Genomic DNA, 271,404 nt, shown 5'->3' with positions numbered 1-271,404 from the left:
CCCAACAACCGAAGCCGAGCTTATCTCTGTCGTGGCTGCAGCCACTAAAGCCGGGCGGAAAATGCGTGTAACTACTCGATATTCCCATAGCATCACTAAGCTTGTGTGTACGGACGGGACCGACGGTTTGCTCATAAGTACAAAGTTTCTAAACCACACGGTGCGAGCCGATGCGAAGGCCATGACCTTGACGGTTGAGAGTGGCATGACGCTTAGGCAATTAATCGCTGAAGCGGCTGAAATTGGAATGGCGTTGCCTTATGCACCGTATTGGTGGGGACTAACCGTGGGTGGTATGATGGGGACCGGTGCTCACGGGAGCTCATTGTGGGGTAAAGGAAGTGCGGTCCATGATTATGTGACCGAGATCAGGATGGTTAGTCCTGGTTCGGTCATTGACGGGTTTGCAAAGGTTAGAGTTTTAAGCGAGACTGAGACTCCTAATGAGTTTAACGCGGCTAAGGTTTCTCTTGGCGTTCTTGGCGTTATCTCTCAGGTTAGATCAATTAAAATTCATATTTTTTGTGCTTATTACGAAACAATATCACAGGCTCATAGCTCTAACACATTTTTATCACATGCAATTGCTCAAAAAAGGTAACTCTTAAATTGCAACCGATGTTCAAGAGATCATTAAGGTATGTCATGAAAAATGATTCGGATTTTGGGGATCAAGCCGTAACATTTGGGAAGAAACATGAGTTTGCGGATTTCATATGGTTACCAAGCCAAGGCAAAGTGGTGTATCGAATGGACGACCGAGTAGCGGTCAACACCTCAGGTAACGGTTTGCTCGATTTCATGTCGTTCCGTTCGCAACTCTCTGCCGCATTAGCCATCATAAGATCCTCAGGTTCATCCTTATTTCTAAATCCTTTATTTATTGTTTGCATATATATGATAAAAAATCTGTAAATATATCACTGAATATAGTTCTCTATCTATTAAATGTTATACATAACCTTTTATTTATTGTTGTCTTGTATTAAATAAGAGGAGACGCAAGAGAGATTCAGAGATGCGAATGGGAAATGTGCGGGAGCCACATTAATTTCGTCTACACTGTTTGCTACCTCATACGGTTTGACCAACAATGGTATTTAACTAAATTTTTGTTTATTTTAACTTGTACATCTGCATCATTTTACATCGACTATTAACCCGCTCCTACCTTTATTATGTTTTAAACATTCACCGGCTTTAGGCATGATATTTACTGGTTATCCGGTTATTGGAAGCCAAAACCGTATGATGTCGTCAGGATCATGCCTAGACAGTCTTCATGATGGATTAATCACAGCTTGTCCATGGGATTCACGCATAAAAAGTGAATTCTTTCACCAAACAACTTTCAGTATTCCGCTCACGCAAGTCAAAAGTTTCATCAACGACATCAAATCTCTTGTCAAGATAGAGTCGAAATCTCTATGCGTACTTGAGCTCTACGATGGTATTCTAATGCGTTATGTCACATCTTCTCCGGCCTATCTCGGGAAAGAAACAGAAGCTTTAGACTTTGACCTCACGTATTACCGAGCCAAAAATCCGTTAGCACCGCGACTATACGAAGATTTTATAGAAGAAATCGAGCAAATTGCGTTGTTCAAGTATAACGCCTTGCCGCATTGGGGTAAGAACAGAAATTTAGCGTTTGATGGAGTGATTAAAAAGTACAAGAACGTGCCGGCATTCTTCAAAGTTAAAGAAAGCTATGATCCAATGGGTTTATTCTCAAGTGAATGGACCAATCAGATCTTAGGAATAAAAGGAAATGTGACGATAATAAAAGATGGATGTGCATTAGAGGGTTTGTGTATATGTTCGGAGGATGCACATTGTGCTCCGACCAAAGGATATTTGTGTCGACCAGGAAAAGTCTACATAGAAGCTAGAGTATGTACACGTGTTGATGACATAAGTGTGATCCAATCATTAAGTTACTAATCTTCATTGCTTCTTTTATATATCAGATTCTTATCTTCTTTATGTGTGGTCGATATTTATCATGACGAGGTATTGTTAATGTTGTTGTAACAGTAAAAAAGTTAGGGGGGACAGTAAGAAAATCGAAATTTCGTGAGGCACGATGTGCCTAGCTAAAAATTTCGATGTCTTGGTTTCTACTTTCGACTAATGAAAACTAGAAAGAAAAAAATCAAAGTCAAATTACATTCAAGGTGTTGTATCTTGAAACTTTTTCCACTGAGGATTATGGGTTTAGTATTTATTTTGCCAAATGCGCATGTTCATAAATCATTAGGTTATTTTATACCTTGCGCTAGAAATAAGACCCTTTGTTACTAAATCAGTAATGATGTTAATACTTGAGTTATAAAACCAAAAACAAAATACAAACTTGTGAGATATATACCTTAAAGAGCATGATAATTTTAAGGATCGAGTATTGTGGACTTCAAAGTTTGAACCGAGTACGAAATGAAATTCGTGAAAACTCAAGACGTTGACACGTGTGTGCACAGAAGCATATTATATATATATATATATATATATATATATATATATCTGATATTTATTTTCGCACATACATATTTTTATTATAACTTAATTTTTTTGTATTAGAATTAAAACGGGAAACTTTATATTCTAAAAATAATAAATAAAAAAAAACTTTAAACTTTCAATTTTAACATAGAATTATGTTTAGTTTAATGCTATTATTATATGTATGTGAAGATTTCATACCATAACACTGCATAGGATTTAGCAAAACTTTTTGAGAAAAGTTTGAACTAAGACTCAACTAATGGCAATGGGTGTAGTATATAGTTTCTAAAATGGTTGTTGGCTTTTGGTTTTTAGTTTTTGAGTTTTTTTTTAGGATTTTTGGTGTAGATTTTACTTTCTTAAAAATTTGAATGTTAATTAATTTCAGTTTTTGATTTTTATGTTAATGGATTATTTTTCCTTTACAAAATAAAAGAAATTTATAATGTGATTGATGGTTTTTGAAAGAAAAAGCCAAAAAAAATGGATTTTGGTTTTTCTTTGAAAATTTATTAAAGAAACACTCAAAGACTAGATTCTCTATTTTTTATGAAATTTTGTTTTTTCAATATCTTGAATATGGCTATAAAATAAATTTTGGAAAAAAAAAACTAAAACCCAAAATTAGTTCAAAAACTACATACGTTCATGGCCATATTTTAATATACTCAAGGTCTTGTTTCTCTTTTTTTCCCCAAAAAAAAAAAAGTTTAATATACGCAAGACATTACAGACTTGAATTATTAATGCTACGAAATTTGTATGATAATTACTAGTTGAAATTGTCTTGTACACAGTACATGTACATGTATACAGTAAAACCTTTATAAATTAATACTCTATAAATTAATAACTTCTCTAAATTAATAAATTTTTCCGGTTCCGAGTTGGGACCAATGTAAAATATGACATATATCGATAAACTAATAAGCTAATAATTTTTTTGAAAATCTCATATAAACATATGGTCCCATCGATGTGGATGTTGGATTCACACATTCTAGTATTTTATTAAGTGGGAAAGATTATTCTTGAGAGACAAAAATGAATGTATAAAAACTTGTGAATTGTTACGAAAATTGCTATATATTTCTCTCTTGAGAGGAAGGGTCCCCTTTACATGGCCATTGGCCTCTATATTTATACATAGAGAAACGACATTAAAATAAGTAATTAAGCACAATTATTCCTTCTTAAATGTGTCCGTTTTGATTCTTTGACTTTAATGCTCAACGTTTGAATTTGAGTTGACTCTGATCTTCGTGGGCCTCGCCTATTCGGCCCAAATATCCTTGAACCATCTTACCCATGCCTTCTTCATCGAACTCATGTCGCAATGTAATCACTTCGGATTCTCGAAGTGGTGACAGCCACTTCGACCGTTCCTTTGACTCCTGGGTCCAATGGACTTCATTCTTTATGGGCCATTATCTTGACTACGTGGCAATCTTTGGTTGGTCTCGTACTTCTGGTGCGGGATCCGACACCAACAATTAGCCCCCCCAAGTTCTTCGAAGTGCTATTCCAATTCGGAGGACTTTAAATGCTCAAATAGCCAAAGATTGCGCTCGAGAATCTTTCTGATTTCCCGCCGAAAATCTCATCACTCCTTTAATTTCGGCACTAGCCTTTTTTAACTGAGTGACATCTGTCATCATTATGACCGTATATTGTTTAATTACTATTAAAACGGGAAAAACCTTCCCACTTCCCACACGACTTCCGAGGCGGTTTCATCATTAGCTTGAGGTAACTTCTTTTCACCATTACTCTCTTCTTTTACTTTTGTACTTTAATCAAAAACTCTCTCTTCTCTTCTTCACAAAAAACCTCTCTTCGCCGGACCTTGAATTTTTCATTTTTATTCGATGACTTCTGATTCTGAAAGACCTGAATCTCCGTCTTACGACGAGAGGCGTTCTAGTAATGACGAATGCACTCGTCCTAACGACATCGCCGGTCCTCATTACAAATCCACCTGTACTCTTCAATCCCTTGAGCGATTGAAGGGGCTTTGTCAAATTCCTCCTGGAATTATAGCGGAGGCGCAAATAGCCGACCCTACGGAATCTCCTGAGAACCACCGTGCCGGCTACTTTTGTGTTTACGAAATTTACTTCAAGGGCTGCGGATTGACCTTCCCCCTTCCTGAAGCCCTAGTTCGATTCTTGGCGGCTCTCGAGATCGCTTTACCTCAATTAACCCCCAATCTCCTCCGAACCATCCTCGGGATTATAACCGTTGCGGCGGAGGCCGGCTACGTCATTGGAGTCCTCGAGCTGAATGAACTCCTAAACGGAAGGAGTTCATCAAAGAAAACTGGTTACTTCTCAGCGTATCCAAATGCCAATAGAAACGTCATCTCGCACCTCCCGAACAAGGATGAGAACTGGCACCATCCTTGGTTTCTGATTAAGAAAACTCCCGCTTCGATTGGGAATCTTTCCGATATACTCCCATCGAAGTGGTCTGCGAAACCTGGTAGAGACTAGGTCGTATATTCCTTTATTGTTTATTATTTTTTTTTTTACTGACCGAATTCGTTGTTTCATTTCGCAGCTTTAATCGCTTCAACTCTCCCGACCGAAGAATTTGTCAAGTTCTTCAAAACAATCCTTGAAGGGGAAACCCTTTGGAATTCTTTCACCCTCGACCGGTTTGTCGAGGCCAACCGGAAACTCAGGATGAGTCCTCCCAATCTACTTCATCGTCTTCCGCCTCCTCCCTCAACTCAGGGAATGTCAGCTCGGGCCCTCGCTGCCCAGCGTAAAAAGCTCTCCAAGCCGATAGCAGAGGCTTGTGATGAAAACAAGGCGTTCCTTGCGACCACCATTGACAAAAAAGATTACAGCAGGACCCTGCTGGTCGATGACAACAGCTCCGAGGGAGCCAGATCCGTTGCTGCTTTTAGGTTAACACCTCGCCGCGAGCGCCGCGACGAACGTTCTCCTCGGAGAGAGCGGTCTCCTCGTCGTGATTCTCCTCGTCCTCCCCGAGACGATTTTAGCAACGAACCACTTAAGAATTTGGTTCGTAAGAAGAGGGACAATTCGTCCCGTGATGACTTGTCTCCGCGAAGGGAGAAATCAAGGGCCCGGACTGACCGTTCACCTCGATCCTCCCCTCCTACTGAACCAATGGGTCTTCCCCGTCCTGTTGACATGTCTTCTTCTTCCCAGCCCGTCAGCGAAAAGACTGCTCGGAGTGCATCCCCTAAAAGTGGAGATTCTGAATCTCGAGATGCTTCCTCGAGGCTGAAGCCTGCTCTTGTCCCTCAAGTCAAATCGCTTTCAGGTTTGGTGATTTACACATGCTTAAACTTTTTGTCTTTATTAAAATTCCAATTTTTACAATTCTTCCTTCTTCGCAGCTATGGAGACAGAAGGCAGCGTCTTCCGATGCTTCAAGACCCGTTCGGGTTCGATCTTGCCAGATTTCAACAAATGGCGCCCTGCAATTCGTGAACGCTATTTGCTTCACGCTTATCATTCATCTCGGGTTAGTTCCGTTTTCTTCCCCTTTTTTTTTTTTTTTATTGTATTGCCATTCCGCGAACTGAATCGCCATCCCGGGTTCATGTATGATGCCAGGCTCATAGCGAACTTAACGACATGATCGAACATTACGAAGGGTTGGTCATTGGACGGGAGAAGGAAATTGATATGTGGAAGAAGAAATTCTCAGCTCTTGAGACTGAACTCAATTCTTCTGCTGGCTCCAAGCACGATTTTCTGGTGTTCAGGGTAGACTTCATGAATCCGAATCAACCGCCGACACCCTGAACAACCAACTTATCGAGCTTGACGCGAAATACAAGGCGCTAGCCAAGTTGCGTGATTCTGAATTGGCAAGGTCGGCATCGAAGGCCAGAAAAGAAGTTAAGGGACGCGGGATGGAGTTGATCCAAGGGGCCATTCGCTTCATGCAAACTGAGAAGGCTAGGTCGGACTTAGAGTCAGACATCAAAGAGCATGAAAGCAACCTGATTCTGCTGGATCAAATCCATGAAGCAGATTTCTCTGAGGAGCAAGAGAGGACTGAGCTGTCAACTAATCTTTCTGAAAAACGGAGTCGCTTGGCAGCTCTTCCCACTTTGACCTTCAACCCGCTTGACTTCGAGGAATTCTTTACTGAATCACCTCCTATAAGCGAATCGGGTTTGGACTGGGCAGGTAACGCTTGGCTCCTAAGGCTTACCTTTTCTTACCTTGTACCTTTGATTGACTGGAATTATTATTTCCAGGTTCAAGCGAGACGGAAGGCATTGTCCCGCCCGTAGCTCCTGTGATACCGGAGGTCACTCCGGAGGTTGGTTGTACCGCGGAGGGTGGTCAGGGAGCTTCATCTGATCAAGCACCAGTCAAGGAGGTGAATGAAACTCTGATTGCTGAGCCGGAGTCCGAGGTGGAGATCACTCCGTAGTGGCTGTGTCCACTTTAAATTGGGGATTGTCCCTTTAATTTTAAGACTTAATTCCAAACTTATTTTTGGCCTAAGAAGGCTTTATTGTTTCTTTTGAACAAGATATTTGCCTGAGGAGGCTTTTAAACCTTTCTAGGTTGTGACCCCAGGGGGTTTGGTTAAAATTATATGCGGGTTTGCAAAGTCCGCTTTTAACCTTTTGTGGCCTTGTGGCAATGCTTTCGAGATTTTTAGGCTGATCAGACCTTTCTCTTTAGGATGCGAGAGCTGAGCTCGGCTTAAAGCGAGTTCCCACTTCGGGTTTAGTCAACTCGGTAAACTTGTTGGGCTTGGGCCTTAGAAACTTTTGTAGTTAATGTGACGGTTGCTCTTTCCCTTCTCAAGGAAAACGGCTCGTCTTTTAATGCAATAATTGCCTTTTCTCGATTTTCCAAAAATGGTTTAAACCACTTGGGCACGCTACCATTAATGGATTTATGGTTCCAAGACAAACCCTAAATCATTATAAATAAAGGCTCACCTACCTCTTAAGCTTTATTTAAACATGACTCTAGAATCTTGCTTGAGAAATATTTTAAGAATGGAAAACGAAACAGTAGCCCCCGTTGATCCCGGCAGCCCACTCTTCTTGTTCGGCGACGGCTTTGAACCGGCCGGCGTTTTCTTCCCTCACGCCGTCTTTCACTTTCCTTCGAAGGAAAAGAAAGAGGCTTGCGATTTTATTGACAAGGTAACTATTAAAGTTTTTGATCTAAAAACTTCTTGTTTCGTCTTATTCACTCATTTTTATGTTAGGTTGCCGACAAGCACCGTCGCTTGTGTGAAGAGAGGCAGCGGCTGGGACTCAAAAGGCAGACGCTCGAAGCTCGCATCGCTCGGGTGGAAAGGAAGATACGGGCCTTGGAGAGCGATCCCTTTCAATGGGAGTGGCGGAACTTCGACTCCGTTGCTGAGATCCCGAAGATGCTTCGGATGTATCTCCACGCCAGAGGAGTCCCGGGTCCCGTGAACGCCCCTGTCTGCGCCGTTCCATCCGACAGTGAAGAGGAAGAGGACTTGGAGGAGGAGGCCAGCAACTGCCGAAAACGCGTTCGGGATCGTTCCGAAGTGGATGCCACGAACAAGGCGTCCACTTCGGAAACTAAACCGGCGATGAAGGAGCCTGTTCCTGAGCCTCTCCCATAAATGTTCTTTTAACTTCTTCACTTCTTCTCTTTTTTTTTAAAAAACTCGTAATGGGCTTCGGCCCCTTTTTATTTATGGAAATATTTGCTACTTTCCTTTCTTTTCAAATATTCTTGGAGATGCATCTTTTAATGCAGGATCCGTTCGAGGGCATAAATCTCTCCGCGAATCATTCCATTCCTTGGATAGAATCCGTAACTTGCTAGGGATATGGGGTTCCTATAAATTATAGGTTCAATTCCCCTTTACTCCTCACCACTCTCCTTTTTTATTTTAGCAGGTATGGAGTTCAATCTACGCTGTTCAGAATCTATGCCCGACTTCTCCAGAATCGGAATGATGAATGAAGATGTTCCAAATGAGCCAAACAGGCAGCCTCCTCCACTTCGCGGCTTCTTGAGATCTCAGATCCGAGCCCCCTGTGCTTTGATCAGAGATCTCCCAATCAGAGATCAAGGAACGGCGACGGCGTTCATAGAGGCACTTGAGCTTCAACACCAGAAGCTTATGTCGGAAAAGAGGAGACTTCGGAAGAGGATTAACCGGATGCAACGCAGGCTTACTACAGTGTCAAGAGATCTTCACATCCTTGAATCTCACCCCGGAGAATGGATTGAGCTTGGAATTTCTGACTTTGCTCGAATTCCGGACTGCATGATGCCGATCCTCGATCTTGCTGGTCAAGGAGTTGAAGTGTTCTGCTCATCAACAAGATTTCCATAATCCGAAGTGTACGATGAAGGACATTCCGTCTTTTAAATAACGCTCTATTTCCAATCTTTTGTATGTTCGCATAGCCGAACCTTTATTTGCTTCACTTGTTCGCACAATCGAACCTTTTTCCTTTAATAAAGAAATAAAACAAATTTTTATTAATAGCTGAACTCATTTCCGAGCTGCCTACGTACCCATCTCGGGATCAAGCCACACCGTAGTTCATGTACAAAAATAATGCATATAGCTTTAAACATAAAACTTCTTTAAGTTGATCACATTCCAAGGTCGCTTCACTGGATTGTCTTCTAGGTCTTTCAACCTATAAACACCGTTTCGAACCACTTCGGTAATAATGTAAGGTCCTTCCCAATTAATACCAAGTTTTCCGGCACCTTCTTCTTTTTTGTTGTCAAAGACGCGCCTTAATACGTAATCTCCCACGAAGAACGGCCTACTTTTAACCTTTGAATTGTAATACCGGGCTGCTGCCTGTTGGTAATTCTGGATCCGAATTAGAGCTTGATCACGCCTTTCATTTATGGTATCTAGTGAATCGTTAAGCATTGCTGAATTTTCTTCCTCATTTAACGGTGCTTCTGTTCGACGAAGTCCGGGCACATTGAGTTCAGCTGGTACTACCGCCTCCATGCCATAAACCAAAGAGAATGGAGTTTCTCCTGTAGGTCGCCTAGGGGTTGTACGATAGGCCCACAGGACGGGTTGGAGTTCTTCATACCATCCTCCCTTTAGATGACTTAAGCGTTTCTTGAGATTGCTTAATATTGTCTTGTTCGCGGCTTCAGCTTGTCCGTTTCCTTGCAGATATCGTGGAGTAAAATAACTAACTTTGATTCCCCAGTCCGCACAAAAGGCATCGAACTCGTGTGAAATGAATTGTGGTCCATTATCAGTGACTATTTCGTACGGAACTCCATGTCGACATATAATGTTTTTCCAAATAAAGGTCTTCACCGCCGAATCCTTGATACCAACATACGCCTCAGCTTCAATCCATTTTGAAAAGTAGTCCGTAAGGACTAAAAGGTACTGTACACCTCGAGTTGATTTGTGTAATGGTCCAATGATGTCCATTGACCATCTCATAAACGGGTATGGGGCGGAAATGGAGGAGAATAATTCCGATGGTTGATGGATCAATGGTGCATGGAGTTGACAGCGCTTGCATCTTTGGGCGAACTTAACACAATCAGTGATTATAGTGGGCCAAAAATACCCCATTCTCTTAACTTTAAAAGCCATAGCTCTTCCTGATGAATGACTCCCACATAATCCTTCATGCACTTCGCTCATGACGATTTCAACTTCGGTCCCAAAAATGCATAATAGGTAAGGGTCACTGATACCTCGTCTATATAACGCATCCTTTGACAGGCAAAATTTCGCGCTAACGACTTTCATTTTCCTGGCCTGACATTTATTCTTTGGGAGCTCACCTGTCATGATGTAGTGCTTTATTGGCTCCCTCCAGTCAGCCCCCCAGTCTTTAGCCGGAATTTGGTCAACCTTGCGAAATACTCGTGGCTCTGGCTCGGGATGTTCGTTTGGTTCAAGAACATCCTCCTCGATTAACGGTTCGGTTTCTAATATTGTTTCTGGAATTACATCTTCAGCTGAGGCAACGGGTTCCTTGTTAGATGTATTTGATCCCCTTGACTTCCTCCGCTTGTTGGGTGGCGGTTTGATCTCTGGTTCGCCACGGTCGCGTGCCGCTGCTTGAGACCTTGTAACGACGAGGGTTTCTTTGCTGTCTTGAATGCTTCGCTCCGAAATGCATTCCACTGGAATAACTCTTTTCAACTCAGGATCTGATGTTGATGCTAATGCAGCAAGTGCGTCCGCAGTTGTATTCTCTCCCCGAGGTATGCGGATTAGTTCGAATTTCGAGAAATTTTTAGATAAATCCTTCACCACTTCGAGGTACGCTTCCATTCTTGAGTCTTTGGCTTCATAGTCTCCATTAAATTGGTTAACTACTAGTTGCGAATCGCAATAAGCTAATATTTCCTTAGCTCCAACTCCTTGTGCTAATCGAAGTCCGGCAATCAGGGCTTCGTATTCTGCCTCGTTGTTGGAGGCATTGAATAACAACCGGAATGATTGTTCTAGAATTTCTGACGTCGGAGACTCCAACTTGATTCCCACTCCGGATCCTTGTTTTGTTGAAGACCCATCTATGTGTAACTTCCAAGTTTGGTTCTCCGGTTGTCTTATCGTTCCAGGTATTGGTAGTTCGGTCAGGAAATCTGCTAAGACCTGAGCCTTCATACTGATCCGGCTTTTGAACTCTATGTCGTACTCGCTTAATTCCACCGCCCATTTCGCCAATCGTCCGGACTGGCTTGGACTATGAAGTATTGTTCGGAGTGGCTGGTTGGTTAATACCTCAACCGGATAGGATTGAAAGTACGGGCGTAGCTTTCGAGCCGATATCACCACTGCGAGTGCGAGTTTTTCCATCATTGTGTATCTGGTTTCTGGGTCCGTCATTGACTTGCTCACGTAGTAGATTGGTTTCTGCTCCCCACGGTCTTCCCGAACCAAGACTCCACTAACCGCGTGGTTCGAAACTGACACGTATAGATAAAGTTTTTCATCCACCTCCGGCTTGGACAATATAGGCGGAGTGGTTAAGTATGCTTTAAGCTGCCCAAAAGCTTCTTCACACTTCTCGTCCCAAAGGAATCCTTTGTTCCCTTTTAGAATTTGGTAGAAAGGCAACGACTTATCTGTTGACCTCGAGATAAAACGATTCAGAGCCGCAATTCTCCCAGTCAACCGTTGCACTTCTTTGAAGTTTCTAGGAGAGGGCATGTTCAGAAAGGCGTTGATTTGATTTGGATTGGCTTCGATTCCTCTTTCTGTCACGATATAACCAAGAAATTCTCCGGATGGGACTCCAAATGTGCACTTCGCCGGATTCAGTTTCATTTGATATTTATTGAGAATATCAAAACATTCCTCTAAATGCTTAACGTGATCCTCTTTCTTTAACGACTTAACCAACATATCATCTATGTAGACTTCCATTGTGATCCCGAGATGATTATGGAACATCTTGTTAACTAACCGTTGGTAAGTTGCTCCTGCATTTTTCAAACCAAAAGGCATTACCTTGTAACAATAGATACCTCTATCTGTAATGAATGACGTCTTTTCTTGATCTTCGGGGTTCATCATTATTTGATTATAACCCGAGAAGGCATCCATGAATGTTAATAACTCGTTCCCAGCGGTGGACTCTACAAGTCGATCTATATGTGGGAGCGGGAAACTATCTTTAGGACATGCTTTATTTAGGTCTGTGAAATCGATGCAAACCCTATCTTTCCCGTTCTTCTTTTTGACGACGACAGTGTTTGCTATCCATTCCGGGTATTGCACTTCTCTTATGGATCCTATCTTCAAAAGTTTATCTACTTCGTCATTTACTATTTTGGCTCGTTCTACTCCGAGCTTTCTTCTTTTCTGTTTCACCGGCTTGAAGCTCGGATCTACATTTAGCTCATGACAAATTATACTTGGATCTATACCCGGCATGTCTGCTGCTGACCATGCAAACGATGTTTTGTTTCTCTTTAAAAGTTCGATCAAAGCTTCTTTTATTTGGCCAGTCAGAGTTGCTCCAATTCGAATTTTCCGGTCCGGCTTGTCTTCTTCCAACACCACTTCGATTACTACATCATCTTTCTTCTGCCCGCTAGGAAATTTTGTTCTTAGTCCCTCTTTTACGGGCTTCGTTAGTTGCTATTGAATCTTCATACGGTGGCTAGCTAGGTAACATGTCCGTGAAGCTTCTTGATCTCCCCGAATTGTTTCCACCCCATTTGATGTTGGAAATTTGATACATTGATGGTATGTAGAAGGGACTGCTTTCATTCGATAAATCCAGGGAGTCCCAAGGATGATATTGTAAGCTGCGGGTTTATCGAAGACAACGAAGTCCACGATCTTCGATACCTTCTTGGCAAGGACCGGTAGCTTGATTGTTCCGAGAGACATGGCTGACTCGCTTGTGAACGCAACTAATGGAGATGGGGGTCCTACTATGTCTCCTCGGCTGATTCCCATTCTTTCTAAAGTACTTAAAAAGATCAAATCGACCGAACTGCCTGTATCTATAAGGATCCTTGATACTTCGAAGTTACCCACGTCAAGGGTAATGACTAGAGCATCATCATGCGGCCTTTCGAGGTACCGCGTTTCTTCTTCATTAAATGATATTGATGTACCTTGAAAATCGACTTCTTCGCTTAAGTTTGCTTTGAGTAGGATATTTCGTCTATGTTTCTTGATGGAACTTATAGAATCTCCGCAAAACTTGGAACCTCCTAGAATCACATTGATCTTACCCTTCGAACTCCTTGGTTCTTCCTCGTTGGATAATCTTGGTCTTTTGGAATCTTGGTCTTTGGAGTTTTCCTTCGCTTCGTGGTATTCCTTCACAAAATCTTTTATATTGAATTTGGAAAGATCTCCACTGGCACAAAGCTCTGCGAGGTGCTTTTTAAGAACGCTGCAATCCTTGGTTAAATGCCCGGTTACTTTATGAATATCGCAATATAGACTTTCATCACGGATCCAAGTGTTTGATCTTCCTTTCCCTTGGAATTGCTTTCCGACGGTACTGTTGAAGGGTTGCGACCCAAATTTCCTTGGTCCTTTGCTTTCCCTAGACTCGAACTTCTTGGTAGGGACGGTGATTGCCGGCTTTTCTTGTTTATTCCTTTTGGCAAAACTTTCTTTTTCGTCCTCTACCTCTATCCAGTTATTTGCGCGGAATAGTGCATCCTGAATTGTGTCTGGTTTATGAAGTATTAAGTCTTCTTTAAACCTTGAATCATGTCGCAATCCTTTTCGTAGGGCAGATAAAGCTGATTGCTGCGAAATTCTTGGGAGCTTTGATAGCACTCCTTTGAATTTGGTGATAAAAACTCGAAGTGACTCATTAGATCCTTGCGATAAGTTCCAAAGATCGGCATCCGAAACGCTTTTATCCATAAGGATGGAGTATTGCTTTAAGAATACGGCTGATAGTTCGTCGAAATTGCTGATCGAACCCGGCTCTAATTGGGTAAACCACATTAGAGCTTGGCCACATAGATTCTCCGAAAAAAGCTTGCAGTAGCCTGCGTCCTCATCAGCTTCATCCAACTCGACTCTTCCAGCAGCGATCAGAAAAGCTGCGAGATAGCTTTTTGGATCCTCCAATCCGCTGTAAGGGTCCAACTTGAGTTTCCGGGAGTCTTTGATCCTCAAACTTGCAATTCGCGAGATGAAAGGTGTTCGCCTAGCCTCTTCAATGACTCGATTGATGTCTGGCTCCGAACTTGTAGCTTGATGAAATTTTGATTTCATTTCTTTTAATTCCTGGCTAACCTTCCTCATGGTCTCAAACTGGTCGAGGTTCTCCTGCTCGTATTGGGCTGTAAGTTGTTCTTCATCTCCGAGCTGTGTCTCTTCTTCCAACGTCTGAGCCACGTTATTAGTAGCACCAGGAGTTGTTTGTCCGCTGGTTTCATTTCGTGCAGCGGAACTTGGCGAGTTGAATATCCCTCTTCGGATTCCCACCGGGTTTCCTGCACTTAGAGAGCGAACACGAGTTTGTATAGTATTGACGTTTTGACTAAGAGATACCTGGGATGTTTGCAACGTATCGACGGCCTTTTCCACATCCGAGAACTTTTGTGATATGTCCGACATGGTTTGCTGCATAGCTTTGAGGGTTTCGGCCAATGATGTCTCAGCGGCGTCTCCTCCGGACATTGTTGCTTATCTCGGAAGTGTGATAAAGAAAAAATCTGACCACTCAAGAACCTAATTGTCCCCACAGACGGCGCCAAAATGTGGATGTTGGATTCACACACTCTAGTATTTTATTAAGTGGGAAAGATTATTCTTGAGAGACAAAAATGAATGTATAAAAACTTGTGAATTGTTACGAAAATTGCTATATATTTCTCTCTTGAGAGGAAGGGTCCCCTTTACATGGCCATTGGCCTCTATATTTATACATAGAGAAACGACATTAAAATGAGTAATTAAGCACAATTATTCCGTCTTAAATGTGTCCGTTTTGATTCTTTGACTTTAATGCTCAACGTTTGAATTTGAGTTGACTCTGATCTTCGTGGGCCTCGCCTATTCGGCCCAAATATCCTTGAACCATCTTACCCATGCCTTCTTCATCGAACTCATGTCGCAATGTAATCACTTCGGATTCTCGAAGTGGTGACAGCCACTTCGACCGTTCCTTTGACTCCTGGGTCCAATGGACTTCATTCTTTATGGGCCATTATCTTGACTACGTGGCAATCTTTGGTTGGTCTCGTACTTCTGGTGCGGGATCCGACACCAACAATCGATATCATAAATTAATAATTATATAAACTTATCAATATATATATATATGTCATATTTTAATTACTATGATATATATTTAAAATATTATATGTAAAAATTTTTTATAAAATATGACCCTATTATTCGAAAAAGTTTGTGTTGTTTTTTTAAACTTAATAATTGCTTCTCTACTTGTAATTAGTTTTTAAAAGATTTTACTTATAAAGAAAAAAATTATTTTTAGATAAAAATGTTTTTAAGAAATTACAAAATTAGTATAATCTCTGTATAAATTAATAATTAATAATACCTTTCTAAATTAATAAAATTTGCTAGTCCCAACATTATTAATTTATACAGGTTTTACTGTATAATTGATTACATATTAGCCCACTAAAATATCTAAGTCCCCGTTCTTTTTTCAAAATTTTCATAATTTGACTAAGACCACGAGGTGAATAATTTGACTAAACATTTAAGACTAAAGAGAGAAACAACAAACGATGCCAGCGCCAATGGGATTAGGATTGACTATGATAAGAATATGGTCAAGTCTTTCTTTAAGACAACATAATAGAAATGAAATTAACAAGACAGTCCATAAAAATGAACAGAATGATGAATTAGTGGTTAATACTATCTTACATACAAGATTGCATGAACCATCTCATCTCAAGTGCTCAACCTTTTTTAATTTAACTAAACATAATATTTTATTTAAATACTATTGAACCGGCCTTTACGCCACACAATCTCTATATATACCAAACATATTTACAAAGCCGACATTCACAACAAATATTCAACAAAATTGAATCAAACCCCATGGCATTTACTTCTCCTCCTTCGTATGGTTCCCAGAACGCTACGTTTTGGCGCACCCTAATCGGGTTATATTATATATTTACGCTTGTACACACGGCAGTCTCAACACCACCGGATGATCCTGTCAAATGTGTGTCGGGAAACATGAACTGTACAGTCACTAACTCATACGGAGCCTTCCCAGACCGGTCCACATGTCGAGCCGCCAACGTGGCATACCCAAAAAACGAAGCCGAGCTTGTATCTGTCGTGGCTGCAGCCACTCAAGCCGGACGGAAAATGCGTGTAACTACTCGATATTCCCATAGCATTACTAAGCTTGTGTGTACCGACGGAACCGACGGTTTGTTCATAAGCACAAAGTTTCTAAACCACACGGTGCAAGCCAATGCAACGGCCATGACCTTGACGGTTGAGAGTGGCACGACGCTTAGGCAGTTAATCGCTGAAGCGGCTAAAATTGGATTAGCGTTGCCTTATGCACCGTATTGGTGGGGACTGACCGTGGGTGGTCTGATGGGAACCGGTGCTCATGGGAGCTCATTGTGGGGTAAAGGAAGTGCAGTCCATGATTATGTGACCGAGATCAGGATGGTTAGTCCTGGTTCGGCCAACGACGGGTTTGCAAAGATTAGAGTTTTAAGCGAGATTACAACTCCTAACGAGTTTAAGGCGGCTAAAGTTTCTCTTGGTGTCCTTGGCGTTATCTCTCAGGTTGGAAAAATTAAATTTTCATTTTCATTTTTTACTACAAAAAGACAATACCATATAGTTCTAAGCCATTTTCTTTACATTTTACAATGTTTTAGATGTTTACGTGCTTTTTTTTGTTTTTTTGTTTTTTTTTGTTTCTAAAGGTAACTAACATATGTACAAGAGATCACTAACATATACTATGAAAAATGATTCGGATTTCGAAGATCAAGCCGTGACTTTTGGAAAGAAACAGGAGTTTGCGGATTTCATATGGTTACCAAGCCAAGGCAAAGTGGTGTATCGAAGAGATGACGAGTACCCGTCAACACATCGGGCAATGGTTTGTTCGATTTTTTGCCCTTCCGTTCACAACTCTCTGCGGCGATAGCCATCATAAGATCATCAGGTAATTCTCACCTATCCTTATTTCTAAGGTTTTGCATTAAATTTTAAAAATGAACGTAAAGGTACAATCTTGTTCGTTTGATAACAAAGAAAAAATTAAAGGGTACAATCTTGTCCATACCGTTTATCTTAAAATCGAATAAAAACATTATCTGATCCAGACTTTGTACGCATTTTTTTACTCAGTAGTCAGTACGTTTCATTTTCATTTAAGACCTATTAAATCTTTATGTATAAATTTTGAACCATTAGTTAACCAAAAACAAAAGATAGAGTAATGCATCAATGGCCTTAATAGAGGTAGTTAGTCCATAATTGAAGAAGAAAGACAAAGTAATCAGGTTACTTTTGAATTAGTATTGTATAAAATTATAACTCTTGGATCTAATCCAACTAGGCAACTACCGATATTTAAATACGAGATTATCAGGAAAACAAAGTGTTATATATAGAATTCTACACGTAACTTTAATTTGTTTTCTTGATCAAGAGGAGACGCAAGAGACGTTCAGAGATGTGAATGGGAAGTGTGTGGGAGCCACGATAATTTCATCTACACTGTTTGCTACATCATACGGTTTGACCAACAATGGTAATTATTTTCATTTTACTTATACGTTTTCATTGATTTTACAGAGAATAATTAATATTCTTACTTACGCCTACCTTTATGTTTCAATATTCTCCGGATTTAGGCATTATATTCACTGGTTATCCGGTCGTTGGAAGCCAAGACCGTATGATGTCGTCAGGATCATGTCTAGACAGCCTTCAAGATGGATTGATCACGGCGTGTGCGTGGGACTCACGCATAAGAGGCGAATTTTTCATCAAACAACTTTTAGTGTCCCTCTCACCCAAGTTAAAAGTTTTATCAGCGACATCAAATCACTTGTAAAGATCGAACCAAAATCTCTGTGTGGCCTTGAGCTTCACTATGGTATTCTAATGCGTTATGTCACATCATCTCCCGCTTATCTAGTGAAAGAAACCGAAGCTCTAGACTTTGACATAACATATTACCGAGCTAAAGACCCGTTAACACCGCGACTCTACAAAGATTTCATCGAAGAAATCGAGCAAATTGCATTGTTCAAATATAATGCATTGCCACATTGGGTAAGAATAGAAACTTAGCGTTTGATGGAGTGATTAAAAAGTACAATAACGCACTCGCATTCTTGAAAGTAAAAGAGAGTTATGATCCTAAAGGTTTATTCTCGAGTGAATGGACGGATCAGATCCTAGGGATCAAAGGAAACGTGACAATAGTAAAAGATGGATGTGCATTGGAGGGTTTGTGTATATGTTCGAAGGATGTCATTGTGCCCCGGCCAAAGGCTATTTGTGTCGACCGGGAAAAGTGTACAAAGAGGCTAGGGTTTGTACACGTGTTGATGGTATAATAAGTGTGATTTAAACAGTAAGTTATTAATTTTCATTGCTTCTAATATCAGAAAGTCATCGTCTATATGTGTGCGTTATTGTGATAAATGATATCTTCCTTTTTTTTGTTGTTGTTGTTGTTGTAATAATAGTTATAATGTCATGTTGGACTGTTGGTTGCTATGGGTTACAAGAATTTTATTTTTAGATTCGTGCTATAGTGTTAGTATATCATTTCAATCGGCCGAGCCGAGGAGGAGTTTTTGTAAATCATCGCATGACCACACCTCAATTATTGTTATAATTATTATTGCATGAAAAGACAAAATAACCTCCCCAAAATGCGCAACGTCCCGTGCCTTCCATTGACTCCCGTATAATAGGGCCATATATATATTGTCGACTATATGCAACTCGTCGTCGTCTATCCTTTTTTATTGAACATATACACATTTTGCATAGGACGACGAGGAGAATATTACTTTTTTTTTTTGAAAACGTCGAGGAGAATATTACTAATGAAACAATTTTAAAGATAATATCAAGTCATGCCAGCGCCGATGGGGTTAATTGTCATTGCTATAAAGATACGGATTCCACAATATATGAAACCAAATTAAAAGAATAGATATAAAATCTACATTTCTTTGATTTTGCAAGTCTTTAAGACCATGTGATATAAATGAAACTAACATTGACAGCTCAAAAGTAATGGATCGAATGTTATTAGTCGTTCCTCGTTACTACTACAGTACTATTATATATCTTACAAGCAAGCATGATGCATCTCATCCAGCCTTTTATGAATTTATCAACCAAACATATTTTTGTATAATTTGTTTTTTAAAAAACATATTTTATGTAAATCTCAACAAGCTAGCATGATGCATCACTGAACCGGTCCTTACGCCACACAACCACAATATATACCAGATATTTACAAAAGCCCCATTTGCAAAGAGATTAAACAAAACTCAATAAAAACCATGGCATTCGGTTATTCTCCTTCCTATGGTTCCAACCAAACTGCGTTTTGGCGCACACCTCTCGGGTTATATTGTTTATTTACACTTGTGAACACGGCAATCTCAACACCACCCGAAGATCCTGTTAAATGTGTGTCGGGAAACACGAACTGTACAGTCACCAACTCCTTAGGAGCCTTCCCAGACCGGTCCACATGTCGAGCAGCCAATGTGGCGTACCCAACATCTGAAGCCGAGCTTGTATCTATCGTTGCTGCAGCCACTAAAGCCGGACGGAAAATGCGTGTTACCACTAGATATTCCCATAGCAGCCCCAAGCTCGTATGCACGGATGGAAAAGACGGATTGTTCATTAGCACAAAGTTTCTAAACCACACGGTGCGAGCCGATGCGAAGGCCATGACCTTGACGGTTGAGAGTGGCATGACGCTAAGGCAATTAATTGCTGAAGCAGCTAAAGTTGGATTGGCGTTGCCTTATGCACCGTATTGGTGGGGAGTAACCGTGGGTGGTATGATGGGGACCGGTGCTCACGGGAGCTCATTGTGGGGTAAAGGAAGTGCGGTCCATGATTACGTGACCGAGATCAGGATGGTTAGTCCTAGTTCGGTCAACGACGAGTTTTCAAAGATTAGAGTTTTAAGCGAGACTACGACTCCTAATGAGTTTAACGCCGCTAAGGTTTCTCTTGGCGTTCTTGGCGTTATCTCTCAGGTTAGATCAATTAAATTTTTATTTTTGGGTTTTACTACAAAAAATATATATTTCATATTGTTCAAACCCTTTTTTAATTACAATTGTTTCCCTGTATGAATCTTCTTTTTTTTTTTCCTGAAAAGGTGACTTTTGCATTACAACCGATGTTCAAAAGATCGATAAAGTATGTTATGAGAAACGATTTAGATTTCAATGATCAAGTTCTAACATTCGGGAAAAAACATGAGTTTGCGGATTTTGTATGGCTACCGAGCCAAGGTAAAGTTGTCTATAGAATGGACGACCGAGTAGCGATCAACACGTCAGGCAACGGTTTGTATGATTTCTTGCCGTTCCGTTCACAACTCTCTCCAATAGTAGCCACCACAAGATCATCAGGTTCTTAGATAGCTATCTTTATTTTTCAAGCTTTTCAAAACAGTTTTAAAAAATAAAGGAGACATATTCAAAAAATTGCAAAAAGTTTTTTATTTTATTTTTTATGATCAAACAATTTTCTTTTAATTTGTTTTCATTATACTGAACTTAGAGGAGACGCAAGAGAAATTGAGAGATGCGTATGGGAAGTGTGTGGCAGCCACAACAATTACATCTACGCTGTTTGCTACCTCATACGGTTTGACAAACAATGGTAATTAATTCTTTTCGTTACATTAATACATGGTCGATCTCACACTGAATGTTTGCTACCTCATACGATCTCACACTCACTCCTCCTTTATGTTTCAAATATTCAACGACATTAGGTATTATATTCACCGGCTATCCGGTCATTGGAAGCCAAAATCGCATGATGTCGTCAGGATCGTGTCTAGATAGTCTGGAAGATAAATTGATCTCGACTTGTGCATGGGACTCGCGTATAAAAGGCGTATTTATTTATTCAACAGGTTTCAGTGTTCCTCTCACCCAAGTTAATAGTTTCATCAACGACATCAAGTCTCTTGTCAAGATCGATTCAAAATCTCTATGCGGGCTTGAACTCTACTATGGCATCCTAATGCGTTATGTCACATCCTCTCCGGCTTATTTAGGAAAAGAAACGGAAGCCATAGACTTTGATATAACATATTACCGAGCCAATGATCCGTTAACACCGCGACTATACGAAGATTTTATCGAAGAAATCGAGCAAATTGCATTGCTCAAGTATAATGCATTGCCACATTGGGGTAAAAATAGAAACTTAGCGTTTGATGGAGTGATTAGAAAGTACAAGAATGCGCCTGCATTCTTGAAAGTAAAGGAGAGTTATGATCCGAAAGGTTTATTCTCGAGCGAATGGACGGATCAGATCCTAGGGATCAAAGGAAACCCGACTATAGTAAAAGATGGATGTGCATTGGAGGGTTTGTGTATATGTTCAGAAGATGCTCATTGTGCTCCGACCAAAGGCTATTTGTGTCGACCAGGAAAAGTTTATAAAGAGGCTAGAGTTTGTACACATGTAACTAAGTAACGTTGTTGCTTAACATTTCATAAAATAAAGCCCTCGGTGACAATAAATATTTACATGTTCGTGCGATATTTTCATAATTTTTTTTTTTTTTTTTTCCTTCCAATTTCCAGAAACAATATCATTGTTTACAGCAGCAAAAAGAAAGAAAGGACAAGAACGATACAAAGCCCAATCGTTATTACAGTTGATGGCTTTCTTAGCAAGAATATCAGCACATGTATTTTGTTCACGCGGCTTGAACTTAAAAGAGACCAATGTGAAACGTTGTCGCCATGCCCAGATGGTTTCAAGGTAGTGGTGTAACCGAGGTTTTGGTCTCGTATCATTAATGGCTCGATTTATGTTCTGGTTATCACCTTCGAATTCAACCATCCGGTATCCCAATCCCCACGCGATATTTTCATAATTTTATAGACAGAGTAATCGCTAACACAATAACGAAATTGGAAAATTTACATGTAATTAAAAAAGAAAAATACTTTAATATGTAATGTTGCAAGAGAAAAAGGTCAAAGTCAAAGTTCAGTGTCTTGAAACTCTTTGAGAAGCTTCTCGAATTCCTCTAATCTGTGTCCCCAATCACTCTTGATCCTTAACGGCGCCACGTTACTGTAATCAACACCGTTATCTTCAGTGGACTCGCCCGCAGAGGATGATAACTCCACTCCTCTTATCTTCTTCATCTTCTTTTTACCGGCGTTCGTTCTCTTCCTCTGAGCCGTCGCTCTCTGAATCGCCCAGAGCACGTCTGATCCACTAATCTCCTTCTCCTTCGGGATTGGTTTACTAGGGTTCGAATCGGCGGTGCGGAGGAGGATTTGTTGGCCTAATCCGCCGACGGATTCGGAAGTTTGCGATTTCGTCGGAATGTTAATGAATCGACGGTGGATTCCGTCGTAATTATGCGGCGGCGGATGTGAATAGCCGACGGAGGTTGCTACGGTTGGTCTCATGAGAAATTGAACCGGCATCGCCGCCGGTTTCACGATCCACATAGTAACTGCGAATTTATCAGTCTCCTTTTTTTTGCGGTGGTGGTGGTGAATCCAGTATACACTCTTATCCAGAGGTTTAATGGGCTTTTTATACTAGGCCCATAAAATCTATCCGGCTTTTAAATCAAATGAGTTTTGTGACAGGCCGAGACTATTGTATGAAAATATAATCTTTTACTCAGTGAATACAACATTAGCTTTTCCTTACCTTATCTTTGTCTTACTAAATGACTTTTCTTTTTCTTTTTTTTAACATCGAAGTTCAAATCATTTCAAAAGAAAATAATAAAAAAAAAAATCGACTTGTTTGTCAATAAATTAAAATCCTCGATCTTATGTTTAATATTCTTATAAGTTATAAGATAATAGGTACCAAATTGTTGTACAACAAACAAAATAAAAAGGTCGCAAATTATTAACGATTATTCGTCTAATACATATTTGTGGGTAGATAAAAACTATAAAAGAGGGGAAAGAAAACAAAAATAGCTACACTTTTATAACATATTGTTGACTTATGATAACTTGTAACGTGACTTCACACGCGCGTGTGGTATATTACTTAAAGTTAGGTCACGTGAACTGGATACTTATGAACTGAGTCACCCCACGGGTTACCCACCAATGACTCGTTCGCCGGAATCGTTCTCAACGCTCTCCACACAATACTATTACATTTAAAACCCGACCCGAACGCCAACTGCCAAACCCGATCTCCTCGTTTTACCCGACACTTAGCCTCCACGTAAGCCAGCTCGTACCACAGAGACGAGCTTGAGGTGTTTCCAAAGCGGTGCAAAGTCATCCGAGACGGCTCAAGATCAAACTCACTAAGTCCAAGACCTTTTTCAACCGCGTCAAGTAACGCTCTACCACCAGCGTGAATACAAAAATGCTTGAAACATAGTTTAAAATCCGGAACATATGGACTAGCTTTTAACCGGAAAAGCTTACTCTTTACCATAAAGATGATAAACCGGAGCTTTTCAGATAAAGGCAAAACAAGCGGACCAAGTGCTGTTAGATTCGTCTTTAACGTGTCACCAGCAACAACCGTTAGTTCTTTAGAGAGTGCGACTCCAACGATACCTTTATTATCTTCTTTTTGTTCAGCACAAGTGTAATGTTTATCGCTAGAGCCTTTGTGAGTCCTTACGAGATGAGTCAATTCGTACTTAGACCGGAATCGGTCCTGGCTCCGGTTTGAGAGCAAAACCGCAGCGCCACCTACTCGGAATAGACAGTTAGGGACTAACATTGACCGGTCGTTGCCTCGATACATGCTTAGAGTCATGTTCTCCGTGCTAACAATAACTGCGTAGGTATTCGGGTTTGCCTTAAGTAGATTTGTGGCGAGGTCAACGGAGATTGCGCCGGCGCTGCATCCCATACCGGAGAGATTGTAAGTTTTGACGTCGGTTTTGAGCTTGTACCGGTTTACAATCATGGACGAGAGAGATGGGTTAGGGTTAAACAAGCTGCAGTTTACAATGAAGATTCCGACTTCTCTCGGTTCGATTCCGGTTTTCTTGAATAGTGAGTTAAGAGCTCCGAAGATTACTAATTCGGATTCATGTCTCGCCTCGTACATTGATGGAGTTGGTGGAGAGGTTAACATGCAACGTGGGGAGTACGTATCGTCTCCTAAACCGGACCGGTTTAGTATCCTCGTCATGAATTGGATTGTTTCTTCGGTGTAGAGTTGAGCGCCTTTGGCCATGTTGAAGAACGTTTCGGATGAGATTTTGCATGAGTCGGTGGGTTGGTGACATGAGAAATCCACGAGGTAAACCGGTTTAGACCGGGTGGTTGAGTAGGCATAGAAGAAGATGGATATCATGAGTAAACCGATCTTGACCCAAAAAGAAGAGAAGAAGTCATGGTGAAAATGAAGTAGATCAAGTTCAAAGAGAGACAGAAGGATGAGTATAAGCAAAAGAAGCTTGAAATCTGCCATTGCAATGAACATATGAGAAAATATTGGTCATTGGGTGGGGTTTTAATTTATAAGCAACGTACCAATATTTAGGGTATGAATGATGGCGTTAAGCGCGTTTGTGCCGCGGAAAATAAGGTCTGCGTTTTAAGGTTATCGTTTTATTAAAACAAAAATCGTTACGTACCACAAATTGTACAAATAGGTGAACGCACTTTTAAAAAATGGCCGTCTTTTTGTGACTTTATACGTACAAGAAACATGAATACGACCATTTTAAACAAGAAACATACAAAAAAGTTTTGACCACGATCGAGTTTAAAGTTATCTCAATTCACTAATTAAACATTTTAACTATTCGAATTGGTACCATGTTTATTACAAAACATGTACTATATCAATTATTTGTGTAATGATTGTTTCGCATGGATGCACCGGTTACACACTTTCAAGCATTAATAAATTAATTTCGCATGGAGTATGTGAATTGATAGTGTGTGAAACTTTTGACACTTTACCTGAAAGAAGTGTATTAGAATCATGTGATTTTCCTCAAATTGATTTGTGTAGTTAATTAATGAATCCAAAAGAGGAAAGTAGAAAAAAGAAAGGACTAGTCTCTAAAGATAGATAGAATTTATTACGGGTCAGTGTTTGGTTGGAGATTTGTCAGCTCATTTTAAATTGTAGTTGAAGTGGTCAGTGGCTGGCCAAGTTGGAAGTGGGCCAATGAGAAACTAATATTGAGACAGTGTACTCGTACGTTTTCTGTGGGTTGGTTGGACCATTTAATTTATGAAAAATACATATAAAGTCACAATTATTTAGCAGCCGGATGTTGTTGTATCCAAACTCTCATTGTAATTGACAAAGATTAGATATGCAAATAAATGCTATACAACGTTCGCTTCTCTAAAGAATCTGATAAGCCATGCATTCTCACCAATAGCTACCATGCTTATGAAAATCCACACTCTATATGTTTTCCTTGTCATCCATATTCAAAAGTTCAAAACACCAAACGCAGTTGCGATAAATCTGGAACTCCTGGATTAATATCTCTTCACAGAATGTCATTATATTGATTAAGATAAATCGTTTGAATATGTACATGGTTCCCAGAGAATGAAAGCGAAGTCGATTCTCCATGATCGATCTCTGCAAATTAAATAGCTAACCAAACAAACTCTATATATAGAAACTATACAGAAACTCTATATCACATATTCACATGTATCTACCACTATATTTGTTTCGTATGTTTCATTAGTTTCGTTGTGCATTGATTGTATCGTTGTACTATTTGAAGCCTATAAAAAAAAGATTAAAAATAATGGTAAATTGAGGAAGTCTGAACCAAAATTAATGTATTTCTAAAAATCATTTAGAAACCCTCTCAACCAAAACTCAAACTAGGGGATCCAGATTCCAGACTGTTGGCTCCTTTAATTTGGAAAGGCATGACGTTAATGGTTCGCCACTAGCCCAACACTTAGCGGGATACCTTGGGTTGCTGATTACAATCTAGTAATTTTCTTAAGATGTGTAAGAATGTTGTAGTATTTTTTTGAAGAGGGGATATAAATATATTCACTACGTGCATGCACTCTCGCCCAATCATATTTCATGGTTACAAATATCATATTTAGTTTAGATCTGATCAAAGAAGTTTTGGTTGATTAACACTCAACTAGTCAAAAATCATAAAAAAGAAAGAAAGAGGAATGGTAGGTAAAAAAAAAACGAAGATTAACTTTAGTTTAAAGCTAAAATGTTCACAGCTAAGCTTAGATTTATTATATGCGACAAAAAGGTTATAGTCAGATTTAATGTAATACGACTTCTGATATTGACAAACAAGTAGATGACTGATTATTAATTATCATATAGGTAAGGGTGCTACGAATATATTTTCTAGTTTTATTCATTGCTACCAAATAATCGTAATAAAGCAATTCACATGGACGAACGAGGATAAATATCGCTTGTATTTATTGCATTCACTATTTCAATTTTGAAGTGTACGTGTCTTTGAATTCGGGGAGATGAATCTCTCTTTTTAAGTATAATCTTTAGTTTTTTGTTGCTGGTGTAGCTGATCGCTTTCAACTGTTGTAAGTTGTGTAACTGCCTGTAGTTGAAACATGACGAAAACGTAAAAGAAAAATCTGACCGATAATACTAGTTTCGCATCAATAAAAGGATACATGATGAATACTTCTAAAAAAAAATAAACGTCTTCTTTTGTTTTTTAATAAAATCAATGTTTCGAATAGTGATCAAGACTCTATTAACTTATTAATTCAGCCAGATTCCCCACTCTAGGACGACCTAATATGCATTACGTACTAATTAAAGTTACTTCTTTGAATGCGTGATTTAATTCGGATGTACTGAAACATTCTTCTAACAATTATTGTGATTAAATGTTGAATTCAATTTTCTTTTGGTATTTGTTTCAAGAATCTCATGATAAAATATCTACACGGCTTAATTACAAGATCTATGATTGATTTTGACACTGAATTACCTGGAATAATTTGATACTAGTATATGGTATATGCTCATATAACCTTCTATGGTATGATTTATCTAATCACTGTAATTTACGGCAGAGATTCTTATAGGAACAGAGACGACTCTGTTGTTGGAATAGAGAACGGCTCTGTTTTTGTGAATAGAGTATACATGAGTTTTCTCTTAGACAAGAACTAGCATACATTTGTTTCCATTTCTGAATTGATTGGATATAAATTTATCCCTATTTCAAACAACTAACACCTATAATCATATTTCACAATATTTTTTACACTCTCAAAAACATGAAAAATAAAGTGAGGTAGGAAAATTTTACCAAGGCAAAGACGAGAGACGTGAACTCCAAGCTTCTCGTCCTTTCCTTCCTTCATCTCGATTACTTACAAAAGCTTTCTTTGTGGATTTGCTTAACTGAAACAGTGGATGCTTACATAACCTTTGTACCGGTCCGATGTTTTCATTACCCGATGAAGAATTTAAAACAGCTTCATGATCGTTTCTCTTCTTTTTGTTCCAAAACTTTTCTTCATTGTCAGCCTCTAACCTACACAGAGTAGCCACTCTCAAGAACTTAGGGTTATTATTGTTGGGTTTCTCAGGGCTTAATATCTCAGAGTGTTGTGATTCCCATTCTTCTGATGGATTCGATGTTTGTTTCTCGAGCCACCTTGCTTTCGCGTCTGCGTTGTCCCTCTCTTTGAGGTTCATTAAGATCAAAGTCTTGAGAAAGTTCATCACTTGCACCGCGTGGATTAGTGCAGTTAAAGGATCTGCCATCTACAATATCAAAAACATTTTCATGAGAACTAAAACATATATAACTAAAGTATCAAAGCTTATATAGAATTAAAACTCAATTTTTCACTGACTTGAGTCATGTTTGGGGCAAAGACCATAGCTACATTGCGAGCATTCATTTTATTAAACTGTTCATGCTCCACCACATCCGCCATTAGACCAATGGCCCAGTCGAGAAGCGCAGATTCAACGGGAGGAAGAAGTATCACTAGCCGGCTACAATCCTCCTCTGTGTTACACCTCATCACTTGATCTGGTGTCAACACGTCAAGCACTCCTGTAGGTAGCTCCCTAAACCATGCCTGATTCAATTCGAAAACCGAAAGACAAAAAACTCAAATCTTTTGAACTTAAAATGTTATAGAACCTAATCAAAAAAATTCCTTTTTTCCACCTTTATTAATCCTGCCAAGCAATGAACGTCAATTCCACGTGGTACCACACCGCGGTTTAGCTGTCGTCGGACATGCTCTTCTTTGCCGTTGTCTGGATTAATTCGGAATATTCCTTCTGCCTTAAGGTAACAAAAAAAGCATACATTATATCATACTCTTTCGATTCCAAACTAATCCAAATTTTTCACGAAACAGAAGAGGGTAGAGACTTACTTTAAGACCTCCTTCGGTGTATAGACGTTTTTGCATCCTGAGAAGGATTGTTGGGACACTATTTCCTCTGTCGTCATAAGAGCATTGCATTGACTTTGCCGATACTCCAAATACACTTACACTGAATAAAAAATAACCAATCTTTACTCATAGACAAACCAATATATTCGATCATATAAGAACCCATTTTTCTCTTATACAAATGAATCTAGAGAAAACATATAAGCTCAACCGTTAGCTAGAAAGAACCAATCATTCTATCCTATGCAAAGTAACCAACTTAGTGAAAACTCACAAGTAACATTAAAAATAATCAGTCACTCTTTTACTTCACAAATCCATCTACGGAAACCCATAAGTTTTACAAATGAAGATGAGCTATCTATTTCTTTTTAAAAAATTCATGATTTCCATTGTTTTAGTCGTACATGTTAGGAATAAAAAATACGAAGTCGATTTTATAATTTGTTTACTCCTTTTTTTATGTCAAATTTGTTGTGTAATCGTGTTTTTGTTAATATGTCCATGGGACCCAAAATTTTGTCTATACAAACCAATCTCTAAGCAGGAAAGCCCAAAAATCATATCATGATGTTGTGAAAGCTTAAACACTAATCCCCAGTTCCGGGATGTGTCACTCAATCAGTACTTCATGAAGCCATGAGTTGGTTAAAGACCAAACTTTATGTCTAAATAGTTTCATATTGTTTGTGGGTTAGAACTTAGTTCTTGAATTTACGGACCATTGATTATTCTTGATATATAGAGAAAAAACAAAAAGAGAATCTTCCATTGCGAAGAAACGAGTGTGTCGTAAATTCGTAATCATGCATTTAAATCCAAACAACAACCATCTTAATGATTCTATGCAACACAGTAACATGCCATATACAGATTTCCAGCTATGAAAATATATATTTAATTCCCCCTATCTTAATCATTTTTTCAAGATATATGGAATAAAATATCAATTTCATTTTTTTGTTGAAATATTATTCCATAATTCCTCTTCGAGGTAATAACTAATTAATTAATTAATGACGGACCTGGCGCTAGGAGCTCGAGGAGGAACCTCCGGTTCGAGCTCAGACGGAAGACCAAGAAAACCATTAAACCGGTCAAAAGTCACGTGACTCACGTGCTTAACCTCCGTCGGCCAACCTATATCCATAGACGCCGCCACGTCATCGTCCCCTCTCTCCATGGCACACGACATCACCAACGACTTCCTCAGAACCGCCGCAAGCAGGTCTACGATCGTTAACTGACCCGACCCGGACCCGTTACCGGATCTTGACGCGTGTGAGCTCAACGGCGTTGAAGCGTCGTAGTAGTCTGTGCTCGTAGTGCTATGTCCTTCCTCGTACTCGTCGTCATCGTTGTGGATGTTCTCGTATATGTCTGGACCGGGTCGAGTCGGTTTAAACTCCGGGAAACCGATAGTTCCGGTTGATTTGGATCGGGAGAAGTTAGTCATCGTTTCTCTTCTGTCTCTGCCGGATAATATGAGAGAATGTAATGTTAATGGTAGAGTTTAGAAGAAGAAGCTTTGAATGTGAGAGAAAGAAAGAGATAGAGAGATATAAGGGATTGTTTGGTGAGAAAGAAACTGCGAGAAAACGAAGGAAATTTTACAGAAAATCGCGTAGAAACAAAGGGACGATTCTTTTCATTTTTTACTTATATTTTTCTTTTTTGGGATCTGTGTTTAGTGGATAGGGAGAAAGAGTGACGGAGACGTAAATGAAAATGATACTCCACTTATGGAGTAAAATTCATGGTTTTGTACAGTGGTGAAAAACATAAATAAATTAAAAGATATATAGAAATGTCTAATGATAAGATTTTAGATTAGACTACGGCTCGTGAAGCTGCCTAGGAGATGATTAGATGAGATGGGTGACAAGTAAGAATGGGGGACATACGAGTCAGTGTTGTTTTTTGGAACTTTCTTTGATTTTGTCTTATATTTGACATAAGTCATAAGCAATTTTGTTTTTAAGGCTCTAGTGTCTCTGTAACTCAATGTTAGGATCCTTCCCTCTCTCTTTTTTTGTTTACCAATTAGAACGTATGTATACAAAGTTTTTTTGTTCGATTGTTTATAAATATTGAAACCATGATTGATGATTAAACCTATACGACGTCGTTGTAAGTGGGGGCGACGATATAGAATCGACATCACAAAAGACGACTTCGCTGTAGTGTCCTGGCTATTTTTTGTTTTTGGGATACGTTATCACATGTTTACATGTGCATTGGTTCGTTGTTCTTTTATCACGTCAAATACACAATTAAACATTGTGTATCGTATTGATTCTTACTTTCCATGATCCGTTAAGTGAAATTATATGAGGGAAACAAAAAAAAGTGGTTTGTAATTTTTCTAATAAACGCTCGGTGACAAACTGACATCATATTTTTCTAATAACTCATAGATAGCTCAAGTCGTGCTTAATTCAGTAGTTCAAGATTAAAAATAAAAATAGATAAATAAACGCTTTATGTTTGTTTAGTTACGGATTATTAGAGAAGGATCGTGCTTGGTGTTTATTCGATATCATCATTATTGGTATAATCTTTTTCTTTTCATTATTAGACCACATAATGCTAATGCACTCTCGCTTTACAATAATTTTATTTCTCATTTAAAAGGATAAATTATTCATCGTTTTCGATTTTATTTAGATAGGTTATGAACTTATGATTGTTTTCTTCTCCAAAGTCCAACCCGCAAAATATTTTATCAAGAGGATACATTATCGTAATTTATTGCACCGTATACAATATTGTGGGTATAATCATTGAACTGACGGTGTTAAATCGGGAGCATAGTTAACGATCCGGAGAAGAATCTAGACAAGAAAATTAACGCCGTTAATGATTTAGCACTGGTTCACGTGACGTCTTCTGTTTTAATTCATCGCTGCCGTAGGATGAAGACATTATAACAAACAATCCGATGATTCACGTGATGTCTCTTGTTTATTTTACTACTGTATAATGAGTTTAAAATAACCTAATGTTCCTACAATTTAATGTTGATTATCTTCTCTATATTGTCACTGAAAATGTAATCAGTAAATATTAAGATTAAATCAAACTTTTATTTCCTTAAAACCGGATTTAATATCTCTACTGGTTTCCAGCGTGTGATCTGTTAATTGTCACATTTAAAATATAAAATTTAGCATAAAGTTTTCTTGTTAAAAATGTAGCATAAAGTTTTCTTTAGGAAAAGCAACAGTTTTGGTTTATGAATATTTATTTGTTGTATTCCCGTCGAGGCGGACAAATGTTTGCCACTTGAAAACTTTTTAACTTTCGAAAGCAAACGTCATTTTAAGTTTTTAACAACCGCTGTCAACATTGCAATAGTGTGTTACAAATTATTGCAGTAAGATAAGATCTACAACGTTGTATGTTTTAGACATTATACAAATACCAAGAACAATTTTACAAATTGCCATATACTTAATTTTGTTTTATAGTTAATTACTAGTTGAGTAGTTGTTAGTTGTTTAAAGTATTTTAACTCTAACTAATAGGATAACATAAAAAATGTTATACAAAATTTGCATATAAAAACGTTAACCACTAACCATAGATATAGATGTTACGAAATTTGTTGAATATAACTATCTGATATTAAAAAAAAAACAAATGGTAATAGAGATCAAATACCAAGGAAAAAAATATTGAGATGGTTAGTGGAGGTACAAACGCATGCGCGGAATCTATGAGCAGAGATGGCTTTAGTACTTAGCAATAAACAAAATACATTGCTGATGCAATGCAAATGGATTTAGTCATTTCAATTAAAAAATATAATTAAAGGCCAAACGTAACTACTATTGTAGTAGTATTTACATGCCATAAAAAAAAGGAGTAGTATTTATATTTTGTTTGTTTTAATCATTTCATTTTTTTGGTAGGATGCCAATAGAAGAAAAACAAGCTAACATAACAATAAATTAGTTATTTATGACCAAATATGGCTGGATGCACACATTGAAGAGAACATTCAAGTAATTAGACTCCATTTGTTAATTAAGTATGCAATAATGTAAATCAGTACAAAACAATAATGCATCAGTAAATATATACAAAAACTTTTCCTAGTTTGCCGGTTTTTATAGTGTATATATTTTATATAGTTTTTTGATGAACCAAATTAATTAGTGACGTTCTTATTGTGTGGATTTTTTCCTAGTAAGTAGTAACCATCGATTAATTGACTTTGTAGCTTGCTGTATGATGCTGGTCATTCAATAGTTATCATGTACCGTAGATTTTTCGGATTTTATATGAATCAGTTTATATAAAGAAAAAATTAGAAATAAAAGAAGTCTAAAAAAAGTTTGACCATATACATTTTTTTTTAGAATGTCACTTTGGATTTAAAGAAATTATGGTTACACGTAGTGTTACGGTGTCAGATAGTTAGTCCAAATATAATATAGAAAATCACAATGAAAGTATAATGTATATGCGTCTGCGAAAATTATCATATGATTCCAACAATCCAACAACTCCAAAAAACACCGGTCCAAATGTTCGACTGCATGCTTCTTGCAGAAGCAAAATATAAAATAAAATTTAATTGTTTATTGTAAATAAGCATACTTTTATCTATAAACAACAATACAACGTTCACGCATGTATGTATAGATTAGGGATCCTAATAAATCATTAAGTTAAATACAGTAAGTGATATTGACATATATTCGTATGATTGTTTAATATTGTTAGCTTCAAAGTCACTCTTAGATTTTAAAATTTGTATCGTCACTATATTTAGGTGTTGTGGCAACGACCTTAACCGAAACCACACCAACTAGTGTCCAGAGAGACAAGTGCCCTTTCCAATGTTTCGTTTGATTTAATCCTTAAGATATACTGATCAATTATAATCCTTAGGATATACTAATCAGTTTAATTTTAGAAATTAAAAACAAAACCAAAAATTTAATCAGATCTGTGGGATTTTTTTACGTACTGTGATTCGTCGACTTATATGCATTTTCGATCGGATCACTTGATCATTTCCGTACTTGATCTGAAAAAATCATACAAAAATTGTAAACTATATATAAGCATTACCATTCTCGTGATGTTCTTAGTGAAAAATTGTGGTCTCAAATTTTAGTGTATATTTATGATTTATCAGTCACTCATGCATTTGATCGAATACTTAGATGGTAAATAGTCAGATGTTTAGAAACAAAAAATTGATGGTAAATATTATATTGGGTTTTGTGCAAAAAAAATCCTCGAAGTAACCAATTTTTGCAAGAAAACCTTCCATCTCAAATAAATGTAAGTCAATACCACCATCTCAAAAGTCACCCGCAATATAGCCCTCGCGTGTATCGATGACGTGGCAGCCGTTAACTCCGTTCCAAAACGTCACGACAAGTGAACTTTTGTGCAAAAAAACCCTCAAAGTAGTCAAGTTTTGCAAGAAAACCCTCAAAGTAGCCAAATTTTGTGCAAAAAAACCCTCAAAGTAGCCAATGTTTGTTTTGAAAAAGCGACTGTTGGAGAATTCGATTGTACAGGGAAGCAAAGGAAACAATATGGTAATAATCGATTTTGATATCTTCTTAAATTTATGATCATTGGCATGATCAAAGTAAGACATGGTGGAGCCATTTATACGAGAAGGAAAAATCTAGGGTTTAACAGAAGAATTCTGTAAAATTTACATAAGTTTTCTGTAAACCTAGTAAATCTTCTGTAAAAGCCCAAAGTCGTCGCAAAAGAGACAAAATATTTAGTAAGGCTCAGAGCCTCGAAAAACGTGCAAGCCACGAAATCAACTTCTGTACGACTCAGAGCTTCGAAAAACGTGCAAGCCACGAAATCAACTTATATAAGACTCAGAGCCTCGAAAAACGTGCCCGGCACGGAATCACCTTCTGTAAGGCTCAGAGCCTCGACAAAACATATATTACTTCTCTAAAAATAATAGCTAACTCTTGCGTATATTTCGTATTCTCGTTCACTCGAATTCCATCTCTGTAATCACAGAAGCACGATTATCGTTAATAAGAGAAATATCTCTGTTCGCTCCCAAAAACTCGTACTTATTTATTATTGCAACTTCGGTACGAACAATAGGGTGAATAGATTTACATACAACAATTTTTATTTTTGGGTATTATAGGAAAACCCGAACCCGTACCCGAATTTTAAAATACCCGAAAGGTTTTTTTTGCAAAAATTGGTTTAATGAAGGGTTTTTTTGCAATTTGGCTACTTCGAAGGTTTTTTTGCACAAAACCCACTGACGGAGTTAACGGCTGCCACGTCATCGATACACGCGAGGGCTATATTGCGGGTGACTTTTGAGATGGCGGTATTGACTTGTATTTATTTGAGATGGAGGATTTTCTTGCAAAAATTGGCTACTTCGAGGGTTTTTTTTGCACAAAACCCTCTATAAGTTGGTTCATGCATGTTCAGGATTCGGCCTAGAAACGGGTTGATATTGGGCCTGTATTGGGCTGAATTGTTTCCCTTTGTACTTTAAGAAAGATTTACATTGTTAACGACAAGTTGGGCTTAATTGTGTCGGGCTCATGAGATTTTTTTATATATTATAATTTACCAACATATTTAAACTTTTTCTGACATATGTATGGATTCAAATCCAAAATATATATAGAAAGTTTTTTTATTTTTTTGGATAAAAGGCTTAAAATATATAGATTGTTGAGAATAATATATATTTAGTTTATGGATCCAGATATTTACAATTACATCTATAAATTGTGGATAGAATCATATGCATTGGCTAATTATCTAGGTTCATAGATGTTTGTAAGAAAGAATATATATATACTGACGGTGTAAATAGGTGAAAAATAGATCAACATTTACATGAATACTTTGTAGGCAGCTGGTCAAAGTTTAAATTGTAACTGATGATTTAATTTCAAATCTACCATTTTTTGGTCGAGAACCACTTGTTTAAATCTACAAAGTAGGTGGGAAAAAAAAAGACGTGAAAGGAAATATTGTGTCATATTAGATATTACTCGCTTATAAATAGTGGATTTAATATATTCTTTCTTTCACAAAGAATGTCATTCTAACATTTTTCACACAAATTAAAAAAATAAACAAATATTAATTCTACCTCTTATTAATACACTAAAGAATACTCTCTTTAATTAATAAGCCAAAATAGTGAGATTAAAAAAGAGACTTAATCTTTAAAACTGCTTAGAAAACACAAAACGATATTCTTTATGAAACGAGATTAAAACTTTAAAACGACACTTTTTGTGAAACGGAATGAGTATATTTTTAGATACATGTTTATTATATTATCAATCTGCTGAAAAGAAAATATATTATAGAGAAATTGTTAAAAATGCCCTTTTTCAAAAATGCCCCCTTTGAGAGTCCATTTTTAAGTTTGCCCTCTTTTAATTTTTAATGACCATTTTACCCTTATTTGAAACAAAATTAGGTCCACAAAATACAAAATATTTTTTGGCGGGAAAAGTGATCCCCCAATTTTCCCGCCAAAACACTTGTAAAAACCTTTAAAATACCTTGTAAAATTTTTTCCTAAAAATTTTTCCCGCCAAAAAATTTTCCCGCCAAAATTTTTTTTTTGCGGGAAAAGTTATTCCGCAATTTTTTGGCGGGAAAATTTTTGGCGGGAAAAATTTACAAGGTATTTTAAAGGTTTTACAGAGTATTTACAAGTGTTTTGTAAAGTTTTACAATGTATTTTAAAAGGTTTTACAAGGTACTTATAAGGTTTTATAAAGTATTTACAACTTGTAAAACCTTATAAAAAACTTGTAAAATCTTATAACTTGTAAAACCTTATAAAATAGCTTGTAAAATCTTATAATATCTTATAAATACCTTATAAATACTTTGTAAAACCTTTTAAAATACATTGTAAAACCTTATAAATACCTTGTAAAAAACCTTTAAAATACCTTGTAAATTTTTTCCGCCAAAAATTTTCCCGCCAAAAATTTAACGCCAAAAAAATTGCGGAATCACTTTTCCCGCAAAAAAAAATTTTTGGCGGAAAAATTTTTTGGCGGGAAAAAATTTTACGGGAAAATTTTACAAGGTATTTTAAAGGTTTTACAAGTTTTTACAAGTGTTTTTGGCGGGAAAAATTGTGGGATCACTTTTCCCGCCAAAAATATTTTGTATTTTGTGAACCTAATTTTGTTATATTTCCTTATATATTTGTAATATCTTTTATTAAAAGAAAAGAAGGGTAATTTAGTCATTTTGTACATAAAAAGGGGTATTTTTAAAAATAGATAGCCAAATTTAGATACATGTTTATTATATTATCAATCTGCTGAAAATAAAATATATTAATAAATGAGCATTGACCATTGGACATAAATCCAAACGAAGAGTTCTTAAAACATACGCTATGATATCAGATGAAGCTAATAACAAAAAATAATACATACGTTAAATTTACAGAAAATACGAGATTTTCACTTTATATTTGTCGACTTCTGAGGCAATGTATGTTGGCCTTGACTTTGTATAAAACATGTACTTAAGTTAACTCACAATAATTTTGTGTATATTATTCAATTAAATTAAAGAAATGCGATGTTGTTGGACTAGCTTTTTTAAGTCGGTTCAATATTTTGTCAAAAACTATGCGACCTTATTGGATATTCCGACTTATAATTAATTAGGTGGGTTCAACTCCCCATTTGCATTTATTTATTTTCCTTATATTTGTTCATGTTAGAAAATTCGACATACTTTAAAATTATAGTATTATCCATTTGTTGGTGTAAATTATTATATACTCCATCTCTTCCTAATAGTTTGATGTTTTAGAATTGTCACACATATTAAGAACTCAATCATTCTTTGATCATTTTAAGATTGTTTTTTAATTTTAAATATTTTTAATAATTATCAACCAATAGTAGTGTAAGAAAGTTAATGATTTATAATTATTGTATCTTGAAGTTTACAATTTACTATTATAAATTTTTCAAAATAAAATAAAATTGCTAGAAAATCAATCTTTGTGGAACAAATAACAAAAGCTAAAATCGCACCAAAAAAAACAACAAAAGCTAAAACATCAACCTTTTAGGAACAGAGGGAGTATTTCCTAATTTCTGCTGATCGAACAAACGGTAACTTCTAAACTTTAAATGGTTTTAATTTATAATGAGGTTTATCTTTCAAAATAAATTCAAAGATAATCTGCCTCTTACCTACTTGATAAGTTGATAGTAATGTTTGTGTTAAGTCTCCTCATAGACGTCGCTTTACCAATAAATTACCACTATAATTTAATTTCATAATTGGATTTAATGTCACCCTAATTTTAGCTAGGAACCACAAGTGAAGAAAAAATGGGAGAGATGGTATTATACGATAAATCTCTTAAGAAAACGTAAAATACACACTCACCGAAAATTAATACCCTAAGATTTTTTTAAAAATATCCTACTATAAAACATACTGATTTCAACGTATAAAATCTTTAAAACACAGAAAAAAAAATAACTTTGTAATATTGTATCTCCATGTGATTTCAATAGATCATTGCTTTACACAAGTATTTAATTAATTAAAAGATAAGACACATTAATTCCAACTTTTTTTGCTAATATAACTTTTTGTGTCGAAAATACTACTTTTCCTGAAAAAGAGTGATAGTTAATTTGAAAAAATAAGTTTAGAAGGAAGTACAAAAGAAAGTATTATTTCCAAATTCGAGAAAAAGCTCTAATCACGCCGTGTGTTTAATTATCAATAAATTACATTTAAAAGCGCTTTTAAACTCGTTCAAACGGCCCAGATCTTGCCACGTAGGATAACGTACTCCGTATATTCTCCATCTCCGAACCTTCCGACCAGGTCGTATCATATGTTGTGAGAATCGTCCTTATGGAAAACTCCGTTTTAGTTACATCCAATATTATTAAGCCACGTGGAATTGATAAATCCGTCCTTCTTTACACACTCCGTTTTGGTAATTTTAATTTTGCTTAAATGTTTTACAAATTTAAATAAGGAACGGCAAAACTCAAAAGAGCCCAAAAAGTAACAAAAGACAAAACAATTAAAGAAAAAAGGATAGCTTCAAAAGAACTCGTACTATCTATAATAAGAAAAGAAAAAGACATAAGGACAAAATAAAACTTCTTTTATTTTCACAAACTCATATTGAAATGAAAACTATTTTCTCAAATGTTAATACCACTAATAAACTAGTCAAAATAACCAATCTTTTAATGGTCTTTACTTATCTAAATATATACTTATCTATATATATATAGATATATATACTTATTTAGATATATATATATATCTAAACTAGTATATTTATATATTGATTCGAATCCAATGTAGACTATCTAAAACATTCATATCACTGCTTAAAATACAAGAAAGTCAGTCCAATCACTTGCCAATACTAAAATATTTTTCCAAAATACACATTTTTATAGGCATTTGTGACAATTCAAGCCGAATACAAATTCTAAAAACAAAATTACATGCCGAGATTATATTATATGTATATATAATCTTAAACTAGATATCTTTGATTCTCCAAAACGAATACAAATGCAAACTATATATTCATAAATATAATTAATTGATAAATTTTGTATTTTTATAAATCAAAAGACAATACTAAATTACATGGCAATACTAATTTATCTTTAATTTCCCAAAAAGAAAAACCTAAAATTTATAGCCAATCTCAAACCTCTCTCACTACATATACTATTAATCAAACATAAAACTAAAAATGCTGAAATAGAGGAAGAGTAGTTGTTGAATAGTGAATACTATAAAGAGTTAAATGGTTTACAAAATCACAGAGACAAAATCTCAACCTTCCATTTCAACATCTCAGATTTTGATCCAACGGTGATTAATCCTTCTACTACGTAAAAACACCACCGTCCCCGTTCCGTTCTGTTCTCTCTGTCACATTGGTTTCTCTTTTGTCTCTTTTAAGACTTACCTTGTCGTCTCTGTCTCTCTGCTTCTTCTTCTTCTTCTTCTTCTCCTTCTTCTCTCATTCCTTTCGTTTATCGTTTTCTTCCAATTTAGATCTCTCTTCCTTTTGATCCGATCCGTTACTCGCTCCTATGTTGCTTCAATTTTGATTCTTTATTTTTTGATACTTGGTTTGTGTGGAGATGGGGCAATGTTACGGGAAGGTTAATCAGAGTAAGCAAAATGGTGAAGAAGAAGCTAATACGACTACTTATGTTGTTTCCGGCGATGGGAATCAGATTCAGCCTTTAACTCCGGTTAATTACGGTCGAGCTAAGAACACTCCAGCTAGGTCATCGAATCCGAGTCCTTGGCCTAGTCCTTTCCCTCACGGATCAGCCAGTCCTCTTCCTTCTGGTGTTTCTCCTTCTCCGGCCAGAACTTCCACTCCGAGGAGGTTTTTCCGACGGCCTTTCCCGCCGCCATCTCCGGCGAAACACATTAAGGCTTCATTGATCAAACGGCTTGGAGTGAAGCCTAAGGAAGGTCCGATCCCTGAGGAGAGAGGTACTGAGCCGGAACAGTCGCTTGATAAGAGCTTTGGTTATGGCAAGAACTTTGGGGCTAAGTATGAATTGGGGAAAGAAGTGGGTCGAGGGCATTTCGGTCATACTTGTTCTGGTCGTGGGAAGAAGGGAGATATTAAGGATCATCCTATTGCTGTCAAGATCATCTCCAAGGCTAAGGTTTTAAATTCTCAATCTTGATCATCTTGTTTTGATTTTAGGATTGTGGCATTGGTGTTATGTTAGGGTTTGTTATGAGAATTTGAGTAGAATTTTAGCTTTTTATGTGATTTGCTTATTGCTGAAACTGCTACAAGAATCTATGGAGGGTTTTGAAATGTGCAATTAGTAATGCTTACATTTTCTCATAATATTGAGGTAGTGAAAGTAGGATTCTTGGGTTTGGATAATGGCTGTGGGACAGTGAATTGTCTTTTTCTTCCAGCTGAGTCTCTCTGAGAGAAACAGTGTTGTCTCTTTTAATAGGTAAATCTTTTGTCTGGCAGTGACTTGAGAAGACAAAAATGTGATCTTTTTGTTGATTTGTCAGCATTAGGACAGGATAGCCGAGTTTAATGTACTAATGTTTTATGAGCTTGTCTTCTCCAATCGTTTGTTTGTTCTAGTAGTGAAGCTTGTAGTCACAGTTAGGTTACATTTTGTTTACTTAGTTGTTGAGAATGTTATGATCTTACATGTGTTACTTGTTGTCTGTTGCATCTTTAGAAAAAAGATGATTGATGAAAAACGTTGATAGAGAAGTCTTTTGTCTGGCTGCGTGATGGGGAGACCATAATCTGACATTCCTTTTGTCTGCATTAGGACATAATGTTTTAAGTATGGGCTTCACTTTCGAATGCTCATGATTTTGTCTCTTCACCTGTTTGCTTATCTTTGTAATGAAGCTCGTCTGACACATTTAGGTGACAGTTGTGCCATCCTTCTCATCAATAAAACAAGCAAAAATGATTTGTTGACTGAATTATCTTTCTTTGCTTTGCAGATGACAACAGCGATTGCAATTGAAGATGTTCGCAGGGAGGTGAAGTTACTGAAATCATTATCTGGACACAAACATCTAATCAGATATTATGATGCATGTGAGGACGCCAATAACGTATACATAGTCATGGAGTATGTCTTGTTTCCTATTTTTATCAGATATTTGATGTTATCGCTTCCTCAGGATTTTAGCTGTTACTTATATGTTGTAACACAGAACATCACTACAAGTTTCTGAACTACATTTCTTTGAACAAATCTTTGTAGTCAGACACACCCTGTAACCAGTTACTAAATCGATGTTTGGTTCTGCTTGACCAGGTTGTGTGAGGGTGGAGAACTTTTGGACAGAATTTTAGCAAGGTATGTCTGATTCCTCCTAGGTTTCTCTCTGCCTATGACCCAAGTTGATTGCTGAGAATTTATTCATATCTAAAACCTTGCATTCTCTTGTCTCAGGGGTGGTAAATACCCGGAAGATGACGCTAAGGCGATTGTCGTACAAATTCTAACTGTTGTTTCATTTTGTCATCTCCAAGGAGTTGTGCACCGGGACTTAAAGCCAGAGGTCTGTTTTTAAAAAAACCACTTTCCTTATCTCTACCTCCAGTAGCAATACACATAATTACTAAACACCCCTATCACCTTGTTCAACAGAATTTTCTATTTACTTCTAGCCGCGAAGACTCAGACTTGAAGCTTATTGATTTTGGTCTCTCGGACTTTATTAGACCTGGTAAGATTTGTCATACTTCAGACCTTCTCACTATACTTTCCTTATGGCTGCATAATAGTGAAATTTGATTGAATTCCTCAACACAGATGAAAGGCTGAATGATATTGTTGGAAGTGCGTATTATGTCGCGCCTGAAGTTCTACACAGATCATATAGCTTTGAGGCTGATATATGGAGTATTGGAGTTATTACATATATACTCTTATGTGGAAGCCGACCTTTTTGGGCACGGACAGAATCTGGAATCTTTCGTACTGTGCTAAGAACTGAACCAAACTATGATGACATACCTTGGCCTTCTTGTTCATCAGAAGGGAAAGAGTTTGTGAAACGACTTCTCAACAAAGACTATAGAAAACGAATGTCGGCAGTTCAAGCTTTGAGTGAGTTTTTTTTTTCTTTTTTGACACATCATTGAAATTAGCTGCAACTAGGGAGTTATATTATTGTGAACATTACAGAACTGATGAACTGATGATATGTTTTATCTCTTATTTTCAGCTCATCCGTGGTTACGGGATGATAGTCGTGTGATTCCTTTAGACATTCTGATCTATAAGTTGGTCAAAGCCTACTTGCATGCGACACCTCTTAGACGGGCTGCTTTAAAGGTATGGCCTTCTTCTTTTTTTGGCACAAAGTTGGAGGGTTCCCAAAGTATAAATATATATTCACAAAGTTGGTAAGAGTTGATTTAGAAGATTGAAGCATATATTTAATAATTGAATCTAGGCACTAGCGAAAGCATTGACCGAGAATGAGCTAGTCTATCTTAGAGCGCAGTTCTTGCTTTTGGGACCAAACAAAGATGGAAGCGTCTCCCTCGAAAACTTCAAGATGGTAAGGCCTTTGGTCAATAGTCACATCGGATTTCTTGGATTTTTTTAACTAAAAAGGTTTAATAAGCTCCAACCTCGCAGGCGCTTATGCAAAATGCAACAGACGCAATGAGAGAATCAAGAGTTCCTGAAATACTTCACACTGTGAGAACCTGAGAACAAATTTTAAAGAAAAATGAATCAATTTTTTGGTTTCTAATGATCATCTGTTTTGGCAGATGGAATCTCTAGCTTATAGGAAGATGTATTTCGAAGAGTTTTGTGCAGCAGCAATTAGTATTCATCAACTAGAAGCTGGTGACGCGTGGGAAGAGATTGCAACCGTCGGTTTCCAGCATTTTGAAACCGAGGGAAACCGAGTAATCACAATCGAAGAACTAGCAAGGGTATGGTGTCAATTATAATCCTCTCGATTCATAGAACCGGTTTTCGTTTCGGAAATTGAATTTGACTGGTAATTGAACAGGAACTGAATGTGGGTGCGTCTGCGTATGGACACTTGAGAGAATGGGTAAGAAGCAGTGACGGGAAGCTGAGTTACTTAGGGTTCACCAAGTTCTTGCACGGAGTTACTCTTCGTGCTGCTCACGCAAGACCTCGCTAGTCCTTCTTCTCTATTTTTTAGGTCTTTTTCAATATGATTTTTCTTCATCAGAACAGAGTTGATAGACTTTCTGAGAGACGTGAGGGGTATTTTCGTCCGTTTGTTTTTTTCTTTATCCATATTATTATAGAGTTTCAATTCTATGGTACAGAAAAGACCAAAATGAAAAGAAGATAAAAAAATGTGCATAAGGTAGATGGATTTCAGTCAGTTTTTGCAAGTATGATATATGAGCATCTATGGTCTCAAGTAGCAATATTCATTTGGAAAGATATCTTATGTTAATTGTTTTCTAACGTTTGCATTTTTTTCTCTAAGCAAATCACTTCATCATCTCCATTACATCAAGTCTCCATTATAGAATATCATACCAAAAAACCTTAAAGAGTTCTTTCTAGCACCTAAACAAACGATTTTCAAGGCCAACTACTAATTCTACATAAGGCTACGTTGAAGTGTTAAAACATAAAAGCTAAAGATAATAAAGTTACGCTGTCCTAATCAACAAATTAAAAAATGAAATGAAAAGTGATAAAACAACAATTAGTGATAACCCAAAAAAAAGCTAAGCCTTTCCTTTTCTCTATTGGTGCCGACAATCGAATCATAACCATTTATTACAAATCATGATAGTGAGATGAGTGGGTTCGATCGTACCCATTAGTCTACGGAAAACAGGGAATCTACATAGTCTATACTATATATATATTGCCTAACTCATTATATTTTCCGTTTTTCTAAATTAATTGTTGTGTGTGTTTCTTTTGTTTCACAAGTATAGATGTTTTAATTTAGATAGTTTAGTTAATACTATAAATGAGACGAGATGTAGTACTGCCCATAATTTTTTGTAGAATGTTAAGATATAGTACTAGTAGTTTTTTAAATATATACAAAGATATAGTTAAACATATTAACATCTTCTTGGTATCATCCTTTTGTGATTGGTGAAATAGGATCTTTGGAATTAACGCATAGAGTTAAAGACTCTGAGGGTGGTGCATGAGAAACCTGCTAACATTGGAAGATGCATTGCTATTTACTTCGATGTGTATGTATTCTCTCTATTGATTAAAATACAATAGTACTAGTCAAATGAAAAAGAACAAAAGTGAAATGCTTCACAGGACCAGCCGTTACAATGGAAGGTAAAAGGAAACAAAATAATTTCAGAGAATCTCTCCTTTATTTTCCTTTTTTCTATATTTAAGATAAAATAAAATTTATTCACAGCATTATTTCCTATATATACACCACATTTATGCTTTATTTTCCATCATTCCCAATAAAATACCAAAATATCACAAATTTTCTGTTTGTGAATTGAAGCTATTTTGTGATATTTTAGAGTATTTCTTATGAATTTTTCCTAAATGGAATATCTTTTTTCAATTTGATACGTGTCTAACAGTTGCAAATTTCCAAAAAATGTGTCATCTTCTTCATTTCTTTGTGATCATCGTCGTCATGTTTATCTACAATCATTCAAAAATGGCCTAAAGCAATAAAAGAAAAAGAAAAAAGCATCAGAAACAACAACTCTTTTAAATCTTGAAATTCCATAAAAACTACAGAAAATGATACTACAAATCGATAAAATTTAGAAGATTCACTTCTTTTGTGGGTTAGGCCAGTTTTGGCTCCACAACTCCACAAGATTAAACCATAAAAACATTAAAATTTGAACACATACAATCACTACTCATCATTTTCATCATCATTCATCAAGCTCTGAAGCATCCAACAAGATGATGATACTGGTCACGGCCACCATGTCTATGATGATTGTTGTTACCATTATAAACCGATCTCTCTCCATCAATCAAAGCTTGAACGTAACGAAACTCCTCCACGTGACAAGGAATTGTGATGGTGCCCTTTTGATCGAATCCATACTCGTCTTCTGCTTCTTTCAGGAGCTGCATGAACAATGGATGGTTAAAATACAAAACAGGAACAATAAATCTATGTTGCTCTTCTCCTTGTGATCCCACTTTGATCGCTAAACACCCTTTTGGAACATCTTTGACTTTGACTGATTGTTTGCGATGTAACTGGAAGCTCTTCAGGGTTTTTTCTCCGGTACCCATGATTTTTGAAAACGTTTTTAAGAAAAAGTTGAAGAAACCAAGAAAGACCAAGAAGAAAATAAGATTCTAGCTTTCTTGTGTTTTTTTGCTTGTTTTCTCGAGGAAATTTAGGCTAGAAAGCAGGCCATGGGTCTTCAAGTGTAAGAGATGTGAGTTCGAGAGAGCTAATGAAGTTGTTCATTTTTTTTTTTTTTTTGTGTGGAGGTCAGATGAATGAATGAAATAAAAGAGTGATGTTTGTTTATAAAGAGAAGACACACTAGTATTTAAAAAAAAAAAAAAAAAAGCTCTTCATAAAGAGATGAGACGCTCCTATTTTCTTATTCAACTTCTCATGATAAATACAATGGTGGTATTAAAAATATTCCTATTTGGTTGTCATTTGCTTTATAAAAATCTAATACAAATGGGTATTTTTAAGAAGTTTATAACTAGCAATAATTATGATTTGACCAAACAATATAGCAATAAAAAAAGAACAATTCTTGGGTTCACCCCTAGGGGTGAACACAATTCATTCACCCATTTTGTAAAACCAATCAAAATTTGCCATGTCATCTAGTTAAAAAATAAAACAAGTAATATTTTCTAAATAAAATAATTAAATTAAATCATTAAAAACCCAAAACTAAATGAATTATAGGGTTCACTAATATCTCCTTCACGTATATCTCTTTCTTTAATTAGCTTCCTTCATCATTTTTTTTTTAAATATTGTCTTTCTTCTTTTGTAGTAGAAAAACTACAAAACAAAATTAACCAAAATGAAGTTTCGGCACTTCCATATTTTTTCCGCCTTTGTATTCAAAATGATCGAGTTTTATAATACATCTCCATAACTTTTAGCAACTTCTTACAAAATATAAGATTTCAAATCGTGAAAAATTTGATCGAAAATCAAATATAAATAGTAAGATACTAAGATTGAATTATTTACCTGTAGGTTGTAGCACTTGTGAAGAAAATAGTTCCGTCTGTAAAATCGGATTGCTGGTAGCTACATATAATTGGATATCAGAAGCAAAAGTTGAATCCTGAAGCATTTATCGATTTTATCTTATAATTAATATACATATATATATACTGACGAAGTCACCAACAAGAAAAAAATCGATACTTGAAAATTAAGTTAACAAAAAATAGAATACAAATAAAACTATACCAAACAAAAAGCAGAAAAAGTCACGTACGAACATGTATATAAAAGACAAACAATTTCTCACTTCTATGATATTCTACAAAATCTCATTTCTATGAACTTAGTAAACGAAAAAAATCTTTAATTGACTAATTTTCAAACTAAGAAATTTTGATGTACATAGAAATAAGTATTTAGACTTACGTTCAACTTGTGTGGAAACAATAATATTTTTCCTCATAAAACTAATCACTTTTTGATTATATGTGAGAAAAAAAAGAGAAAAAAATATGAATATAGTTAGAGTTAATGACTTAAAAATTCAGATTTAGGGTTAAGTATTGTTTTTTTCTTTTTGGATTGAGAGAGAGAGACGTGAAGGACATTAGTGGGTCTTACAAGTAATTTAGTTTTGGGTTTTTAATGATTTAGATTAATTATTTTATTTAGATAACATTAGTTATTATTTTTATTTTTAATTACATGACATGGCAAATTTTGATTGGTTTTTAAAGAGGGGGTGAATGAAATGTGTTCACCCCTAGGAGTGAACCCAAGAATTGTTCAAAAAAAAAAAAAAAATTCAACAATAATTAACTAAAATATTTTAAGAGAAACTCTATGATCGAGTGGCACTTTTTATATTACAAAATATATAAAATAAGACATTATACTAAAGAATATGAAGCGTAGAAATTTTAAAATATCTGTAATATATATATTCTAATTAGTACTTTGTTTCACTATGTTTCATATTAAAAATAATTATTAACATTATTCTATCATTAAGAGAACTAAATTTTTTTTTGTTAATTTATAACATAGTTGTCCTTGTAAGATTTTCCTGTGAAGTAAAAGATAATCATAAAATTTGTTAATTACGCGTCAACATAGTTTTAAGAAAGTTTTTTTTTTTTCCTTATCTTTAAGAAAGTTAATGTGGTTAACAAAAAAAGAAAGTTAATGTGGTCAGCAACTGAGAATCAATGAGTAATGACGACTAACAGTTAACAATGGGTTGGTGACTTAAGAAAAAAGGTTTGAATTTTAATTAAGCGTTAAACCGAGTAAATTAGTCAAATTAGTCGACATATTACTGTTTTACCTAAAACCTAAGACTAAGAGCATCATGTAGTGGCGAAAAATATATCATCATTTAAGAACGTTAAAAGCGTGATCAAAGTATGCAAATGAAATTCAAAACTGACTATTCTCATATATTCAGAAGAAAAAAAGGAAAAAAAAATTTGGGTGGATTCAGTTTAACTATTCATCTTATAAAAAAAAAATGTTTGATAGTCGGAAATTTTCATACATCTAAACATAGGAGCCGTCATAAGGAATCTAAAATGACAAAGAGAAATGTTGATCTCTCGACTACTTTCGTTTTATTAACTATAGTTAGCAATTATTTATATATTATTAATGGAACGGCTTAGAGCATCTCTAATCCACCTCTATATTTGTCTCTAAATTCTATTTTAGAGGCAAATTTACTCCAACCCACCTCTATTTTCATCTCTAAAATAGAGATCTCTATTTTTTTCTCTATATATAGAGGTGAGAATAGAGAATCTTTATTTTTTCCTCTATAAATAGAGTTAAACTTTTTAAAGAAAAAAATAGAAGAATATATTGGAGTAAAAATAGAGAAAATTTACCTCTATTATAGAGATAGAGATAAAAATGGGAAAATACATTGGAGATGGTCTTAGGAATTTTTAGTTATAAAGAAGCAGAATCAATGTTGTCACATGATGAAGATTGGAGGTGATGATGTATCTAGTGATTTTTTTTATCATTTAAACATCGCTTGATATATGCAATATCTATGAACAAGAACAAAATTCGGAGAAAGAATATGCCCGATGGTACCACAGCTATGAATTCGTACAAATACAATAATCATATCTTAACAAATAAATGGTTATCAATTTCCTGACGAGTTGAATAAAAAACGAGGCCGTCCAAGTTGGTGGTAGTGACATGGTAGCGAATACTTATTATGTACATATATAGAAAGGAAAATTATATTAATTTTTAAAAGTTAAAAAGAAAAGTTCACATGTCACTCTATCAGTATCTAGAACCAGATAATTTAAATTAAAATGAATATGTTAGATCCGTTTTTCAATTTTAATAAAAGAGAAGAAGAAAATGAAAGTTGATCATCTATATAGGATAAGATAAAGCAGTGCACACTAACAATAATCACTTTGTGTGAAAAATGAGAACGATATTCAAAAATTGTCAACTTTGTGGGACGGTGTGGGTACCTTGGATTATACTATTTATATTTCCCCTATTCATATTATTATTTCTTACTAAAAACTCTATTCGAATGCGCATGCAAAAAGCAGCAGAATAATCTAATTTTCCAAAAATGAGTTTCTATAAATCGTATAATGGATGGTACAGTCTTCATCATTTCAATTCGAAATTAATTAACATGATATTATATTACAACCTAAATCTACAGGATACAAAAGAGAGAAAAACTTGATATTACAGGAACAAGATAGACTTTAAAGTAATTTACAAAGGAAATGAGATACGACTAAAGTAAAATTGAAGGAGATAAGCCGAATGCAAGCCCGGTGCTAAGGGGATGGGGATGTGCCTTTAGTAAAGTGGTTAAGTCCATTTGACTTCATCTTCCTTATTGGAATTCGATTTTATTAAGTCGCATTAATTTACTATGGATCGGGTCTAGTCGATCTAAAAATATTAATAAAATGATGTCCGTTTGCGGTTTTACATATAAGTTTCTGTTTTGATTCATGATTTAGTTTCACAGATTTTACAGATAATTTGATTTTTAGTCAATACACAGTATTACCAATCAAAACTATAATTCATGCAATTGTTTTTTTAATTTAGCAAATAATGCATGCCATTAGTCAGTCACCAATTATCAATGGGCCGAATGTGTATTAGTAATAAGTTCGTAGATATAAAACTATGGAAACGATAATGGGCTTCTGTTAATTAAGCGTTATGGCTTAAGTCAAAATGATGACAAGTCTAGGCCCAATTAAAGCCCATGGTCATCAATATATTTTCGACCAAAAAAATACATTGGATGTGCACTACTTGCATGTTACATGTTCCACTGAATAAATGTTATGATTTTTTAAGTCCGAAATAAAACATATGAATAAGTCTGTCTAACCTAAGAAATCCAGACTACAAAAAAAAAGTCTGTCTAACCAGTTTCTTATAAACTCAATTGACATTTATAAAAATGCATTATTTATATAACACTAATAATACTATTATACTATTGAGGATAACCGCCTGCTTGATAGTTGACAATTCGGCATATATTCATATATATAAATGGGATTACACTATTGTGAAACAAAAATTAAATTGACATAAAATCATAGCCGTAGGTTCAGCAGGAAAAGACACTGAAAACCGTAGAAGGCATAAAATGTGGTCAAAGTCTTGGTTAAAAGTACATAGTAAAAAGATAAATCCGATGAGCCATGGAACTTGTGTAATCCGTGAAAACTTTAGGACAACCAAAAAAGCATCACTTTTAGTAAGATTTTTCTTTACGTTTTCAATTTTTTAATAATAATTTATTTTTTCATTTATTGTTTTATTAAAGACGCTTTCTCGGCCACTTTCACCCTAATCTCTTTTCCCATTCAAATATTATCTTATTTTGATTTATCAATTAGTAAAGTGTTTCTCTATTTCGGAATATAGATCAACGCAGAAAAAAAAACGAAACATGAATTTAACAAAGAAAAATCGAAGTATGAAAACTCTATGTATCACCTGAAATTTTATATCATCCCCATTTTGTATACTTTTTAATTGTTGACAATTACTACATATATAGACACATATTTTATGCAACCCTCCCTTGTGGTAGCGAAGTCTGGCTTACTAAATCTGAAACATAAATTTAACAAAGAAAAATCGAAGTATGAAAACTCTATGCGCAATGGTATCACTCTGAAATTTTATATCCTCTCCATTTTGTATTCTTTTTAATTGTTGACAATTATTACATATATAGACACATATTTATTCAACTCTCCGTTGTGGTAGCGAAGTCTGGCTTACTAAATATCTGGCATCTGGTTCATCGTACAATAAGAGGATAAGATTTCAAGAATAACTCTGGATTAAAGATTTTCATTAAACAAGTGAAAGCAGGTGTAAGATTCATAGTAAATGAATTATCAACTCCACGAGCATATGATATATAATAAACGATAGAAATGATGTATTAGCAATCAAGTGATAACAATCAAGTATAATCCGAGACTAAATGATCTAAATGGTTACATTATACAATGCGAATAATTTAAAATTAAAGGAGAAAGAGGTCCAAATTTAAGCTCTTGATGATCTTCCCATGCAAAGACTGCAGAAACTGTCCTTACATGTAAGAGTAGAAGTACAATATCGTACTAACTCACATGCATATATAGCTTCTTAATTTTCAGAAATCATAATTATAAGAATCCTGAAAACCCTAGTTTGTGTCATAGATAGTTCAAGATTCAAAAATAGATATACTCTGCTAAGAAACAAGTAGATCTGAAAATAAACTATCATCGTCATCATCATTCATGACTATGAAGATCCAACCTTATATAACTTAAATTCTTCCTGACAAAAAGAAACAATCATAGCAAAATCATAGCAATGTAGAAAAGTTCAAAAATACAAACACATGTAGGAAAAGGTTGTAATGATGAAACTTTTCAGATTCCAAGAAGAGAAAGAAAGTCAGATTCTTTCATCATTACACCAATCTGCAAATACTTGAAAACATTTTTTTTTCTACCGGTCCCCAAAGACCAATTTTTTTTTTTTAAAAAAGTAATTTCTTTCCATGCAAACAATCAATAACGCATGTAAGTGAATCCGAGAAAGTAAGGTAAAGATCAAACCTTTAACATGGGTTCATTCACGGGATCTGAAACCCTAAATTGAGAAGAAGGAAGAAATCGGGAGCAACAATTGGGGGGAATGAAGCCTGGTCCGACGACGCTAAAACCCTAGTCAGATCTGAAATCTGGAGGTTCAATTCGATTATTAGATCGAAAAAGATCCAACATGAATAGAGCGAGCCAGAGTCCTCGAGCCAGACAACATTCCCCTCAAAAGAGAAAACCCCTTTTCCTTTTGACTCGAGATTATAGAATCTAGGGTTTCTGAATATACATATATCTTTATATCTCTCTCTCTCTCTCTGTGTTCGTCCCCCACGAGACCCGGCTAATATCAAGGGAGAAGCAGAGAGAGAGAGATGGAGAAGAAGATAATTGAGTGGTGATGATGGAAGAGAGAATGAGAGAAATAAAAAGGGGGTTTTATGAAGAAATTGAGTAGTGGAGAGAGCCAAAGAAAGCTATACAAGACAAGAAACATGGGTGTCTCTGGTCCCACACGCTCTCTCTCTCTCTCTCCAACAATACATATGTACGTGTGTGTGTGTGTGGCTTTTGATCAAGTTTCAAGATCTCGCAGTAAAAACATTGGGTTTACTTTTTGAGACATGTCACTGGATTCCCATTTACTATGTTATTACTTGTTCAAGCAAAAATAAAATCTAAGTTCCCATCACCTCTACTAATTCTATATTGAGCCTATTTCTAACGTTCTTTATCTACTTTATTACGTAATACTATTATAGTTTAGAAAATTAAATGGCTGAAGTTTATAGTTTGGTGATTTGTTTTACGTAATATTATAGTTTAACAACGTTCTCAATATATTCTGGGTCGGTTCATCACTAGCAGCCAAATTTTTTAGGCGGATTATATACAAAACCACACTTTATTCATGCCTATATATATATATGCCTAAATTTGTTGTTATGGTTTTAAATTGTGTTAGACCATCTCCAATGTATTTTCCTATTTTTAGCTCTATTTCTATAATAGAGATAAGTTTTCTCTATTTTTACTCCAATGTGTTCCTCTATTTTTTTCTCTAAAAAGTTTAACTCTATTTATAGAGGAAAAAATAGAGATTCTCTATTCTCACCTCTATATATAGAGAAAAAAATAGAGATCTCTATTTTAGAGGTGAGAATAGAGGTGGGTTGGAGCAAATTTGCCTCTGAAATAGAGTTTAAAGGCAAATATAGAGGTGGGTTGGAGATGCTCTCAGCGCAACAAACGTTACATCAATGACAAAATATACGGAATACATGCGGTTTAATTAGTCGGATCAAAAATTGAAAAAGTGATCATAATAATAATCACTGATTTAAATTGAAAAAGATAATTTGCAATTTAATATAGACGAGTGTAATTTTCTATCAATTTTAAGTTATTACAACCACTGTTTACAGCCACAAATTCCTAGTATCTCTTTGCAAAAAAGTTCAATCGGCAACACTATAAATTGAATTCCACAAATTATACGACTAGCTATTACCCAAACAAATTGTTGTTTCAGACCCAAGAACATATAATAATGAAAAGAAATTGAAGGAACCGCGTAAGAACGTCCGGTGAAAGAGAAATGAACAAGTAGGAAAGTACAAAGACTACGAATCACAAAGTATAAATTACTATAAGAATTCGAGAAATTAGAAACATAAATCTGAGAAAATTGGAAAGGGAATCAAAAAGGGAAAGAGGAGTGACTATAAAAGTTAGTCAGAGGAGTGGTTGAGTTATTGATCTGCCCAATATTAGCATTCTTCATTTATTGTCTCTCACCTTTATTTTCTTGTTTTTTTTTTCTTTAGTTTTAAATTTTAATCTTAATTTTGCTTCACCGTAAGTTTCAAGTCGTTGAGGTTGGTGAAAATGGTCCATGGGGTGGCTAAAACTTTAAATTGTTGGCCCATTTCCCTCGGCGACTCTTTTTATTGTGGTTTAAGTCAAAGTCTCCACCTTTTCATACCCTTTTCTCATGAAAGAAATATTTGGTTTTACTTTATTTTATTTATAGTTTCCTACTTTCGTGTAACCTTCAAATTTTACCGAGTGAAGGGTTTGAGTTTTGCTTGTTTGTGCTTGCTTTAAGGAGATATTGACTACTTTGTTAGAGCATTTCCATCAGTTTTTTTTTCTTTTTTTTGACGGCCCATCAGTTAAAAACTCAATTGAATGTCTGAGAAATAAAATAATATTAATTTTTCATTATTTAATTACTTTTTATTTATAAGAACCAATCAACATGAAACAGCTGTAGAAATAAATATCTCATATTTTCTCAAACCAGACACGTTTCTTTTCTCTTTCCTCTTTTTCTATTTCTAGGAAGTTTCTCACCTAAACATCCTCTATGGAACTGCTCTTAATTTGTAGTACATATTTTTACAGAATCATATAATTTATGGTAAATTCTTTATTATTTGACTTGGGTTTTTAATTTCTTAGGTTTTGTTTTTCTAAAAAATGGGGTTTTATTTTGATCTCTTTTTTAAAAAATCCAAGAAGAAAGAAAACTGTGACAAGCATGTAACGGAGATGAAGTCATCATGTGTTTTATAACGGTAAACGTTTTGGTCAACGAGGAAAAAATAAAAGCAATTATGAAATCAATCTAGTAATTAATACTCTTATTTTTCGAGATTTAGTGAGAGAGTTAAGCTGTCTGTGCATTGTTTTCACGCAAACATGTCACTTTAAGGAAACTGGCAGTTATAATTGTTCTCTCTTACGCAATAGTTAAGCTCAGGTATTTACTTTTTGTGTAATCTTTTTTCTTTGCTCTTTTTTTTCTGTAATCAGAAGTCAGAAAAATGTTTTTCTACTAAATTATGTTTACAGTCAAACGATTATATATTTAGTGTATAATATATAGTAATTCTCGAATATTGGACGGGATTTTACTGTCTCCTGAGTAAGTGAGTATTATGTCAAAAATACGTGCATTGTAAATGAAAATTTTATACGCTAGAAAACGGGGAAGAAAAAGGAATCACTTTTCTATGACTCGCTTTTGAAATAAAGTTATGTCCTTTAAGTCAACTAATTACCAACTTTTGTTTGTGTATTTTTATTGCTTTAATAATTCTCATTTTAAAATAAGCTAATCACTCAGCCAGCTGGAAATACGACTAGTTAATGGAGAAATGTATAAGTAAGAAACCCTAATCAGATTACCAAAACAATAGAATCTTATTTAGTGTATGGAAATATGTATATGGAACGTTGTGGTGCATTCACATTTTGATATGTCGTTGTCTTATTAATATTTAGAAATGAAATATGGTACATCACCACATTATAAAAGACAGACAATAAATTTAAAAAAAAAAACATAGATATGTCTCATTTTCAAAATGATTCCAGAATTAAAAGCTAGAGAGAGTGCCCGCGACAAGTGCTGCAACAATTTGTTTAGGTTGCTAGAGTCCAAGAAAACTAATGAATTTTTTTTCCACGTAGATAAGAAATAAGGAGAAACTGTGGATGAGAATGACAAATGGAGAAGACGATTCTGGCTCCAGATTTCAACGTTTTTGACAGTCTTCGAGAGTTGTGTTTTGTGTTGTGTCCGAGAGAGAGAGACGACGTAAATGTCAAATCCCTGCATATCCGAACCCACGTTGTCCATTCTTACATTCCTCTAAGAAACAAAAAATGCCTTAAAAATCTAATTAACCTTTGATCGGTTAATTCACATTTATATTCTGTTGTTATCTTTAATTTTATTCTAAAAGGAATAAATGTTTATTTCTCCACATAGACCGGTCAACCAAGAGAAACAAAAAACCCACTTTTCTAGTCCACTCTATTCAATTTTTACTTGTAGTTAATGAAAACCTCTTAAAAGTTTGCAGGTTTTCAGAAATTAATATTTTTAAAACATGAAATCAGTTCTTCTTTTTATATAGCTTCAAACATACGTACCTGACTTTCGTAGTTAATTTTGGAATATGCAAATTTACTTTTTTATTTACAATCCACAAAAAAAAAATTCGATAGATAATTCAGTTTGCATGCTCTTAATAAACTTTCAATGAGATTATGTAATCCCATAAGTCATTAACTAAGCAATAGACGAACTTTTGCTTGACATGTAGTCATGTACTGATGGACCGACCGTTTCTATGTATTCAAGGGCTAAACACCAAACTTAATTTTGACAATTAATTGTTAAAGAAAAACTGTAATAAAGCAATTAGAATTTTTGAATAATTAAGAACTAGAGGAGGAGCGAGGGTAGCATTGAAATTAGGGAAAAAGAGAGGACAATAGCATTTAATGCCTCTTTGTTCGTATTCTCTGCCCATTCAATTTCTCAATTCAGATCCCAAATTTCCACTATCCTACTCCTCTCTCTCTCTCTCAAAAAAAAAAAAAAAAAACTACTCCACTAGTTTCTAACGTAACAGTTTTTTACAGTTTTTTTTTTCCTACTATATTAGGTGGGTATTGGGTAATGGTGAAAAGACTACAAACGAAAAAAATTCAATATAAATTTGAATCGTATCCTTATGAAAATGTACACAACGAAAAAAACAAAATTTTCAAAGAAAATATGTATTATGTGAAAAGTGCGGATCTCAAGGTAATGAACATAAAGACTCTTTCTCGAATGTCTATTGATGAGACCCTTACTTGTCAAAAACTTTTATTCACTGTATTTTTAACCATTTCTTCGATATATCTCCATCACTCTTTTTTTTACCCCCCTCTCAATCTATCCACACGACACTTACATATATCATAATGCGTGTAAGTATACGTTTGTTCTTACCTATATGCATACAATACCAAACAAGTTATAGGATTTTGTCTACTCGATTAGTGGTGTTATTCAAAACGCATAATACAAAAAATTATATGATGTCATGAGTTTACTGGTATCAAAAAGTAAGAAAATCTCGTTCGCAATACAAAAAAAATATCTGCTTCAGCTTCAGCCACTGTAATAGCTTGCTTCTCGGGTGGCTCGCACCCCGGGGATTACGTGATGTAAGTTCGATAATTACATCGTATTATTGGTTCCAATCATATATTATAGATTCGCACTAAACCTATATTTCAATCAGAACATACTATGGATTAATATTGTTGGTAAAGGTGGCTCACAAATTCACAACGCATCATATATCCCCGAGGTAGCGTGGGCTATATAGTCCAATGGGCATTTCCTTTAATTTTGTTATTCTGACAAGGGATAATGGGCCAAACATCTTTTTTTTTCCTATGGGCCAAACATCTATTATGGGCCTTTTAAACAAGAAAGATTCAATGCTTGTTTTTTCCTCGCTTTGCTTTTGTTTTGTTAGTCAATTTATAAGAGAAAAAGGTATGTATGTATATATGAAAAATAACACATAACACGTGTCATCAAAAACAAGAAAGATAACACAACACATTTGAAGGTGATAAGGATTTTTGGGGGTGGAAGCTAACACTGAGAGTTGTATAAGGTTAAATAAAATGAAATGAGGGATATATTATAATTTTAAAACCAAAATTGGTTTCGGTGGTGGAAATAGATCGAAACCTAAAGCAAAAGAACAGAGTAACATGACTAAGGTCTTTGGTCCGACAAGGTCAGCAATGAGAACCGTCTCACGCCTAATCTTTGGTTTCGCCTTGACTTGGTATTGTCAGTTTCCGTGACTAACACAATCAACATTATTTATAGCTTATTAGTATAATTAATAATTTAGATAATTATGACAACATAAGCAATTGAGTATATCTTTCATGTACAATGAACGTACTTGTACTTCCACATACTGTAGACATTTTTTACACGTAGAAAGGGAAACAAAAGAAAGTATGACTTGTTTCAAAAAAAAAAAAAAGTATGACAAAATTCTAATACGGATAAAGTTCAGGTCCAATCACTCATTATCTTTATCAATTTTCCCTTCTTTCGTTTTGCTTTCTTCCTATTTTTGTTTCTCTTTTTTTTCACATTTTCAAATTTCCTGTAAACTATTTCAATAGTTGATCTTTCAAATACATTGGATAAAAAGAAAAAAAATTGTTAATGTCTCAAACATGTTTATTCTAAGATAAATGAAACGTGAAAATCGGAGATTCGGTGTATTAAGTAAATAATCTTGTCGTAAAGATGGGTTTGTTTGTTTTGATTACTCGGTAAGAAAAGTCGAGCCGCTTTATTTTCCAACATCGCTTTAACGAGTAGTAGTAGTTAAAGAAGTAGGGTAAGATTGTTGGCCACTTGTGACAATGAATTTACGATTATTATATCCGTTTTGATAATAACATTATAAAACCAATGATGAATTTGACCAAAATTAAAGTACTTAGATATTTCCTCTATTAATTCTATAAAGTTATTATCACGAAAAGATAAGCTTTTTTTAAGACGGTGCTAAATGTCTATTCCCCATTGGCATCTCCTTGGCATCATATATCCACACCATCAGATATTCAGATTACATATTAATTTGATCTAGTAGTTTCTCAAAATAAAAATTTCTCTCTTATTGAAATTTTTTCTAATGTGGATTTAAAATATTATTGTCCATTAATTAGGAAATATGGAATTATATTGTTCTATATCAACAATTCCAGAATTGTTGGAAAAATGTCTTCTTGTGATAGCTATTAGTAGAGTGACCAATTCATGAAAACAAAATTTGTATAGTTTAAATTCATTAAAATTATGTGAGAAATTAATTCCGGGTAAATAACAAAATTGTAAAGGACGAACGGTAATGTTTAAAATACCAATGTACATTTGAAATTTTGTTTTACGGTTACTCAAGAAGATATGTTTGTAATAAGATGTATGCATAAGAAAATACTATTCCATAATTATGCAGGTTGTCCCATAAAAGTTTTTTAATTATAAGATTTCACTTCGATCGAGAATCAGAAGACCTAATACGTAAACAGTTGTGGGAAATGGAAAGATTAATTAACGTTGATGTTGCTTTTTCAGAATACTTAATTTATTTGGTGTTGATAGTTACAATATGTATGATTTCTTTTGACACTATTATTTCTGAAACTGAAGAATATTTTATTTGCTTCACACACTTTACCGTGAGTTTCGTTATTGAACATTTTTTTAGTAGTTTATAGAAAAAATTGAAACATAGTCAGACAAATGTTGTGTGTTCAAAGATAACATGCATAAACACTTCAGAAAATGCATAGCGCGGAATTACAAACAGAAGAAACAGACGACAAACTTATTTGTACCATTTTTTTCTTCTTCCCGTTTTGCATGATTTTTATTGAAGATTTTATCATCAAAACTTAACGTCTGATCAAGTTGCTACTATATTTTGTTGCTCTATAAACATAACGTTTCAAACCAAATTACTATGTTTGATTCTCATGTATATATCATAAATTGATTAGAGGATGTAATAACGATAATAATCTATAAGCAAACTAACTAAATTCATTCTTTAAATAAAATAGATTTTCGTTTGAAATATTGCGATCATATAAAAACGAAGAAAACTTTGTGAACGTGACACCATACTGATGATCTAATATAAGTCCTAACTAATTGTAAATATATCAAAAATTTAATGTCACACGCGGCAAGTCGAGGAGCTTGCAAATACAAACAAGCCAAGCCACCGTTTATTTAGTAATGTATTAAATTAAAAGAAACTTTTTTAAAAGAAATGAAGAATTTGTCTTCTCCTACGGCTCTTATCAGAAATTAAGTTAACCACGACACGTGTGTACTTTTGCTGGACAAAAATATTCAGGCACCACCACAAACCAACTGCCATGTCATCTCGTCTATCAACTTTGATGTCCCAAAGCATTGATCTCTCATATCTCAGATTATAACCACTTGGCTAGTTTTGGATGGCTGATCTTGATATTTTTGATTGCCACTTCTGATAAAGTTCAAATAAGACTTCAGAAATTGAAACTCTTACGTTCAATTTTAGTTGTTACTTTTGGTTTAATTTTAGTTGATACTTGATAGGAAGTATAATTGTGAATTATGTTGTTATTTTACGAAGATCAGATTTAATTATAAAACAATATAAAATGCTAGGGTCTGAAAATATCGTATCTAGAGGGCCCAATTTAATTTTTTTGCTTGTATTAATTAGTCAAAAGAAATTTCCGACAAGCAAGGTGAACGTAAACCTTAAACTAATCAGAAAAGCAAGAATTAAAGTTGCTGTTCACATTAATGCATGCTAATATTGTCGAATTGTTATAGCTATCGTGAAGAAAATAAAGTCTAGGTGATCTGGTTCAAATATGGCTTCCCTGTTGACAAAAATAAAATTTGGTTCTTTTAGGTTTAGGATGAGCATAGCCAGTGGCGGATCTAGGAAATATTTTTACCGGGGGCAAAATATGATATCGATGTTTAAAAATAAAAATAATAATTTATTATTCAATTATTATTATTTATATTTTCAATATTGTTACATTATTATTATTTATATATTTAAATATTTCAGAATAGTAAATATAATAATATTTTATATACCCTTCATAATGGAAATAAACCAATAAAAATGTTACATTAAAAAGACGCTTAATAGATTGATAAATCATAAAAAATAATCTAAAAACAAAATGGAAAGAATATTGATATGGAAGTGCTATGTCTAAGATTAAAAAATATATAAAAATAAATAAATGCTAATATTGGGGAAGAAAATAACAAAAAGAGAAAAAAAATGAAAAACAAAGAATGAAAAAAAAAAAAAGGGAAAGAGGGGCATCGTGGGATTTGACCATGATTTTAGGGGGGGGGGGGCAAGTTACTTCAATTACCATTTGATCTAATAAATCTTTGATAAAATCAATGAAAATATATATTTTTTTATATTTTAATGGGGGCAGCTGCCTCCCTCTTCTTGTGCATAGATCCGCCCCTGAGCATAGCTTCTTTCTAATATTCGGAAACCGTTAGAAAACCAAAAATATTACTAACTCTTTCGTTTCTCTGACTATGAAAAATAAGTAAAAAAATTACTGTAAGAACTTTTGGTTTGAAACATAGCCCTCTTTTTGGTGAAAACAGTATGTGTAGAGGTGAAGTAAAAAAAAGGAGAAAAGGTTAAATCCCTCTATTTGGTGGAATTATACTGTTTATAGGTGAAGTTAAACAAAAAAGAGAGGTTAAATAGGAAGAGTTTCTTAGAAATTACGTTATATATAGACTCTATAAAAAACAATTATATGTCATTTCTATTTTTATTAAATACGATTTTGTTAGGATAAACACAGAAAAATGAAAAATTTAGATTTTTTTCTTCTTCTCAAGAATCATTATATTTGTGATTTATCATATACATATAAGTTCAAATAAGATGCTAATTAGAAACAAATAGTTTACGTGTATTAGTATTGTCAATTTTTTAAAATATCTTGTGTAAGGGTCAACAAATGATCACAACTGAGTTGGCAATTAAAAAGTAATCAAATCGCATGCACGGAAGTTTTACGTGCGGTGAAGGTAAACATGTACTATTATTACTCTTATCTATAAAAATTAGTTTTAGGCTTGGATTCTAAATCTCCGATTAAGAGAAAAATGCGTAAGCAAATAGCTGGAAAGATTGTATCCCACAGTCCACCAAACTATATAGTACTTAATTTAGTAACAATTTTTGGTTTTGAGATTTGTGATGTAATCAATATACATTTTATAATGCAAGTATAATTAAAAGTCACATTCTAAGAACAAATTATGATTTGTGGCATACGTTATACAACAAACACCCGTCCCACATCCTGACTTCTGAACGTTAAATCTGCCGCACACAATCATAAAAGATTATATTACATAATCTGTCGCATATAATGTTTTATATTATATTCACCACAGATGTACTGAAAATAATATACTCACATGGTGATGATATATGCATAGGATTATTAATTTTCCCAATTTTTAGTTTTCATCATAGCAAATCCTATATAAATCAATTTAATTGCTTAGAAATCAGTCCAGAAATGCTAATCGTTTTTATTTATGATCCATTATTGCGATGACAGCATTTGTTAATATGCAGTTATGCACCCACATCATTAAAGACATCAGTACGTAACAGTTGTTCCATTTCCATTTTTACATCAACCAGAATGTTTACTATTCGGTAGTCTGCAGATTTTTTTCCTTTCTAAAGTACTAGTATTTTTTATCATTTAATTTTTTAACACTATTATCATAATATTAAAGTCTAAAATACCAAAAAAGAAAATTTAGATAGGGTTTAGAAAAAGGATGAAATCATTTAGAAAGAGTTTTTTTTTAAAGACGCTTTAATCTTTTCTAAAATAGAATTATTAAATGTATATTTACTTATTAATTAAATAGTGATATTCCTAGAATTTTTTTTACTAGAGAAAAAGCTTTCTAAAAAGATCATAAAAGTAAAAGTAAAAGAAATGAAAAAAGGTGGAAATTATTAATCAGTAGTTAGATGATTAGTTTCAAGTTGAAATGAAACTCGACTTAACAAGTGATAGCGACGACTCTAGAAACAGCCAAAATCCGCCCTATTGCTACCTGTCGACCCACAAATCGTTTAGCTAAAAAATGAATAAAAATTTTACGATAAAGCAGCCCAGAGTTTATATCTTATTATATGCCAAGGACCCCTCCCATAAAAAAATAAAAACAAATCACATTTTTTATGTAACTGTTTAACATAATAATCTCAGCCTCAACACACATATATAGATTAGCCAACATCACACAAACACAGAGATTCCAAAAAATAAATAAAAGAAACATAAATCCTCCGATGAGATGAGACAAGGAGGAGAATATTCTCCGGCGATGATGTCATCAGATCCATTCTTGACCATGAAGAAGATAAAGAAGAGCAATCACAACAAGAACAATCAGAGAAGGTTTAGCGACGAGCAGATCAAGTCACTGGAGATGATGTTCGAGTCTGAGACAAGGCTTGAGCCAAGGAAGAAGGTTCAACTAGCTAGAGAGCTAGGGTTGCAGCCGAGGCAAGTGGCTATATGGTTTCAGAACAAGAGGGCTCGTTGGAAATCGAAGCAGCTCGAGACTGAGTACAACATTCTTAGACAAAACTACGACAACTTAGCTTCTCAGTTTGAGTCCTTAAAGAAAGAAAAACAAGCTTTAGTCTCTGAGGTATGTCCTAAAATCTGTTTATCCTTCCATGGTTAGATACTGCAATTAATGACTTAAAGTTGGTTATATATTAGGTGATTAAAAGAAAAAAAACTCTGTTTTGATGGTTTATTGAAGGAGAAAATAGATTGTTGATGAGTTGTTTTATACGTTTATGCAGTTGCAGAGGCTAAAAGAGGCGATGCAGAAGAAGACTCAGGATGAGGAAAGGCAGTGTTGTAGAGATCAAGCTGTGGTGGCTCTAAGCAGCACAGATCATGAATCAGAAAACGAAGAGAACCGGAGGCGTGAACCGGAAGAGGTTAGACCGGAGATGGAGATGAAAGATGAGAAGGGTCACCATGGGGTTATGTGTGATCATCATAATCATGATGATTATGATGATGATGATGGTTACAATAACAACATCAAGAGAGAGTATTTTGGTGGGTTTGAGGAAGAACCAGATCACTTAATGAACATTGTTGAACCAGCTGATAGTTGTTTGACATCATCTGATGATTGGAGAGGTTTCAAATCAGATACTACTACTCTCTTGGACCAATCCAGCAACAATTACCCTTGGTGGGATTTTTGGTCATGAATGAAATAAAGTAAAAACAAGAAGATGAAACAGATTTAGTCTTTTGCAGACCAAAGATTGGATATATACATATTCAAATCGAAATTTACCTGTATGCATCGCAAGAACCGAGCCACGGATATAGAGGTATTCGGTCCAGCAACTGACTCGTCTGACAGCGAGAATTTTGCAGGAGTTTGAGCTGAAATTGTATGGTTTTGTCTGTATAAATTATGTGTTTAGAAAGTCGTATATTCTCAGTTAAGTCTTTGTAATCCTGTTTTAAGTACTCGTCATGCTTTGTAGCTAATTAGTAGTAAATTTAAGACCAAATTTGGATGGAATAAAAAATAAAAGGTAGGAGAAATCACAATATATATATATATATATATAAATTACAAAGTTATTCACTGATATGTAAAAGAACTACTAAGTTGGGGAAAACATTGATATTAGGATTTAGGAACATGAGAAGAACCCTGAAACCCTGATTGACAAAAAAAAGAAGAAGAAGAACCCTGAAACCCAAGTTAACAGAGTCAATTCGCAAATTAGATATGTCTTTCTATCCAAATTCGCTATTAGTTTGATTCCGGCAAAGCCATACCAACTTCTTTAGCAATGAACTTTGAGTTTACGTTCCCAATTAGTGTTGTAGGGAAATCTTGCCTCTCGTAATTATGTCGATCAATTTAGTACGACGTCGTCTCTAAGCGACAGGTCCTATGGGCCTTTTAATAACCCATGTGTGTATATGGGCTTCTATATCTTGAGCCCATATATTTACTTTTTTTTTTTTTTTCTTTTTTGACTAATAGTTATCTTTCAACTAATATAAGTTGTCGCAAGTTTGCAAGTAATTATTGGACATAACGATAGATTTGATTTTGCTCTTGAGCATCCTTCAATTTCCCGGTTTCATGATGGTGATTAGCAAGTATTCAAAGTTTTAGTTGATACGTATAACGTATTCAAACTCTAGTGATTAGCAAGTATTCAAAGTTTGTGTGTAATATACATTGGACAGAGAACTGAGATTCATTTAAATGCATGTTGAGTCTATGTGACTCCATCGATACACTTGACTTATCAGAATCAAATCTCCATCTAGCTAGACTGTGCGATCGAATCTTTATTTTAATATATTTTCAGTCAGTGCATTAGCTAAAAGGCTAGATTCATTTTATTATTTTTTTACATTTTCTTATAACTCTAATTTTCTTTTCTTTTCTTAATGTTAAAACGCAAAATGATTTGATTTGTAAAAAAGCGAACACAGAATACAACAAGTTCAGGAGGGAATACATGCAATTGTTAGGTAAAATTAAAGTGGTTGTATTCAAAATGTCAAAATGTTAGTAGAAGACAAAAAGGAAGAAAAAAATACTATGAAACCATCAACTTCAGATGTGATTACATTGATGGACATTGGTCTAAAGAATCGAGTCGTTGGTTCTACTGCCTTGAATGAAAGAAGAAGTCGCTCCCACAGGTTCTTCTTCATATATGTCCTTTGGAACAAAAAAAAAAAAGGTGTTTTCAGCAGCCCTAATTGTTGTTAAACTGAATTTATATGTTTTCTTATGCAGCATTGTCATTGTTCACGTTCGCGGCATAGATTTTAAAACCGGTTATGTGCTATATGGTAAAGACGTTCGAGACTTAATGGAACAGGTAGATAGACACACACTTTCTCACCTCTCTATCTTATCTCTCTTATTAAAGATACAATGAGTCATATGTTGTTTTTATAGTTAGCGTCCCTTAAGGACACCATAGCGAGAAAAGACAAAGAGATAGAGAGACTTCATCAGGTGAAAGACATTCAGCATCATGAGACAGGAGAATGAAGTAGTCTTTGTTCCATTAAGTCTGGAATGTCTAATTGATGATGTTTCTTATTCCCTCTGCTGCTCTGCCTGTAATACAAGAATGAAAGACAATCTCCTGGTATATTTTATTTCCTATTTTTATAGTTCAGATACAAATAATTAAACTATTCAACATAAACATTGTTATCTAATGCCACTCTTAACTCTAAACCACATATTTGTAAAACTTATTCGGTATATCAAGGTTATTCTCGATCGGAATAATGTTGTCGATTTTTCATAATGTAATTGAGTTATAACAGTAAATTCAGTCCCATTTTAAATATGTTTTCTTATTAAAATTTGGGATTTCTTTTTTAAAAATTACACAACAATTGGTATCAATACATTGAGATGCTGAAAAAACTAGTTGGAGTGATTCTGATACCATTTAAAATTGCCACTCAAAAACAATTGAACAATTTTTTTGTAATAGTATAATGATATAGGTTTTAAATCGAATATTATAGTTACGAATAGAAAAATAATTCGCATCAATCTCTATGTTTTGGTTAATAAGAACTAGATCCTGACCCGCACATACGTGCGGGGTTTCATATTTTAAAAAATTTTCTAACAAATTTTAATTCAATATAGATTATTTGTTGTTTCTATGATATATATTTTAGTGTATTAGATCTGAATTCACACGTATATGCAGAGATATCTTTATATATATAAATTTTTATATAGATTTTAAAAATATAAAATATTTTGTTGTGTTAGTGAACTTCATAATAGTATAAATATTATATAGTTAGAGTAATGAACGAAATTCAGTTGCGTTAGTGCATAGTTATATTTTAAGATTCGGACCTACACGTACGTGTGAAATTATATTTAAGAAATAATTAAGATATAATTTAGTTGCAAAAGTTAAATGATGTTACGGTTTTTATTTTCTAAACTAATCAAAACATTTCTAACAGTTTGATTACATGTGTTATATAGGATATGGATTCGGTTTTAGTTTGGTTATTTCATTTCTAACAGCCGAACACATACCAATTGGATATTTAGTTTGATTTTTAATTTATGTTCTCATCTCGTCCAGTCTCGTAATTCCTATTTTTATTTCATTCCATTAAATTCATAAACCAAATTCTTGTTTGCTTACCTTTAAATACCATACAATACATACTATGAGTTTTGCAGATTAATATATATGTTGTTAAAATAACAAATATATTTTAAAATTTTTATTAATGTTTCTTTCCTTAGCTAAATTATGCATATTATTCTTTTCATTGTTTAATCATAATTAATTTGATTTTTGGACTAAAAATAAAAATTTGAGATACATCTCTAAAAGGGATATGCTATTGCTGCATAATTTGTTTTGAATACAAAATATATATTTAGTTTACATTATTCCGTGCAATATTTTAGGGATTTATTTAAGGAAGATTCGGTTGAAAAAAAAAACGCAAAATAATTTGGAAATTAATATGTACAATGTATTGTTTAGATATTTCCGAAACTTGTTCTAAACGAAGGCCATGATGATACTTATTTTAAATTTATTATTATTTGAGTTTATTTCATAGTAAATATAAATATTTGTTAATATCTAATATCGTTTTTCAGAAATTGTGAAATAAAATTTTGTTTTATATTTCAAAATTTATGAAAATATTATAACAAAACTAAATCTTTAAATTTGTATTTGATTTTCTTATGAAATTTCAAATTCAATATTAAAATCCTCCATTGATAAATCTTTTAAGGCATAGTATTTTGAATTAAAATGATACTAATTTCTTTTTTTTGATATAGAATAGTCTATTAGGATTGGTTTATATAAAATTTTAGATGGATATCAAATCTTAGTTTTTCAATTCTCATTGGTTAAAAATTTTTTAGAAATTAATTTCAAATTTTCGTCCATAATTAATAAGAGAAAGAAAATTAGTTTATTTTTTTGGAAATTAATAATTATTTTAAAGAATTTAACTATTTTGTATTTAAATATATTAATTTTGTGATTACTATTGTACCCTTAATGAAGTTATTTAAAAACACTAAAAATCAATGGCATATTTTGTAATATTTTACCCTTTATAAGGTTGTTTAATATGTAGTGATTCCCAATTAATAATATAGATATTTGGACAGTGAAAAGTCATACTTTAATTTTTCTCATATTTCGACGTGAGACATGTGAGTGGCGCAGATGGACACGTGGCAGTTGATAAGACGTTTAATTTTTCTGACGTGGAGAGAATACCGATGTGTCAAGTGGATTTCCAGCTGGCATACACTCGGATAAAGAGGTTGGATATAACTTGTAAAGTAATTTAAGACAAAAGAATTTCCTTTTTTTTTTGTCAATCAACTGAATTTCATTAAACCGGAATCGGTACAGTTACAGATGCTGGTACAATAAATGCAGAATTTAAGGCAGATTTTGCAAGTGCATCTGCACAACCGTTTTTCTCCCTAGAAACAAAAGAGAAAGAAATTTCATCGAAATCTGAAGATAGAGCAAGGATATCTTGGAGAATCCCATAGAGTTCCTTTGGGGAGGACTCTGAATTAAGAGCTTTGATCAGCAATTGCGAATCTGAAGCGAAAGAAAAGTTCCTAAAACCGAGTTCTAGGGCCTGAATTTGAGCCAAGGAGAGAGCCATGGCTTCAGCCAGGAGAGGAGACCCGACATTTGCAGCAAAAGAAGAGCCTTGGTGCGCCAGGTTGGAGAGGCGATTCGAGAAGATCCAGCCAAATCCCGCAGCATGAGAGTCCTTCCTCCAAGCCGCATCAGAGAAACAGAGAATCGTCCCTGCTCTGTTGACCGCAGCCAGAGGCTCACAGATGGTAGGAAGCGTCTGAATCTGGTTTGGTTGTGCAAGGATCCACTCACGGGCATTAATGGTGGCTTGGGAGAGGACCTCCTGAGGAGAGATCTGTTTTTTTTCGAAGATCAGCTTATTCCTGCAAATCCAAATGTTCCATAGGATCCAGGGTAGCAAAGGGGCTGGTCCGATTCCCACGGGAGGAAGGTTAACCAAATTTCGTGAGCTTTCGATCCCCATCTGTAAGCTTGAGATAAGACCAGGGATAAGCGGGGCTTTGAACGGAGCAGCTTTCCACACTTGCTGAGCGAAGGGGCAATGGAAGAAAAGGTGGAGTCCAGATTCTTCTTGTTGGCAATGAGGGCAAAGAGCATCAAGGTTAAATCCTCTAAGGCTGAGATTAGAGCCAAGAGGTAAAGCGTCTCTCAAAAGTTTCCATAAGAAAAACTTGATTTTTGGTTGACATTTGATATTCCAGAGATCTTTGAACCAGTTGAAACCTGAAAAGGAGTCTTGTTGACTAGGGCCAAGCGATGCCTCAATAGTGGCTGCAATATAACCCGATTTTGCAGAATAAGCTCCATTCTTGGTAAGAAGCCAGATGTGTCGATCCTCAGCATCTGTTTTGCTTGGTTTAATTGCTAAAATCTCATCTTCGTAGGCTGGGAGCAAGAGTCTTATTTTCTCTCTATTCCAGGTCTTTGAAATTGGGCAGATAAGATGATCAACAGTCAAGGAGAGACTTTGTTCAGTTGGGGGTCCCATGGGATGGGTTGGTTTAACCAAAGAGATCCATGGTTCATACCATAGTAGCGTGTTCTTTCCCGACCCAATGGCCTTTCCCAGATGAGACTTCAGTAGATCCCGGCCAATACAAATGCCTCTCCACCCATGGGAAGCCGTAGAGGAAACCTCACAGTCCAAGAAAGAAGACGATTTGCAGTATTTCCCAAGAAGGACTTTTGCTAATAAGCAGGAGGGTTTGGAAAGGATGCGCCAACTGATCTTGGCCAAGAGTGCATCATTGAAACAAGGTATGTCTCTGAATCCTAAACCTCCATCACACTTAGCTTTTGCTAGTTTATTCCAAGATACCCAGCACATCTTCTTATTTTCAACAGAAGCATCCCACCAGAATCGTGTTAGAGCAGATTGAATACGTTTACAAAGGGATCCTGGAAGCTTGAAGCAAGACATAGTATAGGTTGGCATTGCAGCTAACACAGACTTGAGTAAAGTGGCTTTACCCGCAGTGGATAGAAATCTTGAGGACCAGCTCAGAGCGCGTTGTCTGATTCTATCAATAATAAGGTTGAACATATCTTTCTTTTTCCTGCCAAAGAATTCAGGAAGTCCAAGATATTTACCTAGACCACCAACTTGTTGCATCCCTAGAGTTTGGTGGGCTATTTCCCTTAAGGAAACAGGTGTCTTGGCTGAAAAGGTAATTGAGGATTTTGTCTTATTGATTAATTGGCCAGAAGCTAACTCATACCTTTTAATGATTTTCAGGAGTGTTTTGCAGCTGTTTTCATCAGATCGGCAGAAAAACATGGTGTCATCTGCAAAGAGGAGATGGTTCACCCTTGGACTTCCTAGAGAGACCCGGATTCCAGGCAAGGTACCATCTTCCTGAGCTTTACCACACAGACCAGAAAGGACTTCGCTGCAGAGGATGAAAAGGTAAGGTGACAAGGGATCTCCCTGTCTTATCCCTCTAGTTGGGGTGACACTTCCTTGGGCTGAATCATTAATTAGGAAAGAATAGGATACAGTTGAAATACACTTCATGATCCAGTGAGTCCATTTTGGATGGAAACCCATTCTCTCAACTACTGCCTTGATGAAACCCCATTCCAGCCTATCATAGGCTTTACTCATGTCAGTTTTGACAGCCATATAGCACTTCATTTGAGCTTTTGATGTCTTTAGATAGTGCAGGACTTCATGTGTAATGAGTACATTGTCGGTGATAGCTCTTTTAGGCACAAAAGCTGATTGATTTTCAGAGATGACATTTTGCAGAACAGGTTGTAGTCTCTTTGCCAGGAGCTTTGAGATGATCTTATAGAAGACAGAACAAAGGGCTATAGGTCTCTAGTCCACCATTCTTTGGGGGCTTGGAATCTTTGGTATCAGTCTGATATGGGTTGCATTTATGTTGTTTGGCAGATGGTCATTCAAGAAGAAAGATTGGACTTCAAAGACTACTTGGGGTCCCACAGTGCCCCAGTTGGATTGGAAGAAGCAGGCTGAGAAGCCATCTGGCCCAGGTGCTTTGTCAGCATGGATGGCAAAGCATGCATTTTTAATTTCCTCTTCAGAGGGGATTTTGATCAGATTTTGGTTTATTGCAGGAGAGATGCACGGGTGGATTGAATCGTGAACTAATGAGAAGTTTTCATTCTCTTGGGAGGTAAAGAGATCCTGAAAATAGTTTGTGATTACTTTCAAAATTCCTTTCTCTTCAAACTGTGGGATGCCTTCACTGTCTTCAATAACAGAAAATCTATTAATTACAGATCTTCCTCGAGAGATAGCATGGAAGTATCCAGAGTTTCTGTCACCCAATGCAAGCCAAAGGAGCCGGCTTCTCTGTTTCCAGAAATCTTCCTCAGCTTTATAGGCAAGAAGTAGGTTATGGTTGATTGTGGAGATAAGAGATGGATCAGGATCCTGTCCAGCCATAGCTTCCTCAAGTTTTTGTCTATTCTCCTCAATAAGCTTTTGGCTATTCTGATGCTTTAATCTTGTCCAGACAATGATCGCACGTCGACATCTTCCAGCTTTTTCTGTAACTGATTCCTCAGCATCCAGCTCCCAAGCTTCTTTGATCAGGTTTCTGACTTCTTCATTATCCTTTAACCGTCTGTCAAATCTGAAAATTCCCTTCAGCTTCTTTTTTGTATGATCCAGGACAGACAGGAGAGGCCTATGATCTGAGCCCTCAAATCTCAGATATTCACTGCGACTAAGAGGATAAGCTTCTGACCAGGCCCCATTAGCCATAGCTCTATCCAGCCTACAGTGTACCATATGATCGTGTCGCTTACCACGCCAGGAGAAGAAATTTCCAGAGTGTTTTAGATCAAACAAATCACATTTTGCCATGAAGGATCGAATATCAACAAAGGATCCTTCCTGCCTTGCAGGACCTCCTTGCTTCTCAGAAGAGTCAATGATATCGTTAAAGTCACCAGTTAAGAACCAGGGGTCCTCTCTACTCTCTCCTTTAGCTGTGAGTTGCTCCCAAATAGCTTTTCTCTTTGCTCTATCTGGTTCCCCATATAGAAAGGTAGCAAAGAAAGATTTGCCTGCAAACTTGATTTGAGTGTCTATAAAGTTCTGGCAGGATGAGAGGATAGAGACTTCCACATCTTGTTTCCAATAGAGAGCCAACCCACCACCACCAGGACTGTGGGGGGAACAAGGAAATGAGAGGTATAGGGCATCCAGGAAAGGGATTTTTCAACAGTTTCATCAGGATTTTTGGTTTCCATTAGGAAGAGAAGTTCTGGTGAGATATTAGAGTTTATCTCACGCAGTCGCCGGCCTGTTGTAGGGTTCCCCAGCCCACAACAGTTCCAGCTTATGAGCTTTAAGGAAGAGAATTTGGTGGATCTTGAAAATCCACCTTCTTTTTTACCACAGCAGGTATAATGTTTACTTTTGGCCCCGTATTAGTAACTAGAGACTTTGAAGGATTTTTCCTAGGATTTCTGCTGGTTCCTGCATCTGAGTTCAGATTCTTCTCTGGTGTAGGCTTTCGTTTAGGTGAGCTTTGGACTGTGCATCTATTTCTTTTACTGGATTTTGCACCTGTGAGATTCAGGGGTCCTTTTGGTTGAGATTTATTAAGGGGAGGTCTCCCTCTTTTCTTTTTTGCAGGAGCAGCAGAGGGTGGAGAGAAACCCGGTGGGATACTAAGAGACTCATGAGTCTCCTCCAAGGTAACATTAAGAGACTGCTTTCTAAGCTCCAGAGCAGACTGGTTTGCTCTTGTTGCAGCCTCTATCATTTGAGAGGCAGTTTCTGCCATCAGGTTCTGGGCTTCACCTTGTAGTACTCTTCTTTTCCTTGCAGCACTCTCCGTTGGATCTGCACAATTTGTGTATTGCAGAGTTACTTCTCTCAGCTCACCCATAACTTCGTCAGTTGTTGGGATGGGAGGAGGTGTAGGCGGTGCAACTTCCTCAAAGGTTCTTTCCAGAGGTGGCCTTCTAGTTCTGGATGAATCAGAGATCTCACGATATTGACCAGAGGGAGAAGGGGTTTTTTCTCTCCATTGTTGATTTTGCCGAGGTCTTTGTTGCTCATATCCTCTCCGGGAAGTCTTGTAATTAGAGTGATCTCTACTAAATTCTCCTCTGGAGCTGTGTGAAAGGCGAATAGGATCATCTCTATGTTTACTTTGGACTTGAGAAAAGGTTCTAGTCTCAGAGTGAGAGGAGGAGCGAGAAGCTGCAGGGAGATGTCTATTTTTGATATGATAAGAGTCTTTGTGGGGAGGGTAGTTCCTCTCAGATCTCTGTGAGAGATTACTGGGTGCTCTGAAGTTATCACGCGGAGTATAATAGTTTCTGGAGGTGACTTTTGAAGCATGTTGGGGGGAAACAGGTACTAGAGATTTATCTTTTGTTATCTCCTTTGAAGACCGGAGACCTGGGCAAGATTTTGTCTCATGAGTTAATCTTTGGCAGTGTAGACAGTGGCTTTTCAGACTCTTATACTCCAGAGAGATAAGGGCTTCAGACCCATCAGGGAAATCCACCACACATTCCTTCAAGAGGGGTTGGAGGCCATCAAGGAGTACTCTTAGCTTAATAGCAGCAGAGGTAATTTCTAGATCCATAATCTCACCAAGGTTTTCTCCAATGGAGTGGAGCATTTCAGGTTGCCAGTAGTGTTTTGGGAGGCCTTGAATGTCAATCCAGAAGGGAATTGAAGATGGGAAATTATCAGAGATAATCGGTTCCCACTTTTGCAGAATAATCATCCACTGATCAAAGTGGTAAGGCCTATTATCAAGAACCTTTTGCATGTCTTCAGCAAAGTCAAACTTGAACTGGAAGCAGCCTCTTCCTAGATCTGATCCCAGAGCCTTTCCCCTGAGGTTCCAACGATTTGAGAGGAAAGGGAATAGAGCCCACAGTCGTTGGCAAGAGGGATTAGTAAGGCGTCCTATGAGGGTTAGGGAGTTTGCTTCAATAAGCTCAGTCGTATCAAGAGGAGGGGCTTGGATTCTCTTGCGAGGTGGAGGAGAGTAACCACTGGCTAATCCTTTTCCCTTGAGATGATGAGGGATTCTGGACGTCATAGTTCTTTGGGAGATGTTGAGCAGGAGTGGTAACAGATGGGTTTGCAGGGATATAAGTAAGATAGCAGGGCTTTTGTGACAGAGTATAAGGCTTAACAGGGTTAACAAGGTTTACAGCAGATGCAAGAGTGTGATTAAGGGATTAGAGCGTTATACCAGTGATGAGGAGGGATTCAAAGGCTTAGATGAGCTTGAGGGCAGCGGAGCAAGGAGGAGCAAAGGAGGTTCTTGGAGAAAAGTTCAGCGGGTAACACCAGAAACCAACAGATATAATCATTCTTTGGGTAAAGACCAAAAGGAGATTCCCTTTTTAAGGAGTAAAAAGTTGTTCAGATCTGGTTAATAGAACGCTCCATGCTGCTTCTGGAACCTCGGGGAAAGTGCCTGGGAGGATTTCAAACCTTGTACGGTTACGGCCTCAGATAACATAAGGAAAAAATATGCCAAAAGACCAATTTAAATGTATATTTACTTATTAATTAAATAGTGATATTCCTAGAATTTTTTTTACTAGAGAAAAAGCTTTCTAAAAAGATCATAAAAGTAAAAGTAAAAGAAATGAAAAAAGGTGGAAATTATTAATCAGTAGTTAGATGATTAGTTTCAAGTTGAAATGAAACTCGACTTAACAAGTGATAGCGACGACTCTAGAAACAGCCAAAATCCGCCCTATTGCTACCTGTCGACCCACAAATCGTTTAGCTAAAAAATGAATAAAAATTTTACGATAAAGCAGCCCAGAGTTTATATCTTATTATATGCCAAGGACCCCTCCCATAAAAAAATAAAAACAAATCACATTTTTTATGTAACTGTTTAACATAATAATCTCAGCCTCAACACACATATATAGATTAGCCAACATCACACAAACACAGAGATTCCAAAAAATAAATAAAAGAAACATAAATCCTCCGATGAGATGAGACAAGGAGGAGAATATTCTCCGGCGATGATGTCATCAGATCCATTCTTGACCATGAAGAAGATAAAGAAGAGCAATCACAACAAGAACAATCAGAGAAGGTTTAGCGACGAGCAGATCAAGTCACTGGAGATGATGTTCGAGTCTGAGACAAGGCTTGAGCCAAGGAAGAAGGTTCAACTAGCTAGAGAGCTAGGGTTGCAGCCGAGGCAAGTGGCTATATGGTTTCAGAACAAGAGGGCTCGTTGGAAATCGAAGCAGCTCGAGACTGAGTACAACATTCTTAGACAAAACTACGACAACTTAGCTTCTCAGTTTGAGTCCTTAAAGAAAGAAAAACAAGCTTTAGTCTCTGAGGTATGTCCTAAAATCTGTTTATCCTTCCATGGTTAGATACTGCAATTAATGACTTAAAGTTGGTTATATATTAGGTGATTAAAAGAAAAAAAACTCTGTTTTGATGGTTTATTGAAGGAGAAAATAGATTGTTGATGAGTTGTTTTATACGTTTATGCAGTTGCAGAGGCTAAAAGAGGCGATGCAGAAGAAGACTCAGGATGAGGAAAGGCAGTGTTGTAGAGATCAAGCTGTGGTGGCTCTAAGCAGCACAGATCATGAATCAGAAAACGAAGAGAACCGGAGGCGTGAACCGGAAGAGGTTAGACCGGAGATGGAGATGAAAGATGAGAAGGGTCACCATGGGGTTATGTGTGATCATAATCATGATGATTATGATGATGATGATGATGGTTACAATAACAACATCAAGAGAGAGTATTTTGGTGGGTTTGAGGAAGAACCAGATCACTTAATGAACATTGTTGAACCAGCTGATAGTTGTTTGACATCATCTGATGATTGGAGAGGTTTCAAATCAGATACTACTACTCTCTTGGACCAATCCAGCAACAATTACCCTTGGTGGGATTTTTGGTCATGAATGAAATAAAGTAAAAACAAGAAGATGAAACAGATTTAGTCTTTTGCAGACCAAAGATTGGATATATACATATTCAAATCGAAATTTACCTGTATGCATCGCAAGAACCGAGCCACGGATATAGAGGTATTCGGTCCAGCAACTGACTCGTCTGACAGCGAGAATTTTGCAGGAGTTTGAGCTGAAATTGTATGGTTTTGTCTGTATAAATTATGTGTTTAGAAAGTCGTATATTCTCAGTTAAGTCTTTGTAATTCTGTTTTAAGTACTCGTCATGCTTTGTAGCTAATTTGTAGTAAATTTAAGACCAAATTTGGATGGAATAAAAAATAAAAGGTAGGAGAAATCACAATATATATATATAAATTACAAAGTTATTCACTGATATGTAAAAGAACTACTAAGTTGGGGAAAACATTGATATTAGGATTTAGGAACATGAGAAGAACCCTGAAACCCTGATTGACAAAAAAAAGAAGAAGAAGAACCCTGAAACCCAAGTTAACAGAGTCAATTCGCAAATTAGATATGTCTTTCTATCCAAATTCGCTATTAGTTTGATTCCGGCAAAGCCATACCAACTTCTTTAGCAATGAACTTTGAGTTTACGTTCCCAATTAGTGTTGTAGGGAAATCAATGTGCCTCTCGTAATTATGTCGATCAATTTAGTACGACGTCGTCTCTAAGCGACAGGTCCTATGGGCCTTTTAATAACCCATGTGTGTATATGGGCTTCTATATCTTGAGCCCATATATTTACTTTTTTTTTTTTTTTCTTTTTTGACTAATAGTTATCTTTCAACTAATATAAGTTGTCGCAAGTTTGCAAGTAATTATTGGACATAACGATAGATTTGATTTTGCTCTTGAGCATCCTTCAATTTCCCGGTTTCATGATGGTGATTAGCAAGTATTCAAAGTTTTAGTTGATACGTATAACGTATTCAAACTCTTCAATTTCCCGGTTTCATGATGGTGATTAGCAAGTATTCAAAGTTTTACTTGATACGTATAACGTATTCAAACTCTAGTGATTAGCAAGTATTCAAAGTTTGTGTGTAATATACATTGGACAGAGAACTGAGATTCATTTAAATGCATGTTGAGTCTATGTGACTCTATCGATACACTTGACTTATCAGAATCAAATCTCCATCTAGCTAGACTGTGCGATCGAATCTTTATTTTAATATATTTTCAGTCAGTGCATTAGCTAAAAGGCTAGATTCATTTTATTATTTTTTTACATTTTCTTATAATTTAATTTTCTTTTCTTTTCTTAATGTTAAAACGCAAAATGATTTGATTTGTAAAAAAGCGAACACAGAATACAACAAGTTCAGGAGGGAATACATGCAATTGTTAGGTAAAATTAAAGTGGTTGTATTCAAAATGTCAAAATGTTAGTAGAAGACAAAAAGGAAGAAAAAAATACTATGAAACCATCAACTTCAGATGTGATTACATTGATGGACATTGGTCTAAAGAATCGAGTCGTTGGTTCTACTGCCTTGAATGAAAGAAGAAGTCGCTCCCAGAGGTTCTTCTTCATATATGTCCTTTGGAACAACAAAAAAAAAAGGTGTTTTCAGCAGCCCTAATTGTTGTTAAACTGAATTTATATGTTTTCTTATGCAGCATTGTCATTGTTCACGTTCGCGGCATAGATTTTAAAACCGGTTATGTGCTATATGGTAAAGACGTTCGAGACTTAATGGAACAGGTAGATAGACACACACTTTCTCACCTCTCTATCTTATCTCTCTTATCACCATTAAGTCATTAACTTAAAGATACAATGAGTCATATGTTGTTTTTATAGTTAGCGTCCCTTAAGGACACCATAGCGAGAAAAGACAAAGAGATAGAGAGACTTCATCAGGTGAAAGACATTCAGCATCATGAGACAGGAGAATGAAGTAGTCTTTGTTCCATTAAGTCTGGAATGTCTAATTGATGATGTTTCTTATTCCCTCTGCTGCTCTGCCTGTAATACAAGAATGAAAGACAATCTCCTGGTATATTTTATTTCCTATTTTTATAGTTCAGATACAAATAATTAAACTATTCAACATAAACATTGTTATCTAATGCCACTCTTAACTCTAAACCACATATTTGTAAAACTTATTCGGTATATCAAGGTTATTCTCGATCGGAATAATGTTGCGAGTCCATTTGCTTTAATCTGTATAAAGTACAAGGATGCTGAGTACCTAGCTATGGCGGTCCACTAAGCTACCATAGAGTATATAAATGTATAATTAACCACACCCAATGTATACTTAATTACTATATATCAAATGGTTTCAATGGATATGATGCAAATTAATGGTTCGAAATTTTAAAGGAGTGTCCGAGTTTTGCGACGAACTTGGTGAATTTAAAAGCTTTACAAGTTTTTTTTTTTTTTTTTTTTAAAAACATAAAAGCTTTACAAGTTGAGTTTTCAGATTTTTAAACTAGTGCATGATAGAACATAAATATCGCAGTAGAAGTGAGTTTTTGGCAAGAAATGCTCATTTTCGCAATACTATTTTGTAAAACATCTATATACTTTATAGTAGATAGGGATGTGTCTGTTTTTCACTTGACCCATAAAAGAAGTACGGTTTGTGATAGACAGAAAAAGAAAAAAATTTATGCAATCAGATGACCAAAAGATTAGAGAGCCATCAATTTTTTTATTTTTTTTTTGACATAACACTTCAATGGAATGCACGGTATACTAATCAATCCATATCCACTGACTGTTGTGAAAAAATTAATTGCTAAAACTTCTCAAATAATCATGACTCTTTAGTTTTGTAATAAAATTGACTCTTAAGAAATTAACCATGTATAATTATATTTTCACTAATGTTTAACTATAATTAGTACTATTGGCTATATAAAGTAATATAGCCTATAAGAACATAAACAGTGAAAGTCTTTCACCAAATCTTTCAACAATATTAGAAAAAAAAATAATGAAAAAGAGGAGTAAAAAAGAAGAATCGATTCTCACATAAGAACATATGAGAATCTTTTTAGAGACTTTTTTTACACATGACAAGATTTGATTGACTTTGCTTTTTTTTTTAATTATTAATTTTAAATAACAAATAAATTATATTTATTTTTTGAGAGACTATATGAGACTATACCACTGCTCATGTTCTAATATTTTTGGCAATAGGTTAAATGCATGGTACTAATAAATTCGAAAAATAATTATTGTCATGTATGGTCAATTTTGAAATTAAACACATTAACGACATTTTAGTATGCCCCATGTAAAAGGGCAACGATCACACATTAACCTGTAAGACTACGTTCATATAGAGACACCCCCTCCCAAGAAATTGACGAATCAATAATTCAATATCAACAAAACGATTGATGAGTGGCCCTAATTGTTTTTTTGACCTCCTCATTTTGCATATATTACCAAAATCCACATTTTAATACTTTTCCTCAACTTAACTTGGTCTAATGTTTTATAAGGACGTTTTCTATTATTCCACATTTCGGATCATTTGTTCATATATATTCTGTTTGAAGTGTTTAGTTTCAATATCAAATCTATAACGCGTACGTAAAATTTTTAGCACTGTACTCAAACTATGGGTTAACTCATTATTTGGAATCACTAAAATTAGCATTCACATATGTTTCAACTCTAATTTGAAAGTTAATATGCAACTTAAAACAAAAAGTATTGAGGGTCTCTAAAGTTTTACGATATCTATTATTAAGTTTTAATACATGAGATTTATATTAGAAAAAAAAAGCTTATCCTTAAATCAACCCTTTTCACTATAGATAAGTGTATAAATTCAGAGATGGAAATAAGAACAGAAACAGTCAGTTTTGTTTCATATAATAGGGAGCTAAAGCTTTCTTTAATTACATGTATCATGTTGTTTAAATTGTGATGACCAAATTGTGAATAAATAGCTCTAAGCTGGCGGAAGTTGCAATCACTATCAAACTATTTATTGACCCAAGTCTAGTCTTGGGATTGATCCTCACTTATTAAAGACCACAACAAAACAAAACATATGCATAAATAAGCATGACAAAACAAGATGCATGCGCACACTTATGTACAAACATGCATAGTTTTGTAAAGTTTTTTGTTGTTTCTTTAAAATTATGCAATTTTAACTTTTAAGATAAAAGAAAATAAAGCTATATATAATGCTTAATGCTAAGTTGAAATTAGATCAACGGCCAGGCACTTTCTCACTGTGAGACGAGAAAGATCTTAGACCGTTGATGTAAGCCATCGACAAGCTATTTTGATAACCGATATTTAGGGACCATATAGATTTTGTGTTTAAGCAGATCATGTGGATTGTCTGATTAGCTTAAAATGACTATTTTGCCCTTGTCTTTGTGTATATATATGTTTAGGCGGTGGTTATGGTTGTCATTGTTTGGCAAGTATCCTACATATGCCAAGTGTGCATATGTCAATTATACCACACTCAGAAAATTTGACACGATCAAACGCTTTGTCCTCACATGCATGTGGCGTAATGGAAAGCGAAGGATTCTGATCGGTCGAATCTGGAAACAAAATCGACGGATGTAAAACAGAAGGTACCGTCACTTGGGTACACAATACCGCACCATAGCCAACTACAAAGATCCTCCGCAATACATTTGTAGGAGAATGTTTTTTTTTTTTCGGCGCGAACGGTCAATCTGTAGCGCAAGTCCTCACCTACAGGTCAAAAAAATCGATAACCATTGGAAAAAATTATTATAAGTTTAGCACCTAATTAATAAGCTACATGTTATAATATATGTTTAATTCGTGGTATTTTTATCAAGTCCCTTTTGTAATATACGAGTATATAGAGGAGAAATACCACGAATCTTCTCTCACGAAAATATTTCATAGGAATCTCTTTCTTTCTTTTTTTTTTTTTTTTTTTTTTTGGCAAAGAGGAATCTCTTTCTATGTATATAAGAATATACTAGTTTTAAAACATCACAGTATAGCGGCAGCCGAACAATAAATGATCACTATAAATCATGTGGCTTTAAGAATATAGTACTATGAATATATGTATATATGTGATATGAATCATTGAATCAAGGACTGAATTTCGTAATAGAATTGTTCAAATGTAGATGGTGGTGATTATTTTATACATACAATTATAAATAGTAACTATTCTTAGCTAACTAAACAGCTAGAAGATGAACAAATTGTGTATATATAGCTGTCATAGCGTCATGTAACACATATAGGGAGGTTAGTAAATTAATGTATAAATTTAATTTGTCTTGTGGATAAGTAGCAAGTACAACCGTATACGCTATTATCTGTTAACAATGGAGTTTAAAATCTTTCAACTTTTTAAAACTACGGTTGTTTATAATTAAAGGATTAAACTTTCACTTTGTTATATAGCTTATAAGCTTGTTGGTTTATAATTATTAGATTAACAAACCAATTAAAAACAGTGAATAGACACATGTTGATACACCATTGGAGAACTCCTTAATCGCTCCCACGTCCGTGATTAAAAAACGTATCGAGCATTAGAAAGTGTCAAGCGGTTATAAGTTATAACTCCTGAATACTGACTGATTAATCAAGAACTAGTCAAATATTAAAATAATGAAAATTCAAATCAATCGTACACTGCACACGCATTCTTTTTTTTATTTTTTTATTATTGGTTACAGTTAAAATCAAGTTGTAGATTCTTATATATAGTTTGGTATAAACCTTAGTCTTTAACAAAAAAAACTAGAGTATATATATGGATTTTCCAATTCGATACTATGATCCTATCTTAAAATTGTACTATATGTCAGTAAAATTATTTATTTTCTTAGCTTTTTTTTTGTCGGCTTATTTTTTTAGCTTTTAGTTTCGAGTTCAGTACATATTTGAATTACGTTATTATTACGGAGTATTACATTTTTACCGTAAGAAACGGAACATAGGTCCCACAATATGACGTCTTAAACTTAAAGGATGAGAAATAGATCCCATGGGATTGGAGAGCTAACGTATGACGTCGCTAAACCGTTAAGAACTTTATTTGATTTTTTGATTAGTGGAAGAATGTAACGGTAACGGATCTAACTGGTATCGTTATGAATTTTGTAATCAACAAAGTAGTCATTCCCCCCCCCCCCCCTTGTAATCGCTAAGTAGTTTTTACCTTTTTTGTACTTGTGAGAATTAAATAAAACATATAAAAATTTCGTTAATTTATTCTGTCTGAAGAAAACTCTAAAATATAGTGAAAGACAGCACAATTGTAAAACTGTTATATACTATAAATAAACAGACAGATAAGTGATTTAGTCATTTAGATAAGTCAAGTCAACTGGATTACCAGTTAACGGATAAAATTTATTTTATTAATACAAACAGACTCTCTTTAACAAAAATAAAATAAAAACAGACTCCATGATTTATGTTTGATTCAACGGTTACTCTGATGATCAAGTAGCGTTTACAATAAGATAATTGATGTAGCCATCAAAGTACATCTATTTATAACAATATTTACACTTTATTTTCTATAAGATTCTTATTATATTTTATTTGAGATTTTAGCCACCTGTTGCAAATTCATTTGTTATTAGAGAAACTTCTTTTTATAAAAGGCTATCTATGCACTATTAATATTGCAATTATTCGTTACATTCCGGAGTCCATGTAAATCATTTAAACGATTACATTCAAAGTGGTCTTGCTTTTATTTTTAAACACCTTTAATTTGATGTTTATTTATCAAATAGATCGGTAAACAAGACTCTGCAATCATCTTTATCTTGTGGCTGAACGGTCTTGCTTTTATTTTCCTTTAAAAAAACAGGAATCAAATCTATAAGCACTATCAATTTTTTCAATTATAAGATATTCCTCCAAAAGAGATTCACAATCAACGTCGATCGATTCTCATGGAATCGAGCTTGGTAACTACTCTACTTATGTAGCTAAACTTTTTCTTTAACCAATAATAAATTATCTAGCTAAGTAATTGGAAATCACATATATATTGTTAATTGTTCCCAATACGTTATTTACGCACCCTCTTACAAATATTGCATTTCAAAGCCTTTTGATAATTACAAGGGGTATAATATTTAAATTTACGATATGAAAGTATTTTGTGTAACCTTGCAACTCTCTACTCTATATAAGCATTTAAAAAAAAAAATAGGAAACATTTATAATTTTGGACCAAATAGACATATGTGAAACATCCGATTTTAAATAAAATTGTACTTACTTCTCCGAAAAACTTAACTATCAAATATATTAGATAAAGGTGTAAATAGTATGAAATGAAAACTATATATGCAGCCCCGGCTTACAGCGTAGGGCGGTGGTACGACGGCCCGGACCTTTTAAAAAAAAAAAAAAATTTACATGTAGAAAAGGTCCAAATATTTTCTAAAAATATTATTAATATGAAAATTATATTTTAAAAGGTCTAATTCTTTATAAGAAAATGTATAAAAAGCTCAAAATTTTTAAAATAACAATTTTTACTATAAAAAATCCGTAAATTTTTCTCAAAATTAAGTAACTTTTCTCATTATATATAATAATAGGCAAAAAAAAAATTTTTTTTGTCTTAAGGCTCCCAAATATATTGGGCTGGAGCTGTATATATATGTTAAACAATGAACACATTCTTAAGATAGAGAGCGACAATAAAATAAAACAACTACACAAATAAAGTATGTAATCAACAAATTCCTTTAAATTACAAACAAAAAGTTAATAAATAGATAAAAATGTAGCCAATTTTTTTTTTAAAGGAGGTGAGATTATCTATATAAATACCAAAGCCATCTGCTGATCTTTAAGCCCCACAGACCAAAAGACACTCTCCTTTTGTTTCTCTCTCTCTCTCCACTTACTTTGCTTTGATCCGCCATGGCTACGAAACTCGAAAGCTCCTTAATCTTTGCCCTTTTGTCCAAATGCAGCGTTCTAAGCCAAACTAACATCGCTTTCTCTCTCCTCGCCGTTACAATCATCTGGCTCGCCGTCTCTCTCTTCTTCTGGACCTATCCCGGTGGACCTGCTTGGGGTAAATTCCTCTTCCGTCGGTTTACATCCGGTTCATACAAAACCGGAAACGTTATTCCCGGTCCAAGAGGCTTGCCTTTGGTTGGAAGCATGTCACTCATGTCAAGCACTCTAGCTCACCGACGAATCGCTGATGTTGCTGAGAAATTCGGAGCCAAGAGGCTCATGGCTTTCAGCTTAGGAGAGACTCGCGTGATCGTCACGTGCAATCCCGACGTCGCAAAAGAGATTCTGAATTGCCCGGTTTTTGCTGACCGACCAGTTAAAGAATCGGCTTACTCTCTGATGTTTAACAGAGCAATTGGTTTTGCACCACACGGTGTTTACTGGCGAACGCTTCGCCGTATCGCTTCGAACCATCTCTTTAGTCCAAAACAAATCAGACGAGCCGAGACGCAGCGGCGGGAAATCGCTAGCCAGATGGTTGGGTTTCTTGGAAAACAGACTAGTAACGGACTCTGTTTTGTTCGTGAGTTGCTTAAAACGGCGTCGCTTAACAACATGATGTGCTCTGTTTTCGGACAAGAGTATGAGCTTGAACAAAACCATGTTGAGTTACGTGAATTGGTCGAAGAAGGTTATGATTTACTCGGAACATTGAATTGGACCGATCATCTTCCTTGGCTATTTGAATTTGATCCTCAGAGAATCCGGTCTAGATGTTCCACACTCGTACCGAAGGTAAACCGGTTTGTATCCCGGATTATATCTGAACACCGTCATCAAACCGGTGATTCGCCTCATGATTTCGTCGACGTTTTGCTCTCCCTCCATGGTTCAGATAAATTATCCGACCCGGACATAATCGCCGTTCTTTGGGTATGCATACCAATTATTTGATAATATATTTGTTGAAAACATGAAATTTGAGTCTGAGTGTGACGTGTGGTGGAATAATTAAAGCATTAGAAGTTAGTAGTTTTTTGTTTTGACATCAAATTAGTAAATTTTATATTTTATTAACAGATTCTATAAAAAGTAAAAAGTACTAAATTTTTTTGAGTTATTATTACAGGAGATGATATTCAGAGGAACAGACACAGTTGCCGTTTTAATTGAGTGGGTCCTCGCTAGGATGGTCCTTCATCCAGATATTCAATCAACGGTACAAAACGAGCTAGATCAAATAGTCGGAAAATCAAGAGCCGTAGATGAATCTGACTTGGCTTCACTTCCTTATCTAACGGCTGTAGTGAAAGAAGTATTGAGGCTACATCCTCCAGGCCCACTTCTATCATGGGCCCGTTTGGCCATAACAGACACGATCGTTGATGGTCGTCTTGTCCCGGCAGGGACCACAGCAATGGTGAACATGTGGGCCGTATCGCATGATCCACACGTGTGGCTTGATCCTTTGGAGTTTAAACCTGAGAGGTTCGTGGCAAAACAAGGTGAGGTGGAGTTTTCAGTTCTCGGGTCGGATTTGAGACTTGCACCCTTCGGGTCGGGTCGTCGGGTTTGCCCCGGGAAAAATCTTGGTTTGACTACCGTTACGTTTTGGACGGCGACGTTGTTACATGAGTTTGAATGGGGACCGTCCGATGGGAACGGCGTTGACTTATCTGAGAAACTGAGGCTTTCTTGTGAGATGGCTAATCCTCTTGCTGCTAAATTGCGTCGTAGGCGCAGTTAAAAAAAGCTTATAAGAAAGTTAAAAGATTTTTATTAAGCAGCTTTTCGTTTTATTAGAACTAACATTTTGATACTTGATGTGATTTTTTTTTCTTTCTTTATTTATGGTTGTGTGTTGTGAGTCTGAGAGGAGAGTGATGTGTTTTTATTTTTTAGGTTGTAAATACATGAAAAGTAATTTATATTTACATCATAATGTATTTTAGACTTTTTAGTTATAATCTATAGTGTCAGATTATTTGATTGTTGTTAGCCCACAAAACTGCGCAAAATCGTTCGTTTGATATTTATAACATTTAGGAACATAGAATGAATTCTATCACACATCAAGATTGCAACAGGATATTAGATTATAAAATCAGTTTTTGGTGAACAATCTTTGCAAGTCTACTGTCATTCAGGGAATTGTTTGAATTTTTTGACAACAATTTCTTCTTTAGTAAAGTTGCATAAAAACACGATTTTTTTTGTATGTTCTATCAAAAATAACATTATTCAGGGAGAAATCCATTCTTTAGTTTTTGGTTTGTTTCTACCGGAATTTATCGAATCAATCGATAAAATTTATATAAAAAAAAACATTATTACACGTTTTAGTATTTCTTGAACAAAACAAAACTAACTTTTTTTTTTTTTTTTGTCAGCTAACAAAAGTAACTTTCTTGACGGCAAAACTTAACTTACGATTAATACTTTCATATTTTAATTCGTATATCCAGTACTGTACATGAAAACAACAAGTAAAATAATTAAAGTACTATAGTACTATTACATTCTAAATTTTGATTAATAAATTCCCTCGATTTAGTAAATTGAAAACCAACATTCCTCATCTCTCTGTGTCCTTTTTCTTGACATTTGAATTCTGTGTCTTTAAAGTGGCAAAAAATAACCGACAGTATAAAGGCTGAAATTACACATGTGCTAAGTTTTTGCTAGAAATAGAGAAGGCTTTTTGTTTTCATATTTTTGACACACACTGACACACATTCCTTCTTTGTAAGTATGCCTCACCCATTTTGATAATTAAATCCCATAATTTTGTGGTTAAGTAATAATTTAATGAAACCTATATAAGTTGGTTCTTTTATCAAAATCAAGTAAAATTACTAACCTCATGCTGCTATAAGAAATTGGCATATATCAACAAAGGGCCTACTACTACGACCCATTAACATAAAATAAATAAGACATAATAATCCAATTCTGAAACATGGGCCAAATCTTCACATAAGAGGCCCGTTATTACGAACACACAAAAACCAAGAACACTAAGACTATCTTTATTAATGGATTCTTAAGAAAATCTTAAGATGATCTTAGTAATTTTTTAGTATTATTACTAAAAAATAAAATTAAGATGAGTTGAGAGAGTTGCTTACATAAAACCAAAAAGAGGTAAATCTTAATTTTGGTTCTTAGTAATAATACTAAAAATTTACTAAGATCATCTTAAGATTTTCTTAAGAACTCATGGTCTAAGAAACTCTGATCAATTTTTTTCATCATAATTTTGTCTACTTGTTGTTATAGAATTTGAGAGCGAAAGCAACGCCGAGAATCAAGAGAGGGATCAAGTATACAAGCAACTTGTTTCCAGATTCTTCTTTAGTTGCTTCCGCCGCCGTAGATTCCTTCTCCCACGGCGGAATATACTTTTTCGTCACCGGTACCGTTGACTGGTCAACGTCACCGATGCAGTATTTCTTCATCAGCTCCTTCGCATCTTTGCTATGGTTCACGTCTTCGAAATCGATCGACGCGTCTTTTCCTTTATATTTTCATAAAAAGTTCACAAAATTAGAAACCGATAAATAAAACCAAACCAGATTAAACCAACTCGTATTCGTACTACGTACCGGTGACTGCGAGGAGAACATTGTCACCACCGGGATGTTCGTCCATGAAAGTACTGATGTCATAGACCTGTAGATTCACTATCTTAGAAACAGAGTATAAAGCTAAAAAACAGAGCATTTAAATTTGTTTTTGTGGTGTTAAAAGAAAGTAAAAATATTGGACCTTTCCATGGATGAGAATCCAACAATCGTTCTTGCACTTATGTTTAGCCACATCGTGAAACGAAATTAGATTCGTCATAGGATTGGGATTGCTCTTGCTGAGAAAGTAACTTGAAACAGAGAACTTTATATAGAGATGAAATAAATTAGATTGAAATTTTTTTGAAGAAAGCAAAGATTGTGAGGGCAAGAGATTCTAGTTTCAACGAACTGATGGGAAGAGACCACACGCGTTATGTATATATTGTAGGCTGTGAAACTCTTGAATATTGTTATGAAATTACAGTCTTATCTGGGGTAAATAGTTTAATCCTAGCTTTTTTTGAAGATGTAAGAGAACGAAGCAATATATATTTGACCAGATAATACATCTTTCTTTTTGTTGAAGTTTGATATTCTTTTCGTGTAAAATATATGACAAAAAAGAAGGAAGGTAAAAAAGGGTACCTACCATAGTAAAACGTGAAGAATATGGAGTTTGTAAGTTAATGGTAGCTGAGATGCATCATCCAAGTGGTCAGGTTGGTGAAGCTCTATCACGTTTATATCTTTCTCTTCAGCAAAAGAAAAAAAAGTCAAAAAGAAAGAAAGAAAGAAAAGTCAAGCCTCAATTTTCTTTTGTTTTTAACTTTTAAGAAGCCTCAAAATCACTTTTCTCATCAGGCCCAATAACGCAAAAGGGCTTCTTGTTTTGAGTAGGATAATTTAGTCCTTTATCAATTTATGACTTCATGTTTGAAATTTCTTCAAAATTGACCAAGCTATAGCATAATGGAATCACAGATTCACCACAATCCACGATTCTATTTAAACGGAAGCTTTTAAGAACGATTTATTGATATATAGATACGTCTAAGTAAGAAAACATATGACATAGTAATAAAAATACAATATGCATAACTGGAAACAAATAGTAATAACTTAGTAATGTTTGTAGTAAGAAAGCAATACATCTCAACAGTCTTAACAATACCAACACATTCTGAAATAACAAAAAAAAAAAAATCACATATAATATAGGAAGCAACAGATCCAATGATTGCTCTTGTACGACGTCGTCGTCCTAAGACTTCTAGGCCACGCAATCTGTTCCACAAAGCATATATATGAGCAGATGAAAGACACAAATCATATCGAACACCTAAACTAAACTAATTAAGAAATACAAACCTTGAATGTTAAGAAGACAATGTGACTCGAGAGCTTCACAGTTCCGAGTTGGCTGGTATGGAACGTCTATATCTGGATGGATCTTCTTCTTCAACATCCTCTTAATCATCTACAGTAATATATACTCATATATGATGCTATAGTTGTGCACATCGAATGAATATTTACTCACATATGAGTACACTTATGAAGCAACAAAAGTGATGCTAATTATAACATGCACGCAACATTACAAGAGCTTGACGTGACATCGTTTCGCTGGAGTTATAGAGGCACATGTAACATGTTCATATATATCCATCATCATCAATGTTACATAATTATGGAATTAATTAAAACAAATTTAAATACCTGACGCATTTTCTTAATTGGACGTAAGTCTTTTTCTTCGTCTTTGGACTTTGACATGACCAGCTTCTTCTTAACAAACGAGAACTTCTTACTTAGTTTTGAACCGTTTTGTTTATAATATTTAACCTCCTCACCGTCAAGGTTAGGGTTCTTGGGTTGCTTGCCATGCCACGTGTCATAGCCTTCGTCGTGGACCTCGTGGTCCTCCATGAAAAGCTCCGCAAGTGTTGTCCTCTTCTTCTGTGGCTCTATCTCTGCTTCCTCCTCTTCTCGTTACAATCTGGCGTTTCTTTTTTTTTTTTCTGAGCCATATTGATCTATTATCTGTCCAATACGGCCTGTACGTACAGATTATAAATTTAATACGAAAGATGATGGCAAGAAAATCAGTCTCAAGAAGATATAATTTTATGTATCTTTTCTTTTCTTTCTTTTGCATATATGTGATGATCTCGATTGACTCAAATGTAATTCCTGCATTTATATGTTTTTTAGTCATATTTTGAAAGAAAAACCAAATTTTTATAGATTAGTGAACGGAAAATCCTTCCATTTTAGTTAACTTACTTCTACAATTAGCAATTGAATTAATTAGTTTAATTTTTTTGAAATTGTGGATCCATTCGAAATTATATATAATATTCAACTCAACGTAAGTAAGCGCATACGAACAATTGATGAATGCCTGTTTTAAGTCTGTATAATCTATTCTCTATTGGTAAAACGATGCGGTGATAAAAGTGTACTCAATAGAATTGATTAGTAGTACGTACCCCAACATCTTTATGATGATCATAAAACTTATTTTCTTCAGAGATAAGAGGATCCAACTCTTGGTCCACGTTCTTGATGATGCTGCCATCAATTACGACATAGTCGAGATCCACACTCTCACATTCATCATCATCTTCTTTTTCATCTTCTTCTTTAAAGTTCAAGGTGTCGAAACCAAATGTGCCGATGGTGAGAACTCCATCGAACCAATTATCAAGGGCATCCACTAACCCCACTTGATCCAATATAGCTTTCGTGTTCTTCTCAATCTCACTTATTCCTTCATTTCTCTTCTTCTTCTCGTTTTTTGTCACACCATCTATTTCTTTCACCATATGAAAATATACATGTATGGATCTAAATATAGCTTGGACAAAATCTATGCTTTAGCGAACGTGGTATACGTTAATATAAAACTATACATTAAACAGGGAACCACATGATCCTATATGATACTACAAAAAGTAAAACTACTATTCAGCTAAGCACACAATATTTTAATAAACAAATCAAAATACTGATTATATAAAAAACAAAAAAGCTAACCTTTGATGACATTTTGGTGCAGCTTTTTCTGCACCCAGTTAAAGATCTTCGGAAAATCCCGGAAAACAATTAAAGATTTATAAGTCCGAGCTATATATATAAAAAAAAAAAAAGATCAAAGCAAAAGATATAACAACAAATTTACGTACCGTCATAGTTTTCTCTATTTCTCTTATCAGTAGAGTGAAAGGTCTCAACCAAAACCGAATAGTGTGAAATGAGAAATTTATTAGGACACTAAATAATCATAAGGAGAGTTCTTTAGCTTCTGACACGTGTTAAATACAGTGTGTGGGTTGGATCGGTCTGACTTTTGGGAGGCAAAGCCAATAAGTAGGTGCCACCTGTCAGTGGTGTTGTGCTTTCTGGTCGTCACACTATTCGTTATCATACCCTCAATTATTAAGAAATTACTTTTTGGCCCGATTACTTATATATTATCAAAATTTGACCTGATAATCTTAATCATTTTTAGTTTTGCCTTTCAGTGGTAAATTTCTTGTAATCTTGTTGGTAGACTTCTGTTGCTTTCAATGTTCTATCATTTGATTAGACATTGAAGGAAAAATTCGTTGCATTAAAGCGATAGTTTTGGTTTCAATCAATTTTTTTTCAAAATGGACGTACAGTTTTAATATCTTATTTCAGTATATCATATTAACCAGCTTTGGATTCCCTAAAGAAGGTACAAATATAATGGAAGCAATTCGCTCACTGTGGTCATCATAATATAAATGTCGAGGAATGTCGTCGCGGATCGTTGGTTCACTGTCAACAATATTACTTTTTTTTTTTTTTTAATTCTGTCAACAATATTACAATTATGTATTCAAACTCTATCGATCAAATTTTAAGAGTGATAATCATCGACTTTTTTAAAAGTTGACGTAAAATTATCTTCAAAATTGGAAAAAGCTATGCCAATTCTCTTGACAGAAACACTTGCTATATACTTAAGTTATTAACAAGATTATTATGTTGTAAACTCCAAATTACATGGGCAATATTCCGTTACTAATAGATTAATTGCCAAAAATAATAATTTACGGATTTATAATCTGACACCAACTTTTATCAAATCGTTAGTTGTAAGGTATTGGATACCTATTAAATCCTCAAAGATACAATATTAAAGATTCGGAGGACTATGCATAATGCATTCACATGCAAAGTACCCTTAAAGCTTTTTGAAGAGCACACAATAGCCCACAGATACTGTTAGGATTTGGACACTTCAGTCTCCTTTCTCTTTGTCAGTTGCTTCTTGTTCTCGAACTTTTGTTATCTTTTGCCTAATTATATGGCCACTTTGTTCAATTGCATAAATTTTCGAAAGTATTGTACTACTTAATTTACACTAAATATCCGATCCCTGTGTTATGTTTTTTTTTATTTGATAGTGATGTTTTTGCTCTTGTAGAAATTTAGAAAAATTCACAAAAATTGACCGAGAAAGTAACAAAGAGTACAATTAAGCTTAAACCCCTCTGGCTTTTCAGTCCTCCAAGTTCTATTTATTCATTAAAATGCTTAGTTTAGTTCACCTAGGCTTGGACAAAAAAACCGCTAACTAAATAACCGACCGAACCGAACGGAAAAAAACCAAACCATATCCGAACCGAAGTTATTAAAATAACCGAATAGTTTGTGAAATCTCCTATCCAGACTAACCGAAACCGAACCGAACCGATAACCAAACGGTTAACCGAAATATCCAAAAACCTATAAGATACTCAAAAATAATATCCAAAACTATAATTATAAACTCAAAATATTAATTATTCTTAGAATAAAAACAATCAAATACTTTAAATAATCAAAATATTCAAATATTGTTTGTTATATTTGTCAAAGTTAAATACTCTTTTACAAAATTGAATCAAATTTTAATTTTTTTTTCTAATATTTTTCTTTTTTTGTATTTTTTTGGTCAATTTTGGTTAGTTTTGGTTAGTTTCAGTAAATTTTGGTTAATTTATGTAAAAACCCGAACCAAACCGAACGTGATAAAAATTTGGTTAGTTACGGTTATCTATTTAAATATCTGAACCGAACCGAACCGAAATTCTTAAAATATCCGAATGGTTATTATATTACCATATCCAAACTAACCGAAACTGAATGTAACCGAACCGAAACCGAATAATTAACCGAATGCCCAGGCCTAAGTTCACCCCACTTGTTTTTCCAGAAACTGTATACAATCACTAGAAAAGATGTGTACGTAGATGTATAAAATTTACATTACAAAAAAAATATATATAAAATAAGCATATGCGTTTGTTGGGGATATTTTATTAGATAAATAGATAAATAGATAAATAGGAGCTTATTGAAGCATGTGTTTTCGGTTAGACCATGTATAAAGGTGATATTTTTTAAGTATCATAAGCCCAAAAATTATTTTTATATGGACAAAACAATTAGAATGGGCCTGATCAGTATCAGTCCAGTGATATTTTTGATATCAGTATCATCTGACGTGGTATCTCCTGATTTGTCGCGTTTGTCAAAAGCAGAGAAAAAAAAACATTAAACAAATATTATAAATAATACTAAAAATTTCTTAACGATACTTTATGAATATCACCTAAGACCATGCTCTAAGTCTCATACACACAAACCAATTAACATTTGAGTACAAGTAATTGAGTTGATTTGAAAGTCATTTGATTAGTTAACAAGGTTTTCTCTTTTCTTTACATAGATTTGTCGCTTCTGACCATATAATAAACTTGGAATATATTTATCCAAATCGTTGCCCCCAATTTCCTAGCTAAAATAGATGTACCTTAATACAAATTGTATTAGGCCGAAAAATATGATGGCGAAAAAAATAAAAAATGGGCCTACGCAGTATACATCGGGCTTCACAATATAATGGGGCTTTCTGGGATAGTAATAATAGGATGATTTCATGATTATTGAAAGAGAGATTTCTCATTAATTAGGGCAGAGAGAACCAAAGGGGCGTTTACAAGTAGTAAAAAAAAAAAGGTTCGTTTTAAAGTAAACGAATCAAAGCCTCCATAGAAGTGAGAGGGTCTCCAAAAGCTTAGAGAAGAATCAGAAACCATTAACCTCACTCATATTTTCTTTATTCTTTTTTTAAATAATCCGGAAGATCCCAGACCCAACGTGATATATTCTTCTTTTTCATCAGTTGGTGTATCCGCCATTATTACCGTAATCACTGACATGAAAACCATTGTCGGAGCCAGGTTTCCGGGAGATTTTAAGATGAACGCCGGGATCATGATGAGATGCCGTCGAGTTGTAAACAATGGAGTTGTTTATCATCTGAACGTTACTGTTCATAAAAGCTTTCATGGGGAGGTTACTATTGCCATTGTTGGGGTTCTTCGTCGTTTTCTTCTTCCCTTCTCCTTCGTCGCTGCTGCTACTGCTGCTGCTTTGAAGTCGACGTCCTTTCTCTCCGGTGCCGTGTGAAACCCTTGAGGAATGTGTTCCTGAACCTCCTGTTTTGTTGCCTTGAGGAGATCGCAGGATCTCCATTACAGCACCTTTGTTTTCACCTGCAATGGTGATGACTCGTGTGCTCATTATGTTCTCAGAATCGGAAGTAGATGGTTGACGATGCATCTTCTTGGGGTTGTTGCCTTGATGGTTATGGTTTTGGTTATAGTTATGGTTCTGGTTGTAGTTATGGTTCTGGTTATGATGACTTGGTTCGTGGGTTTGGCTTGTTTTCTCGGCAGTGAGAATGTTTTTCTGAGTGGTTTCCCGTTCCGAATGTAACTGAGAAGGTGGGAGAGAGTAAGGTGAGAGTACTCTCGGTGATGGTGCTTTCCGATGATTCTCTGACTCTGATGCAGACCGAGTTTTCACTGACTCAGATGATGTAGACCGACTTGAATGAGCTGGACTCCGTGGTGAGTTTGGTTTTCGCGGTGGTAAGGCTTCTTGAACTTCCTTGGGAGATGGTGGCGGCGTGTATGACGACCGAGGTGGTGGCGGCGGTGGTGTCGCAGCCTTTGGTGGGGTCGGTGGTGACATGTGGCGACTTGGAGGTGAATGATATGGGGACCGCTCTTGAGGAGGTGAAGTTGGCTGTTGCTGCTGACGTGGAGGGGTAAGAGGCTGTTGCTGCTGACGTGGAGGGGAAGGAGGTTGTTGCTGACGTGGAGGTGAAGGAGGTTGTCGCTGACGTGGAGGTGACGGTTGTTTTGCCGGAGGTCTGACTACGACCGTACGGCGTGGAGTTGGTCGGGGTTGAGGTGGAGGAGGCTCGCTTGAACCTTGTGATGTTGGTCTAGCGATGCTAGAGAGACGGAACCATGGACGAATGTTAGACATTATATAGTGTATATTTATTTGAAACGTAAGATGTTATTTATAAGTGTGGCAAAACACAATGGAACGATTTAGATATGTAACCAGAGCTTATATATATAGATAGATTATAGACAAGTGTGTTGAAGAAAAGTGAAACACGAGAAACATGAAAGGAAAAAAGTAAAAATGAAGAAGAAAGGTATCAGATCCATGCAATGAGATTTACAGCTTGCAAAACCCACATTTTACGACTCGTATCAATCGTTAAGAGCCACTTTCAAGCTTTTCCTTTTATAACTTATCTATCACCGTTGATGAATCAATTTAGGTTATAAATTCGTTGCTATGTCTGGAAAAAAAACTGTGCATCTAGTCACAGTGACGCAAAAGACGAACTAAATCCATATGCAGAACAAAATCTTTACAATAGTCCCTCGAACTAGCCACTTGCAGAAAAAACGATGCATGTGTGATTTTGTAGTCCATTTTTATATTTGAAATTTGCTCGACCACAACACAAGACAAATGAATTATCATAATTTTTATAGTAGCTGGGATAGATCATAGGCCGAAATCCATATTATCACTATTTGATTGGTTTAATTTCAATTTAAATCATAAAATTTTAACTTTGTTTCACTTTTTTCTTTCTAATTATGATGTTTTCGAAAAATGAATGCTAAGGAGAGAGTAGTGTTTTTCCACTAATATGAGACACAAATTATTCCCTGATTCTCCTCTATTTTTTGTCGATTTGACTACTAAGTATAATACTAACTAGTATACATATATGTATACTTTTTATACGAACGGTTGATATTGTTTCATTCAGTATTTTTGGACAACTTGCTTTTATTCAACGATTATTAAAACATATCAAAAGGGAAACTTCAGAAACCAAACATCGAATACTAATGAGCAATAAAAGGTATCAATGAGCTAAGCCTCTTCCTCAGCTTTTTCTTTTTCAAATTCATAAAACAAATGTATTGATCACTACTCTGAGTGTGAGTGAGCCATTAATTCTTTCCTTTACGAACAAAAAAATCTTATGGCAACATATATATATATATATATATATATATATATATATGATCATTTAAAAAAGATACAATGGTTCAACTTGAGAGTGTATTATCGGTTGCTTATTGGGCATCAGAAGTACCTATCTCAAGCGTAGTATCTAATTACTAGCCTCTCTTATATTCTATACATTACAAATTTAAATCTTATACACCACAAATTTAAATCATATATTTTGTGTTTCTCATAAAAGATCATATCTGTAGTCCACGTCATCAACATAATTAGAAAGAACTTCAAAAGTTATTTAATACACACTTCATAACTTTTTTTATCTAAAGAGAGAATTTTTTTACTTTTCGTTAACGGACTAAAAGAGATCATTCGAGATAATTTGGTAGTAGAAAAAAGTCTAATAAAATAATTCTCTGTTATTCAAAAATATCAACAAAACTAACTACTAGGAGTGTAAATCTCCAAGTTATTATATAAAGTAATAAAGATATACATACATATATATATATATATATATATATGTATGTATAAAGATATACATACATATATATATGTGGAGTATATATAGATATACATGTTAATATCTTCTAAATTCGCTTTCACATCCAATTGTCTCTTTCTAACAATCTTATTCATTGGTGCAATTTTAGTAACAAATGAAACTAACGTTTAAAGAATCATCAACCCTTTTGAAATTTTTGAACTCGTTGAATATGGTTACTTTTGAACTCTGATATCTAATATTGGCGATAAATATATGGCAATTAAAGTTGTAATATGACAATTGAATTGGATAGATTATGTATAGGCCCATTATTCTTAAGAGGTCGATTTGTAATGGCCTTTGGTCAATAGTTCGATAATTCAACATAAGCAAATTATAAACAATCTTAATGAAGCGAAATAAATCATTTTCATTAGTTCGCGTTATAGACAGTAATGGACTTATAGTCAAGAATATAAATCAGCTTATTTGTTATTTTCTCATATTTTCCGTTTGAAACTATATTTCTGTACTATTTAAGTCAACGTCAAAGAAAGACTATATACTTAATTCGTTCGAAACACGTTTTCTTGTTGTTGTTAGAATTCTGTTTTGTTAAGTTTGTCTCGAATAGTCAACATACTTATACACATGGAATGGTTTAGTCGGATTATATGTCAATAAACATACTAATGAAGTCACTGTATAATGTATACAATATATTGATCATACGTTAAATTCATTCTTAATGTAGTAGCACATGCAAAATATGCTAACCTGACCCAAATTCATTTTTATTTAATTTCTTTGAAACTTAGAGTAAACCTAAGTTCTCAAAACAAAAAAAAAAGCCTCTAGATTTAGTATTTTTTAACCCATTTCGGGATTGATTCTTTTGAATACATTATTTGTTTATATATGACTAAAAAATATAATAACCTAGATGTTAGAGTCTATTTCAATTTTCGGTTTGGTTTTGGTTTTTGGATTTTCGTGTTATAAAATGTTAAGAAAAATAAAAATTATACAGTATGTTTCAGTTTTGTTTGACCTGGATTTGCTTTTTAACAAATATGTGCGTTTCTATTTGCAGTATTAAAAGTATTGATATAGTTTCAGTTTGGTTTAAATCGGATCAACCAGAAAGATCAGCTCGATCTTAAAATATGCATAATTGAACATAGAATCATGATGAATGCACATACCGATGACGTTCAATTGGTACAACTTTACAGGCAATCGATTAGTGCAGAAAATGTAAAGCAAAAGCTGAAAACTGATAAAAATAACGAAAGATACAGCATTTATAGCAAAAAGAGATAAAAGAGCCATTATTTCCATTGAATGTAATTATTATGGCTTCAGAAATTTGAAATTTCCCATGCTGAAACTTTCAAAGTCTTTTTTGAGTCCGCCTATACACATCTAGTTGTACAACAAAACCATTTAAATTATTTTTGAAAATAGAGTAAAATGCATGTACAATTCCCACTTGTAACGAAGCGATTCTTTTTAGAAGAGTCTGCAAATTACAAAAGAAAATATACAATGAAAAGCCGAGAATTCTATTCAGAAACCACAGATCATTAAACCCAACTTATTGTAAATTAGTCTTTAGACGAAAACATATTTAAGTTTGCATGATATTAAGATTTTAAAAAATCATAATTAAGCAAAATGAATGGTTAACCAAAAAAAAACAAAATAACATATGGATAAATAATAGAGTTATATGATATAGACTTATACCTTAACGTCATTATATAGGATGTTTTTGAGTTTTTATTATGTTTCATGTTTTACAAGTTTCAATGCAAATTTTAAATGTATTTAATATTTTTTATTATATAGATTATGCAGTCTCTTTTGTAATTGATTGATTTTTTAAAAGTCAAATATTAAATAATTAATAACTTTAAAAAGAAAATTAAATTTCTTAAACAATGTGTTTTTAGCTAAAACATCATATAATTTGAGTCAGAGAAATTACCAAATAACAAACACCAAACACATGCAATCCTAAAAAGACCACAAGTGTCTTTACTCATGAACATGACACTTGTCTAGTAACTGTAATGAATTAATTATGATTGATTGTTGCGACATTTCATATTATCCAAATACGAATCCCCTTCGACTGACGGATTTTTGGTCGGTTAAACTCCTTTGTATTAGGCTGATTTTGTGTGCAACTTAGGAAGTGAATTTTCATGTACGTTTTGTTTTTACGAGAGTAACTTTTTGTGGGATTTAGCCACTCTCACTCGACAACGCTAACCACAAATCCGATGCTCTCGCTACATACCAACAATAAACACAATATAAAGCTATGAATTGTTGAAAAATAAGCACTTTAATTACTCATTTAATCGTTAATCAAAATTTAATTAGTCGACGTTGAAAGCAGAATAATTTAAGAAAATTAGCGTAGCGGCATAAAGCATCTGCTATATTCTTCTGCTATATTGTAAGAATAATTATATGCGGCTATTCCGGAAAATTATACTTAATGGTCATTACTTTAATTGTAAGATGTTAGTTGGTGGTGGGAACTAAGCTTTTGGGCTTAATCATGAACCATGAACTATACAAAAGCTGTCTTTTGATCGAATGGATTCGTTTTTTTTTTATCAGTATCCCTTTCAAAACTATAAAGTATCAAGTCTTAGTCATTCATATTATAATCATCTATCTAACTAATATTCCTATATTAAAATTAACTAGTTAGCTAGTTATCAATTTATCAAATAAAACCCTTCAAAATGCCAAAGGGTTACGCCGCTTTAATTTGTTAAATTGATATAAATAAAAGTTGGGTAATTCCTCCTCTTGCGCCGACCTCAAATGTTCTGACAAATTAGAATGAAAATGACAGACAAATTTAGCTTGTTTCTTAAGTGAATTAGCAATGAACTCCTGTCCTTGATACCGATTGTAATTAATATATATGTGGAATATTCGAGTAATGAACAAAAAATAGTACTAATTTATTGTGTCCAAAAGAAAATAAAAACAAAAAAAAAATCATGTTGCTAATTTTCCTCATTCAAGTTGACTTTACAAGTTTGTCTTGCCACGATAGTTGAAAACTAATCTGCAACGAAGAATAATATTTCAGTTGCCGTATCAAATGCAACATGAATCGTGTTACCAATAGACTACGCTGTTAATCTTCCTTATGCGTAAAGATAAATATTTAACTCGATACCTAACTTATACTTATCTATATATTTAAATTTATAAGAAAAAACAATTATAAATGCCATCAAAACTAAATGCAACATGTTTTAATATTTTCCTCATTCTAAGTAAACTATATATGTCATTAATAGATAGGACCAAAATATTATCCGTTGAGTTTTTTTTTTTTCTGATACTGTAGATAAACTTTAAATTTTTGTTGTTATTTTTTATTTGGTTTATGTTGTTGTATATTTTCGGCTTTTAGAAATTAGAATAGCAAAGATATATCATTACTTGATTTTTTTTATTACGAATGTTAATATTTTATTATTTTTTCTTCTTTTTTTTACTCGTAAATATTTTTATCTTAGACTTTTCTTCTAAATCTGTATATATTTGGTTTATAAGAAATTAATGAAATATACACGAAATATAAATTGAATATCTCTATAAATCCAATGAATTTTTTTTCACTTATATTACTCATTTATTTTGCCATGTGGATTATCTTAAAAACAAAATCTTCCAAATCACCAATCAAAGAACTATTCAAACAACTAATCGCCGTCACCTAAATCACCCCTTTGATTCGTCCCCGTCACGCCTTCTTAATATTAAAAGGAAAAAACAATTTCTCGTCGTCCTTTTCGACTTTCTCCGAGTGTTCTTAATATTCCTAACTCTCTCGATCTCCGTCAAAATAATCACTCTCTCTTTGTTTTTCCTCACAATTCTCCGAACATGCCTTTGATTTCTCTATTCTCGAATAATCCTTGTAAACTCTTCTTCATCGTTAATACTATATAATATATATGTTCTTCTAGCTGAGTTTTGGAATCAGACAAGGGTTTTACGTTTTACTTTTTTTCTCCATGGGGATTCTCTGGGATTCGTTTCTCTTCTTACTTGTAGCAACTTTTGCTCTGTTCTTAGTTAGAATCGTGTTATTCAAAACAGGATTGATTTACATGGTGAAGTTATGGCGGAGGAAGATCATCGACTGGTTTCATGTTTACCAATTCTACAAAGTCCCAGAATTCAACGACAACGTTCAAGAGAATCATCTCTACCAAAAAGTATACTCGTATCTAAATTCCTTAAGCTCAATCGAGAATTCTGATTTCACGAATCTCTTCACCGGGAAAAAGTCCAACGAAATCATCCTCCGGTTAGATCGGAACCAAGTCGTTGGCGACGAGTTTCTCGGCGCTAGAGTTTGTTGGATTAACGGAGAAGACGAAGACGGAGCGAGGAATTTCGTTTTGAAGATTCGTAAAGCTGATAAACGGAGAATCCTCGGTCCTTATCTCCAGCATATACATACAGTATCTGATGAGCTTGAACAGCGGAGCACAGAGCTTAAGCTTTTCATCAACGTCGGAATCGACGATCATCTCAAGAAGAGGAAGAACGGACGGTGGAGATCAATTCCGTTTGATCATCCTTGTACCTTCGACAACATCGCCATGGAAACCGATCTGAAGAACAAAGTCAAATCCGATCTCGAATCTTTCCTCAAAGGTAAACAGTACTACAATCGCCTTGGCCGTGTTTGGAAACGGAGTTATCTCTTATACGGACCTTCCGGTACCGGAAAATCAAGCTTCGTCGCAGCAATGGCGAATTTCTTAGACTACGATGTTTACGATATAGATCTCTCCAAAGTTTCAGATGATTCAGATCTTAAGATGCTTCTGTTACAAACCAGAGGCAAATCGGTGATCGTGATCGAGGATCTAGATCGGTACCTCTCGACGAAATCAACGGCTGTGAGTTTATCTGGGATTTTGAATTTCACTGATAGTATTCTCAGTTCTTGCACCGCCGATGAACGGGTCATGGTGTTCACGATGACTGGGAAAGAACAAATTGACCCGGCTATGCTTCGACCGGGTCGGGTCGACGTGCATATTCATTTTCCGTTATGTGATTTCACGGCGTTTAAAACGCTGGCTAATAACTACTTAGGTCTTAAAGAGCACAAGCTTTTCTCTCAAGTTGAAGGAATATTCCAAAACGGTGCGTCTTTGAGTCCCGCCGAGATCGGAGAATTGATGATCGCGAATCGTAGCTCGCCGACTCGTGCGTTGAAGTATGTCATCAATGCTTTGCAGACTGATGGAGATCGGAGAGGAACTGGACGACGTTTGCTTTTAGAAAGCGGTTCGAGAAAATCGACGTCGGAGGATGTGTCCGATGATATGAGTGGTTTGCTTTGCGGCGGTGGCGGAGGAGGAAGTTCGCCGGCGGTGAAGGAGTTTAGGAAGTTGTATGGGTTGTTGAGGATAAAAAGTAGTAGGAAATCTGGATCGTTCGATGTGGCTAGAGAGATGAAGGACGGCTAGTGATTAAAAGGTTTTTATAAGTCAGCAGCCACGTGGGTTGGTTTTATTGGTTGAAAGAGTCTGGACAAAAAGCGCAAACTAGAGAATGTTACTCTGTTTTTATTGTTTTTGGGATTTAGTTTATGTACAGAAGTTAATATAAATTTTTGTTTTTTTTTTTTGAGATTTGATCATTTTGGGCCGATTGTAAAAAAAGGCCCATAGAGGCAAGCCGATTGATAATTAAGTGAAATACCAAATATGCCCTTCATGATCGAATTAGATCAAACGGTTATGGTGACAGCGTCAATAACACGCTTTTTGGTTCCGTCATTATAAGATTTTGTGTTATTATTAAAACGAAGCTCCGTCTTCTTCGTCGAGCGTCGTTGTCGTCTAGGGTTTATCGTTCTCGTTGTCTACTCAAATTCTTCAAGGTAAATCGAATCTTTCCCTCAGAAGACGATGCTTTATCGAATCTCAAGATACTTTGCGTGTCTTTGTTTATGTTGATTACAATTTTGGTGATAGGAATTCGATTTCTTCTGGAAGAATGAGACCTGTGTTCGTTGGGAATTTCGACTATGATACTCGCCAATCGGATCTTGAAAGATTGTTCAGCAAGTACGGGAGGGTGGAGCGAGTTGACATGAAGTCTGGTAAAACTTGTTATTGCACTTGAACTCCTTGTGGCGATCAAATTTGCTGTTGCAGTGTCTGTTTGATATAGGTTTCTGGAATTTGAGAACTTCTCAGGCATTATTGATTGATTCTTTTTCTACTGAAGCATGAATTAGTATTAAGAGTGTGGAGAGAATTCAACAGGAACCATGACTAGGAGTGTGTTTAAGAGAGGAGTTCTCGTATTTAAGTGTTTGTTTGGTCGCAGGAGCTTTCTCTAAAGGAGCATGAGTGTGTTTCCTCTTTTCATGGGATTGCCAACTTCTTCCTGCAAATAGATTCCTACATTTTTCTCATGCCTACCCTTATCATGTTGTGCCTACAATCTTCGATGAGCCCTACAATCTATTGCCTTGTTTCTTCATGCCTTTCATTTGTGAACTCCTACTGTCAAGAATGGTGACGCAACGCTTAGCAGTCATTCAGAATTGAACAATAAATTCGATTTTATTACCTTTTCATAGGCTACATTCTACACATCTACATCTTTATTTACTACAACATCATCGAACGCCTCTACTTCTTATGTACACCAGCCTTCACATTGATGCAGGTGTTGTATATTTATTTAGTTTTCTTGTCTTTCTCTAGGTGAAAAGGTGTCTTCTAATTGACTAACTCTTCATTGCAAATTCTGTAGGCTGAAACTGTGTGTCAATTCATATGCTGCGTTTTCTTATCTTGTGTTTGTATTTTTCTTGCAGGGTATGCTTTTGTGTATTTTGAGGATGAGCGTGATGCTGAAGATGCAATCCGTGGGACTGACAATACCACTTTTGGCTATGAGCGACGCAAGTTATCAGTCGAGTGGGCCAAGGTATCTCTTCCTTCTTTCTCTAATCATATGATCTTATTGTTTAAGAGAGCTCTAAGTTTCTTCTGGCTTTAAGGGTGAACGTGGGAAGCCTCGTGATGGAAAGGCAGCCTCGAATCAGAGACCTACAAAGACACTCTTTGTCATCAACTTTGACCCTATTCGCACAAGAGAGCGTGATATGGAGAGACACTTTGAGCCATATGGTAAAGTTCTCAATGTTCGCATAAGGCGCAATTTTGCTTTTGTTCAATTTGCAACCCAGGAAGATGCAACCAAGGCTCTTGACTGTACTCACAACAGGTAACAACATGCACGCTTAGTTAGTACCTTTTTATCTAACAGATAGTGATTGATTAAGTGGTAATCCCTTACATTGTTTATCCTCTCGTGGCAGCAAAATATTGGATAGGGTTGTTTCTGTTGAGTATGCTTTGAGGGAGGATGGTGAAAGAGAAGATAGATATGCTGGCAGTCCAAGAAGGAGATCTCCTAGCCCAGTGTATCGGAGGCGTCCTAGTCCTGATTATGGCCGTCCTCGCAGTCCTGAATATGACAGGTACAAGGGTCCTGCTCCTTATGAAAGACGTAGGAGTCCAGATTATAGGCGTCGCAGTCCAGACTATGGCAGAGCAAGAGCTAGGAGTCCGGGCTATGACAGATACAGGAGGTAAGAGTACTTGGCTTCTGAATGTTCAATATCCTTTAATAGTTTTTTTTTTTTTTTGTCGAAATCCTTTAATAGTTTATGTGCTACTTTAGTTGTCTGATTTTTCTTTTTGTGTTTTTTAGCAGCCGGTCCCCTATTCAAAGAGCAAGAGGTTGAAGATGTTGTTGGGCGATGGATTTTTAAAATGTATGGGTTTTCTATGTTAGTCGGGTACAAAAACAAGTTATTAGTACTGAGTCTTTACCGCTTATGACTTGAACCGTATGTGCTTTGCTACTATATGTGGTGTAGAAGTATTAGTAGCTTATAATGACAATGATCTCTTTTGGAATTGGAATAGTTTCATGGTTGGTTCCTGTGTAATCATTCAGTTTTAAAGGATCAAGAAAGCTTTTTTTCATTTTATATTCAGAAACATTTATAGGTTCTGTAGAAGTAAAAAGAGAATACACAAGAAAGGAGGATGATCAGGGCATAGAAGAGAGATTGTGATTACGTAGTTCTTGGGTGAGTGCTTTCTCCAACCAAGTTTCCGCATCTTCCATCATCTCGGGGCTTAACCGAACCATGAGAACGCAGAATTCGGTTTGGTTAAGAGCACCGTCTCCATCAAGGTCTCCTTCTCTAACCATTCCTTGAGCATCTTCCTTGCTCATACCTTGAATCCCAAGTATCCCAGAGTTTCGTCTTAGAGACTCAGCTGTGATGAGATCTCGCTCTGGATCCGCAAGCAAACTGAAACCTTTGCATAACTCTGATACAAACTCTTCAACATCCATCATCTCTGCCATAACTGGCAACATGTCTTCGTATTTGGTCTCCATCTTCGTCGTAGTGGTAGTTTCTAGTATCATAGATTTCCCGGTTGGTTCCATTAGAGGATGATAATAGAAGAGAGAGAATAGATTTTGGTGAACTCTTTTGATTAGTTCCAATGGGATATATAAGTGAGTGGCGTATCTGTACCGATGTGATTGTCACGTTCGTGTGGTCTAAAACTCTCTCTTGAATCGTAGCCGTTGGATTCTGAGAGTTGAAATAATGAACGGCTGAGAATTATTCCAAGATAAAATGCGATTTCGTGAGTAGGGGAAGCAGCTGATTATTAGGTGGTTTCGTGGAAAGTTCGAATGGGCCGTGAATACGACGCATCCCCACTATCATATATATATTGTTATCAAAAGAAACACAAGACAAAGGTAAGTTTCGGAGAAATTTCGTTTTCTTGATTTCTTCTGTCGTATCTTTCGATTTTTTTTTGTTTGTTTTAATATTTACTTCAATTGGAATTGGATTCTCTTACAATAATAACGACAGATAATAAAATATCTCTTTCTCCGTCGTCCAAGCCTTAACTGATTTGATGCAACGGTAATTTCTTGTCTGAATTTGAGATGCGACTATTATTGGATGAACTCAAGTAAATACAAAAATTGAATTCTGCAAATGACTAATGAAATCTTCTTTTATTATATACTCTCTTTTTTTCGGGACAAAAAGAAAAGAGCTTTGTTTTCTTTCAAGCTCCAATTCGTCACGCACAGCAACTTCTTGTTGATCTTTCTTTCACAACAAGTACAAATAGTTCATCAGAAATATCAACACGGCCACACCATAAAAACTATGACAAAATCCATCTATAACATTTTATTTCATGTTACCTCAGCCTTCCCATATAGATTTAATTTTAAATGACATAGAAACAAGACATTTTTAACTGGAAAGTATATTTAACTGAAAAAAGTTGTTAAGAAAAAGATAAAATGATTATTGTGGCTGTTTGAACAACTAACCGAGGACATGCTACAAGCCTACATAACCATCTTATGTTTAATATTGGCAAAGCAGTACATATATAAATGTGACCTAAAGCACTCTAGCTGGCAGCTGCCTTATTGATGGGCTGGGCTTATTGATCTCCCAAGTGTTCGATTTAACGAGTATATCACACTAACTTCTAAATCGATAATAGATATGAATAAATCTGTTACGAAAACACTTATACAGATAGAAGAAGCGATGAATACATAGTTACATTACATATATGTAACACTCGCGACATTCGTATTCACATATTCTTCTACCCATACATAACGCCGTGATTTATATACTAATTAATCAACAAACCAAAATGAAAAACCAACCCAAATTACCATCAAACCAAACTATAAAACATTTCGAAAATAAAATAAAAACCCCAAAAAGAAAGGAGAATAAAAAGACTATGTTGTGTTAGCTAAGTTCTGACAACTTTAACTAAAGTAACCCATGTGAGGCAAAAAGATCATGAAAGAGAATTAGAAAGCTAATTTCATAATCTCCTTTTGATCATTTTGCTTCACCATGAAGATCCTCCTCCTGTAGTACTGAACATCCCAGTCCAATATCCATTATTAGGGCTTGAGTTATTATTATTATTATTTCCATGACTCTTTTGTTGTTGATTATCATCATGATCAACTTCTTGTGTTATGCTTGATGAAAGCTCCTTCATTTGATCCCCAAATGGAAACAAAACTCTACCTTGTTGGTGATGATCATTATGAAGAGCTTCAGACCTATTGTTGCTGTTGTGTCCAAGCCCTTGATGATCGGTAGAGAAGGAGAGATTACTTGGCTTGTAATCCACCATTGTTGGAAACCCTGAAGAAGTGTAAAGCACATTGTTTGAATCCATCATTGAACCGGAAGGCATGAATGAGTTAATCCCTGATCTCGCAGAAACATTAACTCCGGTTCTTAAAAGTTCAAGAGCTGAAACAGGAGACGACGAGGAACCATAGAGAGAAGAAGATGATGAAGGCTGCTGCTGATGAGTTAGGTTACCATTTCCCTCCATCTTCGGCATCTGAAGAAACTGAGACATATGGACATGATGATGATGTTGATCTTGCATGACCGGGAAAGACAACAAGTTGAGATCTTGTGATGACCCTTTCGATTTATTATGGATTTGGTTTGAGAAGAGTATTGGTGGGTTTAGATCTGGAAGTGTTGTGGTCAAACCAAGTGAAGATGGTGTCGTCTGAAGGATGTTTGATGAAGATGATCTCTTGTTCTTTCTTGAGCTTCCTCCCACAGGAACATTCCTAAGAGATCCACCTTCGGTCCAATACCTTCGACAACCTTTGCAGAAGTATCTTGGTTGTGTGAGACTATAGTTGTTGTAGTAACAAAACTTTGTGTTGGTTGAGTTACATCTTGGACAATTTAGTTTCTCTTGCGGTCTTGCTTTCCTCTCCGCCACAACCGCCGTATTGTTATTGTTGTTGCTTACGCCGGAGACGGTTGCTCCAGCGGATGAGACACCGTTAGATGTGAGAATGGTGTTTGGCCTTGCATTGGATGTGGTGTTTGATTGATGTGTGTTGTTATTAGGAATCATGATCTGCTCCATTGGTTTTACATTCATCAGTTCTTGAAAACCCTAAAAAAAAGTGAAATTTAAAGAGTTAAGTAGAGCCTAATTTATGTATATGTGTAATTATGTATAGACCATAAATGACTCATAAGTTAAATAATAAGCTAATTAAAACATATGGTTAATTCGCACTATGCTTAGCAATTTTAAGCACTAATTAAACAGAGAATTGAAACATGCACATTAGATTTTCCTGATTTGATATTCGATAGAACTATGTATATATAGGATTCGTGGAAATTGGAAAGAGATGAACACCAAGAACAAAGGGTAAATAACAAATCATGACTTTCTACTAATATCTCCATTAGTTTCTCACAAAGGTAGTTAATGATTAATCACATGAAAAGGCTGAGAAGAAAGTGCCGTGAGCTATAAATATATCTCTAGTAGTTTCTTTCCGACCTCGAAACCTACAAAATGATAATTTTCCCATGCAAATTATTCCTTGAATTATGTGCAAAAACTCTTAAATACACATAACTCTATTCTCAATAACCCACAAATACATCAAGTTCATGATATTCATCTCTATATATAATAACATATGCACACAGAAATATGCATATGATTTAAGTATGAATTCTTTAACGGATCATGGAGAAGGGGTAAGAGAAAGAAAAGAGAGAAAAAGGAAGAAGTAGTTAATAGGAAGAACAAGAAACAAAAGAGAAGAGGCAAAGGAAGATCTTTTAAGCACCTGTGTCCACTTCGTAGCGTCCATGACTTCCGACAAAGAGAAAGCCAGAGAGAGAGAGAGAGAGATGTGTGTGGGTTTTGTTGAGTAAAGGCCAAAGAGAAGAATGTTTTTGGAGAACTTTTTTTTTTTTTCGCCTTTTCTTTGTTTGTGAGTGATGGCTCTTCTATGCGTTGCCTTTCACTTTATGGATGATGAAAAAAGAGCCAGCGAAGAAGACGGAGAAGAGAAGAACCCAATATTTTTAACTTATTATCTAAGAGAATATATAGCTTATAATACATGATTTGTTTCCAGTGAAAAAATTCGGTTCTATTAAAACTATAGTTTAATTATTGATCTATTGAACTGGAAAAAATATATCTGACTATATAGTTTTAGTTTAACTTAATCATATTTTTCTGATAGATAAATGGTAAATGGCGAAATGAGTGGTCAAATCGTACGTATTTGTTTTGCCATTTAGATTATCAACATGAAAAAGATGTTTGATTTAGAGAGCTTACATTATGTTTTTTAATATCATAATTATCATCCGTCTAATTCGGGAGAAAAATAAAGACTAAACTTTTAAGAAAATTTCGGTTATAAAAAGAATAAAAGTAGGAAAAAAGAAAAAGTTGGGTTTGTTGATTTTGACTAGTGATGATGTCTCGTGACCGCTCTCTCTTGCTAGCTCTTTCTGGTCCCTCTTAAGAAAATATACTTTTCTAAGAGAAAAAATCGTGTGTAAGGAATTATGTCCTCTTGCTAAAATAATGGATATAAAAACTCTTATGTGTGTATCATAATGCATAGTGTGAGTGGAACTATGAGTTGTATGCTATTTCTCGGCCTCCCATTTTGTGATTGGATACTATTTGTTGGCCATATGGTCCATCAAATCGCCTAGCTACATTTTTAAAATCCCAATACCATACCTATTTGTATATACACCACATGTCCTGCGTACATGTGATCAGTGGCTTTGACACCTAAATTTAGCTCGACTTTAAACCTTTTACTAAATCTATATTCAATAGTACTCGTTATAAAACCTTATACTTATACGATCTCGATTTTATAAAACCGATGAGACTCGTTAATGGTTGAAAATCCAAAAACTAAAAGAATGATTAATTATACGGCTTTTGAAAGTTCTTTTCTTTCACTTACATAACTTTAAATTTTATGAAATAAAAACTTTTGAAAATGTTGTGACTTGTGACGGTAGTTATGGTACATTTTTTTTATCCTGTTATACAATTTTGCAATCAAATATTTTTAAAAATAAAATTTGCTCATACTATTATTCCTTTGTTTGTTTGATTGCGACATTACATAATGTTACCAAACAACACCAATATCTAGTAGGAGTAACATTTATTTTAGCAATAAATAGCTTTTCAGATGTAATCAAAGGGTCATTAGTTAAATATGGGCTATGAATGGTTGTATAATATGCTGCAGCAGAACGGACTAAAATCGTATCAGTCTGCACTTAATTCTCCATTTACTATTTCGAACTAGTATGCACTGTTGCATACTAAAGATCTCCATATTAGTATGTACTTCAGCATACTTCTCCATATCATCATAAATTCACTGTTGGTCCGCATTTTTTCATTCCACTCTCCAAAAGCTTCATACCAACATAAACTCCATATTACAGTCCAATATTTTGCATACTAAAATATTAGTATGCATTGTCCTGTCCGTATCATAACTACCAACCATTCAGGGCCATGATTTGAATTAAAGTGTTAAGATCAACATCTAATTAATATTTACACAAACACATCTTATTAAATATATACTGCGAAATATGTACGTACACGGAAAATTCATGAGAGCTATAGTAAACCGTGTGAACCTTATAGGTAAATGATTCAACATGAGTTATAAAGCAAATTAATCGCCATTTAAAAAACCTGATACACAACTTTTTTGTAATGAATGAATTGACTCCTTTATATCAATTCATAGATTCATTTGGCACAATTATACAACGAATAATAAACTAAAAAGAAATCCAAGTGATTTTTTTTTTATAAATAAAATACTAAAGGAGTATTAGATTGCATCTATATGGAATTTTCGAGGAGGAGAATTTTGAAAAAAAGGAGGAGGGAGGAGAAGAATTTAGAAAAGAGAAGACCGACAGGAAGCGACAAAAAGGAGGTGGAGCTGGGCCCCACAATTCGTGGCGTGATTGTGATTTTTTTAATATTATTTACTCCATCCGTTTCGTTTTAGTTATCGTTTAAGGTTTTCTCACACAAATTAAGAAAAACATTAAATTTTCTGTTTTACCTTTTATTAATATATTTTATAAAAAAATTCATTGGCCGAAACATTAAAACAGTAGGGATAAAACTGGAATTTTTATAAAACATTTGCATCGAAAACCTAAAACGACAACTATTATGAAACAAAATTTTAACTCTAAAACGATAAGTAAAAAGAGTATCTTACAAATCTAAAAGACTGTTGTAATTTTATTTTTCTTTCTCGATGTTGACATCTGTCTTCTCTTACCCAACACCTTCTCCCACCCAATAAAAATCTCTCTCTCCATCTTATCGTGTCGTTTCACTGTTCCAGCTTTCCTTTGCCTGCCGTTTTGCTTTAACGACTTGTCAATTGCCACATGTCTTTCTAGGTGTTCGGTTTAGTCGGTTCGCAGACAATTTTTTCTTTAATAAATAATTTGGGTTCAATATTAAATTTTGGCCCAATAAGTACATTCAGTCATCAAGTTAAGAGGCCCGATACTATCAAGCTATTAAAACGACACCGTTTGATAGTGACGGAATTATCTAATTCACTAACATGGCAAAAGGTCGGAGGAAGTTAGTAAGTGACGAAGACGACGATGGGAACAAATGTAGCGCCATGGAAGCAGCTTCTCTTTGGCGCCATTGAAGCCAATTCTCATCTAAGCCACTCTTCTTACTTTCAGCTCGTATGTGTCTTCTTTCTGATTTTGCTGTTTTTCTCCAACGAGCGATGTTGTTGATGTTTTTGTGTGTGTTTTCACTTTTCAGGCAACGATTGGTTTCAATGGACGGCCTTCGAATCGTACCGTCGTATTCAGGTGACACAAATTCCTGATTTCTCTGTGTATTTGTCAAATTTTGATTTTGTTGGGTAGTGAGAAATTTTGTGTGTGTTTGGTAGGGGATTTGAAGAGAACAGTGACAGGATTCAAATCAACACCGATCTTCGTAGTCGTAAGGTCTTTGTTATTTTCCAGATTGATTATGTTGAAGCTGCTTCCGGATTTTAGCTCTCTTTGAAGTTTGATCCTGTAACATTTCTGTTGTAGATAGAAGAGCTTAAGCATTGTCCGTTTTCTGAGGTAAGCAATCTATTTGAGTTCGATTTGGATTATACATTGTGTATCGAAGAATCATGCGTTGATTCTACTGTGGTGATTGTTTTTTTTTAAAAAGATATGTTGGTATTTCTCGGATACTTGGGAGCAATTCCGGATCAATGGAAGAATTGAGCTCATTGATGCGTCCAATCCTGACCAGACCAAGCTTCAGGTTTTTTATATACATTATTTCAATTTTAATACTATCTTGGAAAGGAAGAAACACTTATTGATGTTAATTGCTTTGATGTATATAGCAAAGAGAAAAAGCTTGGTTTGCTAATTCTTTAAGGTCAAGGCTGATCTACATCTGTCCTACTCCCGGTAGTCCTTGCAACAACGAACAATCAAACCAACAAGTTAATTTAGATCCCTCGACTGGTCCAGTTCCTGAGTACTGCCTGCTGCTTCTGGAGCCAGAAAAGGTTTTGTTTTTCATCTTCTTATAAAACTTTCTTTCTTGAGTTGTCCCCTACGTAGAAGCATGTTTTTCATGAATGATTTCCCTTTAATGACAGGTTGATTACTTGAATCTGAAAAGTAATCAGAGGCTTTTGTTTTCGTCGATGGCTAGTGGAGCTGGAGAGAAGTCCTGGACTTCAGAAAAGGTTAACCCATAATTAACTTTTTATGTCTGAGAGGGTTATTAAAGATATATTTCTTATTTGTGTTTGTTTGTGGATTTCCCTTGTGTGATACACCACACTTTGTAGCAATTCAAAATCCTTTTACTTTTACTCTTCACTTCCGAACATCGCCGCCATATAATTAAAATATCTGAATAAAAGAATCTGAATCTTTTTCTTCTATACCATAGTCTCTATCCATTTTGAATGACATTCATATGCTCTAGAATAATGAATAAGAGCAAGGCAAATGGAAGTGTGTAGTTCTATTTCCGTGGTTGTTACCAAAAAAAAATCTTCCTCTGAAAACTAGTTCCCTGTCACCATTTGTTAATTTCAATGAAGCTAGCACTTTGGTAGATCTGCAGGAGGATGAGGTAGACTCTCTTGCACCTTCTTGCCATTTTTCACTATAAACATTGTGCTCATTCCCCATGTTTGATGGATGTCGAAATGACAATGCAATAACCAGAGCCCTATTCATTTTAAAAGGTCGAATTTATCAGCAAATGTCACTGTGTATTGTGATGTTAAAGAGTTTTGTGAAGAAGAATACCTGGATTGTTGGCAACAAACCGAATTGCCGCCCATCCTCCTACTGGGACTCCAATAGTGTTCATGTAAGGAGGATCCTCCAGGTTAAATTGTGCTGTCTGTTGATCATAGTTACCTGTGCCATAGCCAATAACATAAAAGCTGTGTCCATGAAGATGAATTGGATGATTTTCTGTTGTGAGTGTGCCAGTATTCTGGAAGATGATTTGTATCCTGCTCCCATACTCGAAAACTATTGCTCTTGTCCCATTTGCAGCCTGCGTGTCATTGGCTATGTCATTAGGTGCCCCATTGACAAAGTCATAGGCTTTTTCCGGCGTGGTTGGGAAATCTAAAGTGAAGTAACCTTCCAGTTGCTTGTAATAAGCTTCTAAAATCGAGATTTTAGGTTCGACGAAGCTGATGTTGTTCATTGAAGCTGCTAGTCGTCCTTTTCTGGGCCCTTGGCACTTGTTGTTTGGATTTTCAGAGTTACACTTGTTTACATTTATCCCGATTGTGATAAAGAGATGAGCGTCAATGTTTCTTGGAACATCAACTGCATTTAGACTTCTGAGCCCATCCATGACAGTCTTAACAGCAATATTATCATTGAAAATAGGTAACTTAGCTGGTACTGTTACACTGTTAGGCAATGCACCAATGTATTGGAAATTAGCTATCGCTGATGTGTTTTGAAACTCGACGTTCTTTGCAGACTCGTATGGACCCATGGCCATGGAGTATCTCCCAACGGCTTGATCAGCTGTGACAAGAATGTTCATTGTCTGTCCAGGTACAAGCATCACACGCTCTGTTGTATAAGGTTTGGTGTATTCGCCATCTACTTCCACTATGGTCAACCTGTGATTAGCTATGGTGAAGAATGTCTCCATGTTAATGCCAGCATTTATCAGCCTTAGCAGGTATGTCTTCCTTGGTACTATCTGAATCTCATAAACATCTGAAAAATAAAGATTTAAAAACGAGAATCAGTAAATCTTTTTTCTTGTTGTAAATTAATTATACAATTTTTCATCAAAATATTTATTACCTTTAGAGGAGCAATTGTAGTTAGGTCCTGGTTGACCATTAATTGTGAATGCGTCTGCTGGAGGAGGAGGTCCTCCACTTTCCAGTACATGTTGTTCCAGCTCTACCACGTTCTTAAGCCAATACTCTCCTAGATTTATTTGGAGACAAACAAGTTCAGTGACACCAAATAGTGAAAGAGTCTTACTTTATTAAGAATAAAGATTACCTAGAAGAATTGTATGCTCGTTGAAGGGTTTCTTGAATGGGTAAGGAACAGATGCTTTAGGATATACAATAAGCGGACCATATACTGTAGCTCTAAGCCAAGAAAAGTGTGCATGCCATAAAAAGGTGCCCTTTTGTTGTGCCACTTTGAAGTTGTATGTGAAACTTTGTCCACTCTGAATTGGACATTGTGTGATATAAGATGGACCATCATACCAACATGATAATTTTTGCTTAATACCATGCCTGCACATAATAGAAAATTTGTCTTATATGCATTTATTTTTACTTTGTGTTCATGTGTATATGTATATCGGCATACCAATGAATTGTGGTATTATAGGGGGTCATATTGATGACTTTAACGACAATTCTGTCATCTTCTTGAGCAGATATCGCCGGGCCAGGGAATTTCCCGTTGACTGTTACAATCTCGTTTGTTTGGCATAGCCTGGTTAGTCTTATTGTTTGTACCTGTTAGAAAATTCAGTGACACAAAAGACCTCTGTTTAGAAATCTGAATACAGAGAAGATAGACAAAAAAGGCATGCATAAGATGTAAAATGTGTCCCATATTGATTCTATTATGAATATTTATGTAACATTTACGTTGCTGATACCTTGAATTGGTAGAACCTAGTTGTAGCGCTAACCCTGCCAACATTCATGACTTGAAGAGTGAACAAGAAAAAGCTAAGCCGGAACAAGCAAGGGGCAGCTGAATCGGTCATCTTGAATGAAAAGGGACAAGGAGATTTGAGGTTGAAAGGTACTGATCAATGCAACTGGTTTTTATAGTGTTTGAAGACGAAACATAGGAAATATAATATATAGTGTTGAGAAAAAGTTTCATGATTTGGAGAGTTGGTAACAGAGACATTAGTGATTATAAGGTGTTGGGAAGGCGTGACTTGTTTCTTGACCCCAGCGTGAGATTGAAGGCAACACACGAGTTACTATAAAAGGGTTTGAAAAAGGAGAAAGATACTCTTAGTTAGTGTCTGCTCTTTGATTTTGAATCTGTAAAAGCTTTACACATTATGATGCAAGATTCTCTACCAAACTTGTGAAACCGCGGGGTGATCTGGACCAACCCGGTTTTCACCAAAGACTACCAAAGCAACTTTCTTCTTCAAGCTCAGTGGAACCGACCTGGTGACTATTCCTTTTGACCTGTCGTTATTCATCAACTTTATACATACGAGTTTTAGGATTAGCCCGGATAAGTGAGGTGCATGATTTAGTATCATTAGAGAGTGTTTAGTAGGGTCGTGTTTGGTATTTTAGAGTGTTAAAAGAGAAAGAAGAAGAAAGAGTAAGAAGGGATCAAGTTTCTTGGTCGGAAGTTTGGATGGTCTTAATTCTTTATTGGTCGTGTCATCATCAAAGTTCGTGCACGCCTTAACTTGCCAAAGACTCATCTTATTTGTTTCTTTTTTTTATTTTTTTTTTTTTTTTTATTTTTTAATTCTGATCTTGTTTTTAGATTGGAACATGATGATTGATTCGAATTTTGACCAACTCATTTTTTCTCATACTCTAAAGGGCTAAAATGTTAATGCGTTTCTTTACATGAAGATGGTCGTTGATTATGTTTTGACTGATTCATACATTTTTGAGTTTTGACATATTCTGCCAAATCATACCACACGAATACAAACATATTTTAATGTAATGGATGCCAACCTGCTCATTCGCTTATAATAATGTTAAACTAAAAGTTATGTTAAAAAAAATATCTATTCGTTTATATAAAAAAAAAATAATGTTCTGATTAAGAAAATACGCATTTATGTTATAAAAAATATACGATGAAAGTGTTTTATCTTCTTATTTATATTAAGAGAATTGTGACAATATATTTAGACTATAATCAAAATTCATATAACTAATTCTATCTTCACAACTCTATATATATTTTATTAGCTAAGTGAAAAAATTATTACATAAATTAGTGGAGTAGTCGCAAAAATGGACCGTTAACCACTGGGATAAATACACTTCCCCTACCTGATAGGCTGATACACATTAAATTAGTATTTTAATCATAAAATTAGACAGTTAAAATACAATGAGGCCCAAATGAGATATGGGCCTAATTGAGATATAAGCTCGAGCTGAAACCTTCTGATTTAGAAGGAGGGTTCGATGATCCTTCTACTGGTAAGTAATTTGTAGCACAAACGGAAAATTTGGTCTAAGATTTGAGTTTCCGTTAAAACCCGTGATTATGCCGGCGACGAGTCACGACGCGATCTCACCGGTCACAGATCCGATCGATAATTTGCCTCTCCGGCAAATCAGATCGGAGATCGTTCCTCCAGCTCCGAATCGATCCCAATCTTCTATTGACTGGCTTCCCGACTTCGCCGGTTACTCATGGCTTGCTTATGGAGCATCCACTCTCCTCGTCATCTCTCATCTACCTTCTCCTCTCCGCGGCGAAGATTCCACGAACGGACCATTTTTCCGTCAGATTCTAGAGGTTTCCGGCGATGTTTCGTCTCCAGTTACTTCCGTTTCCTGGTCTCCTGTAACGCCGTCAGTAGGCGAGCTCGCGGTTGGGTCTGGGAACTATATCTTCCTCTTCGCGCGTGATTCCAGTGCTTTGAATGGTAAGCCTCGATATAGAGCTTGTTATTCTTCGTTCTCTGGGGTTTAGTTTCTGAGCAAGTGGTCTGTATTGTGGTACCATTGGGTTACGAGATAATGATTGTCCATCTTCTGGGTTCAATTAGTAATACTGGTTCTTAATGGTTATCCATCTTCTGGGTTCAATTAGTATAGTGATATAATAATGTGTCTTTCTTTCTTCTCCTCCCAAATTTAGTTTGGATATCTTAAATATGAATGTCTTTACTCATATTCAGGTTCTTTTTGTTGGAGTCAGAATGCCATACTGGTGCAAGAGACAAAAGTTGAGGCGATTGAGTGGACAGGATCCGGGGATGGGATAATAGTTGGTGGAACTGATATTGTTCTGTGGAAGAGAAGGAACCAATCTTGGGAAATAGCTTGGAAGTTCTCGGGGGATCACCTTCAAGATCTGGTATCCTCCACCTGGTCATTTGAGGGTCCTTTTGCCACAGCAACTTCTTGGAGGAAGCTTCCAGATGAGTGTGGCGAGGCAGGTAAAAGTGTCTTGGCCTATTATAGTGATGGGGAATCATATCATAAATTTGAATTGCCACATCCTCAGAGAATATCCATGATTCAGTGGAGACCGATGGCTGCAGAACAGTCTGCAATAGGTATAGGGAAATCAATGAGGAATCTGTTAATGACATGTTGCTTGGATGGGGCAGTAAGGTTATGGAGTGAGGTAGATGGTGGAAAGACAAAAAAGGGCATGAAAGATGTACCTGATCATAAAAAATCGTTTTGTGTGGCAGCTGTGATAGAGATAAATCAGGTCTTGGATGGCTGTTTGGGTAGAGATTTATTTCTTTTTTGGGGAACTCGTACAGGAGGTATATTGAAAACCACCGAAGGTACTAATCAATTTTTTTCTATGGAAAAGTATGATCATGAGAATGTTGGAAAATGTGAGTGGTTGGTAGGGTATGGCCCTGGAAATTTGGCTACTTTGTGGGCTGTCCATTGTCTTGATGACATCTCTCCTATGAGGTTTCCACGAGTAACATTGTGGGCGAAACAAGAATCAAATGAAATTGGTGCAGTATCACTCTCTCTAGCGGATGCTACAGGTTCTTCTGATCGATTACCCCTTAAGAAAGTTTCTGTATTGAGAAATAACCTTTATGGCACACCACTTATCTGCTCGTCGATTTATTTATCTCCGCAGAATACTGTATATTGGTCTTCCTTGCACACAATAAAATCACATGACTCAGAAGATTCATCTCCAAATAAATCCAGTTTATTGAAGTGCATTGATGGAAAAGTATTATATCTAAATGGTCATGGTGGGAAAATCCTACAGGTTGCCTTTGATCCTTTCATAGGTGAGGCGGGATACACTGCTTCCCTGGATTCTAATGGTTTGATAATAATCTGGTCCTCTAGTACTTATTTGAACCGTGCTATTGACCATCCTATATCAGTTGCCTCTTGGAAACCTTGTGGATGGCTACAAAATCAAGAGTTCAGATTAAAGTACACAAGTTTATGCTGGGCACCTTCTTCATTGAAAGATGAGAGATTTCTACTTGTAGGACATGCAGGAGGCGTTGATTGCTTTAGTGTAAGGAATTGTGGGAAAGGTGATGATGGTTATCTAACCCATTACATTTGTACCATACCGTCTGCAGTTAACAGCCCCTTGCAGAGTGGTCCAACCAGCATATTTGCAAGACCTCTGTCTAATTCTTGTGGAAAGACATTCAAAAGTAACAGATTTTTGCTTCTGAGTGTATGGATGAAAGAGAAACAGTTTGATGCTCTGTCATGGAGTGTGACCTTGCATCATTTTGATACTGCAGGAAGCACCTGCGTTTGTCATTTTCATGATTTTGATAGTACTGGATTGGGAAAGTGGTTATTCGAAGATACTTTTGCTGGTAAGAAGAATTGCATTGCTATTAGGTCATGCTCTTCAGAAATACCTGAATCTCACCGTGACGATGAAGTTACGAGTTTTGCTGTGGTCAATCCAAGTGGCAGGGCTATAGAGAATGTCATGAACAGTGAAAGTCAAGCTTATACTATGGCAACTGGTCAGGCTGATGGCTCTTTAAAAATTTGGAGAAGTAGTTTTCAGGAAAGTTCAACACCTTGCGTTCCGTGGGAGCTAGTTGGCATGCTTACCATTGGCCAAAATCCTGTCAGTGCTATATTTCTGACTGATTCGGGACATAAGATAGCAGCCCTCTGTACAGAGAATCATTCAAAAGCTACCTGCACAATTAGCATATGGGAGATTATACACCTTATAGATTCAGGGGTTTTCATACTAGAGGATAAGTTACATGTTGATGCAGAGGTTGTTGCTGTAAGATGGTCAATTGCGAGTAATGATCAGCTATTGCTTGGAGTTTGCACACAGAAGGAGCTGCGGGTGTATGGTATTGCTCGGCAGTCCTGCAAAAGTACCAGTTTCGCGGTCTCTGATTATTCTTCAGAGGCACAGATTTGGCAATGCTTCGCTGTTACTCATACATTTTCTGCTATATGTGATTTATGGTGGGGACCCAAAGCCATGACTTGTCTTGTTCATAACGATTATATTAGTCTACATGGTCAATGGCTGGCTGTTGTTGATAAGAAACAAAAGATCGATAACTATCCAGAAATTTTTGCAGCCAATCTTCCCAACCTAGTAAATGCTACAGAAGAAGGCAGAGGCTCTGAATTGTTATCTGACTCTGGTACTAATGATATCAAAGAAGCTGATACTGCATATATTAGCAGAGGATGTATTCCTCTACCTTCAACTAGTAATGCAATTGATGACGGGCAAGTCAATAGTATGTCATTGATTGGGACCGCATATGGTTCAGATACTATTAATGAAATTATGAGCATGGGACATATGGTGGAGAAGTTAGGAGGTGCTTTACCACTTTATCACCCTCAAGCCCTCCTTGTAGCTATACATTCAGGTGAAATGCTGCAAGTGTTTTCTGTTTTGCTCTTCTTCAATCAATTCTGAAGCGAAGCTGTTTAGCTTTTATTTAGCTTTCCTTTCTTATTTTTCCTTCGTGCAGGAGCATAACCTGTGTGATGCGGTTAATTTCACCTTAGCTAAAGATTGTTAACTCTAATGTGTTCAGGCAATTGGAAACGAGCAAGCGCAGCTCTAAGACATCTTTCTGAATATATTACTTCAAGTGATGCCTCCGAGAAGGTATATACTGTAAAGTCAGTTCTTTGTCCAGATATCCTTTTGTCAAAATATTATGAAGGGTCTCTCTCCACTGGTCCAAATCCTAAGGATTTCCAATGGGGTGGGACATCTGGTTCAAGTTTTAATATGGAATCGTATAGTCCCAATAGTAGTCACAGTTCACCTGCAACAGACTTGGAATTTAGTGGCTTCTGCGAGCAGCTCAAGAAGTTATCAGATGGAGGAAATATTTCCAGGATAGAAAAATTGCAATATTTTGCAATTGCTGACCTTCTTTGTGAAATTAGTAACCCACATTCTACTTCTGTCTATGCAAGTCTTGATGAAGCTGGGAGAAGGTACGATAGTTCTTCAAACTTTTTTAATTCTAGTTTACGAAGTACCAATTAATATGGTGTTTCCTTGAAATATGTTCCATTGAGCATGTTCGTATTCTCCTTTAACCTGTAAAAACTGAAAGATCACATTTATGTTTAATTAGCAAGGCCACATTGCTCCCTTATTAAAAAAAAGCTGGTTTGCGGCTTCTTATGTTAACATTAGTTACAAAATATTGATCAGAGGGTATTGTAGTACTGGGGGCAGTTTTTCGCTTTGCTTCATGAATGATACTTTATGCTGCTTGGTATTCATGGAATTTTGTGTTCTTTCTGCTGTGTAGATTTTGGGTCACACTTAGGTTTAAACAGCTATTCTTAGCTCGAAGTTCTGGGAAAACAGCATCTCTAGAAGAGCTGGATATTGACTCTAGTATGATAGGATGGGCTTTTCACTCAGAGTCTCAAGAAAATTTGTCTGGTTCTCTTTTACCCAATGAAGCATCATGGCAACAAATGCGATCACTGGGTTTTGGATTTTGGTATTCAAATGTAGCACAATTGCGTTCACGGGTAAGTTTTTAAATTTAATGCTTGGTCCACACTAGCTATGCAAGAACCCATGTATTAATACTCCTATTTATGCTTGTTTTTCTTTGTTTAATGATATTCTCTTTTGATACCAACAAACAGAGGGTAAAGGAAATAGATGTGCATCACTTATTTTGATGCTATTTCGTTTCTGTAGATGGAGAAACTGGCCCGACAGCAGTACCTGAAGAACAAGAATCCTAAAGATTGTGCGCTTCTCTATATAGCTTTAAATAGAGTTCAAGTTTTGGCTGGTCTTTTCAAATTAAGCAAGGATGAGAAAGATAAACCCTTGGTGGTTTTTCTTTCACGCAATTTTCAGGTAGTTGGCAAACAATATTCTTATTGGGATGCTAGGTTCTTTTTCACCTTTTTTTCTGTACAATTTCTGGCATCTAGGATATCATATTGAGTAACATGTCTCCTTATTTTTACAGGAAGAGAAAAATAAGGCAGCAGCCTTGAAAAATGCATATGTGCTAATGGGTAAACACCAACTGGAGTTGGCTATAGGTTTCTTTCTCCTTGGAGGTGAAGCTTCATCTGCAATAAATGTTTGTGTGAAAAATCTTCAGGATGAGCAGCTTGCGCTCGTAATTTGCCGGCTTATTGATGGGCAGGGTGGGGCCCTGGAAAGTAATCTTATAAAGAAATATATACTCCCATCTGCTGTTCAGAGAGGAGACTTTTGGCTAGCAAGCCTTCTTAAGGTGATTATAATTGTTTGCAAATATTATAACCTTCTCAAATAACTTTATTGCCTGGTGTTACAAATTATGACTATGAAGCTGTCTCTGATTTATACAGTGGGAATTAGGAGAGTACCACCAGTCAATTTTTGCTATGGCTGGATGTCTAGGGAACCCTGTTACTGAGAGCTCTACTGTTTCTTCAAATCACATCTCTTTTGTGGATCCTAGTATTGGCCTATACTGCCTCATGTTGGCAACCAAAAATAATGTGAAGAACGCAGTGGGGGAAAAAATTGCTTCAACTCTTAGTAGATGGGCAACCTTAATGGCTGCTACTGCCTTCAGCAGATGTGGGCTCCCGGTAAGTTATATCAGAAACTAGAACATGCTGTGTGCTTGCAAATGACATTGGATTTAAAGTACTTCTTCCATACTTTACATGTTTTTGCCAAAGCACCATGTTGAAAGCTAAGAACAAATTTTTTAGGGAAGGGAACTACCTTTTTTAACAAGTCGTTTTATTAGCATCAAAAGATTATCGCTACCTGCATTTTAAAGATCTCACAGTGGAGTATATCCTGTAGAATGTGATGTTTTTTTTTTCTATTGTTTCTGAGATTGAGTTTGGTTTTCCGTGCGGTTGAATCTGAATTTATTTTCTTTTGAAAATTGTTAGCTCGAGGCGTTAGAATGTCTTTCAGCATCTGCCAGCGGTCATGGTGGTACCCATCAGACTAGCGATCCAAGTAATGGTCAGTTGCGTACTCCTAAAGGTGTTTTTGATCATTCTGTTCCTCATTCATCGAATTGGGTATCAAGCGGTGTTTCATCTGCTGTGGACACTCATTTTAGACTGGGTTTAGCCGTCCAGTTTCTCTCAAGGATCTTACGGGAAGCAACTGCACCCTTAATGAATTCTGAAATTGTTTCGTGTGAGAAAATTTCACGATTTCAACATGAGCTAGAAACAGCGTTGGAGCAATTTTACCAGAGATTTTCGCTGTCTTCATCTTACCTACGTAATATGGTATGAGGTTTCCACTACTAATACTTGCACATCACAACTACTAATTTGACAACGCAGATACTTTGATTGCCATGTGTAATCTAATTCTTTGTTTTCTATTGGCAGATGATTCTGTCAGCATACAACCGAGGGTTACTATCCATGGGACACAATATATTTCAGGAAAATAGTTCCTCAGGACTCTCAGACGACAAGTCTCACACAGATGAAGATATCTTCCAGTATTCAGCTTTGTCTAAATTGATTCTAAAAGCGACTGAAGAGAAATCATTTGTATTATCACGTATCATTGCTACATGCAGTGTCACTTGCTTACACTCAGTGCCATGGTTTGAGGAAAACAAGGTGTCATCTGGACCTGAACCAAAGTGGTCCAATGCTTTGCGATTTTACTTTCAGGGAATTCTGGAATCGTTCTCTAATTTAAGAACTTCTTTAAGGTTGTGCTTGAGCTCCTCTGTGGAAGACCTGAAAACAAGACTGGCAGTTGTTTTTGATTTAGTGGAATATTGTTCGAGACTCGCAATTGCTTGGGTTCTGGGAGATGTAAATTGTCTCTTTCGAATGGTTCAGCCCCTTGTGATAGCATATTTTCATGGGCATATACCTTATGAGGTTGACCTGGAAAGTGTGAAGAGAGTATACCACCAGGAAGCTTCTGCTAGTGTACCAGATGCATCAGATGTAGGAGTTAATTCTAAGGTCAGTAGAGATGTTGAGAATTACGAAGTTGGCTATCCAGTGTACTCAATTCCAGAAGATGAAAGATGTCTTGTAACACAAGCATGTTTCTGGAAGCACGTTTCAGACTTTGTGAAACATAAGCTAGGATCTATTTCGATCAATCTAGATGATGGTATTTCGAATAATGGTTCCCCTGAAAATTTTGATGCTCAGACATCATTGGACTCCAGTGATGACATTGTATGCGTAACGGAGAAGATAATGTCTGTTCTGGGAAAAACACTGATTAGTACCCTAGCTCAACTCTCTTCATACCATGTAAAACAACTAGTATTGGTCTTGAAACCGAAACTAGAGAAGAAAATTCAGGTTCCTACCTTGTTATGGCTGCTCGAATGTCGGGGATCTCAAGCAAATTTTCTTAAACGGGATATCCCAGATGCAGGTATAGAAAATGAAAACAACGGTGACCCTGTGGTTTCTGTGAGGTTCTGGAAGCTTTGTGTTGATCCTCATTTACTATACGAAGCTTTCTTGCTAGAAAATTTTGACATATTTGAATGGTCAAAATCTAAACCATTGGAATATTGGAGCGATATGTACAGAGAAGTAACCAGGAAGAATGAGCTCCATGTGCCATGCAATCAAGATGGTCGAAGTAGTAATGAGGTGGCATCACTTGCAAGCCACGCTTCAAATTCTTCACAGAAAGCTGCGATAACTGCCAATGAGAACTCTGCTTTCCAGAACCCTAAAGAAATCCATAAGAGGACCGGGGAGCTTATAGAGGTTCTTATTTTTCTTATATTGACGAACAAGTTACTGATATTGTTGACACTTTCTTATCTTTTGTGATTGAGTATTCTAATCTTTATAACAGGCCCTTTGTATCAACGCCATCAACCATCGGCTAGCTGCATTAGCTAGCAACCGCAAGGTCAGTATATCTTTAGCACTTAGCACTTGTTCTATCTTTACTTTAGCACTTGTTCTATCTTTACTCTCTTGTGAAATACATAAGTTTTTATAACTTGCCATATGCTACGCACCAAAACTTTAGATATGCAAAGATGAGTCTGCATCCTGGAAAACCTCCATTCATCTTTTATCTATATCCTGCATCAGTATCTCGAGATAAAATTTTCAGATGATATTGCATGTCGCATAGCAAGACCAAGTTTATGTCAATCTGTTGTTATTTTGTTGTTGCAGTGTTTTCTTATGCTTAGTGGTAATGTGGCATCAGACATAGACACATACCTAAATGTGCATTCTGTGACATGCAGGGTATAATTTTCTTTAACCTAGAAGATGTTGATTCCTGCAAAAATCAGTCAGACTATATCTGGTCAGATGCTGACTGGCCACATAATGGTTGGGCTAACTCTGAGTCAACTCCCGTTCCAACATGTGTCTCACTCGGTGTTGGTCTTGGGGATAAGAAAGGAGCACATCTTGGGTTAGGTGGGGCCACTGTTGGAGTTGTTTCTCTTTCCAAGCCTGGGAAAGCTCACAGAGTTCCGGGCTACTCCGGGTTAGGAGTCTCTGGTCTAGGTTGGGAAACTCAAGAAGAATTTGAAGAGTTTGTTGATCCTCCCCCAACAGTTGAAACTGTTATTACGAGAGCATTCTCTAATCACCCAACAATGCCCCTCTTCTTGGTTGGCTCAAGCAACACTCACATATACTTGTGGGAGGTTTGTGCCTAAACACTTGCACCATCTGTTTTAGAAGTTCGGAGTTAATGATATGACATTTCATTTCACTTTTATGAGCGTCTATTGATTGGTGGGCTGAATGTCTTTCATGTACTCAGTGTCTTAGGAGTGACGAGTAAATAAATGATATGACATATCTTATACATCCTTGTGGATCTTATAATGCAAACCTTACATATTACAGTTTGGAAAAGACAGAGCTACTGCAACTTATGGTGTTCTGCCTGCTGCAAATGTTCCTCCTCCATATGCTTTGGCGTCAATATCAGCAGTGCAATTTGGTCCATGCGGACACAGATTTGCTAGCGCTGCACTGGATGGAACTGTATGCACTTGGCAATCAGAAGTTGGGGAAAGAAGCAATATCCATCCTGTTGAATCATCTCTTTGCTTCAATGGCCATGCATCGTACGTTTCATGATCCTTAAGTTTTTTTAAGTTCTTGTTCACTAATAAGCTAAAAACACCCAAGTTTGGAATTATTGCTCTCAATCATGAAAATTACCATTCTTTCTCTGTTTCGTGTTCTATTGAGAGCATTGGCTTCAGCTATTCCTTTTCTGTTACTATGGTTGCAGAGATGTAGAATATATTAGTTCGAGTGGATCCATTGTTGCAGCTTCAGGATATAGCTCAAGTGGTACAAACGTAGTTGTGTGGGATACTCTAGCTCCCCCTTCAACCTCCCAGGCATCTATCAATTGTCATGAAGGTCTCTTCCAATAAAACAGTTTGTAAAACTGTGTTCACCATGAGTATCATTTTCTTAACAAGTTTGTTTTTGTTTTTGTCCCTTTTCTTCCATGAAGGTGGTGCACGCTCTATCTCAGTATTCGATAATGACATTGGTAGTGGCTCAATTTCTCCTATGATTGTGACTGGTGGCAAAAATGGTGATATCGGTCTGCACGATTTCCGGTATATTGCAACCGGAAAGATGAAGAAGCAAAGGAACCCTGACGGAAGATCTTCAACTGATGGCGATCAAAACAAGAATGGGATGCTTTGGTATATACCAAAGGCTCACTTAGGTGCACACCCTATAAACCCTATTTTCACCTTGGTATTCCGATTAAACCGGACTAATGCCTCTCTAAATTTGATTGACATTAATGCAAATTTCAGGGAGTGTGACGAAAATAGCGACAATCCCACGCACAAGTCTGTTCTTGACGGGAAGCAAAGACGGAGAAGTAAAACTTTGGGATGCGAAAGCAGCAAAGTTGATTCATCACTGGCCTAAACTACACGAAAGACACACTTTTCTGCAGCCAAACTCTAGAGGCTACGGTGGAATAATCCGGGTTAGTAACCAAATTACCTAACTGCAGATTTGGTTTCTTAGTAAAATCTAGTAAGGATTCGGTTTAATTTCTAAGAGTTATATAATGAAATTTTGTGAATGTGTTACGAATTTGGTGTAGGCTGGGGTGACTGACATACAATATTGTCCGAATGGATTTATAACGTGTGGTGGTGATGGCACGGTGAAGTTCGTCAGCCTTAGAGATCCCTGTGAAGATGGTAAATAAAAGAAACATTTTCCGGGAGAGTTTTACAGCCGAGAAAACGAGTTTTTACTTGCTCTACTGTGTGTTTATTGAATACGTGAATTTTTCTCTCATGTACTGTAATTTTTTTTTCTATATGGTTTATTTTTGCTGGATAGATGTATTAAAGATTATGACGCAGTGGAATCTTGAGTTGACCACAATCCAGATTTTAATTTATCTTTGACTATCAATACTCGGAAATATCATCTATTTTTCTTGGGTTGACATAGTTTTTGTTGACTTTTGTTGCATCGAATTTTGACCGGATTAATCGGACTGATTCCAATTAGATTAGTGTTAAGTGTGGTGAAATAGAACCAGGCAAAATAATTTATGAATCAAGATTTTAGTTCCGTTTTAAAAATATTTATCATTTTTTTTTCCGTTCGTATTAGCTCGAATGCTCGATACAGTTTAATAAGATTATGAAATCTTTGACGGCTAGGAACCTGGCCACTATCGTATTGCGTAGTGGAATCTTATCTTATATGGTTGATTATTAAACTGCGCCATAATTAGTGTTGTAGTCTTGTAGACGAAATGATATGAATCATCAAATGTTTGATTAAACCCATTGCCAAGAATTATTCCTGATAATATTAAGTTAAGGCAAGGGTCCATTTCATTTAATAATTATTCTAAAGAAGTTAGTTGTATATATAGTATTTTTATTATTTTTTGGGCAAACTTGTATATATAGTATATGGTGTTAATTATAACTGAATATATTAAGTGCTCACATAAAGCATCTTATTAGAATATCTTAGATTGCTTAAATAATTTATTAATCACGTAATAAAAATAAAATAAAATATCTCATGTAACTATCAATTAAAGGATAGTGGAGAGAGACAATTAACCATAATGACTTGAATAAACTTTGCTTCACCTAACATTCAATTTCCTAGACGACGCCACTATTTACATTCTCTTTACCTAATTTTCAAAACTACATTAAACCAAATTGACATGTAAAAAAACCTAATTTATATTTCAAAATGACTTGAATAAATTACGTTTTTTTATTTAAATTCATTTCTTGTTTTAAAATTTAATCAATCAGCTGAAAAATCAAAATCATCGGAGCAATACGTATTACAAGATATTTTTTCTGTTTTAACCAAAAATTATGACGTAATCTATTATCGCGCGTAATCGTAAAGTGATAAGATAAAAGGTCTTCTTATCCGTAAAAAAGAAAAGAAAACGATCTTCCTTTTTGTCGCCACGTGTAATTAATATCTAATCGAACGGCTATCGTGTGAAATCGATGGACAAATCTGTGGACTTAAATACTCACTAACATTATTACTATGGGTCCTCCAAATACGGTACCGTTTTGCGGAAGCTTGCGTGCTGAATGACACAGGGGAAGAAAACGATAATAAACTGCAAAAGATTCAAAAGCTTTTAATCGAAAGCAAACAAAAATTCTCTGACAAACAAAAAAAAACAATTCAGAACAACTCTTATCTTTCTTCACATAGATTTTTCCGTTTTGTGTGTTTCGTCTCTTATTGATTTTGGTGTTACTCTCTCCTTGTGGTTAGTTTTCTTACAAATTATTGCTGTTTCAATAAGATTCTTCGTCTTTAGTTAATGAATTATGGTTTTGGATCATCATCCGATGTTTTCGTGTCCGGTTTGGAGTCTTAGGTCTAATCGGGTTTGATTTTGTTTATAGTTGAAGTTTCTGAAATTTGTTTTCAATTGCAAATAATGATGATTTGGTTGGTTGGTAAGTCGAATAAATTTTAATTGAGAAAGAATCTGGCTCTGATTTTTGTTTGCTTGTAAAAAAAGTTAGGAACTAATTCTTCAGTTTTCCATTAAAGCAAAACATGAGATTCTCTTATTGTTTAAAAAGGAGTTTTTGATAGGCTTTTTGGTGATGGATCTGTCGGCAATCAGAAAGATTCTTCCTTTGAAAGAAATGATTCATTTTTTGTCTTCCTATGAATAGATTCAAAACGGTTAATAAGACTGCCTAATTTCTGAATCACATTGATCTTGAATTTGATTCTCAATCTCTTGTGTTTCTTCAGAGTTATGGTGAAATAATGGCAGCAGCTGAAGCAAGAGCAGTGTGGCAAAGAACTGTTAACCGTTGCTTTGTCCAAGAAGACGCTAAAAGAGCTCCCAAGTTAACCTATTGCCAATCTTCATCCTCCTCCTCAACTACTCCTTCAACTAAGCAAGTTGACGATTCTGGTTCGTCTCCTCGAGTTTCTGTTGATCCACGGAAGCAATCATCTTGTGCAGGTTCCATGCCTCTTCATCGAAACCCGAATTTCCCTGATCTGTTACCCCACAACACCAGATTGTGGAGTCATCATCATCATCACTTTCAGGTGTATAAGATGCCTTTGGAGGCTGAGGTTAACAGTCAAGGTGTATCTGAGAAGAAGTCTGAACTGGGATCTGGAGAGAAACAAGGAAAGTCTTTTAATTCCGAAAGCTTTCAAGAGTTTATAGAGTTGGGGGAAACAAGGGAAAGTTATGATGAGTCCTCTGAGAAAAAGTTAAGTGAGCTCTCTTTTGATCCCAGCTCGCCTTGGAATCCACTCTCGAGCGAGAAAGCTGGACCGTGGTGGCGAACTACGGATAAAGACGAGTTAGCTTCATTGGTTGCACAAAGATCGCTAGACTATGTTGAGAATTGTGATTTACCAACACCACATAAGATGAAACGATCTTATTATGGTAGTCCGCGTGGTTTTGATTCTGATGGATTCAGAGACTACTCTGTCTCTGGCCAAACCATCCACGAGCACGGGCCGAGCAGAGGAAGCAGCTGCAAGAACAGAACAGAGGCTTCGTCTGAGTCTGATCTAAGCAAATCCGAGCTACTGGAAGCGCTGAGGCATTCCCAAACGCGGGCTAGGGAAGCGGAGAACATGGCTAAAGAAGCTTATGCAGAGAAAGAGCACTTGGTGAAGATCTTGTTCAAGCAAGCCTCAGAGCTTTTCGGGTATAAGCAGTGGTTACAACTGCTTCAGCTCGAAGCACTTTACCTCCAAATCAAGAACAAGAAGATTGAGAACAAGGACAGCAACGAGCCAATGGTTCCCATCCCTTGTTGGAGCAATGGGAAAGCAAGAAAACTGGGGAGAAAGAGAAGAAGCAAAAGGGGTAAACCGAATGGAGCTAAGTACGCGGTTGGTTTAGCTTTGGGGATGAGTCTTGTTGGTGCTGGTTTGCTTCTTGGATGGACTGTTGGGTGGATGCAGATGCTATCCTTCTAGTCTAAAGAGAAAGATAAAGAGAAGAAATGAGGAGAAGAAAAAAAGAGACGAGAGACCTCGAAAGGTTTTTTTGAAAAATCGTTTTCTCAATGAACAGCTTGATGATCTTGAAATGAGTTTAAAGATTTGCTTCGAATGTAAATTGTTGTAAGAATTTTGTGTTTCTTCTAGTTTGATATTTTCCTTCAAAAACCAAATGAAATGATCTTCTTTCATGTAAGTATCTATCATGTAATATCTGCATACTTTGTTAACTAGATGATGATCTTTCTTTGGTAAATGTATTTTTCACTCCATTTTTTTGTTTAAATTACGTGGCAAAGGTGATTAGTACGGGCCGAATTCGAACATTAGGGCCCAGTAACCCGACCCGACCCGACCCGACCAGAGATAATCTTAAATTTCATCCCAGGTGAGAAAATGGGTTACTCAGGAAGTATCAATCGACGAGGAGCTTCGGTCTTTAAATCCGAGGAAGAGACTAAAATCGGATAGTTGCGAAAAATGCCGATCATGGAGAAATTGAGGATGTTCGTGGCGCAGGAACCAGTTGTTGCTGCGTCTTGCTTAATCGGCGGTGTTGGTATGAACCCTAAATTCAACCTTATTTGATCCCGGATCGATCGCATTTTCTTTATTAGAAAAGGATTTGCTTTGGGATCGCGATATCTTAGGTTTGTCAAAGAGAGTGTGTTTAGGAGCTTAATTATTTCAGTAGCGGGTTGATGCAGCGTCGTCTTCCATTATCCCGAACGCAAAAGATTATGTCTTTTTCGAATACTGTAATGTTACCAATGTGTAGGTTCATTTGCTGATGCATCTCTTCATCTTGTAGGACTATTTTTGCCTGCTGTTGTGAGGCCTATTTTAGACTCACTCGAGGCATCCAAACAAGTTAAAGCTCCCCCACTTACCGATGTAAGTATCATTATGGATTTTTCTCTGTGGAAATTGATTTTGCTGCTATAATCCGTCATCGATTTCCTATTTAATGAAATATGGAAACTCTGCGTGATAGTTGTTGTTAGTATCCGAATAGGCGAGCGAATGTTTTGATGATTCCTAGTTCTGTCTTTTTTGCTATGTGGTGTAGTAGCTTATACATTAATCTCCATGTTTTGTTCCTCCTGTGTATACTTGTTATTTGAGAGTTCCATCTTTGGTTCATGTATGACTTTGTTAAAAATCTATGCTTTTCGTCAGGGACGAGTGTTATGATCACATTTTGTTAGTGTCAAAAATGGATTGGACATAAAAGAGACTAGTTAGTTTACCTATTTCTCAATAATCCAACACTTCAATATATAGTCTTTATAGGCACACAAATGCGTCAAGAATTAACTTAGATCCAATTTGCTTTTGCAGGTTATTGCTGGTGTCACAGGGAAGAAACAGAGTTAAACCAAACAATGACTTCCCCTGTTTTCTTACATTCAGATGATTACTATTCCTTTTTGTCTTTTACTCTCTCTCTTTTCACAATGAATAAGCCAGACTCATGTTTTTGTTCTGAAACTTAATATAAAGGCATGTGTGTACACTCACTCTTGTTCATCGCTTTATCAGATGTATTCAGTTCTTAATGACAAATGAAAAAGCTTGGAACTTTTCTTGCCATGGCTCATGAGTCTTAACATTATACATGCATATCACACAGATATTAGTTTCACATTACAATAAAATTGCTAATCTTACATACACTCTTACTAGCTCTTTTACATCATCTTCATCCCTCAATAGATAAGATAGAGAGATTATTTGATGTGTCTTGTAATGCATATTGTAAACAGGCTTAAACACTTTCACTTCTTAGCTTCTTGTTCTTCCATGGCATTGCTAGCTTCAATCCCTTGCACAAACTTCCCTGCATTTCCCCAACCAAACCCATTTAAGTAAATAGACAAGACTTGGGAGATGAAGGAGCGGAGAAACACAAAAACTTTACCCAAAAGTGAGATCCTTTAACAGAACCACCACCATGGTAACTCCCTGATCTGTTAAACTTCATGATCTTCATGTTGTTCTCGTTGATCTCTCCTGCTCTCTGATTGTCCGACAGAAAGACATAATTACCCCTGACAACAACATCCCCTCTCCCTTTCCTCCTCAAGAACCGCAAGAGCCCATGCTTCCTCTCGGGCAAGGGCATTTGCGTAAACTCACCAGGAAGGAGCAAACGAGGTGGCAAATCAAGACACTTGGGGTAAGAAAGAGGACGAAGAGGGTTCTTGGGCTTGCCTGGTTGGTCTTCCCAACAAAACGGAACAGAGGCAAGAGTGTGAATCGGAGAAGCAAACACACGTGGACTCGCAGGCGATGAAGTGTACAACAATGATCTTGACTTTGCAGCTAACACAAGTGCAAGCTTCGCCTTCTCTTCTTCCTTTTCTTCTCTCATTTTTCTCTGTTTCTTTCTTTCTTTCTTGCTTCTTCTTCAGCTTAGTCTTAGGCTGTTTCTTTTTAGGTAGTGGAAGAGTGAGAAAAAAAAGACAATGCATTAAATATATCTCAAATCATTTGTGATTATTAATGATTCAACGGTGGATTTTTTTACTGTTGACTAGGTAGACAACCATTCATAAAAGTCAATACTCTTTTGTTAGAGGAAATTTGACAGACCACATAATACTACCAACTAAGCTGGTATTATTTGTGTTTTACTATATAAAGAATGCATTGTCACTAAAGTTCAAACAGTATAATTCTATAATGATTTTTTATTTTTTTACATTTTATTGCATCACAATTTACTATACTGTGAAAAGTAAATAAATATCACCCCAACTACTCAATTTTTTTGGTCTATCATTCTATTTTCTAGAGGTGTAATGTAACAATACAAGTAGAAGCAACACGTGACATAACCACGCGCACCTAAACTACGTGAAGCACGTGAACTTAATACTCTCCCTGTTTTACAAAGAGTGTCATTCTAAAGTTTTATTTTGTTTCAAAAAGAGTGTCATTCTACATTTTCAATATGACTTTTACACAAAATTTCTAAATTTACCCTTAACCTAAAGCTAATTCTCATTGAATTTAAATCATTAATCACTTATTAAATAGAATCATATATAATGCAAAGTTTTCTTAATTTGTGTGAAATATGTCAAAATGACATTCTTTGTAAAACGGAGGGAGTACTACCGAAGGATTTGAAGAAGGAAGCGCAAAAGGCGCGTGAGATACAGTTCTTTTAACCATCTCTCTTTTTTTCTTTGGTCGTAACCCTTTTTTATCTAATCAGCGATATGTGATTAATATTTAATCATAATTTTTGTATTCATGCAATTGATTACAAACTGCTCGAGGACTTGTGATAAACTCTACTACAATGAAGAAAATCTTGTGATCTCATCAAATTATACACATTTAATTTAAGGAATTATGTAGCTGACGTGAAAATTATCTGCCGACAAATGACTTTACTATGATTAACGATTTTAAAGAAAGCTTATAGTGGACCCAAAACTAAAATGTAGTTTCATCAATAAAACATTCCCACCGACACCGAGCTTATGATCTCTTCTCAGTTCTCAAGCTTAGTGTGTTCTCTCTCGCAAGTCTAAAGATTATAATGATGATTAACTAAGTTTAGGAAAAAATATTAAAATACGATGAAAGTGGTCTTAGGTGAGGGTTTTTTGTAATAATAAAGAGTCAAAACGTTAAATAAAACGTCCCTAATAAGAATAATAATCGAATTAAAGGGAAGTGGGTCTTTTGTTACACGGAACACAAGATTAAGGGAGCAGGTTGTTCTTTTGTGACAAAACAAAATAGAAAAGGAGCAGGTTATCTCCATTTGTCCTCTTAGATATAATTATTCATTTAACAATGATTATCATACTAATATTTTGTTATCAACTTTATATAAACACGTTGTATATTGGATTGACACCTTTTCTTCATAGGTCTTTTCTTGGGTTAATTAGTCAACTACTATTGTAAAGAAGAAGGTTACGAACTTACAATTATAAAATCTGAAAGAATTGAGAGCTTAGAAGAAAATTTATACAGTAAAAATGTTATGGCCTCAGTATTTGGGCCTACTACCATGTTAATCGATCTTATTAGGCCCACACAGAATCTTTACATTAGAAAATATGACCTTTTTTTAGCTATTGCTAACACATCATTAGTCATGACTACGAAAGCCACGTCGGAAAAGCAAACACTTCACATAAAACGACGCCGTTTGACACCTGATATGATATATTCGCATATAATAGTAGCTGATATATTATATAGTCTTTATGTTAAATAACAAACCCACCTAACGCGAAAAGAAAAAAATCAAACCAACTAACTCTCGGACTCGGTGAGACTTGAGAGAATCCAAGAAAGTAAGAAATCAAGAACTTGGTAGTTAAACGTGAACTGTCCTCTGATCCGATTCAAGATATACGATTGTACCTTCATCAGGCAACAACGACTTCGAGCTCAATTTCTTGACCTCATCACTCGGATATATGAATAACTTCTTTGCCATTTTACAGAACTCACTGCAACACATTCAAGAGAGTTTGTCAAAACACAATCGATAAACTTCAGACTTAAGAAAGAGATCGAGAGAAACTTACTTCCATGGATCGTCTCCTACAAGCATCATATCTCCTTCATCGTCTGTAAACACGATAGTCCATTTGTCTTTAGGACTAAGTTCTCCTTCAATCTCAAACATTTTCTCTAGCTCTTTGATTAACTCATCGTATGATCTCAACAATGTTAAATCAACCGCGCGCCCTACCGCTGTTCCTTGCATTTGCACCTTTGCAAGAACAAACAGAAACCAAGTGGCGTTGGAAGTTATTGAGTTACAAGTAAAGAGTAAAATGGTTGATGTCAAAAAATAAGATATAAAGAAAGTAGAATGGTTTGTTTTACCTTAATTCGGCTTCTTGTGGATGTTTGTTGTTTCTGCTCTTTTGGTGAGTTCGAGGAGTTAGGATCTTGACACTTGGGGGTAGAATCAGAGATATTTGAATCCACACTTATTAGTTGCTTGTTACAAGGAATTGGAGCAGAAGCAGGCTTGCTCGTGAGATCGAATCCGAATAACCTACAACAACTTGTGACCGGAGCCTCGGTTTTCTTGCATTGTAATCCACTTGAAAACACTGATTTGTTTGAGTTTCTCTCAGTTGCTATATCGTGAAACAACAATTTGACTGATGGATTAGACTCGTGGCTCTGCGGGAAGCTACTCAAGAAATTAGAAGCTGCGGGACTCCCTGTGATTTCTGCAATGCAGGACAGAAGTTTCATTGCCGAGAATTAATAACAAAAAGCAGTACAAAAAGTAAATTCATTAGAGATAGATAACCTAAATCAAGTATCAGAAATCTTTCTTGCAATACATTAAAATTAATTAACTCTAAAAAAGTACGTAAAGATTGTTTTTGAAGGTACCTGAAATTGATGAACCAATGGGTCTGGACCGTTTGGACTTTGATTGTTGTTGAGTAGGCGTCGGGGTAAGCGCAGATGGTGAGAAAGGCTCGATCTCCCACGGTGAGACCTTGTTTGGTCTCGGAATAGAAGATGGCTCGTCCCATTGGATCTAAATATAGGAAGAAATAGATTCAGAATTTATAGAAAGTATGCAACAAGAATCATATGAAATATCATCTCTAGAGAATGATTCAAATTCACTTAACCTGCAATGACCTCCATTTCGAAGCTGGCCATTGAGAAGATAGATCTCCACTACCAACAATCGTACCTGTAAATCTGAAGAAGAAACCATTCTAAATTTCAGACAACATTCAAGAGAGGACTGAAAAAATCAACAAATGAACAAAGAAAAAATGAGAAACTACATTCTCTCAGGAGACTCTTCTCCTTCAAATCTCATCCTAAATCGCATACCGAGAGAAAACCCGTTCTTCATCGCCACCATATACTTGTTCACACTGATTATAAATTGGCTTATCCTGAACGAACAAAAAACGGACAATATCAAGCTTAAAGGCCTTCACAAGCAACCTATATAAGATGTAAGAAGTTTGAAACTTGACCTTGGTTTATAGAAGACAACAAATATAGTTGTTGTGGTAACAGCATGAGAAGCTGTAGCAAGAACTCCCAGACGCATACTCTGACTCGAAATAACTGATGCGGGCATCGTGCTTTGCTGCTTAGCTAAACGTCTCACACCAACTCGTAAATCCCCGGTTTGACCCCTTAAAACAACACAAGAAGATAACTTGTTAACCCCATGAAGTAAAACCCGAAAGTAAAACTCATGATCTTTGGCTACCTCAAGAACACAAATGCATCTCCAGCTACAAGTCTTTTCGAGGTTACAAATGTACTCCAACCCGTTGTAAGTAAATGCCTCCTTGGTTGCCCTATCGACACAAGATAAACTCTATGGACTCTTAAAAACTAAAAGAAACTTTTAGAAACTCTCTTAAAGATTCTGTTACCTCTAAATATATGCTTAAACCTCCATTCATAGCCATGAAGATCTCTAGCTACAAGTTCTTGAGTCGGTGTAGGTTGTGTCATATCCTAAGTATTGAAAATCAAAATCAATGCATAAAGTGACAAATTCAGCTAAGAAAGGCCAAACTCTGGAAAATGAAGATGGAAGGATAAAAGCATTTACAAGTGAAGGTAAACACTCAGTGGCGTGTTTACGAAGAACAGAGAATCCACCATGAGTGCTTGTATCAGAAGCTGTTAGAATCTTCACAAACGAATCAACCGTTGGTTTAGCTGGTTCGACCAAAGGTGGATCAAGACTTGTGGGTTCACTTTGCTGCATAATCAAAACATATAAAATCGAAATCAAATTCATTAAACTGACAACATTAATTCAAGATTCTTAAAACTTACATCTTCTTCTGGTTGTAATGTAATCTGAGCATAAACCTCGTCTGTCTCATGCTCTGCTTTTAACATAACACTAAGAACTCGACAAAGTATCTTTGGAGGAAGATTAAACACTGGTATTTCTTGATCAACAACTCCTTGATTAGTAGAAGCCACCAACTGCCAAAAAAAACATTCAAGTCTTAAAATTGAGAAATTATGAAAAAAAAAAAAAAAAGGAATAATTTTGAGAGTTGGATTCTTTACTTGTTCCATGTGACCTTGAGGGAAGTAAAAAACTCTTTCATTAGAACGAGGAACTTCCACAAGTGGCCCTGCACAAGCTTTCCATAGCTCCGAGTACAATTGATCATCATTAGACCCTAAATACCAACCAACAACCATCAATTTCAACAAAGTTGCAAAATTTGAAGCTTTATCATAGAAATTACAAGTGGGTCTTAGCTTTTTTTAAAGCTTGTTTTAGCTCGTTAACAAAAACCCCACGGATGTGAAAGAAGTAAAAATGTTGACTTTATCCCAAGAAAATGAAAACTCAAACTTGAGAAATTGAAGTCAAAATTGAACTCACGTGATGTTCTGAAATCAGCATCTACATTCGCCATTGAAGAAACCAAAAGATCCAAGCTTTACACAAGCAAACAAACACTAACAGGAAACTAAAATCGAAACCCTCTCAAGCTCAAAGTATTAACCCATCAAAGAAGAAAGACAAAGAAGAAGAAGACAAGAGACATCAAAGTAAGTAAGTAAACAGCTGAAAAACTCTCGTTTCTTTAACGACGACGAGACACGACGGTTATGTCTGTATTCATTATACAAGATAAAAATTCATTACAAAGGCACTCTCTTGTGATAAAGAAGAATTGATTAAAAAGTTTGCACTTTTTCCGGGTTTTTCTCTTTAGCTTTTCAGTTTCAGTTACGAAACCGCTCCTTCTCTTCCTCTCTGCCTTTTTGTCTTCCTTCTTCTCTTTCAAACTCCGTGTCGTTTTGTTCATCAGCTCACAAACTTCTTGCTGTTTTTTGTCTTTCTTAAAAGAAACGTATGGTCAATTATTGTGAGAATGAATCTGGACCGTTAAAATTAAAGACAACGGTTCTGACTTCTGAGTAAGTAGTAAATGTTAAGTACTTAATACTATAGTTAGGTCTCATCTCTCATGTCTTATCAGTTTTTCACTAAATTCTTACTTGATAGGCAAAAATAGTTTCTTACCATAATAAGGCCTATCGTGTGAAGCCAAAAAAGACGATGGGCCTGATTGGTAACAGCTGTAACTTTATATTTTTTGCTGTAGAAATATGACTGTAGGTTTATTTGTTGTGGCTGTAGATTTTAGTGCTGTAGTATTTTGGCTGTGGAATTTAAAATTTTGGAAAGTTGAAAATTATGTGCTTTAGAAAAAAAGGTTTTCTACAGCCAAAAAAATGAATTAAGGAAATATTTTGGGAGTACGCGTTCCTTGGACCTGGTGTATCTTGTCTTTACCACGAATGATTTTCCTTGGTTAACAATAATTGTTGCTTTTCCAATATCTGCTGGTTCATTAATGTTATTTCTCCCGCATAGGGGTGCAATTTCTTTTCCGTCGATACGTCCTGCAATTTGTACTTGAATTCCTTTTGTATTCGCCTGTTCAGTTAATTCAATAGCTGCTGTGAGAAAAAAAAGAAAGCCAAAGCTTCTAAAGCTTGATTGGATGTATTTCAAATCTTTAGAAATTTTTTTGCTTTGTAAAGACTCTAAAGCACTTGCCAATCAGACCCCATGTTTTTTTTTTCAATTGTTCCCTTATGAGTCTGTTAGATTTGACGGAGCCGTTACTTTCTAGCTTGTGTCTGGAACGTGGCAGGCAAACGTGTCGGCTCGTGAATGTACCAGCAGAGATTTTGCCAATCCATCGAACGTTATGGTTTTAGGGCTTTGGCAAGCGTGCGAGACTTTTTCTTGTTTTTTGTATTTAATTTTCACGTTTCATAATATCATAATACTAGAGATATTTCGACTTAAGTAAATTAGTGATGTCTAGTGCATGATGGAAATCAAACACTGCAATAGGAAACTAACTAAGATCTGAATAGTAGTATTATTGTGTTGCATCCTGATACGAATCTACATTTTACTCAAGTTGTAAATACTTCAACGCACAAAGGTAGTTTTACAGATAATTAACGAGATTTTAAAATAAGGTAAAGAGAAAACGAACAATAAAAGTAGAGGACCGTTTGCTTCAAATTGTTGGTTGGGAATATGATTTCTTAAAGTGAATGGAAACGCACGGATGGGAATATAAACATTATAGTATTAGTTTTCTATTCTTAATTTCTTAATCAGTGGTACAATGGAATTCATTTCACAATATTTTTCGACTACTTTTGCCCTAATTATCACTACTTTTTATAGTCCATTTCATTGTTTCGGCATTATATATAGTTTTTTTTTTTTTTTTTTTTACATTATATATAGTTAATCACTCGTTTAGTCATAAATCATATGTAATCGCCACATCAGTAAATGAGAATAACGAATATTCGTTTTGTAGATATGCATGTCTCAACTAATATAGATCGTCATCGAATTGTTTTTTTTGAAGTGTGGGAGAATGATGTCATGACCGAATATACAGACTAAAGAAATGAATTATTATAAGACATTTATGGTTATTGCATTGGTGTTTAAAATTAATATAGCTGCAGTAAAGAGAATCAAATGGTTGGCTTAAGTTAACAACACATTCAAGAAAAAGAAGATTTGATTCTAACGGCGTATCTACTATCTTGATTACTATTGCACAAATTAATCATCTTTTTACTTAAAAATACTGCCTTTTTATATACTTTAAAGCTATAAACTGGTTGATTGGACATTACATGTTTTGGGTCTTGTATATCTTCCACTATTCGTTTTCTATTAGTAAAATTTTATAAGTGTAAGGTTTTCACTTGTGGGTGGAGGGAGTCAAAGCAATGGCACTGTATTGGTGAAATATAAAAATGTAAAAATAATTTAGTTATCATATATATACACATTCAATTTTTCCTAATTATCTCATTCATTTAATATGCGAAAAATGACCCTTCCCGTCACTTAAAGTGTCACTCGAAAGGAATCTCAATAACACTAAGCTCACGGACCTTGCTATTACAAAACAGGTCAAAAACAAGATTAAAATTCGGATTAGTTATAATATGATTATCTTTGTAAACCATCGGTGCAACGGATCCGATCCATTTATTCGGTTACGATTTAGAGATTAGATTCCATCTATATTTTAAAATGCTACTTGTCAAATTGCAATTCATAGGAATGCGTTTGGATTCACGCTTCCTTGCTATGGTTTCAGTTTTCAAAAACTATTAAATAAAACTATAGAAAGATAGATAAACCAATAAGATAGATATTGGTTATCAAACTTGAATAATGGTGTAGAGAAAACTTATACTAGTTGTTATAAGAAATTTTTACTAAATGTATTGATAGGCAAATTTTCTACCGTGATATATCATCAAGATACTAACCAAGTCATTATTTAAATGATGTTGATTTCATTCCTCATGAATGATTCACGTTGGTTGCAACTACTTGGCCAATGCATCATTCCGGATAATATCAGCTCCGTTAAAAAGATTTGAGTAAAAGGATGGTGTTAAAGGTTAATAAGGATACAGAGGATAAAAAGAATGATACAGTCATATACGTAAAACATATTAGCAAACTAAAACGTCACATGGACAATAGCTACGCCTACATCTATTGGCAAGTTCCGACCAAATATGTTGTCGCGGAAAATAATGAAATGTTAGAGATTTAAAAATACTAGTCCCTCCGTTTCGTTTTAGTTGTCGTTTAAGGTTTTTTCACACAAATTAAGAAAATCATTAAATTTTCTGTTTTACTCTTTATTAATATATTTTATAAAAAAATTTATTGGCCAAAACATTAAAACAGTATGGATAAAACTGAAATTTTCACCAAACATTTGCATTAAAAACATAAAATGACAATTATTATGAAACAAAATTTAAATCCTAGAACGACAACTAAACTGAAACGGAGGGAGTAGTAATTAGTACGAGGGGGAGACATATGCACGTCTAAAGAGTAAAGACAGTACTCTCTAGCTCTATGTTCCTTGTCTATTAATTTCTAGTAATAAAAATCAAAGTTTTGGATGCACATGAAGTGTGATCTCACATACATGTGGCAAATAATCACGTATGCTATTAACAACAAATGTTAATGAATAAATGATACATCAGTTTCAGGTATGAGTTTTCTTATGGATAAACTAAACCATATGGAATATCAGATTTTAATACCAGAGATCTTCGATCACTAGACGAAAATTTCACCTAAACAATTTTATTAAAATTATTTTATCCTTTTTATTTTTGTTAAACATCTAACATTTTAAATCTGATTGCATAATAAACATGTGTTCCAATATCGTTTATTCAATAGCATCCATTCAAATGATCAAATCCCATTATCAAAAAATTATAAGAATCCTATAAATTAAACTGTTTCATTGAATGAGAGTAATTTCGTATCAAACTCGTCGTCCGTACAACTCCAGCGATACGTTTTCCATATTGGAGAATATCTATGCGATCCATTCTACCGAATAAAAATAGTTCGTACCATTTTCATATCTAAATTATTTTCAAATTCAACGGGTCATATTATTCATTTTTATCGGGAAAAATGTAATTATAACTTATTTTATTTTCTTCTCTTATTTTCTCACTCCATGATTGCTCTTTTCTGTGAAATTAATACTCATTCCGTTTCGCAAAGAGTATCGTTTTAGGATTACTTTTACGTTTCAAAATAAATGTCGTTTTAGATTTTCAATGTAATATTTGGTATAAAATTTCGAATTTAACCTCAACTTTATAGAAGAATACCAAAAGTCAATTTGAATTTAAAGGGTATAAGAGAAATTTTTTAATATGTTTTCTTAATTTGTGTGAAAAATCTCAAAATGACACTTATTATGAAACCGATGGAGTATATTTGTAGGAAGTGGTGGATGAATAATTATTTTGTTAAATAAGGAAAGGATTCCTGGTACTTGTTTGCAGTGGCGGATCTAGCCATTTATTTTACCGGGGGCAAATATTATATATATATACAAAATAATAGAATAATTTTTTAAAAATACATTCTACACTATTATTTGTACTTTATTTATATTTAACAAATCTCTTAATTTTTAAAAATAGATCTCTCCAAAAAAAGAATTATGAAATGAAAAAAAATTATACTTTTCCCCATGAACCAAAAATATATAAAAAGGAAAACAATTGTAGCATAAATATTTTCACTCAAAAGATGTTAAAAAGACTTGATTATTAAGAATATAAATATCTTTTAAACTATTTAGTACTTCGAAAAATTAAAAAAGTAGTTAGTCAAATAAATAAAGATTGATTTTCTATCTTCCAAAATCAATTAAGAAAAGGAAAATGAACAAACTATGTTGAACAAAAGATATTGATTGTATTTTAATAAGGCAATATGAAATTACGTGTGAAAAAAAGGAAACAAGTTAATGCTATATTGCAAATAACTTTCAGATTTGAGAAGTGATTCTTTTAATGAGGGCATAATTATTTTTTTAAGGGGGGCAACCCATTAAATTCTTAAAAATCTATAAGGGAATTAGAAAATTTGGGGGTGGCATCTGCCCCCTACTTGCCATACATAGATCCGCCCTTGCTTGTTTGTGTTTATTTATTACTTTTTCCAATTTTATTCAAATAAAGGTACCTCACATGTTTGACAAAGGATTGGTCATATTTTCTTAATATATTTAGGAGCAAAACATTTTAAAACTAGTCAAAGAAGAAAGCACTCCAATTTTTTGTTCTTTCTAGTTTGTAATATGGTATCGTACATTGTAATGTCTTAATAATCTGACGTGAGTAGACTCGCTAACAATATTATTTTTTTTCTCATATATGATTCTATCGAATCATTCAACTAAATCTTATTACTTATGATACATACGAAACTGAATTTCCGAAAGAAAAAAAACAACTTTTTGCTATCGAGTACCTTAAACGCTTACCACCTTATATAAGATTTAAAAAAGAAAAAGAAAACTACACTCTAACTAGGTCGCTAATTATTGAACACTGCGTTTGAGTGGGTTCATTGAGTTGGATCTACTTTAAGCCAAATCCACACACACATAAACATAAATTTACACTCGTACACTAAAGTTCATAAAGAGTCGAAAGAACAAAATTACCATATATTAACAATGGCTGGTCCACTGTAATGTCACTTTCTCATATTATAAAAACGAGGGGACCAGATGATAAATCTCATGGTCATATCATATATGACCATCTCTCGCACTCTCAATCTCTCTCTCTCTCCATCTCCATTATTTCCCCTTAACCCATAATATGTCTCTCATATACAATCTATCATACAAATTAATGAGATAAATAAAATGGTTACAAAAAAAAAAAAAAAAACATGACAATCATTGATATCGCCAACGTGCGAGGGCCATATTACATGGGAACTAGACAATATACCAGCCGAATTTTAATGTTTTGTTATAGAGATTTTATGATTAGTGTAAAGTTATAAAACGATAAAGTTTGAATATGAAATATAGATTACTTGCAAGACTTTTGTCGACATCAAATGTTTTCCTACAATAATGTTTGCTAAGTATAATATTTAAAAATAAAAAATTTATATGATTGGTCGCGAAAGATAAACAAAGAAAGCTACAACTTCCTCCCTCCTTTAGTCATCATGTGTTGTCAATGACGAAATTGTTAATTAAGATTAGACAGAGTTTAGTGGTCATAGGTCCATATGATTAGCACCAACAATCACCTATATCACCTCTTGTTTCCCAATTCCTCTCTCTTTTTCTTTCCCAATTTTATACAGTACACTCCACTTATCAACTTGAAAAATTAAATTAAAATTAAAGCTCAAGAGTTAAATATTATTAACAAATTTCTTGATTAAGTGATATTGAAAAATTGAATTGTCAAATGACTAGATTATGGGCCACAACAAGATGGAAGCTGTTAGACTTCGATTAAAGGCCCATTGGCAGGCCCACGTAGAAATTAGTTTTCCAAACAAGCGAAGTTTATGAAACATGCTTGGCTTTCTCCATCTTTAATAACAACAATGACCATCAGACAACGACAAAATGCACATAAACACATAGTTCCATACAAAGATCAATATGCTTTACTTCGAAGGGAAAACAAGACAAACCCCTCCCCCATTCAAATGCGAAATCCAAAAAAAGAAATCCAAGTTTTTGGAAGATGATGCTCTTCTCTAGTCTAACTTCCAAATGCTATGAAACTCCCGATTTAAAAAACAAAAATATGCATATATAATTTGACCACTTTTTCTTCGCAGACGCAATGCAATGCAGTGATGTTGTGTTTCCCTTCTTCTTTCCCCTCAGACCCATCTCTCCTGCCAAAAAACATTTTATAGTTTCCATCAAGATTGATTCCTGAATACAATCTGAAACCATTCTTGAAGTCAATACAAACACTTACCTTCAAGCAATTCCACAGTTGTAAGCATTGCAGAGCTGGAGCAAAGCTGCTTGGTTAGCTTGTTCGAGATTCTCACCAATTATCTGTGGGTACCTACCAGGAGAAGCAGAAGAAAGCCTCGAAACAGAAGCGACCAAGAACTGTTTCGGGTCCTTGATGTCTTTCAGAGGATCCTCTTCTTTTTTCCCTGCATTGTGAAGGTTCACAAACGCAGCTGTGTATCCAACATTCTCCGAGATTTCTGGCATTTCAGGTTCATCAAGTACCCTTTCTTGCTCAGGCCTGGAAACAAGCGTCACTATGCTATCAAGCATCTTCCCCCAGAGTTTAGCAGCTGATGGATCCAGGAGAGCCGGAGTCTCACATATGAGTCTAGTCGCAGCAACTGCCGTTAACTTTACCTCGATACTCCCCATGATCAGTTTCAGGTTCGGAATCCAGAAATGCTCCAAGATAGCCGTGAAGATGTTTGGCTGAACAGTATTCATAGTCTCCACTAGATAAGCCTGTCCATGCTTCACCAAGAAAAGCGACATGAATATTACTAGCGACTTCTGGAACTTGACTGTCTTTTTGTTTTGAAGGCGTGTGAATAGAGCACTCCATACACCCTTCATGTAAGGTGCAATCACACTGTAGTCCAGATTCTCAATAATCGTGTTAAGGATATAAAAGCCTTGCTCATCTGTGCTAGGAGATGCAACCAGCTTTTCAAATATCCCCAGAACTTGACTCAACCGATTCTCTTGAGTAACCTCATGAGGTGCTTTCTGCAGAAAAGCTTGAAGCAGACGCACAAGAGCTGGAACATTGCCATTCCTCTTCCATGACTCAGGCGAGAGGAGCAGCAAGAAGATCTGCATGTAGTTTGGTGAGAGAGGTGGTCTATTTAACTCAACAAGCTGAGCCAGCAACTGAAACGCATAAGGCAAGAACTCTGTGATATCATTGGCCAAAATCAACTGGAGGCTTGGGAAAAGACTCGTTTCAAATGCAGATGTAAGAGAAATATCGCGTTCACATGCCCGTCGAACAAGTACAGCCACAGACTCAAAGAGATAGTGGTTAAATATAGGATTTTTAGGATTTTTGCAAACTTCACTAAGAATAGAGGTCAATCCCCCGATGCAAGGTCCAGCAACCTCAGCACTGATATCAGCAACACCAAGGACCCGCATTATACACTTCATCAGATATTGATTCTCCTCTGATTCTGGAAACTTCAGCGCATCAAACAGGTTCGTCATTAACTGCAGCAAAAACGGACTTATATCACCAGCAACATACCTATTACCCCTTCCGCCTTCCTCCTTCACTAGCAAGAGCTTCTCTATGCAGCTAGCAGCATAAGAGTGGACCACGTTCGACTCTGCTTTAAGGAACCGGACCAACTCTGGGAACAACTGCATTGCAAAGGGCTTTGGTATATGACTACGAAACATTGTTAAAAACTTCAAGGACCCTGCCTTTAGCATCGGAAAACTGTTAACATCCCGGCTTTGCAGCTCCGGGAGAATAATGCTTGTAAAGAAGTTTTGAACATCAATGAGATCTGTAGACACAGATGCACCCCCTGCCTTCTTAGTAGATAGAGAAACAACCAAGTAAATTGCACAATCCTTATCTTTCCAGTGTGCAGACGGATTTGCTGAAAATGAACTCAAGAGCTTCTGTATCTCAAGAGAAACTACTTCTGTCACTTGTGTTTTGTAGTTTGTGGCAAGTCCTTTGAGTAGCTCACAAGCTATTCTCCTTCTAGTGTCCACATCACTTCCCTCCATGTCTCTACGGATAAACTCTATATAGTTCATCTCGAAAATTTCTTCATCTTCCACCCTCAAAGAAACATTGGGAATCACAATACTTTGGCAAATTTCCTTGATAACATTGTCGCCCGCAAACAAAGCATGGTGAACACTTGTACTCACAGTGGTCAAAAACTTGATTGCTGTAGTAGCTAGTTGATCCCTGCTAGGGGACTTTGACACATCTCGGAGCAATGTCCAGACAACTGATGCAAAATCATTCAAAAAGCCTTGAAACTCTTCTTCGTTTTTCTCGATATAAAGGTTGATATTCTCGCAAATAGCAGCACGAAGATCATCAACAAGTGTTAACCCCTCTTCTGTGCTTTCCAAGGCGGGATAATTTGAAGATAGATACTTCTTAAACTCTCCCATCCACTCGTTCATATGATCCTCGAAAAACTCCGGTAAGTCCTGAAAGTTCAAAGAGTAAAATATTCTACAGCACAGCCTTTGGGACTCAAACAGAGGCTTCAGGATCGCAGATGTCCCACCAGAGCTCGCAGCAGAATCAATCAACGAAGACGTTTTCAGGAATATTTCAGTCAAAGGAGCAGCAAAACCATCCAAGCAATACTTCAAATCAAGAAACAGATCATCGGTTCTATACTGATACCGAAACTTTTTGAAAATCGAACTAGCGGTCCCAAGTATACCATTGACGGACACATAATCGCCAGCGAGAGCAGCCTTTTGAAGGTTGGCGATAAGCTCAGGAAGTAAAGCAGGCCAAGATTTGGGGAAATCGTGCTTACCAATGACGGCTAGGGCTTCACTCAACTGGCTCTGGATACGAGGAGAAGAAGAGAGCATAAGAGAGACGATGAGTGTCTTGATCTGCTCCTTCTCCGAATCAACGATCGGCGAGATACCAGAATCAGCAGCAGGAAGCCACCGCGAACGGAGATGGTTCTTAAAGTTAACAGCAGCGGCGTGACGCGTCTGTTCGTCGATTGCGGGCTCCGCCACCAAGCGGAGAACGGCAAGGCCGTAGTTAGGTAGATCGGCGGCATCCGATAGTGCTTTCTCAGCTGTTCGACGAGGCTCCGGTATCGGAGAGAGCGTGTTAAGAAAACATTGCGAAAGGAACTCTAGAGTCTGCCGATTCCACTCCATCTTTCTTAGAAGACAACAGATACTAAGGTTTATACGACGGATCGAATCCGAGCTGTTCGATTAGGGTTTCGCCGGAGAGAGATGAAGACGGCGAAGAGAGACGAGAGAGTAGCGATTTAGGGTTTTCTGATTTTTCAAAAGAGGGAAACGGAAAAGCTTTTTATTTCAAAGAGATTTACATTTACTCAAGTTTTATAAAATGGAAAGTTCTCCGATGAGCGAGTCGGGTTATCGGGTTTTTGGTTATACCCGATAGAGGTTTAATGGGCTTTTCTCTTTCCTATAAGCCCACAAATATAATGGGCTGAATCTGAATGTAAAGGCCTCACGAACATTTCATATTTTAAAAAATTAAAGAGCATTCACATTATCTATTCTATTAATTGGAAAGCATTGGATAATAAATAATTTTATAAAGGATAAAGAATTACAAAGGAATGCCATTACAAAATTTTGATTCTACGACTAAACAAAAGAATTCGTTGAGGGGTGAAATTGACATTTTGGCAATCTGAAGGACGCAGATCTTGGATCATTATTCGGATCCCCAATTGGTAAATCGCGCGGGTCACGGGTCGACAATTGGTAAAACACGCAGATCTTTCCATTTGAATTTTATTGGGCTTTCGAGCAAATTGGCCTAATATGTTGCCTGATATTTATGATCGAGATCTACAGAAATTAAAGTTAAAATAAATTAGATTTAATATCTTCACATATGTTTCCATATCGAGCAAAGTTAAAAATTCGAATTAATTAGAAATTATCACTTCTTCTATAATTTCTATAACAACCCAATCCCGTATATTCCGTAGAATTAAAGAAAACTTAATCTTTTATATTCGATTTCATTTATGTTTTTTACCACAATTAATAAAATCCGTTTATATCCATATTTAGTTATGAGTTTTACCACACAAAAAAGGACATCTATATATTCAAATCGGAACAACTCAAGAAAATTCCTTATCTACACATAATCCACGGAATATTAGCAATTAAAATTTCAATAAATAAGAATCAATTGCTTCAAAAATAATTCCATAACAAGCAAAACAGTAAATTCGATTTAAAAAAAATCAGTTCACCGATATTTCTATAACAACCCAAACTCATATATTCCCTCTATATAGATGATCTCTTAATCTGCATCAATACTCCTAGATTGTTAATTTGTGATCTATGACCAAGCTTACAAAATATTCTTCTTCTAATGATTTTAAGTGTTGTGTTTCTTATAATTAAGTGAGAAATAATGAGATTCACAAGTGGTATACTAAATCTTACTAACTATTTTTTTTTTTTCTTAACTACAGATTCAAGACCTAAAATAAGGAGTTATATACTCCTAACTATAGATCTAATGATTTTAATGTTTTTGCTAATCTCATTGTCATCTTTCCCCTAGGTTTTACTAATAGTAGTGCAAACCATTAAAGCTACAATGTACACTTTGATCTACAAGTAGAAAAAGGGGTATTGTTGAGGCAACTAAGCACACAAGCAAGAAGCATTGGACTAAGTAATGAAGGATAAGAACATTTAGGCTGAGAAGACTAATGACAAGGAAATTAAATATGAGAATACCAAAGAGAAAAAGGGATAAAATCTACTGATAAATTTGTTGTTTGTTTGAGTTTTAAGTTGCTCTTGGAAATTCTTTCGTTTTGTATGATTTATTTATCTTCTCTAATGCCTTTGTGTTGTTTTAATATAGATAGCATTGTTATGCTTACTAAATAAAGTGTCTAACTCTCGGCGTAAAGAGTAAAAGTTCTATGTTACTAAGATAGAATAATTACATGATTAATTGATCCATTTGCTGGATAGTCCTCCAACGTTAATCTTAGATTGAAAACGAGTAGCTCATAATTTTGTAAAATGTAATGAAAAAATCACCTGGTGCTTTTGTTGTTGATTGAAGACGCCTCCGAAGACATTGAAACTCAGAATACTAGGAAAGTGAAGTCGCAAAAAGCACCATATCGTTCTCTGCAATACCGAGAGCTCAAGAGCTCCGACAAGATGGAAAAAAATAGTAATTGATGAGCCATGAACCGAAAAAGATACTACTTCATATGTATCTTGAGAAATTTGCCTTTGTTAAAAATGAAAGATAATTCGAAATCGCTTACTTCGAATTTGAATCCAAATCAACAAAAAAGAAACTGATCGAAGAGTGCTAACTGTTACGTGATGTCTTTGAACCGGACTGGACCTACAACGCAGCTACTAAATCAACAAGTAGACAAAGAGCATAATAATTAATGAAACAACTTGATTTTTGCATGAACTTCAATCAGAATCGTCAGAAAGAAGGAGAAAACTCCCAAAAACCCAAACCACATCTTCTAAGGAAAATTCATGTTTCTTACTTGAGTTAGCTATACTTAGTTGGAGTTATCTCCCAAAACTTGATGAAAAAGAAGAAAACGACATCTCTTACCCATGAATTGATCGAAAGTGAAAATTTGTCTTCGCAAGTAAAACTTGAAAATATGATTAACCAAAAATCTCATCTACTTCACTAAGTGCTCGTTTATATAATCACACTGAATTTGAAGAAACTCTTGATTAGGGATTTGATAGGTTGATAGCAATATAACCTTGGTTAGAGTGAATTCATCATCATGGATTAGGGTTTTATCACCGGAAGCTACTGATGGAGAAGAACTCGTGGACTCGGCAGCTCTTGCAATCCTCTACTGTTGCCCAATTGATTAAAGCTGATAAGCTAATGAATTGATCCAATTCTGAAAGCGGAGGTGTGACGGGATTTCCGAAAGAGAGGCAACCTAGAAACTCACCGAGAGATCGAAGATTGGAAATCATAGTCTAGAAGGTAGTTACGAAAGAGAAGAGCCACCTCCAAGATCCTGAGATTTGATGATGATGATGAATGGCGATGAAGAGAGAAAGAGATGAAGACGATGAAATCGATTTTGATTGATTAGGTTTCCTGAATTGGCAAATGCCGCCTTACATATACGATTGTGTCGTACCAACAGAGATAAAGACATAAGTAATTTATTAAGTAACCAAGTGATTAAACCGACTTAACAGATTTATTAAGATTCTTCCTATCACATGAGGGTAAAAGAATTAGGTCGAAAGATTATTTTTTAATCTGGGTCTATAATAATTTTGGCGGCCCAACTCGACATTACTCCTGATTCTTTGAATCATGGGCTTAAATTTTTTAAGTTGGATCAATCATCTATATGCACTAATTAATATTGCATAAAGTCTCAAACAATATATTTTATGCACCAAACATATTATATTACATTTTTTTAAAATAATCTCTTATTTTAATTACTCAATATTCAATCTTACAAATATTACGTACACAACAATAATACAAATTTACATATATTACAACAAAACCAAACCAAACCAGTCCAATCTTTCACCAAATCAAAATTATTGTATTATTACTTATATTTCTATTCAAACTTTCAAACCAATGAAAAAAAAAAAACCACTGTACCAAATTCTATTTGAAACACTATAAAAATCCTAAAATCAAGTTTCTAATTGAATTGTATATATTCTTTTACCTAATTAACAAACCAAAAAAAAATACAACCATTAAATTACATACTAAATAAACACAAATGTGTTGATTATATAATTTAGATAACAAAAATCTTATAATATAAAACCCCGCACGTATGTGCGAGTCTGGACCTAGTTAATAGGTACGTCTATGGTTTCCGAGCAAGAATTTCTGTCGGTAGAATTTCTAGCTCCAAGCTTTCCAAGTCTGTCGGTGCATTTATACGAACCATATAAATCTAAAAGTTTTTTTTCTTGTTGTTAATCACTTGTTCTTAAACAAAATAAATTCTTCGAAAAAGAAAAAAAATAATCTAATATGTGTTCTTAATTAAGCGTGTCGATAAAAGAGTACGTGGAAATTCGTGCAGTGAGTGAACCTAAAGAAAAAGAAAGACTGAAATCAGAAAATGCCGACGAAACGAAACGACGACGTATCCTTTCTTCGAACATGTCCCAAAGGACGCTGGTCCAAACTTATCACGTTCGTTCGTCTACAAAATAAAAAGTAGTTTTACGAATAAGAAAAAGAGTTTCTTAGTCAAATAGTTATTACTTTGATGGCATATTTTTCTGTCTTTAGTGTTTGATTTTGATGTTAAAGCCAGAAGAGTCATGCTAATAATTAATTGCACATGAAATTCTCACCTCGATTTAAATTTTTGCTGCTAAGTAATTTAGCTTGTTTTCTTTATTATCGGTTAACTAAACCAAAAACCTACTAGTTAAAAGTTTGCGTTAGCATTTGTCACACGTCTCACGTGTGAGATTATGATAAACAAAAGAAGGCCACGTGGCGCATGATGTATTTTTGCCGTACTTTTAAATTACAATGTCGACTTCATGGGGCCCATTGAAGCCCACGAAAAACGCGTGATATATATAAAAGAAGATGAGTTGCGTAAACAAAAGCGATTCTCTATTCATTTGTTCCCATCACCACAATTGGATTTTTCCCGTAATTTCCTAACGCGTTAAAACGACCACTTTGCAACTTTAGTTTACACATATGGTAGCATTTGAATAAAACATACGTTGAGTGACAATATATATAATATACAGTATACTTCCACTGTTTTTTTTTTTTTGAATAACCGCGGATCTCCCAAAGATTTCCTAGGTCCAAGGACTAATCCCACGAGACTAGCAATTCCCCCATGTAAACTTTCCACTGTTTCTTTACATAGTACATGTTTTAGAAAAACAAATTTGTATCAAAATTTCATGCATGTTTTCCTATGTAGTTTTCGATAAAAGATAGAAGAACTATAAAAATGAATTGATAAGAAATAGTGGTACAAGACAAACTATAGTACCTTTATCAATTCACAATAGTGTCATTTTTTGTTATAAATGTAGTATTTTATCGGTTTTGTTAGGACTTATTTTTTTCTCTCTTTTGTTGATAATCATGGCCGGTCCGGACCTAAAACCCATCAAACTAGTATTTTAGATAGCAAAATATATTATAATTTTTGGAGTATCAAATTTGCAAATTGTCTTGTGGTAGTCGTATCTTCCCTTACAAGGAGATGGCCGGTTTGAGTCTTCAATTCCGAAATTATAGCAATTTTTGTAACTTTTTTTTTAGTTAAATGGATACCAAATTTTAGGCATATCACAAAACTGTGGGAAATTGATACTTTTACACTTCCCAACTGATTAATGAATAGACGCGTTTCGAATTGAGAAAAAAAGAATGGGAAAATGATTAGAAGTTCATATCTTCTCCAACTTCTCGTTTACCAAGTGCTTAGACGCGTTTTTAGCAAGAATAGAGAAAAGGAATGCGAAATTGCGAGGACAAAAGAAGTGAAACACGACAAATCATTTTTACATTTTACGTTTTGAAAAGACATGTGAGACAGGAGAAGTTATTGTCTGCAATAAAGACCACCGTAGTCACGCGTGTCTCCACTTGACCCCACATTTCTCCTCACATTCGCTCTCTGCCATACGTTAGTAAGCCCTACTCTCCTACTCTTATCCATTACTTTTATTTTATTTTATTCGTTACATGATCTCACTAATGTAAAAAAAAAAAAAAAAAAACTCGTTATGAATTTGTTTTAAACTATTTAGTTTATTCAATATAAATATACCAAACTTAAATCAACAAATTAAGTCAAATTTTAATTAGGTTCTCTAAATATCTAAAATGATATATAGAAATTCTTAATGATAGGGCTAATTTTGTGTTGTGACTATATATTCTCTTCAAAACGAAAGAATATTCAAGACAAATACTCAAATAGTATTAAACGAGCCCTAAAAAACACGTTCGGTATTTATGTTACAGTTGTATACTTGATTAAATATATATGAGATAAGAGTTTATTTTTGGTTTTATATATATGAGATATATATATATATATATATAGATATATAGATAAGTTGATAAGTTGGTTTTTTTGCTCTATAAGAAGATAAAGAATTTATATATAAGTTGGTGCGACTTCCAAATTACTCAAAGAGACACCAATCATGGCGTTATGATATCATCTTAATCTACAAAAAAGAGGTCAAATTTTGCATGTCACGTCACAATATTGTACATTATACATACACGTTTTTCTTTGAGTTGGAGCTCCTCTATAATTATAATTTCGGAATTGTTATCACAAAAACGATTGATTCAATTTTTATGACCATATACAAACATGTTGTTTAAACTTTTCCATATTTCATTTTTTAACTTCCGTTTTGGTATTGTGGTGTGTCTTTAGTTTTACATTGATAATTTCGCATTCACAACTCATATAGAATTCGATAACTACTAATCCGAAAAGTAAAATTTTAATTTTTGTATAACGTGTTTTTTTTTTTAACTTTGCAATACTTATCAGTTATCACCAATTTTTAGTGCTATATATATATCATATTATGTATATTAGATATTAAGATCAGATTATAACGTTGATACATGAAGCAAATTAGATCATTAAAATTTTCCAAAGATTGTTGTTCTGGATCAAACTATCACACATCATCACCACTAAGCGAAAGAGAAGATAGGCGGTGAACAAATCCCTGATAATATAAATGGGTAAAAGATTTTCTTTTTTGCATGACATAACTCTTTGTATTCAATTTTTTAACAACGTATTATCAACGTATGCTAAAAAAGAGAGAGTATTTTATTGAATCTCTTTGTTTATTTTTACGTCAATTTTTAATTCTGTCAAACTATTTTAGATTAGTATACGAAAATATTCCCATACAAAACGTGATGAGGCTTATCTCATGCAATAATATTTTAAAACAAGTTATAAATGTAATAATGTAATTATACAAATTAATGTGTTTAAATTAATTGAAATTAAGGCGAGAACACAATTAGAAAATTACAAACACATGAGGCCTAGAAAAGTAGGTTAAAGTCTCACATGTGCTCTCTCTCACAACGAGCGAGACTCCTTTTGTTGAACGTTACTGTTGGGCATGAGATTCACGCAAATCCTATGCGACAAATAATTTTCTTTCCAATTTTAAAACCTAAATAAAGAAAGAAAGTACTGTTTTTATATTGAATTTAAGGACTATTGATAAGAATAATATACCCAGAGTCCTATTAAATAAATGGACCCACGTCAATAACGATGTCTGAAATAACCAAAACCCCACCAGGCAATTCAGACAATATATTTTTGTTTCTTTATGCATGTGAGTTATTTGTATAGGTAGAGGAAAATAAAAACAAACAATTAATTTAGTACTATTTAGTACAGAATAAATTTTAAAATATTTATACCATGTGATCTATACTTCTTAAGTACATTAACATTACTATAATTTGAATCTCTCACGTAGTTAACATACACACGTGTGTACTATTTTTCTTTCTCTAAAATTTACCGAGTGCAAATATAGTTGTTTCACTAATATCACCAATTCACCATCAGTTATTTACTACTTTATGAAATTAATTGGATTTGGTTCAAAGACAAGCGAGATTTAGGGGTATGCGGATCAGAAAAGAAGATAAAGCTTTAATTAATTAGCACTGTAAATTTGCAAAATGCCAACTGGAATGAGAATAAAATTTTTTTTTTTTAATCTTTATTCGGAGAGAAACAATCAAAGTAAGTGATCGTAAAATCAGGAAACAGAGTTTATAATCACAGATTAAATCGGGTTTCTAATTAATTCGAAAGCCTTGGGAAATTCAACCATGGTTAACTTGAATAACCAAAGTAATTAACGTGCATAAGTAACCATGGTTAGGTTTTTAAAAAGAGCTTTCATAGGAACTTCAATTACCCCCTAGCAAGTCTCGTCCTTCTCTCTTCCCTCTCTCTCTCTCTAACTGTATCTTCTTCTGCAACCTCTTGTTTTCATACTCTTTTCTTTTGTCTGTATGACTTTTCTAGTTGCAAAGCTCATTCAAATGTTCAATTTCTTGTAAAAATCAAAGCTTTCTGGAATCTTTCTCCGGTGAGTGTTTTCTTAACCGGCGGTGGCTTCTCTTGAGCGTGACTCATCACTGGGTTTGCATTTTTTTCTGGTGGGTATTCTTCAAATTGTTCAAATTTCCGACCTTTTTCTTCTAGAATTTGGTTACTGGAGAGACTCGAGTTTATATGGTTTCAAGCATCATTGAGTCAATCACTGAGTTGTGTGTAGAAGAAAGGTTTGGTTTTCTCCGTTTAAGTTATTTGAAGTTACAGAGCTTTTCTGGTTTTGGGTTTGGTAGGATTCTGTGTAATCTTGGAGATAAAGAAAGATGAATATTAGTGATGTGGGTTGGGATGATGAAGAGAAATCGGTGGTTATTGCTGTTTTAGGGCATTTAGCTTCTGATTTTCTTCGAGCAAACTCTAATTCGAATCAGAATCTGTTTCTTGTTATGGGAACTGATGATAGTCTGAATAAGAAGCTCTCTAGTCTCGTTGATTGGCCAAACTCGGAGAATTTTAGCTGGAACTACGCTATTTTCTGGCAACAAACCATGTCTAGATCCGGACAACAAGTCTTAGGTTGGGGAGATGGGTGTTGTCGAGAGCCTAATGAGGAAGAGGAATCAAAAGTTGTTAGGTCTTATAATTTTAGCAACATGGGAGTAGAGGAAGAGACATGGCAAGATATGAGGAAGAGAGTTTTGCAGAAGCTTCATAGGTTGTTTGGTGGATCTGATGAAGACAATTATGCTTTGAGTTTAGAGAAAGTTACAGCTACTGAGATTTTCTTCTTAGCTTCCATGTATTTCTTCTTCAATCACGGTGAAGGCGGTCCGGGGAGGTGTTATGCTTCAGGGAAACATGTGTGGCTCTCTGATGCGGTTAACTCTGAGTCTGACTATTGTTTCAGGTCTTTTATGGCGAAATCTGCGGGAATCAGAACGATCGTTATGGTTCCTACTGATGCTGGTGTTCTTGAGCTTGGTTCTGTTTGGTCTTTGCCTGAAAACATTGGCTTGGTTAAGTCTGTTCAAGCTTTGTTCATGAGGAGAGTTACGCAACCATTAATGGTGACTTCAAACACTAACATGAGTGGAGGGATTCACAAGCTTTTCGGGCAGGATTTGAATAACTCGGATCGTGGAGCTCACGCGTATCCTAAGAAGCTAGAAGTGAGAAGAAATTTGGATGAGAGATTCACTCCTCAAAGTTGGGAAGGCTATATTCATAATAAAGGTCCAACATTTGGTTACACACCTCAAATAGAAGATGTGAAAGTGCAAGAGAATGTGAATATGGTTGTAGATGATAACAATTACAAGACGCAGATTGAGTTTGCTGGATCATCAGTAGCTGCTTCTTCTAATCCATCTACAAACACTCAACTAGAAAAATCAGAATCTTGTACAGAGAAAAGACCAGTGAGCTTGTTAGCAGGAGCAGGAACAGTTTCTGTTGTTGATGAGAAGAGACCGCGAAAGCGAGGGAGAAAGCCTGCAAACGGAAGAGAAGAGCCATTGAACCATGTGGAAGCTGAGAGGCAGAGACGCGAGAAGCTTAACCAAAGATTCTACGCTTTACGGTCAGTTGTTCCAAACATTTCGAAAATGGACAAAGCTTCTCTACTTGGAGACGCAATTTCTTACATCAAAGAGCTTCAAGAGAAAGTCAAGATCATGGAAGATGAAAGAGCAGATAACAGCTTATCGGAATCAAACACAAGAACAGTAGAAAGTCCAGAAGTTGACATTCAAGCTATGAATGAAGAGGTTGTTGTAAGAGTAGTCTCACCTTTAGATTCACATCCAGCTTCAAGAATCATACAAGCAATGAGAAACTCAAACGTTAGTCTAATGGAGGCTAAGTTATCGTTAGCTGAAGACACAATGTTTCACACTTTTGTGGTAAAGTCTAACAACGGGACAGATCCATTGACGAAAGAGAAGCTTATAGCAGCGGTTTACCCCGAGAACAGCTCAACGCAGCAGCCATTACCGTCTTCTAGCTCACAGGTTTCTGGTGATATCTAGGTTTCACATGATGGTGAAGCTTTCTATTCTTGTTTTAGTATAGATAACTTTCAGGGTTCAACTAGAAATAGATAAAATTAATCCTTTTTTTCTTTTCTCTTTGTTAGAGTGAAAGGAATCCAGTTTTCGTATATTCCACACTAACGTTATTATACCTATGTCGATCATTAATTCACATACATTTGTATTTTGGGAATATTTTTCCAACTTAAGAAAATCAAATATAGTATGAAAGATATTTGACATTTCTTTCTTTGTATCATATGGATACATTTCATATTCATTTATATTTGTTGTCCATGTGTTAAACTGACATGTGTAGTTTTCTTAGATTCTCATAAACCAAATCACTATTTAATGGATTGAAACGGACTTAATGTAGCAAATTTTTTGCATCAGACATACTAATGTCAAGAACATCTTACATGTTTTTTCTAGTTCAATACTTTTGCAGCAAGGTTGGAATATTTAATGTCATTAGTTTTGTTTGTTTTTTTCCAATTAAGCAAGAGTTATAACTAGTTAAGATTAACCGGGCCTTGTAATCTAGTGGTAAAGGGGTCACAGCTGTGACTTCCGCCACCACGATTCGAAGCACGGCCACTAGCATGTTTACATAGGGGAATTGTCAGCCTCGTGTGATTAGTCCTTGGGCCTAGGAAGCCTTTGAAAGATCCACGGTTATTCAAAAAAAAAAATATATATATATATATATATATAACTAGTTAAGATTTATCCTGTACATTGTTCACGTACATTTGAAATTCTGAAGATTTATCCTGTACATTGTTCACGTACATTTGAAATTCTGAAGTGACACAAATCTTGTATATTGTTCATGAAATATTGATATTTCAAGAGATTGAGCTAAAAATACTATTAAATGAGCTTAAAATATTAGAAATCTATTTATTGATCCACTAGTCCACTACTATGCAATTTGCTCTGATATTAGCTTTTCCATCTCATCTCACATTTTGCTTGGTTACTTTTCCTCTAGTTTTCTATTTTGATTTTGGGCTTCTAGTAATGCTACAAAGCCCAGGACAAAGCCCATATTCGTAAATGCTTCTTCACCTCTACGACGAAGATTGTGCTCCGATTCATTTCACTTAGGGTTATTTCTCCGATCAGATCCGATTTCAGTTCCTTCTCCGTCTGATTCTCTCCTCCACCACGATGTCTCTCCGTCGCACTATCCTCGATCTCCACCGTCAAACCCAGAGAGCCTCTCTCTCAAAGTCTCTACCTTTCTCGATGAGTCACATCTCCTCCGCGTCCGCCGTGAGAAACCCACTGGGAAGAGACATCTCTTCAATCCCATTCGCACTAGCCCAGAAACTGAAACCAGAGTCAACCAATCTGGTCACCGATCGTTCGATATCGTCTTCTATTGGGCAATCTGATGTCAACAAGGCAGCCAAATTCTCGCGTCTCTCGTCTTCTCGAGGTTACACTAACGCCTCTTTCTTACGCAAAATCCCTATACTCTTTCACATACATGAAGGAATGGAAGAGATTTTGGCGGATTATGTTCACCAAGAAATGACAAGGAATTTGATGGTGATCTCTTTGGGACTGTTCCAGATTATCGTTATCAAAGATATTGTCTTGTTTCTTCTCTGAAACATCTTTTGGGATCTAAGGAACACTCACTCGATCATCACCTGTTAATGAATAGTGGGCTAAAAAAAAAAAAGTCTTTCCTTTTATCTTCTTTGTTTTATGAATAAGAACATGATGCAATATCGCATCGTTTTACCTTGAAGCTTCCGTTGTGTGTTGGTTCAGTTTATGGGTTTTTTTCTTTCTTTCAAGTTTGGTGTATTTGTAAGGCTTAAGTGGAATTGTAAGTCTGTTTTGCTTTCCTGTTTTGAGTCAGGAGTATTGTTCCTGAGGCTTTGAAGACTATTTTAAGCTTTTGATTGAATAACGAAACCTTTACTCAGCTTTGATCACAATTGCTAGTTGTGGCTGTAAACATAGTAGAGCATTAATGTAATCTGCAGTGTTTGGTCACTATGTTTGCATTGCTAGTTATGGCTGTAAACATAGTAGACTTTAATCACACAAGTGTTTGCATTTCTTTATTCGAAATCTAGCTTTAATGTAATCTGCAGTTTGAGAGACTCGGGTAAGCTGTTGTAGATCAACGATTGAGTTTGATAGTAGAAAGATGTGGTTTTTGGATTATTTACAACTGCTGAAAGGTTTTCTTGTTTTTGGATCTGGTGTGATCCTCTTGGGTGATGAAGACTGTCAAGAAGTCACATACAGAGAATTCTCGATGTTACTTTTGATCAAACAAACATGAGATCTCAAAGAAATAAGCTATGCTAGCAAATTGAGTCTTATTAGATGTGCATGAACCTGGTTAACAATGCAACCGTACCAATATTCATGCTCAATAGCTGAAACGTTGAATAGAACAGAGAGATCTGAAAACGAATTAAAGACCCAACTCTTAATCTGTAGGCCCATATGAGTTACGATTGTACTGGTTCATTGACTCGGAAACTTCCGTAACCAAAGTCTTAAAACCCATCCTAAGCCTAAACGGTGATATAATGACGATATTAACCCCTAAGTCTCTCTGGCTTGGTTTCCACTCCAAGGTAAAAAGTTATGGAAAAATGAATATTACCGTAAAAGGGTAAAAATCAACGAAACTGCCGTACACCATTGACAATAATAAACAAAGGAAAAGTGAACATAAAAGAAGAAGAAGCTTCATTGTACGCAAAGGAGGTGGAGACACGTGTCCTTCCTACCACTTTCCTTTTGAAAAACCTCTCTCTTTCCTCTAAAGTCTTTGACCATTGCGAGCTCTTTCGTACGCCATTGGATTTAACCCTAAAAACTCTCTATTATTGGATTGGATCATCGATAAAGCTCCACGCCTTGTCCCAATTTCCTCTTTGGTTCTTTCCTTCTGGTAAGAATCCGCTCTCTCTTTTATTTTATGGTAGGTCATCGACGACATCAATTGGTTCTCCTCTTCTCTCGATTTGATTCACCTGTAGCAATCAATCAATCAACCTCTGATCTGTTTAGGTTTGATCTCCTCTGTTTTTTCCTAGGGCTTGTTGTTGTTCTTGTTGTTTCTGCAATAAGAAGAAGAAGAAGAAGAAGAAGAAGCGATGAATTTGGGATTTTAGGGATTATTGCGGTTTTTGTATATAAGCTTGCGGGATTTTGTATCGAATCCTGTTTTTTTCCGTAACAATTTCTTAGATTTCTCCAAGAATTGAAAAGAAAGGATGTCATCAGCTGGTGTTGCGTTAAGTCCGGTTCGTAGCGAGCCATTGATTATGCCTCTGGTTCGTGCCAATTCTTGTGCTGATTCTTACCCTGACGATACCATCATGATTTACCTTACACTTCCCGGGACGGTGATACCGATGCGTGTGCTTGAGTCTGATTCCATTGAGTCTGTTAAGCTTCGGATTCAGTCTTATCGCGGCTTTGTTGTGAGGAATCAGAAGCTTGTTTTCGGTGGACGAGAGCTAGCTAGAAGCAATTCTAATATGCGTGATTACGGTGTTAGTGAAGGGAATATTCTTCACTTGGTTCTTAAGCTCTCTGATCTTCAGGTTCTTGATGTTAAGACTACCTGTGGGAAACACTGCAGGTTTCATGTCGAGAGAGGCAGAAACATTGGTTATGTGAAGAAGCAGATTTCTAAAAAGCGTGGAGACTTTGTTGATCCTGATGAACAGGAACTTCTTTACGAAGGTGAGAAGTTGGAAGACCAGAGTCTTATTAATGACATTTGCAGAAACGATGACTCGGTTTTGCATCTGCTTGTGCGGAGATCTGCTAAAGTTCGAGCTAAACCGGTGGAGAAGAACTTTGAGTTGTCTATTGTTGCCCCACAAGCAAAAGATAAGAAAGGTCGTGAAGCTGACAGAATTGTGCCACCAAAAAAGCTCTCTTTGGAGCCGGTAATTGTTAACTCCAAGGCTAAAGTACCTCTGGTGGTTAAAGATATGATTAAGTCTGCTTCTGATGGACTAAAAAGTGGGAATTCTCCGGTCAGGTCAAGAGAAGGCACGGGAGGAGCTTATTTCATGCAGGGTCCATCAGGCAACAAATTTGTTGGTGTGTTTAAGCCAATAGATGAGGAACCAATGGCTGAAAACAATCCACAGGGTTTACCACTTTCGCCAAACGGTGAAGGTTTGAAGAAAGGAACAAAGGTTGGAGAAGGTGCATTAAGGGAAGTCGCTGCTTACATTTTGGATCATCCCAAAATTGGAAACAGATCTATGTCTGGTGAAGAGATAGGTTTTGCTGGTGTACCTCCCACAGCTATGATTGAATGTCTGCATCCTGGGTTTAACCATCCCAAAGGAATCAAAACCAAGATCGGGTCACTTCAGATGTTTACCGAGAACGATGGCAGCTGTGAAGATATGGGTCCACTTTCATTTCCAGTTGAAGAAGTTCATAAGATTTCTGTGCTGGATATTAGACTGGCCAATGCAGACAGACATGGTGGGAACATTTTGATGACCAAGGACGAAAACGGAAAGCTTGTTTTGGTTCCTATAGACCATGGATACTGCTTGCCTGAAAGCGTAAGTTCTCTTACTCTTTTTCTATTCTTTCTTTGATTCAGTTTTGTTTATATTGTTGACATTGTCATGAAACTAACTTTTGTTTCCTACAACAGTTTGAAGACTGCACGTTTGAGTGGCTATATTGGCCACAAGCCCGGAAACCGTACTCTGCAGAGACTCGAGACTACATAAGATCACTGGATGCAGAGGAAGATATCGATCTACTGAAGTTCCATGGATGGAAAATGCCGGCAGAGACGGCTCGAACGCTCAGAATCTCAACGATGCTACTGAAGAAAGGAGTGGAAAGAGGACTAACAGCATTTGAGATTGGAACCATAATGTGCAGAGAAACACTTAGCAAGAAGTCTCTAGTGGAGGAAATGGTAGAGGAAGCTCAAGAAGCGGTGCTTCCAGGGACGAGCGAAGCTGCATTCCTCGAAGCTCTTTCCGATGTGATGGATTACCATCTCGATCACTCTCAGGAACACTAAAATTGGTTCTTGTTTAACTCAAAACTCTGGTATATACTCTTTGGTTTGCTTTTTATAAACCTGTTGGCTTTTGTATTTTTTAAACTCTTTCATTTCTGTCATTCTTTGGACATGTTCAAGGTGTTTTGTTAACTTCACTCAGACATATTTCATGGTAATGACAATTTAAGTGTTTACAATAGTTTTCTCTCTTTGTAACATTTGGCTCTTTTCTACGCTATACATGTCTCTCTGTTAAGAAGCAATGAATTGAGATCAAAACCCAAAACTGTCACTAAAGTCAGTCCTTAACTCTTTCTTCAAACCTTACAAACTCTTTCAGGAACTTCAAAAGCCAAATCGATGGGAAAGAGTCAGAGGAATAAGCAAAAAGATGAGCAGAATCAATTCACAATCGTTACTTTCATATTAAATCCGCTCCTCCTGTAGCACAAGGTTTGTTTGTTAGCGAGCATCATCTAAAGAGAACAAGTACGACCTTTCTATAGATCCTCCGACTAAAAAAGATAGATCTCTCTCAAGTTTGAACTATTTATATTAAGGGAAATAATAACAAGTCTTCATGTCCCTCCCATTACCAAAACCACAATATGACTTTCTCAAAACAACTCTTTCTTTACCTCTTCTTCCTCTTCCCTCTCCTACACGCTTCACACACAAATCAATGCTCTTCTTCCTCGTGCGGTCTTGACGATGTCCATGTCCGTTTCCCTTTTTGGTTACTCTCGAAACAACAGGAGTTCTGTGGCCATGCCGGATTTAATCTTCAATGCACAAGTAGTCTCACGACAGCTCTCAAGCTTCCTAATTTCGGAACATTTCTTGTCCGAGAGATCGACTATATAAGCCAGCAGATTCGTCTCCATGACCCTGAAAGTTGCTTGGCAAGAAAGCTTTTGACCTTTGACATATCAGGATCCCCTTTCTCTGCTCTCTACCTTGCCAGCTACACGTTCTTGAGCTGTCCTAATGAGGTAGCAAAGTCGTCCAGGTTTGACTCCATCCCATGTTTAGGCAATTCAACGACCTCGTTCTTGGCTACAACTAGTTTGGATCTCGCAAAATCTATGCTGCCTTCTTGTCAGATCGTCAAGACATCAACTATTCCGGTTTCTCGGCGAGTTACTGCCGGAAAATCAAGATTCTCGACTGATGTCAACGATAAAGACCTTTGGCTGAAATGGGATTCACCAAGTTGTAGCAATTGTGAGAGGGATTATTTGAGATGTGGATTCATAAGCAATACTTCTCTCCAAGTCAAATGCTTCCCATTTGAAAAATCCGGTACCAATTACTCCAATTCTTTCTCTTCTTAGGTCTTATTACTTCATTAATAGTTGCGGAACCTTCAAATTGAAGGAATCTTTGATTATTGGGGGGTTTTGCAAATAATTATCCACTCATTAAACAACTAGACAAAAAATCTAGTAGGCATTACATTTGACATTGAGCCATTGACTATTGATTAGTTAATTATTTAATTACATTTTTCAAAAGATCAAATCCAATCTTTTCATGTCACACGTTAGAATGTCGTACTCTGTATATAAACCCCTTAAATTTTTTTATTTATTTTATAAACCCTTATATTACGAATATAAAAGAATAATATGTAAACATGACGTATTGTTTATTAATGTGTGCTAGTTGGTTGTGTTATCACCAGTTTTGTTGAAAACAAAGATAAAACAATACGTACATGGTGGACTAATTAAATTGATCTTTGGAAACATGATTTTGGCAGGCAACAACAACACGAGACTACAAGTGCTTAAAATTATGATCCTGAGCATAATTGGACCGGTCATGATCTTTGCTACGTGTATTGCAATCGGAGTTTGCACCTCTGAAAGATTCGCTTCCCGGATACAACGCAACGTGGCTATCGCCGCCTTGCAGCCAAACGAGGTTATAATCACGACGGGCCTTGACGAGTCTACAATAGAATCATATAAGAAAATGGAATTAGGAGAGAGTAGAAGATTACCGGGAACTAATGATATTGTTTGCCCCATTTGTTTATCGGAGTATGTTAGCAAAGAGACCGTGCGGTGCATACCGGAATGTGATCATTGCTTCCACATTGAATGTATAGATGTGTGGCTTAAGATTCATGGTTCATGTCCTCTTTGTCGGAATTCTCCTTCTCCAGCGCGTCAAGCTAGCTGATTAAGATTGTAGTGGATGTAATAGCCGATTATATTTGTTTACAATTCACTTTTTTTACACTTTTGATTATAGTTATACTCTTATCTTTATTTCAAGCTTTGTTTATGTATTGCAAAAACTAACCATACTGAAAAAGATGCATAGCAAAAGAAGTATCTTTATCTATGCAAAGAAAAAGTGACAAGAGAGGATATTAATAGATGTGATCTTAAACCATATGGTCTATTATTTAGTATACATGAAATTTGTACTTTGAATCCAATTTCAAAATTTTTTTGGTGATAAGATATTAATTCTTAAAGATTCCAATAAACTGGGTTTATGATTATGTAGTTTATCCAACGACATATTCCATTTATAGAATTGGAACATACACACTTCCTTGACTTTTCTTCTAAAAAACGTAGACTTCTCTGAATGGGAATGGTTAAACTCTTTAACAGAATCTTCGTTTAATATCAACTAGTAATAACATTTTCCTTAGTACATCAAACAACATTATGACATTTCCAAAACAACTTTTCCCTTTATTTTTCGTCCTCTGCTTCCTCTTCCCTCTCCGACAGGCCTCAAAGACTAATAAATGTTCTTCTTCTATTTCGAGACCACACAGATGTGGACCCTTAGAAGTCCCCATCCGATTCCCTTTCTGTGACCATGCGCGATTCAGTATCCTCTGCACCAATCTCAAAAATACAGTCCTAGAACTTCCTATGTCCGGAATATTTTTTGTTCAGTATATCGACTACATAAAGCAACAGATTTAATTATATCAACGACCCTGATAACTGTTTGGCTAAACGGCTTTTAACCTTCAATATTTCAGGATCTCCTTTCTCTCCTCGCTTTGATATCTTATACACGTTCTTGACTTGTCCTAATGAGGCCGTGTTACCGTCTTGGTATCCGTCCATTTCTTGCCTAAGCAATTCTACTTCCTCCTTCTTCGCCACACCTAATCTTACTCTTGCACAGTCTATGCTTCCTTCTTGTCAGATCGTGAAGAGATTACATGTTCCGGTTAATTCGCCGTTTAGAGAAACAAGATTCTCGAGTTACTTCAACAATCAAAGCCTCGTGTTGAAGTGGGACTCGCCTGATTGCAGAGATTGTGAGATAGATAACTTGAGATGTGGATTCAAGAACAAAGCCTCCCTCGGAGTAAAATGCTTTGGTGCTAAAAAATCCGGTACGAACTCACTTTTTTTATTCCCTTGTTCTTCATTCCTTGTGACCCAAGATAACTCCATTAATGGGTAAGGATGAAGAAGATGCACTCTGTTTTCGTCAACTCCAAGAAATATTTAGGTTTACGTTTTCCAAGTAAATTATTTACTCAATAAGCAAGTATCGGAAAAGCATAATTGGACTATTGATTATTTAATTGCGTTTTAAGAAAATTTCAAATCCAATATATTATTTCCCCTCAACTACGGAAGTATTCTCAACCACGCGCAAATTACTCCGTTGGAAGCCTAAGTCCCATCGGCAGTGTACGTAGTAGAAAGCGAACCAAAACCGTTTTTGTTGATTGGAAACCTAATTAAGTCTCAACTCTTTTTTTCATTAATGGGCACTTGGCAGGTCATATAAGCAGTGGAGTAGTAGCAGTACTTATAATTTTGTCCATAATCGGAGGAGCCCTCCTCTTTGCTGCTTGTATCTGTATGTTCTGTATGTGCAACTCCCGGAGGTTCAATTCTCCGAGCGGACAACCAATAGAGGTTATGGCCAGGAGGGGTCTTGACCAATCTACAATAGAAACATACAAGACAATGGAGTTGGGAGAAAGTAGAATGTATTGATGTGTGGCTCAAGATTCATGGTTCATGCCCTCTTTGTCGGAACTCAAGCGCGTGAAGGAAATGCTGAAATGTATGAACGTGTTATCGAATGCCACTAATTATTGTGTTCTTTAACAAACAAACAAAAAATTATTGTGTGTTTTTAATAAACGTATGAAGATTATGTGATTGTTTAAGGATTAACGATATCGTTTGTCATATTTGTTTATCAGACTACGTTTATGCGAGCAAATATATTTTATGATTCAGGGATTCTAATCTCGAAGGGATTTAAAATCCAAGATGGATACTACTATGATCACGACGAGGATTTTTGCAACTGTGTGGCGATTGGATCTAAGATTTTATGTCATCTTTCTTATAAAAAAATCATTTTAAATTATTATCAACCATTGGTCTATGTAGTATACATGAAATTTAAATTATTCATTTTCAAAAAACTTGTTGGTGATAAAATTAATATCAGCTGTTTTCTTATAAATTCCAATATCGTTGGGTTTATGATTTATAGTAGTTGTTATACAATCAAATGACACATTCCATTTATGGAACGTACACTACTTCTTTTGACTTTTCTTCTAAAAAGGTAGACTTTTCTGACTTTCTTAACTACGTATAAGAATGGTTAAACTCTTTAATAAATTTTCGTTTAATACTGGTAACATTTTCGATAGTATCGAATAACATTATGACATTCTCAAAACAACTTTTCACTTTAATTTTCCTCTTCCTCTTCCTCTTCCCTCTCCGACACGCCTCAAACCCTAATAAATGTTCTTCTTCTTTTTCAAGGCCACTCAGATGTGGACCCTTAGATGTCCCCATTCGTTTTCCTTTCTGTGACCATGCACAATTCAATCTCCACTGTACCGATCTCAATAAGACAGTCCTAGAACTTCCTATGTCCGGAACATTTCTTGTCCATGATATCGACTACAGAAGGCAAAAGATTTATATCAACGACCCTGAAAACTGTTTGGCTAAACGGCTTTTAACCTTCAATATTTCAGGATCTCCTTTCTCTCCTCGCTTCGAGATCTTCTACACATTCTTGACTTGTCCTAATGAGGTCGTGTTGCCGTCTTGGTATCCATCCATTCCTTGCCTAAGCAATTCTACTTCATCCTTCTTCGCCACGTCTAATTTTGCTCTTGCACAGTCTATGCTACCTTCTTGTCAGATCGTGAAGAGATTACATGTTCCCTCTAATTCGCCATTTGGAGAAACAAGATTCTCGAGTTACCTCAACAATCAAAACCTCCTGTTGGAGTGGGACTCGCCTGATTGCAGAGGTTGTGAGGTAGATTACTTGAGATGTGGATTTAAGAACAAGGCATCCCTCGAAATCAAATGCTTTGATGCTAAAAAATCCGGTACTAACTCAATCGTTTTCTCTTGCTCTTTTTTTTTTTTTTTCCCTTACGATCCAAAAGAACTCCATTGATGGTAAGGATGAAGAAGAGGTTATCTGTTTTGGTGGAAATTTTCAACCTCAAGTTATTTTCTTTAGGTTAAGATTTTTTCAAGTTTTGAAAAATCATAGTAGGATTTAAATTTGACATGAGGAAATAACTCTTGATTATTACTATAGGATTTAAATTTGACATGAGGAAATAACTACCTTTTAACAAATCCAATATTTTACACCAACTACGGAAGTATCTCTCATTCCACACGCAAAAATTAAAATGTCCGACTCCGTGTAACGCCTTAGTGACACTACTAGCATGGCATTTGATCTAATCTAAGTAAACTTTATTTTTATTGATGGTTTAAAACTTTAATTGGCTTTTTGACAGGTCATTTAAGTAGTGGAGTACTGGTACTAGTTATAAGCTTGTCAGCAGTCACCGTCTTTGTCTTTCCTACTTGTATCGCTATCCGCCTTTACAACTCCGAAAGCTTCGATTCCCTAGCTATCGCAGCCGCGACCGTGATGCAGCAGCCAAGAGAGGTTATGACCACGAGGGGTCTCGACCAATCTACGATCGAAACATTCAAGAAAATGGAGTTGGGAGAAAGTAGGAGGATTTCCGGGACTAATGGTATTGTATGTCCGATTTGTTTATCAGAGTATGCAAGCAAAGAGACCGTACGGTTCATACCGGAATGTGACCATTGCTTTCACGTGAAATGTATTGATGTATGGCTCAAGATTCATGGTTCGTGTCCTCTTTGTCGGAACTCACGTGCGTGAAGGAAATGCTGAAATGTTTGAAGTCTTCAACGTTTTGATGAATGTCACTAATTTATTATGTGTTTTATGGAGTGAATATTTATGTTCTTGACTAACGATTAATGATATGATTATATTCAATGTTGTGTCGATGAATGTGTTACTATAATTACAGGAACGAGAGATGCTTCATTGCCAAAGATTTGAAGTTTCACAAACACATTTTACTGTATTAACGAATTTGATCAACACAGACTCCTTAATTACTTTTGCTAAAGTTGCTAAATCAACCTCTCCACAAGTTTATATGCTAATCATTCAAAATTTCAATTGTAAACAACCGTCAAACGTTTTCGTTTCTTTTACAAAAAAATAAAAATACAAGACACACAGTTTTTTTTATTTATTTTGTCCTCAAATACAATTATTAAGAAAATTAATTAAACAGAGATTAGCAAAAATTAACAACCTGGAATTGATCATCATCAGCAATCACATCAATCATCTTCACCTTCGTCAATCGTCCATCGTAGCTGCTTACTAGATCTGCTCGGTTCCTCCGTCGCAGCATCATCCACCGGTAAATCTGATGCCAGATTTGAGAGAGAAGAAGACGACGAAAGCGATTGGAGATTAGAAGAAGACGACGATGAGGAGAAGAGATTCATAGCCATGATGTTGCCTTCGCTCCAAGACCGTCGGATCGGAAACGAAATGCTCTCTGAGCTTCCGTGGCGGCGACAAGACGGCGGCCGTCGTTGATTTTGATTTTTCCCAGCGCCGCTTGATTTATCGTGGAGAGCACATCCGCAGTTTTTGTGGTAAGGACGCCGCTCGATGGCGGAATCAAGGCCGGAGATACAACCTTCGAAGATGCTGCGGAATATTCCGTCGGCGGCCATCGTTTGGCTAATTCTCCGATATCGAGATCCGGTGGAGAAGAATAAGGATCTGAATCTTTCGTTAAACTCGATTTTAACTATTTATTGTCAGATATTTGTGTGTAAATAGTTTTGGGCTTTATATTTATTTGATAAGCCCAATAAGGCATAATCTGACGGCATTTTAGATGCCAGCCTGGCATTATTTTAAAACGATGCGTTAGATATCTCTCTAAGCCATCAGGTGAAACGACGACGTTACGATTTTCACTGAACAACGGCGTGAGTTTGCCAGCCTGGCTTAAGCTAAACGACGCCGTTATGGCTTCGCTGCCTATAAAGATGCCAATTTGAAATAACTCGTTGGAGGTAAATAGATGAGAGAGGAACTAAGAAAAAGCGTCTTGGAGAGTGTGCAATTTCACTTTAGGCGATCGTGTCTCCAATGGCCGGGAGATCCGAACGAAGATCTAGGTTTAGGGACCTCCGTCGATGCTCGTTCCCGGTGATTGTGGCGTTTCTCTGCTTTCTCGCGTCGTCCACCTTTCTCTCTCAGCTACATATATACTTCACATCCACTCATCGTTTGATTTGTACAGCAGAGGTAATGTCATTAGTAATACTTATTGTTCTTATGATGAGGGTCATGAAATGATATACTCTGAATAGTTTGATCCTTTTCTACTGTAGCAGAGTTCTTGATGCGGTTAGAGATGTGGACCAAATGGTGGCTACTATGACAACTACGCTGAGAGAAATACTACAAGTAACTAGAGAAGAACTCGCGTACATAAAAGCTTGTATAGAATTCTTGTCTCTGCTGGCTTCCAGAACACTACCAGATGCGCCTGACTCTAGAGTATTATCTCCTACCTGCACCAATGAGAAATTTTCCTAGAAGGGAGAATTTGGAGAACCCAAATCATTACCACTACGCCCTCTTCTCTGATAATGTATTGGCGTACCCTAATTACAAGTCAATGCTTAATCTCTTGAGGTTCTACATCTCAATAATCTTCCCCAAGTTAGAGAAAATCCTGCTTCTTGACGATGACGACGTGGTTGTTCAGAAGGATTTAACTCCCCTGTGGTCCATAGATCTTAAAGGGAAAGTGAATGGTGCAGTAGAAACCTGCGGTGTCACTTTTCATCGCTTGGACACTTACTTAAACTTCAGTGATCAACACATTTCAGACAACTCTGAAAGAATGGAAAAAGAACAACATAACCGAAGCTTATCATTTTTGGCAAAAACTGGTTAGCTCTTCTTCTTGATACTTGATACTCATCATTCATCTCCAAATGCAGATTAAGTTATAATCGATCCGTCATTTATCTGTTTTGCAGAATGAAAATCAGACTCTGTGGGAACTTGAAACTTTGCCAGTTGGGCTCATAATGTTCTACAATCTGACTTTACCGCTTGAGAGAAAATGGCACTTACTTGGATTGGGTTATGATAAAGAAATTGATGAAAAGGAGATTGCAAACTCAGCTGTTATACATTTCAATGGACCTTTAAAACCATGGAAAGAGCTGGGAGTGACCAAGTATCAGCCATATTTTGTAGGTTTCGTTTGCCTACAAAATATGGCTGATATACTCAGCTGTTATACATTTCTTTTGTAGGTTCCGTTTGCCTTGATGGCCTCCCTGTATCAGTTTCGTTGATTTATATGCAAAAAAAAAAAAAAAAAAAGAAAAAAGTATCAGCCATATTGGACTAGGTACATCAACTTTGATCATCCCTACCTCTTTAGTTGCAGGCTGTTTCAGTGAAGAAGGCAACCTTGTTAGATACATAATGCATATATGTAAGTAATGATTGTCAAGGTATAAAACATCTATAGAATGAATACTCTAAAGTGATCCATATGAAAGTTGCCTTTATATTGATGTACAAACTATCTTCTAGCTTGGTTGTTGTGTTTAGGGGTTTGGCTCATTTTGACTTGAAATGACTAAAAGATTCATATTTGGAAGACTTACTAAAGTACCAATAAGAGCTTTGAAATGCCATGTTTAAATACACTTATAAAAAAAAAAACATTTAAAAAAAAAAACAAGTGTTAAAAATTTAATAATGTGTAAACCATATTGAACCTAGAACATCTCTTAGGGGTTTGGATGATGTATCCAATTAGTTTACACAAAATTAAAAAAATTAACACTTATAAAAAAAACAAAAAAAAAACAAAATATTTTTTAGTAAAAAAACAAGTGTTAAAAATTTAATTAAGTGTAAACCATATTGAACCTAGAACACCTCTTAGGAGTTTGGATGATGTATCCAATTAGTTTACACAAAATTAAAATATTTAACACTTATCATACCCACAAAAAAAAATAAAACAAAACATTTATAAAAAAACAAGTGTTAAAGATTTAATTAAGTGTAAACCATATTGAACCTAGAACACCTCTTAGGGGTTTGGATGATGTATCCAATTAGTTTACACAAAATTAAAAAAATTAACACTTATAAAAAACAAAAAAAAAACAAAACATTTATAAAAAACAAGTGTTAAAAATTTAATTATGTGTAAACCATATTGAACCTAGAACACCTCTTAGGGGTTTGGATGATGTATCCAATTAGTTTACACAAAATTAAAAAAATTAACACTTATAAAAAAAACAAAAAAAAAAACAAAATATTTTTTAGTAAAAAAACAAGTGTTAAAAATTTAATTAAGTGTAAACCATATTGAACCTAGAACACCTCTTAGGGGTTTGGATGATGTATCCAATTAGTTTACACAAAATTAAAATATTTAACACTTATCATAAAAACAAAAAAAAATAAAACAAAACATTTATAAAAAAACAAGTGTTAAAGATTTAATTAAGTGTAAACCATATTGAACCTAGAACACCTCTTAGGGGTTTGGATGATGTATCCAATTAGTTTACACAAAATTAAAAAAATTAACACTTATAAAAAACAAAAAAAAACAAAACATTTATAAAAAACAAGTGTTAAAAATTTAATTATGTGTAAACCATATTGAACCTAGAACACCTCTTAGGGGTTTGGATGATGTATCCAATTAGTTTACACAAAATTAAAAAAATTAACACTTATAAAAAAAACAAGAAAAAAACAAAACATTTTTTAGTAAAAAAACAAGTGTTAAAAATTTAATTAAGTGTAAACCATATTGAACCTAGAACACCTCTTAGGGGTTTGGATGTTGTATCCAATTTGTTTACACAAAATTAAAATATTTAACACTTATAAAAAACAAAATAAAAAACTCAAAACATTAAAAAAAAAATTAAAATACTAAAATCAAAATATTTCTTAAGAGAAAAGAGAAGAAAAGGAAATTAAAAGAGGTACCTTGTTCGACTAATAGAAGAAATAACTTACAGGGAACAAGTGTCGTTGATGATAGTGTTTGTCCACAAATTTAGTAGGCGATAATTTCCAATAGGCTGAAATTGAATAAAACGAAGAAAGGAGTCAATATTGGTTGAGAGGGATAAATAATTAACTTAGAAACATAAGAAAATAAAGAAAAGCTGAGAGGATTTTGGAGATTACTTACAAGTCAAGAAAGAGAGAATTATGAGATTGGTGTTATTGTTGAGTCATAACTGCATAAACTCTAATTTAAACACACAAGGAGGACTGTGATTGTGAACGACAATTGGGCCTTCTTCTCTCCGGTGATAGGGTTTGTGGAGATTATGATCGACGCATGCTGCGGCCTCTCATCCACCGCCACGGCAAGTATCGTTGAGAACAATCGACTAAAAGTAAAAATTCATACGAAAATAGTTGCGATTCAAAGCTTTAGAAGAACACGAAAAGATATGCTTGCTTTAGAACTTTCTCTCTCGGGATACAATTTTGCTTATGCTTGCTTTAGAACTTTCTCTCTCGGGATACAATTTTGATTTCTCTCGAAGAAGTAAAAAGAGACTACGACTATATTTATAAGCAGAGGAGATGTTAGGTCGTTTCGGAAAAACAAAAAGGAAATTTCTTTTATACACATGTTATATTAAAATATGGAAATCACTCGATCAATAAAAAAGGAAATTTCTTTTATACATGTTACCAAAAAGAAAAAGGAAATTGTTACGTTTTTGTTACGACGTCGTTTAGGAGTAATGACGACGTCAATCGTCCATCGTAGCTGCTTACTAGATCTGCTCGGTTCCTCCGTCGCAGCATCATCCACCGGTAAATCTGATGCCAGATTTGAGAGAGAAGAAGACGACGAAAGCGATTGGAGATTAGAAGAAGACGACGATGAGGAGAAGAGATTCATAGCCATGATGTTGCCTTCGCTCCAAGACCGTCGGATCGGAAACGAAATGCTCTCTGAGCTTCCGTGGCGGCGACAAGACGGCGGCCGTCGTTGATTTTGATTTTTCCCAGCGCCGCTTGATTTATCGTGGAGAGCACATCCGCAGTTTTTGTGGTAAGGACGCCGCTCGATGGCGGAATCAAGGCCGGAGATACAACCTTCGAAGATGCTGCGGAATATTCCGTCGGCGGCCATCGTTTGGCTAATTCTCCGATATCGAGATCCGGTGGAGAAGAATAAGGATCTGAATCTTTCGTTAAACTCGATTTTAACTATTTATTGTCAGATATTTGTGTGTAAATAGTTTTGGGCTTTATATTTATTTGATAAGCCCAATAAGGCATAATCTGACGGCATTTTAGATGCCAGCCTGGCATTATTTTAAAACGACGCGTTAGATATCTCTCTAAGCCATCAGGTGAAACGACGACGTTACGATTTTCACTGAACAACGGCGTGAGTTTGCCAGCCTGGCTTAAGCTAAACGACGCCGTTATGGCTTCGCTGCCTATAAAGATGCCAATTTGAAATAACTCGTTGGAGGTAAATAGATGAGAGAGGAACTAAGAAAAAGCGTCTTGGAGAGTGTGCAATTTCACTTTAGGCGATCGTGTCTCCAATGGCCGGGAGATCCGAACGAAGATCTAGGTTTAGGGACCTCCGTCGATGCTCGTTCCCGGTGATTGTGGCGTTTCTCTGCTTTCTCGCGTCGTCCACCTTTCTCTCTCAGCTACATATATACTTCACATCCACTCATCGTTTGATTTGTACAGCAGAGGTAATGTCATTAGTAGTACTTATTGTTCTTATGATGAGGGTCATGAAATGATATACTCTGAATAGTTTGATCCTTTTCTACTGTAGCAGAGTTCTTGATGCGGTTAGAGATGTGGACCAAATGGTGGCTACTATGACAACTACGCTGAGAGAAATACTACAAGTAACTAGAGAAGAACTCGCGTACATAAAAGCTTGTATAGAATTCTTGTCTCTGCTGGCTTCCAGAACACTACCAGATGCGCCTGACTCTAGAGTATTATCTCCTACCTGCACCAATGAGAAATTTTCCTAGAAGGGAGAATTTGGAGAACCCAAATCATTACCACTACGCCCTCTTCTCTGATAATGTATTGGCGTACCCTAATTACAAGTCAATGCTTAATCTCTTGAGGTTCTACATCTCAATAATCTTCCCCAAGTTAGAGAAAATCCTGCTTCTTGACGATGACGACGTGGTTGTTCAGAAGGATTTAACTCCCCTGTGGTCCATAGATCTTAAAGGGAAAGTGAATGGTGCAGTAGAAACATGCGGTGTCACTTTTCATCGCTTGGACACTTACTTAAACTTCAGTGATCAACACATTTCAGACAACTCTGAAAGAATGGAAAAAGAACAACATAACCGAAGCTTATCATTTTTGGCAAAAACTGGTTAGCTCTTCTTCTTGATACTTGATACTCATCATTCATCTCCAAATGCAGATTAAGTTATAATCGATCCGTCATTTATCTGTTTTGCAGAATGAAAATCAGACTCTGTGGGAACTTGAAACTTTGCCAGCTGGGCTCATAATGTTCTACAATCTGACTTTACCGCTTGAGAGAAAATGGCACTTACTTGGATTGGGTTATGATAAAGAAATTGATGAAAAGGAGATTGCAAACTCAGCTGTTATACATTTCAATGGACCCTTAAAACCATGGAAAGAGCTGGGAGTGACCAAGTATCAGCCATATTTTGTAGGTTTCGTTTGCCTACAAAATATGGCTGATATACTCAGCTGTTATACATTTCTTTTGTAGGTTTCGTTTGCCTTGATGGCCTCCCTGTATCAGTTTCGTTGATTTATATGCAAAAAAAAAAAAAAAAAAAGAAAAAAGTATCAGCCATATTGGACTAGGTACATCAACTTTGATCATCCCTACCTCTTTAGTTGCAGGCTGTTTCAGTGAGGAAGACAACCTTGTTAGATACATAATGCATATATGTAAGTAATGATTGTCAAGGTATAAAACATCTATAGAATGAATACTCTAAAGTGATCCATATGAAAGTTGCCTTTATATTGATGTACAAACTATCTTCTAGCTTGGTTGTTGTGTTTAGGGGTTTGGCTCATTTTGACTTGAAATGACTAAAAGATTCATACTTGGAAGACTTACTAAAGTACCAATAAGAGCTTTGAAATGCCATGTTTAAATACACTTATAAAAAAAAAACATTTAAAAAAAAACACAAGTGTTAAAAATTTAATAATGTGTAAACCATATTGAACCTAGAACACCTCTTAGGGGTTTGGATGATGTATCCAATTAGTTTACACAAAATTAAAAAAATTAACACTTATAAAAAAAACAAAAAAAAAAACAAAATATTTTTTAGTAAAAAAACAAATGTTAAAAATTTAATTAAGTGTAAACCATATTGAACCTAGAACACCTCTTAGGGGTTTGGATGATGTATCCAATTAGTTTACACAAAATTAAAATATTTAACACTTATCATAAAAACAAAAAAAAATAAAACAAAACATTTATAAAAAAACAAGTGTTAAAGATTTAATTAAGTGTAAACCATATTGAACCTAGAACACCTCTTAGGGGTTTGGATGATGTATCCAATTAGTTTACACAAAATTAAAAAAATTAACACTTATAAAAAACAAAAAAAAACAAAACATTTATAAAAAACAAATGTTAAAAATTTAATTATGTGTAAACCATATTGAACCTAGAACACCTCTTAGGGTTTGGATGATGTATCCAATTAGTTTACACAAAATTAAAAAAATTAACACTTATAAAAAAAACAAGAAAAAAACAAAACATTTTTTAGTAAAAAAACAAGTGTTAAAAATTTAATTAAGTGTAAACCATATTGAACCTAGAACACCTCTTAGGGGTTTGGATGTTGTATCCAATTTGTTTACACAAAATTAAAATATTTAACACTTATAAAAAACAAAATAAAAAACTCAAAACATTAAAAAAAAAATTAAAATACTAAAATCAAAATATTTCTTAAGAGAAAAGAGAAGAAAAGGAAATTAAAAGAGGTACCTTGTTCGACTAATAGAAGAAATAACTTACAGGGAACAAGTGTCGTTGATGATAGTGTTTGTCCACAAATTTAGTAGGCGATAATTTCCAATAGGCTGAAATTGAATAAAACGAAGAAAGGAGTCAATATTGGTTGAGAGGGATAAATAATTAACTTAGAAACATAAGAAAATAAAGAAAAGCTGAGAGGATTTTGGAGATTACTTACAAGTCAAGAAAGAGAGAATTATGAGATTGGTGTTATTGTTGAGTCATAACTGCATAAACTCTAATTTAAACAGACAAGGAGGACTGTGATTGTGAACGACAATTGGGCCTTCTTCTCTCCGGTGATAGGGTTTGTGGAGATTATGATCGACGCATGCTGCGGCCTCTCATCCACCGCCACGGCAAGTATCGTTGAGAACAATCGACTAAAAGTAAAAATTCATACGAAAATAGTTGCGATTCAAAGCTTTAGAAGAACACGAAAAGATATGCTTGCTTTAGAACTTTCTCTCTCGGGATACAATTTTGCTTATGCTTGCTTTAGAACTTTCTCTCTCGGGATACAATTTTGATTTCTCTCGAAGAAGTAAAAAGAGACTACGACTATATTTATAAGCAGAGGAGATGTTAGGTCGTTTCGGAAAAACAAAAAGGAAATTTCTTTTATACACATGTTATATTAAAATATGGAAATCACTCGATCAATAAAAAAGGAAATTTCTTTTATACATGTTACCAAAAAGAAAAAGGAAATTGTTACGTTTTTGTTACGACGTCGTTTAGGAGTAATGACGACGTCAATCGTCCATCGTAGCTGCTTACTAGATCTGCTCGGTTCCTCCGTCGCAGCATCATCCACCGGTAAATCTGATGCCAGATTTGAGAGAGAAGAAGACGACGAAAGCGATTGGAGATTAGAAGAAGACGACGATGAGGAGAAGAGATTCATAGCCATGATGTTGCCTTCGCTCCAAGACCGTCGGATCGGAAACGAAATGCTCTCTGAGCTTCCGTGGCGGCGACAAGACGGCGGCCGTCGTTGATTTTGATTTTTCCCAGCGCCGCTTGATTTATCGTGGAGAGCACATCCGCAGTTTTTGTGGTAAGGACGCCGCTCGATGGCGGAATCAAGGCCGGAGATACAACCTTCGAAGATGCTGCGGAATATTCCGTCGGCGGCCATCGTTTGGCTAATTCTCCGATATCGAGATCCGGTGGAGAAGAATAAGGATCTGAATCTTTCGTTAAACTCGATTTTAACTATTTATTGTCAGATATTTGTGTGTAAATAGTTTTGGGCTTTATATTTATTTGATAAGCCCAATAAGGCATAATCTGACGGCATTTTAGATGCCAGCCTGGCATTATTTTAAAACGACGCGTTAGATATCTCTCTAAGCCATCAGGTGAAACGACGACGTTACGATTTTCACTGAACAACGGCGTGAGTTTGCCAGCCTGGCTTAAGCTAAACGACGCCGTTATGGCTTCGCTGCCTATAAAGATGCCAATTTGAAATAACTCGTTGGAGGTAAATAGATGAGAGAGGAACTAAGAAAAAGCGTCTTGGAGAGTGTGCAATTTCACTTTAGGCGATCGTGTCTCCAATGGCCGGGAGATCCGAACGAAGATCTAGGTTTAGGGACCTCCGTCGATGCTCGTTCCCGGTGATTGTGGCGTTTCTCTGCTTTCTCGCGTCGTCCACCTTTCTCTCTCAGCTACATATATACTTCACATCCACTCATCGTTTGATTTGTACAGCAGAGGTAATGTCATTAGTAGTACTTATTGTTCTTATGATGAGGGTCATGAAATGATATACTCTGAATAGTTTGATCCTTTTCTACTGTAGCAGAGTTCTTGATGCGGTTAGAGATGTGGACCAAATGGTGGCTACTATGACAACTACGCTGAGAGAAATACTACAAGTAACTAGAGAAGAACTCGCGTACATAAAAGCTTGTATAGAATTCTTGTCTCTGCTGGCTTCCAGAACACTACCAGATGCACCTGACTCTAGAGTATTATCTCCTACCTGCACCAATGAGAAATTTTCCTAGAAGGGAGAATTTGGAGAACCCAAATCATTACCACTACGCCCTCTTCTCTGATAATGTATTGGCGTACCCTAATTACAAGTCAATGCTTAATCTCTTGAGGTTCTACATCTCAATAATCTTCCCCAAGTTAGAGAAAATCCTGCTTCTTGACGATGACGACGTGGTTGTTCAGAAGGATTTAACTCCCCTGTGGTCCATAGATCTTAAAGGGAAAGTGAATGGTGCAGTAGAAACCTGCGGTGTCACTTTTCATCGCTTGGACACTTACTTAAACTTCAGTGATCAACACATTTCAGACAACTCTGAAAGAATGGAAAAAGAACAACATAACCGAAGCTTATCATTTTTGGCAAAAACTGGTTAGCTCTTCTTCTTGATACTTGATACTCATCATTCATCTCCAAATGCAGATTAAGTTATAATCGATCCGTCATTTATCTGTTTTGCAGAATGAAAATCAGACTCTGTGGGAACTTGAAACTTTGCCAGCTGGGCTCATAATGTTCTACAATCTGACTTTACCGCTTGAGAGAAAATGGCACTTACTTGGATTGGGTTATGATAAAGAAATTGATGAAAAGGAGATTGCAAACTCAGCTGTTATACATTTCAATGGACCCTTAAAACCATGGAAAGAGCTGGGAGTGACCAAGTATCAGCCATATTTTGTAGGTTTCGTTTGCCTACAAAATATGGCTGATATACTCAGCTGTTATACATTTCTTTTATAGGTTCCGTTTGCCTTGATGGCCTCCCTGTATCAGTTTCGTTGATTTATATGCAAAAAAAAAAAAAAAAAAAGAAAAAAGTATCAGCCATATTGGACTAGGTACATCAACTTTGATCATCCCTACCTCTTTAGTTGCAGGCTGTTTCAGTGAAGAAGGCAACCTTGTTAGATACATAATGCATATATGTAAGTAATGATTGTCAAGGTATAAAACATCTATAGAATGAATACTCTAAAGTGATCCATATGAAAGTTGCCTTTATATTGATGTACAAACTATCTTCTAGCTTGGTTGTTGTGTTTAGGGGTTTGGCTCATTTTGACTTGAAATGACTAAAAGATTCATATTTGGAAGACTTACTAAAGTACCAATAAGAGCTTTGAAATGCCATGTTTAAATACACTTATAAAAAAAAAAACATTTAAAAAAAAAAACAAGTGTTAAAAATTTAATAATGTGTAAACCATATTGAACCTAGAATACCTCTTAGGGGTTTGGATGATGTATCCAATTAGTTTACACAAAATTAAAAAAATTAACACTTATAAAAAAAACAAAAAAAAAACAAAATATTTTTTAGTAAAAAAACAAGTGTTAAAAATTTAATTAAGTGTAAACCATATTGAACCTAGAACACCTCTTAGGGGTTTGGATGATGTATCCAATTAGTTTACACAAAATTAAAAAAATTAACACTTATAAAAAACAAAAAAAAACAAAACATTTATAAAAAACAAGTGTTAAAAATTTAATTATGTGTAAACCATATTGAACCTAGAACACCTCTTAGGGGTTTGGATGATGTATCCAATTAGTTTACACAAAATTAAAAAAATTAACACTTATAAAAAAAACAAAAAAAATAAAACAAAACATTTATAAAAAAACAAGTGTTAAAGATTTAATTAAGTGTAAACCATATTGAACCTAGAACACCTCTTAGGGGTTTGGATGATGTATCCAATTAGTTTACACAAAATTAAAAAAATTAACACTTATAGAAAACAAAAAAAAAACAAAACATTTATAAAAAACAAGTGTTAAAAATTTAATTATGTGTAAACCATATTGAACCTAGAACACCTCTTAGGGGTTTGGATGATGTATCCAATTAGTTTACACAAAATTAAAAAAATTAACACTTATAAAAAAAACAAAAAAAAAAACAAAATATTTTTTAGTAAAAAAACAAATGTTAAAAATTTAATTAAGTGTAAACCATATTGAACCTAGAACACCTCTTAGGGGTTTGGATGATGTATCCAATTAGTTTACACAAAATTAAAATATTTAACACTTATCATAAAAACAAAAAAAAATAAAACAAAACATTTATAAAAAAACAAGTGTTAAAGATTTAATTAAGTGTAAACCATATTGAACCTAGAACACCTCTTAGGGGTTTGGATGATGTATCCAATTAGTTTACACAAAATTAAAAAAATTAACACTTATAAAAAACAAAAAAAAACAAAACATTTATAAAAAACAAATGTTAAAAATTTAATTATGTGTAAACCATATTGAACCTAGAACACCTCTTAGGGTTTGGATGATGTATCCAATTAGTTTACACAAAATTAAAAAAATTAACACTTATAAAAAAAACAAGAAAAAAACAAAACATTTTTTAGTAAAAAAACAAGTGTTAAAAATTTAATTAAGTGTAAACCATATTGAACCTAGAACACCTCTTAGGGGTTTGGATGTTGTATCCAATTTGTTTAAATTAAAATATTTAACACTTATAAAAAACAAAATAAAAAACTCAAAACATTAAAAAAAAAATTAAAATACTAAAATCAAAATATTTCTTAAGAGAAAAGAGAAGAAAAGGAAATTAAAAGAGGTACCTTGTTCGACTAATAGAAGAAATAACTTACAGGGAACAAGTGTCGTTGATGATAGTGTTTGTCCACAAATTTAGTAGGCGATAATTTCCAATAGGCTGAAATTGAATAAAACGAAGAAAGGAGTCAATATTGGTTGAGAGGGATAAATAATTAACTTAGAAACATAAGAAAATAAAGAAAAGCTGAGAGGATTTTGGAGATTACTTACAAGTCAAGAAAGAGAGAATTATGAGATTGGTGTTATTGTTGAGTCATAACTGCATAAACTCTAATTTAAACACACAAGGAGGACTGTGATTGTGAACGACAATTGGGCCTTCTTCTCTCCGGTGATAGGGTTTGTGGAGATTATGATCGACGCATGCTGCGGCCTCTCATCCACCGCCACGGCAAGTATCGTTGAGAACAATCGACTAAAAGTAAAAATTCATACGAAAATAGTTGCGATTCAAAGCTTTAGAAGAACACGAAAAGATATGCTTGCTTTAGAACTTTCTCTCTCGGGATACAATTTTGCTTATGCTTGCTTTAGAACTTTCTCTCTCGGGATACAATTTTGATTTCTCTCGAAGAAGTAAAAAGAGACTACGACTATATTTATAAGCAGAGGAGATGTTAGGTCGTTTCGGAAAAACAAAAAGGAAATTTCTTTTATACACATGTTATATTAAAATATGGAAATCACTCGATCAATAAAAAAGGAAATTTCTTTTATACATGTTACCAAAAAGAAAAAGGAAATTGTTACGTTTTTGTTACGACGTCGTTTAGGAGTAATGACGACGTCAATCGTCCATCGTAGCTGCTTACTAGATCTGCTCGGTTCCTCCGTCGCAGCATCATCCACCGGTAAATCTGATGCCAGATTTGAGAGAGAAGAAGACGACGAAAGCGATTGGAGATTAGAAGAAGACGACGATGAGGAGAAGAGATTCATAGCCATGATGTTGCCTTCGCTCCAAGACCGTCGGATCGGAAACGAAATGCTCTCTGAGCTTCCGTGGCGGCGACAAGACGGCGGCCGTCGTTGATTTTGATTTTTCCCAGCGCCGCTTGATTTATCGTGGAGAGCACATCCGCAGTTTTTGTGGTAAGGACGCCGCTCGATGGCGGAATCAAGGCCGGAGATACAACCTTCGAAGATGCTGCGGAATATTCCGTCGGCGGCCATCGTTTGGCTAATTCTCCGATATCGAGATCCGGTGGAGAAGAATAAGGATCTGAATCTTTCGTTAAACTCGATTTTAACTATTTATTGTCAGATATTTGTGTGTAAATAGTTTTGGGCTTTATATTTATTTGATAAGCCCAATAAGGCATAATCTGACGGCATTTTAGATGCCAGCCTGACATTATTTTAAAACGATGCGTTAGATATCTCTCTAAGCCATCAGGTGAAACGACGACGTTACGATTTTCACTGAACAACGGCGTGAGTTTGCCAGCCTGGCTTAAGCTAAACGACGCCGTTATGGCTTCGCTGCCTATAAAGATGCCAATTTGAAATAACTCGTTGGAGGTAAATAGATGAGAGAGGAACTAAGAAAAAGCGTCTTGGAGAGTGTGCAATTTCACTTTAGGCGATCGTGTCTCCAATGGCCGGGAGATCCGAACGAAGATCTAGGTTTAGGGACCTCCGTCGATGCTCGTTCCCGGTGATTGTGGCGTTTCTCTGCTTTCTCGCGTCGTCCACCTTTCTCTCTCAGCTACATATATACTTCACATCCACTCATCGTTTGATTTGTACAGCAGAGGTAATGTCATTAGTAGTACTTATTGTTCTTATGATGAGGGTCATGAAATGATATACTCTGAATAGTTTGATCCTTTTCTACTGTAGCAGAGTTCTTGATGCGGTTAGAGATGTGGACCAAATGGTGGCTACTATGACAACTACGCTGAGAGAAATACTACAAGTAACTAGAGAAGAACTCGCGTACATAAAAGCTTGTATAGAATTCTTGTCTCTGCTGGCTTCCAGAACACTACCAGATGCGCCTGACTCTAGAGTATTATCTCCTACCTGCACCAATGAGAAATTTTCCTAGAAGGGAGAATTTGGAGAACCCAAATCATTACCACTACGCCCTCTTCTCTGATAATGTATTGGCGTACCCTAATTACAAGTCAATGCTTAATCTCTTGAGGTTCTACATCTCAATAATCTTCCCCAAGTTAGAGAAAATCCTGCTTCTTGACGATGACGACGTGGTTGTTCAGAAGGATTTAACTCCCCTGTGGTCCATAGATCTTAAAGGGAAAGTGAATGGTGCAGTAGAAACATGCGGTGTCACTTTTCATCGCTTGGACACTTACTTAAACTTCAGTGATCAACACATTTCAGACAACTCTGAAAGAATGGAAAAAGAACAACATAACCGAAGCTTATCATTTTTGGCAAAAACTGGTTAGCTCTTCTTCTTGATACTTGATACTCATCATTCATCTCCAAATGCAGATTAAGTTATAATCGATCCGTCATTTATCTGTTTTGCAGAATGAAAATCAGACTCTGTGGGAACTTGAAACTTTGCCAGCTGGGCTCATAATGTTCTACAATCTGACTTTACCGCTTGAGAGAAAATGGCACTTACTTGGATTGGGTTATGATAAAGAAATTGATGAAAAGGAGATTGCAAACTCAGCTGTTATACATTTCAATGGACCCTTAAAACCATGGAAAGAGCTGGGAGTGACCAAGTATCAGCCATATTTTGTAGGTTTCGTTTGCCTACAAAATATGGCTGATATACTCAGCTGTTATACATTTCTTTTGTAGGTTTCGTTTGCCTTGATGGCCTCCCTGTATCAGTTTCGTTGATTTATATGCAAAAAAAAAAAAAAAAAAAAAAAAAAAAAAAGTATCAGCCATATTGGACTAGGTACATCAACTTTGATCATCCCTACCTCTTTAGTTGCAGGCTGTTTCAGTGAGGAAGACAACCTTGTTAGATACATAATGCATATATGTAAGTAATGATTGTCAAGGTATAAAACATCTATAGAATGAATACTCTAAAGTGATCCATATGAAAGTTGCCTTTATATTGATGTACAAACTATCTTCTAGCTTGGTTGTTGTGTTTAGGGGTTTGGCTCATTTTGACTTGAAATGACTAAAAGATTCATACTTGGAAGACTTACTAAAGTACCAATAAGAGCTTTGAAATGCCATGTTTAAATACACTTATAAAAAAAAAACATTAAAAAAAAACACAAGTGTTAAAAATTTAATAATGTGTAAACCATATTGAACCTAGAACACCTCTTAGGGGTTTGGATGATGTATCCAATTAGTTTACACAAAATTAAAAAAATTAACACTTATAAAAAAAACAAAAAAAAAACAAAATATTTTTTAGTAAAAAAACAAGTGTTAAAAATTTAATTAAGTGTAAACCATATTGAACCTAGAACACCTCTTAGGGGTTTGGATGATGTATCCAATTAGTTTACACAAAATTAAAAAAATTAACACTTATAAAAAACAAAAAAAAACAAAACATTTATAAAAAACAAGTGTTAAAAATTTAATTATGTGTAAACCATATTGAACCTAGAACACCTCTTAGGGGTTTGGATGATGTATCCAATTAGTTTACACAAAATTAAAAAAATTAACACTTATAAAAAAAACAAAAAAAATAAAACAAAACATTTATAAAAAAACAAGTGTTAAAGATTTAATTAAGTGTAAACCATATTGAACCTAGAACACCTCTTAGGGGTTTGGATGATGTATCCAATTAGTTTACACAAAATTAAAAAAATTAACACTTATAAAAAACAAAAAAAAAACAAAACATTTATAAAAAACAAGTGTTAAAAATTTAATTATGTGTAAACCATATTGAACCTAGAACACCTCTTAGGGGTTTGGATGATGTATCCAATTAGTTTACACAAAATTAAAAAAATTAACACTTATAAAAAAAACAAAAAAAAAAACAAAATATTTTTTAGTAAAAAAACAAGTGTTAAAAATTTAATTAAGTGTAAACCATATTGAACCTAGAACACCTCTTAGGGGTTTGGATGATGTATCCAATTAGTTTACACAAAATTAAAATATTTAACACTTATCATAAAAACAAAAAAAAATAAAACAAAACATTTATAAAAAAACAAGTGTTAAAGATTTAATTAAATGTAAACCATATTGAACCTAGAACACCTCTTAGGGGTTTGGATGATGTATCCAATTAGTTTACACAAAATTAAAAAAATTAACACTTATAAAAAACAAAAAAAAACAAAACATTTATAAAAAACAAGTGTTAAAAATTTAATTATGTGTAAACCATATTGAACCTAGAACACCTCTTAGGGGTTTGGATGATGTATCCAATTAGTTTACACAAAATTAAAAAAATTAACACTTATAAAAAAAACAAAAAAAAAAAACAAAATATTTTTTAGTAAAAAAACAAGTGTTAAAAATTTAATTAAGTGTAAACCATATTGAACCTAGAACACCTCTTAGGGGTTTGGATGATGTATCCAATTAGTTTACACAAAATTAAAATATTTAACACTTATCATAAAAACAAAAAAAAATAAAACAAAACATTTATAAAAAAACAAGTGTTAAAGATTTAATTAAGTGTAAACCATATTGAACCTAGAACACCTCTTAGGGGTTTGGATGATGTATCCAATTAGTTTACACAAAATTAAAAAAATTAACACTTATAAAAAACAAAAAAAAACAAAACATTTATAAAAAACAAGTGTTAAAAATTTAATTATGTGTAAACCATATTGAACCTAGAACACCTCTTAGGGGTTTGGATGATGTATCCAATTAGTTTACACAAAATTAAAAAAATTAACACTTATAAAAAAAACAAGCAAAAAACAAAACATTTTTTAGTAAAAAAACAAGGTGTTAAAAATTTAATTACGTGTAAACCATATTGAACCTAGAACACTCTTAGGGGTTTGGATGTTGTATCCAATTTGTTTAAATTAAAATATTTAACACGGATGAGAAAACAAAATAAAAAACTCAAAACATTAAAAAAAAAATTAAAATACTAAAATCAAAATATTTCTTAAGAGAAAAGAGAAGAAAAGGAAATTAAAAGAGGTACCTTGTTCGACTAATAGAAGAAATAACTTACAGGGAACAAGTGTCGTTGATGATAGTGTTTGTCCACAAATTTAGTAGGCGATAATTTCCAATAGGCTGAAATTGAATAAAACGAAGAAAGGAGTCAATATTGGTTGAGAGGGATAAATAATTAACTTAGAAACATAAGAAAATAAAGAAAAGCTGAGAGGATTTTGGAGATTACTTACAAGTCAAGAAAGAGAGAATTATGAGATTGGTGTTATTGTTGAGTCATAACTGCATAAACTCTAATTTAAACACACAAGGAGGACTGTGATTGTGAACGACAATTGGGCCTTCTTCTCTCCGGTGATAGGGTTTGTGGAGATTATGATCGACGCATGCTGCGGCCTCTCATCCACCGCCACGGCAAGTATCGTTGAGAACAATCGACTAAAAGTAAAAATTCATACGAAAATAGTTGCGATTCAAAGCTTTAGAAGAACACGAAAAGATATGCTTGCTTTAGAACTTTCTCTCTCGGGATACAATTTTGCTTATGCTTGCTTTAGAACTTTCTCTCTCGGGATACAATTTTGATTTCTCTCGAAGAAGTAAAAAGAGACTACGACTATATTTATAAGCAGAGGAGATGTTAGGTCGTTTCGGAAAAACAAAAAGGAAATTTCTTTTATACACATGTTATATTAAAATATGGAAATCACTCGATCAATAAAAAAGGAAATTTCTTTTATACATGTTACCAAAAAGAAAAAGGAAATTGTTACGTTTTTGTTACGACGTCGTTTAGGAGTAATGACGTCATCTATTTAGGAGACTTAGGTATATCTACAAATAATCATACCTCAAACTCTTGTTTTCGCATTTTAGAACCAGCACGGATAGTTTTGAGAAAAGAATCTGATCTCTTGGAGGAAAAAGTTTAGTAGGAAAGTTCATCAGGAGGGGAAAACTGAGCATGAGTCAGAACAAGCAAGAATTTTCACCATATATCTCTTTTCCAAAGGTTTGGGTGATTGCCTTCACAACTTGCTTATCTAGCTCATCGACTCTATACACATCCAAACGATCAACATAGAAGACATCTATGGTTCTGTTCACAAGAAACCTGTCCAAAATCCGAGAAACACAACAACTATCGTAAAAACCTCCACACACACTCAAATATACAACTTCAGCCTAAACCCTTTGATTAACTCGAGGGCTTGGTGATTGACATATTCAGCTTCCACAAGTCCAGGGGTGTCAATAATGTTGATAGTGAACCCTCCCATTGTTCTTGAAACCATCACTGGTCTCAATCCTTCAGCCTACAAAATCAACAAAACAGAACCATCAATATCTTGAAACGACTATACTTTCTTAATCCAAATTAAAAAATAAAGTTCAAGCTTAAGGAAATTAAATTACGTACCTGGAAAGGACTAACACGTACGGAAAGTCCTTACACTAGCCATTGTACACCATAACCGAGAAAACCTTCAAAACAACCAAGAAGAAGGATGACCGGAGTGGGAAGACGATCAGAGGCAAGGCCAGCGAGGATTCCAAAGGCTTTTCTTAATTTTTTTCGAATTCACCATTACATATGTCGTACTCAGTCAAAGCTATTGAGTAAACGACGTCGTTAGGGTCTTTAATCAATTGGATCAAAAACGACACCGTTAGGGTGTTACAGTAAACGACGCCGTTAAGGGTGCATATATAATGCGGATTTGAAATGTCTGTTAAGAGTTCTACACAGATCAGAGAAGAGCAAAGAGAAAGAGTCTTAGAGTTAGAGAGAGAGCGAGCAACTGAATTTGGCGATCGTCTCTTAGATTCGATTAGGGTTTCACGTTCACGATGGCGAGGAGAATCCAACGAAGATCTAGGTGCAGAGACCTCTATCAACAATTTGTGACACCAGTGGTTTTGGGGTTTCTCTTATTTCTCGTTTACTCCACCTTCATGATCGGCTACAGAATTCACAAGCGTTCATCGCTTGGTTCGTTCTTTTTCCACCATTGATCGTTTCTTTCTTTTCTCAATTCTCATTCTTATGGCGTCTCTCTGTTTTCTATCTACATTTTCCTCTCAAGAACACGATTCTTTCGTTGATGATCGAATATTTGTTGTAAAATAAGTTTTATTGAGAGGGTTTTCTTTATTATTTCGAATTCTGTAATTCTTGGAATCTGTTCTTATTTCTGCAAATTCTTTCAGATAAAGACAATTTTGGGAATAACTTCATCGACAAGGTAACGTTATCAACTTCATCACATTGTACTGAAAGATTTTAAGGAATGTGTTGTTGAATGGTTGTTTATTCAGGATCTTAACTGGAGAGAACGTGAAGCTCTGGAATCTGTTCCATCTCTTTTCACAAAAGAGGTCCTTGGTGTTCTCAGTTTTGCTGCTTTCCTTCTTCCTTTAATTTGTTGGTACAAGTACTCACTAGCGTTTGAAACAGGTCCTTGATGCTCTCAGTGCGACCACATCCAGCGACAATCCTTTGAGCCTTGATTCACTCAGGAAGAATCATTCAATGGATAATTCAGTTCAAACTTCTTCTGAGGTACAATCATACTTACTTATGGTTCTTTTTACTTTCTTGACCTGTACGAAATGACTGATGCTTGTTGTTTGAAGGGAAACGAGGACAAAATGGTTCCTGGTTTTGGTCATGGAACCTGGATTGGAAAAGGATCAAATGCATTGAATGATACACCAGAGATGTTGCATGAAAGGGTAACTTTTCATCTTTCTTTACTCTGTTCACATGCGTGAGATGGTTGCTTTATCTGATTTGTTATGTCCTGTTGTATTTTTTCATAGAGCGTGAGACAGGAAAAAAGATTGGAAAGGGCTAATGAGCTGATGAATGATGATACTATTCAAAAGTTTGAGAAGGCAGCCATGGCACGTTCCAGATCTGTCGATTCTGCACCACTAGGAAACTACACCATTTGGAAAAATGAATACCGGAGGGGCAAGAATTTTGAAGATATGTTACGTCTGATGCAAGATCAAATCATTATGGCAAGAGTTTACAGTGGTCTTGCAAAGATGACCAACAATCTCGCCTTGCACGAAGAAATAGAAACACAACTAATGAAACTAGCATGGGAGGGAGAATCTACTGATATTGATCAGCAGCAGAGGTAATATCATCAGTAGTACATAGTGTTCTTAACATGAGAGTCATAACATGTTTGATCCTTTTGTTATTTGTAGCAGAGTTCTTGATAGTATAAGAGACATGGGACAAATACTGGCTAGAGCACACGAGCAGCTATATGAATGCAAGTTGGTGACAAATAAGTTGAGAGCAATGCTACAAACAGCTGAAGAAGAACTCGAAAACACGCAGACTTATATAACGTTCTTGACTCAGCTAGCTTCCAAGGCATTACCAGATGCTATCCACTGCTTGACCATGCGCTTGACTCTAGAGTATCATCTCCTGCCTTTACCAATGAGGAATTTTCCTAGAAGGGAGAATTTGGAGAATCCAAAACTTTACCACTACGCTCTTTTCTCTGATAATGTATTGGCAGCATCAGTTGTTGTCAATTCGACAGTCATGAATGCAAAGGTAATTGATCAATAACTAGTAAGACTCAAAGACTGTTGCAAAACAAAAGATTTAAACTTACTGGTTTTGTTTTGGCAGGATCCTTCAAGGCATGTTTTCCACCTTGTGACTGATAAGCTCAATTTTGGAGCAATGAGTATGTGGTTTCTGTTGAACCCTCCTGGAGACGCCACCATCCATGTCCAAAGGTTTGAAGATTTTACTTGGCTCAACTCATCTTACTCTCCAGTTTTGAGACAGCTCGAGTCAGCAGCTATGAAGAAGTTCTATTTTAAAACAGCGAGATCTGAATCAGTTGAATCAGGCTCAGAAAACCTCAAGTACCGGTACCCGAAATACATGTCAATGCTTAATCACTTGAGGTTCTACATCCCGAGGATCTTCCCAAAGTTAGAGAAAATCTTGTTTCTTGACGATGATGTGGTTGTTCAGAAGGATTTAACTCCACTGTGGTCCATAGATCTTAAAGGGAAAGTGAATGGTGCAGTAGAAACCTGCGGTGTTACCTTCCATCGCCTTGACACTTACTTAAACTTCAGTGATAAACACATTTCAGACAACTTTGATTCGAAGTTCTGCGGATGGGCTTATGGGATGAACATCTTCGACCTGAAAGAGTGGAAGAAGAACAACATTACAGAAACTTATCACTTTTGGCAAAACCTGGTCAGTTCTTTTTCTTGGATTTTGGTACTTATCTTTCATCTAAAACTGTTGTAGATATTAAGTTAAGATTTTGATACGTTATTCTTCTTGTCTTTGCAGAACGAAAACCGGACTCTATGGAAACTTGGAACATTGCCACCAGGGCTCATAACGTTCTACAATCTGACTCAGCCACTTCAGAGCAAATGGCACTTACTTGGATTGGGTTATGATAAAGGAATCGATGCAAAGAAGATTGAAAGATCAGCTGTTATACATTACAATGGACACATGAAACCATGGACAGAGATGGGGATAAGCAAGTATCAGCCATATTGGACAAAGTACATCAATTTTGACCATCCTTACATCTTTACTTGCAGGCTGTTTGAGTGAATAAGACTAGGCTTCTTAGGTTACTTAGGTACATACATAACACATTACATGTATAGAATAAATATTTCAAAGTGATCCATATGAATATAAGGTTGCCTTCACATTGATGTGTACACGATCTTGTAGTTGTGTAACAGGTTCCTCATTACAACAGGATCACAAAAAAATCATCACTTACTGCTTTTAAAATCCGCTTTGTTATCCAAGTCGGGGAAATCTAAAACTTGGCATAGATCAGATTCGGCGTAGAAATCATGTGATACAACAACTTGGATAGCAGGGTTACACTGCTTGTTACCGAGCCAGTAGAGGCTTCCGTTCACGTTAACTGGATTGTGCCAAACAATACGGCGCAAAAGGAGAGAAGAATGGAGAGTGGTGAAACCCCACAAGCCAGTCTCAGATGAATAAATAAGTAAAGTTATGACATCGATGATGTTACTTGTATTCATCACAACAACTTTGTAACCTATAACGACGCCGTTCTCAACTTTCGTGACGAGTCCGGAGGGTACGGGTCTGAATATTCTCAGTCGGGTGGCAGGCGGAGGAGGAGGCGGACGAGGGATCTCCACACATTGTCGTGAAATCGGATTAGCCACATAGTAGGTTCTCCGGAGGTAGTGAGATTTCAAACAGATCAAAATCAATCCGACATCCGTGTGAGCCACGACTCTAAGTGTGTTGTATTTTAGATGGTCCTTGTGGTTAGGAAAGAAGAGATGTAAGAACCAAGTGATCGTGAAAGTCCCCAGTTTTCACATCCGTAGTGAGCCAAGACTTCTTTCTTAGATTCGGTGCATATGAGCGACCACGAAGAATGCGATTTTTTATGGTGAGAAAGGAAAAGCTCCCGGAGAAACTCAGATTCCACTATTGATTTCCATTCCTTGCAAACCAAGTTGCAAGTTGTTATGCTCTTAATCGGTAACCTCGCTAGTATAATTTCCAATAGATCCACATTCAAGCAATTCATCTTCTTGTTTTTCTAGCTCTGTAATAACTTGTAGATTGGGTTAGGGTTTACTCTGTTTTACTCTTAAGTTCCGTTATCGATATACTGTATATACGTTTCTAAGTAAACAAATATTTAGTTTCCTGTTTTTCTGAAATATTATAAAATCTAAATCGATCATGATGGGAAAATTTACTTTATCCATTTATCTTCAAGTTAAAATCAAGCTAATTCATTTCAATGCAAAGGTTCAACTGAAATTTTTCCTATAACTACCCATTAACTCAAAATCTTAATTTCCCGAAGATACTTATTCCTTCTTCAGTATCGGCTAGTTTTAGCAAAACAAATCTCACATAAAAGAACCTCTCACTTCTTGTTCTTTCGGTCCTTGAATTGTCTCTCCAGAGTTCTGATTCTCTGACTCAGAACTGAACTCCGTGAGATTCTTCTATCTGGAACACTTGAAGATGACTCTGAGGACGACATTGGAGGTTTATCTTGAGCAACAACACTTTGGTCTTTTGTCTCGGGAAAGGAAAATGGTAAAGGCGACGCCGGTGATGGCTGCCTAGTAGAAGAGTTGACAACATCTGGGAGATTCAAGAACTTCCTCACATCAGGACGTCTTAATGCTGGATATACACACAAGCAAAAGATACAAATCAAAACTCTTTAGGATTTGCAAAACTCGCGTCTCAAAGAGTAAGAACTATGTTCAGGGGACTTACTTAATCCATACACAAGAGTAAACAGGTTGGAAGTAAGCCAGTAACAGAACAATGCCTGCAGACAAAAATCATCCGTTTGTGGTAAGCAAAATGTAATTTTCTTACGTTTCCAATGCTTATCAACAGCAAAGAGTCAATAGAGGAATAGTAGGCTTTACCTTTTCAATGCCTATCAAAACTGGAATAGAAAGAAAGGCAATGATTCTTGAGAATTTCTTCATAGTTCCAGCTACTGGATTGCCTTCAAGACCTTCCTGCATGTTTGACTATGGGAAAAAGAAACAAGACTTGGGTTAGATTCAATTAGTCATGAAATAACTAACCAACTACCAAAAGTAATAGAGATAAATCCGTGAAAAAGTTACCATTTTTAGTAAGATTTAGAGGTTATATCCCCATTATATAACTCTGATTTTTTTAAGCTAAGCTTATCAACTAATTTTCTATGAATGAAATAATAAGTCAACAAGAAAGCATATACAAAGCTCTTACCTCTACCATAATCAAGAAAGTCACTGCAGTGAGAAGTGGCAAGATATATGTGGTATCTGCAGTGGTGAGATCAGTAAACCAAAGAGTTCCCCCGGTTTTAAATGATGGGACTTTCTCAGCCATATTCCTGATCTGTAGACAAACATCAGTGAACACAAACAATAATAATCAGAAACAGTAAAAGACTAAAGTATATACGTATAAACATCTTACCGCAAAGAAAAAGCTGATGAAGATGGGACCTTGAATAATAAGACCTTTGAGGGGGGTAAATGGAGTTACTCCATGTCTAAGCCAGTCCACGAAACAATAGAAGTATATCAGTGGATGAGGAACTAGTAGTACGTCAAACTTGAAGAGCTAATTCATCTCCACCAGTCATCCATAAAAGTAGACTTACTCTTTAAACAATAATTGCATCCGTCTTTGACCTTCTGCCATGGCTTCAGGATCCTGGGCCTAAAAATCATTATAACACATGCAAAAGGTCTTAACCACGACACTCTAGAAACCTAATCAATATCAGAATAAAGTCAGGCAAGTGGTAAATAGAAACGCTAGTTGGAACTTCATCGACAATTCCTAATCAAACAGAAAACTCGAGAAATCTACTCAATCAAGATTATAGTTCACAAGTGATAATTAGAAAATCCTGATGGAAGCATCCATTTACTAACTATGACAAACTGATTTTCTCTTATGTGTTAAACCAGAAGGCGTTTTTACGGCCTTGAACAGTGTCAAACTCACAAATGGTCACGTGCACACAAAGAACAAGTAAGAGAAGGCGCAAGAACAGATTGTACCTTAGTGCTCATCTCTTGTCTTAACTCCTCCAGTTGTGGCCTCAGAACCTGCAGGAGCATGATAGATAAATCCCAAATGGAAAAGAGGCAAATCCCTAGTGACTGAAAAATGCAATCAGAGAACCAAATATCTAAAACTGACATTGAGTTTGTAAGTAGCCTTTAGTTGATTCAAAAGAATAGGTATTGTAACTCCACGAATAAGAACAGTTGTCAAGGCTATTGAAGCCCACCTGCCAAAAAAAAATGAAAATTTTCTTACCAGACATACCAAAAAAATACCAAACATAACCAAAAAATAATGAGTTTAAAAACTGTGTATATTATACCAGTTCAGGCCAGTAAAGGAATGCACACCATCAATCAAATGCTGCAAAGCAGCAACAGGAAAAGCAGAATCCGCAGCAGCAATAGCAACCTCGTTTATAGCAGGAACAGCTTGGCTTGTGGTCGTCACAGCTTCAATGATTTCATCGGGAACAACTTCCGTTGCCACAAAGTCGATACCATCAACTTTATCAGACCATTCCGGTGGTGTAGAACTCATATACCGACACGACGACAATCCAAGACCCAATGGCCCAGAAAACGAAAACGACTGATAATGCCTCTCCAAAGACATAGAGCTAAGCTTGCTAGTCCCATTACTTGCTAAGACTTTACGAATCATTGTATGCGAATTCGACGAATCAGATTTAGTTTCATCTCTATCATCACGGATTAGATGACCACACGATGGATACACTCGTCTCTGTAAAAGATTAACTCTTTTCGTGATACCACGCAAGCAAGTAGCCATAACGAAGAAGATCCTGCTAAAAAAAGAGTTCTCACTCAGTATCGAGCAACAAGCCAACAACAAATACACAAGAGATCAAATGGAACATTCGAATCAAAACCAGAGGTCCTCAATACAGAACCAAATCAACTGACACAAAAATCATCAATTTCTGCTTAGACTTGTACAGATACGGATCCATTTCTACACTTCCATTTCAACATTTTCTCCAGAAACGACAAAAAACAAAAAGTTTCAAAATTACCTAAGGAATTGAAATCAAAACTGCATTCACAGTTCGGCTGAGTCGACTCGCAGTCTTAGGGCTAAGACCTGAGAGAGCGATCAGGACTTCGCGTCTCTCTCTCTCTCTACCTGACCTGACGACGACCATCGCAACCAAAACGCACCGTTTCATCTGACAAACGAAAGCGACAGTCAAAACGCAGCGTTTCGTCTATCTAGCCTTAATGGGCCTTCAAACCCAGTTAATTAACCTTGCAAGACAAAAAAAAAAAAGTCAATTTAAATTAGCCGCCAACTCGAGAAGACTTGGGCTTCAGACCTACAACTTTTCTATGGGCCTAACGGCAAAAAAATAAAAACCAAAACGTGCTTAAAGCCTCCATATATAAATTTTTAATCTCTCTTCCCTGCAAAACAATCACATCTTTAATATCTTTTTCTACAATAAATCAGGTTTTTTATCTCTTCTTCTCCGTGCAAGTCTTTTAATCTAATGGGGAACAAGAAAAATCTAATGCTATTTGAGAAGTACATTTATGAGATTTCCTTTAAACTTTCGAAATAATTACTATACAATGCTAATGGTATAACTATATTTTAGGCCAAATTAATTCCAAATATATGTTTTCAAGTAAAGTGATCTCGGACAATATTTCAAACTAACAAATATTCATATATTCGTAGGATTTCAACATCAGAATACACATAAAATCTTTCTATAAACTATAAACGAGATCTCATATTAAGAGTATGTAGTTATAAATTAAGAGTATGACCCACGTTCATCCCGATTTACACATTAAACTCTACTAATATGGACTGAACCAAATTTACACAAATAAATTTATTGTACTGATAAAGTTACCGAATTTGTAGTTATAAATATGCTACAAATTCTGGTGAAGACAACTCGAACGCTGATCTTTTCGACGAGACTTCTGTTACAATGAACGAAGAGAGGACGCACTGCTTCCATTATTGAAGGTATGATGTCCAGAGAAGTCTATTACAAAAAATCTTTAGTGGAGGAGATAGTAGAGAAAACTCAAGAAGACATGCTTCCACGGATGAGGGAATCAGATTTTCTAGAACATCTTTTCCAACTTATGGACAACCATCTCAATGTGGTGTGGTTGGCTAACTCAAAAACTCATGTGTAGCAAAAAAATTTGTTTTTCGTTTCCACTGTTGGAGTTACCCAATATGTTAGTGAATCTTTTAATATTTTTTAATGCAACAATTATTATGGAATTTTGGGGGGTGAAATTGATGTTCGCGATAATTCACGCAATCATCTACTATAATCTTTATGCTAAAAAAGAGGAGATGATGTACTGCACAGCCGAAAGATTTATACTCTTGTGTTGGGTTTCTTATTCCATATCTTGCGCAAATATTCTTAAGATAATAATTTTTTATAATAATAGACTATTAAATTTAAAGTTTCTATTTTTTTTTTTTTGGTCTCTCGTAAGCTTGCCACTGTAGTTTTACTTGTCAACTTTATCAGGCAAATTACATCCGTTGTATTTGTTGTAGCAGGTAAAGGACTATCGGACCTTCGTCAGTGGTACGTCAAAGGACAAACCAAGACAGTTTTTTGCTTTCTTTCTTTTTCTTTTCTTTGGTGTACATTGAGACAATTATTGTTTCAAGTTCATCGTATATAAATATATCATAACTTGCCAAAAAAAAAATTATATCGAAAAGCTAGCTAGTTAGAATTTCATCGACCAACTCCTAAGTCCCTAACCAAATAGAAAACTCGAAAAAGCTACTCAATCAAAGATTATATTTCACAAAGTGATAATTAGAAAAGCCAGACAAATCACCCATATACTAACTATAAGTCTATAACTATAACATTACATCACGTACGACACCAAATTATAGATGAACAGGGTCCAGGGACTTCGCGTATCTGTCTCCTCTACCTGACCATCGCAAACAAAACGCATCGTTTCATCTGACAAACTAAAACGAAAGACAAAAACGTAGCGTTTCGTCTAGCTAACCTTAATGGGCCTTAAAACCCATTAATCATTAGGCTTTATTAGCCCAATTTAGGCTACCCAAAAATGGAAAGTAGTGCAGAAAAATGGCGGAAAGCAGAGTACGAAGAGTTACGAATTTGTGAAAATCATTTCTTTTGCGTGCTTCAAATGGGGGAACCAATGTGTCTCTTTATCTTGTGGAAACTTTAGGGTTTCTGTTTCGTTTTGAAATTTGGGGAAAATTCTCTGGTTCAAATGTGTCTCTTTGTCTAGATTCGTGTAAGAAATCACCAACTCGCGATCCCAAGTTGCAATTTTTCTTCTTCTTGAGCTGAGAGTTTACTTCTTTGTTCAAAATTATACCTCTAGAAATGGCTTGTCTTCGTAGCTTCTCAAGGAGAAGTCTTTACCCAAAATTCTTCAGCTACATGACCTCAAGGCCTGTTGTTCTTCATCATCATATCAAAGATTTTACTGAATCCACTTTCCCGGAATCAAATCTTCTGATTCGTAGCTTTCACAGGCAAGTTTTCTTTGAAGATAGAAGGAAAATGTCTTTTGTTCAACCAATGGGTTTTTCTGGAGTATTGTTGCTATGTAGACACATGTCTTCTAAACCAGAAGAATTGTGTTCAAAGATTGATGCTTTTGGAAATGTTGTTGAGGATCTTGTTTCTGAGAAATCCGTGGAAGCAATGGCCACTAATGTCTCTACTATAGATGAGTGTACTGCAGCAATTGAGAAATTTTCTTTCCCTGGGGACTTCGTGCAGTATGTGATTAATGGAATCCATGAGCTTACTGGCTTTAATTGGTAACATTGATTATATTGGTTGGACTTTATGTTTGTTATTGCTTGATGATTTCTTAAGGTTTTAGTTCAGTGATTGGTTTCTACTCTTGTATTTATAGGTCGATGTCGATTGTTCTTACGGCTTTTCTGGTTAGTGTACTCATGTCACCAGTTTCTATGCGGGTTCAGATACAAGCTCTGGAACTACAAGTTAGTTTCTTATGCTTTCTTTTACAAGTTTTTTCCTTTTGTTCCTAAATCTTGTTGCTCTTGAACTCTTACATAATTCTACATTTTGTATACTAGAGTTTGACTAGGTCCATTGAGACCGTGAAGAGAATTAAAAAGGTACATTGTCCTTATTAGCTCTTTTGAAATCTTTTCAAACTTAGCTGAGCACAGTTAAAAACAATTTTCAGGTCGGTAATCGTGAAAATGTAGCTAAATACAAAAAATGGGAAGCAGAGTTGACGAAAAGGTAAGTTTTCTTACACAATGTCATGTCTCTCCCTGACTTGCTCTAACTTCTTCTCTGAGGATTAATTATCACACCAGATTCGAAGACGGTTGCTTGGATTTCTTTGCTCTACTTGTTCCTGATGCATTCGTCTACATCAGCTTCCTGATTGGGGTAAAACTCAAAGATAATGTTTCTTTGGCTCTAGTGTTTTGGCTCTTGCCTATTGACTCCCTCTTTACGTTGGAAACAGATAACGACCATGGCTAAGAAAATCCCTGAACTTTCAACTTCAGACAGCCTATACATCTTCCCTCTACTGGCAGGCTTCACTTTCTGGTTCTCATCAGAGGTCTAAAGATTTTTTTAATATAGTGTTCACAGTAAAAAAACAGAAATGTTGTTTGATACATAATCCAAACTAACTTTGATATATTTTAATTTCATTTATGATAGATCCACACTAAGCGGACAAATCTTTTACCCAGCATGAAGAGACTCCCTTTATTTCCCATTATCTTTGTTGTGCTCCAAGCTACATTTGAATATGAACCGGTAAAGCTGGACTAGTTGAGCTTTGATCTTATACATTGTCTTGAATCTTGTAGTGATATGTCTCAGTTTTCTGTTTCTGCAGGCAATGTACTTTTACATGATCACATCTAGGATCTGTGTATCCACATTATACCTAAGTAAGTCCCTCTCTGTCTCTCTCTGTAGATAAACTCTTATAATTCACAATATACATCTTCCTTAACCACTAAGCTCTTTATCTTTTTCTATGTCTCTCTCGTTCAATCTAAAACACTTTTTTCCACTCAAATAGTGTTGAGGTCCAATCAGATAGTAAAGTTGAGAAGCATCCTGGGGTGGCCACATGTTACAGTAACAACGGTCTCTGAGCAGCAAAAGATCATGGGGAGATTGATAAGTCTGATGAGAGAATTTATTGACGTGGTGAAGAAGAAAGACAAGAAGTGAAACTTCTTTTGCTTTCTTATAGTCTATGTGTCTTTGTCTTTGAATCAAATTTGACTTGAATACTCTGTTTATGTACAACTTATTGTAGCTATTTTGAACCATCTCTTAAAGCAGACTTGACCTAGAAACAGCAATCGACCAAGTTATCTCCATGCCCTACAACTCTCTAGTTATTGCCAAATGATTGGGCATAGTCTTCACTTCCTTCTTTGTGTACACTATGCTTCATCCTTGGCAAACTCGAGATCGGCTGGTTTATAAGGTACGGGAGGTGAAATATCAGGAGAACTGGAACAATCAGTTGTATCTTTCCGTCGATTTTGCAAAGCTTTGGACGTTGATGCAAGATTGAGTTGCGTGCCTTGTGGAATGTTCTCGTTGTCTCATTTGGCGCGTAAGATCTTAGAAAGCTTCCTTTTGCAATGTTCCCTCCATGCCCTTTGAGTGAAGAATACTGCCCATGATTGCCATTTCTCTGAATAGAACCTGAAAAATGGATGGCCATTGCCCAAAAAGGGGGAATTTGAGTCTTGTAGTTTGTTTAAGGTAGTAAAAAAATCCCTAGTGCTACTTTGGTTCGAAACTTGCCTGAATGTTTGTTGGAGTTTCTGTCGTTGAAAGACATTTAAATGAGAAGCTATAAAATTGACATCATCAGGCAAGAGAATGAAGCCTTCAACTTCAGTCATAGTCATTACGGTTCTGGTTGAGGTGGGAAGGCGAGAACCATTGAAGAGAAGTTCTCCACATATGTCACCAGCTTCGAGGAAACAACAATTGTAGCCGCGGCCACCTATTTCATGAGATCCGGTTGTACTACTTTCCAACATAGCTCTCGTTACAATCAGCATTTCTTCAACTGGGTGCCCCTCTCTCACTATGTAGCTGTCCGCTGAGTAGAACACAGGCTTCACCCGGTCGCACACAGCTTCTAGTAGCCAACCATCATCCATGAAGCTAAGCCATGGAACCTGAGAGGTGAAAAAGCTATTATTTCTGGGAGATACAGGGATCATTAATCACGCACGAAAAGGGAGGTTACACGCTTTAACGTATCCAAGTAAAGATAGCGTTGGGTTTCGAGTCTGAGGTCTTCTGGAACATTCTGGTATCACCCGATAGGACATCCATTTTTCAGTGTCTCTCATAATCTTCTTTTTCTCCTTTTTCTCCTCCTCCATTTCTTTTATCCTTTCTTTTTTTTCTCTAATTGTAGATGCTTGCAAGTACTTGTGTGATCACCAAAAAAAATCTATTAAGAATCAGCTTTAATTTATGAGATCAAACTCTAGTTCTAACCTGAACGTTTGCAATGAGCACAGCAAACAAGAGTAAACCAGAGACACATATGATGATAGCAAAAATAATCTCCCCTGTAGAGTTGCTTGTCTGCAGGTTTTGGCCCAAAGCACTGTAATTGTTAAAAGAGCGGGTTAATCTATGCAATGGATGGATATGTCTACTAGGAATGTCACAGCATAGAGATTACCTAATATTACGGAGACCCCACCAAAAGCAATAGACGAATTTCCTCGGAAAATCCCTTGGTTTCACCTCTAGCACCCCTGACTTCAATGCATCAATGTACAAACCAAAGTCGAAGTCTGTGGAGTTTGTGATTTTGTCAGGGTCGATTAATGGGCATGACTTGTTCAGGAAACGACTGTTGTCTCCGCCACCTCGTTTACAAATCAGATTCCTGAGATATGATGGCAGCCGGATGTCCTAGCACACGCGGCACGCCAACATTTGCTTTTCCTTTCTATTCAACTCACGTACCAAAAAACCCCAATCACCTAGTAGCCATCATCACAGTTGTAACCATTTTTGTTGCCGTACGTACCCGTATAACGAAACAACAACAGTGGGTGGGATCAAGAGCAAAGACTTACATAACTGTGCAGAATGTAAAGGAAAAAGTTTAAAGAAGCTGCATTAATCCACTTTGATTCTGCTACCGTACCAACGGCTCCTGTCACTTCTTTGTAAAGCGGATACATACGAATGATCCTTGGTAAATATTGACAAAGTATAATCAATTTCAGTATTTCCTCTGACACCAGCGAGGCAGATCGTGGAATGAGAGTGACAACCACCACCTACAATTTTGCATCGCACATATCTTCTAATAAAAAGATTAATGCACCATGGAAAAGTAGATGTCACAAAACTAAGAGATCAATACCTGAGGAATACCTGAGGAATGGGGAGAACAGAGAAAATGTCAACCATGAAGCGAAAGAGGAGACGTGTTTTCATAGTATCCTTAGAATGCTCGACAGTCTTGCCTCTCAAAGATGCTTGAGAACGAGGAGCAATAATCTCGGTTATAAGATAATAAATGATGTGAATGACATAGAATGTGTCAATTAAAGTACGAATGACACAAACTACTGCCACAACTGTCTTGTCGAAAGTGAAACAAAATCTATGAGAATCAATCAAAGGGATAAAGAGAAACAAAGGATCAATAGCCAAAGCAACCACGCAAGCTAACAAGACAGTCTTCCTCCAGTTTTCGAGTGTTTTCATCTTCCGGTAAAATTTCTTCAAGCGTCCTCTACCACTTTTGAATTTTCCATCAACAGAACTCGCCAAATTCCTAGTATGATTAAGCCTGTATCAACAAGATATGATCACTACAACCAATAATAAAAATAAAAATAGTAGACATTGAAGCTATTTTAAACTAGTTCATCAAGCTACCTGTCAAATTTATTCCTCCTGTAATATTAATACATGGTTGTATATGTCAATCTGCAATGAGAGAAAGAGAAAATGAAAAATGGCTGTGGCAGTGAGAAATGGTGGGCTAATCGATGTTCCAAGCTTTAACCAAGACTGTGGATGCAGACTTTTCAGAGTGATGAGCTAAACGGACTTGAGAAAGTAAAGTCTACGGTGGGGCATCTGCAGTCTCACTCTTTTCCCTCGAACTTACAATAATATTCTCTACTTGTCTTCTTTTTACAACTTGCCCATTTGCTACCATTGAATGTTCAAAAAATCTTTAAGCGTTAGCTAGGCTGTCAACAGTCAACACACATAGACCCAATTGTAAGTCACAAAAAGACTAAACACACACGTTGTTCCTCTTCAATTCGAGAGTGATGCCAAGCCGGACCACCAATAGAGAGATAAGACCTAAGTCTACCGTCTCAAGTAAACACTCTTAGCTATGTCTTTAAATATAATCTAAATCTTCTGTTTATTTTATATATCAATGATAAAACTAATTTTATAATGTACTTTGGTTTGTTCGGTTTTCTAATGGGTAAATTCATATTTGATATAAAGATATTTTATTAGTAATAAAAACCAGTTATTTAGTTCCATTATTTCGTTTGAATTTTTGATTCTCTTAAAATACCCAACCTTAAGGATTCTCAAGTCTACGTGGGGGCTCTGCAGTCTCACTCTTTCCCCTCCAACTTTCAACAATATTCACAAAATACCCAATTTCTTTTTACAACTTCCCCATTTGGTACCATTTAATGTTCAAAAAATTGTTATGAGTCGATTCAAATTAACTAAATCATTATTTTAATTAACATGGTTTTAGTTAAAAATTATTAATTATTTTTTAAAATTTTAAGTGTTTAATTTGTTTTAAATTTTAGTGAAAATCATTATTATTTTTTAAAAATGATTTTAAGTGTTAAATTTCTATTACGTGAAAACATGCTGAACTTCGAACACCAAAGCTTACGGACCAGCTAAGGATAGAATGTTTAGACGCAGTTTATTTCCGACGTTTTTAAAATTTAACACTTAAACTAATTTTTGAAAAGTAATAGTGAAATTAACATGGTTTTAGTTAAAAATTAATAATAATTTTCTTAAAGTTTAAGTGTTAAATTTGTTTTGAATTTTAGTTAAAATCATAATTAATTTTAAAAATGAGTTTCAGTGTTAAATTTCTATTACTTGAAAACATGCCGAACTTCGAAAACCAAAAGCTTACGGACCAACTAAGGACAGGATGCCTAGGCGCGGTTTGTTTTCGACGTTTTAAAAATTGAACACTTAAACTAATTTTTAAAAAGTAATACTAAAATTAACATTGTTTTAGTTATAAATTGTTAATTATTTTCTTACAGTTTTAAATTTTAGATTTGTTTAAAAAATTTAGTGAAAATCATTATTAATTTTTAAAAATTAGTTTACGTGTTAATCTATATTACGTGAAAACATGCCGAACTTCGAACACCAAAGCTTACGGACCAACTAAGGATAGGTTGCCTAGGCGCGGTTAGTTTTCGACGTTTTTAAAATTGAACACTTAAACTAATTTTAAAAAAATAATAGTGAAACTAAGATGGTTTTAGTTAAAATTTATTAATTATTTTTTTAAAATTTAAGTGTTAAATGTTTTAAAAATTTTGGTAAAAATCTTTATTATTTTTTAAAAATCAAAATTATTATGATTTATGATTAAAAAAAAAGTAAGAAAGAAAAGATACTGGTGGTCGTGAAATCCTGAATTCCTCAGGAGTCGTGGTTGTTCAGAAACTTGTTCACATATCATCAATTCCCATTTTATAATTTTCTAAGCCGTTCCATCTCACTCTCCAGCAGAGTTGTCTTAATATCTTTCTCTGTAGCAATCAAATTCTTCTCTTTCTCTTCAAGGTTATAGGACTTCTCTGTTATATCCTTTTCTTTCTTGATTTGCTAAGACGTTCTGAATTAGTTCCTCCTGTATTGAAAGTTAAAAAGCATTTTCATTAAACAAAACTAAAAGTATGAATGATAACTACAAGGTTGGTCGGATTGAACAAGTAAACTCACAGATTCCTTGCTGGCAACTGTTTCTTCAGCAACAAGCAGCTCTTGCTCCTTCTTAAGTAGCGAAGATTCCCTTTAAAGGTCCCAAAAGCAAAGCAATAATTGCAGTAAACCAATTCCATCCAATTAAATTGTCAGGATTGACACAGAAATGACTGAAACAAGTAAGGGCATTCACATAAACGAATTAAATTCATTCATATGAACTGAAGAATCAATCTTTTAGGGCACAAGCTAATCCCAGTAATTATAACACTCTCATTCCTAAGAGCAAAAGCAATTATGACCCCAGATTCAAACCTACGAGCATAATCCTCAGCAGCTTCGACCGTAACAGCAGCTTGTCTCTGAAGAGCAACACGTTTCTTCTGAGCAGAAGCTTCCTCCGCCAATTCATCAACTCCAGAACCAATAGCACCATCTCCATTCCAACCCCCAAAATCGAAGCCGTCTGAGGAGCAGGAACTACCTTAGGAACCCTAACCTGAACGGTATCTCCATTGAAAACCTTGGAAGAAACACAAGGATCCTTGAGAAACTCCTCCACTCGATTAACCTCTTTCAAAAACTCCTCTTTCGCATTGGCTCCACGAGAAAACCCTAAGGAGCAATAGCAGATCCGACGACTACAACAAAAGGACGCGATTAACAGAGAAAGAGATAATAGTGAAGCGTTTAAGGCTGAGATAGTGATCATCAATATCGCCGATCAATCTAATTGGATCATCGGAATTCAAAGAGTTTCTGTATAAAGACATTCGAAGAAGAAGCGAGAAATAGAGAGAATTTTGATATTTCTCTCTCAAGGAAGAAATAGAAGAAGCAAAGTGTTAATTAGGTATTATTGATCATGAATGTATTATTTATACACAAGAGATTACAATAGAGCCGTTGGAGGATATATGTTTCCTTATTTCAATTTCCTTTTCTTTCGATGGCTTTATTTCCTTTTTTTCATAAAAAACAATGTTTAATGAGAATGCTTTTTTTTTTTTTTTTTAATGAGAATGCTTTAATGAGAATCCTTTTCCTTATTAGGAATTAGAAACTTTCTAGTGTTTTTGTTTTTTTTTTTATTAAACTCTTTAAGAAATTTTCCTATTGATTATTTCACATAAAGATCTTTACTGGTTACATAATTATTTGCAAAAAAATCACTAGCGATCACATTACATAGAGATAGAGTCAACTATACACAATTAGGTTCCATCCATAGAAAACTCCGGATCGGCTGGTTTCTGAGGCAACAAAGATAACATATGAGGAAATCTAGAGTTGCGTGCTGCTGCATTCGCCCTTAGATTCCTCAGAGCATGAGAAGCAAACCTCGACGCATAAATCGCAGCACCTAAGTTAAGCTTATTGCCTCCTGAATCATCGTTCTGAAGAGTGTTATGTAGTTTGCTTTCTTCTTCACGTAAAGCCTTTGAGAGCTTCCTTCTACAATGTCTCTTCCATGCTGCTTGTATAAAACATGCTGCCCATGTCTGCCATTGCACCGAATAAAACCTGGAGACAAAAAGTTGTTTAGGTTACAAAATTCAAGGTAACTTGGGATACAAGATACAAGGTAGATGATAAAAAGACAGGGTTATTATGTTGAAGGTAACTTGAGACACTAGATATGTATACAATAGGTCCTCAATATTCAATATGTTTATGATTAACTCAGCATGCATTTTTTCAATTGAAAGTCTTACCTGAACATGTGTCGGAGTTGCTTGCTATGGAGGCGGCGATACTGAGTAGCAACAAACTTGAGATCATCAGCTGAGAGAACAAAGCCTTCGACTTCTGTCAAAGCTTGAACGGTTCTACTAGAGATAGGGAAGTTTGAACTGAGAGGATCTAATGCCCAAGTGAGAAGATCTCCACAAAAATCACCAGCAACTAAGCGAACCGAATTGAAGAAACCAGTTTTGCCACCATAAGTGGTTGTGCTTATTAGATTTCCTCTCATTATAAACAACATATCTTCCACTGGTTCACCTTCGCGCACAATGTAACTGTTCTCTGTGTAAAGAACCGTTTTGAGACGAGCACATAGAGCGTCTAGTAACCGATCATCCATAGCTTGAAACCAAGGCACCTGAAACAAAACAAAACAAAAACAGTGAATTCAAGAAGAGTTGGTTATTTAGTGATATATAGTTGTGATGGGACAAAATAATAAAAGGTTACCTTTTTGAGCAAATTGAGACAAAGATGGCGTTTAATGTCCTTTCTGAGATCTTTTGGAAGACTAGAGAGAAGAGCTTCTTCCTCAACTCCTTTGGTTTCTTGCCATTTATACTGTTCGTATTTACGGATACGTTTTCTCAGATCGTCTGGCAACATCCGATGAGACATCCATTGCTCTGCATCTCTCCTTTTCACTCTCATTTCCTCAACTCTTACAGTAGTTGATTGCAAATATTTCTACAAATCACAGAAATATTTAAGAATATGGTGGATTCCTTGTTTAAGAGGTTGAGCTCAAAGAAGAAGAGAAATAATTACCTGCATATTTCCAATGAGAAGAGCAAACAAGACTAGTCCAGAGACACAAATGACAATCGCAAAAATGATCTCTCCTTCAAAGGTACTCGTCTTCAAGTTTTGGCCCAAAGCACTATACACAAAAAGATAAGATTCATCTATTAATTAGACAACAAAAAGTAAAGGAATCGCTATAGTAAGAGTTTTAGATGTTACATACCTAAGATTGCGGAGACCCCACCAGAAACAGTAGAAAAACTTCTTAGGGAAATCTCTAGACTCCACAACTCCAGACTGCAATGCATCAGCGAATATACCAAAGTTGAAAACCGTCGAGTTTGAGATTTCTTCGGGATCGATCAAAGGACAAGAACCGTTTAAAAACTGCCTATTGTCTTCCCCTGTTGGTGAACAGTACAGTTTTTCATGACTGCATCCAACTATCTTAGCACACGCTTCGCGCCAACATCTATCTTTCCTTTCTATCGAAATCAAGTACCAAAAAGACCCAAAAACCTGTCCATTTTTCGCAATTTTCTAACCGTTATTATTTTAGCCCCAGAACATAACCTAAGTCGTGCAAAGAAATCAATGAAAATACTCTTTTCTTACGTGGCTAGCTAACATGTAGAGGAATAGGTTTAAAGCAGCTCCAGCCCAAGCAGTTTCAGTTACCAAACCAGAAGTCCTTGTTACTTCTTTAAAAAGGGGATAGATCCGAGCTATCCTCGGAACATATTGGCAAAATATTACCCATTTCAATAGCTCTTTTGCTACCAGCGACGCGGGTACTCTCATCCTTGGAACAATAGCTAGAACAACTACCTGTAATTGCAAAGAAAATCAAAATTTTAAAGATTCATTTGATATGTAACCAAGATCTTGAAAAACAGATTTGAGAAAACATTTTTACCTGCGGAATAGGGAGAATCGAAAGAAGATCAACCAGAAAGTATGAGCTGAGGTATCTTATAGCGATTTCTTTAGGATTCTCATTAAGCTCTCCTCTTCCGAAACCACGAGACGAAGGAGCGATGAAACCGGTATGAAACTGAAACAGCATGTGAACCACATAGAAAGCGTCGATGAAAGTGCGGAAAATGCAAGCGATTGCCTCGAGTTTCGTATCTAGATTAAGACAGAATCTCACGGGGTTCACAACGGGGATATAGAAAAACAGAGGATCAAAGGCTAAAGCCACAACAGAGAGAAGCAAGAAAATCTTGTTCCAGTTTTGAAGATAAGAATCGTTAGGATTCATCACTCTTAGTATCTTCTTCTTCTTGTTTTCTTGATTCTTCTTTGAATGAAAGCTCAAGGGCTGCTTAAAGGTTCTGATTTTCGCTGACCCCTTTTCGAAGCCTCGTCTAACGGTTTTCATAACTGAAGTTACTGATGGTCTAGTAGTTTTGGTCGAAAACTCATCATTTCCATTAAACCTGGATCAACACACTAGAATCAAGATCACTTCTTAAAATCGTAATTATTAATCAAAAGGAAGAACTGATACAAACCTTACGAATTTGTTTCTTTGGGGATTCATCATATCTGCTTGTTATCTTCCACAGATTCTTGAACCTTCGGAAAAATGGAAAAGATTCGATCTCAATTTTTATTTATTTCCACGTTTTATAAAATCCAGTTTATACTAAAACCCTTCTACCACGAAAAGAGCAAGCTGACAAAACAGAGTAATTTTAACTGTTTGAAGTTCAAAAAAGTTGCGAAATGAAGAATAAAACTTCTAAAGAATAAAACCTTGATTTGAGTTGAGAGGGACGACTAGAGCACACAAATGAACGAAGATGTTTCCCGGAAAAGAAATGGAACTTAAAAGTCTTCCCGACAGAAAAAATCAAAAGGAAAAGAAGTTTAATTCTTTCTTGAAATAGTATGAAGAAAAAAGAGACTCTTGAAGATAATGATGTTCTAATTTGGGCGAAGTAGGTAGTGATATAGTACAACTTTGAAGACAAGAATACAATTATACAATAAGTGAAGAAGAAACGAGGCTGGGAAACACATGAAAAAGACAAGTATACAATAATAATCAATTTTGGAAAAGAAAAAAATAAAAAAGTTGAGTTGACTTTTGACGAAGACTGAGTTAGTCAACCCTAAAAATTACAATTCCAATTTGGTTTTTCTTGAGATGAAATATGAAAACAAGATTTCTATATTTGTAATTTACTAATTCAACTTATATATGGATATATTGTCGTCCTTACCATAATATACTTAATATATTACCTAAATATGTTCAGTATTTTTTTTTATATATCAATGGTCATTCGCTAATATTTTGATGTATAACAAACACTCATTTTGTTTTTTGTTTTTCATATAATTATGATGAGTTATGATGACTCAATACTCTTAATATTTGTAATTTTTTTCACTTTATGGACCTAGTTTATTATGTGCATTCACGGTATATGAAATTCTGAATCCACAAATGTTGATTAGTCTACCTGTATACGAAATCAATGATTTTTCTATTCCAAATACAAATTTTTTTATCCTGGTTTGGTGTTTTGTGGATAGTCTTGAAGAGACTTTTATACTTTTTTTTTTGGCGTACGTCATTTCTTTTTCTGATTTTTGAGTACGTCATTTTCTCCTTACAAAATAATCAATCATTCTCTCTTTGTGAAAAACAAAAGATCAATCATTCCTTAAAGCTCAAAACCAATTTCCACGAGTTATTTATTATGTAATGACTTTTATAGATTTCTATAATACGGAATATTTGTTAGAAGGAAAAAAGTGAGATACTCCCATACATACTAATGAACTATCCAACAAGAAAATAGAGTATTGGGAGATACTTAGATATTATACAATGATTTGGTCTCTACATGCTTGCAGAATCTCAAAATAAAGGTGTACAATAAAGAACACTAAGAAATTAATCTAAGTCTATCTCATTAACCTTAGAAGAGGAAAAAAAGAGATCATGAAAACCTTTAAATCCGTTTGGAGGTTTTCTCTAATATAGCGAGACGGCACAAACCTTGCTTGCTTGCTAAGATACTAAGACAAGCAAATAAAGACTTGTCAAATATCATAATCTTGAATTCTTGATTAAGACTTGTCTTCTTCTGACTGTGAACATGGAGGTCCTGGAACCGAATCCACAAAGAATTCATCTACGGGATACAGAAACGAAGATATTAGTTAGTGATCATAGAACATGAAACATTTAAATCTATAAGCAAACCAAGTTTGAAACACTCCATGTTCAAACCATTCTTATAAAAATTGATCACTGTTTACCGATGTCCTCTTGCTCAGGAGAATCGAGTAAAATCTCTGAATCGGATGGAAGAAAAGGTGAACCGGGATAGTTTCCTAAGGCCCCTAAATCTGCAATGTAGAAGATCATTGATATGCAACATTCTATGGAGTACATCACATGGAGCATCTACCAACGTATGGTTAAAGTTTTTCGAGCTAAAGTCGCAATGGCTTTGGATAAAGAGAGCTTATTACCTCCAAGATTTGACAAATCTGCAGTGAGGTCAGAGAGACTAAAGTTCCAAGGTATCTGATCAAATGGCCTGAGAGGGTCTCTAGAATTTCCAGCTCCTCCATCTGATCCAAGTTGCAACCCTACTGAAGTTGCGACATCAGATGTGAAAGCAGAATCAAGAGCTGATGTGTCCATTCCCATCCCTGACATGTCTGAAGCAGCAAATGGAAAGTGTCCACTTGACGCCACAGAAGCTGGACTCACTGGCATATCCGACATACCACTGTTTGGTGGAATCATTGGAGTTGGCTCAGCCATGGTTGTATCTATGACCATACTACACCCAAAAAAAATAGTTTTTAAGTCTAAAGCACCAGAAAAAGCATTGATTTGGCAAAACAAAAAAAAAGTACAAAGTTCTTACTCATTTCCTGAGTTAATCCTGATTGGTTGGAAATTTGCAGGTGCAGGGACTCCATTGACCACATGGCAGCTTGACATTGCACAGCTCATTGGATCAAGATGGGGATGACCTTGAGCATGCATCTGAGGATGTTGTAGTACTGGGTATCCCATGGGCATGTTGTTCACTGCGCTGCAAACATTTAGTGTTATAATAATACTGAAACCAACCACAAACAACTCATTGAACCATCTACACCAACAAGTTTGCTTTGCAAGTGATATAAGGAGTCAGACTTACCAGATGCCATGGGATGAATACCGTTCTGCATCGGGACCAGCGGAACTTTCGGATGTACATGATACTTCGTGAGGTGATACTGATGCTCCAGCAAATAGTTGAATACAACTATTTGCTTCTTCAGTTTCAGCCTGATGTAATATGCCCTGAAAAACTCTTCGTTTTCTTCTTCAAGTTTCTGCCATACTAAATTCACAAGAACGTGGCAAGTTACTAACACAATGTTACTTTGCTAAAGGTTATGGAATAGTAAAAGTGACTATACCTAAGGTTGTAAAACCAGGGTCAATCCTTGCACGGGTCAAGAGTGTCTTGACGACCTCATCTCTGTTCATGTACAACTGAAGACATCTTTCTATCAAATTTTGGACCTGCAACAATCATTTAGAACATGATTTTTTTTATCAAATGATTGATACTTACAAGAAGAAGGTATCTACAGAGGGGAAGGTGGCAAAGTTTTTCTTACAAGTTCAATATCTTGCCTTGAAACTTTCCTACCGTCATTACTTGAGGCAGATACAGAACCAGAATCTTGTATAGGAGCTTCTATTGATTGATTAACTTTTTGTTCACCTTGGGACTCAAGTGAAACTTGGGTAGAAGAAGACTTCAACTGTTGTGTGCTCTGTAATCCAATTAAAACTCTCTTTTACTTTTTCACTTCTTAGCTACAACTTTCTTCACAATCAAGCATACCAATAACTATGAAAGGATCAATTGATCTTAATAATGAAATTTCTATCATGGCTCCACTTCCTATCTAAGTGTTGACCTAATCCTTGGATGTTATTGATATATATAGCTTACTTAGAACACTTCACCAGGCAATTGTTGCTTGGCAAGTTGGAGAAGAGCAAAAGTAAAGAGAATCAATTTTCACTCTTAAGGACGAACCTGTTCGTTCTTCATTAGAGCTGAATATAAAAATCGTGCATCCTTCAATGACAACTATGCACCTTAACAACGTTCACAACAATACAGTCTATAGGACTCCAACTTCTGAGCACGCATGTTTCTGATGTTGTTGACCAAATACAAAACCTGGATATACATAAATTGTTAATTCAGCAGGTAAGAAGAAAAATGATTTTAAAAAAAAGGAAGCATCTTTGACATTGCTAATGATAGGAAGCATGAAAAGTGAAGTCTTTAACATTATTTATTTATTTAGGAATCAAGAAGACACAACTGCAGAATCTAAGTAATAAATAATTAATTCATAAAGTTACCATACACACAAAACAAGAATAGTTCATCATCAATCCTCTTATTAACTCTATCAAAGAAGTTCACAAAAAAATCAGTACGATGAACTATTCAGATAGTAAATCTCAAGTAATCCAAAACACAACATGGTCCTGTCTGCATCTAAATCAAAAAAAAAAAAAAAAACACATTCAATGTAAAATAAATGAATCCAACTCCAGAAACTTTCACCATTTCTGGAATTCAGGAATAAAAGAAATCTAACAGATCTAGCAAGAAGAGTATAGCTGAAATTCTAGCCGGGAAAAGCAACAGGAAAATTCAATAATATTGTGTGCAATAATTAATCATTATCTAACAATAAAGCTGAATAAATATATATCTACACGAACAGATAGATGCTCTCTAATTAAATATTAGAGAATCTACTAAGCTTTAAAAAAAAAAATGTCCACGACAAAGATCATGGAGAAGATCCAAGGTGGTTTCACCTTAAATTCGAGATTTAATCCAAAATGCTACACTTCCAAGACAGATTTCTCGACGAATTTTTGGGCCCTCTAAAGATTCAGAATTAGTATAAACAACACGAATTTTTCAAGAAATTACAACAAGTGGAATTAAAAAACGACACAAACTCTACGGAATCGGAAGAAGATGCGTAGGAGAAGTTCGGGGAAACAAGATCCGGCGGTCTTTTTGTAGGATGAGAAACAAGAAAACATCAACAGCCAGAGTTGGATAAAGATTTTGCTACGCCATTAATCTGCTAAGCAAGCTTAGAATTTACAAGTCCTGTTGAATGAAAATTGTTAGAAGCAGAAGAAGAGACGGAGACGTCCGCTGGGGAAGGAGGAAAAAAGAATCTCACCAGCAACAAAAATTTATATTAGTAGTTACACTATTCGAGTGCTTTTTCACTTTACTTACAAAAAAAAAAAAAAAAAAAAAAAACTATTTCCAATGTTTTGAGTAAAAATAATTATACCGAATTTTTAGTTTAGTTTCAATTTGATTTTTTTTTTTCTTGTTTTAAAGTAATGGTACGTTACTCATTTAATACGGTTGAGTTTAGAATTAAATTTGGTGTTTAACTATATAGGGAATATAGTTCAGTTTTTAGTATCTCGTCAGTCTTAAAAGAATCGGCGAAACTCTTTAGCAGTACAACTTAATAGCTTGGCTCGGCTTAACCCTAAACCCTAAACCCTAAATCCTAAACCCTAAACCCTAAATCCTAAACCCTAAAACACACGAGATATAGTACTTTCAGAGCTTGTATATTTTATTTGCAAGGAGCGTATCACTATAATCGGAGATTAAACTAAAAGTTAACGCCTTCTAATTAAGAAGATGCATCAAGTTTATGCTTTGGTTATATAATGTTTAAAGCTGATAAATATTCCGATTTAAATTAAGAAATGAATGTATAACAACAGCTAGTGAAAGCTAATTTGGCAAGTTGTTGAGTGTTACGAGATGGCATGGACCTCCACTGTACTCTCAGTCTCCAGGAATAGCATCTTTTTCTTTTATTTTATATGTTTCCAGGACCACTTTATTTTTCTCTAACACAAAATGGTTCAAAAATTAGAAGAATATCTCATTTCATACAAGATCTCCTATTTATGAGCTTTTAATTTTTTTAATTAACTTTTGTATAAATATACACTGACATAGACATATATATTGCGAAAAAATGTTTTTATTTCCGTACTAGTTTATATAGTTATCTATTGAAAACTCTAACGAAACGGATCGATCGGACTATAGTTACTAGTTACTTTATATATAGTGACAAAATAATTTTTTACTTAATACTTTACAAATGATTTAATTTATCTATATATAAAAAATTTAGATGTCTCACATGTCTACACACAGAAGTGAAAGCATTAGTTTGGGCCATGAGATGTATGATTGGCCAAGACAAACGCGAAGTAAGTTTCTATTCAGACTGCTCAGACCTGGTGAAGATGGTGTCTTCCCCGACGGAGTGGCCAGCTTTTTCTACCTATCTAGAGGCTATTCAGAGCGACAAGGATGAGTTTGATTTTTTCTCTTTATCTTTGATTTTTCGACGTGCAAATTCAAAAGCAGATAATCTGGCACGAAATGTTCGTACCCAACCGCATCTAATTACCTATGTAAACAATATCCCCCAAATTGGCTTGTATAAGCTAATCTAATAAAGTTATTGACAAAAAAAAAAAATTAGATGTAATATTTTTTTCGTCGTTTCTATAGAGAACTTTTTGTATAGTCTTTTCGACATATATAATCCAAAATGTTGTATTTTTCTTTTCCTCGAAAAAAGATAATTGGAACGTTTCAAACGAAATCTAACTTCAAAACTCTGATTGCTTGTATTTTGTAACTTTGTAATTATCAAAACAAGTTGGTATTAATTGTTTTTGGCATTTATACAATGAAAGTGAATTATTCTCTCTAATAATGTTGTGATAAAGCTGAGTATGAAAACTGAAGCCGGCTCACGACTCACGAGCTAAGCACTTGACCACGTGAACTCATTAAAAAAACCGTGACTTCTTTAATAGAAACGCATGAGTTCAATGAAACAGACATATTCATTCACCAATTATATTACGTTAGTTCCATTAATCCACTGGACCCGCCAATAAAAAAACGCTGAGTTTTTTTAAAAAAGTATTCAAAACTTTAAATTAAAAACTCCATAAAATAAGCTCGAAGTTGGTATCCATTTGAAAAAAAAGTTGGTATCCATTTGAAACACGACACGTGTGATAATTACGGGAGAAATTAACGTCGGAAAACTGGCCGCCGCGTGGCGTGGCACACAGATGCTGACAAATTCGGACGAGAGCGGTGGTAAACACGTGGCGATCAAAGAGAGGAGAAGCGTGGAGGGTACTTGACCACTATCGTCTTGGAATTTGAGACTTTTAAAGGGGCAAAAACGGTAGCACAAGTCAACACTTTGATAATTTTTTGCCTTTTCGTAAATCAATTCTAAGTTAACGCTGATAACCACGTAAACACTTCTTAAACCGACCAAATTTTATAATTGAAGATTTGATTTTGATTGATTGATAAGCTTTTTTTTTTTTTTTTTTGGTATTAGATGTGCGTGTCACGCGTGTTGTAGTAGTACTCTTCGTTTTTCCAGAAATTCATGGGCCTTTTTAAGTATGGGCTCAACTGCTCAAGCTGGCCGATAACACTAAAATTATCAATAGGCCCATTATCTTTTCTTTTGAACAGGCCCATTACTTATTAGGCCGACATATTACATTTTAACCACTTCTTTATGAAAAAACCCATATAACAAATCAACAAGCATGTAGCAGCCATCTATATTCAACATAACTGTTTTTATTAGCATATAATCTACGAGATATATGCAACTTATCTCTATGGTCTTTCAGCAGTTTAAACTGTTTTGGTTATTCAAGTTCTCTCTATAATCTGGTTAAATCAAGCAATGAAAAATGCATAGATTTGAACTTTTTCAATTTTATCATAACAATATAACATGTACCACAAAAAAAGAAAAGAGTAGAGCAGCTATTCATCTTATAGAATATAGACGTATCTCACACCTTCGCACTGCAGATCTTATATAAATCTTACTAGGATCGGACCCGCGATCCACCGCGGGAGAATATTGGTTTACATACGTTGCGTTGAATATTGTGTGTGTTTTTTAGTAGAACGAATCGTATAGTATACTTATAAATATTCATAATAACGAATTATAGAGAAAATGTAAAATTGTTTATAAATATACCCATCGTATTAATTATGATTTACAAAATAGAATTTTGTGTTTTAAAATTCTAAAATTAGACTATTCATGGGAATTAGAGCAGTCAAAATAGGTCAAAAACCGCGGGTCGAGCCCACATCATCTCACTATGGGGCAGATTTGGGAAAATATATTAAACCCGCAAATAAGCGGGCCACATAGATTAATTCGCAGTGGGTCATAAGTTTAATCGATTTTCATCCGCGGGTAGGCGGATCAGCCCGCGTATTAGTATTTATTGATAAAATTATAATTTATTCAACATGTGGTAATTTAAACAAACTTTTAATAGTATTTTGATTTATTTATTTATTTTAGTAGTATTTTAAATCCATGGACAATCCCGCAAATCCGCATACATTCGCGGAACGGGTTTGTATTTCATATATGCTACCCGCGGGTCGTGCGGACCGACTAACTACAAGTCAAAATATTTTTTGTCTATCGCAAAACGGACTTAACGGGACGAATCAACTCGCTTTGACAGTTCTAATGGGAATATTATTTAGTCATACAACAAAATGAAGTTTGGACATAGTAATAATAGAATATGTATCTTATTTGTTAGATGAGAGATTGAAAGATGAAGTATAATGATTAAAAATTAATTATTATTTTTCATGATTCACAAAATTTAATAAATACTTATCATCTTGTTGAATAATTCTAAAATCATATTCAATAAATCTTTATAAATTGAAAATTAAACTTCTTTGGTAAGCTATAAGTATGAAAACATCATAATTTCGATTTAATCTAATTAAATTAAAATTAGTTACATGGATTTCATATCTATTTAATTTACATGACCAAATTAAAAATATCTATTTAATTTACACGACCAAAATAAAAACAAACAGATGGGTTATTTGTGATAAATTTTCTAGAAATCTTTAGAAGCAAGTAAAATATCTTTCAATTAATGATAATTGGCTAAAATGAGCGAAATTAATGACAAAAACGTTGATTGTTATAGAATTAGTCCTAAAAATATATGGACAAATTTATTATACGTAATTAATGTATAATATTGTTTGGAATATGCTTTTATTATTAGTTACCATAAGTACAATCAGAATTTATTTGATTTCTATAAATATTTGATTTTATTTCGATTTTTCATTATTAATTCGAATTTATATTCCAAAAAAATTTCAAAGATCCGATTTCAGAATTTCGGGTCAATTTTCTGATTTTAATCCGACCCATTTTCATTTGTACTTCTCTTTTAATAGTATAGAGATAAATAAATTAAAAAACATTTTAGAAAATTGAAAAGGGTTAATCTCATATATTCTACAAAATCTTTTTTTGGTTATTAAATAGCTTTAACCACCACATGTCCTAAATAATTGTTGTTAGATAGTTGTCTGATTCATGCCTTTTTTTGCGAGTCAAAGCTTTGTATACAACAAATGTGTTTCTTTGCTCTTTCGTCTCACTCCATTTAGTCTAAAAATTCCATATGTGATATAAAAATGAATAGATGAAACCTTGAAATATGTAATTAAAACGGTATCGAGATGCTGTTTAAAGCATATTTGTAATGAAAGATATTTAATTAATGAAGAAAAACAAGTACGTTTTCGGACCACATCGACATCGGACCAGTAGACGCACAACCATACGGGTGTTGTGCCCACTTTTTGACGACAGTACCATCAGACCAAAGGAATATAGTATGAGAGATACATAGAGAGAGATATGTTCTCGAACTAACTATTTTCTTTTTTTACCCTCTTGTCTGATTATAATATTATTTTCCTATTGTGCTGTTCTCTCCTACCAAACTTTCCTCTTTATATCAAACTTTCAAATCCAACTCCTGAAATTTATGTCACTGTTTTTGTTGTTTTCTTGCAACAAATAACTTTTGTTATTGTTGAAGAGTTATATTTTTAGCTTTGACAGAATGTTAGTTATATTTAATGTAGAATAGCAAATAAACTACAAACGAAAACACATAAAAGGGACAAATTGGTAATTTCGAAAGTCAAAGCCAGAGGAGAAGCTACTACTATTTATTTCTCCAACTGTCTGTAAACGAGGAATTTACAACCGCAAGTCAAAGGATTTAAAATAAGTAGTTATGGTTGTATCTGTCGTTCTTCTTTCTCTTATGAACTAAAGGCCGTTGGAAGAAGCAACACACACACAGTGAACTACACAGTTTACAGATTCGTTTTCTTTCGCTCAATCGAATTAATTCATTTATTAATCAGTCTATTTAAATAATGGAGGATGATAATACAGTATTAAATAAATAAATATTCTAGGAATTAAATCAGACATGCGCAGTTATATAATAATCAGTTTGATTTTCTTTTCCTTTTCGAGCCCCTCTCTCTCTCACTCTTTCTTTCCAAGAACCCAAAAAGAAAAGCTATTAATCCTTTCCCTCGTGAGGAAATCATTTCTTCTTGTTTCTCGAGATTTTTATTCTCTATCTCTCTCTGTGTTTCGTGTCTTCAGATTAGTTGATGTTTCGTTCAGACAAGACGGAAAAAATGGATAAACGACGACGGAGACAGAGTAAAGCCAAGGCTTCTTGTTCCGAAGGTCTGATTTCTCTCTGTTTCACTATTTCTATGTATATCTCTCTGATCGGTTTGAGTCTGATTTTGTTTGTGTGTTTGTTTCGCAGAGGTGAGTAGTATCGAATGGGAAGCTGTGAAGATGTCGGAAGAAGATGTATAAACTCGTTGGCGACAGGTCAGAGACTCTTTCTCTCTCGATCCATCTTATTCCTAATATTTTTTCTTTCTTTCGTTTTTTTGTTCTTTCATGTTTTGTCGAATCTGCTTTGATTTTGATCACATAAAGTCGGTCGTTTATTTATGTTTTTTCGATTATATTATTGGGCCTAACAGAGCTGTCAATGACTGTTTTCAACCTGATTTCTGATCCTGTTTTTCGTTTTAGTTGATCAAATTATATATTTAAACCTCATCAAGATTTCGTTTTTGTTTTGTTTTCATATGATTTTTTAGCAAAACATACTCTTAATTTATGACAGAACTCATATTCGATTTCGTTGTTTGCTTGATTTTGGCTAGTTTGGTTCTGTTTTGATTACAGCATGTTTGTATGTAACAAGTGAAAATTATCATACGATTTTGGTTCGGTTCCTTAGAATTTTAACCGAATTACAAACTTATTTTGGTTTTTACCGGAATAAAGGGTATTTGTGTAATTTCGTTAAAACTGACTGTTAGTTTATCCTACATGGCGCGTAGGTGGGAGTTGATCGCCGGCAGGATCCCGGGACGGACGCCGGAGGAGATAGAAAGATATTGGCTTATGAAACACGGCGTCGTTTTTGCCAACAGACGAAGAGAGGTTTTTAGGAAATGATTTTTTTTGTTTGGATAAAAAGAAATTTTTCCTCTCCTTAATTCACAAGACAAGAAAAAAAGGAAATGTACCTGTCCTGGAATTACTATTTTGGAATGTATAATTATCTATATATATAAGAAAAAATTGCTTAGGAATTTCAAATTTGTATCAAACTCCATTTACACGTCTCTCTATATATTATCGTATAACTGAATTATTTATTGAGATAAACCACAATTTTCTAAAGTCTTAAGTCTTTGGCTCCGAATGAAGAAAGCGGTTCTAGCGGAGCGGATCAAGCGGTTCAAGTGGATCAAGCAGAACATATGCGGATCAAGTAATTTTGGCGGAACAAGAGTGGATCAAGCGGTTCTGGCGGTCCAAAATATGTTTGAATGGTGAAAACGGATTAAAAAATGCAGATCAAATATTTACATAGTAAAAATTACTAATATATTATAAAATATTTATATAAACTAAATATATTAAAATATTGATATTAAATTAAAATAGATAATTATTATAACATATACATATATGAGATGAAAATTTTGGACTTGTATGGGTCAGATTGAGAAACTTAACCAATTCTATAGGCGAAACTTAACCAAGTCGCCTTGGTCCAGTGGTAAAGGAGAGAAAAGTTTCCGCCACCTGGGTTTGAGTAGCATTGGTCACCGGAATTCGAAATCTAACATAGTTTTCTGGGCTCCAGGATTAGTTTTTGGGTATAGAAAGTCTATAGGATCACCTGAGTTATCAAACAGATTGATAAACTTGTCCCAAAAATAATAAAAGCCTAGAAACGAACAAACGATGTTATTGTGATCCAATTACGAATATAAAAATTATTAAATTTAAACTAAACTCTTTGATTTAGAATAACATAATTTATTAAAAATTATATCAGTAGATAAAATTTATAATTTATTACTGTTTGTAACCTTTTTAAAATGAATTAACAGAAAAAAAAAAAAAAAACGCAGTTGAAACACTCGAAATGCACATCAATGGTATATATGATGATTTGCTCAATGTTCGTTATTTTCCTTTAATAAAAAAACCGTATATGATTTATTATTATTTAAATTCAAATTTTGTATAGCAGATACATATAAAAAAAATCATGAGAACCGCTATTATCCTACAAGAACACTGCGGCTCCGAATGGAGAAAGCGTATCGAGCGGAGCGGATCAAGCGGATCAAGCGTATCAAGCAGAACAAAAGCGGATCAAGCAGATTTGGCGGTACAAGTGCGGATCAAGCGGTTCGAACGCTTTAAAAATATATGTTGAATGGTGAAAGCGGATCAGATAATACAAATAAAATATTTATATTGTAAAGAACGTTAATTTTACATTATATGGATCAAATTTTATATAGTAAAAATATCAATTTAAAATAAATAAATTATAGAATACTATACATATTAAATTATATTATATTAAATTAAAGAAATTAAAATTTGCTATATTGATTTATGATTTTTAATATATTTTTAGTATTTTAGATACAATATAATAACATAAATACTAATAAGTACAAAAAGTGTATATTATTTAATTACAATGATTTGTCATTTTATACAATATAATAACATAAAATGTTAATAAATACAACATATAAATATGAATAATTACATAATATGTTGTTTTTAATTTTCTAAAAATAATAATATTCATAATGATCTCAAATAGATTTTTTGAATTAATGAAATTACTTCAAACATGTGTTGTAGTAAATATAGGTACAATAAGACATAAAGTGATAAAACATATTTAAAAAATAATAATCACAAAAAAAATTGAGAAGTGGAGCAAAACACACAGCAAATAGAGCGTGCCTACTGTGCAAGGTGGATCAACATTTCTCTCACAAATTTCATGCGCTTTCACTGTAGTTCTATTAAATATTAATTTTTTTTAGAAAATCCACTTGCTTCATATATAAACGTGAATGGTAACAAAGTTTGCGGTACATCGGCTCCGTCCAAGGACCGTAAATTTTAAATTTAAATCTGTATGCTATTGTATCCAAAATTTTCAGTGTTGTTCTTTCATACAAAATCAAAGGTGAAATAAGGAATAATAAAAAAGGGTCTCTCTGATTTCAACAACAATAAAACAGCATTTCTTCTCCATAGGAAAATGCTATAACTGAACCAAAGATGTAACTTTATTTGTTCGAGACAGGAAATTTAGAACCTGTAAGTGGCCTACGACATGGGTCGACGAGTTAGCTCATTAATATGGGCCACAATGAAAGCCCATTATTTAGTTAAGAAATTTTACAACATTAGAGACATGCATGCCGTTTAAAAATTTGGTTCATAACAATCATGCCGTTCTACTGTAGGTGTGGCCTAATGCAAGTATGCAACTGTTATCATTTTTTGTTTTTCTTTCTTATTTTTAAAACGCTACTTTTAGCTGCCAAAAAAATACAACGATCATTACGAATTATCCTATGTTGTAACATTGTTTCATTCTCTTGTATTTAGATTCCTTTTAAATCAAGATTTTTAGAACTCAACTGACATGACGAAAGCATATCTTTTGTGACCTTCCTTTTTAATTCTTTGGATAATAATTGTCAAAAGATTCAAAACTATATTAATACATGGTAAAATTTTCGATTAGTTGCAAATATTCCCTGATCTCTCATTTTTCATATCATTTTATCTCCCCCGTTACACTGTGCAAGCAAATTATACATGCAAATCTACATATATCTTATATGCGACAGTATTAAATAAGTTTGCGGCCACGCATAGCAACGAGGCTGAAAAATCCGACAACTTTAATCTAAAAGACAGATACAATGAAAGTGTTAAGATGTTTTCCCACGTGCTTATCATCTAACACGACTTTCTGTGTTCACACTTGGCGTGACTAACACTTTGATTTTTTTCAATACGGCAGGCATCAATATTGATATTGTTATTCTTCATTTTATTATTTAATGATTAGTGCACTTACTGTTAAATATATGATCGTCGTTAGGTATTCAACGAATTTTGATTTTTGTTAACTTCCTCCCTTTTTTTTTGGACCATAGTCTTAACCTCTAACAGCTACTTGATTTGATTTGTGAAATATTTAATGATGATGGGGTGATTGGAAGAAGCCGTTAGTTTTGGGTGTAAAGACTGTGGTTTTAAGAACTTTGGCTTTAGAAATTTTAACTGCAGAGACTTTAGCTGTATAAACTTTGGCTGTTAAAACCTGATTGGTAGAACAAAATTGTAGAAACTGTGACTGTTATTTTTTTAGGATTATATATATTTATAATAAATATAAATAATGTTATAAATGAATTCACGTGACAATATAATTTTATTAATGATAAAAATTAAATGAATTCATGTGACAATATAATTTTATTAATGATAAGAATTTAGAAAAATAAAAAATTCATAAATAAATGTATAGAATAATATTCTCAATAAATAAACGAAATATGTATTATTCATTCATGTTTAATAACCAAACATTGCATTAAAAAGTGGATAATGGTTTAAGTGATCTTCTAAAAATAGTTTGTAACTATTTGTTTTGAAATTATTTTGATTAATTGAAAAAAAATTTGTCCTTTAAATATTTAAAATATGTTTTACTATAATTATTTTGGTAAACTAGTCAACATAAAATTTAGCTAACAAACCAAATAAACATTGGGAAAATAAACTAAAAGGTAGACATAGTTAAAATACTTATCTTGAATGATTCTTGAGCAATTGTTATGGCTAATAATAGTGGATAATTTTGAGTAATAAAAAATCAATAAAACTATTAATGATGAAGCAATTTATGAAATAATTAATGGGCTATATAAAGTGTATGGTTTATTAAAAATAATATTCTATAAACTCTTTTATACTAATATTAATGGTGATTATGAAAATAAAATGATTATTATTAAAATGGATCTTAAAATAAAGATTAAAATGATAATAATTAATTTATCAAAAAATATATGTGAAACAATATATATAAACATGTAGAAAGATTCTAATTATTATGAAGAGAAGAAAAAAGAAAGTTTTTAATTATTATTTATTTTAAAGTTTTATTATTTGTTTGAAAACCTCATATTTGAGATTTTAGAAATTTGTACGTAAAAAAAAAAAGTTGGCAGTTGGACTTTAAAAACTTTAAAAAAATCTAAAGTACCAAATTGTGATTGGCAAATATTTGGCTTTTAAGACTTTAAAAAGCTTTTACGGTCTCTTCCAATCATCCCCGATATTAATCATATTATGATTTAAACCCTTTCACATAAAAAAGAGAAAAAAAAAGAAAAAGATAAGGCTATGTTTCGTATCAATTCGACATGTTTTATATATATATATCAATCATAAAGTGAAGTTTATTTCGAAACAATTCCAAGAATTTATTTACCAAACATGAAAAGAAGAGTATAATTGCATTTGGCTAAAATATAAGCTTAATGTTAAACCACTATAAACTCTTCCAGTACTAAACAAATTCAAATTCATATGCCGTTTGGTTTCAATTTTTTATTGGTACTTAGCTTATCTTAAAAATATCTAGTTAACAAAAAAAAATGATTATTTTTATACATATTTTATAAGCTTCCAAACATTACTCTCATATTAAATTAAATACTCTCTCCGTTTTACAAAGAGTATGTTTATATAATTAACTCATTTTTTAATATGTGTAAAATATGTCAAAATGACATTTTTTATAAAACATAAGGAGTGTCATTTAAAGTTTTTTTCACATAAACTAAGAAAATAATTCATTTAAATTTTAACTATTATTTATATATTTCTATAAAATTTCATTGGCCAACACACTAAATAGTAAACACAAAAATAGAAAATTTATCATACAGATGCATTAAAAACTTAAAATGACACTTATTATTAAACAAATTTTAAATTCTTAATTGACAATTAAATTGATCAGGAGAATATCAATCAAGAACACTAATTTCAACAAATTAACATGTATATGTGACTTACTTAATACCCTTGATTAAATTCAATTAAGGTGTATATGTTTATTACTTTAGAAAGTATATTTATTTCTACAAATTAAATTTGATCAGCATATGAACTATGAAGTGACATGTGGGTCTCTAAGGAGAGTTATATCTTTTTCAACACGCACCCAAAGACCTTTCGTGGAAATTACCAGACAATTTCCAATTACATTTAGATTTTATGTTTTTGTACAAAGAATATCTCATCGATGTAGGTTTATTTTGTGTTAATGAATTTATTCCAAAGTTTAAATACGGTTTATCCATTCCCATCGATAAGAAAATATTGTGTTTGGAAGTTTTCTTTCCTCACGAGACAATAACGAATATTTATTGTCACATTTAAGTAATTATGATAAAAGTCGATTTGTATTTGACGTATTTTATTTTTATGTGATTACAAAATTTTCATGCAGCATATGAATATTTGGTTCAGGTATCTTCGGATCATAAATATGTGTTTGACCCTTGACCGTGGCATATTATACTCCTTCCGTTTCGTTTTAGTTGTCATTTAAGGTTTTTTCACACAAATTAAGAAAGCATTAAATTTTCTGTTTTACTCTTTATTAATATATTTTATAAAAAAATTCATTGGCCAACTGTAGGGATAAAACTGGAATTTTCACCAAACATTTGCATTGAAAACCTAAAACGACAATTATTATGGAAGAAAATTTAAATCCTAAAACGACAACTAAACTGAAACGGAGAGAGTACTAACCATTAACCAAAGCTACGGTACATGTGTATTTTTCTCTGATTTCGTTAATTTAAGATCAGATTGTTTTCTTATTGATATTAGGACCTTGAAGCATTTTTTGTTAGTAAAATATTCTAAAGCATTTACACCACAATCCCGTTACAAGTTATATAATCCTATCGATTTTGTTTGAATCTTGACTGTGGCATAATAATCCTATAGTTCCTACTGTTTTGTGGTTGCGATTCTTAGTACATTACATATATTCTAAACACTTTTACAGATACGAAACAATCTTATCATTTAGATGTTGATTTCTAGCCGATGCATATAAGTTAGGAGTTAGGACCATAATGGACTAATGCAGACATTGATTAACAAGGCAATTTTCATCTACAAAAACAAAAACATATGATAAAGCATCATTTATTTGAGACGAAGTTGGAAATATATCTTGCAATTTATAATCGTTGGTTGTTATCAATTCAAAGCAAGAGCAGCCAAAATTAAGATAGTAAACCACTAAAGCACTAATTAATCATATATATAGTCCATTCATGCTTGAATAATTATTTAATAATTGTGATTAAAGGTATTAATTATTTTTTTCACAAAAAGGCCATGTGCATGTATATGCCACTCGGCCATTTTACTGAATTTAGTTAGGCATAAACTATTCCCTTGACCAGACGCGTTAAACAAGCAGTCGACGCGTCGTAGAATAAACATTTAAATCAAAATTTAAAAATTATTTTCCTAGTAAGTAGTAATTAATTAAGTTCAAGCAGCATGCAGCCTCTAGACACTTACTGCCAAAAAAATTAGTTTGGACTCAGAAAGCTACAAAGTTGATAACTGAGAAACATAGAATATATACAGTAATGTGGATATATCAATATTATCTACGACATTCACAATTTTTAAACTGAAGATGAATATGGCAAATGCATAAGGTTAGGTTTCATCTAAATTTACGCAAAATTTGTTTGTTGTTTGTTCCACGAACAAAATTTGAATACAGAATTGCCACGCTACATGGATGCACTACAAACTGTTTTTTGATTTTTTTTTTTCGTAATTCGTTGTAGTTTTCATATACCATAACTAATAACTATCAAAACAGTTTGTTATTTGTATTTGGTGATCTAAATTTTTTTTACTAATTATGACTTATTATTACGATTTTAAATCACTGTTCAACCATTAGTTTAATGCATTTAATTAATCAGCTTATTAGATATGTATTTTCTGTATCATTTTGTTCGTTTCTATATATTAAAGCCTATACATTGGTGAATATAATACTATATACAACATAAATGGATCATCGTGATTACGAATTTCAGTCGTATTAATAATGATAATATTAATACGTCACTGTCAATTGTGTGAATGAAAAAGACACATTGGTATATTTTCTCAAAACTACACCTGCATGGTTTGATTTGATCCATAGATTATTGATTTGCCTTTTTGGGCCACTATAATTTCGATCTTTGACCCCCTAAAATATAACTAATATATGAGTAATTATATATTACTCATATATAATATAAAATGGTTGATATATATATATATATATATATATACTCATATATGAGTAAATCGAATAAAGCATATACAAATATATGCAATAAATGCTTATATATTGGTAATTTAAAATAAATAACTTTGTTTTGTAATGGCTAGGATATATGTTAAGTATTCCCTCCGTATTTTAAAGAATGATATTTTGAGATTTTATTTTTGTATCAAAAGATTGATTTTCTGTAAATTTTTATCAATTAATGTTAATAAATTGTGAATTTCAAGAATCATTAATTGAGAATTTAAAAATTTGATGAATTATTGTTGGTTAATAGCTATGAGAAATAGTTTGGTATGAATAAATAGTGCATTTATAACTAAACATTAAATATTTTTCTTAATTGGTGTGAAAACTCTACAAAATCAATATTTTTGATAGAGAATAAGTATAAATTTGATCTTATCTAGAGAAAAGGAAATCTCTTAACGAAAAAATAAAATAAAATAAAATAAAATCTCCTAACGAGATTAGGAATTACTCTTGTGTATAAATATTTGTTACTATGTGAATAAACCAAGCCTTTGTATTCTATTTCATTTTGTAAAATAAAAGAGTGTAATTTAGCTACCTTAAACTAGAATGTACGTATAATTAGAAGTGACATCACGAGTACTCTTCACGTCAGCTAAACAAAAGAAAGACATTCAACCGAATCTATAACGCGGCAGGACGTCTTTGAAAAATATGGTTTATTGGTTCACTCGTCTGAATAATTATAACTATAATTAATATTTTTAACTTTTTAAAGAAAATAAGATTAGCTAAACCGATTGAGTGAGACTCACCAAATATGGGTTCTATTGTGTGATTGGGGAGAGTTAGTTGACGCTTTATAGATATACTTGATATGTTCATTAGTTTATCTAATGTACAAAATTATAGATAGAAAATAATAAGATAAGAATTATAATAGCTTTGTCCCAGAAAAAAAAGAAGAAGGAATTATAATAGCTTAATCAGGTATCGAATTAGCAGTTTTATATTTTATAGTATATTCTAATAATATGAAAAAGAGTGGAAAATAATAGTCTCTTTTTGTCAATTTCTCTCCAAGATCCTTCTCTTTTCCACACAACTTCTGGTGTAAGCTTGAAACCAAAAAATAAAAATTAAAAACTTAATGTCTAAGCACAAGGACAAGTACCATCATAGAATCTCATCATCCATGGATATAAATAGACCTAGACACTCACAGACGAAACTCACATCTCTCACCAATCTCACTCCATAAAAAACAGAGAAAGATCTAAGAGAAAAGATTCTTAATTTTTGCAAGTGAATGCAGAGAGATGATGATGGAAGAGAAACTCGTGATCAACGAATTGGAGCTAGGGAAAGAGCTTGCGAATCGATTGATGAGCAATCTCAAACACACTTCTTCTGCTGATTCCAACAAAACCTTGATCTCTGAAATCCTCCGTATTTACCAGAATGCCATTTTCATGTTGAGGTTCAACGAAGACAAGAACATCCTTAAGCGAAGCCTTGAGATCGATGGAAAGGATTCTAAAAACGTCTTCAAAAAGAGGTAAAAATTGAGCTCAAAGATTGTTTTTTTTTTTGGCCTCTGTTTGAGTCCCAATCTGTGTTCATGTGTCTGATTCCTCTGTTTTTTTTTGGTGATTTTCAGGAAAGTTTCGGAGAAGAAGACAGAGAAAGTTAAGGTTTTTGTTGCAACAGGACAAGAAAATGGTTCAATCGATGATGGTCATTGCTGGAGAAAATACGGGCAAAAAGAGATTCATGGATCCAAAAATCCTAGGTAATTATCAATAATCATCATCTGGGAATTTCAAAGTTTTAATTTTTCTTTCCGGGAAATTTGCTAAATTCTTGCTCTCTGTTTTTGTTATTACAGAGCATATTACAGATGCACGCATCGATTCACACAAGACTGTTTAGCAGTGAAGCAAGTTCAGAAATCAGACACAGATCCTTTGGTTTACGAAGTGAAGTATCTCGGAAACCACACTTGTGACAACATCACATCCCCGAAGACGACGATGACCACGAACTTCTCTGTTTCGTCGTTCGAAGAAGGAAACAGAGTACATGTTACAGAGCAAACAGAAGACACCAAACCGACGAAGTCCGAAGAAGTGATGATAAATCTTGAAGATCTGGAGAACAAGAAGAACATTTTCAGAACGTTTTCTTTCTCTAACCATGAGATTGAGAACGGTGTGTGGAAAAGCAACATTTTCTCGGAAAATTTCATGGAAGATCTTTCTCCTGCAACATCAGGTTCTGCAATTACCAGCGAGGTTATATCTGCACCTGCTTCTATTGAGAATTCGGAAACTGCAGATTCGTATTTCTCGTCTCTGGACAATATCATCGATTTCGGACAGGATTGGTTGTGGTCGTAGCTTTGAATTGATTTGGTGAATGTAATGTCTCTCTTAATGGCAGTAATTAATTATAGATGGTCAGTTTAATTAGTATAGTAGTATAGATTTTTTGTATCAGCAGGGTTTATTATGATTTCCCTATGAAGTTGGATTGTACTTTATGACAACTAATAAAGAAAGGATTTTATATAAGGTTTATTTGTTAGTTTAAGTTGTTAAATTCTTGTGATTAAAATTGATAGAAAGACATTTGTATGATTGACTTCTGAAAATGCTTTGTGAAAGTGATGCAATTATTTGGATGAACAGATTAAAAAGTGGAAAATCTTCCATCTTTCAAATTCCAACAAATGTAAAAATCAAATTAAGAAGGAACCTATAGTTCTTATGGGCCTCAAGCCCAAATAAAATAAAAAAACTAAACAAGCCCAATTTCGAGAAGAGACTTGTGTCGTCGATGTCATCAAAAGAATCTTGCTGCAGATAGTCGGAGAAGACCAAAACGAAAGTTCCGAAGAAGATCAAAGGAGAAAAGATGATTTACCGAAAGTGGAGTTTGCTGTCCGGTCCACCGGTTATCCTCGGCGGAGCCGTAATTGCCGCCGTCGCCGTCGGAATCGTCTTGCAAAACGTATTCTCGTTCTCTTTCTCTTGTTAGGTCGTTAGATCTATATCTTCATTGGCTGGTTTTTCCCCCTTTCTTCGCAAATTTTCATGTGTTGCGCTCCTCCTTTGATCTTATTCGGATCAGAAATACTCTTGATGAGTTAGTAATTGGCATTTTCGAGCCTTGAGGCGTGAAAGGAACATCCTTTAATTGAAAATTTGTGTTCTTCTTAGGATCAGGATTGCCTTTATTTGGGTTTTTAGGATTGAATCTAGAAATCCAATTACAACGCTATGAAGGTTATGACTTTGATCCGTATCAGGCGGTTAAGCTTCTTTCTCGATCTTCTGGAGATTATGTTTGAATGCATAAACCAATTTCATCATTTTTTTTTATGATCAGGTAACGAAAGGGGAGCAAAAGAAGAATGTCTCAACAAACAAGTGAGAAGACGAATGTGAAGATGCTACCAAATGTGATTTGATACATTTAGTTCTTGCAGTGTATGCTCAATAATGCTTTTGTAAGCTTTTGAATACACAGATCTTTGTGTTGTTTTCAGATTCTTGTTACTAATAATGATATTTCATTTTCCACTTTCTCATTCTTTACATTGATCATAAGGCTCTCTAGAGTTAGAAAATTGTTTAGCCTAGTAATGTTAGGATAATCTAACACGGATGTTCAGAGGATACAACAACAAAACGGAGAGGCTCATGAACATTTCTTTAGATTCTTCATGCAGCTCTCCTCGGAACTCTCATCCCAAACCCACGCTTTAGCTTATCGACCCTGCCATGTAGCATCAAACTCAGATACATGAGAACTTGAAAATTAAGGCTATAGAGAGGTGTTTATAGGCTATGTGAAAGCTTACGTTGGGGCGAGTTTGCCAAGACTATCTAGCTCTTCACCGGTATCTTCGCCTATGACTCTACCTGAGATGTAAACAGTATATGATCGATCTCCATCCCGTGGGAGACCTCTGGCAGTGAGCAAGCGCAGGTCTTTCTGGTGAAGCTCTCTTCCGTTCACAAAGACTCTTGTGGTTCCGCCAGCACAATTCTCTGGCATTGGGTAATTGAGCTCTTCAATGAAAGGCTGTAAGAAAGGAGTCACCTTTTGCCAGCTTTAGTACACATTCTGAAGAAAATGAAGAGAGATTGAAAAATATTATTTGTTAGCTGAAGTTTACCGGTAATATTCCAAGGCAGTGACTTCCCATTACTCCCCAGAATCCAGCTCTGTAGTCGTACCTGGTACCAAACAACAGAACAGAAGAGAATCATTAGGGCTAGTAGGTGAGAAAAAATTATGAGATTGAAGGACCTCCTGGTACCAGTAGTTTCCTGGTCGGATTGGTCCAGCCTGCTTCTCTGCCATTTTCACAAGACGTTCAGCTACAGGATGCCCATTTATTGAGACATCACTTCTGCCTTCGTTCTGTATGGATTTCTTCAGATCCTTGAAGCTATTCTTCACGATACTCGCAAATCTGCCCTTCTTGGTTCTTCCTTGATCATCTGTATAGTCATTTGCAGAATCCTGAGACACTTCATTGTTGTGAGAGTAGTCATTAACGTCCATCTCAATTGCAACTGAAGTTTCTTTCATAGAGTTCTGTCTCATGGATGTTTTGCTCAGTATGACCCTGTCCCGTTCTGAACGAGAACTTCGGCTCCTTGGCCCAGACCGGTCCCTTACATTGATCGAAGAGTATTCAAAGTGTTTGTGAAGAGGCGAATCAGGAGTAACTTTCTTGACTGTTGAACTGTCTGAACTTAGCTCGTCTTCAGACACGCTAGGAGAAGTAGAATCCGCGATCTGCATTTCTTGAGCTTTGTTGGAGATCAAAGCCAGACCAGTTGATACATCGGCTGGTCCTCTATCCATTGCTTGGAATTCGTAAGCAGCATTATCATAGTCATCAGAAGAGAAGTTAGCAGTAGTTTCCCAACGCAGGGTACTATGAGTTTCTGCTTTTCTTACTGAAGCAGGATCTGTGGAGAGAATGAGTTTCTTATCAACAAAGGTATAATCTATTACACAAGAGCATGCTCCACAGCGCATTCTCTGTTTCTTTCTCGTAGCAGAATCTATTTTGTCTGGCAATCTCAGAAGTTTGAAGCAGTTTATACAGTTTACAAATGGTGCACCACCAGCTACAGGGTAAATTAGGCGAGAACCACCTGAAGATGATACACGTTTAGGGGGGTGAACACGAGAAATTGCATTCATTCCCGTATCCTTAAATCCACTCGGGCATCTTCGTTGGAGCTGTGGACCGGGAGATTGAGAACCAGGAGGAATAAAGGTTCTCGGACCATGCAATGAAGTACCAAACCCAAAACTTCTCTCATGAGGGTAAAAACCGGCATTACAAAGAGCATCAGGCAACCCTGAGGGAGGAAACACTGAGCCTGAAGCTCTATGATATGGATCATAGCAGTGGGAACAAGAGCAAGTTGATTGATGAAACATCCCATTTCCAGGATGTGTATCAAACAAATCATGACCATTATTGCCAATATACTGTCTAGAGTTGTGCAGATGAGATGGCTGCAGAGTTCTATCATGCATTTGGAAAGCGTGAGGGTCTCCATATGCTGGAACATGAGCGGGGTTATGCATCGGACCACGTAGAGAAATATTAGTGTTATTGTTATAAAGACATGGAGGCTCGGGTTCTGGATAATTCCGGTAACAGGAAGGAGCTGCAATATGTTTCCCGGAACTGAAAACCCGCAATGGAGGCTTTTCGAATCCTGAAGACGAACTCGGGATCTGCTGCTCTTTAGGTTGAACAAGCTGTTCTTTTAGCTTATCCAATTTTCTCACCAGTCCAGCTCTGTCTTGCTCAATTGCTTCATCACTAGACAGAGAATCTGTAAAGTAGTTAGAAGTGGAGAATCTGAAACCTTGGAAATCGCATCTCTTGGTTGTTCTTTGCCTAAACCGATCCAAACCTGGTTGAGAATCGTTATTACCCGGATCAACAACATTCAGTTTCGAAGTAGGATCACTGTGAACATCCCAAGTCTCTGTTTGACCATTTTGTTGGTGTCTTAATGAAGCATCTGAATCAGATTCTCCATCAATTGAACCAGAATTAACTTGAGTTTCTTTGGCTCTATCTTCCACAGACTTAACCGACAATAAATCAGCTTCACGGTCCTTGTTCTTGGCTTTACATATACATATAGTAACAAAACAAACAAACAAAAACTCTTTTGGGTCAGGATTGTTTTATCCTTTTACCTAATTGACGTCATGGAAATAAATAGAAACAGAATCAGAAACTTAACGAAACATCAAAACAAGAACCAATCTCGAAATTGTTCTTTTTTTTTTTTTGCTGAACTCTCTTCAGCTAAAGAGAAGATGAAAAATGGAAACTAACCACAAAGAACGGTTCCACAACCGCCACACTGGAAAAAGGGGCAATCTTTAGGCTCTTGTAAGAGATTCTTGCACTTTGGACAACGAACCAGCCTTGCTTCGATCGTTGACAACTCAGCCATTACAAACAGACGAAAAGTGTCCACTGAGATGACACGAAAGATACCAGCTATCAATTAAAGAAGAAACACCAAGAAGACTTTAAGAGCTAGAGTTTTTGCTGTTATATCTCTAAACTCTAAAGAGATGAAGATGAGAGAGATAGAAGCTCTTTGCCTAGCCTTCATTCTCAGAAACCAAACATGAAGAAGAGAGAGATAGAGAGAGAGAGAGAGAGACTATACACATTGAGTTTCAAATCGATTTATTTTGGGCGGGCCAATCTACAAATTGGGGCCCACATTTTTGTAATTTGTCTGTCACTTTCTTTCTTTTTCAGCCAAGGAATAAAATTTAAAGATTTACCTTTACTTTTTTTTTTTTGTTTTCGATGTTTTTATATGTAGTACATACTATTCCGAAATTTACTTACATTTAGTAGTAGTGTAATATTTAAAACTAAGGGAAATTTACTGAAATAAAATAAAGCTGAAGTGGAGCTCACATAAAAATATCAATCAAGGAGGGAGAAAAGTCAAGGTTAAGGTCAAAAGCCAAACTGGTTTTGGGACAATCCTAATAAAAGAAAGAAACATTAAATTGATGAGGGTGTGGCAGAAAGTGGTTAGTTGTCTATTTCTCATTTATTTTTTTATAACTTGAACTGATCTGATTTTGAATTCCTTACGCTATATTGGTTCATAAGTAATTTTCAAAAGATTGAACGAGGGAAATATGGAATCAGGCTTATTCCAATTCATTTGAGAAAGAAACAAAGCAACAATCAAAATTTACAAGATGGTCGTTGGACTGAAGGCAACCTATATAAACTTTATACAAAAGTAAAGCAAAACCAAATACAGTAGCTTAGCTTTATGGTTTAACGGATTTCAAATCAATTGATCAATGAGGTTGTTTGTACTAGAAAAGTTTGGACCTTAAAAGATGGGCCTTTATGGGCTTAACCGTAAGCCCACTCTCTTTTTGCTAAATAGTAAATTCACATCTTCTAGTTCTAGGCATAAAATTCACTTTGTAACAAAAGTTATATGGGAGCACAGTGAATTTCTTTATACTTATCACATCTCAGTTTATTCGATTACTTGTATAGTAATACAATCTCCTAAAACACACAACACATTACTTTCATCACATAAACAACTAACCTGCTTACATATTATAAGAACAAGTTCTTGTAACACGAATTCCACCAAAGACTACAATCAAACATCTTCTTCTTCTTCTTATGTATTCGTTCCTTCATTTCGTCGTTCTTCTTTCTGTTCCACCAATATTTCCTCCGGTGAATACAACGCCCCCTCTTAGTCGACGCAGAGGAACAGTCGTCGTTATCTTTATCCATCACCGCTCGTAGACTCAAACCAGACTTCGGAGCGAGAGGAGAGTAAGGCATTAGTTTACGTTCGATGATGTGAACAAAAGAGACAAGTTCGTAGGAATCGTAGAGAGTACTCTCACAGTCCCAGATGTTAGGATCACGACCATCACTAATCTTCTCTTGTGAGCTCCTTCCACCGGTGTTTCTTGTGTTTTTCGTCATTAGTCAAGGACTGAAGAGTTCTCTCAAAGTCGATTGCTTACAATTTCAAGTTTTTCTAAGTGTTTTTTTTTTTCTTGCTTTGTTTCTGTATCGAAGTTTGTTGTTATATAGGCTGGCCAAATAGAATGTGTGTGTGAGTGTTAGTGTGTATAAATGATAAATTGTGACTATTTTAGTAAAAAATCTCGACATATATTGTACCAAATTTACGTCAACACTTATCAGTACTGTTACCGTTTCTTTAGAATAATTCCAGCTGTTTTTTTTCTTGTTATAATTTTTTCAAATTAGGAATATCTCATCATGCCATATTTCAATTTCGATTTTTCTATTGGTTGTACTTTTCAAGTTTCCTTAATGTGATGATGTTTTATGTCTCACAAAAGTCCAAAGACTATTTGTCACTTAATCCATAAAGCAGAACATTGACTAGCCAGAAAAAAAAAAATTCTTCCACTTCGTATTTGCTATTTTAATTTGCCCTGAGACTCAAAAAAAAAAAAAAAAGTATTACAATCCGTGATTTCATGTTTCATCAGACAAGCCATAGAACAACCACTAAATTACGTTACATATTACTTAGCGGATCTAACGAGTACAATGAGACTAAGCAAAGGCAAGTTACTTGGATAATTTACCTTGATAAATTGTTCTTACGCAGTAAGAGAAAATATTACTGTTGTTGTAACAGTAATATACAAACGATAATAATTTCTAACCATTACGATTGTGAGAGACAACTCGGCGAACAAAGGTTGTGAGAAACATTAAACGACGAGAGGACGGAGAGAAGCTTTCTCCAACCGGTCACGTGCGGGGGAGGTTTCTAAAAGTCAAGGCACATTTACGTTGACTTTTGTCGTGGACTGATAGTTAATTTTCACATCTATCAACTTTTTGTCTTTACAATATTTATAACAAGTCTATGCTCAGACTTATTATAATCAGCTTGAATGATCTAGATGGAAACAACTATATACTTGAAAATTCAAAAGATTCCAATCAAAGATTTTTTTCCTAGTCGATAATGACAAATTAGTGGACTATATGTAGATAAGTAGATCTATGATTACTTTTTCGTAAGAGTTAGAACTCTCTCTAAATAAACGTCAGTCCCACCAATAATGTCATAATCACGTATTGCTGCTCAGACAAAATCACACCCCTATGTATATTTATCTCTTCTTGTTTTGAGAAAAGCACCAAATTTTGATGTCTAGATTCAATTATTGATCACGTTATTGGTTTCGAATATAGTAATATAAAACAATATTTATTCGATATGGTTCAGGTCAGATAGATTAGAGATTACCCGAATTTTATTCTCCATACAGACAATCAAATTCGAATCTTGATTTTTATTTATAAGTATAATAAAGGTAAACGTCACATCAAACACTAATTGCACAAAAAAGCAAAGTAAAACCACTGTGATACAATATTTCTTTTCTATAAAGATCAAAAGTTTATGCTCAATTAAATAACGTAAAGAAACTATATTGACAATAAAGACAACAACGACAAGTAAACAACTAAAAACCACTTTCTTGATTTCACAATGTATAGTTTAGTCAAAACGCTGTGCTGAAGTAGCTACTCACCACATTCTCACACAGAATTTGGAGAACCTTAGCATTACTTGGCTTCACACATCTTGGCATCTTAAACTGTCCAGCCGATGAACCAAGTCCGAGAAAATGTTCTTGAATCTTCCGGAAAGTTCCTTTTGCGACAACTCTCAGCTCTAAGGCTCCAATAGTCTTGCATTTCCGGGAACTTACGTAACCCGCATCGATGAATGCTCGGTCTAAACAGTTGCAGCAATCTTGAAGAACGTCTTCGTTTGTTTCTCCTGAAATCTCCCAGAATATAGCGTAATGCCCTGGATCTGTCGAGACATCGATGTGGCTAGAGAAGTCTATGACTTCGATCTTTTCTTCTGAGAGTCTCTTTGCAGCCGATTCTACTGAAAGCTGGAGGTCTCTTTCAGTGTTCTTGTCGATGTTGATCGAGAGGATTAGGTTTCTCCTGCATATGAATTTTAGTTGGGGAGTGTTGTTGTAGAAACCAATGATCTTTACCACATCTCCAAGCCGGTACCGATACAACCCTGTGCAATGTGCATCAAATGAGATTTTAAGCATCCATTATGAGACCGATAATACGCGAATTTCAGACTTAAAACAACGGTACATACCTGCGTAATTTGTGATGACAACCTCATACTCTTCTCCGATCTTGACTTCAGTTAAACCAACCGGTTTCTCCTCTCCTTCCCCTGTTTCAGATACAGGGAGAAACTCGAAATAACCGAGATTCGGAATCACTGCAAATGTAGCTTCCTCTGGAGAGAGTTTCGGGGTAACATTAGCAGCAATCCATCCTTCCGAGCTACCGTAGTCATGACTCACAAGAGGTAGATCGCCCGCATAATGTCTCAGCTTTGGCACATACGGCTCCATCGAGCCAGTCATGATCCCGTAAACATATTTTGCGTTCGGGAAGAGCGCGGGAATCAATCCGTACCAGTTGCTCAAACTCATACATTTGGAGCGGATTGTCTCAGCTAGCTCAGGGTTAGGTGTGAGCAGCTTCGACATCGCAGTACGGACTGATGGAACAGTAATACGGTTGCTTAAGACACCATCTTTTATATCGGTAACAATCTCTTCCCAAACCTGTTCAAAGGTTCTAAACGCGTGAACCAGACCGTGAGCAAAGACGGCAAAGACGTATTGAACTTGATCTCTGAAGAGAATTCCGGATAAGAGATGGCAATACAAGGCTTGATGGACATCAGGACTAAAGACAACTTCATCAGGACTACAAGAAGGAGAGGTTATAGATTTCATCCCGGCTTTGAAGTTAGGGTTGCGGTAGACGTTTGTGGTTGCGGTTCCAACCGGGACACCTCCCGTTGATATGTACTGCTTGCTGCCGAAGATAAACTGCAAAGCTCTCCCATTGTCATCAATGGGAAAATCTCTGTACAAGAAAAACATCACATGTTAAGGCATAATCGGTGGTAACAACACCCTTAGTTCATCTGTTCATGTCAATGGGTGGAGGAACAGAGAAAAGCGTGAAATGTGTGGGGGAACATAAACACTAACTAATTCACTATACCTGTTTCTGAAGGCAAAAGCAGTGCGAAACAGTTGTAATGTGTTCTCCATTAATTCATCAGTGAAAGGAATAAACTTTGGACGGCCTTGACTAGTTCCAGAGCTGAAGATAAACTCATTCATTAATCACAGAATCATCAATGATAAAGGAAAAACAGATGTTTAAAGAGTAAATAAAGTTACCTTAAGGAAATGGCAGGAACAGGGTGACCAGTGAGAATAGGTGAAGTGTCACCATCAACCATTCTTTTGATGTAAGGCTCTAATTCAACATCAGTGACTAATGGAACCATAGCTTTGAAAGCTTCTTCAGGGTCAGCTGCGTTTCCACTGAGCCCACAGTTTTGTAAGTAAATGGCGGACTTGTTCTTGAGAAGAATATCTTTCAAGGTTTGTTTCTGGACTTGATCAGCGTTTCTAGACATTTCATCGAATTCATCAATTACTCTGTTCATGTCGAAAGTTTCAACCTTCTCCAACATCCTAAATTAGCAAAACAAAAAAGTGAAGATATTCTGACAGATTTGCAGACAGAGAATATATAAGGGAAAGAAATAAACTTATAAAAGCTCTTTATGTTTCAGAGCATCCATAAAGGGAAAGTTTTATAAAATTCTTATCAGAAAGATTTCTGCAAAACTTTTAGCAGATTTTATTTTTTAAAAAAAAACGGTTTTCCGGAATCGACGCGTACTGAAGGAGGAAATAATCAAAACCCTACTTAGTAATTTTTCCCGAGAAACTAGTGAATCGAAAATTTAAGGAAGGAAGAATCAAGAATCAAAGAACCCAGTAGTTTTAAAGAGGTAACAATCAGACACAAATCGGAATCTATGAGATTGAAGAAGTAAAGATGAAAACTTTTTTGGAATCTGTCAGGAGAGAGAAAGAAGATAAAAAGTCAACGGAGGTCGGAACCGGAGATATGAGAGAAGTGTTTTGTTCCCGATCAGACGAAACGATCGATCAGCTTTAGTTTCTAGATTAAGGAGTGAGAAAGATAGAGAGAGGGAGAGTACCTGCTGGTAGTTGCTGCGAGGCTCTGTAGATTGGTGGAGGACAGAGAGCAAAAGATTAAGGAGTGAGAGAGAAAGTTGAGTGAATTTGGAAAGTCAAGAGAAGAAGCTGTGAAATTTATAGACACAACAAAAAAAGATTTAATTAAAAAAAGAAGCAGCAAAAATGTTGAAGGCGATAGATTAGTGAAAGCCGTTACTTCTCTCTCTTTCTCTTTTTTTCTGACTCACAATTTTCGCCGACGGGATCTCTCTGATTTTTGTTTTATTTTCTTTCTCCGACCACTTTTGTGTATTCTTAGTTTTGTTTCATCTTCATATGAGTTTGGGTCCTATCGGTAAAATAAAAGTGTGTAATAATCTTATTGATATTAGGACCATTCTTAGATAATGCCATTTTTAACTTGGTTCTCTCTGCCAAAACTTTAGTTGATTTTAAGGCTTTGTTCGGATGCGAACATTTGTGTGTTAGTGAACCAAAACAATCGCATGCGGATTACTTTTTAACATGTTTTTGTGTTTGTTTAACACTATCTTCATTTTACATTAAACGATACCGTAAGTAGTTTATGAAAAGCCAACTTTGTCTTGGGAAAACTATTTCTTAAATTCTTGAGTTTTTGGTTTTATGATATTAATTCAAATATATCTAGACAACATCATTTTGTTGTTAACTAAGAATTTTCATGCCTAGTCTCATAATTAATTTTTTTTTTTTTTTGAGGAAAAAAAAAAATCATGTTAAAGCATGTTAACTTAGTCACCTCTCTCTCATCGTTGTCCATATGGTCATTGCATAAATGATGTAATACTAGAAAATACATCACAAATCAATTAAAAAAAAATCAATATTAATCTCCAACAAAAGACCTATATATACTTTGTTTCGATACCACCGGTTATGATTTAATTTATAATGACCAGCGTTTGATTAATTCAGATTTGCTAAAGATATACTATTTGATAGTTTCTTATATGTGGTTTCTGTGTAGTTTGTGATAAAAATGGGAACAAACATATTTATATATCAAATATGAGAGATATCACAACATATATATGGTTAACATTATTCATATCAGTTGCTTGCACATCTTTACATTAGTCATTTAAACGATTCTCAAAGTGTATGAGGTTCATAAGTTTTTTTGTAATATCTACCAAATTCTATTAAAATCAGTTCCATTGCATCTTCTCGTGTACAAAACAAATAAAGTCCAATAATCCCTTTCTATTGCAGGGTTCTTTTCGGAAACACATAACTAACCTTTTTTTTGCTGACAACTCTCATTTTAATGAAGCTGAGAAACATTATCAAGTTACAAAACATATAATTAATCTAATGATCTGCTAGTATAAACAAAAAAAACATAGTTGATTTTTTTTTTTTTGACAATCCAAACCTAGTTCATTTCTTTAAAGAAAAAAAACTATGTAAGAAACATAAATGATTTGTATAGATGATTTATTGTTTTTCATTATTTTCTTCAATTCATACATTTTCATTCGTCAATTTCATGCCTACTTTATACCGAGAAAATCATGAACTGATTGAAATCTGTGGAAAAGGTCATTTTAGAGATGTTAACATTTTCTTTTCTTTTTTTTTTGTTGACTGAATAAGCTATAAATTGTCTACATGAATGACAAGTCAACACAAATCACATATTCCTCCATGCTCATATTATTATTGACCGCTGATATTATTATTTTTGACCTAATTTGCTTAGTTACATATAATCCATTTTTTGTTATTTTTCATACTAATTGGAAAACGAAAAACTATTGTGTGTGGAAATTAATTTAATACTCCGTCTATCAATAAAGTTACAAGCTAAATGGATCAAACACACGTCAAGAAAACAAAATCACACCGATGTTCTAATTGGCTTATCATAGTGATGATAAATTTTAGCTTTAATTTTAATATTTGACACGCGGAAGAGTATAACTGGCTAAACATAAAAGATGCTCTGGATCCGCATGTACTACGACCCAAGTGCGTTTCGTGCCTACGCGTGGCAGTGCCGTCCAATTCGATTTCGTCTAGGCTCTAAATAATTTGTCGGTCACATTCTTTACGTTTTCCTTATTTTCGCCCCAAATGTTTCATGAAATTACGAAACTTGCCTGATTTTTTAGTGGGTCAACTTGGCCATTTCCTAAAATTTAAAATTAGAGTCAGGTCCATTAATAGATCACAACATATATTACATCAGCGACGCATTAATTACCTAAGAATATTGTTTAATTACTTAAGATTAGTTTGACAACATTTACCTATCACGTCAACCATAACTTAGAACTTATGTACAAGATTAATTGTATATTAGTTATAAAGTGTTTACGGACAAAAAAAAAGGTGACTAAATAACTAAACAGTGTTTAGCTTTTGAGTTGTATGAATACGTAAGCATCCTCGCGTTCCATACAGGCAAACGTACAACTTGTTACAAGTGATCATGATAAGACGAAAAAGTAAACGACACACAATTTCTGCAATAAGCATATATAGTTATTTAGTTTAATAATTATACATATTACATATATTGATGTCTCTATACATTTGTTCATTAGTTCATCGAATATGTTTTACCATAGTGGTCCCATGGATGTTATATTATGTTGTCTCGATTCTTAGACGTCTTATTTATAGTATGTTGTTTAGCTTCACAATTAGCCAATGGAATCACACATTATATATCAAACATTTCCACTAAAATATTGATAACTTACTTATTTATATTGATTGTGACAGCTATAATAATCGTTTCCTATCAAATGATCAGTCAATTTACTCCAACAAACATTTTGGGTTTTTAATAAAACCATCTATATATTTATATATAATTGTTTGTAGACCAACCATGTAATCTAATTGCTTGTGCTAATGATATTGATGTGTCATATATGCACCATCCAAAATCAAACCTGCATAATGCATTGACAAATATTTATGTATATAACCATTTCAGATATTTTCATCCTCATTACTATAAATAACTCCAATCATAAACAAAATAGTCTAGGTCAGATCTGTACGTAATATCAAGTTTGCTTGTAACTTCGTGTAATGAGATTTTTTAACGTTCATATTGTTATTGATATCTATTATTATTATACTGAAATTTTCAGATTATGTATACGTGAGAGAAAAATCAAATATACCACTAACCATGTGAGCGATCGTTTTCATGCGATAGTCTTGTTGAAATATAACAAAAACGTACAATATTTGTCATTAATTTATTATTTATATGTACCTCTAAATAAATCCATGGCTTTGCTTTTATGACGTTTTAACCATTTCTTTTACCTCGTCAAATTGTCACAAAAAGGGTTGTCTTCACTAGAATAATGGTTGCTGTTTGCATTCAATCAACCAATCAAATAATTGAGTAAAAGGGTAAAGGGTTGTAAGGAAAAGTTTAATGAATAATAAAGTACACATATATACCCGTGATTAAATAGCTAATGAAGATTCACGTACGTATCAAATGATCAATGATTGAACCTTAGCCCTGCCTATTTGACATTTTTATATCAGTCGACCATATTCTAGTGGCTATCACTTATCACCTTTAATTTATTCATGCGAAAATAATTGTGTAACTCATCGTTGTATTAAACATAGACTGTGAAAATATAAGAAATCCGTTTAATAACATGGAGCTCATTTTTTATTAGTTTAGAATGTAAAAACTAGCTATACACATGTTATCTCTATATATTTAAAATTATTTCGGTATCATCATTTTATGAAAGACACATTTTAACTTTATCATATTGTTTTTTGGCGATTTATTGTTGGTATATATAATCACAATGTACATGTATACAGAAGATAATAACAAAAAAAAAAAACACGAAAGATAATAATTAAATCGATGAAAATAAATTAAATTACATGTACTATCAAAAGATTTCTTGAAGTATGCATTCCTTGTTGGGTTGGTTATGATCCCATTTTGTCGAGTATTTCTCTTGGTCTGTTCTTGTAGTGGGGTTCGTCTTCTATTATTATATGTTTGTAGCCTTGTAGCATCAGTCGTTTGCTTCTCTTACATAGGGCTTTATATTCCGAGGATATCTTGTTTTTCGCCGGTTTAAGTTTGTATTTCTCTAAGTATTCTTCGTAGTTTCATTAATAAAATCTAGATGACAAAAAAAAAAAAAAAAAAGTGGAGACCGTGACCAAAAATGGGTTTTGCGAAAACGACCCCTCATTAGTACCCGCTGATTACCCAATTCCGTTTCCGGCCACTTGTTTTTTATCATTCCTTTTAATCACTTTTTTGTTTGTTTTCAAGTCATCATCTTCTCAATGAAGACCAAAGCCCTCTCGTGTGAACATTTTTCCCTTCGACGGCTAGCCGAAACTTTTTAAAAGATTTAACACTTTGATCTCAACTAATTAAAATTTTCATAACAGCACATCTTCCAAATACTCTACCATTACATTTAAACGTGTTGTATATAAATATGATAAATCATTGTATTATGTATTTTCAATTCAGGGTATACTATGGAATATTGGACCGACCAAATCAAATTATTATACGAAAATTTTTAATTTTAAAGACTATGCTGGTGATCAGTTTGGGTTTTATTTCCAAGTTCACATGTTGTGAGAATACAAAACAAAACAAAGTTAAAGGGACAGTGGATTAGGTTGTGGATGTCAACTAGTTATTTAATAATGGTCGATTAAGGGAGAGATTAGGTAGAGGTTAGCTAGCTGGTAATCATGTTACATATTATTATTCCTATGTCTCATAATAATATTTTACGAATCCGAATAGAGAGATGAGGATTTTCATGTTTATGTTGAGAAGGGTCGTGTCAATGCTGCTTTTAATTTGGTTCATTATTTAAGAAAAATGATCATAACACGATAAGATTGATGATACGTTTATATCTGATATATCACACAAATTTAACTAAGCAAACAAATGAGAATTAGAGCAGAGAAATAATACAAAATTTTGCTGGTTAGGTTAAAACATTGAATTTGCATCTCTTCTATAGTGATACAAGATTGGAAACATCTTGGTTGCAAATTAATTAAAGTGATCATACTTGCTTACAATTAAATAGGCCAAAAAAATCTCTTCATTTTCTTTTCATTTATATAATGATCAATAAAAAAATAAAATAGAATTGTATTCAGCTTCTGGGGCAACACAGGTCAGTCATGCGCCTTCACATTTTCCTGTAATGCCTGCGCATTATAGTCATAAACAAGAACATGAGCAGCTACAAAGCAAGAATCCAAACAAGTTTTTATTTGTTTTTACCTGAATTCTTTAGCCATGGGCTGAAGCACGTGAGTCCTTTTCTCCATCAATGTTGTCTCCTTCATAAACCTCTTGTTTGCACGTGCTCTAGATTCACGAGCCTCGTGTGCAACATGATCTCTTCTCACTTTCTCTAAACTCTTCTCATCTTCCTTCTTCGTACAAAGCTGAGAGAGAAGTACCACCATGAGATTTACATCCATCAGAGAAGTTTTCTCGTCTTCTCTTCTCTCTTCCTCATCGTGTTTGCGGTTAGCTCCGCGAGACGAATCCATAAACCGAAAAGAAGACACAAAAAAGATACAATTATTGGGAACTTTTAGTCCCAAAATTAGCCGTCCTTTGGACAAAATTTCTCTTTTTTTCTTTTCTTATGGCCATTCATAGTAAACTTCGTTTAATAACTAACTAATTCAATTTGCAATTTTTTGAGTGGTAATGTTTCCATCTTAAAGACTTGGTGGTAGAGAAATAAGATTCTAAATTCACTAATCACTAGACCGACCATTTTTTTTTTATAAACAATTTTTTTCTTTCTTCTGTGAAAATAAGATAATTGAAATGTTTAACCATTGATAAATTGGTCAATTGCTAATGTTGTTTCTTTTTTTTTTTGACATCCTAAAATAAATGCTTTAACTAATGGGTTTATGGAAAACAACAATTGTGTTTGTTTTTCGAAGTTATAAGCGAAGCAGCCCATAAAGTTTTCAAAATGGGCTGAGTCCAATAACTGTTGTTAAAGGTGGGAATATATTAGTTTATTCGTAAAAGCGTGGCTTAATAATCTCCACATCTTTCACGTGAACCCCCCTCGAATCGCGAATAGATTAAGCGACGTCGACGTGTTTTAATCTCCTCCTCTTAACAAATATCCCCATGCAACATTCTTAATGCCCACCCCTTTCCTATTTATTTACCATCCTGCCCCTACACTCACACACAGTGCTTAACCAAAGAGGAAAACCATGAGTGGTATTTTCCGTAAATAAGACCGAAAACAGGACCATCTCTTTAGCTGATGTCACTAATCAGAAGATTATCGACGTAATCTCGTGTCATAATCTTTTTTTGACCTCTTCTTTTTTGATCAAAACAAAGATAATAATTGGGCAGCCAGAAGAAGAAAAAAAAAAGATCTTCTTTCTCATTTTTTTTCTTTTTTTTTTTGTTGTAAGTAATAAAAAAATTAAATAAAATAATGTTCAAAAAATTGTCCGCCAGAATAAAAGAAAAGCATATGATTTTGATATGTGGCTTGAAGCCTAAATTAATCAATAAAATAACAGTTTTAAAAATAAAAAAATCAGAAAATAAAGGAACGAAGAAGGAATGATGCGAGTCTAGAGAAAGAGAGATTCATATTTGTGTGACTAGAGAGAGAGAGAGATTCATTATGTTTTTCGTAATTATTATCATCAATATATGACAAATTTATAGCCTCACCTTTCTTCTTCTTCTTTTTGAATTTGCTTTCTTCAAGAGGTTTCTTCTTCTTGGAACCGTTTGGATTCACCGCTTCGGTGTATGATCTCTCGATCTTCGAGGTAAGCGATTTAGATTTTTGTGTATTTCTCGTAATTTTTATTATTGGTTTTAGTTTGCTGCAATTTTACATATATAATCGTCTGATTAGCTGCTTAAGATTACAGCTGATGATACGTTTCGGGATTAGTGATTTATTGTGTGTGTTTTTAGAATCTGAACATGCATGAATTTAGTAGGTAGGGCTTCTTCTTCTTCTTCTTTTTGTTGGCTTGATTCTGATGAGATTCGATTTGTTTTTTGTATAAGGTATGGAGGCTGTAGATTGTTATCATTCCATGTGGCAATGAATGTGGATGCCTGTTATGGAAAGAGTAGCTGAAGAAACTGTGGCGAGTAACAACAACATACAATTGAAAGGACGAGTGGATGATGTTCCTTGTAAGCTTGATGCTCTTCATAGTAATATGGTGATTCAATCAGAAACTAGAAACAGTGACTGTCCTGGAAGCTCAGCTCACAGGACTCTTGAGATGACTAAGCCGCCGCCTCCGGAGGATTCTGCTGGAGCTAAGCTTTCTGTTGAAGAGTTGACATTGGGGAACTATAGGATTGTTCAAGGGACTAATAATACTAATATGGATAGTTCTAGGGCTGGGAAGTTTGAGCATCTTTATCGTCTTGCTAGAGGGTCTTCTCTAAGGCCAGGAGATGGGGATCTTGATTCTCAACCTCGTGACATGGATCAAATGTTGTCACGAATTAGACAACAGCTTGCTGGAGCTCCTTCCGAAAGGCAAAACCTGAAACCTTTTATGACTAGGAGGAGCGATCACAATCTTGAAGCTTTTTCTGAACGTCTACGAGCAGCTGGTGAGAACAGTATTATCAAAGCTCCTTCATTGATCAGTAGTGAAGGTGTCCAATTGAACGCGCCTGTCAATTTTTCTCAGTTGTTACTTAAAAGAGCTATGAAGGGGAAAGGCGTAGTAGGAAAGAACCAGGAGTCTCCTCCTGAATTTTTCTCTGACCAAGATTTAGGAAGCAAGGAAAAACAGTTGGATAGTAGCAAGTCGCCTACTCCTCACCATGTGTTACCCCTAAAATCAAGTCCCAAAGGAAATGGGATGGTATCACATGGTGATGGAAATCATACTAAATCTTCTTTTGGAATCAGTTTGAGGGAGTTTCTTAGATCAAGTTATGCTAAACGAGAGAAAAGACATGGCCTTTGTCTATTTAGGCAGCTGGTGGAGCTGGTTGACTCAGCCCATTCAAAAGGATTATTCTTGCTAGACTTGAGACCATCCCTTTTCACTTTAGTTCCATCGAAGAAACTTAGATATATTGGTACTTTTGGAAAGAACGATCTAGACTCAGGTGTTGACGAAGATTTGAATAGGAGGAGGCCTGTTGTTCAGGAATCATCTATTGGAGGTAGGGATTCAAAGAAAAGAAAAATGGACTTGCATGTGCATTCTCCAGGGAGTCAACTTCAGGCCACTTCCACCGGGAGACCTTTCAAAAGGAAAAGCCCTGTGATTGATTTAAATGTTGTTGATGCACGTAATCCAGACAGTTGCGAGCTTCAACAGCAAGACTATATCAAAAATTTAAGCGTGTCTTCAATGACGAAAAAACAGTCTATGTCCACATGGCTAGAAGAGCAATGGTATACTTGTCCAGAGGAGATTAATGGAGAAGATATCGGAGATAAATCAAATATTTATGCCCTTGGTGTTCTTCTGTTTGAGGTATGGACAAATACTCAGTTTTATTGTTGTGATAAGATTTTTAGTTTGCTTTAATACCACGAAGGTTGTAACATTTCATTGCATTTAAACACTATGTAGTGTCATATCCTGCTTATGTGGTCTTCTTTCTTTTATTTTTCTGTCTGTGTACTAGATTGTCAGGCTTTGGGTAGTTTCCATTTCTTTCGTTTTCGTGAAATTTCTTAGTCTAGTTTGAACTTTGAACCCCAGAGCTAGTATTTTCCAGTCTGCAGTATCTAACTTGTCAGTTTTTTTTTGTTTACATGTTTGATCCTTTCATGTGAAGACGCCTACTGACATCTCTAGCTTGACCATTGGTTGTTTCAGTTGCTATGCCATTGCGAGTCCGGTGAAATGCATGCTGCAATGATGGCAGATTTACGCCATCGGATTCTCCCACCAACATTTCTCTCAAAATACCCAAAGGAAGCTGGATTTTGTCTTTGGCTTCTACATCCTGAACCCTCGTCCCGACCAACAGCTAGGTAGTTAGCTGAGTGCTACTCTTTTATGTATCATGTAGGGGAATATTTACTAGGAGTCTAGGAGTGGTACAAAGGAGAATGTGTAGACCTTCCATTAGCTAAAATAGTCGTTTTTAAGATTTCTTTGCCGGATACCTTCAATTTTATTTAATGTTTTCCCTCGTAATTGGGAAGAAAAAATGGCATGCCACTGTGTGAATTATCTTCTTGTTTCTTTTTCTGTTCTCAGTCTCTTCTCTTTCTGTGACAGAGATATACTGAAGTCAGAGTTGATATGTGAGGATGATTCAGTTAAATCGACTGCTGCTGCTGAGGAGATATCTGAGCTCTTACTTCATTTTTTGTCTACTCTAGAAGTGCAGAAGCAGAAAAAAGCATCTAAGCTTTTGCAAGATATCCAGACCTTAGAGGATGATATCAAGGAGGCCGAGCGAAGATATTCTTCAAATGTATCTCTGGTGAGATCTCATGGAGCTATTGAAAGAAGGGTGCAATCATCTCCCCTAGATGAGCACTGTACAACTTCTGGCGTCTTGCTTGTACCAAGTACTAATACAGACAGGCTGATGAGTAATATCCGTCAACTTGAAGATGCATATTTCTTCATGCGATCACAAATCAACTTGTCGAGTTCTGCTGCTAGTACCCGTTCTGAAAAAATCGTACTAAAGGACAGGGACAGATGCTCTGAAAACCAAAATGAAAATCAGGATATGAGTACCAAAGGAAAATCTTCAGATCAACTGGAAGTGTTTTTCGAGGGGTTGTGCAAATTTGCTCGGTATAGCAAGTTCGAAACCTGTGGGACAATAAGAAGTGGGGACCTTTTAAACTCTGCAAGTGTGGTCTGCTCATTGAGTTTTGACCCTGATGAGGAACATATAGCAGCAGCTGGGATATCAAAGAAGATCAAGATTTTTGACTTCAATGCATTTATGAATGAATCTGTCGGTGTTCATTATCCACTAGTAGAGATGGTCAACAAATCTAAATTAAGCTGTGTTTGCTGGAATAGCTACATCAAAAACTACTTGGCCTCGACTGACTACGATGGTGTAGTTCAGGTGCGTATAAAAGTTTCACCTATCTATGTCAAGTTTGGAATCTTTCTTATTTACCATCATTTGTTGCACATTTGGCTCTATAGGACCAGCCTCATGAGATGTGTACATGTTAATATTGTGACAGGATAGAGATATAGAGCCATATATTTCATGGTTTTCACTTGCCATTTTCTTACTTTATGGTGCTGGTGAATGCAGATTTGGGATGCCGGGACTGGACAAGGATTTTCGCAGTACACCGAACACCAAAAGAGAGCATGGTCAGTTGATTTTTCTCCATCTGACCCGACAAAATTTGTCAGTGGAAGTGATGACTGCTCGGTGAAGCTTTGGAGCATCAATGAGGTGCTGCTCTTTCTCTTAACTCCTAATATTGCAAGAAGTTTGATGTATCTGTTGTTTTTAATACTCCAAATCAGTATAGCTCCAGAAAGCATGATTCTCTGTTTAGACTTATGAATATCCACATGTAGTGAAACTTATTTTCTTCTCTGTTGGCTATGCAGAAACGTTCATTAGGCACAATCTGGAGTCCAGCAAATGTGTGTTGCGTGCAATTCTCTTCTTATTCCAATCACTTATTGGCATTTGGGTCAGCTGATTACAAGGTCTATTGCTATGATCTTCGGTATGTCAAAACACCTTGGTGCACATTGGCTGGTCATGAGAAAGCGGTGAGTTATGTTAAATTTATGGATTCAGAAACCATTGTTTCTGCTTCCACTGATAACTCTCTCAAGCTTTGGAATCTTAACAAGACAAATTCCTCTGGTTTATCTCCTGGTGCTTGTTCATTGACATATAAAGGACATACAAATCAGAAGGTTAGTCCTAAAAACTTTTCTATCTACCTTTAATTTCTCATCCAACATCATTAGTTAGTTCTGATGTATAATCCTTTACCTGTGCAGAATTTTGTCGGATTGTCGGTTTTGGACGGGTACATAGCTTGTGGTTCAGAGACCAATGAGGTATACTTATCACATCATTATAACAAAAAAATATCAACCTTTAGAATACATAATTCTAGATTCTCATGGGTATATGTCAATTGCGTTAAGTTTGTTTATGAAGCTGCCTTAAATTGTTACCATTCATCTTGATGATGATATTAATGTTACAGTTAGTTATAATACTTTGATTTTGCATCTTAGGTATATAGTTACTATAAATCCTTACCGATGCCAATGACTTCATACAAGTTTGGATCCGTCGATCCCATTTCTGGAAACGAATACTTTGATGACAATGGACAGTTTGTGTCGAGCGTCTGTTGGAGGAAAAAATCGAATATGCTTGTAGCTGCAAACTCTACTGGAAACATGAAGCTACTAAAACTTGTTTGACAACTTGGCGTTTTCACTACTACGGGCATTGGACTCTTTGAGTAAGTTCTTTGGAAAAATCTCAAAACCTCATCTCTTGAGTCTGAATCTAGGACAAACCAGTTTGACTTTGAAGCAACGTTTTTGTCCTGGAAATTAGATCCTATATGACCAGAACAGAAAAAAAAATCGAAATCTTGGAGAAGTTGAAGAAGCAAAACTGTCTGTGGTAATATTATTTGATTCTTCTTCCTGTAATTCTATATATATGAGATATAATTTGAGATAACTTCTCAGATTCTTCAGAAGTGATTCAGATTTGGTCGGCATAATGTGTAATGATGAGAGGTATATAACTTGTACAAGTGTGTTATATCATTAGCTCAATTATGTAATTGTTGTTGGAGATTCTCTGTTAAGAGATAAATAGAGAGAAAAGATATATCATCCATTCACTTCATCGTATGGCTCTCGTCTGCGAATTTCACAATTTATGGTTTTAGATTCAGTCTTGTTTTAGAAGAACTTCATAAGCAATTGCACATACGATATTTCTCTTTGAGCACAAGTATATGTCGTTGATGAAGGGCACATGGGTTATTTTTTTCCTATTATATATTTCTATAAATCTCGAAATCATGAATTCGACATGTTCTTTGTATCTATGTCCAACATGTAATGTACATTGTATGATTAAGTGTAGTAAAATGAGAAAGATTTAATTGATTTGCTTGGTAGCGCCAACATTTCTCTTTGGATTTGAACCCTCTGACAATGTGAGAGACTCTCTTTGTCTCTTGTTTCATTGTTCTGTTTTACTTAAGTACTTCAACATCCATGTGACCTAAAAATTAAAAATAATAATCCAATTCACTAGCTCCCTCCTCTTGCGTTTTGAAAAAAAAGATGTTTAAAAATCAAAACATTATCCTTCCTTCGAAGCAAAATCTTGAAGATTTTGGTGCTATGCTATCTCTTGCAAGTCATCATCTTTCACATCTGCCAGGTAAGTGTATTTTGAATATTTCAATTCTAACGTCCAGACAAACAAAAACCGAAAACTTGCTTCTTCAATGGAAAATGGATCTACATATTAAATCATCAGTGACTATCAATTTTCGGCCCATTTGTTAATGCCACAAAATAATACTAGTAGTTCTATCATCTTTGTTATGCCATGCAAATAATAACATTTTCTGATATATATTATCATTTTGTAAAATGCTAAAGATGATTTAATTATTCCAATTCCTATGAAATATTGGTAACTTTGATCAGTAGTTGACAATGGAACCAAAAGAGGCAAGTTGGGTTCACAGGGCACATGGTTGCTTCAAACAATCCCATTACTTTATCCTTTTCATTGTCCCTCTATTTTAGGCTCTTTGTGCTCATCTCTATTTTTTTTTCTTTTGAGTATTATACCAAGATTTTTTAATTGTGCTTATATTTATAGTCGTCATATACAAAATTTATTGTTATTCCTTTTTTTTTGCTAAAAAAATTTATTGTTATTACCATCTAGTATTGATTATTTATATACTTTTAATAACTTTTTTTTACGTAAGGAGAAATAGTAACTTAAATTTATAGGATAACGAATATCATTCTAAGAAATTAATACGTAAATATATATTTTGTCACCCTTGAAAACACCACCAGTCGAGTAACATAATTGAAGATATGTTTATCAGGAAAAGAAACATGATTGAAGATATGAGAGACCAAGGGTCAGTGAACTATTTTGGCCGCACACATGTGACACATATATGTGTATTTTTCCTTTTGGATTTACATTCGTTCTGAAACATTAGTATCTAGCGACCCTTGAAAAGTAAAATTTTATAACGTTCTACAATTTGAAAAGATGACCCTACATTATTTCCAACTGCAACATGCACGTTCCTCTAATGTTAAAAGATCATTATTATATTTTGAAACATAAAATGATTGATGTAACTGATCCAACGGCTAATTCCTCTCACTAGTTTGTGAATTAGCTACCTAATACTCTCTCCGTTCCTGAAAGTTTTATGTTCTAGTGTTTTAGGTTTGTTCCACAAAGATTGATTTTCTAGTTTTTTATTTTATTTTTTATTAATTGATATTAACAAATCATAGACTTCAAGGCGTAATGATTACAAATAATTAACTGTTTTAGATTACTATTGGTTCATACATTATTAAAAATATTTAATAAAAAAAAATTATTAAATGAGTAAATCATAATTGTTTCTTAATATATGTGTAAACTTTAAAACATCAAATTTTCAGGAACAGAGGGAGTAAAAGATTACATATTTACATCAATCATTAAATAACAAATATAATAACTATACGTCTATACCACAAATAATTCATATTGTCGTACATTCAACAACCGAGGTACTCGAAATTAAAATAGGAGTCAAGCACACTCATATATTTTAAATTTTTTTTTTTAAAATATAGATATGGAATAGAACGGTAAAAACCATCAAAAAGCATTATTTACTAGTGTCAAACTAAACCGACGTTAAAGTTTGAGAAATTTATGAAATGTGCCATATAATGTTCAAAAACTTAGCAAAATTGCCATAAATGTTTATGTTTTTCTAAGATTGCCATACTCTAATTTAAAATGACCAATTTACACCTCAACCAATTCTCTCTCATTTCTTCAAAAATTCTTCAATCTTCATCTTCTTCATTTCACAGTTTTTGTCTTCTTCAACATTTATAACAACAATGACTTTACTTTCTCGAATCTAATCACTCTCTTCAGCTTTATCAATCTTTTCACTGATTCAAAGCCTCTTCTCACAAAGCAATGAAAAAAAAAGCAAAGCAATTCTCACTCTTTTTTCTCAATTTTGAGAAAGATCTAGATCTTGAATTCGAAATCCACATTTTCACATAGATCCAATCGCCCTTCACACACCACCACCGTCAAGAATCTCGCTGAGAATAAACAATTCACCATTATGCTAATCGTCTCGAGTCTCGATAGATTCATTGAAAACAGATCATATTTTAATTTTGTAGACAATTTTAAGCATTGACAGACAATTGTAACATTCAGTGGACAACTTTAATTTTATGTCTAATTTGTTAAATTAATTTAGGTATACAAACTATTGTAGACAATATTTTTTCAGGAATTTTCGACAACATTTGTTATCTTGTAAGTTCAATGACTCAATTTCTTAAAAAAATATGTTGATTAAATGAATTTTTTTATGGATATATGGTTTTGAAATATGTTGATTTCAATGTTTCAATGTGGACACGAACTTGAATATTCTTGTCTACCAACTTTTTGTGAAATATGTAGCATTAAACGTGGACAACAATTCTTGTTCGTCAACTTTTTTTCGAAATCTGTTGATTCGAAATCTTGTCTACCAATTTGTTTAGTAGACAACAATTTTTGGATAACAGTTTTTGTCTATTATTTTCCCACTTGTTTAGCATAAGGGTAATTTCGTCAGTTACCAATTTGTTTAGTAGACAACAATTTTTGGATAACAGTTTTTGTCTATCATTTTCCCACTTATTTAGCATAAAGGTAATTTCGTCAGTTCAAACCACAATTATTCAAAATTGTGGCAATTTCAAAAAAAACTTTTTTTTATGGCATTTTTTATAAGTATTTTTGTCAAAGTGGCATTTTTGACCAAATTACCTTAAAGTTTTTATTGTAAATACACTCTACCTAAACAAAACAGAAAGGTTAGGTAATATAATAACACCATCACGATATATTGTTTTATTCTGACGACACCACATGTGAGATACGAAAATCTTAGTATTTCAAAAATCAAAATGTGGGCATATTAACCGATAATCACGCTGATTAACACCTACTTTGATAGCCGTTAAATTAAATAACTACAAAAAAAAAAAAAAAAACACATTGCAGAAACAAATAATTGAGAATATCTTTAAAATGTAAAAAAAAAGAAGAAGAAGGGATAATAGAGAGAGAGAGAGAGAGAGAGAGTCACATATGACGAATAAGTCCAGTTTGGCTGCCAGTCTGTCTGTCAGCCCCTACCAATACATTACACCACCTCTAAAGATTTTTATTTCTTCTTCTCATAATTAACAAAAAAAGGCCTATCAGAAGAAAACTTTATAAAACTTATAAAAAAGGAGATAATCACATCACATGGCCTTCTTCGTCGCTGTAACGTTTTCCTAAGCTAGCCGCCAGTTTTAATTAAAGAATATTTGTTTTTTTGGGTTTAAGCTTTATTTCTTTTTTCCTTGTTTTTTTTTTTAAATATTAGAAAACTACAGTATTAGTTTAGTTTAAAGCCACCCGTTAGTTTCAAAGTGTAAATAACTTTTTATAGGCATCAATTTAACTGAGTTCGTTTTTTTCAACAATTAGTAAATCCATAGCCTCATTTTGGCCGGATAATGTTATTTAATTTTCTATTGCGATTTTTGAATTTATGATCTTTACCATTTAAAGCTAACAATATTCAATTTTTGTAATAATTTTAGTTTATTAGTACAATAATAAAAAATTTGAAACTCCTTCTATGATTATAATTTTTAGATCGGTACGTAATCAAGTTTCTATCTTTTACTATCCGTTGACAAAGAAAAAAGAAAGAACAGTTTCCTATCAACAATTCACAAATCAAATTTGATTAGAGATACAACAAACTTTAGTCAAAATTATTACACTAACAATTTATACCTTTGATCATTCAAATGTCAATTTTGACAAGAAAACTAGGAAAAAGAAAAAAGAACAATCGAGGGTCAATAAAGAATAAAAAGAAAATTCGAAGAAAATCATGCTTCTTGAACTCTTTTTTTTATTAGCTTGACTAGTAAATAAATTTGACTGGATAAAATAACCGGTTATAACCGGTAACCCTTTAACCGGTGTTCTTACTATAAGAACCACCTTAAACAAGTCGTCTCTCTACACTTGCTTCATTCATTTCTCAAACCGTTTATCCCTCCTCCGTCGTCTCTGCAGAATCACTCTCTCGCCGGAGTTTTTCACCTGCAGAGCTCTCGATTTTTCTCTCGAGCATCATCATTCTCTTCGGATCAATCACCAGCGGATAGAGAGATGGCGTCGAGAAACTCCGTCACCGGATTCGCGTTGTTCAGTTTTGTATTCGCCGTCATCTTGTCTCTCGCCGGCGCTCAATCCCTAGCTCCAGCTCCTGCTCCCACCAGCGATGGTAAGCATCTACCTCTCTCTCTCTTCCACGATATTCGCATTTCCAGATCTGAATCGTGAAATCTGGAAACAGAAAAAAAAAAGAAATCGATTTGGTTTATCTCTCTTACAGTCGAATTGACATTGAATTTGGTTGGCAGGAACATCGATAGATCAAGGGATAGCGTACTTGCTAATGGTGGTGGCGTTAGTGCTGACTTACCTAATTCATCCTCTTGATGCTTCTTCTTCCTACTCCTTCTTCTAATCTCTCTTTCTTTCTTTCATCAGTTTTTTTTTTTTTTTGCAACTTGTTCTTAGTTTCAATTTGCCTTTTTTCTTGTGGATAAAATTTTCAGAGTCTCGATTATGATTTCTGGAGATTGATGATAGTCTCTATTGTTTGTTTCCCCATCACTCTATCTGTTTATTCCCTTCCATATTAATTTATTCTTCTTCATTATAGTATTTGTGTTATGGTCATTTAGCTTAAATTACCAGAAATTTGACAATTACCAACTCTTTATATAGAGATATAAACAAAAGAAGAAGAAGCAAATCCGGTTTATTGGCCTCACGAAAAAAATCCAAACGCAAGATATTAAAAGCCAGAAAATTTGCACCCGTTGAGTTCAATGCTTTTTGGATTCGATTCTCAAAGTCCATCTTCAGATTATAATTTCTCATGGAAAATCACGGAATTATTATATATGCCATGTTATTTATTGAGAAATGACTTTGCTACACACCCTTGATCAACATCAAGTTCATTTTCTGCCATAAGAATCTCGTGTTAAAAAAATAACTTTACTTTCTTCTTACAAAAAAAATATTAAAACGAAAAACAACTTGAATAAATAATATTCCTTCTTGACCCCAAAAAAAAAGAATAAATTTCACGTTTTGCCTTGTTAAGGTGTAGTAAGCACCTCATACGGCAACAACCTCTTTATTGAGTTAGACGCGGAAGGGTTCTTTTTAGCTTCGCATCAAAACAAAATCTGTCTACAGTAACTATAAGTGTTACTGACTTACTGTTGGTGAAACTTGTGCAGTCCATACTTGACCACTTCGTAAAAGGATACCACAATGGCTACAGATGGTCCTGCTCGTCCCACCCGAGCCCCTGCTCCACTAAACATCCCTCTTATTCCTCCGTCCCTATACAAAAACCCGACAGGGATCGTTCAGTTTTGAACTTTCCAGTGTTTATCAAAAACGTAATTTGTCTTATGGATCTCTAACTCATACCTCCAAATCTCTGCTAAGGTTTGTCTAGTGGTCATTGTCATGGCTCTATCTGTATTCTTCTGCAAAATCCAAACAAGTTTAAATGTTGTTACTTGCTTTTAAGATCTCAAACTTTACTTAATGCAGCTGTCTAGAAGCTGGTGATGAATTCTAATTGGTAGAGCAACACAGTGGAATTATGAAAGATAAAGCGAAGGTATGTTTACCTCTATTTGACGCCTAGTCTTTGCAACATCTAGTGGGCAAGTAGCTGCAGCAGCAACTGCACCCGCAACAAAACCAGCAGTGAAGTTCGCACCTATTATACTGCCTGCCCCTGGTTCTTCACCCATGGCCGCGTGAATGCTTCTCCGGGTCTAAAGTCACAATGAAACAATAGTGAGGACATGGATGGAAGACACATTGGATGTGTTTTTTCAGTGACAGATTACTCACAGGCTCAAGTATCGACCAGCAGATTGCAGAGAATGGAACATCCCTAGCAAGTTGAGCACCAAGACCAGTCCATAACATCCTGTAGCCATTATTTGATCCCTTGACTGGATTGACGACGTCAACCAATGTCTTCCAAACGCCAGGCAGTTTCACATCTCTCTGCGTTCCCTTAAAGGCCTGTTTGTAAAACAAAAGAATCGATATCCATTGGTTCTTTGACTATAGCTCCTCCCCACCATTACATCTACTTTTACTTTTTTTTGTTCATTCAACCGGATAGGGCTCAAGACTACTAACTATAGTGTTAATGGGCAATAACAAGGGATCAAATCCTTAAAGAGTTACCTGCATCCGTGTCCTGGCTAACTCAACAGGGTAACAAGAGATACAAGCCAAGGAGCGGGCTAATGTCCCGGCAACTAGAGGGACATAAATCGTCAAAGTTGGGGACTTCTCTGTCGTGAACTCCTCCATTATGTTGCGAAAATAATCATAACAAGGCATGTAGATCCCAACCTAGCAACATATATAAAGAAGTAGTAATAAGTCATGAAGACCCAATGAACAAGAAAGTTGCAGAAGCAAACAGCATTACTTAAGAGAACTCACAGTCGGAACGGCCAAAGCTAAACTTGCGTTTGTACCTCTCCAAAGCCTAGAAAACCCTTCCTGCATAAAGTTGTTCCTGTGAAACTCTACAAATGAGTAAATAATGAACTAGAAATAAAACAATTACTAGACGATGCCAAAATTTCAAAAGACAAATTGCATCACAAAGACCTGATACCAGAGGCCCGTAAGATGAAAGTTCTCAAAGAAAGAACATAAGAAAATCACACATATCTCTAGATACATATAGACACTGCAACTCTTAATCTCAATATCCAACAATAATCACACAACACAACTGGTCTAACCTGGCGGATAATTTTGTAGAAGACATCAAGAGTTCCCTTGTACTGATTATCTGAGCATACAGATGCAGAGCCAGTAATTCTACACATCCCTGGAGCAGAATTACTTCTCAAACCATGTACCACCTGCTGCAATAACCAGAAGATAAAAATCAATCCTTTGGCAATCCAGAATCCAATTTAGAGGACTAGCTTATTATCATAATACGAATCAGCTAGCAAAAATACCTTGGAATTCGTATCGAAACAACCAAGACGACACGAGCCTTGATACGGAACTCCTGCAGCCTGTGCTTGTAATCTCGTCTGCTTATCACAAAAACACACACACAAGAAGCTCAATCAGATTTTCGCAGACGATTTCCAAAGCCAAAAGTGTGGAAATTTGTTTACTTTCGAACCTTAACAACATCGAGGGGATTAACTATGACCGCCGATAAAAAAGCGGCGCCGCCGGCAGACAAAGCCCTTTCTCCGAATCTCAAATTCTCATTCGGAATCGATTTCGATTTTGAATCCAATTTTGCTTCTTCCACCATCAGGAAAACCAAAACTCAATCACTATAACTTTCAATTTCAATAATCCTTCAGCAATCGAATTCTTCCGTTATGCCGGAATGTTCACGTCGCACGATTGCGAATGGTTGGTGTTCTTTTCTTAGGGCTTTTGCTTGCATGGAGAAATCCAAAAAAAGAAAGAAATATCTTCGGAAGACGATTCGTTGCCGCTGATAAATCAACCAGACAAAACACCCACTAACACTCTTTGTCGTTTTCAAAACATTTGACCGCACTCCCTGCCGTTTTTGACTAAGGTTTGTTCACATTATGGGCCTCATTTGGGCCTCAAACCACTTTTTCTAGAATGAGTTTGATCGCGGTTTTTACTTGACTGGTGTAAACTTACTTTTTTTAGAGTCGAAGGCCAAATTTTATATGCTTTTGATCAAAGATTATCAACTTTATTTTTCGAAAAAGGTCTATTCATCAAGCTTGAGGAGGGTCTATATGTTTGTGAAGACAAGAATGAGAACCAAGCTGGCGAAATCAGTAGTTATAAGTGTCTATTCATCAAACGTGAGAAGGGTCTATATGTTTGTGAAGACAAGAATGAGAACCAATTAGGCTGGCGAGACCAGTAGTAATAAGTGTTATCTTTATATTGACCCAATTTCACTATGAGCATTTCACCAACCAGGTACTACCACCTAACACTATTATTGTTAGTGTTATTAGGGAAAACATTAAACACATTATAATGTGATTTGTCATATTCAAGACCATATTAATGAGAACAACAAGAATAACCAACTATATCTATTGATGAATGATATTATTCATCTAATATATCTTATGTACAGTTGGCTCAATTAGTTGGAAAAATGGTGTATCAAATCGGATCTAGTTTAGAATCACTGCAACATTCAAAAACATATTAATTCATTCAATATAGTTTTTTTTTTTTAATTAATCCAGATTTATAGTCATAATTCATGTATTTTAAACTCTTTTTTTTCTCTATGGACAATACAAAAACAACCAAAATATGTTGATATATAAGTTGTTTGGGTTAAAAATGTGAACATTGTAAAGCAAGTGAAGTATATCCAACAACATTGTTGCCGATTTCTTCAAATAAAACAATAGTGTTGTCTCTGAATTGATGTACTTAAAATTTTGATGAATACTTATGTACTGTATCTTCAAATTTTCCAATGTTCATGCTTGGAATATTTGAATTAACCTGAGTGACTATATTGACAAACAATAACTACTGTAATAAATACATTTGAATCTTGAAAAATCTTTCTTCCACGTAGAAAACATATTACAGTATTTGTGAACAACTTGGGGGAAACAATACTTTTGCTTTTTTTCTTTGTTCTTTGCCTTGATGCCTAAATTGACAACACAATGCCAAAGCATAGATGACAAACCTTTATCTACCAAAAATGATAGTTCGTAACCAATTAACCATTAATTAACCAGCTCTATATTTGCAAGATATAACCGGAGTCAAACCGGATTATAACTAATTAATACACAAAGTATAAAAGCGTTTTAAGAAGGGTTCACTTAAAGATCTTATGGGACCCATAACAATCTCATTGGTACAGAGGCAACTTGTCTCACCTCTCAATTTGATTTGGGCCAACTTCTGTCTGATAAAGACATTTCCTTTCGCAACGTGGTTCGCTACATGGGCTTAGACCCACTTTTTTTTGTTTTTTCAGTCATCTACTGAGATATTACAAATTAAAGTCTTTTAAATTTTACTGCCAAAAACGATTGGTCGATATTGTTTTACAATTTTTAAATTATGTTCGACTTCATTTAAAAACTTTGTTTACAGAGCATTTCCTGCCACACGCATTAGATGACTGCATTAAAAGGTCGATTGTTCTTTTTAATTTTAATGCATTTGCATGTCTTATTCAAGTAGATCTTAGAATATCTATATCTTGTTCTTGCTTTGTTAAATCTTCATTGTGATTCTATACGCCTAGTGGTCCATTTCTTGCCACACTACTATGGATTAATATATTTTTTGAAAACAAACCAACTTTAAGGTTTTACAAAATATTTTCATATTTATGATTTGATCGGAGAAGTGATCTAACATGTTTTGTCTCTTTCTTTCTGGTGCAACCATCACTAGATATCTATGAAAAATTGCATTATACTTAAAAAAATCCACAACATTTTTGAACAATTTTTTTTGTTGGTTTGACCATTCAACTACGAAAATCAAAGGTTTCAGTTTTGATTGTTGTTAAAATTTCTGATAGAGGAATGGGGAGCGCTCTGCTTCTGAAGGAAAAAGAGGGTTTCAGGGCAGTTAAGTCACACACACTTCGGGAAGCCAAAAACGGTCTGGTCCAACTCCAATTTTTAAAACACGAAAGAGACAAATCTACTCAATTGGTCAAATTAAACCTCGAACGGACCAATACTGTTGTTATTGCTGTTTTAGGTGAATGGTCCTTTTTTATTTCTAAAACATCACAGACTTCTTTCTCTTCTTCTATTTATTCTCCTATTGATTTAAGTATTTTAATGGTCATTTTTACTTCATTCTCTTCACAATTGTAAAAAGAAAGTAAAAATGTTGAAGAAAAAAACATAGTTAGTAGAAGTGTAAGAAAAGTCTACAATCAAATTAAAAACATTTCCTAAAGTAGACAGAGAGTGACAGGTTGAAACCATGTGAATAAATAAATGACAATTCCATAAGACGTTTTTATGTAATTATATTAGGAAACGTCGTAATCGAAAGATTGATAGATTAGAAAGTAAATAATTAAAATGTTGTAGTGGGGGACTAAGGTCAACGACGAGATCATGAGAAGTCTTCTTCTTCATTGGAAAACTCTTTCCTTTAAATTTCCAATTTGCCAAAAGAGAGTCTGTGGTGGTCTTTGACAGAAAGACATCTAAGTTCATGTCCCAATACATTATCTTTCTATACTCCTCACTGTTTCATTGTTTTTTTTGTTCTTCTCATTTTTTTTTTCTTGCATTCAAAATTTTGTATCGAATCAAATGAACTATTTGCGTAGACATGGACCAAATTTTGAATGCAAGAAAAAAAAAAAAGGGTGTAGTAATTGATTGTCTTTGAAATTGAGAAGGTTGTTAAAGTGGAGACAATGTGTAGGGTAATACATGATTCAATGAGTTGGTTCTTCACATTAATGGGCATTGTTGCTCTGACACTTAGTGCCAAAAGAGAAGGAAAAAAAAAGCACAAGAAGATGGTTGTTTACTCTTTAGATTTAATTTGTCTTTTGACTATATGTACATTTAAAATTAGATAGTTGATTTGGTCTTAATCCATATTGTAGTTAGGATCTTAAGATATTTTCCTGATTTTTTTTGTCTTATTTAAATTATTTATTTGTTTAGGAGAGAAAAATTTGATTTGATGTTTATATGTACAAGAAAATTCAAATAAAATGACAAGTCACATAAACCCCACTTGCTAGAGAGATTCATGCGAAGGAAACAAAAGACAAAGATTTGCACTAAATAAATACTTTTACCAATAATAATAAATATATATACGGTCTATTCTATATACTGCGTCCTTGCATTGTGACAGACTCGGAGAGAAACCAAACAACAAAAACCTCCCAAAATCCCCAATTCAAAACCCCCCTAATAATTTAAACTCTCACAATCTTAACACTAATTACTATATTTACTCGGAAATTAAATTTAAAAATTCTCCAATAGATAAATAAAAAAACTCCGTTGCGCTTCTTCCGCTGATCGGAGCCGTCCACGAAAGGGAAAACGGACGGCTAAGATGCATCCCGTCGTTGTCATCAAACCACTCATCTCACTCACACAACCAAAAAAAAAGAAACCCAGAAAATTTATGAGGAAGAACCAACTTTTAAACTCAATTACTTATCCAACAAATGATCTTGGAAAAACTCATCAACGTCCCATGAGCTGAAATCGCCGATCACTCCCAACGGAAAACTCTCGGACAGATTCGTTTCTTTATCAGACACAGTGTTGTTGTTGTTGTTTGGTAACAACGACTGGTGGATTTCGTCTAGAAACAAAGGATCAGGGGTAATTTCGGAATCCCAAAAATAATCTCCGGCGCGAAATAAGTCAGGCAAGAAAAACGGATCCGAGACCGGAGTTTGTTCTTCCTTTGGCTCTGTTCTGTACTCTGTTTCGTCGTTGTGACTAAACCGGAGAACAGAAGTCGGAGAAGACAGACTGATTTGTGAATCTCTCGCCGAATCACAACCAGAGACCGTTTCAAGATCAATCACCGGAGTTTCCGGCAACACCTCAGTCGTCGGACTAGGAGGAGGAGTGAGAAAATTCGTCTGAGCGTTATGTCCTTTGAGTCGAATCGCTGCTCTATCGTAACCTATAGCAGCTTCCTCCGCCGTGGCGAAAGTCCCAAGCCAGAGTCGAGTACGACTGGAAGGATCACGAATCTCCGCCGCGAATTTTCCCCAAGGTCGTTGTCTCACTCCTCTATACTTCACCACAGGCTTCACCAAATCACCACCGTTCACCACCGCCGCCGCCGTGGCTGTTTTATTCCTCGATTTCCTCGCCGGTTTAGGTTCATCGTCGTCTTCACCGAACCTAATCTCTTCCACATAACGTTTGACCCTCGGAGCAACAGATTTGTTGTCGTTTTCCTCATCGCTGGAAGAATCAGTAGCACATGGGTCAGTGACGATGATTTTCACAACCTTTGGGAAACCATCGAACGGAACGGAGGTGGTTTTCCGGTGAACCGTATACTTAGCTTTTCTCACTCGGCTTTTCATTTCTCTTTAGTTGCCGGAGAAGGAGAAGAAGAAGAGATATAGAGAGAGAGAGAGAGAGAGAGAGAGTAAAAAAGTTTTCGGAGGAAGAAGAGTCAAAAAGGCTACGAAGCAAGAAATCGCCGTTTCTTAATAACATCCCTTCTTAAATATAGTCACGCGGCGCCTCCCATTTAGTGTTTTTTTTTACTTCACATTTATCAAAATATTATTATTTCCTTTTTTTGTTGTTTTTTGCTTTTTCTTACTTTCTTTCTTTCTTGATTTTCGAAAATTTCGTTATCGTTATGGAATTTCCGAGATTTTGGCCGTATCATAATTATGTTTTCTGTAAATGAAAATATTAAGTAAGGTAATTAAGAGAGAGATTAGTGGGAGATTCAAACGACTAGCCGCTTCTCCGATCAGAGAGCTAGATTTTGGACACGTGGATTATATCGGTATAAGAGCTTCGGTTTTGGTCACTCTATAGCTTGGTTTACAAGCAACTTTGACTATTGTACCACGACACGCGCCCATAGATGTTCGTGAAAGTCATGCGCGCTAATGAGAATAAATGGGCCTTCTCTCACGTGAGACCACAGTACTGTCACTCACTCCTTTTGACCCACTACCAGAATTATGAATTTTATGGTAATGATGTTATTGGAATGTTTTTAAAGTTTTTTGGTAAAGAACATTGATATTGTTAAGATTATCTCGATCTTGATTTGAATTAAGAATGTTTTAATTTAGGGAAATTATGATCTGTTTGCTTGGAGATCAAGTGATTGCACCCATTAAATAATTCATTTCCTTATAATGATAATACTATTCAGCTTTAAAACTGGACACTGGAAAGAAAAAAAGAATCAAAATTTGGAAAACTTTCCTGAAATGATAGTTTTCGCAATATATTTTGGCACTTATTATGATTTATGAGGAAACAATATTTACCTCAACTTTAATTACAGAAAACCATTTGGTTCATATAAACGTATGATAATCAGTTTCTCTTTATTTGTTACTGAAGTTCTGACCAAGTCCGGTTCTTTTGTATATTTTTCTGGGATCTAGGTGGATTCATTTTCTTTGGTAAGTTGTTATAAAAGAATCTGGGGTCATAACCTAGTCTCTCGTTTTTTGTTGAATAGAAGCAGTTTCGGAAGATAATCAATTTAAAATAATTAAGAGATTCGTAGCGGGAAATAAATAAGGAATACTATAATCAAAAATTAATTTATATAGTATGTGGCGTGCATTAACATGCATTAATCTATTAATAGAAAGAAGCAAAAGAGAGGAAACAAAAGAGAAATTGGACTTATCTTATTAGGGCCACATGAACAACCTTGTAGACAAAGCGATAACAAAATAAATTGCCACGATATGCGTTGGACGTTGAGGCATGAAAGTATTTTTGTTTCACCTAATTATTATTTGCTTTTTGGTTATACGAGGTATGAGTTGGTGTAGGTAGGAAACGAGATGGTCTTTGTATTATCGTCTACATGTTTTTCTCTCTGTTAATTTTATTATTGCATTTAGTTGAAGGGAATAAACATCGTGAACAAGTTACACTTTTTGAATCAGTTCATCATCATATAGGATAAAACAGTGATCGACTCTCTTCTCCTCCGTTTGGCTTCTCTTCCGAGTTTCGACATGTGATCTAGTTTTATCCTAATTCGTTTTACTATCTGTATAGTGAGAATTTTGCAGAAAGAAACCTGCACTCGTACGATAGATAATACTAAAGATAGTACATTCTCATTTCTCAATTAGACAGTACATTACATATCCTCTATCACTTTTACAAATCATACTAGATAATATCTCGTACTATGTGCGGAACAAAACGATTATTAAATATATTTTAATATATTGATAATATTGAAAGTGTTCGAATTTTATATTATTAGATAAACGGTAGTGTATTAATGATTATCAAGATTACTGAAATTTTTCGTTTATGTATTAAATTTTATGTTTATCATGATTTATGATATATATCTTGTTATATTAATAGATACACAAAATATTAGGTACTCCATTTTGTATAGATTTGTATATCTTAATTACATATTTTAATTATATTTTCGTTTTAATTAATTGAGAAAAATAAAAAGCATAAACTAATTAGAAAAAATAAACATGAGTAAAACTAATGACAAAATCTGTAAATATCATAATAAATGTTGAGTTTTTAACTAAACAGATTAAGAAGCTCTGTGAAGACGACACGTCAGCATGGCATTTTCGTTAATCATACATAACGGTGAGGTTATTTTTAAAAAATGCTTCTCAATTAATATATAAGAGATTGAATGACAAATGCAGCTCTTTCTCTCAACGATAAACATGGGGAAAAACAGATTAAGTTATATAGTGGGTTTTTTTTGTGTGTTATTTTTGGACTTCTTATTCTTCTAATTCTGAAAAAAAATCTTTCTTAAGCCATTTTTCCTGGTTAGCTGTTTATTGATTTTATTGTCAATGGTTAGCAATTTAATCGTTCACTACTTAGTTGAAGATAAATTTAGTAAACTCAACAACATATTTTGATTTAACCAGAAGCTAAGTTTGTAAAAAATACAACCTGAAAAAAAAAAAACAACCTGATATCATGCCTAACTTAATTTATAATTTTAACCAGATTATTTTTCGGAATCCAACTTAACATTTAACAATTTAGGTCCCAAAAATGGCACAAACCAACAAACACCATTCGGAATCTATCTTTTTGGTTACGAAACATTTAAGTCCATATACTCTACGGGCCCATTAGTGTCTAAACATTCATACACCGCTTTTTTTTTTTACGTCTTTGGATCGACAAGATCCGACCTATAGCATTCCCTATTACGGGCCCATTAGTGTCTAAACATTCATACACCACCTGAACAACAATTCCCACCATTACACAAAAATGTCGAAATATTCTTAAAAATAAATAATCATCACATTACAGTATGTTTTCCTCCCAAATAAATTACCCACATAAAATATTACACAGACAAAAAAAAAAAACTATTACACACAAAAAATAAAAACACAACACTCCCTAAATATGCCCCTCAATGAATTTGATCAAATGCCCCCAAAAATAAAAATTAATGGAGTATGAAAATATAAAATTTTAAAAAAGGAAAAATATTATGTCTACAGTAAAGTTACAAATATTTATACGGATGTAGTTAGATAACCGTCTTTTCCAAATCCTCAAATCCTTCCGTCCTCATTACTGTATATTTAACCTGCAATGTAATAATTAATAATCTCATAAAGTTTCGAAAATTTGGATGTAAGAGTTAACATCAAAAACCAAATCCTAATTACTGATAAAATTTTACCATTTGAGTGTATTGAGGGTGCATTGAGGTGAATCAGTATCAAGCTTGTTCAAGCTAACGCCACCGCATCTCAAATTAACGGCGAGCATTCCGATCTTAATTCCGCCGACACCTAATCCAACTTTAGTCTTTGCAACAACATTAATTACCAAATCTTTGCTTTGAAATTTCGCAGCGAGTCTCTTAGCCAGTCCTCTCTCCACGAGCTCGTTCTTCACCGTCGTCTCCACTTTCACGCTCGTCGAATTCTTGGGGCCTTGTCGGAATCCATTCACCGTCGTCTCTCCCATCCCGGTCTCGTCGTTTCCTGAACCAACGCTCATTTCCACGGCGGTGTTTCCGTAGTAAAAGACGAGTTTCGAGTTGGGATTCTTCATCTCAACGCGGGCAACGGCGGTGGCGGAGAGAGACGCGCCGTCGGGATCGTCGGCGAGTTTGAATCCGTCGAGACGGAAGGAAGCGAGGCTGAAAGTAGGAAGCTTAGGATCGAACCAGAGGTAGAAAACAGCTGTTCCGACCAAGAGGAGGAAGATGAAGAGGACAAGAGTAATGCAGATGCAACAGCAACAAAAACGACAACAGCTTCTGCGTTTTTTCTTTGGTCGGTAAGAAGTAGGCATAGGGACGGCTTTTCTCATAGGTTGTTGTGACATGGGAGGAGGGGGAGGAGGAGGAGACGACATGTTTGGATCTCTATAACCTGGTGGCTTTTGAAGAACGGGTTTCATCTGATAATCTGCCATTTTTTTTAATTCTTCACACCTCTCTGACGATCTCCAGATAAATCGTATCAAAGAAGATCAAAAACGAAATCAATCTCTCTGTTTTTTAATAGCAAACAGAGTTGGAATTGATGAGAAGGGGTGGGAGATAAAACCTGAGGAGAAATCTTGAATATAGAGAGAGAGAGGCGATGATGATGATGATGATGATTGCAGGCAGAGATGGAAACTTTGTTTCAAAGAGATTTTGAGTTTTTGGGAAGAGAGAGAGATTTTTTGTGTTGTGTTGTGTTGTGTTCTCTCTTGCTAATGGGAGAAGGGTGAGACGTGAGGAAGGGAATTCGTTTTTGTTTTTAGGCCCGAGACTCACGCGCGCCGTTTTTTGTTGCAGACGTGTTCCCTCTTTTTTCTCTTCTTCATACGTTCAGCAAAATATTCAAATTCAGTTAGTATAATTATACGTGGAAATGATCGGAGTCATAGATTAGTCGATTCAAGCTGATAAATAATTATCTTGAGTTTGATACTAAAATTCTATTTTTCAGTTTAATATAATCACTTCAATATTTTACTAATAAGGTATGTTAATTACATTAATAAGCTATTGTAAAAATTGTGAAATCATTTCACAATGAAATTATAAAATTAAAATTAAAAAGAAACTAAAATTATAACAATTCTAACTGAAAAAATTCCAAAAGTATATTCACTTTGGAAAATATTTTTAATCAAATGGTTTAAAATGTCTACATTTACAATCGCGTTACTTAATCAATTGGAAAATATCTTTAGTCAAGTGGTTTAAAATGTCCACCTCTACAATCGCGTTACTTAACATTCAAAAATGGAACAGAAAATCTGTGATGATTTTTTTTTTAATAAAGAACTCATATATTGGAACTTAAAATTCGTCTTCATAAAACTTAAATCTATGAAATTTCATCAACTTGTTATGCCAAAAATGTATTTATGCATCACTCTATAGCCTCTTTCTTTTCTAAGACATGAAACAAATACATCAACTTTTAAATTTGATTAGTGGATATGCTAAATAAGAAAATGGCATATTGTACGTCGATTAAAACTGATAATTATTTGGATTCAAACAACTTGTAATTCTCATGTTGAGCAGAGAAGAGAGGGACAGAGATATTTCCATTTCTAAAATGAACTTGGCCAACAAAAAAAATGGCATGGGTCCTATTGATTACATGTTTAGGCCACGTGGACTGTTTCGAGCCCGCAACTACCACGTGGCTCTATTCGGAGTTATATAACCAATTAGGCCTGGACATAATATCCGAACCCGAAGAACCAAACCGAACCCGATCCGAAAAACCCGATCCGAATCCGAACCCAAAGTTTTAAAATATCCGAACGGGTTCTAAACTTCACAACCCGAAAACCCGAATCCGAACCCGACCCGAACTCGAACCCGAACAAGTACCCGAACATACCCAAATATAAGTACATAGTTATAATATATTAGTAATATTTATAATTGTAATAACCTAAGTGCCTAAATTATTCGGATGTTAAGATATTTCCGGATGTTTTAACTACTTTGGGTTATATTCGGGTATAAAATACTTGAGTTTTATAGATTTTTTTGAGTATTTTTCAATACTTTGCATAGAATCGGATACAAAATTTCTAATATTTGGATACTTCGGGTAAACCCGAATCCAAACCCGAAATACCCGATCCGAACCCGATCCGAACCCGATCCGAACCCGATCCGAACCCGAAGTTTTAAAATACCCGAACGGGTCTTAGTTTTCTAAACCCGAAAAACCCGAACCCGAAAAATCCGATCCGAACCCGATCCGAATATCCGAACGCCCAGGCCTATAACCAATTGTACCCTCACCACTTAGGTGCTGTTCGTTTCACCATTCAGATGATCCATCTGAATGGAAATGAAAAATGATGTTCTTTTTAAACCATTTAACCGACCATTCAGCTGAATCAGTTGAATGAACTTTATCAAACTCATCCAAAAAAATTGAAAATTTTGGCTGAGTTTAATTGGTGCAGTCAACTGGAGATAATTCAGTCAAATGTTGAAAATGTCAAAAATACCCTTGATTAAACTAAACAATTACATTGATTTTTTTCTAAACGTACTTCGATTTTCTTCTCTCTCGGCGACGAAGCTTTGTTCTCTCTCGGAGACGAAGCTCTGTTCTCTCTCGCTTCGATCTCTCTCGCTTCGATCTCTCTCGCTTCGATCCCTCGCTCTCGTCGATCTCTCTCTCGCTTCATTCTCTCTCTACTCCTCTTGGTTAGTTCTCTCTCACAGCTTCCTTCATGTGATACTCTCGTTGATGTTGTTCTCTCTCATATCTCAATAGTCTTGATGCAACTTCATCGCTTCGTTCTTTGCTATACTTTATTTTTGATTCTGCATCTGCTTCCTTTGATTTCAGCTTGTGGGTTTGTCCAAATTTCACTCGTTTTGTTCTTAGTGTAATGAATTGAGAATTATGGTTTAAATAATACTGCTTCTGATTTTGAAATTAGTTCCAATTTGAATGATTAGAAGTGCTTTGTTGCTATTACGAGGTTTATGAATTAACAACTAAATGGTTTTGACGAGTCTAGAGCTTGAAATTGTTGATGCCAACCACATGTTTGATGAAATGCCTCACAGAAATGGTTTGTTTTTGATAAAAGCTTCACATAATTGGTAGTCTCTTCTATTAGCCTCTTGGTCTAATCATGTAAACTACAAAACTTGTTTAGTGAGAAAGAGACCATGTGATACGTGACATTATTATAGAAACTTGTTTAATGAGAAAGAGACCATGGAATCCAAGTTTTAAAATATTTTAAAAGCCATGTTTATGCCATTTTATGTGTAGGACAGAACTCGTTCAAGGAAAAATGTCAACTATCCATGGTACTGATGTGAGTATATTCTCCTCTAAACTTATATTTAATGAATTTTTTTTGTAATTTAGACTGATTTCTTACAAAAACATATGTTCAACTAAGAATCTTGCGTGGAATGATGAGCAAACTCGTTTCTACCTTGAACTAAGACTTGAGGAGAAGCTTAAAGGAAATATAAGAAATCAGATTGTGAATGATGCTGGGAGACAATCAATTATAGATAGATTTTATGAGGTATATGGGGAAAGACATCCATGGAAAAAATTTGGGATCAAGTTTACTACTTGCAAAAAACAGTACGAGGCTTTTAGGAAGCTGACTCACAACAGAACCGGTCTTGGTTACTATCCAAATGGGAGCATAAAAATGTCTGATGACTGGTGGAATGAATTGTGTAAGGTATGTAGATTCTTAAGATGCTTCTATCGTTGATTATCAGTGCTTATATGGAGAGTTCTTATTATTTGTTAGGAATGGCCTGGAGCTCGGAAAATTAAAGAGAAGCCAATGGCAAATGTGGATTTGATGGAAAAGGTATTTGGTAAAGTGCATATCAGTGGAGCCGAGGGTTGGGCTCCTAAACAAGGTGAAGAGAAATTAGACACAATGCATCAAGCTGATGATGATGATGATGCTATATCAGGGCAGATCCCTCCTACTCAAGATGATGATGTTGAATCAAGGCAGATCCTTCCTACTCAGAGCAATGTTGGCAATGGTCCCTCATCTGCAAGTAAGTCAAGGACTAGTAAAAAAAGATCAAGGTCTGTACAAGCTGAACAAGTTGTAGCAGAAGTGATTAAGGATAGTGTTCAGTCGCGGGATAAGATTCTTTCCCACAAGAATCAACTAATCGAGAGACACCCTGAGTTTAGTTGTTGTCAGCTTCGAGCCATGGAGGTTCTACACTCGCTGCCTGCTATAAGGATGTGGTCTCCCTTATAATTGAGAGAACTTTCGGTGTATGGAAGGCTAAATGGAGAATACTAGACAGGAAACACCCTAAGTATGAAGTGAAGAAGTGGATTAAGATTGTGACATCAACAATGGCGTTACATAATTTTATCCGAGATTCACAGCAAGAAGATAGTGATTTCAAACATTGGGAAATGGTGGAATCATATGAGCAGCATGGTGATGAAAATGATGGGCATGTTCCATATGTACCTGCTGGTGACAGAATTATGGAGGCTACACGGGATTCTATTACTGCAGAGATTGCCAAAGGAACTAGACTTCCATATTAACAGGTTTGTGTACTTAAGCAATAATTAGTTTTATGATTCATGTCTTTGTTTTCAGGTCTTATATATGATTTTATCTGAGTTTTGTGCGATTGATTGCTGCAGCTCCCGGTATTTCAACGTTATGATTCTTGGTCCTACACAATTACCTTATGAAGGTAATTGTTTATCCTTGGTTGATGTGTTTTCTAAGTTTTGATTTTGTTGCTGGATTTGATGATGCTTGACTTGTTCTTTCAGGAATTGGGTTTGAATCGAGACGCAAATACTTGTTTGGTAAAGTCTCTATCTAGATTAAGCAAATCGATTATTATGCCACTGCTTGCTCTGTTTAAAGACACTGTTATTAGGAACACTGTAATGACGTTGGTTGGTTTAAAAGGTCCATTTAAATGCATGGGTATTTTAGTCATTTTTATTTAGATGAGGATGTGGATGAATTACCAAATGATCAAACAAACAAAAGTCCATTTAAATGCATCATTAAGATGAACTACCCAAATGATCAAACAAACATCATTCAAATGCATCATCCAAATGGATCATTTGGATAGATCATTTGGATGCAAATGCCAAATGATGAAACAAACAAGGCCTTAAACGAATTCACAAGATAACCTAAAGCCCTCAAAATCTCACTGACCGCTGATCGAAACCGTCCTTCAACCGTCGCCTCCTCCGTGATGACAATGGAGTGCGTTAATCCCGAAGGTCTTCGATTAGATGTTCGCCAAGTATGTATGCATATCTCGCGTATGTTAAACTTAGCACAAGTTTAGTTCCTTTATACGATGCTTGTGAGTTGTGAATTTCAGATGTGGCTAATCCGATTCCGATAATTCAATCATATTTTGTTCTTTCTATTGAATCGATTTCGCGTATGTTTTCAAGATTCAAAACTCTTCGCATCAAACCCTAGAAACGAGGATGACGCCGATCTTGATGAAGGGACATGAACGTCCATTGACATTCCTCAGGTACAACAGAGATGGCGATCTGCTTTTCTCCTGCGCCAAGGACCACACTCCCACCCTCTGGCTTGCCCATAACGGCGAGCGCCTTGGAACTTACCGTGGCCACAATGGTGCTGTTTCGTGCTGTGATGTCTCCCGTAAGTTGCTCAGCTTCTCAAATTCATATAGTACTGAGTGGATGGAATGGATTCAATTTAGGGTTCTAGTCGATGTCTTTGTTGATAACTAAATAGTAATGTTTAGTTATTTGTTTGTGATTTGTTAGGAGACTCGTCAAGATTGATCACTGGTAGTGCTGATCAGACTGCAAAGCTCTGGGATGTAAAATCTGGAAAACAATTATTCACATTCAATTTTGGTTCTTCGGCGAGGTCTGTGGATTTCTCTGTTGGAGATCATCTTGCAGTGATTACCACTGATCACTTCATGGGAGTTTCCTCTGCTATTCATGTGAAACGCATTGCGGAAGATCCCCAAGACCGTAAGTTGTCAATTCTAGGTTCAAATCTACTTATGTTTTTTAGCCTTATGTCTTGTATATCTAAAAGGAAATTGGTTTAATGCAATGGTGTAGAGGTTGGTGATTCTGTGCTTGTCCTTCAAAGTCCTGACGGAAAGAAGAAGATCAATAGAGCTGTTTGGGGTCCTCTGAACCAAACTATTGTTAGTGGTGGTGA

General features: G+C 35.2%; 57 protein-coding genes, 2 long non-coding RNA genes and 7 pseudogenes across 79 annotated transcripts in view; 33 read left to right on the top strand and 33 right to left on the bottom strand.

Annotated features, from left to right (window-relative positions):
- The window catches only part of LOC9318154 (probable L-gulonolactone oxidase 6), a 2,320-nt gene extending 248 nt beyond the window's left edge, over positions 1-2,072 (top strand). The window contains exons 1-4 of the mRNA XM_002882042.2: positions 1-496; positions 598-853; positions 995-1,096; positions 1,205-2,072. The exon at positions 1-496 is cut by the window's left edge and continues 248 nt beyond it. Coding sequence (XP_002882088.1) covers positions 1-496; positions 598-853; positions 995-1,096; positions 1,205-1,944 — 1,594 coding nt within the window. The 3' untranslated portion in view covers positions 1,945-2,072. The remainder of the gene's footprint in view (positions 497-597; positions 854-994; positions 1,097-1,204) is intronic.
- A 13,912-nt stretch (positions 2,073-15,984) lies between these two features.
- Positions 15,985-18,771, top strand: LOC9318153 (L-gulonolactone oxidase 2). The gene is given in 8 exon segments (XM_021029458.1): positions 15,985-16,754; positions 16,879-17,021; positions 17,024-17,116; positions 17,606-17,707; positions 17,811-17,936; positions 17,939-18,232; positions 18,235-18,432; positions 18,435-18,771. Coding segments are annotated over 8 exon segments (1,797 nt in total). The 5' UTR covers positions 15,985-16,014; the 3' UTR covers positions 18,536-18,771.
- Positions 18,772-19,353: 582 nt separating this feature from the next.
- LOC9316330 (L-gulonolactone oxidase 5) lies at positions 19,354-21,722 on the top strand. Its single transcript, XM_002882040.2, has 4 exons — positions 19,354-20,201; positions 20,327-20,582; positions 20,734-20,835; positions 20,951-21,722. Exons 1-4 carry the CDS (start codon positions 19,488-19,490, stop codon positions 21,661-21,663), a joined length of 1,785 nt encoding a protein of 594 aa, XP_002882086.1. The 5' UTR covers positions 19,354-19,487; the 3' UTR covers positions 21,664-21,722.
- Positions 21,723-22,039: 317 nt separating this feature from the next.
- LOC9316329 lies at positions 22,040-22,697 on the bottom strand. The gene has a single exon (XM_002880216.2). It carries the CDS (start codon positions 22,656-22,658, stop codon positions 22,179-22,181), a length of 480 nt encoding a protein of 159 aa, XP_002880262.1. The 5' UTR covers positions 22,659-22,697; the 3' UTR covers positions 22,040-22,178.
- Positions 22,698-22,972: 275 nt separating this feature from the next.
- On the bottom strand, positions 22,973-26,018 carry LOC9316328 (3-ketoacyl-CoA synthase 13). The gene has a single exon (XM_002880215.2). The coding sequence runs from the start codon at positions 24,625-24,627 to the stop codon at positions 23,227-23,229; it is 1,401 nt and encodes a 466-aa protein (XP_002880261.2). The 5' UTR covers positions 24,628-26,018; the 3' UTR covers positions 22,973-23,226.
- Positions 26,019-27,218: 1,200 nt separating this feature from the next.
- Positions 27,219-30,885, bottom strand: LOC9318152 (rho GTPase-activating protein 3). The gene is made up of 5 exons (XM_002880214.2): positions 29,585-30,885; positions 28,539-28,659; positions 28,325-28,444; positions 28,002-28,232; positions 27,219-27,909 (listed from the first exon to the last, which is right to left on the bottom strand). The coding sequence occupies exons 1-5, from the start codon at positions 30,013-30,015 to the stop codon at positions 27,445-27,447; spliced, it is 1,368 nt and encodes a 455-aa protein (XP_002880260.1). The 5' UTR covers positions 30,016-30,885; the 3' UTR covers positions 27,219-27,444.
- An 8,491-nt stretch (positions 30,886-39,376) lies between these two features.
- LOC9316327 (CDPK-related kinase 3) lies at positions 39,377-43,532 on the top strand. Its single transcript, XM_021027217.1, has 11 exons — positions 39,377-40,261; positions 41,085-41,215; positions 41,405-41,446; positions 41,543-41,651; positions 41,741-41,819; positions 41,906-42,202; positions 42,321-42,430; positions 42,552-42,659; positions 42,740-42,802; positions 42,877-43,044; positions 43,125-43,532. The coding sequence occupies exons 1-11, from the start codon at positions 39,719-39,721 to the stop codon at positions 43,260-43,262; spliced, it is 1,788 nt and encodes a 595-aa protein (XP_020882876.1). The 5' UTR covers positions 39,377-39,718; the 3' UTR covers positions 43,263-43,532.
- A 1,250-nt stretch (positions 43,533-44,782) lies between these two features.
- LOC9318151 (auxin-responsive protein SAUR32) lies at positions 44,783-45,655 on the bottom strand. The gene has a single exon (XM_002880213.2). The coding sequence runs from the start codon at positions 45,350-45,352 to the stop codon at positions 44,987-44,989; it is 366 nt and encodes a 121-aa protein (XP_002880259.1). The 5' UTR covers positions 45,353-45,655; the 3' UTR covers positions 44,783-44,986.
- A 3,262-nt stretch (positions 45,656-48,917) lies between these two features.
- Positions 48,918-52,090, bottom strand: LOC110229543. Its single transcript, XR_002332941.1, has 2 exons — positions 51,407-52,090; positions 48,918-50,584 (listed from the first exon to the last, which is right to left on the bottom strand). It is a non-coding gene; the product is annotated as an uncharacterized LOC110229543 (long non-coding RNA).
- A 9,913-nt stretch (positions 52,091-62,003) lies between these two features.
- Positions 62,004-63,451, top strand: LOC9318150 (homeobox-leucine zipper protein ATHB-7). The gene is made up of 2 exons (XM_002882038.2): positions 62,004-62,522; positions 62,683-63,451. The coding sequence occupies exons 1-2, from the start codon at positions 62,163-62,165 to the stop codon at positions 63,103-63,105; spliced, it is 783 nt and encodes a 260-aa protein (XP_002882084.1). The 5' UTR covers positions 62,004-62,162; the 3' UTR covers positions 63,106-63,451.
- A 3,626-nt stretch (positions 63,452-67,077) lies between these two features.
- LOC110228880 lies at positions 67,078-68,333 on the bottom strand. The gene has a single exon (XM_021027121.1). It carries the CDS (start codon positions 67,985-67,987, stop codon positions 67,301-67,303), a length of 687 nt encoding a protein of 228 aa, XP_020882780.1. The 5' UTR covers positions 67,988-68,333; the 3' UTR covers positions 67,078-67,300.
- A 5,629-nt stretch (positions 68,334-73,962) lies between these two features.
- On the top strand, positions 73,963-75,285 carry LOC9318148 (homeobox-leucine zipper protein ATHB-7). Its single transcript, XM_002882036.2, has 2 exons — positions 73,963-74,346; positions 74,507-75,285. Exons 1-2 carry the CDS (start codon positions 73,987-73,989, stop codon positions 74,927-74,929), a joined length of 783 nt encoding a protein of 260 aa, XP_002882082.1. The 5' UTR covers positions 73,963-73,986; the 3' UTR covers positions 74,930-75,285.
- Positions 75,286-82,679: 7,394 nt separating this feature from the next.
- Positions 82,680-84,866, top strand: LOC9316325 (cytochrome P450 78A6). The gene is made up of 2 exons (XM_021029665.1): positions 82,680-83,808; positions 84,005-84,866. The coding sequence occupies exons 1-2, from the start codon at positions 82,834-82,836 to the stop codon at positions 84,620-84,622; spliced, it is 1,593 nt and encodes a 530-aa protein (XP_020885324.1). The 5' UTR covers positions 82,680-82,833; the 3' UTR covers positions 84,623-84,866.
- Positions 84,867-85,722: 856 nt separating this feature from the next.
- LOC9316324 (cytochrome B5) lies at positions 85,723-86,938 on the bottom strand. Its single transcript, XM_021029409.1, has 4 exons — positions 86,644-86,938; positions 86,481-86,547; positions 86,106-86,392; positions 85,723-85,898 (listed from the first exon to the last, which is right to left on the bottom strand). The coding sequence occupies exons 1-3, from the start codon at positions 86,719-86,721 to the stop codon at positions 86,139-86,141; spliced, it is 399 nt and encodes a 132-aa protein (XP_020885068.1). The 5' UTR covers positions 86,722-86,938; the 3' UTR covers positions 85,723-85,898; positions 86,106-86,138.
- Positions 86,939-87,783: 845 nt separating this feature from the next.
- On the bottom strand, positions 87,784-90,000 carry LOC9316323. The gene is given in 5 exon segments (XM_021029410.1): positions 87,784-87,921; positions 88,164-88,501; positions 88,933-89,262; positions 89,484-89,529; positions 89,633-90,000. Coding segments are annotated over 5 exon segments (858 nt in total). The 5' UTR covers positions 89,639-90,000.
- Positions 90,001-92,379: 2,379 nt separating this feature from the next.
- On the bottom strand, positions 92,380-94,097 carry LOC9318146 (serine/arginine repetitive matrix protein 1). Its single transcript, XM_002880209.2, has one exon. The coding sequence runs from the start codon at positions 93,798-93,800 to the stop codon at positions 92,643-92,645; it is 1,158 nt and encodes a 385-aa protein (XP_002880255.1). The 5' UTR covers positions 93,801-94,097; the 3' UTR covers positions 92,380-92,642.
- A 4,894-nt stretch (positions 94,098-98,991) lies between these two features.
- On the top strand, positions 98,992-100,992 carry LOC9318145 (AAA-ATPase At2g46620). The gene has a single exon (XM_021027045.1). It carries the CDS (start codon positions 99,357-99,359, stop codon positions 100,827-100,829), a length of 1,473 nt encoding a protein of 490 aa, XP_020882704.1. The 5' UTR covers positions 98,992-99,356; the 3' UTR covers positions 100,830-100,992.
- A 131-nt stretch (positions 100,993-101,123) lies between these two features.
- Positions 101,124-103,336, top strand: LOC9316322 (serine/arginine-rich splicing factor RS31A). Of its 5 annotated transcripts, none has more exons than XM_021027052.1 (6): positions 101,124-101,245; positions 101,340-101,467; positions 102,194-102,306; positions 102,380-102,606; positions 102,701-102,973; positions 103,099-103,336. In XM_021027052.1, exons 2-6 carry the CDS (start codon positions 101,362-101,364, stop codon positions 103,127-103,129), a joined length of 750 nt encoding a protein of 249 aa, XP_020882711.1. In that variant the 5' UTR covers positions 101,124-101,245; positions 101,340-101,361; the 3' UTR covers positions 103,130-103,336. The 5 variants fall into 5 exon arrangements, with proteins under 5 accessions (XP_020882711.1, XP_020882710.1, XP_020882709.1 ...); XM_021027051.1 differs by having other exon boundaries at positions 101,126-101,245; positions 101,361-101,467; positions 103,096-103,336; XM_021027050.1 differs by having other exon boundaries at positions 101,127-101,245; positions 103,096-103,336.
- An 8-nt stretch (positions 103,337-103,344) lies between these two features.
- On the bottom strand, positions 103,345-103,904 carry LOC9316321 (calcium-binding protein KIC). The gene has a single exon (XM_002880208.2). The coding sequence runs from the start codon at positions 103,846-103,848 to the stop codon at positions 103,441-103,443; it is 408 nt and encodes a 135-aa protein (XP_002880254.1). The 5' UTR covers positions 103,849-103,904; the 3' UTR covers positions 103,345-103,440.
- Positions 103,905-104,944: 1,040 nt separating this feature from the next.
- On the bottom strand, positions 104,945-107,303 carry LOC9318144 (dof zinc finger protein DOF2.5). 3 transcript variants are annotated; one of them, XM_021027049.1, is made up of 3 exons: positions 107,095-107,303; positions 106,737-106,807; positions 104,945-106,400 (listed from the first exon to the last, which is right to left on the bottom strand). In XM_021027049.1, the coding sequence occupies exon 3, from the start codon at positions 106,383-106,385 to the stop codon at positions 105,312-105,314; it is 1,074 nt and encodes a 357-aa protein (XP_020882708.1). In that variant the 5' UTR covers positions 106,386-106,400; positions 106,737-106,807; positions 107,095-107,303; the 3' UTR covers positions 104,945-105,311. The 3 variants fall into 3 exon arrangements, with proteins under 3 accessions (XP_020882708.1, XP_002880253.1, XP_020882707.1); XM_002880207.2 differs by lacking the exon at positions 106,737-106,807; XM_021027048.1 differs by having other exon boundaries at positions 104,945-106,807; positions 107,095-107,302.
- Positions 107,304-109,884: 2,581 nt separating this feature from the next.
- LOC9316320 (pyridoxine/pyridoxamine 5'-phosphate oxidase 2) lies at positions 109,885-111,256 on the top strand. Its single transcript, XM_021027055.1, has 7 exons — positions 109,885-110,035; positions 110,118-110,167; positions 110,251-110,308; positions 110,399-110,431; positions 110,526-110,621; positions 110,707-110,874; positions 110,968-111,256. The coding sequence occupies exons 1-7, from the start codon at positions 109,946-109,948 to the stop codon at positions 111,067-111,069; spliced, it is 597 nt and encodes a 198-aa protein (XP_020882714.1). The 5' UTR covers positions 109,885-109,945; the 3' UTR covers positions 111,070-111,256.
- Positions 111,160-113,626, bottom strand: LOC9318143 (laccase-6). Its single transcript, XM_002880206.2, has 6 exons — positions 113,490-113,626; positions 113,192-113,343; positions 112,871-113,115; positions 112,664-112,792; positions 111,632-112,573; positions 111,160-111,551 (listed from the first exon to the last, which is right to left on the bottom strand). The coding sequence occupies exons 1-6, from the start codon at positions 113,598-113,600 to the stop codon at positions 111,421-111,423; spliced, it is 1,710 nt and encodes a 569-aa protein (XP_002880252.1). The 5' UTR covers positions 113,601-113,626; the 3' UTR covers positions 111,160-111,420.
- Positions 113,627-113,699: 73 nt separating this feature from the next.
- Positions 113,700-114,440, top strand: LOC110228850. The gene has a single exon (XM_021027057.1). The coding sequence runs from the start codon at positions 113,721-113,723 to the stop codon at positions 113,829-113,831; it is 111 nt and encodes a 36-aa protein (XP_020882716.1). The 5' UTR covers positions 113,700-113,720; the 3' UTR covers positions 113,832-114,440.
- Positions 114,441-115,016: 576 nt separating this feature from the next.
- On the top strand, positions 115,017-125,482 carry LOC9318142. Of its 3 annotated transcripts, none has more exons than XM_021027040.1 (16): positions 115,017-115,484; positions 115,740-118,430; positions 118,602-119,013; positions 119,337-119,565; positions 119,741-119,905; positions 120,021-120,293; positions 120,391-120,636; positions 120,952-121,302; positions 121,408-122,775; positions 122,867-122,923; positions 123,273-123,683; positions 123,889-124,112; positions 124,283-124,416; positions 124,514-124,735; positions 124,830-125,008; positions 125,129-125,482. In XM_021027040.1, exons 1-16 carry the CDS (start codon positions 115,100-115,102, stop codon positions 125,234-125,236), a joined length of 7,455 nt encoding a protein of 2,484 aa, XP_020882699.1. In that variant the 5' UTR covers positions 115,017-115,099; the 3' UTR covers positions 125,237-125,482. The 3 variants fall into 3 exon arrangements, with proteins under 3 accessions (XP_020882699.1, XP_020882700.1, XP_020882701.1); XM_021027041.1 differs by having other exon boundaries at positions 115,396-115,484; positions 115,760-118,430; XM_021027042.1 differs by lacking the exon at positions 115,017-115,484 and having other exon boundaries at positions 116,489-116,576; positions 116,675-118,430.
- Positions 125,483-126,636: 1,154 nt separating this feature from the next.
- On the top strand, positions 126,637-128,782 carry LOC9318141. 2 transcript variants are annotated; one of them, XM_021027047.1, is made up of 2 exons: positions 126,637-126,802; positions 127,303-128,782. In XM_021027047.1, exon 2 carries the CDS (start codon positions 127,318-127,320, stop codon positions 128,500-128,502), a length of 1,185 nt encoding a protein of 394 aa, XP_020882706.1. In that variant the 5' UTR covers positions 126,637-126,802; positions 127,303-127,317; the 3' UTR covers positions 128,503-128,782. The 2 variants fall into 2 exon arrangements, with proteins under 2 accessions (XP_020882706.1, XP_020882705.1); XM_021027046.1 differs by lacking the exon at positions 126,637-126,802 and adding an exon at positions 126,824-126,991.
- A 74-nt stretch (positions 128,783-128,856) lies between these two features.
- LOC9316319 lies at positions 128,857-130,111 on the top strand. Its single transcript, XM_002882028.2, has 3 exons — positions 128,857-129,085; positions 129,338-129,420; positions 129,868-130,111. Exons 1-3 carry the CDS (start codon positions 129,007-129,009, stop codon positions 129,901-129,903), a joined length of 198 nt encoding a protein of 65 aa, XP_002882074.1. The 5' UTR covers positions 128,857-129,006; the 3' UTR covers positions 129,904-130,111.
- LOC9316318 lies at positions 130,098-131,082 on the bottom strand. The gene is made up of 2 exons (XM_021027056.1): positions 130,448-131,082; positions 130,098-130,366 (listed from the first exon to the last, which is right to left on the bottom strand). Exons 1-2 carry the CDS (start codon positions 130,898-130,900, stop codon positions 130,295-130,297), a joined length of 525 nt encoding a protein of 174 aa, XP_020882715.1. The 5' UTR covers positions 130,901-131,082; the 3' UTR covers positions 130,098-130,294.
- Positions 131,083-132,486: 1,404 nt separating this feature from the next.
- LOC9316317 (auxin response factor 11) lies at positions 132,487-136,269 on the bottom strand. The gene is made up of 13 exons (XM_021027044.1): positions 135,914-136,269; positions 135,589-135,704; positions 135,346-135,501; positions 135,116-135,268; positions 134,934-135,018; positions 134,765-134,855; positions 134,523-134,687; positions 134,325-134,438; positions 134,163-134,235; positions 133,915-134,065; positions 133,390-133,745; positions 133,086-133,273; positions 132,487-133,007 (listed from the first exon to the last, which is right to left on the bottom strand). The coding sequence occupies exons 1-13, from the start codon at positions 135,945-135,947 to the stop codon at positions 132,872-132,874; spliced, it is 1,818 nt and encodes a 605-aa protein (XP_020882703.1). The 5' UTR covers positions 135,948-136,269; the 3' UTR covers positions 132,487-132,871.
- A 6,202-nt stretch (positions 136,270-142,471) lies between these two features.
- LOC9318140 (exportin-2) lies at positions 142,472-145,993 on the bottom strand. The gene is made up of 2 exons (XM_002880203.2): positions 142,900-145,993; positions 142,472-142,813 (listed from the first exon to the last, which is right to left on the bottom strand). Exon 1 carries the CDS (start codon positions 145,818-145,820, stop codon positions 142,902-142,904), a length of 2,919 nt encoding a protein of 972 aa, XP_002880249.1. The 5' UTR covers positions 145,821-145,993; the 3' UTR covers positions 142,472-142,813; positions 142,900-142,901.
- A 1,590-nt stretch (positions 145,994-147,583) lies between these two features.
- Positions 147,584-148,742, bottom strand: LOC110229380. Its single transcript, XR_002332777.1, has 4 exons — positions 148,628-148,742; positions 148,427-148,525; positions 147,956-148,038; positions 147,584-147,835 (listed from the first exon to the last, which is right to left on the bottom strand). It is a non-coding gene; the product is annotated as an uncharacterized LOC110229380 (long non-coding RNA).
- Positions 148,743-153,587: 4,845 nt separating this feature from the next.
- LOC9318139 (transcription factor ABA-INDUCIBLE bHLH-TYPE) lies at positions 153,588-156,043 on the top strand. The gene has a single exon (XM_021028416.1). It carries the CDS (start codon positions 154,102-154,104, stop codon positions 155,803-155,805), a length of 1,704 nt encoding a protein of 567 aa, XP_020884075.1. The 5' UTR covers positions 153,588-154,101; the 3' UTR covers positions 155,806-156,043.
- An 847-nt stretch (positions 156,044-156,890) lies between these two features.
- Positions 156,891-157,786, top strand: LOC9318138 (succinate dehydrogenase subunit 4, mitochondrial). The gene has a single exon (XM_002882026.2). It carries the CDS (start codon positions 156,985-156,987, stop codon positions 157,429-157,431), a length of 447 nt encoding a protein of 148 aa, XP_002882072.1. The 5' UTR covers positions 156,891-156,984; the 3' UTR covers positions 157,432-157,786.
- A 573-nt stretch (positions 157,787-158,359) lies between these two features.
- LOC9318137 (phosphatidylinositol 4-kinase gamma 4) lies at positions 158,360-161,042 on the top strand. Of its 2 annotated transcripts, XM_021027450.1 has the most exons (3): positions 158,360-158,740; positions 158,886-160,385; positions 160,481-161,042. In XM_021027450.1, exons 2-3 carry the CDS (start codon positions 159,066-159,068, stop codon positions 160,859-160,861), a joined length of 1,701 nt encoding a protein of 566 aa, XP_020883109.1. In that variant the 5' UTR covers positions 158,360-158,740; positions 158,886-159,065; the 3' UTR covers positions 160,862-161,042. The 2 variants fall into 2 exon arrangements, with proteins under 2 accessions (XP_020883109.1, XP_020883110.1); XM_021027451.1 differs by lacking the exon at positions 160,481-161,042 and having other exon boundaries at positions 158,610-160,241; positions 160,298-160,381.
- A 74-nt stretch (positions 161,043-161,116) lies between these two features.
- On the top strand, positions 161,117-163,119 carry LOC110228963 (putative RING-H2 finger protein ATL21A). The gene is made up of 2 exons (XM_021027452.1): positions 161,117-162,145; positions 162,606-163,119. The coding sequence occupies exons 1-2, from the start codon at positions 161,452-161,454 to the stop codon at positions 163,028-163,030; spliced, it is 1,119 nt and encodes a 372-aa protein (XP_020883111.1). The 5' UTR covers positions 161,117-161,451; the 3' UTR covers positions 163,031-163,119.
- Positions 163,120-163,317: 198 nt separating this feature from the next.
- On the top strand, positions 163,318-165,079 carry LOC110229454 (annotated as a pseudogene).
- A 444-nt stretch (positions 165,080-165,523) lies between these two features.
- LOC9316316 (putative RING-H2 finger protein ATL21C) lies at positions 165,524-167,196 on the top strand. Its single transcript, XM_021029944.1, has 2 exons — positions 165,524-166,208; positions 166,635-167,196. Exons 1-2 carry the CDS (start codon positions 165,524-165,526, stop codon positions 167,030-167,032), a joined length of 1,083 nt encoding a protein of 360 aa, XP_020885603.1. The 3' UTR covers positions 167,033-167,196.
- Positions 167,197-167,293: 97 nt separating this feature from the next.
- On the bottom strand, positions 167,294-168,017 carry LOC9318136. Its single transcript, XM_021029945.1, has one exon. The coding sequence runs from the start codon at positions 167,911-167,913 to the stop codon at positions 167,509-167,511; it is 405 nt and encodes a 134-aa protein (XP_020885604.1). The 5' UTR covers positions 167,914-168,017; the 3' UTR covers positions 167,294-167,508.
- A 527-nt stretch (positions 168,018-168,544) lies between these two features.
- Positions 168,545-169,671, top strand: LOC9316315 (annotated as a pseudogene).
- Positions 169,672-171,737: 2,066 nt separating this feature from the next.
- On the bottom strand, positions 171,738-172,508 carry LOC9318135. The gene has a single exon (XM_021030086.1). The coding sequence runs from the start codon at positions 172,404-172,406 to the stop codon at positions 171,903-171,905; it is 504 nt and encodes a 167-aa protein (XP_020885745.1). The 5' UTR covers positions 172,407-172,508; the 3' UTR covers positions 171,738-171,902.
- Positions 172,509-172,595: 87 nt separating this feature from the next.
- Positions 172,596-174,056, top strand: LOC9316314 (annotated as a pseudogene).
- A 1,717-nt stretch (positions 174,057-175,773) lies between these two features.
- On the bottom strand, positions 175,774-176,552 carry LOC9318134. The gene has a single exon (XM_021030088.1). The coding sequence runs from the start codon at positions 176,440-176,442 to the stop codon at positions 175,939-175,941; it is 504 nt and encodes a 167-aa protein (XP_020885747.1). The 5' UTR covers positions 176,443-176,552; the 3' UTR covers positions 175,774-175,938.
- A 748-nt stretch (positions 176,553-177,300) lies between these two features.
- Positions 177,301-178,092, top strand: LOC9316313 (annotated as a pseudogene).
- Positions 178,093-180,405: 2,313 nt separating this feature from the next.
- On the bottom strand, positions 180,406-181,181 carry LOC9318133. Its single transcript, XM_021029995.1, has one exon. The coding sequence runs from the start codon at positions 181,072-181,074 to the stop codon at positions 180,571-180,573; it is 504 nt and encodes a 167-aa protein (XP_020885654.1). The 5' UTR covers positions 181,075-181,181; the 3' UTR covers positions 180,406-180,570.
- Positions 181,182-181,284: 103 nt separating this feature from the next.
- LOC9316312 lies at positions 181,285-182,724 on the top strand (annotated as a pseudogene).
- Positions 182,725-185,833: 3,109 nt separating this feature from the next.
- LOC9318132 (translocase of chloroplast 33, chloroplastic) lies at positions 185,834-186,406 on the bottom strand. Its single transcript, XM_021029996.1, has 3 exons — positions 186,392-186,406; positions 186,163-186,287; positions 185,834-186,085 (listed from the first exon to the last, which is right to left on the bottom strand). Exons 2-3 carry the CDS (start codon positions 186,264-186,266, stop codon positions 185,941-185,943), a joined length of 249 nt encoding a protein of 82 aa, XP_020885655.1. The 5' UTR covers positions 186,267-186,287; positions 186,392-186,406; the 3' UTR covers positions 185,834-185,940.
- Positions 186,407-186,726: 320 nt separating this feature from the next.
- Positions 186,727-189,690, top strand: LOC9316311 (putative galacturonosyltransferase 2). The gene is made up of 9 exons (XM_021029402.1): positions 186,727-186,964; positions 187,183-187,217; positions 187,291-187,350; positions 187,430-187,534; positions 187,609-187,707; positions 187,795-188,120; positions 188,197-188,554; positions 188,633-189,220; positions 189,320-189,690. Exons 1-9 carry the CDS (start codon positions 186,823-186,825, stop codon positions 189,593-189,595), a joined length of 1,989 nt encoding a protein of 662 aa, XP_020885061.1. The 5' UTR covers positions 186,727-186,822; the 3' UTR covers positions 189,596-189,690.
- Positions 189,691-189,762: 72 nt separating this feature from the next.
- LOC9316310 lies at positions 189,763-190,702 on the bottom strand (annotated as a pseudogene).
- A 31-nt stretch (positions 190,703-190,733) lies between these two features.
- On the bottom strand, positions 190,734-193,799 carry LOC9318130 (mitochondrial inner membrane protein OXA1-like). 2 transcript variants are annotated; one of them, XM_021029403.1, is made up of 10 exons: positions 193,623-193,799; positions 192,909-193,391; positions 192,722-192,812; positions 192,580-192,627; positions 192,174-192,232; positions 191,987-192,062; positions 191,774-191,905; positions 191,440-191,547; positions 191,282-191,336; positions 190,734-191,185 (listed from the first exon to the last, which is right to left on the bottom strand). In XM_021029403.1, the coding sequence occupies exons 2-10, from the start codon at positions 193,376-193,378 to the stop codon at positions 190,920-190,922; spliced, it is 1,305 nt and encodes a 434-aa protein (XP_020885062.1). In that variant the 5' UTR covers positions 193,379-193,391; positions 193,623-193,799; the 3' UTR covers positions 190,734-190,919. The 2 variants fall into 2 exon arrangements, with proteins under 2 accessions (XP_020885062.1, XP_020885063.1); XM_021029404.1 differs by having other exon boundaries at positions 192,909-193,394; positions 193,623-193,767.
- A 1,925-nt stretch (positions 193,800-195,724) lies between these two features.
- Positions 195,725-197,956, top strand: LOC9316309 (mitochondrial inner membrane protein OXA1-like). Its single transcript, XM_021028918.1, has 9 exons — positions 195,725-196,411; positions 196,510-196,600; positions 196,697-196,738; positions 196,810-196,868; positions 196,946-197,021; positions 197,101-197,199; positions 197,304-197,402; positions 197,485-197,539; positions 197,674-197,956. The coding sequence occupies exons 1-9, from the start codon at positions 195,969-195,971 to the stop codon at positions 197,826-197,828; spliced, it is 1,119 nt and encodes a 372-aa protein (XP_020884577.1). The 5' UTR covers positions 195,725-195,968; the 3' UTR covers positions 197,829-197,956.
- On the bottom strand, positions 197,861-200,729 carry LOC9316308 (annotated as a pseudogene).
- Positions 200,730-203,700: 2,971 nt separating this feature from the next.
- LOC9316307 (probable cyclic nucleotide-gated ion channel 3) lies at positions 203,701-207,041 on the bottom strand. Its single transcript, XM_002880194.2, has 9 exons — positions 206,853-207,041; positions 206,609-206,672; positions 206,008-206,533; positions 205,707-205,919; positions 205,315-205,610; positions 205,116-205,227; positions 204,798-205,034; positions 204,317-204,705; positions 203,701-204,125 (listed from the first exon to the last, which is right to left on the bottom strand). The coding sequence occupies exons 2-9, from the start codon at positions 206,638-206,640 to the stop codon at positions 203,816-203,818; spliced, it is 2,115 nt and encodes a 704-aa protein (XP_002880240.1). The 5' UTR covers positions 206,641-206,672; positions 206,853-207,041; the 3' UTR covers positions 203,701-203,815.
- An 805-nt stretch (positions 207,042-207,846) lies between these two features.
- On the bottom strand, positions 207,847-211,363 carry LOC9318129. 2 transcript variants are annotated; one of them, XM_021028965.1, is made up of 10 exons: positions 211,117-211,362; positions 210,970-211,038; positions 210,167-210,313; positions 209,739-209,897; positions 209,535-209,640; positions 209,270-209,455; positions 208,991-209,156; positions 208,587-208,903; positions 208,371-208,460; positions 207,847-208,243 (listed from the first exon to the last, which is right to left on the bottom strand). In XM_021028965.1, the coding sequence occupies exons 3-10, from the start codon at positions 210,179-210,181 to the stop codon at positions 208,179-208,181; spliced, it is 1,104 nt and encodes a 367-aa protein (XP_020884624.1). In that variant the 5' UTR covers positions 210,182-210,313; positions 210,970-211,038; positions 211,117-211,362; the 3' UTR covers positions 207,847-208,178. The 2 variants fall into 2 exon arrangements, with proteins under 2 accessions (XP_020884624.1, XP_020884625.1); XM_021028966.1 differs by having other exon boundaries at positions 208,342-208,460; positions 210,970-211,363.
- Positions 211,364-216,230: 4,867 nt separating this feature from the next.
- Positions 216,231-217,765, top strand: LOC9318128 (transcription factor CPC). Its single transcript, XM_021027809.1, is given in 4 exon segments — positions 216,231-216,824; positions 216,910-216,952; positions 216,954-216,977; positions 217,502-217,765. Coding segments are annotated over 4 exon segments (264 nt in total). The 5' UTR covers positions 216,231-216,745; the 3' UTR covers positions 217,620-217,765.
- Positions 217,766-226,092: 8,327 nt separating this feature from the next.
- Positions 226,093-227,447, top strand: LOC9318127 (probable WRKY transcription factor 46). Its single transcript, XM_021027808.1, has 3 exons — positions 226,093-226,432; positions 226,535-226,666; positions 226,763-227,447. The coding sequence occupies exons 1-3, from the start codon at positions 226,194-226,196 to the stop codon at positions 227,271-227,273; spliced, it is 882 nt and encodes a 293-aa protein (XP_020883467.1). The 5' UTR covers positions 226,093-226,193; the 3' UTR covers positions 227,274-227,447.
- Positions 227,448-227,632: 185 nt separating this feature from the next.
- LOC9316306 (succinate dehydrogenase subunit 8, mitochondrial) lies at positions 227,633-228,460 on the top strand. The gene is made up of 2 exons (XM_002882014.2): positions 227,633-227,886; positions 228,265-228,460. The coding sequence occupies exons 1-2, from the start codon at positions 227,791-227,793 to the stop codon at positions 228,307-228,309; spliced, it is 141 nt and encodes a 46-aa protein (XP_002882060.2). The 5' UTR covers positions 227,633-227,790; the 3' UTR covers positions 228,310-228,460.
- LOC9316305 lies at positions 228,416-231,731 on the bottom strand. 2 transcript variants are annotated; one of them, XM_021027807.1, is made up of 6 exons: positions 231,263-231,603; positions 230,483-231,047; positions 229,202-230,452; positions 229,058-229,118; positions 228,740-228,963; positions 228,432-228,654 (listed from the first exon to the last, which is right to left on the bottom strand). In XM_021027807.1, exons 1-6 carry the CDS (start codon positions 231,381-231,383, stop codon positions 228,600-228,602), a joined length of 2,277 nt encoding a protein of 758 aa, XP_020883466.1. In that variant the 5' UTR covers positions 231,384-231,603; the 3' UTR covers positions 228,432-228,599. The 2 variants fall into 2 exon arrangements, with proteins under 2 accessions (XP_020883465.1, XP_020883466.1); XM_021027806.1 differs by having other exon boundaries at positions 228,416-228,654; positions 229,202-231,047; positions 231,263-231,731.
- Positions 231,732-232,425: 694 nt separating this feature from the next.
- On the bottom strand, positions 232,426-234,213 carry LOC9316304. Its single transcript, XM_021027825.1, has one exon. It carries the CDS (start codon positions 232,919-232,921, stop codon positions 232,538-232,540), a length of 384 nt encoding a protein of 127 aa, XP_020883484.1. The 5' UTR covers positions 232,922-234,213; the 3' UTR covers positions 232,426-232,537.
- A 51-nt stretch (positions 234,214-234,264) lies between these two features.
- Positions 234,265-237,173, bottom strand: LOC9316303 (jasmonic acid-amido synthetase JAR1). Its single transcript, XM_021027824.1, has 5 exons — positions 237,066-237,173; positions 236,230-236,529; positions 236,048-236,149; positions 235,119-235,906; positions 234,265-235,031 (listed from the first exon to the last, which is right to left on the bottom strand). The coding sequence occupies exons 2-5, from the start codon at positions 236,526-236,528 to the stop codon at positions 234,493-234,495; spliced, it is 1,728 nt and encodes a 575-aa protein (XP_020883483.1). The 5' UTR covers position 236,529; positions 237,066-237,173; the 3' UTR covers positions 234,265-234,492.
- Positions 237,174-242,032: 4,859 nt separating this feature from the next.
- On the bottom strand, positions 242,033-243,440 carry LOC9318126. The gene is made up of 2 exons (XM_021029284.1): positions 242,357-243,440; positions 242,033-242,280 (listed from the first exon to the last, which is right to left on the bottom strand). Exons 1-2 carry the CDS (start codon positions 242,629-242,631, stop codon positions 242,262-242,264), a joined length of 294 nt encoding a protein of 97 aa, XP_020884943.1. The 5' UTR covers positions 242,632-243,440; the 3' UTR covers positions 242,033-242,261.
- A 151-nt stretch (positions 243,441-243,591) lies between these two features.
- Positions 243,592-248,950, top strand: LOC9318125 (protein SUPPRESSOR OF PHYA-105 1). 2 transcript variants are annotated; one of them, XM_021027622.1, is made up of 8 exons: positions 243,592-243,903; positions 244,159-245,595; positions 245,944-246,101; positions 246,352-247,165; positions 247,364-247,510; positions 247,672-247,989; positions 248,077-248,136; positions 248,320-248,950. In XM_021027622.1, exons 2-8 carry the CDS (start codon positions 244,192-244,194, stop codon positions 248,509-248,511), a joined length of 3,093 nt encoding a protein of 1,030 aa, XP_020883281.1. In that variant the 5' UTR covers positions 243,592-243,903; positions 244,159-244,191; the 3' UTR covers positions 248,512-248,950. The 2 variants fall into 2 exon arrangements, with proteins under 2 accessions (XP_020883281.1, XP_020883280.1); XM_021027621.1 differs by having other exon boundaries at positions 244,151-245,595.
- A 4,358-nt stretch (positions 248,951-253,308) lies between these two features.
- LOC9316302 (arabinogalactan peptide 16) lies at positions 253,309-254,125 on the top strand. The gene is made up of 2 exons (XM_021028720.1): positions 253,309-253,679; positions 253,819-254,125. Exons 1-2 carry the CDS (start codon positions 253,565-253,567, stop codon positions 253,923-253,925), a joined length of 222 nt encoding a protein of 73 aa, XP_020884379.1. The 5' UTR covers positions 253,309-253,564; the 3' UTR covers positions 253,926-254,125.
- A 230-nt stretch (positions 254,126-254,355) lies between these two features.
- On the bottom strand, positions 254,356-256,982 carry LOC9316301 (mitochondrial carrier protein MTM1). Of its 3 annotated transcripts, none has more exons than XM_021028718.1 (9): positions 256,659-256,982; positions 256,486-256,563; positions 256,261-256,383; positions 255,953-256,012; positions 255,689-255,859; positions 255,344-255,520; positions 255,115-255,264; positions 254,909-254,967; positions 254,356-254,818 (listed from the first exon to the last, which is right to left on the bottom strand). In XM_021028718.1, the coding sequence occupies exons 1-9, from the start codon at positions 256,794-256,796 to the stop codon at positions 254,689-254,691; spliced, it is 1,086 nt and encodes a 361-aa protein (XP_020884377.1). In that variant the 5' UTR covers positions 256,797-256,982; the 3' UTR covers positions 254,356-254,688. The 3 variants fall into 3 exon arrangements, with proteins under 3 accessions (XP_020884377.1, XP_020884376.1, XP_020884378.1); XM_021028717.1 differs by having other exon boundaries at positions 256,261-256,386; positions 256,659-256,981; XM_021028719.1 differs by having other exon boundaries at positions 255,953-256,028; positions 256,659-256,980.
- A 3,186-nt stretch (positions 256,983-260,168) lies between these two features.
- LOC9316300 (ethylene-responsive transcription factor CRF5) lies at positions 260,169-261,753 on the bottom strand. The gene has a single exon (XM_021029967.1). The coding sequence runs from the start codon at positions 261,561-261,563 to the stop codon at positions 260,667-260,669; it is 897 nt and encodes a 298-aa protein (XP_020885626.1). The 5' UTR covers positions 261,564-261,753; the 3' UTR covers positions 260,169-260,666.
- Positions 261,754-264,458: 2,705 nt separating this feature from the next.
- Positions 264,459-266,041, bottom strand: LOC9318124 (NDR1/HIN1-like protein 6). 2 transcript variants are annotated; one of them, XM_021027219.1, is made up of 3 exons: positions 265,770-266,041; positions 264,893-265,666; positions 264,459-264,796 (listed from the first exon to the last, which is right to left on the bottom strand). In XM_021027219.1, the coding sequence occupies exons 2-3, from the start codon at positions 265,633-265,635 to the stop codon at positions 264,781-264,783; spliced, it is 759 nt and encodes a 252-aa protein (XP_020882878.1). In that variant the 5' UTR covers positions 265,636-265,666; positions 265,770-266,041; the 3' UTR covers positions 264,459-264,780. The 2 variants fall into 2 exon arrangements, with proteins under 2 accessions (XP_020882878.1, XP_020882879.1); XM_021027220.1 differs by having other exon boundaries at positions 264,893-265,658.
- Positions 266,042-267,859: 1,818 nt separating this feature from the next.
- Positions 267,860-269,454, top strand: LOC110229107. The gene is made up of 3 exons (XM_021028105.1): positions 267,860-268,524; positions 268,612-268,908; positions 268,981-269,454. Exons 1-3 carry the CDS (start codon positions 268,471-268,473, stop codon positions 269,452-269,454), a joined length of 825 nt encoding a protein of 274 aa, XP_020883764.1. The 5' UTR covers positions 267,860-268,470.
- Positions 269,455-270,136: 682 nt separating this feature from the next.
- LOC9316299 (eukaryotic translation initiation factor 3 subunit I) overlaps positions 270,137-271,404 on the top strand; it is a 2,325-nt gene continuing 1,057 nt past the window's right edge. Inside the window, exons 1-4 of one of the 4 annotated variants that reach the window (XM_021028100.1) lie at positions 270,137-270,526; positions 270,645-270,864; positions 270,993-271,208; positions 271,302-271,404. The exon at positions 271,302-271,404 is cut by the window's right edge and continues 31 nt beyond it. In XM_021028100.1, coding sequence (XP_020883759.1) covers positions 270,437-270,526; positions 270,645-270,864; positions 270,993-271,208; positions 271,302-271,404 — 629 coding nt within the window. In that variant the 5' untranslated portion in view covers positions 270,137-270,436. Of the gene's footprint in view, positions 270,551-270,644; positions 270,865-270,992; positions 271,209-271,301 lie in introns of all 4 variants that reach the window. The other 3 variants (XM_021028102.1, XM_021028101.1, XM_021028103.1) reach the window with 3 other exon arrangements.

The sequence above is a fragment of the Arabidopsis lyrata genome (assembly GCF_000004255.2).
Source record: "Arabidopsis lyrata subsp. lyrata unplaced genomic scaffold ARALYscaffold_4, whole genome shotgun sequence".
NCBI classification, from domain to species: domain Eukaryota; kingdom Viridiplantae; phylum Streptophyta; class Magnoliopsida; order Brassicales; family Brassicaceae; genus Arabidopsis; species Arabidopsis lyrata.
The sequence above is the reverse complement of the archived record's forward strand: the minus strand, read 5'-3'. Positions and strand labels throughout refer to the sequence as shown.

Coding starts and splice junctions, on each gene's coding strand:
- LOC110228850 (XM_021027057.1), top strand. CDS start 113,721: ATGATTTGGAGAGTTGGTAACAGAGACATTAGTGATTATAAGGTGTTG.
- LOC9316328 (XM_002880215.2), bottom strand. CDS start 24,627: ATGTTCATTGCAATGGCAGATTTCAAGCTTCTTTTGCTTATACTCATC.
- LOC9316325 (XM_021029665.1), top strand. CDS start 82,834: ATGGCTACGAAACTCGAAAGCTCCTTAATCTTTGCCCTTTTGTCCAAA. Junction 83,809..84,004: donor ACATAATCGCCGTTCTTTGG/GTATGCATACCA, acceptor TTATTATTACAG/GAGATGATATTCAGAGGAAC.
- LOC9316301 (XM_021028717.1), bottom strand. CDS start 256,796: ATGGTGGAAGAAGCAAAATTGGATTCAAAATCGAAATCGATTCCGAAT. Junction 256,564..256,658: donor ATCCCCTCGATGTTGTTAAG/GTTCGAAAGTAA, acceptor TGTGATAAGCAG/ACGAGATTACAAGCACAGGC. Junction 255,265..255,343: donor GCTGGTCGATACTTGAGCCT/GTGAGTAATCTG, acceptor TTGTGACTTTAG/ACCCGGAGAAGCATTCACGC.
- LOC9318142 (XM_021027040.1), top strand. CDS start 115,100: ATGCCGGCGACGAGTCACGACGCGATCTCACCGGTCACAGATCCGATC. Junction 122,924..123,272: donor CATTAGCTAGCAACCGCAAG/GTCAGTATATCT, acceptor TGTGACATGCAG/GGTATAATTTTCTTTAACCT. Junction 124,113..124,282: donor TGCTTCAATGGCCATGCATC/GTACGTTTCATG, acceptor CTATGGTTGCAG/AGATGTAGAATATATTAGTT.
- LOC9316324 (XM_021029409.1), bottom strand. CDS start 86,721: ATGACGAATCTAATTTCGTTTCACGATGTGGCTAAACATAAGTGCAAG. Junction 86,548..86,643: donor GGATTCTCATCCATGGAAAG/GTCCAATATTTT, acceptor GTGAATCTACAG/GTCTATGACATCAGTACTTT. Junction 86,393..86,480: donor TGTTCTCCTCGCAGTCACCG/GTACGTAGTACG, acceptor GAAAATATAAAG/GAAAAGACGCGTCGATCGAT.
- LOC9318151 (XM_002880213.2), bottom strand. CDS start 45,352: ATGGGTACCGGAGAAAAAACCCTGAAGAGCTTCCAGTTACATCGCAAA.
- LOC9316311 (XM_021029402.1), top strand. CDS start 186,823: ATGGCGAGGAGAATCCAACGAAGATCTAGGTGCAGAGACCTCTATCAA. Junction 186,965..187,182: donor TCACAAGCGTTCATCGCTTG/GTTCGTTCTTTT, acceptor AAATTCTTTCAG/ATAAAGACAATTTTGGGAAT. Junction 187,535..187,608: donor CAGTTCAAACTTCTTCTGAG/GTACAATCATAC, acceptor TGTTGTTTGAAG/GGAAACGAGGACAAAATGGT.
- LOC9316302 (XM_021028720.1), top strand. CDS start 253,565: ATGGCGTCGAGAAACTCCGTCACCGGATTCGCGTTGTTCAGTTTTGTA. Junction 253,680..253,818: donor TCCTGCTCCCACCAGCGATG/GTAAGCATCTAC, acceptor TTTGGTTGGCAG/GAACATCGATAGATCAAGGG.
- LOC9318126 (XM_021029284.1), bottom strand. CDS start 242,631: ATGGATTCGTCTCGCGGAGCTAACCGCAAACACGATGAGGAAGAGAGA.
- LOC9318130 (XM_021029403.1), bottom strand. CDS start 193,378: ATGGCTACTTGCTTGCGTGGTATCACGAAAAGAGTTAATCTTTTACAG. Junction 192,063..192,173: donor ATGCAATTATTGTTTAAAGA/GTAAGTCTACTT, acceptor GGACTGGCTTAG/ACATGGAGTAACTCCATTTA. Junction 191,337..191,439: donor TTTTGATAGGCATTGAAAAG/GTAAAGCCTACT, acceptor TTTTGTCTGCAG/GCATTGTTCTGTTACTGGCT.
- LOC9318150 (XM_002882038.2), top strand. CDS start 62,163: ATGAGACAAGGAGGAGAATATTCTCCGGCGATGATGTCATCAGATCCA. Junction 62,523..62,682: donor AACAAGCTTTAGTCTCTGAG/GTATGTCCTAAA, acceptor ACGTTTATGCAG/TTGCAGAGGCTAAAAGAGGC.
- LOC9316300 (XM_021029967.1), bottom strand. CDS start 261,563: ATGAAAAGCCGAGTGAGAAAAGCTAAGTATACGGTTCACCGGAAAACC.
- LOC9318148 (XM_002882036.2), top strand. CDS start 73,987: ATGAGACAAGGAGGAGAATATTCTCCGGCGATGATGTCATCAGATCCA. Junction 74,347..74,506: donor AACAAGCTTTAGTCTCTGAG/GTATGTCCTAAA, acceptor ACGTTTATGCAG/TTGCAGAGGCTAAAAGAGGC.
- LOC9318139 (XM_021028416.1), top strand. CDS start 154,102: ATGAATATTAGTGATGTGGGTTGGGATGATGAAGAGAAATCGGTGGTT.
- LOC9316321 (XM_002880208.2), bottom strand. CDS start 103,848: ATGGAACCAACCGGGAAATCTATGATACTAGAAACTACCACTACGACG.
- LOC9316305 (XM_021027806.1), bottom strand. CDS start 231,383: ATGGCTGAGTTGTCAACGATCGAAGCAAGGCTGGTTCGTTGTCCAAAG. Junction 231,048..231,262: donor TTGTGGAACCGTTCTTTGTG/GTTAGTTTCCAT, acceptor GTATATGTAAAG/CCAAGAACAAGGACCGTGAA. Junction 228,964..229,057: donor ACTGCCTTGGAATATTACCG/GTAAACTTCAGC, acceptor CCTTTCTTACAG/CCTTTCATTGAAGAGCTCAA.
- LOC9318129 (XM_021028965.1), bottom strand. Junction 209,456..209,534: donor CCCTGGTTTTACAACCTTAG/GTATAGTCACTT, acceptor TTGTGAATTTAG/TATGGCAGAAACTTGAAGAA. Junction 208,244..208,370: donor TCCTGAGCAAGAGGACATCG/GTAAACAGTGAT, acceptor TGTATCCCGTAG/ATGAATTCTTTGTGGATTCG.
- LOC9318133 (XM_021029995.1), bottom strand. CDS start 181,074: ATGGCCGCCGACGGAATATTCCGCAGCATCTTCGAAGGTTGTATCTCC.
- LOC9318145 (XM_021027045.1), top strand. CDS start 99,357: ATGGGGATTCTCTGGGATTCGTTTCTCTTCTTACTTGTAGCAACTTTT.
- LOC9316317 (XM_021027044.1), bottom strand. CDS start 135,947: ATGGCGAATGTAGATGCTGATTTCAGAACATCAC. Junction 134,688..134,764: donor GATGCATTTGTGTTCTTGAG/GTAGCCAAAGAT, acceptor TGTTGTTTTAAG/GGGTCAAACCGGGGATTTAC. Junction 134,066..134,162: donor CGAAATGGAGGTCATTGCAG/GTTAAGTGAATT, acceptor TCCTATATTTAG/ATCCAATGGGACGAGCCATC.
- LOC110228963 (XM_021027452.1), top strand. CDS start 161,452: ATGACTTTCTCAAAACAACTCTTTCTTTACCTCTTCTTCCTCTTCCCT. Junction 162,146..162,605: donor CTTCCCATTTGAAAAATCCG/GTACCAATTACT, acceptor TGATTTTGGCAG/GCAACAACAACACGAGACTA.
- LOC9318140 (XM_002880203.2), bottom strand. CDS start 145,820: ATGGAGTGGAATCGGCAGACTCTAGAGTTCCTTTCGCAATGTTTTCTT.
- LOC110229107 (XM_021028105.1), top strand. CDS start 268,471: ATGTGTAGGACAGAACTCGTTCAAGGAAAAATGTCAACTATCCATGGT. Junction 268,525..268,611: donor CAACTATCCATGGTACTGAT/GTGAGTATATTC, acceptor TGTTCAACTAAG/AATCTTGCGTGGAATGATGA. Junction 268,909..268,980: donor GGTGGAATGAATTGTGTAAG/GTATGTAGATTC, acceptor ATTATTTGTTAG/GAATGGCCTGGAGCTCGGAA.
- LOC9318144 (XM_002880207.2), bottom strand. CDS start 107,118: ATGGACGCTACGAAGTGGACACAG. Junction 106,401..107,094: donor ACGCTACGAAGTGGACACAG/GTGCTTAAAAGA, acceptor ACTTTTTTTTAG/GGTTTTCAAGAACTGATGAA.
- LOC9318138 (XM_002882026.2), top strand. CDS start 156,985: ATGTCTCTCCGTCGCACTATCCTCGATCTCCACCGTCAAACCCAGAGA.
- LOC9318132 (XM_021029996.1), bottom strand. CDS start 186,266: ATGGTTTCAAGAACAATGGGAGGGTTCACTATCAACATTATTGACACC. Junction 186,086..186,162: donor GCCCTCGAGTTAATCAAAGG/GTTTAGGCTGAA, acceptor GATTTTGGACAG/GTTTCTTGTGAACAGAACCA.
- LOC9318135 (XM_021030086.1), bottom strand. CDS start 172,406: ATGGCCGCCGACGGAATATTCCGCAGCATCTTCGAAGGTTGTATCTCC.
- LOC9318137 (XM_021027450.1), top strand. CDS start 159,066: ATGTCATCAGCTGGTGTTGCGTTAAGTCCGGTTCGTAGCGAGCCATTG. Junction 160,386..160,480: donor GATACTGCTTGCCTGAAAGC/GTAAGTTCTCTT, acceptor TTCCTACAACAG/TTTGAAGACTGCACGTTTGA.
- LOC9318136 (XM_021029945.1), bottom strand. CDS start 167,913: ATGGCCGCCGACGGAATATTCCGCAGCATCTTCGAAGGTTGTATCTCC.
- LOC9316327 (XM_021027217.1), top strand. CDS start 39,719: ATGGGGCAATGTTACGGGAAGGTTAATCAGAGTAAGCAAAATGGTGAA. Junction 41,447..41,542: donor TTGGACAGAATTTTAGCAAG/GTATGTCTGATT, acceptor CTCTTGTCTCAG/GGGTGGTAAATACCCGGAAG. Junction 42,803..42,876: donor TTCCTGAAATACTTCACACT/GTGAGAACCTGA, acceptor CTGTTTTGGCAG/ATGGAATCTCTAGCTTATAG.
- LOC9316316 (XM_021029944.1), top strand. CDS start 165,524: ATGACATTCTCAAAACAACTTTTCACTTTAATTTTCCTCTTCCTCTTC. Junction 166,209..166,634: donor CTTTGATGCTAAAAAATCCG/GTACTAACTCAA, acceptor GCTTTTTGACAG/GTCATTTAAGTAGTGGAGTA.
- LOC9316306 (XM_002882014.2), top strand. CDS start 227,791: ATGATTTACCGAAAGTGGAGTTTGCTGTCCGGTCCACCGGTTATCCTC. Junction 227,887..228,264: donor TCGGAATCGTCTTGCAAAAC/GTATTCTCGTTC, acceptor TTTTATGATCAG/GTAACGAAAGGGGAGCAAAA.
- LOC9318143 (XM_002880206.2), bottom strand. CDS start 113,600: ATGACCGATTCAGCTGCCCCTTGCTTGTTCCGGCTTAGCTTTTTCTTG. Junction 113,344..113,489: donor CTAGGTTCTACCAATTCAAG/GTATCAGCAACG, acceptor ATTTTCTAACAG/GTACAAACAATAAGACTAAC. Junction 113,116..113,191: donor TATAATACCACAATTCATTG/GTATGCCGATAT, acceptor TATTATGTGCAG/GCATGGTATTAAGCAAAAAT.
- LOC9316320 (XM_021027055.1), top strand. CDS start 109,946: ATGGGAACAAATGTAGCGCCATGGAAGCAGCTTCTCTTTGGCGCCATT. Junction 110,036..110,117: donor ACTCTTCTTACTTTCAGCTC/GTATGTGTCTTC, acceptor TTCACTTTTCAG/GCAACGATTGGTTTCAATGG. Junction 110,622..110,706: donor CTGACCAGACCAAGCTTCAG/GTTTTTTATATA, acceptor TGATGTATATAG/CAAAGAGAAAAAGCTTGGTT.
- LOC110228880 (XM_021027121.1), bottom strand. CDS start 67,987: ATGGGGATCGAAAGCTCACGAAATTTGGTTAACCTTCCTCCCGTGGGA.
- LOC9316318 (XM_021027056.1), bottom strand. CDS start 130,900: ATGAGAGAAGAAAAGGAAGAAGAGAAGGCGAAGCTTGCACTTGTGTTA. Junction 130,367..130,447: donor TTAAAGGATCTCACTTTTGG/GTAAAGTTTTTG, acceptor GGGGAAATGCAG/GGAAGTTTGTGCAAGGGATT.
- LOC9318152 (XM_002880214.2), bottom strand. CDS start 30,015: ATGACTAACTTCTCCCGATCCAAATCAACCGGAACTATCGGTTTCCCG. Junction 28,660..29,584: donor CCTCGAGCTCCTAGCGCCAG/GTCCGTCATTAA, acceptor TTTTTTATTCAG/TGTAAGTGTATTTGGAGTAT. Junction 28,445..28,538: donor ACACCGAAGGAGGTCTTAAA/GTAAGTCTCTAC, acceptor TGTTACCTTAAG/GCAGAAGGAATATTCCGAAT.
- LOC9316307 (XM_002880194.2), bottom strand. CDS start 206,640: ATGATGAATCCCCAAAGAAACAAATTCGTAAG. Junction 206,534..206,608: donor CAAAGAAACAAATTCGTAAG/GTTTGTATCAGT, acceptor GTGTTGATCCAG/GTTTAATGGAAATGATGAGT. Junction 205,228..205,314: donor TGGGGTCTCCGCAATCTTAG/GTATGTAACATC, acceptor TTTTGTGTATAG/TGCTTTGGGCCAAAACTTGA.
- LOC9318125 (XM_021027622.1), top strand. CDS start 244,192: ATGTGGATGCCTGTTATGGAAAGAGTAGCTGAAGAAACTGTGGCGAGT. Junction 247,511..247,671: donor AGCTTTGGAGCATCAATGAG/GTGCTGCTCTTT, acceptor TTGGCTATGCAG/AAACGTTCATTAGGCACAAT. Junction 248,137..248,319: donor GTGGTTCAGAGACCAATGAG/GTATACTTATCA, acceptor TTTGCATCTTAG/GTATATAGTTACTATAAATC.
- LOC9318134 (XM_021030088.1), bottom strand. CDS start 176,442: ATGGCCGCCGACGGAATATTCCGCAGCATCTTCGAAGGTTGTATCTCC.
- LOC9316303 (XM_021027824.1), bottom strand. CDS start 236,528: ATGTTGGAGAAGGTTGAAACTTTCGACATGAACAGAGTAATTGATGAA. Junction 236,150..236,229: donor GTTCCTGCCATTTCCTTAAG/GTAACTTTATTT, acceptor GTTTATCTTCAG/CTCTGGAACTAGTCAAGGCC. Junction 235,032..235,118: donor TGTCATCACAAATTACGCAG/GTATGTACCGTT, acceptor CACATTGCACAG/GGTTGTATCGGTACCGGCTT.
- LOC9316309 (XM_021028918.1), top strand. CDS start 195,969: ATGGCTTGTCTTCGTAGCTTCTCAAGGAGAAGTCTTTACCCAAAATTC. Junction 196,739..196,809: donor CCGTGAAGAGAATTAAAAAG/GTACATTGTCCT, acceptor AACAATTTTCAG/GTCGGTAATCGTGAAAATGT. Junction 197,200..197,303: donor CTTTCTGGTTCTCATCAGAG/GTCTAAAGATTT, acceptor CATTTATGATAG/ATCCACACTAAGCGGACAAA.
- LOC9318127 (XM_021027808.1), top strand. CDS start 226,194: ATGATGATGGAAGAGAAACTCGTGATCAACGAATTGGAGCTAGGGAAA. Junction 226,433..226,534: donor AAAAACGTCTTCAAAAAGAG/GTAAAAATTGAG, acceptor GGTGATTTTCAG/GAAAGTTTCGGAGAAGAAGA. Junction 226,667..226,762: donor CATGGATCCAAAAATCCTAG/GTAATTATCAAT, acceptor TTGTTATTACAG/AGCATATTACAGATGCACGC.
- LOC9316304 (XM_021027825.1), bottom strand. CDS start 232,921: ATGACGAAAAACACAAGAAACACCGGTGGAAGGAGCTCACAAGAGAAG.
- LOC9316329 (XM_002880216.2), bottom strand. CDS start 22,658: ATGTGGATCGTGAAACCGGCGGCGATGCCGGTTCAATTTCTCATGAGA.
- LOC9318146 (XM_002880209.2), bottom strand. CDS start 93,800: ATGTCTAACATTCGTCCATGGTTCCGTCTCTCTAGCATCGCTAGACCA.
- LOC9316319 (XM_002882028.2), top strand. CDS start 129,007: ATGCCGATCATGGAGAAATTGAGGATGTTCGTGGCGCAGGAACCAGTT. Junction 129,086..129,337: donor TTGCTTAATCGGCGGTGTTG/GTATGAACCCTA, acceptor TTCATCTTGTAG/GACTATTTTTGCCTGCTGTT. Junction 129,421..129,867: donor AAGCTCCCCCACTTACCGAT/GTAAGTATCATT, acceptor TTGCTTTTGCAG/GTTATTGCTGGTGTCACAGG.
- LOC9316322 (XM_021027051.1), top strand. CDS start 101,362: ATGAGACCTGTGTTCGTTGGGAATTTCGACTATGATACTCGCCAATCG. Junction 101,468..102,193: donor GCGAGTTGACATGAAGTCTG/GTAAAACTTGTT, acceptor TTTTTCTTGCAG/GGTATGCTTTTGTGTATTTT. Junction 102,974..103,095: donor GGCTATGACAGATACAGGAG/GTAAGAGTACTT, acceptor TGTGTTTTTTAG/CAGCCGGTCCCCTATTCAAA.
- LOC9316330 (XM_002882040.2), top strand. CDS start 19,488: ATGGCATTCGGTTATTCTCCTTCCTATGGTTCCAACCAAACTGCGTTT. Junction 20,202..20,326: donor TTCTTGGCGTTATCTCTCAG/GTTAGATCAATT, acceptor TTTCCTGAAAAG/GTGACTTTTGCATTACAACC. Junction 20,583..20,733: donor AGCCACCACAAGATCATCAG/GTTCTTAGATAG, acceptor TACTGAACTTAG/AGGAGACGCAAGAGAAATTG.
- LOC9318124 (XM_021027219.1), bottom strand. CDS start 265,635: ATGGCAGATTATCAGATGAAACCCGTTCTTCAAAAGCCACCAGGTTAT.